The 288,358-nt window shown below is 37.0% G+C and overlaps 2 protein-coding genes across 5 annotated transcripts; both read right to left on the minus strand.

Moving 5' to 3' along the window:
- Nucleotides 1-618: 618 nt before the first annotated feature.
- On the minus strand, nucleotides 619-81,863 carry LOC150086842 (uncharacterized). The gene is made up of 33 exons (XM_090371616.1): nucleotides 81,740-81,863; nucleotides 77,873-77,922; nucleotides 71,851-71,949; nucleotides 70,661-70,687; nucleotides 68,299-68,328; nucleotides 66,307-66,330; nucleotides 63,184-63,217; nucleotides 59,976-60,031; nucleotides 59,009-59,122; nucleotides 57,749-57,814; nucleotides 56,751-56,774; nucleotides 51,810-51,843; nucleotides 51,641-51,693; nucleotides 51,146-51,247; nucleotides 49,106-49,132; nucleotides 46,852-46,878; nucleotides 46,385-46,411; nucleotides 46,249-46,279; nucleotides 45,897-45,937; nucleotides 43,863-43,967; nucleotides 39,511-39,576; nucleotides 25,957-25,977; nucleotides 25,742-25,778; nucleotides 25,335-25,387; nucleotides 21,121-21,228; nucleotides 17,587-17,613; nucleotides 15,414-15,443; nucleotides 14,287-14,313; nucleotides 11,010-11,037; nucleotides 7,268-7,314; nucleotides 6,587-6,700; nucleotides 3,217-3,279; nucleotides 619-749 (listed from the first exon to the last, which is right to left on the minus strand). Exons 1-33 carry the CDS (start codon nucleotides 81,807-81,809, stop codon nucleotides 714-716), a joined length of 1,698 nt encoding a protein of 565 aa, XP_090227742.1. The 5' UTR covers nucleotides 81,810-81,863; the 3' UTR covers nucleotides 619-713.
- A 16,291-nt stretch (nucleotides 81,864-98,154) lies between these two features.
- LOC150086843 (dual serine/threonine and tyrosine protein kinase-like) lies at nucleotides 98,155-228,486 on the minus strand. 4 transcript variants are annotated; one of them, XM_090371618.1, is made up of 17 exons: nucleotides 228,263-228,486; nucleotides 223,387-223,586; nucleotides 216,589-216,717; nucleotides 209,039-209,236; nucleotides 202,325-202,704; nucleotides 192,155-192,453; nucleotides 185,226-185,375; nucleotides 169,258-169,364; nucleotides 162,800-162,862; nucleotides 155,048-155,278; nucleotides 152,112-152,187; nucleotides 142,943-143,099; nucleotides 134,293-134,455; nucleotides 123,934-124,017; nucleotides 121,210-121,459; nucleotides 114,029-114,232; nucleotides 98,155-98,516 (listed from the first exon to the last, which is right to left on the minus strand). In XM_090371618.1, the coding sequence occupies exons 1-17, from the start codon at nucleotides 228,384-228,386 to the stop codon at nucleotides 98,440-98,442; spliced, it is 2,892 nt and encodes a 963-aa protein (XP_090227744.1). In that variant the 5' UTR covers nucleotides 228,387-228,486; the 3' UTR covers nucleotides 98,155-98,439. The 4 variants fall into 4 exon arrangements, with proteins under 4 accessions (XP_090227744.1, XP_090227745.1, XP_090227743.1 ...); XM_090371619.1 differs by having other exon boundaries at nucleotides 114,074-114,232; nucleotides 162,800-162,886; XM_090371617.1 differs by having other exon boundaries at nucleotides 162,800-162,886.
- Between the last annotated feature and the right edge of the window lie 59,872 nt (nucleotides 228,487-288,358).

Consider the following 288,358-nt stretch of genomic DNA (forward strand, 5'->3'; position numbering starts at 1 on the left):
TCAAGTTCTCGGGCATAGTTCCAGATCAGTGGCTGATAAAGAGGAATAAATTAAATATCAGTTAGCTAAAAACTGTTTCGTTAATTGCACTTGCATTTCAAAAGGCATTAGCGAACTTTTCACCACAGAGTAATTAAAGGAGAGATCGGATCTAATATTTTCAAGGTCATGATATCGACGACTTCTCCGGTGTGATCACGTGACACTAAAAATTAAAATAAATACAATTAAATTTTTCGTTTTTACTCCAGGACGACCAAACGGTCAGAGGAGTTCACACGATAGACAGAATACAAGAAAAGCGCCGTATTTAGCAGTCACGGGCTTGAACCCAACTGTTTGAAGTTTTTTTTTAAACTTTCACTGTTGTCCAACTTTCTGAGGAAAAAGTCTCGCTGATGCCTTTGAAACGTAAATGCGCTTAGCGTGACATCATCCGGTAGACTTACGTTCCCCCAAGAATTATGAAAGTCCAATTCGCGCTTGTTTATCAAAATAAACGTTCATTATTTTATTAAAATTTAGTTTGCTGAAATTGCGGTTTACAAGCCACTATATATTCGCTTTATAACAAAAAGTTGAAATTCTGTACACAATGATAAAATATTAAAGAGATACGGCATAATTTTCAAAGGCAAGAACTGTTGAGTTTGTGACTGGCATGCGAACTTTCCAATGAAAAGGTAATCTCTTCCGGGTTTCATCACGATGTCTTAACCAGACTGCACAATTCCTTTCTCGTAGCACGTCTGTAAATAACAAAATTCATTAAAAAAGTACCGCATTAATACCGCACGTTCAATTCAGAGTACTGTATTTTTTCTAACTAGAGAAATTAAACGCGTACTGAATAGACATTCAGCTTTTCTGAAATCGGCTTCTATTTTCGTTCGTTTCTTAACGGAAATTGTGAATTTAGGAAATAAGAAATCTTTACATCCGATTTTATGATCGTCTGTGGGACCGTTTTCTAGAAATACACGGGACGATTCTGAAAAAGAGAAACTGTCTAAGAGAATCTGACATGTTGTCTTGTGTCCTAACGTTGTAACCCAAATGCACATCAATAACCATCGATGAAAATCGGGTGAAATTTTTCCTCCCTAAAAAGTTCTAGTTCTATTCCGCGTAAAAATAATATCTCTTGCCTTCGTGCACAGCAAACAGTACGAAGTGGAGTGCCATTGTGTGTCGAAAGCTTACTCCTCTTATCTAAAACCTATTTTCCTAATAAATAGAAATTTCCTAAAAGGAAGGAATTTTAAATTTATTTGAAAGAATTATCATCAAACTTGACCACGTAAAACGTTTTCTTTAGATGGAAAGCCAAAAGACATTAACGAAGCTACTGATTTAAAACGATGTAAATTTAATCCGCTAATATCAATTAATATCTGTAGGACAACTTTCCGGGCAATTATTATTTCATAGCGGAATAAATAGTTGATAGTTTGAAAGAGGAGAACACGATACAATGCCGAATTATTCGGCAAGAGAAGTAAACCGGGAAAGATATCGTTTGCCATCTCAAAAAGTTTAATATAATCGGTTTTTTCCCTAAAATCTAGAACGGGACAAACCAGGTTAATGTATTTTTGTCTATAAATCGGCGCTCTCATATTTTCATTATAACACAAAAAATTAATTTGAAACAAATTCTGATTCGGAATTTGGTTATTAACAATTGGAACGTAAAGGAATCAATTTGTAGCTCCATCTGCTAAGAAGTTTAAAAGACATAAAGGGGAAATAGATTAGCATTATCGGTATATTAGATTAGAATCTCTCGTACAGTAGTTATATGTATACTATATTGCCAAAAGTATTCGGAAATTCCTGGGATTCGAGAAAAACGAACCATATCGCAATCCGTGTCAAGACAGGTATAAAAACGCCCGCATTCACGATAGAAGTAGGCAGATCGACGCAATACAACAGATCGATCGAGGGGTGTGTGTGCCTAGCCACTTCAATCGGTGAGTCGTCATAGGGCGCCATTTGTACTAATCGTCTGTTTGCACCATTGCAGCAAAACTGCAACACCCTACATCGATTTCGTGGTTGATGTACTAACAAAATGGAAACACCATGGTGCTACTACAGCGGGTAAAAATCCCGGTAAAACGGAAAACATTGAAGGAAAGATTCAATGTTTACGGTTTACCGGGTCTTCCCACAGAAGACTTTCAACCGCGAGTTCAGAGAAGCCGCAGGAACCATCGATGCAAGGAGGATATGCAGACAGCCGAGTTGTATCGGATTTTAGGAAAGAGCTGAGCCCACAAACGTTACGGAACACAATGCCCACTGCCGACCGCCTGGAGCACAACCCACTGTAATGAGTCTTCGCAATGCTGGGAAGCTGTGTTATGGAGTGACGAATCAAAATGCAGTTGTCCCATCTTATGGCTGTTGGGGCTGTTATTTATTTATTTATTTATTTTTTTTTTTAGGAGATTAGCAACTAAGGCAATATTGCTCCGGGGATATGCGGTGGTCATTCCCTGACCTCTCCGCATCCTCCGTATTTGGTGGTGACGGGCTCGAACCACGGTCTAATCAAGAAGCGTGTGCTGCTCCTGCCCACCTGCCTACGGAGGCGCCCCAAGAGTTGTTTCTCTTGGTTTTGGCTTGTATCACTGGTCGTTGTTCGTGGAACAATGCATGCCATGAGGTACACTGGCATTCAGGATAATTCTGTTCTTCCCACACTGGCAGTATGGGATGAGTTCCTGTTTCAGCGTAACAATGCACCGTGTCATACTGCGTAGCCTGTAGTGGCTCGGTTTAAAGACATGGGAGTGCGAAAGCTTCGCTGGCCTGCCCACAGGTCCACATTGAAAATCTGCTTAGGGTAGGCCTATCGTATGCCTGCAACAATAGTTGAATTGACCATCGCGTTGAAGGAGGAGGAATGGACAAAAATATTATTACAAATTAGTTCAGAGTCTACCGGACAAGGATTGTGTCATTAAGGCCCAAGCTGGGCTGAAAATTTAATGAAAAATTGTATAAATAAAAGGCTCTTTGAAACATGCGGGTGGCTGACTACGTTTGGCAATATAATGTACATATAGCTAAAGCAATACGTATAACTAATTTAAATGAAAGGAATGAAAATATATGATCATTTCTTTTGAGTTTTTTTTTTTTTTTTTCTGGTCTTTGTATTTAATTGGCAACACTTAAAGAAAATGGAATGAACATAATACTTACACTCAGCGCTGTTTTCAGTATGTTATTGTACTGTCCAATCTTCTTTGCAATGCACGACTGCCACTATAATACAAGAAGTGGGCATTAACTTCTTAAAAGTATTAAATACGTAGCTATCTGTTCACCAGAAATCAACACACAACTGTACTATTACCTTCCTCAACTATTATACAAAACAATAAAGAATCCTCGAAATTCTAATTATGACCCAACTTGTATTTTTAAACACGCAATGTGAATGAAAACATATTACGTTCAAATTTATCTGGCGAGTTCAGCGGTCAAAATCTGGTGAAATTTTTTCTGCAATGTTTGCATTTCTAGCTTTCTCTGTAGTTCCAATGATAGCGAAAAGATGGCAGCACTAACGAGAGAGGAAGAAAATATTCGTGTTATGCGAAACAGACCCGCGATAGAGTTTCTCACAGCAGAGTGAAAACACCTTTGATATTCGAAGTTTCAAGAAGGTTACTGGCGAAAAGCTCAATTGATGCTGAAATATAGGCAAATACGGGCTACCCTGCAAACGAGGGCTTGATCGCGTGATGCTTCTGGTAAGCAGATTTCATTCTAAAACGTGGAGTTCAATGCTTTTATTTAAAATGCACGATACAGCTTCCACGGCTATAAAAATTCGTTTCAAAAGTTCTAGTAACTGATCAATTACAAATTCGCGTTAACTCGAAATGCCTCGCTTAATTCGAAATATATTCCTAAAAATTCGCATATTTCGAAGAATCCCAGTAGTTAGTAAGAGAATGAGTTTTTGACTTTTATTGAATGCTAAGGGGTAAAACACTGCCAACTAGTTTCAAAGTGTTGGGGTAGTTGTGACAATTTACTCACTCGCTGTTCAAGTTTACAAGGGGAAAGGAGTCATCATCGGGGACTATGCTATCAAAAACAGAAATCGAATATACAATTACAACTAGCTGACTAAGCGTTTAGCCATGACTCAACAATGCAAATTGTGGGGAGGTGACTAAATAATGTAGCCTGGAGTAAAAATAAAATATTCCCCGTCCGATAAATCAATAAATGCCACAATTCCTGTAATTGAGCAGAAAGAAACATCGCGTGAAACGCTTACATCAGTAAATAATTCAAACTCGAGCGTTTCGTGGATTCATCTAAAAATGAGATGCCCCGAGTGCAAAACATGTCACGCTAGAAAATTTATTGGCAGGCTAATCATTGAAAATTGCATATGAACTGTGCAATTTAAATGTTGCGCAGAAGCCGTCTCTTTCCAACTGTGTACTATTTGTTTGACCTCAAACTATAGGTGTACTTTTAAAAATTATTTCGAAATGCATTTCATTGCGCCGTGTATTTTCAATTTCGTAGTCGTTTTTTAATTTCTTTATCGTTTTATCTTTGTTGTTTTTTATATCCTTTGTTTAGTTAAAAATCGGTCACATTCGAACCCGTATCTCGTAAATTTAAAGTCATGTGGCACAAACAAATTTGTATCAGTACATATGCGGGAGAATATACAAACGTTTTTCATTTCTCGCCACCAAGAAAATTCTGCACCGCTGCTCAAACAGCTAAACAAAATGCCAATACGCTTAAAAATACAAATAAAAAAAATATTTGTAATTTATGAATCAAAATAATCTCTGTCTCACCCGGTAAATAAAGTCGGCACACGCTGTAACAACAAGCGAATCGAGTAAACAGATGGAAACAATGTATTTCGGGTTTATCGCTTGCACATTTCAAGATGGCGATAATTACGAAAATCTCACAAAAACACCGATTGGATGATTATTTGAGGTGAAGAGCAAAGTGAACTTTGTGCCCAGGTGGCCGAATGCGGCTAGCAACATTGTAGGTAGATGATATTCGCTTTCAAAATACACACAAATCCTTTCTCTCACGAAGACTTGTCGGGGCACACTTATCGAAGATGACCGTTATCTGGCCCTAACTGCGGGCATCATGAGGCCATCAGAACATGAAATTTTGCTTTAGGGCTTACTGGATTTACAGAAATGATTGCATCTAAGCTATAAAAAGTTAAATGGAACGGGGAGAATCTTACGAAAGATGACTAGCTGCGCGTGTTTCTTTATCCCTATACTAATGGAATGGATTGGGTTTGGATTTTATTGGCGCAAAAGCGATTAAGACTATGGTGCGCCTATATCCCTATACACAAAATATCCAGTCAGGATTGGTGCCGATTATATGTCGACTGGATCCAGGAGCACTAAGCCATCATGTTCTTCTCCAATGAGTCTGTATGGTTTTCAAATGGATTGTCGATGCACTTTCATTTGGAGGTAACGGGAAGCCGGATTCCACCTCGCTAACAGGGTAGCAGTTTAACAGCACGGGATCGAATCAATGTCAAAGAACTCTCACGATTACAGTATCGAGGTGAGGTCCTTGATCTTTCTGTTCGCCCGTGATCAGAATAAATTGTCCCCAGACTTTCTGTTAATGAACAATAATGTACGTTTTCACAGAGTTCGCTGTTAAATCAGTGCCTTTTTTTTGGGGGGGGGGGGAGTACACAGTCAGATCCCAATCCTAATCAAATAGGGCATGCATTGGCAGGAGGGTTATTTAGTCACGGGATTCCTCCCAGAAACAAACACTCAGTGGTGTTTCTGGATTCCTCCCAGAAACACCACTGAGCTCGCGCTATTTCTTGTTCAAGAAAGGAAATTCATACTTCCAGCACTAATAAGCAAGGCCGGCTTAGGGCGTGATCGAGAGGTTCCCCCGAACAGGGCGCCAAAATTTAGGGAGAAAAATTCCCCGAAAATTCACCGATTTGCTGTAAATTTCAAATCGGAGAGGGCGCACCTCGCACTGGGCGCTGACAGACCTGGGGCCGCTTCTGCTAATAAGTCTAGGTCTTAGCACAAGGAGACGATGTCCCGTTGTATCGCTAACCATGGGGATCACAGGCCTTATTAGGGTATGGATTAGGGACGCACCATTTTTTGGATGCTGCGAACTTCTGCACAAATAGTTTCAAATCGAAGTTTAGCTAGCCTTTGTGCATTATAAAAACACATGTCTCACTAAATTTTTGTACGATATAATTTAAATATATATATATCTTGATTTGTTTGTTTTTTAGCTTTTGAACAGTACAGTAGTCTATTTGCTGTCCCTGTTCTAAAGCGTCGAATCGTGTAAAATAGTACACTACCAACCTTGTGCTTCGTTCATTTTAATATAAATTAGAAACAAAAATGAGGATAAAGAAATACAACCTGTGTAGTCATACTGCTTTATTCATACCGCGCCCAAAATTTATATTTCGGTCCTTTGTTATCCGTGCGCACCTCATTTTCACCTAATTTACAAATGGCCCAATTTCATTACTTTCTCAATTGTGTTCGGCTCTTACCAATTTTGCGTTTTTCACCGCCTCTTCTTGTGTGCCACATAACGACTGGAACATAATGGAAACTTCTTTTCCTGCAAACTGGGCATCTTCGCATCCTTTGAGGATATCTTTTATCTGCAGAAAACAGACAATGTTCAGAAAAGGCTGCGGTTATAAATATAATTTTATTTGCCATAATTTGAGTAAAATAGGAGTAATTTATTTGCTTTTATTGGTGGCTTCACTTTTTCCCATTCACTTCTACATGCCTACAAATTACGCAAATATATGCCAGCCAAATAATTATGTAGGTCTAGCTGCAAACATGTTTATAGAATTCTGGTTTTTATTTCTTTAACCTTACTTAGAAATACCGAGAAAAAAAATCAATCCACATTGAGATGAGACGGAGTGTAATTCAAGATCGGGGCATCCCCTTTGGCACAAAATTGAATTCTATCTTTCTTCCCTTACAAAGTCATTTAGTTGATGAAGCATCTTTAATAACAAGATTTAATTGGCGCGAATTAACAAGCTTTGAATCGGTTGTATAGACATGCGTTTCTCAGGCTTTTTGTTTTTTTTTTTATAACGCAGTCCACATAAACTGTACGCAGCACACCTGTGCAACTTAATTTTATATACATATGAAAATAATTAACAAAATATCAAGATATTTATCGAGGGACAAAATGCACTGACTATTTGAGGAGAATTTGTCTTCAGGCACTCATAATTTCCAACTGCACCTGCAATGAAATTCAAAAAAACGTATCACATACAAAAAAGAAAAACAAACATACACGAAACTTATTGGGAATTAACATTTCTATTGTTACTACATATTTATATATACGTTCTTAAATATTAAGAAAAATTTAATATTAAGCAGAAAAAGGCACTGAAGAGACATGAGTTAACTGGAGAAAAATTGTATTCATTTTCAAATAGGAATCGGTGCGTTGTGAAAGTATGGCAAAAACGTCGAGTGTCGTATCATAAACTTACGTTATGTTTTATTTATTGTAAATTATATAATATAAAATTAAGTTCGTAAACTGACATTTTTTTTCTTATTTAATTTGCACGATTCGAACCCTTTTTGCTCCTGAGTGCAGTTTTCTACCTAATATTTATACCGCGTTATGTCATTCACCCAATTCTTTAATATATTTCATTATGTCTTTAAACTTAGTCACTAGTTTCAAACCCGCAATAAAGCTAAGAATGCTTCTAAAATGTAGAGATATTTATGCCGGTCTGTTTTAAAAAAAATTACAGGAACAAAATACTCGTATATCTGATCTCCATAGCAAATACTGCTCACTTGGAGCGGTACTGCACCCAAACACATTGCCTGTACCACAATGGGAAAGTTCTGCAATCACTCTAATCTGGAAACGAGGATTTTTGATCAGCAAACTTTTTTTATTCAGTTCGTGTCATCTAGATACTTCCACTTGTGCCTGGCTCGCTTGCATCCTTCTTATTGCTGTCCGTTTTAAATATTCATGTATAACTGTATCTCTCTGACACGCCTTCAAGGGTAATGATTATTTGGTGATTCAACATCGACCTTTTGGCGCCCAGGTTGCAGCCTACTGTGCACTCACGCTGTTTCCAATTTATATTTTCACCTGTACCTTAAAAGTGCTCCGAGGAATATTAAATTGTAAAGATTAGTTATGGACACGCCCCTGTATTTCAGTTCATATTAAAACACACACAAGGTTAACTGTTTAAAGTTTTTTTTTATTGACAAAATCGAGTTGCTAATGAATAAAAAATATCTGCTAGTTATTTATGATTCATTACTTCCTTACTTGTGGCTGTTTGCAGTCACAAGACAGTTAAACAGTTGAACAGTCACAAGACAGTTAAACCAACTTCGACTACAATAAACTTTTTTTTCTTACACAATGGTATTTCAAAGTTCATATTTTGGTCCACTTTGAATTGCATTTTGATGTATGTGGATTTACAGTTTTCTATGAAAGTTGCTATCCTCCGGGGATGCACAATACATCACTGCCTGCTACTCGTTTGGAGAGGTCAGGATAGGGTTCCCGTCGACGACGAAGGAATATTAAATCCCTCTTCAAGTGAGGCCGTAATTAATAACCGATCTCAGGTGAAGAGGATAAGGGTGCCCCCGTGGGTTACTGAGGGGGGATTAGCCTGCAAAACTGGGCGGTGCAATGTTTTACTGAAATTTTTATGCTCTCGTTCTTGAAACTCTACTGCTGAGTGACCTGGGTTCAAGCCCGTGACTACTAAATATGGTGCTGTTTCTAGCATTCTCTGTATCTTATGAATTCCTCTGACCATATGGTCATCCCAGAGTATAAACAGAAAATTAATTTGTTTAAATGCCACCTTGTGCTTTTTGGGTTTTTCCTTTTTTTCCCTTTCTATAATGAATTACATTCACGGTTGCTTAAATATCCTAATGCTCTTAATTTATTCCAAGTTGTTAACTTTCCTACTGGACTTGACCAGACACTGTATCTGTTACTCACGAATATTACCAATTTCGGCAAGAAAAATGTATCATCTTGCTTTTAAAAAAATCTTTTTTTTTATAATAATAAAGAAATAAAATGCCTTCTGCTTAAAATGGCTTTTATTTTAAGCAGAAGTTCTTTAGGACAAAAAAAGGGGGCTTAACTGTCACCTCTATACTTACATACTTACACATATGCAACTTTTGTCTCTCTTAAAAAAAAAAAATAAAAATTTGGAAATTATTGGAGTCCCACCTCCCTTTCTGTAAAAAGATTTTGTCCTCTCAGTCTCCTCATCCCTTTGCATGGCCTGAATATGTAAGCAGGTTCATTGACCCCCCCCCCCGCTCTCTCAATTTTACCCTCGAATCCTTTCTTTGGGAATCTTATATATGAATTCTCCTTTAATGCTTCAGATCTTCTCTTAAAACATAAATTAAGAACTTTCTCTAATTCCACTGGGCTTGATAATATTCCCAACTTTGTTATAAGCATGTCAGCAGTTACATTTTAGAATTATCAGCCTCTCTATTTAGCAGGTACCTCACTGAATTTTTTTTCTTATTCTTATTCCTTAAAGTCCATAAATATACACCATTAAAAGGCTGACAGCCTACTGCCGTGGAAGAAAGGGGGTCTCAATCATCACAAATCTTCTAGAAACTACTTTTCTCGTGTCTGATGCCATAAATCGCAACGGTAAACTCGATCTGATTTAACACGAGTTATCCACTGCACTTGACAGTGTTCAAGTATCGGGGCTTCTGTACTTATTGGAAGAATTAGGCTGTACAAGGCAATTTGCTGTTTTGAGCAAAAATACCTCCATAGAAAGGTTTAATGATTCCTTTCTAATTAAAGAAGTATTTTTTAGGATGGTACTATTTCTGACCTTTTTTTCTCCACCTTAATCCCACCTCTGCTGCTTATACATGTGCCCCTCATTGCTTATGCTGAAGATATTAAAATCTCCACTTCATTTCAGGAGGCACAGCAAAACAATTCACTTATTAATGATGCTACTGCCGTGGTTGTTACTAATTATTTTAGCTTTTTTGATCTTAATGCTAATCCTGATAAGTGTACACAATACTTCTTTTAACTTTATCTTTCTTATTTGATCTTAGCCACTTATTTTTTATTCCAGTGTATTCATGTGTATTATGTCCATAAATTGCAAGTGTTCTCTGGTCGATTTGCCTGTTTTGCTGAATATGATACAAGAAAGCAAGTTTATTTAGCATCCACTAAAAAAAAAAAAAAAAAAAACCCCACTTCTCCCATCCATATCCTCCAAAAATATGTCCAGTTCTTCCTTGAGTAAACCAGGGTTTCCAGGAGAAAAACCTCGTTATCCTCGCCTGAGACTGAATAACTCTGCAACAGTGTGAAAAAAACCCATAAAAGTTCTTGAAAGATGTGGATATTGAGACAACTGATTCATATCTATGAAGCAGTATATCTCCACACCCCACAGTTTGAAAACCAGAGAGCTCTCTCTCTCTCTCAGTACTAGACAGAAGTAGTCATTAGTTCCTCTCTCTAATAGAATATTTTCTCCTTATCCATCAAAAACGTATTTAGCATCTCAATGTTAGCCACCCTCCTGCAGGCAACCAGTAGCACAAGAAACGGTGATGCCATCCTATCTTCTAACTAGTGTGTGTAAGTTGTTATTATATTTGCTTCTTGATGAAATAAGAGATTCATTTTGATATTATTTACATATCTTTGTGATCTGATGTAAACCCTTCTGGCCCATATTGGTTATGTCTCCAGTTAATTATGTATTCATCTGGCATAAAACAACAGTAAATAAATGGATATTTATTATTTATTCACTTCTATAATACATAATGGAGCAATATGGCTTAAGTCGCTGATGTGCCTAAAACCACAGAATGAGTATTTTATATAAAAAGGTATAATCTTCTACTTACTTGGATGACAGATTAGGCTTTTTAAGGTCTACAGAGAAAAAAAAAAAAAACATATTGCGTTAATGTTTTTGTACAGCCTTTTTACCACTTACATCAGGCCAGAAATTCTTAAATTTTATTGAAGTTCAAAAATTATATTTAACTTATATTCTATAAACTTATGTTAATATTTTTTTACTGAATATTAAAAAATTTATAGAGAAGCGAAAAATTTATGAATGTTCAGGGGTCACTTTATTCTCATTATTTAGTTGGGGACAGAAGGATAAAGTACTAAAACACAAAATTAAAATAATAATAAAACATAAAACACATGCAGTTTATATAGGATTCGCCACCCTATGTGGTACAGCGAATCATCATAGCAAGGGCTAATGTCTAGTAGAAATTTTATACTAAAAAGGAATTGATCCATCCCTCTCCCAATTCTGGAGATTTCCACAACCAAAACGAACTCATGCTGAGAGGAGCACTCAACTTCAGACGGTCGCCCTAAATAAAAGTAAGGGGAAGCACAATCAAACTAACAAACAGATGAAATACCTAGGCATTATCCTAGATTCCAACCTGTCTTTTAAATAACACCTCTTATATCTGAAGGAGAAGCTGAGAAAAAAACTTGCGCTAGTGGTCAAAGTAACACGCAGAGACTGGGGACTAAACAAAAGAACATTATCCCTCTACTATAAAGCGATTTTCGTCCCAGCAATGACTTATTCAGCTCCCAATATGGTATGCCAAAGCAAGAACCGTCGTAAATAAAAGAATCCTCGAGACGATACAGTGAAAAATACTCCCCACCATCACCAGAGCGTGTAACACGGTGAGTACCTGCGCGCTGCAGGTCCTGGCGGGAACTCTCCCTCTGGATCTGGAGGTGGCGAGATGTGGGTTGATGTACTACCTGGCAAAGGGAACACATCACATTTGACACTTTTATACTGGACCCTACAAACAACCGCCGAACGGAAAACAGAAAAATCATGGAACACCTGAAATAAACTTGGCAGAGAAGATGGCAAGAGACGACCAAGGGTGAAGTCACACGGAAATTTATACACTACGTAGACAAGACCTATCCAAAGGCCCCAAATGGTTCTACCCGGGATTGAACACTACCTTCCTCCTGACAGGCCATGGTTATTTTAAGGAAAAACTGAATGCACCCGGACTAACTGAGGACCAACTTGCACCTGTGGCAATAGGGAGACCTGGCAACATATCATGCACAAATGTGAATGCTATGAGGAACAAAGATCAGTACTCATCATCAGAATCAAGTTCGTATCAAAATACGAGCATCACCTGGATTCAGAAGACGAGTACACCGCGTTCTGCCGCTACGCCCAGGACATCTTTAAGAGACGAAGAACGGAAATCGCTATCCGCAACAACTAATACGGAAACATCCGAATAGAAGAACTCCATTTAAACTAACCAAGGAGAAAACACTCACGACTACAGCATCTAAAATGGACATACCGCATTACTACAACCGATCAGAGGAAATTACCAACAAAGATACCCATCCATTCATGACCTGGCGTAAAAGGCCAGGACTGATGCTCTCAACCAATACGACTACCTGAAATGACATCAGAGCAGTACAGTACTACAAACTGACTGGAGTCACTCTTTTTTATTTATATATTTTTTTTCACTCTATACACTATTGTAAAATCTTTTCTCTTCTATTTCGTGGGAGGTCTATGTCTTCCCCTTATCTTCTGTCCAACCTCCCCATCCCTTTCAATCCCCATACTTCAATTCTTATCCCCACTTCCTTTCCCTAAACACCTTGGGGCTATCAGGCAAACCTGATAGCCCCAGTAAGAGTCTCTGCTAGAAAGTGGACCCTGGCGCTCCTCCTAGTGGCCAAGGCTGGGAGTCAGGGGACCATGTGTCCTCTGCCCCCTGGCTGCAAAGTGGCCAGTGCCGACACTCGGCATAACAAGACACATAATTACACACCTACATACACTTGCCGGCCTTCACCTTTTCAGATGCTACAGTGGCATATAGGGGAAACCCTGGAGACAGCAATTGAAACAAACACACTTTGACTCCTCTCCCAGACCGAATAAGACGAACACGAGACTAGTGAGACCAGGGCCGCCGCAAGTGGGTAAGAGAGGTAAGCATCGCTTACGGGAGGCAGTTCAAGGGGGCGCCGAAATTTTTTTTCAATATTGTTTTCGGATTGCTTAACGCTTATCAGTATTCAACATTTAGGGCGGCAAATTTCATTTTACTTACTGGCGGCACATAGGAACGCAGCGCTACTGAATGAGACACTGAACCAAGACTGTGACCTACCTGAATTGACACTGAACTGGACATTCAAAAACCATGACCGAGACCGCAGTAACCCACCTGAAGCGACTCTGAACGGGACAACCAAAAACCGCGACTGCAGCTATGCTGCCGCGTCGCCTTTTGGCGATCTGGGTTGGACACCTAGTCTGGCCCACTTTCTCTCCCTAACCTGGCGAGGGGACGGTCCCTCCCCGTTTACTTCTCCTGGTGCGGCATGGGCATGTCGTATCTGGGTCGTCTTCCCTATTGACCCCATATATCTGTCTTTACCCCACTCTCTCTGTACATCACAGTGTACGCCACACACGAAAAAACTTGAATAAAACTTCCAAATTGCGCATTAATTCCGACATTTAACCTCATTAGCGAACCACCCCTTAAAAATCGCATTTTTTTTTTTTTTTTTTTTGTTAAGGCCCTAACCACTGAAATCTCAGGAAATTAGGTGGCAGGGCCTGCCAGAATAAATAACTATAATACTGGAGTACCTGGTCTGCCTCCACGATGCAGAGTGCGGGCAACGTTGGGCCCCCAACAGGTGTTTAGCAGCTAGCCGCCATAGCCTAGTGGTTAGGCGCGCGGGTGCATAAGTACACGTGCCTTGAGTGACCGCCGTTCAAGCCGGTGACTATTGAATACGGTGCTGTTTCTTGTATTCGGTCTATCTTGTGAACTCCTCTGACCGTTTGGTCGTCCTGGAGTATAAACAGAAAATTTATTTGCTAAATGGCCAGAGGAACAACGATATAGAACACAATACTTCCAAATCCCATACACTTAAATCTCTGGCCTTAATAGTGATCCGTTACCCACAAAGAAAACCATGTCGAGATGGGGGCGGAAATCCCTGGTGTCGTTTGACACGAATACACTTTATACGTCTCCATCAGGTAGGTGATCAGATTTTTAAGTTCTATAAATATAAAATTAATAAAATACGCGTGAGTGGTGGAATACTTACCGGCACTTTTAATATTTTCATACAATTCTATAAAAGAAATAAAATATATTTTTACACTGTACTATTATCACCACTTAATCAATCAATACCAAATTAAAGTTAAACGCTAAACAGTATTTAAACATTTTTTAATTATAAATTAAATTAAAAAATAAGCTCGTAAAATATAACCATATGTCACAGTTTACTAATAAACTTATTAAATCTAACTGAAAAAGTTGTGAACATCGCAAGAAAATTTACTTACACATATTTCACGGAGGAATCTGTTTTCTAATTGGTAATTTTGTAGTAAACATTGTGTTGAATTTTAAGTTGGCTTCCTTCAATCTGTTTCCTTATTTTATTTCTGTACTAAGGAAAGGTAATTTAATCCATTGCTGTTATTCACTTCGGTAATGCTAACAATTTGCGAAGGGATAACAGCAACGTATGGCACAGAGGAATACGAACTTTGTCTTTTCTCGTAGTAATTCCGAGTGAAAACTTCCCTACATTAATTCTCTGTTCTCATCCCACTTCCCTCAACCTGCCATATTTAAAAACCAGTAACTAAAATCGTTATAAGGGATTGCAGTTTTTCTCACTTGCAGTAAAACATCTTACAACTGCTTAAAAATTCATTTTTGCTACGAGAACTGCCATCATTGTTCTGCATTGTTATTATTATGCCAATGTAACCTACCGGTTCCTATATTAGTCTGTGTGGATAACTGTTACTGTTACATAACCTGGTACAATACGCAAACCGAGTAAGCAGATAATAGCAACCTGTTGCTGGAACCTTCTATTTCGCTCGCATAAGGTAACGAGTTTCAAGATGGCAATCTTTGTGAAAATTGCCAAAAAAGGCCGATTCTTTGAAATGGAGTGAAAAGAAAAATGGTGACAGAGTACAGACTTGCCGGAGTGACCAGCCGGTGTGACTTGTAAGTTATAAGCAGACTATGCAACCAGGCAGCGCATTAAGACAAATGTCTCACTAACGTTTGAAATGAATTAATTTGAAAGCGTCCCTCCATATCAATAAAAGATGTTTGGTTCATTTATGTTTTTATTTTGTTCCTTCACCGCTAAGCGTCAGTGAAGATAACTGTTACTAAAATTTCTAAACTATAACCACTTACCTCGTGTTCTGCGGTCAAGTTCAGTTCTTCCTGGAACATTAAAAGTAACGGTATGGAATATACATGGTGTAATATATGACAAAGAATAATACTGATTTTCAAAATAAAGTTAGTAATTATAACATCAAAATGTTTCCAAGTTAAAGCAAAGAAACAGAAAACAACTTAATTAGTATGAGATATATTTAATAAATTAACAATAATTAATAAATAGCTTTAACTATAAATAATAAGTGACCGGTGTGCGTATTTTGAGAGAAGCAATGCCCAAGTTTCCAGTAGACAAACTATTCACGCAAAAAATCTGGTAGAATCTGGGAGAGTCATGAGCAATATTACAACTTCAGAACTTTAAGAAATTGCACCCCGAAGTTATTCCGATTTAAAAAAAAAAAAAAAAAAAAGTTCTATCAACATGGGCCCTATTCTAAACAGTTTTGGGGCTGACTTTTGGAATTGAAAAAATGGCTTTGAAGTTTTCAATGATAAAAATAATAAAATAATTTTAAAATAAGCAAACATATACCTAATAGGGATAAATATTTTATTGAATATGCGGCTGCTTATTTTTTTACCATTCAAAACTCCCCAGACATTTTTTTTTTAAATTCAACCACAGTTCCACAACCGTTTTTAGAATCGGACCCATGTTGGTATAACATTTATTTTTTCTCGAAATGACTTCAGAAATCACATCCTGAAGTTATGCACCTTACTAATCCTGCATAACAAATTGAACTAATAAAAATTAACTAAATCGTAATCGATATTTTCTAAAGCACAAAAGGCTCTAGAACAGCGTTTCTCAAATCGTGGCTTGCGCAAAACTGGGTTAAGAGGAGGGGGGGAGCTAAGAAAGGTGATCTCTCTCTCTCTCTCTCAAAGCCAACGGTCAGCCATTTAGAGATGATTTAAGGGCATCTCAGCACTGGTGTCACTAAAAAAAGAAAAAAAAAAGTTTCTCACTTTCTCTGGGTAATTAAGGCTATTGCCGGCCCTGAATTTGCATATCTTGTGATTCTTTATAGGTACACCACGAATACTGTCCAAAATTTCTTATAAATATTCAAAAACTTAATTTAAAGCACAGAAATGATTCTAAGCTCGAACATTGGCAAAATTTTAAAAAGCTGAAACAGTTTTGGGTCACTAAAGTGCAAAAACCACTAGTCTGGAACATTAAGCATCCAATACAGGTAGTAAAGCATCCAATACGTAGTATTGTACTGGATGCACAAAAGAGACTGGACTTTACGTAGTAATACTGAAAGTATTACTACGTAAAGTCCTTTCCAGTCTCTTTTGTGCGATACAGAATAAGTTTTTTCTCTGAAAGCTTTTTCCTGGTAAATGAAAAGAATACATTTCGAAAACATCAGTGTTTAATGTGATAAGGCCATCAAGGTGCTTATACATGAATCGAAAAAAAAAAACAACAAACGTTTCGTAATTCCTGAAGGTGAATCTATGTAAAAACCTGAATATAGATGATTGATAAATAATGAGTACTCCTCCGCTTAGCTTTACATCTAGAGTATTCTAAATTCCAGGGGATCGAATTATACAAAAAAAAAATTAATAATAAATAATAATAATAAATAAATAAAAAAAAAAAAATCACAATTTACCGAGGAGTAAATTGAATCTCTTCTCTGCAAGATGTCATAAATAACATCATGCAAATATTATGAAGTGATATTGCGCATGAACGCGTTGTAATAAAATCCAGTATTCTGTATGGGTATTTTACAATGGAATATTATGGAAATTAAAACTGTCATTTTACAACATTATCACATGGTCTCTAATGTAGAAATGCAGGACATCCCTCGAATGAGCCGTTTGATCAATATCATAACAGTGATTTAAGGTATATATCCTGGAATTAGCAATAATCATAACATCATAAGAGTTTTTATTTATTAATCTCTCTCTCTCTTCAAGTTCAAGTTTTTTTTTTTTTTTTTTTTTTTTTTTTTACTTGAATCTCTTTCAAATTTGCAGGTGACAAACTGACCACCCCGCGGGAGGCCATACTATTTCACGGAGAAAAAAAAAAAAAAAAACCCTTCTCCAAAATTTTTCAAGATTAATTTCGGTATTTGATAGACGAAACAACAAAACAATACTAATCTTACTATAGAAACAAATAAGATTTTCAAAACATCCTTACCAATTCTTTCTTGAAAAGCTTTGAGAACTAGAAAAATACAGTAAAAATAACATGTATGGAAAGAATGAAAATAGTAACAGACAGTTAACAAAATCAAAAGTTTTTAAAATATGCAAATAAACATTAAAATTATAAAGAGCTTAATAGGGTTTTACTAAGTAACTGTTCTTCGGGGGGAAGAAATAAAAAAGTTAAGTAAAACGTTGTTTTACTGTTGCGAATATAAAGTCGCTCCACAAGCACCTTTACAATAGACGGTTTACGGTGGACAAGTCTTACAAGTATTATGTCACAAGTCCCCGTAAACCATTAATTCGTTTTTGAAACGTTCAGAACTTAATAAAATTTCGCAAAAACTGAAGCGAAAGCAATTCAACAGCATCTAGCCTAAAGGTGCGCAACGTACGGTCCATGACTCGTTCCAAAAAACGGCGATCTTCCAAAAAAAAAAAAAAAAAATTGGGGTGAAGCTTTTAATTTCTGCCCCGATGAAATTTTAACTTTCTGTGACTCACGTGGCGTCTGTCTGACTGATAGCTTCCCCATTCCTGCTATTTCTCCGAATTAAAGAATGGTCGATACCTTTTCAAGCTCTCGCGGTTGGCACAGTGGCTACGACGCTGTACTTCTAGACAGTGTGCAAAAGATCAATGTTCAAATACCATCGAAAGGGGGATTTTCTTTTTCGAACTTTCTTTAATATCAAGACCAAATAAGCTTCCTTAGATGATTCTACATGGTTATTTCTCCTGGTAATTCGACTTTTTCATCAAGGAAAAAAAGGCAAATACACCAAATAATAGATGCAATTGTTAGGCATTATATACTGACGCTCATGGCTTTTAGCTGCTGATTATAAACAAAATACATACAGTATTCCCATTTTGTAAAATAAAATTGGCTACGCAAAAGAAAAAAAAAAAAAAAAAAAACAATGGCTGAGAGAACAAACTTCCAAAATAACTTAACGAAAGTCACAGTATTATTCGACATTTCTCAAAACTGTCAAAGGCCAAAAATCACATTAATGTTATATTTTATCCGGTCGTATCAACCTATAAGTTCTTATTTACTCCAATAAATAAATCAGCCTTTGCGTTCGTTATAAAAAGGAGTGACTCTGAGATCGAAGAATGAGTGTTTGTTCGTCGTTATCTTATTCTTCGTCATTATTTAAAAAGCTTGACGCTGTATCCCTAATTTAAGTAACCAAGTCTAGTCAAGTTCGTTCTTAGATTTTGCCTAAAGATAAAGCATCTTTAAATAAATAAACTTTCGTTTATTCTCGATACGGTCGATGCCAGAAAAGTTGGCATATTCGGTATGACCGCACACATATGAATTGATTTAGGCCAGCCAGATTTTCACAGTTCCGAATGAGCCTCGCACTTTCCCTTGGCCACAAAATCCAGAACCTCTTTACTTGTGATGGCGCACGTAAACCCCTGGACCAACTTTATTAAAAGAAAGCGACAGGTCATTGCGGCACGTTTCGAAGCCTCCTTGTTAGATAACTGTATTAAATACTGCGAGACGTTTCGAAGAAGATTACCGACGCCTAGACGTGGTTGTCCTTCAGCATCGCGAGAAGTGATCCAAAGAATTGGTGAGGTGCACCAACAAGCCCGATCAAATTCGTTGAGATTATCTAGTGCTCGCCATACATCCTGTGTGACTGCTAGAGTACAGTTAGTAAAGCCTTTAGGAAGTAGGCCTCCCTATAAAAAGAAATACGCGTCGATTCAACTATGAGACAATCAAAGCCGTTGCGATTTTGTCCAGTGAATGATTCACAAGGTTGCGCAAGATCCGGAGTGATTATTTAAAATCCTACGGATGGATAAAGCACACTTTCACTTCAATCTGTGATGGGCATAAATTTTCAAATTTGGGTTAGAGAAAACCGTCGTATACACGTTCAGGAATCATTCCACCCATTAAATGATTACATTATTGTGTGGATTTACTGGCACGTGCAAAATTTGTCCCTTTTTCTTGGAATCTTTTCTTCAATCGAGGGAAATTTGGGATATGTACAATTAAGGGCACAGGTTATCTTAGCCTATTGGGGTATAAAATTATCCCCAAGAATAAGGAACGTGGTTTACATTGGAGCATAATTTTTATGCGGGAACGCTGAATATTGACAATAATATCAAACTGCACCTACAAGAAACCTTCACAGAGAAGCGAATTATGAGCATTTTCCTCATCCCTGGCCTACAAAGATCGCCCGATCTAATTTCAACAGATGTTTGGTTATGGAGATATCTCGAACACCCGTGTTTCAACAGATTTTTCTTCAAACGCTACCAGATTTGAAATTCATAATCCCCCCGAAAGACGCATTCCATCGGTAATTTATGGCAGTTGTAAAGAACACAATGCCCTGTTTTTATTGCTTTTTAGAAAATGATGGTGGCCATGATGAAATTTGATCTTCGACTGGTGAAATTTTACCTGCACGTTATTTTATTAAATGAATTAGAGATGTCGTCTCATTTGCTGTCACTTTGTAGAAACCCTCAATGACGATCACAAATCTTGATGTTGTTAAAAACCATAGAACAAACAAGTTGCATAATTTTTTATGCATAAAATATCAGATATGATGAATTGGAAACAAATCATATGACATTCCATCCTCAGAAGCCACATTAATTGTTATTTCGACGATTGGCCAGAATAATGCATCGAATGCAAGAAGCTTGTGGATTAATACCGTGCAACGTCCTCAAAGATATTATTTCCATCTTTGATGCGTTTGTGCCATTGGAACATCCTCCCTCTCGGGAAAGGATTTTTATCGTATGTTGCAACGATCATTTCTGTGGTCTCTCAAGTTGATTTCTCCAACAAAAATCAAAATTTTATAATCTTTATTCAAAAAGCAATATTGTGAAAAACGATTATACGAAATTTCTCCTCATGAATAACGGATAAACTTTTGCTCATATGATGAAAAAGTCCTGTTCGTGAACCAGAACGCTACCTACAGTAAAAATATTCTACATATTCTAAGTTAAAAAGAAAAAACAAAAAAAAATTTATTCGATGTTTAGGTATTTTTAAAAGATTCGGTCGGGCACTTTTTTCATTCTACCTTGTACAAACACTCATACTTTGGGGAAGTAGATAGTTGAGCATCCGAGTAAAATACCGCGGGGAAACTGGAAATAGTTATCACGATGATATAAAGGTTTCGTCGTTCGTCAGCTCTTCTTGTTGGAATAATGCAATGTGGCAAAGAAGCTTAGAAGTTGTATATGTAGGAACTAAATAAAATCAGTTTCTTTTGCTCATATGATGATTTGGAAAATAAAAAGATTAACTCGTGCGGGCATGTACTGTAAACAGTTGATCTTGGATATTCTTTCAAAAATTTAAAAAAACATTTTATAACACATTCACGCACATTGTGCATGTCACATTTAAAAACGTAACTACTAAATCCGAATATATGTCTTAAATATTTTTATTTCCTATAAAGACCATCTGAATATGTGCTTTCAAAAAACAGGGAATAACACCTACTTTTTCTTGAATGCCCACCGAATTACAGGAGTCAATGATGAAACTGTCGTCGTACTCGTATTGCTGGTCAGCGCTCTCCTTCATGCATTTTTTAATGAGATCATAAAACTGAAAAGAAAAAAAAAGTGGGATGTGCAATTCATAGGCTGGGTAATTTATTTTATAAATAATGAAATACGGAGTTATTATTTATGAACAATACACGCCAATTTTTAAATGCGGTTATTAACTTAATACCGCTTTCTAGCTAACTTACCCGAACACTGCACGGCTGGGGAATTTCGTAATGGGGGGGGGGGGGATTTTGCTGTGTCGAGCACGCCATTGCCACATTTTTTAGGCGAGTACATAAAAAAATAAATAAATAAACCAATGACATGCTTACAAAATATACAAAAAAGCTTAGTTCCTCTCTTAGTGATCAATGGCTCCAACTTAGTGAGATCCAAATATAGATTTGGTCACGGATGAAAACGAGTACAAAAGGAATTCCGAAATTGAAAAAAAAAAATCAGAGCATTATTATGACCCATCAATAAAACCCGGAGTGACGTAATTTTTTAGGACACCATAATACTAGTAACATTAATATTATTTCATGAAACAGTGCACAAATAGATCTGTAATTATATTTTTGTTTCAGTAAAATTATCCCTGTATTGAAAAAAAAAAAAAAAAAATCCTAACCCAGGTACAATTATCACATCATAAGAACCCTTAATTACGGAAACAAGAATAAAACATTAAAAAAAAAAACACATAAAATAAATTTGTAATTGTTGGTTCGGGTTTTTCATTCTATCCAATTTGTTTAGACTAGGAATTTGTTCTTTATTAATAAAGAACAGATTCCAAGCAAAAGAGGCGTAAAATTTCAATCCGTTTGTAATCACTTCTATCCAATTTAAATGTGACCAGCGCAGAAAATTTGTTTTCAAGCGTAGAAAATTTGCAAGATTTAAACGAATTTTAAACCAAATATTGTCACAGATTCAAAAATTCCGGAAAAGGACCTGGGGTTTTGCATCATGTCTCAACAGAACTTTAAGGTTTTTTTTTTTTGGTTTTTTTTAACGTTACCGAGTTTAATCGGTTTCGAGGGAGTTGCATCTCCTTCTCTCTCAGAAACTGGTTTTTCGTCAAGCAAACAGGCAGATTGGCCAAAGAATATTCAATACGCTGACACCTCTTGACTTATATACTTTAGCGCTTAACACACATCACTTCTTTCTGATTAGTGCACCATTCGATCACATTTTTTAATCGATTCTTCACTGGAAGAATACTTTTTCTTTATTATTATCAATGTCTGTTTCTTCGAATATTTTTCTTTATAACGCATTTATACACAGGCATTTTACTGAATGGGGAGAAAACAAAATATTTTATGCTGTATTTTACAAATAATATTTCTGTTGCCGTGATTACTTAGGCACGAAAACAGCAGAACAATGTCAATAAGTAGTGCATGAGCAAACGAACATACTGTACATTCGTATAGGTGCTTAATTACAACATCTTTATACCTCCCTCTCTTTGTAACAGATAAGTACTGTGTGCCCATAGTGCGATCTCTCTCTCTCTCTCTCACTCTCACACACACAGGGCATTCTGACCCTATTCGGAACCTTTTTTTTCTGCTCATGACGATTCCCCCACGTACACGATGGGTTCTACCTCTATTCTTTTAACTTCCAATTGCGAGGTAGAAAGTCTTTCTATCATTCACTTCCTTATCTCCCCTCCCACACTTTTTCCCCTCCAACACTCAACTATAACTCCCTCGCTTCCTACCCAGTTCAGGGTATCCCCCCCCCCACCTCCAGACGCTTTACCTACGCCCGGCCTAAATCCTCGAGGTGGTGATGGATGGGCAACGGAGGGTCCACTATGTGCTCCTCGGCTAAATGGCCGGGGAAGTACATACCAACGCTACACTACGAAGACTACACCAACACACGTTATCTCTGGCCTTTACAGACTTTGTATTGCGACACAGAGTATACCACGCGGAGTTGGGGGAGGCGGGTTGTTGGCGAATGACAAGAAACATTGTACATCCATGCCCCTCGTAACATATTCATTCTATAATTTGTAAATTTTTATTAAGTCTCTGCGTACAAACAGGACATCGGTAGTTTGTGGGTTCAGCTGTACTCTTCTTCTTTCGATGAGAAATCCAGATGCACAAAACTCTCTCGCTTACTGCACTGGGAACGTTGGCAGGGGTGGCAAGAATTAAATCCGGACAGTAAAAAAATTAAAATGCAGACGATAATTTGTTTAAATTATACAGTAATTTTGAATTTACCGATGAATTTGAATTTACTAATCCTACGTTAGTATTATGTATTTATATCTGCAGTTTGAGAAACTTTTAATGAAAGATTTCATTTTTACTGTCGATCCGATTTCTAACTCTGAAGCACTAAGTGCAAAGTTTATGATCAGAAGCAACATAACAACAACATTACATCATATTCAGAGATTTCGTGGTAGCACAGTTGGTGTAATTGCCGTCCTCCACACACCGGGTGGAAAAGACGAGAGTTCGAATCCCGTCAATGACGGGAGAAATTTTTATGGGTCTTTTTCACAACGTGTTTCACAATTTATTTTTCTTCCAGCAAATCGACCACAGAACACACGCATTTGCAGACATTTTGCGCATGGCCTAAGTTGCTGATGCGCCTAAAACACGAAACAACCAACCAGGGTGGGATTTAAACTTGTGGCCCTAAGCTATAACATATATTAGACCCTTTTCTCTTACATTCACCTGCGAAAATATTACAAAAGGAATTTAAGATTGTCCGAGGCTCCTTGTAATATGAGGCCCTAAGCTGTAGCTTATATGTAAATCCGGCTCTGCAACCAACCATTATAATCAGAGATAATTCAAAAATCGAAAAAGTAAGTCTAGGAGTCTCATGTCTTCGCGTCCTTTTTCACGTCTGGTAAAAGTGATGAGGTGAGGATAAAAAAAAAAAAAAAAAAAGAAAGAAAATTAATCGTACCTTTTGGAATGCATGCAAAGTACGCGGTGCGTATAATTAAAACCACAAAAAAAAAAAAAAAACCCACGACACACACCTCATAATTTAGTAAATAAGTACTGTTACTTAGAAAAACTAATAAAACATTTACTTTATAAGTTAATATCTTAACTTTTGATATTATTGTACTAAATTAACATCCAAAAACCGGAACCGCACCCGACCCGATGCAAGACTCTAATGATGCCATTGTAGGCTGAAAAATGGATGCCAGCCAGGTATTTTTTTCCAAATTAGGAAAAAAACTGAAAGACCATGGAGCTAGATCTGGTAATTATGGAAGATAGTCCAAGATTTCAAAGCCGCACTCATGTCATGCAGCCATGGCAATGACAGACTTGTGAGCAGGTGCGTTGTCCTGGTGGAACAAACTGTTTCCATTGTTTGGACTGCTCCTTTGTCTCTGGCCGGATGGACCCACATCTCAGTGGTCACAACCCTTGTAAGGAAATTTGCTAGATCTGTCTGAAAACAGTACAAATATTCGCCTCATTTGACAAGCCTAGTGTATTTTTGATGTGCTTTCAACAAGTTTGTTATGTGGTACCCACGTTCAGATGAATATCTAAGACGCTGGTAACGTACAGAACTGTCACTCGTCAGTTACTCGTCACCAGATCATGCACACTGTCATCAACTTCTGGAGTGATGGACGTTGCAGGTCTTCCACAGTGGGGGGTCATCTTCCAGGCTCTCCCTCCCTCGTTTAAATTGTGATGCGACTTCTTAACCATGAATATAGGAAGGGGCATTCTCCCACAATGTTGTAATGATATCCTCATGAATTTCCTTTAGAGTTATTTCCTTTTTTCCGAAATACTGGATGACCGCACGGTGACCGATTTTGTCCATCTCTCCCCATTCACACAACTTTGTTAACTTCAGGACCTGTTATTAAAAAAAAAAAAAAAGACGTTAATGAAACTGAATGAACCTTGGTGGGTTACTCTTTAAGCTGTACATTACCCTTTCATACTCTGGACACGAGATTTTCAAACGCCCCTCGTATTTCATTCAGAAAAATAACTTTGCATGAAAAAACGGGTCAAAACAGCAACCCAAAAACATTTTTTTAAACCCTGAGACATTGTGCAAAGTTGGAACAATCCTGAAAAATCATTGGTTGTATTTTTTTAAAAGAAAGATTACATAAATTACCTGTTTATTCTGAGAATTTTTTGCACATTCCAAGTATTTCCTGAATTTTCTCCCTAAAGAAAATAATTTTTTTTAACCATCTCGATTAATATTATACTTGCATAATATTCATATTTCATTAATAAAACAACCTGTTTGATTATAAATATTTCGGTTTAAGGCAAATAATTATGTATAAAAATTATAAATTATTAAAAAGGCAATCAAAAAGGACTATATGCACCGAACACAAGAGTGATTATGTAATATGTTGTTTAAGGCACAGCAGAACGATTTGAAGAAATTAAACGCCTTTTTTATTTGCCACTAAAAAGCAAGGAGTCAGAGCGAACGTTTTTAAAATTACAGAAGTGACATTGAAATTTAATTACTATCATTTGACCAGTAAGAACTAGAATAATAGTTACCATCTTTACACCAATTTTCGAAGAGTGATGAAGCATACTAAAAGGGGAAAAAAAAAATATGGATTATTGTTAATCTTACAACAGTCATTCTGCTACTATTGAAAACTAATAATTACCATGTTAACTAAAAATAATTTAGCAAGTGCAGCTTTTATTTGAAACATTTCGGATTAAAATTTCAAATGCTTACTATTTTAGCATTAGCTTTAACTTACTTTTCTTTCTGGATGACATCTCTGTTGGTATAAAAAATAAATAAAAACTTTAGTATTTTTCACAATATATGAATATATCATTTTCATTAAGTGATATATATAATTAGATTCTATAAAATTAACATTCTATAAAATTAGAATGTTAGTAATTAATTGATAAGATAACTATATGCACTTTTCACTTTTAATCACAAAAAGAAAACAACATTGAATTAATTTAAGAAAAATAAAAAAAACGCAATGCATCCAAAATGTAATGCACTGCATACATTGCCTAACTTAGCGTGTTTCGTCGGTTCTCGAAAAGCCTTTAAGATCAATCATTGCCTCTTCCTTGCACCCCCCCCCCCCGTTCCAGAGTAGTACGTATATGTCACGTAGTACTCTGGAACGAAAAGTGGGATCAAGGCCAAATTTTCAACCTATCGTCTGTTCATCACTTGGAACAGGAGCTCTGATCAATGTCAAAATTTCAATGCTTACTTAGAATATTTTAGGAATCTTCGTAACAAATTTCCATGTCGATGGGTTGACTTATTTTGCTATAAATCACGAATTATTACTATTTGTTAAAATAGTAATAATTCGTGATTATTAAAATGTAACGCACTGCGTACATTAACTAACTTGTTACACGACACAAAGAAGAAAACAATCTGAGCCTTGAGATACTATCGAATATTAATCAGACATCCACGAATAACAGTTTTCTAACACAACTGGCGGTCGAGACTTCTGAAATTACGACTTCAGAGTTTCTTCACTTATCAGAATAGCAGACAATCCCAAAGCTCTTGATCTTTTTAGGATCCGTAGTCTAAAGAAGGCCCCTTATAATGTCACTCGGTTGTCTGTCTGTCCGTCCGTCCGTCGCAGCATTGTATCTCCGGAACCACTCAACCTATTAACTTAATTTTGCATGGGTTTGTACACCATGTGGGTCAACATAACGCCATATTGATTGTTTTTGACAAAAATTTGTTTGAGAAATGGTGGGTAAAATGGGGGGGGGGGGGAAATGTTGTCGACAAACTATAGCATAATTTAAAAATATTTTTAAAATTAAAAATGGCGGCGCCAGACAGGATAATGTGAGAAATTTTCGTGTCCTCCCCTCTATTTCCGTCGCTAATGGAGCTAAAAATTTAAAAATCGCATTAGATAATAAACAGAAATCTGAGACCGACCCCCCAGCAACTACAGGAACAGCGAACCCTGGTGCAGCCTAGGTACTCCACCAGATCTAGGGCAGGACCAAACAGAAACTGGGTTCTAGAGCTGGCCCCGACTGTCTGGCAGCAATTAAAGAATCAAGAGAGAGAATCTACATTGAATGGGGATCCCACCGATTCCGGGAGCATGTGGCAGTCCCGAAATGCTTCCGGTGTTGTAAATACGGCCACACAACTCATACATGTACACAAACAGAATCAACCTGCGGTCACTGCTCTGGCAGGGGACATGAATATAAAACATGTCCAAACAAGGAGCAAGATCCAATCTGTACAAACTGCAAGGCAGGGAAAATGGACCATTCGCATTCTATCAGAGACCCGAACTGTCCAGTTTATCTTAAAGTAAAAGGGTTATACCAGTCACGAACCGACTATGGAGAGACGCCCTAAAGAGTACAATAGATCCAAAATTGCAATAATACAGCATAACGCGCAGAGAGCTAGAGCAGTGGCGCAGCAACTTAGGGTCATAGCGGACGAGGAAGCAGCTGACGTCTTACTATTACAGGAACCATATACCCACTCAAAACGAGTGTGCGGATATCCGGCTGCATACAAAATAGTCCATGACGAGAGTGACACCCCTTGGGCTGCAGTTGTGGTGCGCAATCCCAATTATACTGTGACTAAAGTAACACAGCTTTGTGCACCCTGGGAGGCGTGTGCCCACATCTTAACGCCATTGGGCCAAATCTATGCTGTGGCCCTTTACAGCAGGCCGGGCGAGGACATCGCACCCATCACCAGGTACTTGCAGGCCTTGACCGACATGTTCCCTGATCAAAGGATCATAATTGGGGCAGATGTAAACTGCCGCTCACCAGCCTGGCACAGTCTGACCCCAGACAGGAGAGGTACCAGAAATGGACAGATTTTAGAGGACTTTCTCTCGAACTCCCGGTTCACTATCCTGAACAGACCACACCAGATGCCTACATTTTGTAATACCCTGTGGGAGGCGACTATTGATGTCACATTGTCCACGAGAAACCTTGCAGGTTACGTTGATGATTGGATCGTCAGAGACTCGTGGACGACTTCCGACCACAGGGTGATTACCTGCCAAATCAGAAGATCATTAAACAGGCTACTGATACCTAAACAAACACTAAATCGCTTCGCCATCCGCTGGGCGAACTGGGAAAGGTTCAGAGAGGTTTTAATGCCCGCTGCAGCCCTACACCTGGAAACAACAAACCAGAATGGGGATCCAGACGAGAATCAAAAGAGGGTAACGGAAATAATACTTGCGGCGAGTGAAGCATCAATGAAGAGGAGAAATCCCAAACCGGGAGCAGTCCCGTGGTGGACTCACGAGATCCAGCAACTCAGAAGGGAGACCATGAGAAGAAGAAAACTCTTTCAACGGGCAAGACGCACATGGCCTGCTGCTGAGGTCCAGATACTAAAGGAGCACTATAGAGAAGCAAGAAACAGATATACGGATGCGATAAACAAGAGCAAACAAAGAGCCTGGGAAAACTTGGCAGGCATAACAGGAAATAATGAGCCATGGGGGGTAGTCTATAGGATAATCACAAACAAACTCCCCAGGGGGGAAGTTATTTCTACCACATTGACACCACAGGGGAGCCAAACCACCACATGGCAACAGTCAATCACAAATATTCTGGGCACTATTTTCCCGGAGACTGCCATGCCTACTTCACCTGAACAGCATAGAATATGTCAAGAAAATGACATATACACCACTGACTCCCGTGAACCACCGTTCACGCTAGATGACATCAAATCCGCGGCAAATCACGTAAGAAATAATAAGTGCCCTGGCCTCGATTATCTCGAACCGGAAATTGTCAAAAAAGTAACGGATCTGACCCCCGAACTCCTTCTAAATCTGTTTAACAACTGTTTGCATCAAGGCATCTTCCCAAGAAACTGGAAGACTGCGGGACTGAAGCTGATCCCAAAAACACCCACGAAGCCTCCACAACAGCCAACCACTTACAGACCGATAGCTTTGCTACCAGTGATCAGCAAACTATTTGAGAGAATGCTATATGCCCGAATTGACACACATTACAAGAGTGCTGAACTGCACATGTCTACCCAGTTCGGCTTTAAGCCTGAGTCTTCGACAGTAGAGGCACTTAGACATCTGCTGCACGGTGTGGCCAGTTGCAACAGTAAATACTACCTAATCATCTCCATAGATTTTGCCGGGGCTTTCGACACCATTTGGTGGCCAAGTGTCCTGGCAAGGCTAAGGCGGGCCAACCTTCCCTGCAATTTGTATCTCACTATCAAGTCTTACCTTACCGACAGGAGTATTAGTGTCGTGGCACCCTATGGTAGGGTAAACCGCCGTGTCTGCAGGGGTTGCCCCCAGGGTTCTGTCCTGGGGCCGCTGTTGTGGAACATTGTCTTGGATGAGTTCCTGGCCATGGACCTTGGTGACGTCCAAACCCAAGCTTTTGCCGACGACTTAATCTTGAAAATTGCTGCCGACAGTAGAACCCAGTTGGAGGTAAAAGCAAACCATGCCATCAGGATACTACAGGACTGGACCATCTTACACTGCCTAAAAATCTCACCAACTAAGACATCCTCAATCTTACTGAAAGGCTCCCTTGACCTGCACAGGCCACCTCAAATAAAGGTGAACAACACCACAGTGAAACTCCAAAGCCAGCTTAAGTACCTGGGGGTGATATTAGATTGTAATCTTTCCTTCAAGCAGCATCTCACACATTTAAGAACAAAGATAAGGAAGTACTCTGCACTGTTAGCACGTGTGGTTCGTCGGGACTGGGGACTTAAACGTCGCGTGCTCTCCTTATATTATAAAACGACATTCCTACCAGCTATAACATACGCCTCTGCGGTTTGGTATCACAAGGCATCAACCGCCGTAAATAGACGCATAATCGACTCAATCCATAGAACTATCCTGTTAACCATTACCAGAGCCTGTAGCACCACTAGCACTGTTGCCCTACAGGTCTTGGCCGGAGCCCTTCCCCTTGACCTGGACATCATACGTACTGGAATAGCCTATTATATAACCAAAGGAATGCCTTGCACCCACCAAGACTACACAGTGGATAACAATGCAACCCACAAGGCTGAAAAGAACAGGCTGCAGAAATACCTAAAAGAAACCTGGCAATACCGCTGGACAAACACAACAAAAGGGAACATCACCAAAAAGTTCATCCCGGACGTAGACAGAGTATACCCCATTCTTCCAACCTGGCTGCAACCCGGACTTTACACGACCTACCTCCTTACGGGTCATGGGGCTTTCAATGCAAAGCTTACAGCATTGGGAATAGTGGAGGATCCGCGTTGTACTTGCGGGGAACAAGAAAGCTGGGTGCACATTATGTTTGAGTGTGTCCAATACGAAGACCTTAGATGCAGACTAATAACTAGAGTTCACTATTTACCGAGGGATCTCGAGTCACATCTACTAGATACACAAGAAGAATATTTAGCCTTAACTGATTTTGCCCAGGGATTATTTAGCAGGCGCCAAACACTAGCCGCCATATACCGAAGACCTTAACGGAATGAGACAAAACAAAACTGCAAATAGCTGCGAGACGACACAGAGGAACCGACTATACAGACCTTGGACTGACTACAAAATGCACTAGGAAAAGACAAGTGACAATAGATTGTCGAACTACAAGAGTCATGATTACCGCCAATAGAAGCGAAAAAACACCTTTAAATAGTCGTGACATCAGAACAAAGGGACACTGCCCCAAGTCCTTGCAGCATAGACCCACTACATAATGACAAAAGGTAGTGTAAGGACTAGCAAACATCACGGAAGGGATAAAACCCCATAATGACAGCCAGTAGACTTGATTATGACCCCAAGATAATGACCAGAAAATAAGCCCCAGACCACATGCAGTCTGGAAGGATGACATCCAGATTTAATCCCCTATTAGTGTCCCACCTAGATGAGACTCAACGGCCAATTTTTTAGGGCCTGCAAACTGATGGAGACGACATACGTGGCACTCTCCCGCCGGAACAGCCTATTGGCGACCCAAATCCGCACTCTCTTGAGCGGATCTTTCTTTCCAAACTCCTGGGGAGGAGAGGCTTGCCTCTCCTTGCCTCCCCAATTTTTTCACTCTGGTGGGGCACGGGCATGCCTCACTACCTGCAGGGGCCATCTACTCTGTCGGCCCCTTATTTCCAATTTCTTCCCCCCAGTCTTCATCCTCCCCCCAAACTTTTGTCTTGCACAGCGTTTAGCCCTACATGTCAAAATCAAAAGAGAACATCAAAATTCTTGCCCGAACCTATTTGGTTTTTAAAACTCACTTTCACCGCACAGCCCCACGTCGCGCAATATTAATACTAACTTGTATCACTAATATCAACCTCGATTTTTTTTTTTTTTTTTTTGGTCCTAGCCACTAAAATCCCAGGAAAGTAAGTGGCAAGACCAGCCAGAGTACAAATATTGGTAACACCCGGCCGGCCTCCCTGTGGCAGGTATTGGTAACGTCGGGTCTCACTAGGGGCCCGGCGGCTAACAGGCCGGACGAACAATGGGCACAACAAACTACACAGTACATATCCCACACACTTTTAAATCTCTGGCTTGTCCGATACAGAGAACATACGCGGAGATGGGAGAAATCCCAGGTGCCGTCAGACCCCGAACATACCTAATACCTAATACCTAATAGCTACAGGCCGGCAACAAACTACACAGTACATATTCCACACACTTTTAAATCTCTGGCTTGTCCGATACAGAGAACATACGCGGAGATGGGAGAAATCCCAGGTGCCGTCAGACCCCGAACATACCTAATACCTATACGTTATTCGATGCTTATCAAGGGAAAACTATTCCGATTGAAATCTGTCATTTACTTTGTTAAAATTAAAAAACAAATTTTTTATTGCACTTCGATAGCGTGCTTCTTTGTACTAAGTAACTCTCCTTTTGGTGACAAAAAGGTTGCTAAATAGTTAGTTAATAATTCTATAAAGGTCATTTATAAATTTTGCGACGAGAAGTATTTTTTAACAATTTTCAAAGCTGGAGTTGTCCCGGCAAGGAGGTGCTCAGAGCCAGTGTTGAGGCAGCAGTAGTGGGGAGGCGCCTGCGCGGAGTTTTTCACGGCCCTCACCTGCCAGTCGCTTCTTCCCCAAGACTTTAATTGCTTCTCCAGGAAGAAGTCGGAGTCGCTTCTCCCACCCTTATCTTCACAACAACTGGAAAGATTCAAATAGACAACGTTTTCGTTAGTTCCTCAGTTTTAGGCCAAGCCGGGGTACCAGAAACATTTTTTCAGTTACCATAAAGCTTTCTATTTGAGATACTACATTAACGACCATTCGTGACTATGGGCCCTTCATCTTGAGTGCCCGGCACTCAGTAGCTGATCGATTTATTTTTCATCAGCAACCCTTCAACGTACACTATCAATGATAGTTGGTTTATGTCACTTCAAATCACAATTTTGAACTGGCCTCTTTTCCAATGGATACTCTCTCCCATGGCAAACCTCAGCCTCGTGTAATTTGGCTTTATAGGAATACCGTGTTCTGCGCGATTTCTGTTCTTTTCCTATTCTTTGAAATTATTCTTGTAGGCACAAAATCCTTTATTCCACACTTCGTCCTTTATCTAGAACGTATTTTTCCAATACATGTGATCAGGCAGTTTAAGATAAGAAAGTAACACATCGCAATTGGCTTGTACCCAAAGCTTATTTTCTGCCTACACTAAAGCTCAATTTTTTTAAATCAATCTAACAATTTGAGCACTATTTTGAACAAAATTAGAGTGGAATACTTGCCTCTTGCCCAAAAGGTAGTGCCGCATCCTGGTCTCTTGCAAAAGCTATTGGCCACAACTTCTGGCCATCCATACGACCACTTCTGTTGCAACCTAATGGGTCTATTGCATCCTCGGCTAAACAGCAGGCTAACTTACTAACGCCCTACTTTTCTTTTAACTCTTGTATTAACGATCTTGATAAACCAACTCTTGTCATACCTAATATGCTACACTCAATACTGCCTCTGGTCTACCGACAGAACGATGTTTGAACTCTGAACGTTCTTGATTTCAAGAAAGTTCCTGAGCTTGCTCAGGTGTTATACGGCCTTTTTACATTTTCTTATTCCGTTTTTTCTTTCTACATGAAAACTGCTCACCTAGCTAGGTCCCAAAAAAAGGTGACAAATCTCTCCCTTTTAATTAAAATCGACCTTAAACATACACCTCTACTCTTCCAAAGTAACTAAAAAGTCTACCGAAACTCAAAACTATCTCGAAACCTTCCATCGATCAATAATCACTAACATGGATTCTGATGTCGATCCACTAGTGATATAATGGCTTATGTTACTCACCTTTGGTTATGCGCCATAAAAACCGAGACTAAACCAAACTCATCGTTGGACAAATTCGACGAAACTCAAGCATATGCTCGTCATTTCCACAGCTTTTGATCGCTTTTGGCATAAAGGTCTTCAACATGCCCTAATCTTATGATCTGCAGATGACTGCTTCTTGTAATTGGGTATTCAGTTCTCTCTGAACGATTATTGCGGATTATGGTAGATTGCTCTCGGTTTTCCAACTTCTCTACTAATGCTGTCGTGCCAAAAGATTCAGTTTTGGTAGATTGCGGATTATGGTAGATTGCTCTCGGTTTTCCAACTTCTCTACTAATGCTGTCGTGCCAAAAGATTCAGTCTTCCACTCTTTTCCTCTTGTACAATGATTACCAACTTCCACTAACTAGAAATCCTATTTTCTCATGACGACACATTACAGTCAATTCCCCAGTTTGAGAAACTTTGCCCAATTTCTTCCAGGTAATTCACCAATGAGGCGAAGGAAACTTAGTTAACTTCAGTCTTTCTAAAACTCAGTCTTGTCTTATATCTCGCAGAAAAGAAGCTACTACTCCTATACTCGGATTTTTAGAATCACATATCACAAATATTGCTTCCTCTGCATCTTAAAAAACCCCGGGTTTTCCTGGGTTTATTTAATCCTACCAGGGAATATGCACACATCTGGGGTGGGGTCCTCCCAAATCTCTCAGGTTTCTAAACTGTATTCAAACGAAGGCAGTCAGATTAATTAATGACCGAACTCTCACAAAATCTCTCCACTCGCTCTCACAGAAATTCAGTTTATGCTACATGCCTTTTCTATAGATGCTTCTACGGACACTGTTCTTTTGAATTGGCATCTTTAATCCTTCCACTCTCTTTCAAACCAGTCCGAACACGTGCCTCAACCAGTCAGTATCCATTCATTGTTCAACTCCAAACTCATAGGAAAAAAAACTCCTCTATGCTTGTTCTCTGGAACATTCTCCCTTCACGTGTATTTCTTGCAAATAACAATTTATAAAAAATCAAATCTAATGTCAACAAATATATTTTGTCTTTTCAGCCTTCAAGTGCTATAGATTCCACAATATCTTTCATTTCGAGTTTTCATAAACGAAAAAAAAAAAAAAAAAAAAAAAAGAAAGAAACCTTTAACCTATCAACTTCCACAACGACAGATGGAAGTTTGTTCCAGCAATTAACCACCCGCTGGCTAAAGGAAAATTTCCGCACATCTATTCTACAACTGTGTTTCCTCAATTTGAATTTATATCCCCTTAGGTTCGTAATCTGAACAAGTGGAAGAATCCCTTCAGAATTCATCGTGCTCAACCCATTCAAGGACTTATACACTTCAATCAGATCACCGCGCAGGTGCCTAGTCTCCAGCCACTGCAATTTGCAGAACTTAAGCCTCTCTTGGTAAGAGGATCCCTTCATTCCCCTCACCAATCTTGTTGCAATTCTCTGTACGCGCTCAAGCAAATCTACATCCTTCCTAAAATGATGCCTCCAGACCTGTACGCAGTACTCAAGGTGTAGCCTGACCATTGCCTTATACAGAGGGACAATCACCTCCTTTTCCCTGCTAGCAAAATTCCTATATATCATTGACAAAACCCCATGACCTGCCTTGACAGCCTGTAATTCGACAATAAGTGAAATACTTATTGTCGAAAATTCTATAGGCAGTTCAAGCTTACTCGCTTTCTCTGCTCCTTTCTCTCACTCCATATACCCTTCACCCCCCCCAACCCATCCCGTATATTAGCATTAGCAGAGGCATATGATGCAAGAAAGCAAGCTTATTCAGCATCAGCCAAAAAAAAAAAAAAAAAAAAACCCACTCCCATTTCACCCCTCCGTTCGTTCGAAATACCTGTCCAGTTGAGCTTTAAATTTGTTTAGGCTATCAACTTCAACAACAAGTGATGGAAGTCGGTTCCACCAACCAACCACCCGCTGGCCAAAGGCAAATTTCCGCACATCTATCCGACATCCGTCCTTCCTCAATTTGAATTTATGCCCTCTGAGGTGATTATTCTGAGAAAGATGAAGAATCCCATTGGCATTGAGCATGCTCAAACCATTCAAAGCCTTATACACCTCTATCAGATCACCTCGCCGGTGCCTAGTCTCCAGACTCTGTAATTTGCAAAACTTAAGCCTTTCTTCGTAAGAGCAACCCTTTGTTCCATTTACTAATCTTGTTGCCCTTCTCTGTACCCGTTCCAGCAGCTCTACATCCTTCTTGAAATGAGGCCTCCAGACCTGTATACAGTACTCAAGATGTGGCCTTACCATTGCCTTATATAAGGGAATAATCACCTCCTTATCCCTGCTAGAAAAATTCCTGTATATCATTGACAAGACACCATGAGCTACTCTTGCAGCTCGTCTGCACTGCTCAGAGAACTTCATATCTGCCTGCACAATTACCCCCAGGTCCTTTTCATTCTCCACCACTGTCAGTGTAGTACCGCAGAGTTGATACGTTGCTCTGGGGTTACTGTTTCCCATATGCAGCACTTTACATTTGTCGATGTTAAACCTCATTTGCCACCTCTCAGCCCATCTGTTCAACCTTTCCAGATCCTGTTGCAGCAGCATAGCGTCAGTATTGTCCTTAACGACCCTGCCAACCTTTGTATCATCTGCAAACTTGGACATTAAACTTGATATCCCATCATCAATATCATTCATAAACACCGAAAACAACAACGGACCCAACACTGAACCTTGAGGAACTCCACTAATAACATTAGTCCACGTTGAGCAGTGTCCATTGATTACCACTCTCTGTCTTCTGACACTCAACCATCCCCTTATCCATAGCAGCAATTTGCCTCCAATGCCACACTGCTCCAATTTGTGCAGCAGTCTTCCATGTGCAACAGTATCAAAAGCCTTTCTAAGATCCAAATATATAATATCAAAGTTATTCCCTGCATCCAGTTCTTTTGTGACTACATCATAGTATCCAATCAAATTGGTCAGGCAAGACCTGCCCTTAACAAAACCATGCTGCGTCTGAGCTATAACTGAATTCTTGTCTAGATGATCCTGCAGTGCTTCTTTAACCAGTGCCTCCATTAATTTACCTGGAACAGAAGTTAAACTAACAGGTCTATAATTACTTGTGTCAGCCTTTGAACCTCCTTTGTGAATTGGGGTCACATTTGCACATCTCCAGTCCATAGGTACCTCCCCTGAGTCCAAGGAAGCTCTCATAATTATGGCTAAGGGTTTGCTTACTTCCTTTGCTGCCTCCTTTAATATAACTGGATAGATCCCATCCACCCCAGGTGCCTTTTTTATGTTTATCCTCAACAATCTCTCCTCCACTTTCCTCTCAGTTATTACAAAATCATCCAGCTCACTGCCAATGTTTACTTTACCTACATCATTCTCCTTCCTGAATAACTCCTCATGCGTGAATGTAGATGCAAAATACTCGTTTAGATTGTTAGCCACCTGAGCAGGATCCTCAACTGTTGAACCATCAATATCCAGTGGACCAATCTAATTCATCCCTTTCCTTTTCGAGTTCAAGTATGTAAAGAACTCTTTTCTGTTTTTCTTTGCATCCTTTGCCAAGGATTTTTCATAGTCTGCCTTTGCCTGCCTAATCTCCTTTGTGACTTGGTTACAGACCAACTTATATCTATCATAGGCTTCCATGTCACCCATTAATTTGTATGTATCCCATGCATTTTTCTTCTCTGCCACATGTCTCATTAGTTCATCTGACAACCATTTAGGCCTAAACCTTGAACAATATTTCTTAGTTGGTATGTAAAGCCTGGTAGCCTCCAAGATTAGTTCCTTGAATGCTTCCCATTTTGAGTTTGCTGTTGGTAACATCATCAGTTGGTCCCACTGTATAGAATTTAAATACTGTCTCAGACCATCATAGTCGCCTTTACGAAAACAAAAACCCTTCCCTTTACCTCTGATGGTAGTTACCTCCTTGAGTAAATCCCACTTCAACACACTGTGATCACTGCCACCTAGTGGTTCATTTATCTGCAGGTTCTTAATGCATGAAGAATCACTACTGATAATCAGATCAAGAGTATTGCTCACTCTTGTTGCCTCACGAACATGCTGATGTAGAAAACAATCATCCAATAAATCCACAAAAGCCTTGCTAGTGTGCGAGTGACCAACCCACAAATTCCAGTCAATATCTGGAAAATTAAAGTCCCCCATTATAAGACTCTCTGATTTACTGGCCCACTCTATTTCCCTGTACAATATCTTATTATACTCATCAGAGTCATTAGGCCTATAGCACACTCCTACTCTCAATTTTGATTTCCCTATGCTTATGTCACACCAAACTGACTCGACGCTGCCCTGTCCATCGATGTCGACTGGCTTCACTTCCTTGGACTTTATGTGTTTCTTAATTAATAGCATAACCCCTCCTCCCCTCCTGTCCTGTCTATCCTTTCTATACACATTGTATTCCCCAAATTCCAGTTCCGCATTACTTATATCTGTGTGACACCACGTCTCTGATATTCCAACAATATCTGCCTTTGATGTTTTGAGCAATACCTCAAATTCATCAAATTTATTTACCAAACTCCTAGCATTGGTGTACACGCAGGTATACATGCACCTGTTTCTATTCTTAGCTACTCTAACACAACCCTGTGTTTACTTGTACCGCAATGACTACCAGCAGTCTCTGAAATATCCTGCATCTTGTTTTTCAGACTTCTGCTCATTTCAATAGAAACAGTGCAAGAATCACTTCCACCTCTGCCACTGGCTACTGTTAATCTATTAGTCCTTGTATCCCCCCCAACTAGCAGTTTTCCGACCCACCTAACACTGCCTCGACAGCATCAGCAAAAATTCTTGCACCCTTTCTATTTAAGTGTATCCCATCCCTGTAGAAGCAATCTCTCCTGTTAACAAGTACAGTCCAGGCTGAAAAAAATTCTACCCCTTGAGCCTTGCACAATCCCTCCAGGGCCGAATTGATCGACAAGGCTCTCATCATATACTCCCTCCTATCGTGTCTGGGCAGAATTGCAGACACTTTCAAGTTCAACCCTAATTCACGGCTTTTTTTCAACAGTGACCTGTACTTGCTAAGTAATTCCGCCGGTCTCCTACTCTTAATATCATTAGTGCCAACGTGTACAACTATATCACCTTTTGTGCCCTTAAAAGACGATAACCGCTCTACAACGTCATCAACCTTTGCCCCTGGCAGACATACCCTGGTCCTATTCCACCTATCCTTTTTACAAAGTATGTTCCCCGTTTCCCTGACAATAGAGTCACCAACAACTACTAATTCCTGTGGGACCAGCGCATTCTGCCTAGTGGGCTGCTTCTGTGTTGCCTGATGACCAAGTGCAAGCTCTGGCGTTGATGTGGGCAGCTGAGAGCTTGATGGGCCCTCAATTTATTTCCTTCGAGGGAAACATATTTAAACATATTTTAAATATGTTTAAACGTCAGCACCAACTTCTGTTAATTTAAGTAGAAACAAACAAATATAAATCCTTTAGTAAATTCCTAAAATTACTATATTAAATTACAAGAATAACAGTACTAATATTCTGTAATTAATATCGTAATATATTCGAAAAGAGTATGAAAGGTAAAACAACTCAAGTTCAAAAATTATACTCTATCTCATCATCTTTGAAAAAAATCACCAAAATGGAACGCGAATTATCATGAGAAGTAAAAACTGATGGAAATATGGTGGATGTCCAGAATGTGGAAGCTTGTGTGACCTTGAACCGCATGTACAATTCTCGAAAACGGTGTAAGTCGGTTTTATGAAAAAATATTTACAGTTGTTGAGCTTTGACTTCTTAAAAAGGTGGAGAATATACTTTAATACTTTTTTATAATATTACATAAAAGTGACTTATTAAAAGCTCCAATAATAACAACGCAATAACGATTATCATAATTATTAATAATTTTAATGGCTTACCTTTGTAGCACGCTCAATTTCTTTCATGCGACCGGAACCTTCTTTTCCTGTCAGGCATAATTTCCACTAAAGAACAGTATTCAAATAATCACTCTTATCGACTACATTTCATACGTTTAATAGCCATGCTGCAAGCTAATTATATTACAGTAATTCGAAAACATATTAAGCGTTTATATTAAAAAATATCCTCGGGAAGAACGAGATGAGAATCGTAATACAGTATTAGAAAGAGAAAATTGCTATTACTATGCGCCACAAGCACGTATTAATACGCACAGACAATCGCGGTAATGTCTAAAGATATTACTGGCAAAAGCAGACGAATATAAAATAACTGCACGTTTCATGCTCGCGCCATCTAACTTTTCGTGTGTTTTGATCTATATTTTTTGCAATGGTGAAGTAAATAAATATAAATAAAATAACTGCTACCTGGTAGCCAAAACCTCAGTTCTCATTTACGTAAATAAATAATAATAATAAAATAAAATAAATTAAAAAACCCCCTTCCTGAATAGTTTTGGATTGTAAATTTTCAAAACGTTTGAGACATTACTCATAAAGAACGAGACGCAAGAAACACTGAGTTAATCTATTAATCTAAGTCTAGAATAAAGCATTTAATTTCAGTTACATAGTAATATGTTGCGTTCATTCTTTTCAAGATCCTTCCATGTGTAATAGCGAAACTATATTGGAACAACACATCTTTTAACAAACATCTATTCATAGCTGAATAAGAGCAGCATTATTAAAGATAAACTTTATTAGAGTGCATTCATGAATATACAGTGGCGGACAATAAAACTGCATCACTTGTGAATTTTGCAAATAATGTTTTCCGCTGCATTGTGGGTTGCAGAAATGTTCGAAATGCATTTGTTAGATGATATAGCTAATTGCCGTAAATATTTTCCCAAAGGGTAAAATGCGTAATTAATGGAAATATGAGAAATCATGCAAATGGCAATCACGACAACCAAACATACATTTTAATGCATTTACTTGTACAAATTGAAATGAAAAGTTACCGTAATAGTATTATGTACTGTAAATCAGCAAAATAAGCAAAATATCGTAAATCAGCAAAATCCTTAATATTTTTTGTTGTTTCTCCTCGAGCTGCAATTACCCCCAGGGGCTCACATCTCGTGAGTATGGGCTTGGCACACCCAGGGTTCTGAGCTGGATATCACCATTCTTCTCTTTCTTGGTGATTCCTTTATACTTCTTTCTCTCTCAGGGTAATAGGGAAATTTTTTTTTGGCCGTTGCAACATAAGCCTCAGGCTTCCTTGCATAATATGGTTAATAATAATAATAATTATTATTATTACAGCCTTGCAACGATCTGGCATAGAGTTAATCAATTTCTGAATATGCGGTTGCCCAATTTCGTGGTACCACATCCTTACAAGGCTCTCCTGCAGCTGAATCTTACTTGTTGGCTTCTTCTGAGCAATTTTAGACGACATTATGTACCAGCAATTTTCAATGGGGCTCAAATCTGTACTTTGCCGGGCAAGTCCAACATTGTAATGCCAGTGTTTCTGAGGTGTGATTGCACCTTAAGGGAGAAAAACCGAGAGAAAACATAGGTGTAAGTATGTTTTAAAAACTGTGTGAGACAAGAAGACAAACTCATCATTAAATCTAAATAGCATAAAACTTACCAATTTTGCTGTGTGGCAAAGTGCTGAGTCCTGTTGAAAAATGCAATTTTGGTCATTTGTATGGTGATCCATAATAACAGGTTTCAGGCACTCCTCCAAGATAGCAGTGTAGGTTTCTGCATTCGCCGTTCAGTTAACAAACTTAATTGGCCCCGTCCCTTTGCTTGTTATACATCCCCCAGACCATCTGACTGGCGGGAACTTTACAGTCGGTGTTATGCTGTCAGGATGGTATGCCTCCGATTTTCGTCTTTAACATATCACTTCCCATCCGAGCCATGCAGGTTGAATTTCGATTCGTCAGAAAAGATGACGGTATCCCATTGCTCTTTTGTCCATGAAACATGCGTTTTAGCCCAAAAAAAGTCGCTTCTTCCTCATTTGTTGGGCCAACAAAGACTTCTTCTTTGTCATCTCAAAGTCCACTTTTAGACCAGGAGCGCTAACATGCGATTACGAAAGCATAATAGTTTTAAATATTGATCTTGGGAAGGAGTAGTCACTCTCTTACAGCTTGATCCAGGTCTGCTCTTCACATCAACGGTTTCACGCTTTAATTGCAGCACCCGGGATACTGTTGACTGGTGGCAACCTATTTTATCAACGATAGCATGCGTAGAAAGCTCTTCCTGGGACAGAGCAACAGCCACACTTTTTTTTTCTTCATGTTAACACTGAACATATGGAGCCATGCTGACACCTCTGCAAAATAGGATACTAATGAGCGTGTATACCCTTCCAACGTCGTATTTATAGAAACTGCTGAGGCAATACCTTGCATTACTTTCTGATGCGATAGAAGCGTTATCTGACGCAATACCTTTGCTTTGCGACAAACAAAATGACTGTAATCAAACAATATCTTATACATTTCACTACAAGTGTTCCTTTTTTTTAAGGTGATGCAGTTTTTTTGTCCGCCACTGTATGTTCCAGTGACGTCCGTCAATCAGAAAATTCAAGGCCAAAGAATGTACCACTGAATGTCCCCATTCACAAAGAACAGCTGCACTAATACGGATTCTCAGTGCAGTACAGGAGGACGTAATGGAATACTCCATATGACGTTAACTACGTAAAAGTTATTGCATAGTGAATTACGAAAAGTTTTTTTTTTTTTTCTTTCAGAACTGTGTTCCATGAAAAATTCATTTTGTTTAAGCCTCTCTTAACAGTGATCGAAAGAAAAGTGTGCACTTAATTGCTCGCAATATGACAGGTGGGTGATTAAGCAACAAGAAACATCTTTAGGAAGGATGGGAACATTCCATCAAGTCATTCGGTTGGATCGGGTTGTTTCAGACTACCAAAAGGCAATTCAGCACTTGAGCCAACAGTGTACTGGGTTCGAAACTTGCTTGTGTTGTACTGATCAGTTTGTCTATTTTACAAGGGTAAAACACTTCTACTTCCCTATGAGACTAATTAGCTCATATGGAAGTAGCAGCCTTGGGCAAAAAAAACAGAAAAATACATTAGCATGCCGCCACTCACAAATAGTTTATATTATATTATAAAAAGTATTTTTATTTGAAGACAAATTTATTTTATGATTAAATCAGCCACATCTAGCATCGATAAGTGTAATTGTTTAAAACAGTACACAGCAGCTAAAGTTCTCATTAGGAACTTTAAAATATTGTTACTTTTTTATGATGTCGATAATGACTATTAGCTAAATTTTAGTCCGGTTTACCTTTGGCACGCATGTCGGAAAAAGGTTCGCTATCACTGATGTGGGAGGAGTGATACCAGAGTGCGTCGTCATTGGGACGCTGCACTCTAGTAAATAAAGTTTTCAGGATATCTGCCACATCCAAACACAACCATAAGATCAAATAACTATGTACCATGATTCGTCGCTCCACAACTTTTACTTTTTGACTATTAACTTTTCGACGTCCTATGAACAGATTTTATTGGGCAATACACCAAACAAGTTGAAGGCAGTTCACTGCGTGCTGTGATGTATGGTTTTTTGGGTTGCAACTCTTCTTTAAAATCCGATGCTATTCAGCTTCTTATGCGTCGCCCTTATACTAATATTAGTTCCGGTGGCTTCACTGAACTTCTGGTTGTTAGTATTCATGATACTTATTTTCATTTGGGTGATTAGTCACCATCGATCCTGGTCGTTACGTTTTGGCTGCAATGGCATAAACAGATTAATTGCTAGCATGGCCTCCCATGGTGACTTCGCCCCATCCGTTGGAAGTCACTAAGCTCAACGTCTTAACCCATCTACTGTATATCGTTTATCTGCTTACTTCTAGCCTAAATGCAGTCTCTTTAATGTTTATTCTTGACACATGGGTGGCAGATATGGCATTCTCAAATCTTAGAGAATCAATGCGTATGTATGAAGGGTCCAGGCAGCTAAAACCATGAAGCATCAATACGCTGTATCTGTAAATTGCATTTATTTCGTCAGTTTACCTGTTTTACTGGATGAAAAACCATAATTTTTAGGCGAATCCACTCAGTCCTCAGCCATGGTGTAAAAAGTCTATAAAAAATTCTTCCCCTCTCTAAGGGAACAGGCTTTTTCCAATGATGTAGAAGAACAGCGATTATACCTTCTGTGCTTACCGTGAGGGGGCGCCCCATATATTCTCCGTACATAAGTCGGCCATATCGGCAAAAAATAATAAATAAAAGAAAGAAAGTTTCTTCTTACCTGTTTTCTGGCCTTGAACAATGAAATGTTTCGGAAATTGCACATTTTCCACAGCTCGTTTTCACTTCCGAGGGGCTCCTGGCATAGTTTTAGGATTTCGTTTATCTGAAATAATAAGTCATCTGTTATTCGTTGTCAGAGTCCTGTTCAATTAGTTTTGATCTTAATTATTAAAATACATAAATAATAAAAATTTGTCAGTTCTGTCCAAGACCAATTCTTTGATCCTGCACAAAACAGACAAACCTCAAAAGATAGTAGAATTTGAAGCTATAAAATGCATTTTGCTCGTTATAAAAGTACCATTAGGTAACATTTCTTGACTTAAGTATCGCGAAAAGTTGTGTTAGAATTTTTTTTGAAGAATTGGGCATCTCGTTGCCTTTCTCTGTACCCGTTCCAACAGCTCTGCATCCTTGCTAAAATGAGTCCTCCAGACCTGTGTGCGGTACTCAACATGTGGTCTGACAACTGCTTTATACAATGGGCTAATCACCTCCTTATACCTGCCAACAAAATTCCTGCATATCACTGACAAAACCCCATGAGCTGTCCTAGCAGCCTGTTTGCATTGCTCACAGAACTTCATATAAGACTGTACAAGGGGCGACCTGCACATAATGCCGATGGGATTCTCCCTCTTGCTCAGATTATGCACATGAGGGTGGATAAATTCAAATTGAGGAAGGATGGTTGCAGAATAGATGTACGGAAGTTTGCCATTGGCCAATAGGTTAGGATTGCTGGAATAAGCTTCCACTTGTTGTTGTGGAAGTGGATAGTTTAAATAAATTTTAGAAAGAACTAGACAAGCTATTGGAGGGGATGGATAGGTGAATTGGGATTTTTTTTCTTTTCTTTTTTTGGCCGATGCTGTATAACTTGCTTTCTAGCATCATTTGCCATTACTAATACTAAGTTATAAAGTGCATTTCGCTCGTTTTAAAAAAGGTACCGTTTCATGACTTAAGTATCGCAAAAAATTGCGTTAGAATTTTTTTTGAAAAATCGAACATCATGAGATTTTAACTAACAGTCAGGGTAAAGAGGAGAGTTGTAAAGATTTTGGTTCCATTATGCTTGCAGAGGATAAATTTATGAGAGACGAAGCATATGATATTATGAAGATTATCGATTTATAAGCAGTATTATAAACATGAGGTATCGACAGATGCTAAGAAAAGCTGGTGTGATATCTTAAACAGTTTAAACTATTCTGATGAGCACATGAAAGTGTTAATTATTAATATCATAAAATCGGAAAAGATACTCATCGAATGAAAAAATAATCACCAATAAGTGAATTTCCATCAGTGCCGTCAGCTGTTGTTGTTGTTTGGTTTTTAGGAGCATTAGCAACTAAAGCCATATCGCTCCGGGGATATGCGGTGGTCATTCCCTGACCTTTCCGCATCCTCTGTATTTGGTGGTCACGGGCTCAAACCCAGGTCTAATCAAGAAACGTGTGCTACGCACTGCTGTTCCTGCCCACCTGGCTACGGAGGCACCTGCCATCAACTACTACTTAATGAAGGGTAACACTGTTTCGGTACATTTGAATTAATTGATGTAATTCAGGAAGGTTCCCAAACTTTCACCGTTTAGTTTAGGAAAAATTACCAACCATATTCAGGGCCGCCGCAAGTGGGTAGGGAAGGTAGGCGTCGCCTACAAGCGGCATTTCAGGAGGGCGCCCAAATTTTTTTGATATTGCATTCTGATTGGTAAACATATATCAGCATTCAACATTTAGGACAGCGAATTTTATTTCGCCTACTAGCGGTATATAGGGTCACAGCGCTACTAACCATATTACCGTCGCCGTATAACCCTCGGCCAAGGTGCGAAAAAAGTCCATAAAAGTTCATGGCGTCAGTGACAGGACTCGAACCCATACAGTGTGATTATAATCACTGTGCTATCTGTGAGGATTGGTTAGTTCAGAACTATGTTTGTTCATTTTAATTTCAAAATTTCACATTACTGTAAATTTATTTTTTGCTATTTGTCAGTTTAGTTTAAAAAACGGCCTACCTTAGTATTTGAGGAGATGCATCTGTAATGTCGCTGTATATCTGAAAATACAAATATGATACAGATAAACGGAATAAGAAAAATTAATAAGACTTTTTTCCGTAACTAATCTTTACGAGTATCACTAGAATTGGATACGGTAAGATTAATTCTACTGAGTGCTAAGTTATGAATACAATACTTAAGAGACGGTGGTTTCTTTAGTATTGTATTATAAATACAATACTTACGAAACTGCCATTTTCACAGATTAACTCATTGTATTATGTCATTAATAAAATATTACTAACGGTATAAATTAATAATAAAATAAATTACAATGATGCTTTTGAATCGTTGGCAGAAAACTCACCACTTTTGCAAATGTTGTCCCAGAAAGCGTCCTGTATAAAATAAAGCTGCAATAAGTGGCGATATATTTAAAAATTAATTACTGTTATTCTTACATATCCATTGGTAAGTGAATTGTATTCCCAATATGTACTTACTTTTCTGAGAACTTGACGCGAGCAATCCTGAAAAGAAACAAATTATCATGGTTAAAGCTGAGCAACTGTGAGACCTATAATCAACCATAAAATAAAATATAATCAGATACATACTAAAGATGTATAATTTGGTTAATTTGACATAGACGTAAATACGGTTAAATAAATAACAAAAATCTTAATTTAAAACAGGGGTTCCCAACTTATAGTATGCGTATATTTGTGATATGCAGGGGAAAATAAGGATCATTTACTCTATTACAAAATTGGATTGGTTGTGCATAAAAATTGCATTCTTCAATAATGGTTCAAGAAATATTTAAAATAATGGAACTCTTAAGCTAAAATAGGTTTCAAATGTTATGATTTAAAACATGATGCTTCAATATTTTTTTAAACTTATTTGAAAGGTAGTCTTAAAAAAGCGAGAGAAACGGTATAGACCTATTTAGTGTGGATTGGCTTACCTTTGGATCATTTATTTTGTCTTTATCCTGAAAATAAAAATGTAGAAATTAATTACTTTTTTCAAGGATTCAAAAATTGCTTGACAGTATTTCAACACTAAAAGTGGCGTGTGTTTTCTTGTATACGTTGATTTGAAAGTGGGTAACACTGCTGTCCTTAAAATTATGGAAATAATTAAAGTTACTTGTATTTTAAATCACTCACTACTTTACCTTGAATACCGCTGGAAGAGCATATATTTGTCACTGTATATATTCTTCATGAAAACAAAAAACTTTAAAATATTTATGAAATGTGGCAACCATAATTTTAAATACTGTACATGTATATTTTAGGCAAGTTAAAGACACCCCAGGGACTCATATCTGGTGAGGATGGGCTTGGCACACCCAGGGTCCTGAGCTGGATATCATCATTCCCTCTCTCTCTCTATCTGTAACTCGGGAATTTTCTTTGGCTGGTGTAGAATAAGTCTCAGGCTTCCTTGCACCATATGGCCAATAATAATAATAATAATAATAATAATAATAACGCGGGAACCCAGAAGCATCTCCAGCAAGTACTCCAGATCACCGAAGAATTCAGCAATGATATTAGGATGGAATTTGGTCTAGACAAATGCCAGACCCACGGATTGCACCAGGAAAAATTAGTCAACCGAAACTACCAACTGCAGACTGGTAAAGAGATCGAAGCCATAATCCCCAAATACTTGGGGATTATGCAGGCTCAGCAGTTACAGCACAAGGAAATTAAGGCATGCCTGACCGAAAAATACCATCAGAGGCTCAGAAACCTGCTGAAAGCAAAGCTGAATGGAGGGAACACAGTTAAAGCCATAAACACCTATGCAGTCCCAGTACTAACATACTCCTTCGGGGTCATAGATTGGACTAACACCGAGCTGGAGGATATCATGAGAAACACAAGGACAATGATGGCCAAGAGCCGCCAACACCACTCGAGATCTGCCGTGGAGAGACTGACAATTACCCGGGAAGAAGGAGGAAGGGGCCTGATAGACCTCATTGAGCAACAGAAGACAGCGATAGTTAACCTGAAGGATTACTTCCAGAAACACAGCAGCACTCCACCAGGCCATAAGGAAGATAGACAAGCGGTATACCCCACTCAACCAGGAGGTACAAACGAAGCTAGAGAGATGGGCAGAGAAGACACTCCATGGCAGACACTACAATGATCTCCATCAAGATCACATAGATAAAATTTCTTCCAATGCATGGCTCACGAGCGGGACGCTCGTCTCCGAGACTGAAGGATTCATGCTCGCCATCCAAGACCAGGTAATCAACACCAGAAACTATAGAAAATACATCGCCAATGCCACCTGGCCTCAGAAACGATCCAACACATGACCGCGGGATGCAAGGTGATCACCCAGACTGAGCACATTCATACACACGACCAGGTAGCCAGGATAATACATCAGAAGCTAGCAAGGAAATACCAGATGATCGAAGAAAGTGTACCGTACTACAAGTACGAACCCCAGGCAGTACTAGAGACCCCCAACCCACAAGCTGTACTGGAACAGCGCCATAATAACGGATAGGACAATCCCGCACAACAGACCGACATAACCCTTGTGGATAAGAAGGAAAAGACTACCTATCTGATTGACATAGCGGTACCCAACACGGTAAACTGCAGAAAACCTATGGAGAAAAAATCAGGAAGTAACGAACCTAAGACAGGAGGTCCCGATCATTGTGTCAACCACAGGTATGGTGCCAAAGACCCTACATAACAGCCTAGCAGCAATAGGTCTCCCAGCGAACACTTACAAGGAACTCCAGAAAATCGCAATCCTGTGTACTTGGTAGCAATACCCGTCACGAGGTGGAACCCACAATCAGGGAGAAATAATATAAGAGCAATAATAATAATAATAATAAATAAATAAATAAATAATCAACAGAAACAAAAATTTAACTATAGATACTAGTGTCGGCGAGAGAATAACGGAAAAATTTTCATTACAATAGTGACCAGCAAACCAATGCTGAACGAATTTGTATCAATTGAACCAAAATGTTAATTACTGATAACTGAATACTATTGATTTATAAAGAAATATAAAAACCGAAATTTGAATTAGATTTATATTAATTAGAATTAGATATAAAAACTGAAGTTTGAATATATATATAATTTACATTAATTACGAGTATTTGAATATTTTAGCGATATTAAATTCATTTACAATAAATGCAAAGATAAAAGTGAACTTACCTTTCTGGTCTTCATGCACTCTGTATACTGTAAATAAGAAAACAAATATGTGAAAAACTAGAAAATAAAGGCGAAATACGTCGCGCAGATATCTTACAAAATTCATTTAATATGTTGTTTTGAAAAGGTTTTGATCGGTGTACATGTGGTTCGAAAAATGGCAACTGAAGTTTAATGCTTCTAAATACTATCTAAGGTTATTATGCACTTGGGTTAAGAAATTCTAGAGTGACGTATAAATTAAAGAAAGAATAGCTAAAAGTGGTTCAATACGAAAAAGACTTTAATCTGACATGAAATTTTTCATGCAGTATAAATAGGTGGCGAGGAGCGAGCGCACTTGGTGTCCTTCAGTAAAATAAATGAGGAAGGTTCTTCCTCGTAATGGGTGAACCATTACGAGGAAGAACCAATGGGTGAACTTCATGAAATCCAATCTTCTATTATTCCCTGATAATCTTCTATTATTATATTATTTCCTGAAATCCAATCTTCTATTATTCCAATGATAAAGTTCATCAATGGTGAACTTTATCATTGGAATAAGTTGTCTTCCAATGTCGGAGAGGCAGCAAGTCTCGAAACGTTCCAAGTGAAATTGGACGGAACAGTATGAATATTCTGTGTTATTTTATTGCTATTATATATTTTTGTCTAATAGATTAGGACTAGGATTATTAGTATTTATAATCCGGAGATTGGAAGAGATTATGTTAATTTAAATATTATTTAATATTAGGAAAATACACTACAGATCCACTTCCTTGCCTCATTTGGCCTTATTGATGCATTCAAAATACGAATGCATTTAATATTTACCTCTTATCAAGAGGGATACACAAAAAGTCATATCAGTAATGAAGAAACAATATAATCGAATTTTTGTTATTTTTTCTCAGTATGTACTCCCTCCCTTGGGTTAAATACAAGCCAGTTGTAATTCTTGAGAAAAAAGTGAAAAAAAAAACTTAAAAAAAAAAAAAGTCTTTGTTCTGGTATTTTAAAATTTACAGCCAATTAAAGCCATTTACAGCTTCCTTGAGATCGCCATAACTTGAAAATCGATGCTCACTCTGATGTTTCTTCAGTTAGCTGAAGAGGAAATAATGGGCACTGTGGATCTAGTTGTAGGGCGGGATGGTTTAACTCCTAGTAATCCTCTTTCTCTCAGAGTAGAAATTGCTTTATGAGATTTATGTACAGGAACAGTGTCTGAAGAAGCAGGATACACAGGCATCACAGCATTCTCACAGCAACATAGGCATGCCCACTGATTGTTTTCTTTTGTGATATGTAGACTATCAAAAGAATTCCTTCTATGTCCCAAAAAAGGTGGTCATGATTTTACCGATGCCATGTTGATTTTCGAATTCTTTGGGGGGTGTCACTATATTAACTCCTGTTTTTTTTTTTTTTTTGGATCCCATTGATGACTCGACGTTTCATCACCACTTACAATTCTTGAAAGATATCCTCGTGAATCTGCATCATGCATGTGTAAATTTTTCTCACAAATTTGAGCCATGCACTGAGCTGTGAGAAAGAATCCAAGTCCAATAAAAACTGCCCTTTGATATGGACAAGTGTTCATGGAAATGGTCGCTACGGACCTCTCATAAACATTGCATTCCCTGGCAATCATAGACACTTTATTAAGTCTATCCAGCATAGCCAAGTCTTCAATCTGTTGGCATTGCTGGATTTATCACTTCCATTGGTCGTTTCCATCAGGTATCACCTCCCAACCCAATTTAAACTGCTCAGACCAAAATCAAAATTTTATCTGGTACTAAGAAGGAACAGCAGCATCATATTCAGTTTTCATGCGATTAGTAACAACTTTTGGTCTATTCAACAAAATTTTGATGATGGCCAGAATTCTAAATTTCGTGTTGGCTACTTTAAACCTCTTCTGTTCTTCCGTATTTCGCTATATTGAGCTGGATCTTCGCAAATAAGAGTGCGATAAAATATTTTGTATATATATTAAGCATATTTATAGTCAAGACAGATAACTTATTGAACTCAAAATTTTCCCACCTTTTTAGCAACGGTACTGTTGCGGCACAGGATCGGAATCAATCGTAGGTAATCATTGGAGTTGGTAGTTTCATTTAGACAATCTTTCATAGCAGATACTAACTATAACAAAAAGAAACTTCAGAGCTTTAAATACTAAATTAGCCTATAAATACTGTATCTAAAAAATTAAGCTATATATTTATATATTAACTCAGCAAATTAAACCGAGCATTCCAGCAGTTCCAAAGCAATTTTTTAATTAGCATTTATTGCTTGTTTATATAAAATTGTATTTAATTTGCACAAATAGCCCGTGCCACTGTTTCCCTCGGAAATTGAAAATATATTTAAATCGAATTTGCTGTAAACAAATGGTGCAGTGTGATAAATCATTATTAAACCGCTCATTAAATATTTCTCTCTATAATACTGAAACTTAAGAATATATGATTCATATATCCTTAAGGTTCAGTTCAGTTATTCATTGATTTTTTTTTTTGAAAATGCACTGACCTTTGGATCACCTTTCTCGTGACGACATCGAAGAAAATCGAGATATGTGTCATCTACAGGAAAACAAAAGTTAAACACTCAACATAATCATTAAAAGGAACTATGAACTCATATTTTATAAGAAGTGTATTTATTATCAGCTGTTGCCAAGCATATTTCAAATACTTACAGTTTCCACACAAGATGGTCCAGGTGTTCGGAGGCTGAAAATTAATAAGATGAAACAATTAACTAGAAAAACATAACTGCTCAGAAATCTGTTTATGCAGAGAAGTTTTTTGAGGACTATGCGCATAAACCACTTGCGACGCATCATTCGCCAGTATTTTTGCACAATCAGTTCCATTGATAGTACGACTGCAGGCAACTAGGATCAACGGAACTTGATTATTTCATTAATGAAGCATTGATTGTTCATCATTTCATTAATTGCAAATTAGAAATGAAAAGTTGACTTATTCCCATTTTCTCTAACTTAATCAGATGTGATTGAAAAGCAAGGGCAAGAGTGTCAAAAGTGTCCCTTTTAGCACAACGGAAAACTTTGCCTAGCTCACACAATTTATCGTGTGATGTAGATAATTAGCATTAATAGCGGCATATGATGCAAGCAATCAAGCTTGTACAGTCTATTTCACACATCCATTTGCTCTAAAAGTCTGTCCAGGTCTTCCTTGAATTTATTTAAGCTATCAACTTCCACAACTACAGATGGAAGTTTGTTCCAGCAATCAATTACCCGCTGCTAAAGGCAAATTTCCGCACATCTATTCTACAACTGTCTTTCTTCGATTTGAATTTGTACCCACTCAGGTTCGTAATCTGGGCAAGAGGAAGAATCCTATCAGCATTGAACATGCTCAACCCATTCCAGTAACAACCAACCAACCAATGGTAGTTGTTCCTGGATTTTACTAATAACGATTGATTCCTGGGCGTCTACTGTTTTAACTAAATGTCAACACTCTTGCCGAGAACTCGAGGGGAAAAAAAATTCATTGAGTTAAATTTATAATCCAAAAAGAACACAATTCACTTTTCAGCGAATACAAAGTTTTGCAATGAATTACAAGCGAAGAGGATTAGAAAATTTTCGAAACTCTTACCATAAAAGTGATACAGGTAAAAATAATGACAAGAAAAGCCGAACTCTGTATACAAATGAAATCCAGAGTATAGAACTCTGGATTTTCATTTGTATACAGCAATAAAATTTTCATTTGTATACCGACAGCAATAAAAGTAGCGATGGAAAGTTCGATTTGGCTCCAATTCGAGGATCGGTGGTTAGAATGGGAGCGCCAGCAACGTGATACGCTTTTCCACAAATCGATACTTTTGTTGATACATTTTAATATCCAACAAAAATAACAATAAAAGCCGCCAAACTCTAAATAAAAAGGGCCTAGTTTACCAAAGGACTTGGCGTCTGAAGTGTTCTACATACTGCCATTGCCGATGAGTTGCTAGTTTTTTTCTGTTACGCCCGATTAGTCTGGGAACACAGATTAGTTAATAAATTTTTTTATTTCTAATTTTCAGTTAAAAGAAGACAATGCGCTTGCTCAGAAGTAATGTTTGTGAAACTATCAAGTGTCGTTGATCGAAGTTTGCCGTGCCTACGTCGTGCTACTGATGGAGATGACCAAGCGAAAATGCTGGCGAGGGAGGCGCAATACGCCACTGTGTGAGTGCATCTGATAGACCTCAATAATCCTCCCTGTACAGAATGAACTAAAGATTATAATAACGTGCAGTTGTACACCAAGCTCAAAAGAAAAAATAAATAAATAATAAATCAGAAGATTGTGTTAAAACCGTAAGATAAGATTACATAAAAGCTATTTACAATAAAATTATATAATTAGAATAAAATATGATAAAATTAAAAATAAACATTTTACAGTCATTCCAACAATACAGTACGAATAAATAAATACCAGACATCAAGAAGGGTTATGTTCATGTTCCACGCCAAAGAAGAGGAAGAGGAGGAGGAGGAGGAGGAGAATGGATTCTATATTTCGTGTGGTAAATGAAGATGATGGGAGAATCTGCTGAAAACCTACAGCATCAAGGGCAGGTTAAAGAAAATACCACTACTGATATCACCTTGCCCAGTAAAAATTTTCATGTTTACCAGCCACGTTCAGTACCACTATTTATGTGACCCATTCTTGATAGTTGCATCATTCGGGGAGATTTGTTGGTTGAGAGACTTCCTATAATCCGCTGTCCCTCTACAGCCTTTAAATGTTTCCTAAAATGATCCTCTGTCCTACGGGCGTCTATTTTATCCTCGATTCCTAACTGTTCATTGGTAAGGAGTGAGTCCAGGATCCACTACGTACAACCTCTGCTCCATACACATCGGATGTCCGATGTGTATGGAGTAGTGATGCAAAAAGCGAGTCATTTGTCTGATTAGATCCTGTTGAGTTATTATAGAAAAGTCACTTTTCTGAATTAGAGTAATTTCGAAATAGTCGTCGTTTAGCGTAGTAGTAGTGGCTAGTGAGTGAGAAATATAACTGAATCACTGATTCGAATCATTGAATCAATGCTCAATGAAATTTCTGTGCAGTGACTAAAATGAACTTATTGGGGAAAAAAATGGAGCTCGTGGTGTATGTTAATTCAGATCAATAGGCAAATAATATATATACTACTGACCCATTCTGCACACCAATCGGATGAAAATTATTAAACTAATTTGTTGTTCATGAAATAATCGAATGACCTGGTGACTAAAGCAGCATTTTTAGGCGTTCTGTTCATTCTGCAAGAGAAGTGAAACATTCTAAATAACTAGTTTAGGGTAAATAACAACAGCATGGTGATAAGATAATTCGTTTCAGCCGATTGTCCATCACTAATACTAGCTTCTGTATACTGAATGGGTGCATATAGTGTTCTCTTGGAGCATTGCAGTCAAAACGGGCATAGTGTTTATTATGCTGTTGGGAATCCGGTTTATCTTGGGGAGGGGGGGAAATAAAATCGAAAAATAAAACATCCCAAAAAGTTTCCATAAATACACTACTTATAATATAACAATATTATAATTGGGAACAATGCATAATTTGGCATCATCATTATGCTGTTGGGAATCCGGTATCTTTTTTGTTCGAAAAACATGTTCACTTTTTCACTCTATGAATTTGACTACACTGATTTTACTAATTTTTTTTATTATTCACACAAAACAGGGAAGATCTCGATGTTTCTGTTATATTTTCGCATACGTTGTCAATTAATACTTAGTGTAATTAAAAACGAAACGTTATAATAATACAACACTTTAAATTTGCAAGATAGTTCAAATAAAATGCAAACCATAAATAGAGTACAATGAGAGTACAACTAAAGAACAAATAATAAAAGTACTATAATAGCTAAAAAATGAAATATTTTATTTTAGATCCAAATTAAGAAATATGATTTTAGACACTGTCACTTGTCAACTTACTTTGCTTCTTGATAATCACCATTGTCTCTTTCGAGAATCTCTCATTTGGAACTAAAATTGCAGCTGTACAAAATCTGATTAGTACTATTTCAAAAAGCCTGAGGATAAATTATTTTGTTTTCTTTCGCGAATTTAGTGGATTTTCGTGTCTTGACAAAATGGGGGCGAATATAAATACAAGTTCTACTTCAGCGATGCTGGGTGCCCTAGAATTTTCTGTTTGAAAAAGATGTGCCATAGAAGCAAATTCTTGCTAAATCGAATTGTATTTTTCTGTATATTTTGAAACTTTGGATGACGTACGTAATTGGATCTAGTCATTTTGTTGTGCCTGGAACACTAGTATACCGGCTGTAATGACAGTTAGGTAGCTACGGCTCTGCTCATCTTTTTCACAATGTGGCTAAGTAGTCGGTTTCAGAACGAAAAACTCGATTTTTTGGTCCAGAAAAACGACTTCATTGCACACGCAATTTACAGACATATTACACACGGCGCAATATGTCCTAAGTTGCTGATGCGCCTAAAACCCTACAATAACCAGTTCTGCCCAATGACTCGCATCAGATAATTGATGACTCCAGTATGTCATCAAACTAGATGATTCCAGTCATTCACTCACTAGTCATCATCAGTACAGGGTATAGTCTCAAATAGTAGGAGATACAGCTATTGCGATAGGCACATCAGTCCCATTCCCCACGGATCCTCTTCTCTGATAAATCTGTATTCCATACAGATTTATCAGAGTCATCATCAGTACAGGGTATAGTCTCAAATAGTAGGAGATACAGCTATTGCGATAGGCACATCAGTCCCATTCCCCACGGATCCTCTTCTCTGATAAATCTGTATTCCATACGTCAAAAGTTTTAGTACATATCGACTAAATTGTGAAAAAAAAACCCGAAAACTATTCATTAAATGTTCGCCATATCGAAAATAAAATCTAACAGCATGAGTATTTACAGCAAAAGTACAGAACGCTGCCCTGTTTTCAACTGTCTAGGTTTTCTTTTGCTGTCTTCGCAGTTTGGTCGATGTCTGTTAGAACTTGTGGTGTATCGCATTTCAAACTCCACCCCACTATTAAACACTACAGTCCACTTCAATATTTTTAACCAAGGAATTCTTAATTTTCATGAAAAGTGCTTTCTTCAGCAATAGCATCCGGTTGCTGAAGAAAGTTGCATTGAAGAATAACAATTGATCTCGTTTATGATAAATAATAATATTATTTCCTTCTGCAGAATCATCATTTTGGATATACGAGTAAATGACGGCAAAGCCACCAAGCAAAATTTTAGGTAACTTGCGAATGACTTACATGTTACAAAGGCTGGCTATTTTGTAGGCTCACTGGCAACTTTGGCCACAGATTTATTTGCATGTTCGGCGAGCTAAAAATCCACAAGGGAAGCTTCTATTTCTTCCGGCTGAAATAAAATATAGCTTGAACTGAATGTTTAAAAATTCCTCAAATCTCTAAAGGGATTTGAATCCATACCTCTCCAAAAGAGTAAACAAGTAGTGAAGCCACTTTCATAGAGGGATTACAGGGAGGGGTGATGCAAGAACTTATTATTGAAACGACAATCGTAAAGCTAAAAAATAAGCAATATTTTTATATTTGATACCTACCTTGTTTAGATGCACATGGCACTCCTAAAAAGGAAAAAGAATGTAATTTAAGAATTCAATTCGTGATAACTTTTGAGAAGTAGCTAATAAATAATATTCATTGAATGCAATGTCACACAAGTATCTCATAATTGTGTGATTATTTTTTTTTAAACAAAGTTACCAAGCAACATTAGTCTTTTGCCTAATCCGAGGAACAACAAGATTCTTAAAATCTGTAATTAACTAAGGCTTTAAACTTTATTTTAAACTAACAATAAATCCCGTTGACTTTAAAGAGAGACGTCAAAGATTATCACTAGAATGGTATTTTATTAAGAGAGAGAGAAAGAAAATGCGAAAGCACTTTAAAAGGTCACTATAAAAATCGAATATGAAACCACGGGATGGGATTGAGATACGCATCTTATGTGCTACAATGCCTCATATTAAAGCATATGGTAAAATGCTATTACTCATATAAAGTAAAATTTCCTCATTTTCCAGGTTTTTGTACTATTAAATTTTGTAATTTTTTAAAAATATAAATAGTTAATGTACCTGTTACTTGGAGTCAATTATTTTCCAAGACTATTACTATACAAGACCTTGTCACCAAATCGATACGAACATTCTTCAATATAAAATAGGCACAGAGTTCCCGGGGTTTCTCCATTTTCCTAAATCCCTCCTGAAACACGAAGTTTGCAAGACAGTCTGCTAACCCCTTATAGACATTTCAGTGCAAATTCAAAATCTAAAAGATTTCGTATTATGTTTGCCCTTTCAGTGATATGACTATGGAGGCTTTCCGGATCAAAGCTCAGTCTCTAAGCTGAATTTAACTGTGAAGAGCAGATTAATTCCTCAACACTCAACAAATGCAGGTATCCTCTTGATGCCAACAACAATGATTTCATTTATTATGGAACTATCGACAAAAGTTTATTCGTAATTTAATTCTGGACATCAGAGTATTTTAAAATAGTGAACTAATTCGACAGACGCAAATAGCTTACTTTTATTTTCTCAAACGCCCCAGGCCCGGCAGCTTCATTGTTTCCATGAACAACAGCATCCAGCCACTGAAAAGAAATTTAAAAAAAATTAAATTTTAAGTAGGTATAGCTTACTTAAGCATTAATCACATTAATTGAACGATTAGTGTTATTTTTTTTTAAATTCACTAACAACATTATTTGTTTACTTGTGGGATGGCTTCTAAACATCCACAACCTACCAGAGCTCACATCTGGTGAGTATGGGCTTGGCAAACCCAGGGTCCTGAGCTGGATATCATCATTCTTGCTTTCTTGGTGATTTTTTTCTATTTATATTTTTTTGGCTGGTGCAGCATAAGCCTCAGGGTTCCTTGCACCATATGACTAATAATAATAATACAATACAATTTATTTATTGTGTATACAATATATATACACAATTATAATAATAATAACTAAGATGTGTACTAATTGTACTGCTAATCCCAGCAAACAAACAATTCTCTACTTTGTTAAGGAAGATGTCTACCATTATTAATAGAGTAACTAACCGAGTTCATTTTCATGTTTGGAAGAATGAAAAATTCTAAATGAGAGCTGAAAACGAGTTGTCAGTTCATTTGGAAATGGGGGGGGGGAGTAAGTTTCGAAACATGAGAAACGTGAAACTGGTACTCAAAGCAATCCGTAGTCTAAAATAACTAGTTCATCTTTTGATAACTCACTACCAACCCTTACGAATTATGAACAGCTGTTAACCGAACCATCATCATTCATCTCAACTCCACCCCGACGGATTAAACTTTGGAAAGAAATGTATTTGAATATGCGCGCAGTTAATTATATCATAAAAGTACAGTATTTCATTCCAAACATGAGACAATTTTCACTCGATTTGAACTGAGCATGAGACAATAATAATAATAATAACACTGACGAGCCAGCACAATCAGAGATTAGGTAATCATAGCAACTTGGAGAGAATCATCGTACGTTTTTTAGATTATTAATTAATAAAGGAATTTATTCATGATTCAGTACTCACGTATGCCAAATGTTTGTCTCCCGAATCCGAACGAACATGTTGGCATTTTGTAAAATTTAAAAGAAATAGGCAAATCTAGACTGAATTTAAAAATGAAAGGATACTTTTTCAAGCGTGTCTGTTCTGGTTCTCTTTTAACGAACTGGAAATACCTTTCAATAAATGCACACACACAACATCGACTGATTTAAATATGTAGTCAAAAATACGTGTCGTGTTTTATTTCTACTTACGTGATCTCTGGTTACATTTTGACTGTCGATAGTAGAACAGATTTCCGCAAGAGCGAATCTACTGTTATTGCCAAGAAATATTTTCTTATGCAGTTCCTTATATAAGTTTGACGCCTAAAAGTACAACGAAAACAAATGGTAAGAATAGTATGAAGATTAAAATTTATATTTTCAAATATGTTTTATAACCGACTTTAAGGTGAATTCATTTAAAAGGTGGACAATTTTATTGCGCTCGGTACAATAAAATTATCCTCCTTTTTTGTGATAAAGCAAGAAACAGTTAAAAATTGTGATATCACAAGTTATTTTAACATAATAAGATTTTAGTTTCGTAAACATATACATTAACATTGAAATTTAATTTATCATGCTTTAGCATTAACTTTTTATCAGTAATCATCAATATGCTTTTCTTCGCAGGAAATCAACTGTTTCAAATGTGGCCTTGTTCTCCCATTTCCTACAAACTAATTTGAACATAGGAAATCAAATTGATTCGGAATTCCTTGATATTTTACCCGCATTTGACTCTGTTCACATCAATCTTCTACTCTTCAAGCTTTCATCTTATGTCTACAACCCTCTTTATTGGGTTTACTTAGTGCTCTCACAACGAGTTCCCAGGTATTGCACTACTTCGAATAAGTAACGCTTCATTAATAGAGAAGACTATTTTTACTTATTCTCGGTGGGCACCACCAACCAGACAGTACCGTTTGAAAAATGGTATGGGATAAAAACTGCTAAAAACTGATTTACTAATTAAAAGTTTGTAGTTTTATTATGAAATTAATTAATATTTATTAAAAAAATTTCGATGATAATTATTAACCATTTAACAAACAGGCTGGTGGCAAATATTTTTGGGCGAGTTCTTTAATTTAGAAAATTTTAGATGAATAATAATCAATATAATTGACAAAATTTACTGGCTTTAAATAACAATTTTGGGAAATATACTTACGTTTCGTTTTGAAGGGTGTACCTTGCCAAGTAGACAGTTGTAACGATTCACGTTCCCTAGAAGAACAACAAAGTCAACAATCATTTGCTTCGTTAACTGTGGACAGCCAACTGATTGCTAAATGTGATACAATATCCGGAAAATACAGAAATCACAAAACTCTGTCAGTATCTGCAATTTGATTATGAGGATAAAGGATTTATAGAAAGTTATGTAGCCTTTTCAGTTCCAGGGTCACTTAAATTATTTCATTTATTCAAAATCTAAGAATTAAGAACAATACTCATATTGGTCGTGTCTAGTGGAGTAGGTTGGCAACAGCCTGTGTATGGTCTGAGGATGGGTTCTGGCAAGGTTCCCCGAAACGTTACCTTAATGTATAGTGATTTAGTTAATAAACTATCTTAATATTCAAGTGATATAACAGTGATCATTAATCTAAACTAAGTTTAGTTATACGATATGTTGAAAGTAAAGAGAACTGTATTCCCAACAAACTTATGTGAATGAATCTTTTTTTTTTTAGAATTTACTGCAGCAAGTGATCATTCCGCAGAAGGACTTTCAAAATCTTGGAAGATAATTTAAATGATCGTGCTCTGGATCTATGTAAAATGCTTGGTGAAAGTTACGATGGAGCCAGTGTCATGAGCGGAGCATATGGTGGGGTTCAGGCTAAATTTAAATCAAAATATAAAAATTCTACGTATGTTCACCGTGCCGCACACAATCTGAATTTCGTACTCTACGACGCTATGCCCACATCACTTGAGTGAAAAAGTTCTTCGATTTAGTTGAACGATTCGCAGTATTTTTTTTTCTAACAGTGGTAAAAGACAGGAAACTCTGACTTTTTATAGCTTTCATAGCTCAAGACTTTTGCCACAGATTTAAACATGTTCTTACATTAGAACTTAATTTAAATAATACCAATCTCCTCTCGTAGTTTCTCGTAATTTTGCTGAATCGGAATTTATTTATGTTTTTCAATACAAAATTGAGGATCCATTCGCCGCTTATAATCGAAGGCAGGCTGCAACAAATTCCATGTCATTAAAATAGCACTGACTTCATCTATTAACGTGCATAATGGATTTGAGCGATAATCGCTATTCTTTAGTTGGATGTCAAGTTAATGTAGACAGTATAAACAAGTCAACTAATATCGGTCATAATAATGCTGTTTACTTTCTTAACCGTCCCGCGGTCGTGCTAAAACACTTGCACCAGACCAGTAGGTGGTACTTTGTGTGCCATTACTTTTTTTTCTGATAAAAGCAAGAAATAGTTAAAACTCGTGAAATCATGAATTACTTTATAATGGTTTTATAAAATTATTTTATAATATGGTTATATTATAATGGTTAATTTTATATTATGGTTATATTATAATAGTTATACATATGAATAATACGTAACTATATATTTTTTTAAACTGCAGCAATCCGTTGATTAAACCCATCCTCCTTCACTTCCTACATAACCAATAACGCAAATCAAATTCAATCCAACTTGAGTCGACACTGGGGCTCCTCTAACGGACATTTGTTGCATTGTGCACTAGTTAATATACACTGAAAGGACAGCATTCATGGGATACCTGCTTGCTGGGCAACGTGACGCTGTCACCTCTCTCGCTAGTGGACGTACCCACCGCTTGGCAGATGCATAGGTACACTGCATTCATGTAGACGGTAATTCGTTGTCAGTATGGATAAACGTCGTGATTTAATCGATTTTGAAAGAGGGTGGTAGTGGGTGCCCAACGCATGGGTCACTCTATCGGGCAGGTGGTACAGAAATTGCACTATCCCCGTTCGAAAGTATCAAGAGCGCATCGGAAATACGCCATTTCCGGAATAACATCTCATCGTGGACAGTGCTGTGGGCGGATAAAGGTGGTGGATGAACGTGGCCGTCGACGTCTGTCTCGCATTGTTTCAGCCAACCAGAGAGAGAGAGAGAGAGAGAGAGAGAGAGAGAGAGAGAGAGAGAGAGAGAGAGAGAGAGGCAGAAATCACCGCCGACTTCAACGAGGAATGCCAGAAACGTCCCCACCAAGACCATAACGAGATCATTAGCTGCAATTGGTTATGGGAGCCGCCAGCCCACCAGTGTCCCGTTGCTAACACCACGACACAGGACTCTACGCCTCAACTGGGTGAAAGAACGTCAGCACTGGACCTTGGATGATTGGAGACGGGTCTCCTGGTCCTGTGAATCCCGTTTCCAGTTGTTTCGAGCTGACGGGAGGGTGAGAATCTGGCGGAAATGGCACGAAGCTATGCACAGGTCATGTCAACAAGGAACTGTTCAGGCAGGTGGACGGTCGGTAATGGTCTGGGGCGTGTTCAACTAGCACACGTTGGGAATTCTGGTCTAGACGCATTTCTGAACGGTCCAGGTAACGTGTCCGTTCTGGCAGACAAACAATCTGCATCCCTTCGTGGTCATCGTGCACCCACAGGGCAATGGACTCTTCGAGTAGGATAATGCGCCTCTTCGCAAAGCCGTGGTGACTACAACATGGTTCGAAGATCATTCTGACGATTTTACCAGCATGGCATAGCCTCCCTGTTCGCCAGAGATGAACCCTGTGAAGCATCTTTGGGATGCAGTTGAAAAGTCCGTTTGAGCTTTGGATCCTCTACCAGGAATTCGACGTAATTATGGACAGCGGTGCAGCAAGCATGGATGGAAATGCCTGTGGAACGCTTTCGTGAACTAGCGGACTCGAGTCCGCTAGTTCATGTGACTGCCTCGTCATGTGACTGCCCTTATCTGGGCGAAAGGTGGGCCTACCCGTTACTAGTTAGGTAACCCACGATTTCTGTCCACTCAGTGTACAGAATCTTTAGGAAAATACTGAAGATATTTATGAATATATGTAACGTCACAACTATAGGATACAAATAATAGTAAGCTATTATTCGTATCACACAGATATAAATAATCGGCTAGCACAAGCATATTCTGAATTACTGTTCAGAATTATCTCCTGATATTAAACCTATCGAATGTTGCAAGAATCTGATTAGTAACCTGATAATTTTACCAAAAGAACCAATAAGTTTCTCAATTTATACGAGTAACTGCAATAAGAAACTCTGACTATATGATGATGACCAAAACACAATATCAGGCCCTCTTCTCGGCATTAATATACATATACACACTCCCAAAATGAGGATTTAACTAGAATACTTACCATTTCCTTCACAAATAAAATTCCAGGTATTCATCTGTGTAAGAAAAACGTTAAGAAAAATTTAATAGCTAGCAAAGATAGCAAGTAATTTGCAATAAATGCTTCGATGTAAAGATATACAGTATTTAGAAGAAGAAAAAAACTTTTTTAATTAAGTAACTCACCTCTGAAATTCACCAGTTTTCATGAGAATGAATTGAAAAAAAAAAAAAAATAATAATAAAAAAAAAATAGAAAGACAAGGGTTGGAGACAAGACTACTTTTCTGAAATGCTTTTAGCGAAACGTGTCAACTCAAAAACGCCATACAAATAGAGCATCGAACGAAAACTAAGGCAAAGAGAATTAAAACTCGAACACAGTGGAAAGAGAACTGTTTGTTTTTGTATGGAGCATTTTAAATTATCATTAGGAACAAATTCACGGGGGAAGATTATTAAACTTGTAGTGATGTTCATGAAGGAAGAAACTTATCTCTGATTTGTCGTAGGGAGTTTGTCCCAACTAACTAATATAGTTTAAGGAGCACACGTTTGAAGTATTGGAATAGCCACATCTAATTAATGTTGAACCTACATTAATTGGCTGGGCAGATCTCTTGAAAACCAATTAGGTAAACTATATTTCCTTGCTGGGATTTTTGAACAGGAAACCAGTTTTTGAATTAAAAGGGACGACTATTTCATGCCTGTGTTCCTAAAAATATTCCTCATTTCATCTGCAAGTGAGTTGTGAAATGGCAAGGATACTATTTTACTGTAGTTCAGAGGTGGGCTAACCATGAGGTGGAGACATGCAATTATTAACATGTGCTATGACTTCATTGATCAAAGAGGAGGAGGAGAAAGAGTAGGGGTCTAGGTAGAAAAAATGATCTTATATGGTGTAATGTATGTTCAAAATCTGCATTTGAAGAGCGATATCATTTAGCATTGAGTACCTGAGTGTTCAATACAGATTAACCAGAATGAGTCAGTTTCCTATAAATGTGTGTACTAGGGAATGGGATCTTGTTTTATCATGATCAAACAAAAGAAATTTATAATTATTATTTTCTGTTTTTCAAGAGCGCGTTTTAAACTAGGGGGAATAGAGTTGAATTTGACCAGAAGACTATTGATCGTGGTTCTGTTATTTACTATGAGAAAATCGTGACATATAATGGTGACAAGCTATTTTCAATAGTAGTTAAACAGATATCTGAGAGCAGCGCAGACACGTCTTATAATCCATAGGGAGTCTGAAAGTCTGCTTGATTTCAAGCAGATCTATCAGGACCCTGGGTTTGCCAAGCCCATACTTAGATATGATAGATATGATATGAGCCCCTTGGAAGAGTGAGCTTCCGTATCGCCAAAAGGCTTAAACATCTATTAACAGCTAATGATACCCCTACTAAGATTTACAACCTCCTTTGAGGATAGGATCATCAATACAAATGTTAATTGTATTTAGCTGTCACGGGCTTGAACCTCGGTCTAACAGGAGAGTTAAAATTATCGGACTAAATAGCAAACACGCATATATTTTACATTAACGTTAACTGTATATTCATTTTCTCATATACTACTTATTGACAATATCCTGTATTGTTTTCGCGACTAGAATATTCAAAGTAAGTAGAAGCGTTTTATAATTATTATAAAGATATGGCATGGAGTGTGTATTTTCTTCTCGTTCAGTGCAATTTCCTATGTGTAAATTCTTTATTAGGGAAGAATATTAGAATGCTATTTATCAAAGAAAGATATCCTGATGCATGGTATGCATACTATTTTTAGGCGCATTCGTATACACGGTGGGGGGGGGGCTCATAAAAGATTTGTATTCACCCAGTAGTTGTGATGGGAAGTTGAAACGAACACTGTATTACACTTTTTCAACATAGTCACCAGACAAAATGACAAATTTTTGCCACCTTTCAATACACTCAGAGGGCCAGTTTTGTAGAAGATTTTTGACTGTCTTCAAATCACGACTGGGCAGCAGAAATCACCTCATCATCAGCAGCAAAGTGTTTCCCACGAAGAAAGGACTTCAGGGCAGGAAATAGGAAGGATTACGAGGATTCAAGGACGAGGGAATAAGCAGGCTGCGGCAATATTTCAAATCCATATTCGTGGGCACACCTCATTGCAGCATGTGAGGAATGTGCAGGGGCCTTATCGTGGAGCAGGTGCACATCGTTTGACAGACTTCCCAGTTTTTTTTTTTAATTTTTTAGCAGCACGTAGCTTTATACGGAGGTTGAAATAATATTTCGCTGTCACAGTACATTCTGAAGGTAATCTGTTCGTATTACACGACGTTGATCCCAAAAAAAAAACGGACAGCATAACCTCGCCAACACTTGGTTGTATCTTTTTGGGGAGTGGTAATTCTGCATGCTTCCATTGTTTTGATCATAGGGATGGATCCAAGTTTCACTCATGGTGACTAGCCATGAAAAAAAAATTGCTCTTGCTTTTCCCGGCACATCGACATTTCATGTGCCCTTTCCTTCTTCTGATAAGGGGTTAGAAGTCTAGGAAACCATCTAGCAGACACTACTCATATGCAACTGTTAATGGAAGTTGTTCTCCACAGACCCTACAATAATTTGGAGCTCCGAGGCTAGTTCTTTGAATCTGGTACAGTGGTCTTCCAGGATTAATGCCTCAAATTTTGCGACACTCTTCTGTTACAGCAGGTGCTGGTCGTCCTGGGATTTCTTCATCATACTGAGGTTCTTCCACATTTGAATTGTTTATAACAATGTGCAACATTGTTGTAACCTGGGCAGTCTTCTCCATAAACAGTAGCCATCCCTTCGTGGATTGTTTTGAGTGTTTTCCCTTGCAGAAAGAGGAATCGAATCACTGATTTGTATTCCACTTTATCCTTTAGCCGCCACTGTGACACTTCATTTCATTCAGCACTGTAAAGAAAAAAAAAAAGAATTTTTGTTTGATACCTTGAAATCTCTACAGCCACCACACAAATGTTTCTATCACTACTACTTCTGGGCGAATACAAATCTTTTTTTTGAACCCCCCCTTCCCCTCGTATAAGAAGAGTTTACTTCAGAGTTCGAAGCAAACAAACGTGCTATCTCTGTTAATTTAATAAGACATAAGAACTCACCTTTAGTTTGGACACTTTACATTCCTGTAATTTAAAGAAAACAATTATTACACACATTTAAAAATTCTTTTTTTCGTAACAAAAAAAAAAAGATTATGTACATTAAAATAGGACATTTTTAATAAAATAAAAAAATAAATTAAAATTATGTAAATTAAAATAGGACGAATGTATTATAAAAGTCGAAATAAGTAAAACTGAATATTATTTAAAAAAAGGAAACGGGACGGATAATATTACATACAGTATAACTATACAGTACTTGTACAGAGATCCAGATGCAGACAACAGCCAATCATATCATTGCATATGAACAATCAACGCGACCATGGTGCTTAATTAAAAAAGAATTAAGACTTAAAAAAATAAATATCTTCACATAGGTGTTTGACCAAAATATTAAAAACCTCACCTAACTACCTTGTGGTACTTTCATGTTCCTAATTGCAACTTGTATTTGGTATGGTATGGATTCTGCTAGTGTTCAACTATAAAATTCTAATTAAATTCTTCTAGTTCTTTCAGTGATGAGAACGCACCTCGTCCCAAAGAGGAACTCTGTGGCTCGACAAAAGGACTTTAGAAGCTTCACAGGATTCAGCTTTGCAACGCAGAGAACGGAAGTTTCATTGCAATCTTTTCAGAATGGAGTAATACTGAACTGTAATCCTCAAATCACAATACGAGTTTCGGATATTGTATGAATGACACAATGAAAAACACAAAATAAACTGAGCATTGGGAAATAGTTGGTCCGGCTCTATAGTTTCTTCAGACGTGATATGTAGATGAACAGACAGAAAGGTTGTGGAACTTCCCAGCATCACCTAGATCCATGTTTTCAGTATGCGTCCACCCAAACAGTCAGCCTGCCCCAACTAAAGAAAGCTTCAACGCCCTCACATGAAAATCATTTCCCAGCATCACAAGTAAAATTATTAATCAAAAGCTACAGGCACTTGTCGAACATAGTACCCAGTTCAACCTAATGATGTTTTATTTATTGTATGAAGCGGTATCTGCCAAAACTTTGGAAACGCCGCTGGTCAATTTAGATAATTACAAACCACACCTCCCCCTTCTTGCCCAATTGCAGGGTTCGAGGACCTTAAAAAGACAAAAAAGTAAGTAATACGAGTAATCAGTAGAAAAGAAGGATACGCATACATACAGGAGACAATTTAAGGTCTGATCAATCTAACAAAATCAGCCCAAGTCATCTTTTCATGGATGCACAACTCATCCAAAATACAGGCGTTTCTAAGGCTTATGAGGCGATAGTATATTGTGTCTGTAAATTGTGTGTATCCTTTGATCAATTTGCCTGTTTGCTGGACAAAAAACCCGAGTATCCAGAAGAAAAACCATAAAACTCGCGTCTGAGGCCGATTAACTCAGCCACGTTGTAAGAAAAGTCCATAAAAGTTTCTCGCATTATTGACGGGATTCGAATCTGGGCATTTTTTATTCTATATGGGGAGTTTGACAATTAAATGCACTATGCTACGGTCTCTCTTAAACTGACACGGGAATTCGGTTTGACTTAAAACTCCTCTTTTGACAGCATGTCGACCAACTGCTCAAAAATGCAATATGCCTTTGATGGATGATGAAAGCCAATTACTTCGTGCTCGGTGCCATGCGCTACTATGGAAGCTATTTAAGCTCCAAAGCATGACTTCTTAAGGTTTTCGATTAACGAGAGTAAAGCCGCAGTATACCTAAAGGTCCTTGCAATACCAACTCTGAAAGGTCCTCGACATTTTCTTCAACAATTCATGTTGAAGAAAATGGACCATAATCTGCCACGCTGGTCCAGTGCGGGTTGGCAGATCGACCGTATTTAGCAGTCAGGGACTTGAACCACGGTCTACTCAAGGAGCGTGTGCTACTACACTCCCGCTCCTGACCACTCGGATACGGAGGTCTATTAACTGTGTATCAACAGCTAATAATTTGTTTATTTTCAAAATATATCTATATTTCACTTACCAGAGGTTGCGAAATGTTCTTTTCTCGTTTCTAGAAAATAAGAAAAAATGTCGTTTAACATACAGATTTCGTAAATCAAAATATTAGTTCAGAATTGAATAATTTTTGTAAGTAAAATTCGTCTTCCTTTTCTAGTTCCTTTTGATACAATTTTGGGATTTACAACAGTTTTTCACTGTTTCATTTAACTTATTTGGGAAACGTTCATAAATCATTGGATTTGCATCTCATAAGAATTTTAAATCGCTTCGTATATGTTACTGTTCTTCAGAAACGAATTTTAAAATCTTTTATTAGGTTATGACAAAAGGTTAGCAAGACATTCGTTTGAATGTGTCATAATAATGCACGTAGACTTTACACATTTCAAGGAATGATCCGCTTAATTTCATTTCACAACTTTCAGAAGTAATTTAAGTATTTCTACATATTATCATTCTCATATATGGCAGGCGTACTTCTACCATATTATTATAAAGTATTTTTTCAAAATTAATTAAATCTACGATATTGTACGCTTCCCCTGTTTGGTCGAGGGGAAAGTGCACAATAATTTTTGCTAATCTAATCGATTCCATCTCTTCCAGTCTAATTTAAAAATTTAATAATAAAAATTTGTGTGGCCTTCTTCAAATCTAATGTTGAACTTCTCAGATCAAGATCTTTCATGATCGACTGCTTTCAGTCTTCTAAGTTCAACCTGGCGACTGTTAAACTCAGAAGAATAATTAAGTACATTATTCTGCAAGTTATATAATTTCAATATCGGTTGTGTTGAAATCTGCGCAGTCATTAGATGAAGATTCAATGTCGATCCAATGGAATCTGCTCGTCATTAACCAGATTTCACAGGCTTGATAACCACTTCCTCTTCAATATGGTCAAACACTAAAACGTTAAGGGTGAAGCCCATCATTCTCATAAACAAAAAAAAAAAAAAAATAATAATAAAAACTTCTTCAATCTGCTGAGAAAAGTATTTAAAATTCACTATAAAATCTCTTCCTTTTTTAATTTAAACATCGAATTCTCCATCTGACATATTTCCTTTTTTTTTTGGATTTCGTAATGTTTCCTTATTCCCTGACATAATACGACTCTCTCTGGTGCATGAATGCTCTTGTACCTCTTTTGATACACGTACATTCAGGTACCCAAAAAATGTTTAAAAATTTAAGCATAGTTCATATAAATTAATTTCCGAACTTACTGTCCTGGCTACCCATCTTTGCTTAATTTGTATTTATGTTCCAAATGAAGTTATATTCAGATCTTATCGTTACATAGCTATCTTTTAACCATTACTTAATACCTTTTAACCATTCTTATTAGCCCTATTGCTGCTCCATGATGTACCCACTTTGACAGGTTTCATTGCCAAACTTGTGTACTCGTTTTATAACCACTTCTTGTACTGGATGTTGCTCAATAAATGGATATTGATTGGTCATTTATATTACGAAATTTAAAGGACATGCGTTAAGAGAAATACAGGGTGTCCCAAAAAGGTGTAACCAATTTTAAATGTTTGTAACAAATGTAATTTTAATGATAGAAACACAAAACCTGCGCTAAATGTGAGAAAAACAGTTGAAGTTTTTACTGACATTCAACATGTGCACCACTTTTCTCACGAACAAAAAGGTGTAACCAATTTTAAATGAGCAATACAAACAATATGAAACTAATAATCCTTTCAAGAAGCGACTGTGAAAGTGGATATTGATATTTATTACTTAAAGCGGCCCCAGCCAACCAATGGCAACCCCGCTGTGAGAGCGGATAATTACCAGGACATGCCTGAGCTTTATGTGTATCCTCAATTGGATGAACTGCCAAATGGGGTTATTTTCCAAGAAGATGGAGCGCCGCCACATTGATGACGTTTTTGCATGGTCACCACGTTCAGCAGATTTATCCCCTTGTGATTTCTACTTAGGGGATTCATCAAAGACACAATCTACAAGACCCCTGTTGCAGACATCGCAGACTTAAAGCGCAGGATTACAAATGCAATTACCATGATTAAGCGTGACATCCTTGAAAAAACATGGGATGAACTTTATTACCTATTAGATACTGTTCGTGTGACAAGTGGTGCACATGTTGAACGTCAGTAAAAACTTCAACTGTTTTTCTCACATTTAGCGCAGGTTTTGTGTTTCTATCATTAAAATTACATTTGTTAAAAACATTTAAAATTGGTTACACCTTTTTGGGACACCCTGTATTTCTCTTCAATTTTTCAATTTTATGAGCGAATAAAAATAATATAATATTGTTAAAATTTTAATATAATGTAGTATAAGAATTCACATTATATATAAGGGGAAAATTAATTATTATTTTAGATAAAGCTTACCTTTCGAATTTCTACACAGGTAGACACCTTAAAATAATAAAATAAACCATAATTAAAATTACTTTAAAATGCAAAAGTTTAAATAAAATAAACTAAATATAATAATAACTTTCATAAATTTCTAATCTTTGTCTATAAAAAATACTTTTTTTTTTTTTTACATACTGCTGACCAAAAAACATCAATTCGATCAAATCTACGAATTTAATAAGTATATGCCAATAATATAAATAGTTTCCATATTAGGAAAGCAAAGTGACCATAGTAGAAATCTTCACTTGACCCTCTAGAAATAGATCTGATTCCTACGAACTCTTTGGAAAATCGAGAAAACTGGGATCCACTTCATCTTTGATACTCCTAGCCTTCCAGAGCTGTGATGATGTGACTCTGCGAATCCATTGGTCTCTTGCTTTTCGAAAAAAAAAAAAAAAATCATCCCTGGGATGATTTTTTTCGAAAAGGAGAACCCACAGCATTTGCTGTGGATTTTCCTTCTAGTTACATATGTTGTTGACTGCATATTAGACACATTGGTGTTTTAGGGTCCGTTTCCATCTACTTCCATCCAAAGAGTGAATTCCTGTATTGTATTATTCTTACAATACAGTTCGATGCAATTCGTGAAATTCTACTTTTTTTTTTTTTTTTTCAATTCTATATCGCGTCCTGAAATGTTTAATGATACATTTAAACTTGTTTGTCAGGCAGTCTAACTGATGGACTATAGCAAGACAACTACTAACACCAACAAAACTCAGTATGCCATAGATATCCAGAGGATACCCTCTGGATATCTATGACATACTGAATCCAAATCACGTCTTCAATTTTCTCACATCCATACCATACACAAAGAAAAAAAAAATTTCGCCACAGTTTGGAAAGGCAGGAGTTTGAATCCCATCGAAGACACGATTCCTCCGAAGTAAACTCATGAAAGACTTCAATAGGATTCAAACTACTAAAAATATTTTTGAAAAATTTTAATCGTATTGAAGGCATAAGAAGTTGCTGAAGTGTTATAATAAGTTTAACAAAAAAATAATTATCAATTAATTAGTTACAATGAATTAATGGGCACCATCCAATGTTGTATTAAATGAATAAATTCTGTTTATACTCCGAGACGACCACACGGTCAGAGGAGTTCACAAGATAGTGAGAATACAAGAAACTTCTCTACTTACATTCTTCAGTGTGGCTGGATTCATGCATACATTCTTAAGTTGCCGGGAATCAGATGGGACTCCAGCGTTGTCGCAACACTCGTTGTATATCTGAAAATACTGTAAAATAAAAAATATTTACATCCACTTTTCTGGAACTAGATACCCAATAAATGTCTGAAGCAGTTTAAAGTTGACCACTGACTGATTCAATGCGTTTTTAATTGTGTTGAACTTGGCGCATCATGGCCTTAGTCGCCCATGCGTCATAAAAACCGAACCAAATGTAATAGTGTAATTCATGCAAGAAAACCACGTTAATAAAAGGTGACATCCATAACTTTCTAAATTGAGTGACTGGGGCCAAATGAACTATTTTGTGTTGGAGTATAAATAATGAACGTTTCATTATCCAAGTAACAGACCATTAATCTCGCCACTGTTACACTGTAATTAAATTACTCAATTTTAATCTAAACAATTCAATTGTTTTAATTAACTTTAAAAATACTCGAGAGCATTAGTTAATAACATTCTGCTATTTCATTCACAATTTCAGCAAACTATATTTCTATCACAGTTTTCGAGTTTGTTTGTTTGTTGCAAACGTTCAGTGTGGACTTGCTTAATCTGAACTGAGCCAACTTTGAATTTAGACATGAAGACTCTTGGAGAAACCATACAATCTTTTTCCAGAAAAAAAAAGTCTGATTGCAGAGGGCAGGAAAAAGAACCACAGTTGAAATCGAAAACCTAAATATGAAAGTCCTTAACTGACTTTGCTATTCTGAATATTTCAATGAAGGTCACGTTTTATCAGATGATTTCCTTAGGTTGCTAAGGGATTTACGATTAGCAGAAAATTTCAATTAAAATTCGATCTTCTTTTAAATTAAAAAAATAAAATAATAAAATCACTCAGTGAAAGATGCTAATTTTGGCACAAGTTTATGCATATTTTAATGTCATACTGTCAGAGCTTATATTCTTCAAATCAAATATAAATGTGATTATTATTAGAAAAAAAAAGCTGTTCGTGTGCAGTTATTGAAAATAAATTTAATAAGCACTAACTAATACAATTATAACCACACGTCCTGCTCCTATCCTGGAATATTCCAGGATAGGAGCATCAGCGTATATTATAGCCTGAATTATTATGCCTGTCAACGATCATAATATGATCTAGTGAACAATTTTTTTTCTATGGTTATAAATAGATCTTAATAATAGACCTTAATGGTTTTCAGTGATAAAAAGCAACATTCAAGGAGCAGATTATACAATTTATGTCAAAATAATAGTTATTATCTTCTTTAAAAGTTTCAAAGAAATGGTTGAAAAGTTTTAAAATTTTTGAAGTTTTCAAATATTTGTTAGGACCTACTTTGGCGTAATATTCGTTTCGACACGTAGTTTCTCTTGGAAAAATCTAAGTTTCATTTCGTGGTAAAATTTAACACTTGCAGTCAAACACTTGTCCTTTCTGGCTTATAGACACGTTTTCACCTGTTTTCTTTTTATTATTAAGACAATTCTGATTTGGCGCCTCCGTAGCCAGGTGGGAAGGAGCAGCAGTGCGTAGCACACGCTTCTCGATTAGACCCGGGTTCGAGCCCGTCACCACCAAATACGGAGGATGCGGAAAGGTCAAGGGAATGACCACCGCATATCCCGGAGCAATATGGCCTTAGTTGCTAATGCTCCTAAAAACCAAACAACAATTCTGATTTGCGGCAGAAGATCGTGTTAGACTAAAGGGGAATCCAAATTGTCCTAATGAATGCGTATAAATATAAACAAACGTACTTGCCAGTAGAGAGATGTTAACAGGCAGGAGATCACACTAGTCTTTTCTTCAATAGAACATCCGTAAACAATCTGGGAAGGGGAAAAAAACCACCTTCCTGAGCGCCACATAAGGGTCTCAGAAGTATAAAAGTGCATTATCGTATGGCGTGGATTCGAACTTAGGGCTTTCGTTATTCTGTGTATCCTCTTGGCCACGGTCGTCTCTGTTAATATTGCACCGATCCTAATTACTTACCAACGATGTACGTCACACTCCAAAAAAAAAAAAAAAAAAAAAATGTATTCGGACACACGTCGGTTTCATTGACGTCACTGCTTCTTACTTCAATAACGTGACTGCCCTCTTTGGCTACTACGGCAGGTTTTCCACCAACGAACGATAGTTTGCAGTGGATATAGACTTCCATTTCTCCTACAGAACAGTGACCAATGGAACTACCAATGTGGGATGTGTCGGTTGGCTCTTACCCGACGTTCCATTTCATCCCATAGGGTTCAAATCGGACTGTGAGCCAGCTATTCCAACTTTTGTACATATGTATCCATGAACTACTCTCGACCAACACCGGCGGTATGGAGCGAGGGTGCATAAGTACACGCGCTTTGAGTGACCGTGGTTCAAGCTGACATGACTACTAAATACGGTGCTCTTTCTTGTATTTTTTCTATCTTGAGAACTCCTCTTCTGAAAGTTTGATCGTCTCTGAGTAAAAAGAGAATTTATTTAATTTATCCTCTTGAAACAAACAGATATGTACCAAATAACTGACACATTGTACAGAGGATGGTATTGTATAAAATATTTATTTATTTATGTAAATAAATAAATAAATAAATGTTAAGGTAGGCGTTTATGTTGATGGTTCACTGCACAATCTCCAAGGATCCTATTCCACACCATGAGAAATAGGGTCACATTATAACTCTTCCTCCTCTGAACTTCATTTCCGGCACGATGCACTTCGAGAGCAGACGTTCTATAAGCAACTTTCCCACCCACGCCTGCCCCTCTGATCGAAATAAAGTATAAGGAGATTCGTCACACCATAAAACCGATTTCCACTGCTCCATGGACCAAGTACGGTGTTTGTTGAACCATGAAAGGCTGTAGATTGCGATTAGTAGTGATGTGTAGCTTATGCACCGCCTCTCTTCCGTGAAAACCGAAGTTAAAAGCACCGTACCTGGTATATTCGCACAGACCGTAATCCTTGTTGATACCATAAACTTCTGGTTAATGTAGTGATGGCTGACGAGATTGTTGTACTATAATTCCGAGTACCCTCTGGTTACATGGGGTGAGCTGTGGTCTTCCTGTGCCTTGTTGGACGGTGGCGGTGTAAAGTATTCAGAGGTTTCTCCCATCTCCGCGTTGTATGCATTATTTGTGAAACACAGTATTCTGTGGAGGCAACAAAGCTAATAGCACAGATTGGTCCCCTTCCCAGGGGAGAAGAATATCTGTTCAACATAGAAGAGGAAAATTATAAAGCCTTTACATCTTTTACACAGAATGTATTCGAAATGCGCAGAACAATCCAAAGAATGGCAATTCTGCCCTCCAGCATTTAAACAATAATCAATAGTTAAAATTGCCCAAGTTTCCCACCACGCCCATACGATGACTTAACTGTCAGGATAGCAGTTTTCTGCACCATGACATGACAAAACTCCCCAGGACTACCCTGCCATGTGTAGGAACCTGGGGCCCCACACCAAATACGTAACCATGTAGTGGAGGGAGATGTACATCCAGCCAGGGAAGCAGATTAGCTGAAAAATATCAGTAAGCTGGTAGCAAGGGGATGCAATGTAGAATGAATGAATGAGAACGAAAGACAGAATGAATAGGTTGGGCACTGAGTGAACTAGGAATTATGGTAAAAGGGAATAAATGGCAGTTTTGGTGAAAGAAAGAGTGACCTAGCATGAGGGAAAGAGAGAATGAATGGGAATGAGTGGAAGAACAAATGTGATTGACCGAGATTGGGAATAACTTACATTACTTTATATATACTAACAAACATTTACTAACCACACAAACACTGCATCTTCCCTGGCCTTCAAAAAACTTGCGGCTAGGCCTGCACCACAACTGAAGGATTACAGTAAGTTGAGGTGCCAAGAGAGTGCAGTGCAGAAAGCAAGAGTCGATTAAATGAAATGAAAGCTAGAAGAATGAATGAAAGTGTAAGCGTGTGAGAAAAAAGAACACAAACCATAAATGCTACAGTTAAGTACACATTAACCCTAGTTTAAATAGTATTTACATTACTATTTACTATTAAGATGAATGAGTGTGAGTGAAAAAAAAAATTATATATATAGAATGTCACCGACGAAGACATTCTGCGGCTTTGCTGCCGACACGCCATTTGGCGATCTGAACTGGGCACTCTAACCCGGTTCGATTTAAAACCTCATCCCCAGGCAGGGAGGGGAAGGAGACAGAGACCTGTCTCCTCCCTCCCCTGCCTCCACCATACTTCGCCTGGCGGGGCTCGTCTCCACTGACCTCTTTGGGGATGCCTACTCTATCGTCCCTATTCTTCTATCTGTTTCCCCTTCAGTCTCCCCCCTCACTAAACCGACTGAGTACACCCCTTAACAATGCCACCAAATTCTAATCAACGTCTAAATTCTACCGCTTTCATGTAAATCCCTTTCGACCAAATTCTAGTGTGCACCCCCTCCCCTTTTTTTTTTCTTTTATCTACTGAGTGCCTGACCTGCCTCCTTGTGGCAACGTGTGGGCGGCGGTGAGTTCCAATAGGGAACAACTAACACTATCTTTCATCTAGCGTATAGCCTCACGTCTAAATTTAATATCAAAATTTTGACCGACCTGTTAGGCTTATTATTTATTATTATTTATAATAATAAATAATAAGCCTTTTAATACATCTCTCTAGCTTTCATCCCCAACCAGCGATTTCTAAACAGCAATCCCATTAAGCATTTATGTCAAACGCTTGTTTTTTTTTTTTTTTTTTAGGTCCTAGCCAGTGAAATCCCAGGAAACTAGGTGGCAGGACCTGCCAGAGCAACTTGTTGTGATACTGGACACACCCGGCTAGCCTCCACGTGGCGAGGTATGGGCAATGTCGGGCCAGGGGCCTGGCGACCAATAAGCCGGACAAACAATGGGCACAACACATCGCACTGCACTAACATGGCCCACACACTTTCAAGTCTCTGGCTTGACAGTGTACTGTCCTCGATACAGCGAACATACGCGGAGATTGGAGAAATCCCAGGTGCCGTCTGACACGAACATACCTTATACTCTGTGGAGGCCAGAGATTTAAAAAGTATATGGGTATTGTTCTGTAGTGGACGGTGGCGGTATCGTCACGCTTCCATTTTTTTTTTTTTTTTGATAATATCACAGATAGTCAACTTTGGATGGCGTAGGTTGTCAGCAATTGCATGAATCGACAAGCCAGATATGTGGCATCGGACAATAACACCTCTCCAATCAGTCAGCTCGGCTGTATGTGCCACGTGGTAGCACAGTGGATGTAATAACCGTTCTCTCCACACTGGCTGGAAAAGGTCAGGGTTCGAATCCCTTCAATGGCGCGATGAACTTTTATGGGCTTTTTTTCACTATGTGGTTGAGTTAATCGGTCTCAGGCGTGAACAGCAAGGTTTCCCCTAAGGAAATTCGGATTTTTCATCCAGCAAAACATGCAAATCAACCAGAACACACTTTACGGGCAGATGAGCTGGTTCTCTGGTGGCTCTAATATGACAGGGTTTTTTTTTTTTTTGTACGTCTCATGAAGAGAACAACTAACTTACGTGTATATCGGCCTGAATTACTTGTTTACTGGGGAAGATCCAATAGACTACGGAAACTGGTGTAGTGATCATTGGAAAAACAAATCCACAAATTCAGTTTATAAAAAGTTGTGTATTAACTGAACATAAAATTTAAAAGGAAAGTCTTAGTTCCTTTATGGTCGAAATACGAGCTTACTAAACAACTCTCGTAGTGAGGCTTTATGTTCATAATTTATATTCAATGAAACTTTATAAATGTCGGTTCAAATGCAAAGATGTACTGTATACATTTGATGTTAGTACACTCATGATCTCATTTTCACCACAAAATAAGAATGATAATTCAGAGGTAACGTCCATTCAAGGTTCACAATCTTGGTTGGAAATTGTAACTTGGTTCAAATTTTAATTAACTACAAAATAAGAAGTACTACTAATGACTTACTTTTGTTCCGTGCTTTTCACTGCAATGCAAATACTGCGAAAAAATGGGACCTGAAAGCAAAGCATAAATAGTATTACTAGACGTGTAAATATCCAAATACTTATACAATCTTTTGTTACATATTGAATGATATTACATACTTGGTTTCAATATGAAATCTTAAAACTAAAATAAACGTTATTTTGCGAAAACAATACTCGCCTAGACTGTTATTTGTTATAATTTTTTTTTTTTTTTAGTAGCATTAGCAACTAAGGCCATATTGTGCCGGGGATATGCGGTGGTCATTCCCTGACCTTTCCGCATCCCGGAGGATGCGGAAAGGTCAGGTGGTCACGGGTTCGAACCCTGGTATAATCAAGAAGCGTGTGCTACGCACTGCTACTCCTGTCCACCTGGCTATGGAGGCACCCCTTACGTAGACAACATAGTGGTCATTCAACTATATACGTTCCACTATGTACAGAAATAAACTTAATAGCAGAGACGTTTTGTTAAATTATCTTCCATCATTTGTCAGTAATAGAGTGAAGCTTGCTAGTGACAAAAAAAAAAAAAAAAAAAAACAGATACAGTACTCTGCACGGAGGTAGACATATGGGAATGAATATTCAGTCGGATATGGGCTGGCCCATTAGTGCCAGAACGATTACAATGCTATTATTGTCTCGTGCAGATCTGAAATGGCCCAGGCGTGAAGCTTAATTTGCGACAAAGATGCCGAGATGAGCTCCTGAATGGTGCCCTAACATGACGATAAACCCCAAAATCACCCGGTGCGTTCGCCCTTAATTCTCATGGCCTCATGCTTACATCAAAACGAGAACCATAGCCTGTCTTTGCGCCTAGATGCAAACAGGAAAAGTCAGTCCCTCACTACACGAAAAGGAAAACAAAAATGCCACCAATCCTTCAGTTTATATTAATAAAACTGACTTATTATCATTGTTGTTATTATTATTTCTCCTTAATGAGGGGTCCCACTCCGTGATGAGTATTGGTACCAAGTGCACAGGGTGGTTGTTATGTCCGGTTTTGTTACTATTGGTCGTGGAACTCTTACTGTCCTGCAGGTATTCAGGATCGCGGCTTTCTGGAGTTCCATGTAAGTATTCTCTAGGAGGCCTATTGCTGCTAGGTTCTTATGGAGGCTCTTTGGCACCCTGCAGGTGGTTGACACGGTGATCGTAATGGTCATCACTTGTTCCATATGCCACATATCTTTGACTTCTTGTCTGAGTAGTTACTGATCTTTTCCTCGTATGTTTCTGGAGGTTGCCGATGTTGGGCACCGCTATGTCCATCAGGTAGGTAGCCATTTCCTTCTCGTCGATGAGGGTTGTCTGATCGTCTTGTCCGTTATTATGACACGGTCCCAGTATAATCTGTGAGTAGAGGTCTCTTAGTATGGCCTGAGGCTCGTACTTGTAATACGGCAAACTTTCTTTGATCAGCTGCTATTTTTGCGCTAGCTTCTGATGTATTATCCTAGCCATGCCGACCGGGCTAGCCGAGTGGGTAAAGTACCTGCCCGGCAACCCAAAGGTCGCGGGTTCGATTCCCGCCTCGGGCTTGGATCAAAGTACTGCAAAAAACCTTGGCAGGTGCAATATGGCCACAGAAGCCGATGCGCCAACAACTACCAAATCAATCAATCAATCAATCCTAGCCACCTGGTCGTGTCTGTGAGTGTACTTTGTCTGGGTAATCACCCTGCATTCTGCGTTGATGTTCTGGATTGTTTCTTCTTCCTCTTATTATTATTATCTAAGCAATTATTGGGAGAGAAAAGTTTAATGCAAAAACATTTTGTCAAATTATGTGCTCTAGACCAGTGGTCTCAAACTGGCGGCCCGCGGGCCGCATCCGGCCCCCCGAAGCAATTTTACACGGCTCGCAAATACATTTCAATTATGTATTTGTTGTAAATACGGTGCTTATATTCACTCTCATTTTGTTAAAAAAAAAATTCCGGCCGGTCAGCTGCTTTCAGATCGTGCATTCGGCCCGCATGCAATTTGAGTTTGAGACCACTGCTCTAGACTACTGTCATATTTGTCTAGGCATGAATGTGGCTCTAGAGGTCCATAAACACTCGAGTCTGTTAAACTTTCCTGCCGCTGTAGTTCACTACTTGAAACAAGTGAGGTGACTCTAATAAAAAAAAAAAAATCGAATTCTAACCCACATGAGAGAGAGAGAGAGAGCACGTATATACCATATTACTATGCCTCACTTGAAGACACCTACTAAAATACTATTACTAAACTATTTTGTAATGTGCTGTTTCTATACTACAAAAATTATCCTTCATTTGATACTGTGTACTTCGTATATGTAATGATCACTTTAACTAAGCGTGAAATTTTTGCCAACGTTATTAATTTGTTAGATTACTACAATATATAGTGGCAATGGAAACTGAATAAAGCATATTGAAAGTGTGAAAAGCTCTCAAGCACCCTCAGTGAAAGTTCAGATGACTCCCTACTGTTATCTCACACGCTCAGCAGGCTAATGAATGTGTTAGTAAAAAAAATCTTGGTTCTCTAGCACTCTGTTCTATTGTGAGAATATTTTAACTGGTGGTAAATACTATCAAACTGAGGCAGTTACTTCACTGGATCCCGTAAGCGTGCGAATCCGAGTTTGGTGGATGCTGTCCTGTTCCCGAAACCTGTTGAAGCCAGAATTTACTGTATTATTGCTTCAAATTTAGTTGAAGATATATTTTCTTATAAAATTTAAAGTCGGTATACCTTTCATGTATGCCAATCATAATGACTTGGTCAAAAATTACTATAAGTATCTATGAGTTACTGCCATGTCAAGTACGTGAGCAGTAGACTACTGCGTATCATGGTAAAGGTACCTAGTTCTGTACTCCTGCGAAATGGAAAGATCTAGAAAATTATTATTTTTTAAAATTGATCATTTTTTTAAGAGTCCTCACACCTTTTTAAAATTACTAACATTGACAATAAAAATTAACATTGCTTAGGCACACTGTAATGTTGAGTAATTAACAAAATTCAGTGGGGCAATTGCCTCCCTCCGACACTTACGGTCAGAGGGAGACAGCTAAAGCATGGTGAATGGGCACCGGAAACAGGGGCCGAATGGAGTTAGAATAACTGAATTTATAATTTATTTTAAAAATGACAGTTGTTATTATCTATATCAATTATTATAATTTATAAAAGTTTCTTTTTTATAAAAAATCAACGCACAGATAATAATTTAATTAATATAATAATGAATTCAAAAATATTAATTAATTAATATTATAATATAACTATAATTTAATTATTTTTATGAAAACAAAAGCATTTGCGATATTTGACGATAGGAGTCGAAATTCCAAGTTACGCTTTCGTATCGTTATATCATACCGCTAAATACAATTCATAAGGTGAGTCTGATCATTTCTAGCTATGCTGTAATCTGATTTAATTTTGTAGTCTAAGTTTGAGTACAACTCTAAACCATTACAATCATGCCCCAAGATAACTTCATCGTTTTGGTATCCTTCTAAATTAATAATTCGCTCTATGGTTAACAACCAGTTCTCCCAAATGGCCGCCTGGTATAGTCTGAAACATTTGACGTTTCAAGCGTTTTATTAACATTTATATCTACCAATCACTTCAGGCACTACAATCTCTGTTCATGTCAAGCCCTGTTGTACTTGGAATTTACTCTATCAGAAATAGGAAGAGTGTATTCCTATTTGTGAATGGAATGACAACAAAAATATGGTAGAAACTTTTCACTAATTAGGGCATATTTATTATGTGCATTTAATAAAAGTAAAAACAGCAAATCAAACAAGAGCTAAGCTAAAATGAAATCTTCCAAGGTACTTACTGCAGACAAATGACTGCGATTCACGAAATAAATGTAGTATGCAGATAAGGCACATGAACCAAGCCATCATGAAACACGCACTAATGACACCTTACCTTACGTAAATCACTCCTGGTCGCAATGGATATGGTTTATAACGTGTTAAAAGAACACTCATAGTTGCTCTCATAATTTATACGGAACAACTTCCACACTAACAGTGCATTGCATTCGTCTACGATTACTGTTTATTCAGCTGCATTTTCAAGGAACATCTTAGGATATGTAAACTCACGCCATTGAAACAGGATTTCTTTTATGCGGCCATACATAGAATACGTAAGAGTTTACCTCAATACTTCTTCATAGGATGACTTCTGCACTATACTCAGGCGCCTCCGTAGCCAGGTGGGAAGGAGCAGCAGTGCGTAGCACATGCTTCTTGATTAGACCGGGGTTCGAGCCCGTCACCACCAAATACGGAGTATGCGGAAAGGTCAAGGAATGACCACCGCATATCCCGGAGCAATATGGCCTTAGTTGCTAATGCTCCTAAAAACCAAATAACAAACAAATAACAAAGCACTATACTCTCCAAGTAAGACCGACTTAAAAATGTCGGCAAGAACGAAGACATCATATATATGAATTTTATTTTGAATATAAAATAAAAATTACTTTCGGTGCAGAGGACCTATCATAATAATTTTAACATGTAAATTTGATTTTAGAAATGTTTTTTTCGATCGTAAATACACGCATGGAGGAAGAACTAAAGCCTTTCTACTAAAAACTACCATTGTGGAACGTACAAGTCCCCCCCCCCGCTCAAAGGCAAATGGTTTGGGTGCACTAATGGAATACTTGTTCAGGTCAATTTGTACGTTGTGATAAAATATTTGTAGAAGAATAAGAGAAATTTACCTCAGTATGGTACGCAAAACACTTCCTAATGACACTCTCTAGCAAATTTGTCATTAGGAAGTGTTCTGTGTAAAATATTGAGGTAAATTTCTTATTCTACAAATATTGAAATACAACGTAGAACGTATTGAGCACCGCAGCTCTGTTTTATACTAATCATGTTGTGATAAAATAAATACCAGAAATTTAAGTTAGACATGATATAATATTAGCCAAAGTTACCTTATGTGAATTAGCAACCAAGCAGATAAAGGGACATTCACAAATTATGTAACTCAAGGGAAGTACGTACAAATATTACGCAAATATTCAAGTGGTATTTATTATTATTCACAATAATAAATACTGTGGTTTAATTGGAGTATTTGCACTAGTGGTGCTACCAGAAATTTGGAGTGAGCAACAGAAAATCTAGTTCTTTAAAAATTTATTTTTTCGAACAACTGGAATTTTTTTAGCGAAGTTTTCGCTTTTATTTTTTTTTTTTTCTCCGAATTTAATACATCTCTCAACAAAATTAACAGAACACGTCGAAAAAGTGGAGCTTGCAATGAAGCGGGACAAAATTTGATATGGTGGTGTCAGGGCCGGATTTCCCATTAGGCAGTGTGCCTAGGGCCTACGAAGGAAGGAGAAAAAAGTAAAAAAATAGGGAGGAAAAGGTTTTCAGATTTAATAATAATGCAACATTATGCTTGAAATTAAAAGGAAACAAAATCTACAATATGTCAATATCTAGATTACTTGTAACATTTCTTAAGATCATAAAAGTTTCTTGCTTCGGCTTCTAGTCGTAGCAGAATCTTTAATAACATTCTTGAAGTCCATATGATGAGTAGTATTGTTCTCGATACATGGAAGTGCCAATGGCATTAAGCGATCTTGGCTATAGTTGAGCGTACGCAGTTATTGTTCTTAACGCAGTTAAGTTTCGAGAATTATTATTATTATTATTAGCTATATGGTTGCAAGGAAGCCTGAGGCTTATGCCGCACCAGCCAAAAAAAAAAAAAAAAAAAAAAAATTCCCGAGTTACCCTGTGTGAGAGAGAGAGAGAGAGTGTGTCAAAGTAGAAGGGAATCACCAAGAAGCGCTCTTACTTACTGCTCATACTTGCAATACATCAAAAGATGTAATTCGCAGTTAGTGTGTTAATACAGTATAATTTATTATAAGAAATATTTTACTCCTCTTCCCACTTTTCAGAATAAAAGTGCCTACGGTCGACAAACATTAAAATCCGACCCTGGGCGGTGTCCGTAGAATAACGATGAAATGAGGAGACAGCGAGAAACTACTCGAAAATATGGTCACACGATATCAGTACGGCGTATGTGCCCCCCCGACTAAAGAGGCCTGACAGCGGTGAGCCATGTTCGGTATAAGTATGTCTATAAGATTCTGTGGCAACAAATCCCATTCTTCTACCAGCACAGACCATAGCCCACCAAGTGACCAAGGAGTTGGTTGTCGGCGTGCAATGCGACTCCCAAGGGCGTCCCACACGTTTGTTCGATTGGATTTAAGTTTACTGATCCTGCTGGCCACGGCAATTATTAGATACCTTCAGTTTCAAGATATTCCTCCACCACTTGAGCTCTATGTGCAGTGGTGTTGTCGTGCATGAAAAGAAAATCTGGGCCAACCACACATAGGGTTCGAAGATCTGTTCTTGGTACTTGTACACAGTTGCGGTACCCCAATCAATAACATGAAGAGGGGTGTTGCAGTTGACCATTATTCCGCCCCACACGAGAACACAGCCTCTACCGTAAGTGTTCCTTTCTCTGATGTTGGAGGGATGGTACCGCATTCCTCGTCTCCAGAAAAAATAACATTTAGAATCTGTTTGTCGGCTAAAACAGGACTCATCAGAGAACAGAACTGTACTCGATTTGTCAGGGCTCCAAGTCACATGTTCACGGTACCAGTTTCTGCAGTGGTTTGGGCTTAATGGGATACAACCAGTGGTGGGATTCAAATAATTTAACAACCGGTTCGCTGCCCTAATGACCGTTCTAAGTATAAAAAAACTATATACCGAAAGGTAGTTTATTATTTCATGCAGTTAATACTTAAATAAGAACAATAAAAGAGGTCCACAAAACTAGATTATGTTATAAGAAAGAATTTTAAAATATTAATGAAAAAATATTAAATAATACCTGACAAAAAACAATAAAACTGTTATTTAAGATATTTCCATATTGCTTCTTGATTGGCGTCCTCGCTTGCAATTTCCTTCGCTTTTATCCGAGCATCATCGGCTGAGTGATTTATCCTTAACCACTGTAGGAGTAGGATCCCATTCCTTTAGAGGTAAGCCGATTAGACTAATAGTCATTGTGTTTGATATATTAGAAACAGTTAGGCCACTTCTCTTCTCTGAACATATTATGTTCATCTTTGAAAAACCCCTTTCCGCTTCTGCTGAACTTACAGCAATTGTTCTGACAATATTTTTAGCTCTTTGAACACTTTCAGGAATTGCATAATTCTGGGAATTTTTTAAAACGTTTTCCACGAAATCTCGATAATCATTAATATCAATTTGGTAATTAAAAATGTCATTAAATACGAGCAATTGTTCTTCAGCTGCTTTCCATGGAACTAGTACTTCTTCAATATTCCAGTAATCTGGCTCCAAAAAATTGAGAAATTGTAATTTATTCATATCTTGAAATTGGCTACAACTTGCTTTTAAATGTTCACAATCCATTAGTCTTTTTTTTTTTTTCAAATTCGTTACGATGTTTTCTAAAAGTCTTTCCTGAGGAAGCCCGAGACAAATCGATGATTTTATACAAATTTTATATTTTTGAAGGTTTCTGAAGTAATTAATTCAACCTTTTTTTCGTATGGACCCTTTTCCCTTCCAAGCATTTGAAATGCTTTAATAGATCTTATCACGAGTTTTTCAGCCTTTATTATGTCTATATTTCTTGCTTGCAGTGCATTTGAAAGAAGAGAAATTTCGTTTAAAATATCAATCATCAATGCCAAATCAGTTATAAAATATATATTTTCAAGACGGGCAGCCATACCTAAGTACTTTTTATTTGAATAAAAATAGTGATGTAGCGCTGGATAAGAGCGCTACACCTAGGGTTGACCTTAAACTACAGACAGCCCATCTTGGTCCCAAAATTCTACCAATCTTTATAATTTCAATTCCAAGTTGTTCGGATATTTCGGAAAGTTCAATTTGGTTCTTATTGGATTGATGAAAAATAGTATATATCTTATCAATAAATATTTTAAAATGATTTACTTGCTTTGTTTCCTTTATCGAATCATCTAAAACAAGATGGAGACGATGATTTAAACAGTGCCATATTATTATGTTTGGAAACTTTTGCAATTCTAGTGCTCACTCCAGATTTTCTCCCAAGCATAACGCTGGCACCATCGGAGCAAAATCTTATTAATTTTTTTTTTCTAGGTAGTTCTTAGTAAACCCAACATTATTTAAACTTTCCATAACTGAAGAACATATTGTCTCTGCATCTTGTTTTTCCAATTCAACTAGTTCAACGAAAATTGTTGGTGATGTAACTGAATCTAAGGCCAATTGTAATACAACAAATTCTGATTTTGGTTTCTTATTGAAAAACATCTGTCAAACTCTGTTGCCTTTTCATCCTTTTAAGGGCTACTGCAAAAAAATTTAAAAATGTTTTATTTTAATATATTATAGAGCAGGAGCGGATATGTGCCAATATATTTGAATATTTTTACTGGTTCTGTCCACGTGTGGTCATATCATAAACTTTTATAAACAAAGCACTATGCTTATACCATTGATAAACATCAATCAGAACATACATTTTCTTCATTTTATCGATACTAAACGAAAATTTCTTGCTGAATTAATAAATGGCATAGAATACCAGGCGCCCACCTTAGAGAGAACCCTGATCACAAGTGCCATTTTAACAACCGGTTCGCCGAACTCAAAAACAAAAAATTAGGAATCGGTTCTGCCGAACCGGCTGAATCCCACCACTGGATACAACCCACTGGCTTCATTGTGTAGAGGCCACTTGAATTGAGCCTTCTTAACACGGGCGGTTGTAAATGTTTTCATTTGTGGCCGCAGCAACCTCAACCTCAAGAGAGATTAGTTAGTAACAGGACATCGTAGTGTTAGAGCCAGATAGCGGATGACGTAGCCATCGGGCGACCTTGGCCAGCTCTTCTTGTAATAGTTCCTATTTCTTAAAACTGCTTCCATAGTGCCGAAAGAACACTGCGTGACACATTAAGCCAGCGTGCCACCTGCGAATGCCCTGCTTCAAGTCGCCCAACGGCCTGCCATCTCAAAGAATAATCTAAACGACGATGATTTGCCATCCTGAACTGGAGATATGGCTGTCCCACTGAGCAAGCCAAAAAAAAAAAAAAAAAACGGGAAAGAAGTGATATGTTTTAATAGGCATGAATAATTTGCATAATGTGCGGCTCTGTAAGGTGGTAGATCGATTTCTGTTGGATACTCGGAATTTGCATGCCAGGATGCCTATTATATCACATATTTGAGACATTGTTTACAATAAAGTATTCTCATGAAAAACATTTTATTCTGTTAATTTTGTCGAGTAGTTTATTTCACTGTAATAAACAAAATTCGGATTTCATGAATCTACTTTAAAGCATAATTTTAAGCGATTCTACTTTAGCATGATTTTAATTTTAAACAGTCATCACTACTTGTTTCATAATACTTTATGAATGAAGTAAAAATGACTAAATTTCATCCGTCATTTCTGTGTAATACCAACCAAGCTGTATATGGTGCATAAAATTGAAAAAGACTGCAAATTTATTGCATAAATTTCTACAAGTATAAATTTATTCAATAGTGAATTTGTAGACACGTTTTATTTTGTTTTTAAGCAAAGTTTCATGCATTACAGTGTGTTTAGTGTTATACAGAAGTGTAATGGATAATCTACTCAACCTGCTTGGCTTTTCTTTTTTCCACTTACACATAATTTAGCTTACTTATTTTTTAATTTTAAAAAATCGAGATATGTAATTTGTGAGCATGTCTTAAGGCCATCAGGTGTCAATATACAATGGTCACTTTATTATTGAGTATGCAAGTAGGTCCCCTTTAGCCTCAGAACAGTCTGATCTCGTTGTAGCATAGACTCAATGAGCTGTCAAAAATGTACCACAAGGATGTTGGTCCATGTTGACTTAACTGCTATCCACAGTTGTTGGAAATGGATCTCTACTCAGAAGAGCTTGTTCTGCCTCGTCCCTCACGTACTCACTTGGATTGAAATCTGGTGGTTGGGAAGGCCATCGCAGTAGGCTAAATTCAGTCTCATGTTCCTGGAACCAGTTCTGGCCTGTCATCCTATTGGAAGAACCAAAGGGGTGTGCCTGGTTGGAAACAATTTAACTTAACGGTGGCAGTCACGTTATTTCACTCGTATTAAGGGTCCCAACATGCAACTTGTTTTTACTTCATGCAAAGTAGCATCTACTGCTCCTATACCCCTCATCATCAACACTCAGATTTCTATACAAGATCACATATTTCTATTGGGAACCAGGGGAGTGGTCCCCAGTGGAGAGAGGAACTGGGTCACACCCAGCCAGTTGCTAGAGGATGACAAATCCCTCCCTATCAATTATAGTTCCATTGCACTTACCTCTATTCTTTCCAAAGTAATGGAGAAACCCATCAACAGCTACTTTTTAAACTGTCTTAACTTTCCATCTGGTCAATTATTGCCAATATGGATTTCATCAGTACTGCTTCATTGGCTTATGTTGCTCATCTTTGGACAAATTCAATTGAAAAATTTGGTGAAACCCAAGTAGTTTTTCTTGACATTTCTAAGGCTTTTGGTTCTCTTGGCATAAAGATCTAAAGAGGCTTCCATCTTATGGCTTGCCAGCTGATTTTTGTAATTGTGCATCCAGTTTTGTCTCTAATCATTTTCTGCAGGTGATGGTGGATGGCAGTTTGTCTTCTCCAATAATGCTGGTGTTGTGCTAGGCTCATTCTTTCTCCCACTCCTTTCCCATTGTATAATTTTGCTGATGATAGCATACCACATTCTACCTTCCAGTTGGAAAAACCTTGACTTGCACAAACAGTGGTTCTTCAATGGGGTGGAGAAGACTTAGTTAATGTCAGTCCATCTAAAACTCAATCCTGCCTTATTAGTAGTAGTGGCAAAAGATCCAAGTTTATACAGCAACAGCAAAAAAAAAAAAGCCAACACATCCAATTTTACCTATTCATCCCCTCTAACAATTTATCTGTTTCTTCCTTGAATCTATTCAAACTACCTCCTTCTACAAAATCAGATGGCAGTTTATTCCAAAAATCAGCCATTTTGGCTGAAGCTCAATTTCTGCACATCTGACCTGCAACCATCCTTCCTCAATTTTAATTTATGCCTCTCACGTGTAGTCTGAGCAAGACGAAGGATTGCATCAGCATTAGCTTACTTACTCAATCCATTCAGGGCCTTAAACACCTCAATCAGATCTTCTGGTAGGTGCCTAGTCTGTAGGTGCTGCAATTTGCTGAAGCTTTTCCTGGTAAGAGCAGCCTTTTGCTCCCTTCACCATTTTGTTTCCCTTTTCTGCACTCATTTCAACAGATCCATGTCCTTCAGGACCTGTAATGAAGTACTTAAAATGTAGCCTGCCTATTCTCTTATACAGTGGCATAATCATCTCCTTATCCCTTCTGGCAAAATTCTGTATATCACTGACAAAACTCCATGAGCTGTCCTGGCAGCCTGTCTGCATTGCTCAAGCATCATATCGAATTGGGCAGTTAGATATGTTTCTCTGCCCCGCTCAGAGAAACGTCATATCTAACTGCACAGTTACCCCCAGGTCTTTTTCATTCTCCACTGTCTTGAATGTGGTACTACACAGCTGGTATGTTGATCTGAGATTAATGCTTCCCCTATGAAGTACCTTGCATTTGTCAATATTAGACTTCAGTTGCTATTCCTCAGGCTATCTGCCTAGATCTTTTTGCAGTATTATACCCTAACTGTTGTGATTGACTACCCTGCCTACCTTTGTGTCATCTGCAAACTTAGACGTTAAAATTCTGACATGCCTTCATCAATATCATTAATGAATAGAGAAAACAACAATGGGACCAGCACTGAACCCTGGAGGACTCTGCTAATAACATTAGTCCTAGAAGGGGAGTGCCCATTGATAACCACCTTCTCACAAAAATATTTCTTACAAAAAGAGTCCAGTGCTCCTATGTTCATCATCAGTGACACAATTTCTTGACAAGGTCATCTATCTATTGATAATACAAATCCTAAAGCCATCCTGCTATGGAATATTGTTTCTATATCTGGGGGTAATTCCCAAAACCTCTCAAGCTCTTTGATTCTGCTCAAGAGGGCACACAAGTTGATTAATGACAACTCTCTTAGTCTCACAGATGTTCAACCTCTGCCGCACTCCTTTTCTGTACTTCTACAGGCAATGTTTTGAATTGGCATCTGTAATTCAACTGCTTTCTTCCAAGCCATTTTGAACACGTGTGCCAACCAATTAACATCTGTTCACTGTCCAACTTTTTGTCTTCTTCATTTATCCCTTCCACTTCTGTTCTTTTGAACAACCTTACTTCACATGTATTTCTTTAAAATTACAACTACAGAAATTTGCCTGTTAACAAATTTCTTTAGTCTTCTGAATTGTTAACCCATGCACAGTACTAAGTACTATAGGTTCTAATACCATTGTTTTTTGGGAGTTTCATTAAAAAAAATTATAAGCAATACAGGTTATTGATGAGAGTATGATAGTGTGGAATGTTTTTAGGGCATGCGAAATAATTAGGTACCCTCATAGCAGTGAATCAATATGCATCAAGTGCATCCATTCATGCTCACATCCATCAATATGCATCAAGTGCATCCATTAATCCATCTGGTAATTGTTACTTACAACAATGTGTTGTCACAAGGTATTGTTTGAAATTGGTTCCAGGAGCATGAGGGTTACTGCTATTAATCATTGGCATGCTTATTCACTGAATATCTGTATCTGAATTGGATTAGATGACTGGCTAAGCACCATAGTAATTATGGCTATGAGGCAAGGTATTGGTGTATTGTACCTGTAATTACATGTATTTGATAAGTTTGTTGGATGAAAAAGTTGAATTTCTGGGAGAATAAAACCATGCAACCATTGCTTGAGACCAAGCAACTCAGTTAAATAAAAAAGAAAAAGCATAAAAATTCCTTGCTTGGCTGACCAGATTTGAATTTGGATCTTTTCACCTAGTTGAGGACTGCAATTATGATTGCTGTGCCACCTGCAAGGGCTCTCAATTGGATTAAGTATCTATGGGATAAGCCATTTGTGACATGGATTCTCAGCCACCCAACCTGAGGCAACTTAATGAGATGCAGGAAGTTATGGGGTCTACATGGACACAATTTCTTTGGAATGCTTTTGACACTTCGTGGAGGCCATGCCTTTTATTTGATGCTGTTCTAAGGGCTAAAGGAAGTGCTACTTGCTATTAAGTTCGTGTGTCTACTATACACCAAGTCATGGGGTACCGCAGAAAACTAACTATAAAATATGCAAATATTTTAGCCTATAAAGGTGATCAGAAGTTGGGCCAGGATTCATTTCAAACATGTATACTGAATGATGGGCACAGGGAAAGAGGTAACAGTTTCAGAGAGGAGTGATAGTTGGAGATCACACGGGGAAAATGTTTGTGCATACTCTACTGCTCAGGAATTAAACATTCTCAAGTCAACAAATAGCAACATACTACACAAGTCCAGAGGTGACACTGAGCCCAATTAAAAAAAAAAACAAGTACTGTACTCATAGGTGTAAAATACTGACAGGCAAGTGTGCTACTGCATTTTAAAGCACCTGGTTTACTTCCTCTTGCTATCAGATTACAGAGAATCTCAGTATGGAGCTGTGAGCAGCCACAAACACATTTCCACAAATAGAGCTACAACCCACAAGCATTTAGAAAAGCAAATGCCCACCATCCGTTGGCACACTGAACCTGGACTATTGAATGACAAGTCTCACTCTTCTGTGTTCAGTACAGTGGTTGCCTGGAGCACTCTTAACTACTTTGGTGCACTGTTCCAATTGTAAAGTTATACTGTGCTGTCACTTTATTAAGTACACCTACCTCGTAGCGTGTTGAGCCTCCTTTAGCCTTAAAAACATCCTCAATTCGTCTAGGCATGGATTGAACAAGATGCTGAAAATGTAGGAATGGAGTACCATGCAGACATGAGTGTGCCATGCAGTTCCTTGAGATTCGATGGAGGTGTAGGCCTGCAGCGAACAGCCCATTCCAGCTCATCCCAAAGATGTTCAATAGAATTGAGATCCAGGGACTGAGCAGCCCACTGCAGCAAAGAATAGCCATTGTCATGTTCCTGGAACCATTCCATAGTGATTTGGGCTTGGTGCACCGGTGCATTATCCTGCTGGAAGCAACCATCTGACTGAGGATAAACTCAGTCAACATGAACAGATGCACTTGGTCAGTAACGATGTGGCATTCATATGTGAATCTATGGGTATCAATGGACCCAACTTGTGTGCCAAGAAAACATTCCCCACATCATAACACTACCCCCACCACCTTGTAGTCGTCAGACATGATGCATCCATGGATTCATGTTGTTTTCGCCAAATTCTGAGCCTTCCATCAACAAGATGCACCAGGAACTTCGACTCGTTAGCCCAAGCAACTGTTTTCCAATCCTCGATAGTCCAGTGCTGGTGTTGCTGTGCCCACAGGAGGCCTGCTCTCTTGTTCTTCATTGATAACAAAGGTATGCGATGTGGCCGTCAGCTGTTGTAGCCCATTCGTGACAAAGTGCAACTAGTGGGGCGTTGCGATATTTTGTTCTGCACACCAAGGCTGTATTCTGACATGATGTGCGACACTGTGGCCTGTCTACTTGCACAATTCTAACCATCCTCTGACCTCTCTCATCAACAAGTGATTTTCTTCCACAGGAGTGCCGTTGAGAGGATGTTTTCTGTTCGTTGCACCATTCTCGATACACCCTTGAAACTGCGATGCGTGAAAAGTTAAGAACTGCAGTTTCAGAGATGCTTTGTCCAGCACATCTTGCACTTACTGCCATGCCACGTTCAAAGTCCGTTAGATCACTCCTTTTCCCCATTCTTGCTACGGCTTGTATGGTATGCTTAACTGATATTAGAAGGTTGTTCTGCTGCATTTATATCCATACAACCATCACCGACAAAGACATACTGCTGTTTTGCTGCCAGCACTCCATTTGGCAAACTGAACTGGGTACTCTAAACTGATTCCCTTTAAAACCCCATCCCCATGCAGTGGAGGGAGGAAACGGGTCTGTCCCCTCCCCTCTCTGCCTACCCCATACTTCACCTGGTGGGGCTCATCCCCACTGACCTCTTTGGAGAAGCCTACTCTATCATCCCAATCCTTCTCCCTGTTTCTCTCCCCCCCACTCTAACTAAACCAACTGAGTACACCCCCTAACAATGCCGCCAAATTCTAATCAGCATAAAAAAATTCAACCACTTTCTCGTAAACCTCTTTTGGCCTTTCCAAATTCTAGTGTTTACCCCCCTCCCTTTTTTAGGCCTTGCCACTGAAATCCTCAGAAAATAGATGGCAGGCCCTGCCAGAGTACTTAAACAATCTATTGGGTGCCTGACCTCCTAATGGCAAAACGTGAGCAACGGTGGGTCCCAACAGCTAAATGGTCAGAGAAACAACAGAACACACTACACAACAAACCACTCCCCACACTTTTTAAATCTCTGGCCTCCACGGTTAGTTAGTTATTTGGTTTTTAGGAGCATTAGCAACTAAGGCCATATTGCTCCGGGATATGCGGTGGTCGTTTCCTGACCTTTCTGCATCCTCCGTATTTGGTGGTGACGGGCTTGGACTCCGGTCTAATCAAGAAGCGTGTACTACGCACTGCTGCTCCTTCCCACCTGGCTACGGAGGCACCTGGCCTCCACGGAGTTGTCTGTTTGTTGTTATTTGGTTTTTAGGAGCATTAACAACTAAGGTCATATTGCTCCGGGGATATGCGGTGGTCATTCCTTGACCTTTCCGTATCCTCCGTATTTGGTGGTCACGGGCTCGAACCCCGGTCTGATCAAGAAGCGTGTGCTACGCACTGCTGCTCCTGCCCACCTGGCTATGGAGACGCCTCCATGGAGTTCTGTCACTTACAAAGAATACAACACGGAGATGGGGGAACCCCCCGGGTGCTATCAGACAACTAACATACTTTACAAAACACTTGGATTAAATCCACAACGGTGGTCATGTGACTTGCAACATTGTGGGACAAACCATTTGTGTGCACAGCAGGGTTGTACCTAATAAAGTGGCAGCACAGTGTAGGTCTTTTGTAGGGGTATTTCTTGTACAGATTAGATCAATTTTTGCAGTGCATGGAACCATGAATACTGCACGCTATATTGGCGTGATCTACATTTCAGAAATTTTATGGATGTGGCACTTTAGACCCACAGCAGTCCTCTACACCAGAGCAAGGACTGCAAATGCAATTTGATGAGAATCACCATCAGTTTCCAGCAGAGAGCACAGAAATTAACATACTTGGGATGAAGTAGAATGCAGAATTAGGGCAGGGTCAACATAGCTCTCTTTTTTAGTGGAACTGATGAATTCTTTAAAGGAGAAGACCACAATACTACCATATTTCTATTATAGATTAATAGAAAGTCTCCAATGATTTGCTTAGTAGTCATTACAGCCCAAGGAGCCACCATGCCATTATCTTTGAATATCTACATGTTACTCAAAACGTTTGGTAGGGTAATGTAGCTTGCAAGATTTTTTTTGCTCCTGAACCTTGTTCTCCTTTTGTACAGAGTAGTTAATTTCCTGGAGTTGGCAATGCTAGCAAGACAATTTTTTTGTGAATTTTTTTTTTAACTTATTTTGTACAATAAGGGCCTACTTACAAATTATGAAAAGTAAGGATGGGGGGGGATTGAAAAGCCTGTTATGTTAAGTTTTACATAACAGGCTTTTCATGAAAAAGTAATTATGTGGCTTGGTGTATTAGGGCTCTCATGAAAAAAAGGAAAGCTCCTCCTTGAAATCAATTGCACCATGCTCGTCATTCAAAAAATATAGACATAGGGCAGAGATGGATTTAAGCTAGAGGTTTCAAGCATAAAGTCAGCTGGTGGATCCTCCTATGGGCATTGCCCCAAGGAGGCCCAACTAGTACCTCTACACATCTGATCCCTAACAGAGGCAAAAAATATATAGGAGTCAACATGGCATGGCAGACTTGTTCTTGTTGCCATGGTGTATCAAGACTGCAACTGCATAAAATCATATTTTTGTCTTATTAACAGAAAATCCCGGTGCATCATGCACAGATGTACAAATAGAAAAGGAAATCACACTTTTAATTTTTGCGGGTGAAGTTTTACCCGTGTGGTTATATTAATTATGAACATTCACCTTGATTTCATATAATACTTTAGTCTAATATTCATAGCAACTAACAGGTATGTATCCCACGAATATTGAAGATTTGTTGTATGTTCTTTTTATCTTCATCTTTTAATATTGCTAGATATTATAATTTAGCAAATATAATTTAGTAGGTGCTTACTATTCATGTTTTTCCTAGAGAACAATAATGAAGACAGAACTGTTTAATATATTTATTGAACGTAACAGACAATGGTAAATACAAGCTCTGACAGCTATTAAAAATTTTGCTATAATACTTCATTTATATAAACATTTATGTATAAAATTTTATATACAATAGTAGCTTTCTTCCATTAAAATTTCAAAAGGGTTTTAATGAAATAAAGTGAAATGCAATAAAAAAAATTTCATGAAAAATTCCTACTTACTAATTCAGTTTTTATTTATATAGTAAAACCTCACTAATTCAGATCCTTTAATTTGTATTGCCTTTTTTGTGTGTGTGTTTGTGTTTTATTTATGCAGAACAAAAATTCTTCCTAAATGAGAATTTAAAGATACAATTCCAAAACTTTTTTCAGAATGGTTTAACAATCACTTTTTAAAAGTGATAAAACCATTCCAAAGGAAAAATTAATTGCAAATGAAACATTAAGAAATTTTTACCATTAGATAATGCGCCTGCGTATTCTTCCACTGACATTTTTTTAAAGTAATGGCAACATAGCGATTTTTCTTATCTCCCAATACCACAGCTCTCATACAATCTGTGGATCAGAAAGTCGTGCTCAGTCATAAATATCAATATCAAAGAAAGCAACTGAAGCTTATTCATTTATTATTATTTTTTTTTTTACTTTTTATTCTGACTAAATAGGACACCATAAGAGAAAAGACAGTAGCTAATTTTTTAAAAATGATAGCATAAACTGCTATTTATAACTGGGCTGCAAGTTAGAATGAAGTAAAGAAGAAGAGTATGAAAATGCTATCAATCCATCTACCAACTGTGATTGGTGGCCCAGTGCTTGGGGAGGAGGGGAGAAGAAATAGTCCTTATTATCACACAATATTTATGAATGCAGCAAGTTGTGACATAAGTGCGACAGTTTCTTGTGTTTGGTTTTCTTCAAAAACAAGAATAGAAATAGACTGAACATTGAACTAGATTTTTTTTAAATTTATTATTATTATTATTTTGATACAATTTTAAGAAAATGATTTCATTGTATAAATTAATATATGTTGCTGGATTGCTTATTTTTTATGAACTATAACTTGAAACATTTACATATCATACTATCCCCCCATTCGTGTGAATTACTGGGATTTTACTATATTGTCAAAATTATTATAAATGGCTTATTGTTATAAGATTAAATAAAGAGTGACAATGTTTTTTTTTTTTATATGCATTTATATTTTTATATTTTTGTGTCCCAAAATGCTACTGAAACGATAAACCAGTCCTCAACTATACAAAATTTGGGAAATACTGTATTAAATTATGACAATGTTCTTACTAATTGAGATGGAATCAAAGATGAAAACTGCCAAAATGCATTACACAATAGTGAAAGAAAAAAAAAAAAGGAATTTAGAGATACAAAAATGTGGCTAGAAGAAGATGAAGCTGGATATCATATGGTAATGAAAAAGAAATGCCATAGCATTCATGGAGAAAAGATCTGTAGGTAAAGAAGGAAGTGAAGAAGCAAAGGTTAAATTATAGTAAGTGAGAAGTTCCCTCAATGCTCTTATAAATTTTTCTAATTCTAATGAATAATTTGAAATTTTTTTATATTCTAATAAAAATACAGAAAGACAACAGCAACACTCAGAAAATTTAACTTCTTCAAAAACAACTGGGGACAGACTGTCTGCATATCATTAAATTTATAGAATGAGTAACATAATATAAAATGTGTAATGTAATAAATTATGATTATTACTATATTTAATACCACTCATATACCACGTGAAATTAAAGTAGAGCTTATTAAGCTATTCACCTAAACTACTATACATTAAGGTGACATTTCCGGCATCTTACCGATACCCATCATCAGACCATGCTGCTGAAGGACTCCTCTTGCCGATGCTCCCAGAAACCTGTATGCACATCAGGTGTGTTTTGACAAGCTTAATTAACATAACTACTCAGTGAAACATCAGCAAGAGTCTATCAGCAGCATGGTCTGATGATGGGTATCGGTAAGATGCTGAAACGTCACCTTAATGTATAGTAGTTTAGGTAAATAGCTTAATAAACTATATTATTAATTTCATGTGGTGCATCAGTGATATTAAAAAAGTAATAATCTTAATGGAAAACAACCACGTAATGTCCTTCCCCAACTATATTAAATAATAAATTATATTACTCATGTTCTATTTTATTTTATTTGAACTCTTTATATTTTGTTTTGCATATACAAATTTTCATAAAATCATTTTTTTAAGATACTTTAAGAAAGTGATTTCATTGTCCAAATTAACATATGTTGCTGGATTTCTTGTTTTCATGAACTATAACTTGAAAATATTTACATATCATTATATTTTATAATCCTGACTACCCCTACCCCCATTAATCTGAATTACCGAGATTTTACTGTACAATCAAACTTTACATATACTTTTTTCTTTTAAAAAGGAGGGGAAAACGTCTGAATTCTGTTTGTGGAAATTTGTAAAAATTGTCTTTTATTTTTTCTTAAATAAAAGAATAATCTACGCTAATGCACACTATTATGTAAACTGTTTATTCCAAATCACAGTTACAGTTAAAACTGCCTAAATAGAAAAATTATCACACAAACATGATGGTTCTGTTTAGAATATTATATATACACATGCATGTAAATAAAACACTTTTGGAAGAGAGGGCAATGAAAAATCCTTTATGTACACATTTTACAAAATGTTGCTTCTATCACCAGGTAGTTACGTTAATTAAGCTTGTCAATCAGCATGATATGCATTTTTGTAACAGTAAGTTACTGTAAATCATATCAAGAAAACAGATATCTAAAAGCAATTCAAGAATTAGTCCTAATTATTTAATCATAATATTGCAAATGTAAAAACAAATGAATGCTTCAAATATCAGAAGTCTTGATGACTGAGATGTCTAACATTCATTTTGGCACTGACAAGCAAAATTAATATTAAGAAATGCTTGTAAAGGTACTTCAAGACTCTTACTCAGATCACAGTCGTAAAGTTCACTACTAAGTACCTCTTTATTTGGCTGAAGGAAAGGGAAGACTTGAAAAATCACATGGGCAACAGTATATACAGACAGCTATCCAGGTGAGTATTCCACATCAACAAAGGAACTGGCAGAGAGAGTTTCCATCTCCGGGTGAAGCTCTTGAGAGCCTACATTCATAACACAGACACATAATGAATAGCAGCAAAGGATACAATATACAGTAAAACAAAAGGCTAAACAAGCTAAAGAAAAAAATAGGCTAAAGGAAAGGAAAGAATCAAATATAAACATGATTGAGAATATAAGGAGAAAGATCTGTTGAATGAAAGAAAAATATTTTGGAAATAGAATGTTTTCACATATTTGCATTCTTTGAAACATCAGCAGGCCTGAATAAATGTACTTCTTCAAGATATATGCCTCCATAATGCTTTTTAATTTTTTTCCTTTTACATTATAACATAATTCCAATTAACATTCATATATCCATCTGGTAAATTTGATAGGACCAATTGAAAATGTAGACATTTATGGAGAAAATAACATTTGCTGATTAACAAAGATTGCTATAAATGCTTCAGTGAGGTTTAGGCTATTTGTTTTCTGGACTTTTTTTTGTCATATTTTGGTCTGAAATTTGTGAATTTGATGTTAAAATTGAACTAAATAATCCTAATCATCAATCTTAATCACTTAGATGGTACAATTTTTAAATTTAAACTAACCTACTGCTTTTTTCCTCAATGGTTTAGTCTAAAAACATCATTGGTGTGTTCTTCTAAAAAGAATGTAAACCAATTTTTTAAATTTTATTTAGTGTGGGGGGGTACCACAATGGTTGTATGTGATGTTTCCTTTTCAGTAGGCATGATAAGCTATGTTGAACAGCTAGTTATATTCAGGACAGTTATGTGTTGCATCTCATTTTCCAAATAATGACAAAAATAACGTTCAAAACAATTATTTTATATATATAAAAAGGTGGGCAATAATAAATTTATCCTCAGAAAAATGAGATTGTATATTTCAGTGCTTAACCTCATGATTTTGGCCATTTGCTGTTAAAGATCAGTATTAATTAGTTAATGTTCAACAGCGTTGGTTCATGGCCACTGCTATAATTTCTGCAAAGTAAAGGTAACAATATCAGATAACACAAATAATTTACAGCATTCTACATTATTTATATAAAAAAAATGGAACATAATGATAATTTAAGCGTTATGATATAGCTTTGAAAACAAGTGTAAACCACAAATATGGATGCACGTTGAACCTGTAATGGGTGCAGAAAAATCCAGAACATGCACTGGCATATAACAGAAGTATGCTTCTGTGTAGCCCAGCCAACACTGTGTGAAATTTATATCACAGTGTTGGCTGGGCTACACAGCTGCAAGATCACAATGAAAGTCATTAGCTGTACACTTGTTTGGCAATTTATTCATGTGAAAATTTGAAATTTCACAAATTTGTAAAAGTGTATTTTCTAAAAATAGATGTTATTTTCTGATTATCTTCAGATTATTTTCTGAAAGACATTATCAGAGGATGCAAATATATATCACAATCTCTATATTCACTATTTTGCAGCACAAAGCGGAATGGAAAGTAAAATAAAAAATAAAAGTAAAATATATCACAATTATGCATGTTGTGAATCAGTTTATTCTAACTGAAGTGTGATGCATATAAAAGAATACACAAGTGTGTACAGAATTTGTAACATGTTCATGAAGATGTGGCCTTCCTGTCACATTCAACTGATGCTGTTTGGGAAACAGGGAAACTGAGAGTTAATGGTTAATGTAGGCTCTGGTGCAAAGTACACTATTCTCTGATGATTATTAAAAATGAATTTCATTATTTAAAAAATATACCTTAATATATTTTTTAAATAATGAAATTCATTTTTAATAATCAGCAAAAAATCAGAGAATAGTGTACTTTGCACCAGAGCCTACATTAACTCTCAGTTTATGTAGGCGCTGGTGCAAAGTAGACCCCTTGAAGAACTGCTTGATGTGCTACCATGACAGTTTCCTGTGGTGAATGATTGAGCACCTGGCTCATATGCAAGCTCTTAGTTGTCAAAATTTGCTTACTGCCCACAATCTGGACAGCAGGATCTCCAAACTTAACCACAAATAAGCAAATCAGTAATACAAAGCTGCAACCTGTGAGGTTCTATATGTTTGTAAAAAATCAAAGGTTAATTTTTAAATAATTTTATTTTTTCTTTCTCATTAGTCCCAAGAAAAAAACCAGGTTCTGCCATTGTTGAATTTAACTGGACTTCAAAATTTCTTACTCATCAGGTTTTTGAAGGTGACAGAAAATGTTAATTTGACAATTAAAATTTAAAGATATATTTATTAAGAAATATCAATTTGCAATGATTTTAAATACCTCTTTTCTTAAAGACTATAAGAGCAGATTTTCAGTTTCCAATCAATACTGCATAATGTGCTATATAGTAATTGTATCTGGAATGAAAAGGGGCAACTAGGTGACTTGCCATTGGCTAGTTCATAATTTTTAAGTTTTTAAAAGAAGTAATATGGTCTTTTTCTGACAGAGTTTTTAAATCCCATTCAAATAAAAATGATACTTTTTTTATATATCAATGTAGGTTATTTTGTTTTTACTAAACACAACAGCAGTTGATGCTGCCTGATCGTGACATCATTGAGCCTTGAGAAATTTAAAAGTGACAGGGTTCCCAGAATTTTCCACCGATACCTGCTGATTGTATATTCTAAAGGTCAGTTTTTGGAGCTTCCTAGCCAAAAAAAAAAACCCCTCTACTTAAAACTGGATGGGTAAATATTGCACAAAAAATATATAAAATGTTTTCTGGTCAATGTTTTCGTTTTCTCCCAATTAACATGTTTGCTAACATTTTTGAGAGAGTATGCCACATGCCAGCCATAATTTTTGGAATGTTCAGGAGCAACTCCTTTAATATCCACATAAAAATAATTAATGGCTGAAAAGTAGTAGTAGTAGTGGTATGTGATGCAAGAAAGCAAGTGTATGAGCTTATGCAGCATCAGCCAAAAGAAAAAAAAAAAAATCACACCATTCCCTCCAAATGCCTGTCCAGTTCCTCCTTAAATTTATTCAACCTATCAACTTCCACAACAACAGATGGAAGTTTGTTCCAGCAATTAACCACCCGCTGGCTAAAGGCAAATTTCCACACATCTATTCTACATCTGTCTTTTCTTAATTTGAATTTATGCCCCCTTAGATTCATAATCTGAACAAGTGGAAGGATCCCATCAGAATACAGTGTGCTCAACCCATTCAAGGCCTTATACATCCCAATCAGATCACTGTGCAGGTGCCTAGTCTCCAGCCACTACAATTTGCAGAACTTAAGCCTCTCTTGGTAAGAGGATCCCTTCATTCCCCTCACCCTTCTCTGTACACGCTCAAGTAAATCTACATCCTTCCTAAAATGAGGCTTCCAGACCTGTACACAGTACTCAAGGCGTGGCCTGACCATTGCCTTATACAGAGGGACAATCACCTCCTTCTCCCTGCTAGCAAAATTCCTATATATCATTGACAAAACCCCATGGCCTGTTCTGGCAGCCTGTCTGCATTGCTCAGAAAACTTCATATCTGACTGCACAATTACTCCCAGGTCTTTTTCATTTTCTACCACCTTAAGTGTAGTACCACACAGTTGGTACGTTTCTCTGGGGTTACTTTTACCCATATGCAGTACTTTGCATTTGTCAAGGTTAAACTTCAGTTGTCACTTCTTAGCCCATCTGCCCAAATTATCTAGATCCTGTTGCAGTAGCACACTGCCATTACTGTCATTAATAACCCTGCCAACCTTTGTATCATCTGCAAACTTCAACATTAAGCCTGATATACCTTAATCAATATCATTGATAAATATACAAAACAACAGTGGACCTAACACCGAACCCTGTGGGACTCCACTAATAACATTAGTCCACGAAGAGCAGCACACATTGATTACCACCCTCTGTCTTCTCCCACTTAACCATCCTTTTATCCATTGTAGCAACTTACCCTTAATACCATTAAGGCTTAGTTGTAAATACGAACAAACCTCAATTTCATCACAAGTTTCTTCCACATAAATAAATCAAGCAAAGAACAAATAAAGCTGTGCATCAGTCTTTACAGCAAATGGTTAACTATTAAAAAAAAAAAGTATTGCCACAACAGTGGAGTTCAAGCAGTGTGCTGATATTGAGTGGTTATTTATTTCATGCCTTTACTCTTACAGCACTCATTTATTGACCGTTTAACAATGCCTGCGTGAACAGCAGTTAACATGTTAAAGGGCATGTACAATAGTGCAAGTACTGACTTTTTCCGTATCTGCCTAAAGGAAAAAAAATTATAAAAAATAAATGTGTGTGTGTGTGTGTGTGTGTCAGACTACCTAAAACACTCAGAAATAAATTAACAGGTATGATTAGAAAACAAAAAAACACTTATTACAATCAACTTTTTATGGATAAGCAGATCACTCAAAAGGATAAATGGAACATTATAAATAACCTGTTAAGTACAAGGAAGAAATTATCAAGGGGAAATCAAATTAAAACACTATTAGAACAGATTTCTGGTACAAACAAACAATATGAGGCTGCAAATAGGTTTGCCAAAACTGTATTAGATCTCAATAGATATTATATTCATTATTGCCAAAATTCCTTTAATCAACAAGATAGTCTTCCTCAGATAGTGAACTCTTGTGTAGTTTTAACTCCACAATATACTGAGATTCTTAAGATTATAGAACAGTTAAAGAACAAGAAATCTTACAGATTGGACTGTATTACAGTAACCGAAGTAAAGAGAAATAAAGAACAGTTCTCTGTTCTCTTGGTGGAGTCTATAGCACGGATGTTAGAGTCGGGAAGCTATCCTACAAATTTACTTTCATTTAAGGTAATACCTATATACAGGGTGTATCGTAAATAGTGGTCCAGAGTAAAGGAGTCGGTACACTGTGTTCTTAGGTACCACGTACCGGAATTTCAGTTACTTTTAGTCAAGATTCTCAGAAAAAAATAAATTTCATTTTTTTTTTAAATTTCTGTGTCTTGCATCACTAATTTGCCTATAATTTCAACAAATATCAAAATTTTTTAATTCTGTTTTTTTATTATTACTCCTGAATAGGTGCACTATCGTAAACGAATACATTCGACTAATTTAAAGTCAAAGGTTTTTAAAGAAATTCATTTTTTTCCTATTTCGATACTCATCTCCAAAAAGTCATGTGACTTTAGGTGCATATTGTCTAAAAAAAAATGTACTACACTGTCAGTGCCCATTAATTTAAAAAAAATCATTATTAAATCAAGATTCTAAAATGGTACAACATTAATTGCTAACAGTTCAGAAAAAAAAAGTTATTGGCATTTAAAACAAAAAGCAGCTTAATTGCCTAAGATATTTTGGATTCAAAGCTTTTTTATTTTAAGTTCTTTGATTGGGTTTTTTGAAATAAAACATTCTTTTCAAATTAACTATTTATTTCAACTAAACGAAATGCTCAAAATGGCCACCATTAGCAGTGATGCATGCTCTGCATCGCCGAATAAAAGATCGTTTGAGTCTGCGAGCAAATCCGTTTGCATTAATTTCTTCAGCCGCTGTTTGAATCCTTTGACACAATTGTTCGACAGAAGTGATTTCCTCTTTGTAGACCTTTTCTTTCAGACACCCCCAGTAGAAAAAATCTAGGGGGTTGAGATCCGCTGAACGTGGTGGCCAATCCATCTTTGTGGAAAAGTTTGATTTAAATGTTCTCGTACAATAACAGCGAAGTGAGCGGGACAGCCATCATTCTGCAGCCACATTGTGTCTCGTATTTCTTGGTCAACATCTCTCAATAACTCAGGGAGGTCGTTTCGCAAAAAAATTAAATAGTTTTCCCCATTCAATGTATCGGGTAGCTCAAAAGGGCCAATTATTTGCCCTCCAATGATCCCTGTCCACAAGTTTATTTTTAATTGATACTGGGATCGATCTTACCTCATTAAATTGGGATTTTCCAGCTGCCAGCTGTGTAGGTTATGCATATTAAAATAACCATCTTTTTTATATGATGATTCGTCACTCCATAAAATCTATGGAAATTTATTTTTTTCCGAGAATCTTGACTAAAAGTAACTGAAATTCCTGTACGTGATACCTAAGAACACAGTGTACCGACTCCTTTACTCTGGACCACTATTTACGATACACCTTGTATAAAAAGAGATCACCAGATGACTTTTGCAATTATAGACCAATAACAATAGTCAGTTATAAATAAGATAATAGAAAATTATATTTTTTCCCCATATAAGCAAACAACTCTCTATTCTCATATCAGAAGGGCAAGAGCACACAGACATCATTAGAGAATTTAGTAGACTCTTTTAACTTACATTTAAACAACAATAACTTCATAATGATTTTATTTATAGATTTGACTAAAGCATATGACTTAATTGATATCTCAATCAACTCTTAGCATGTTATTTAACCAAAAGAAAAATAACAGTTGAAATAGAAAATACAAAGGGAAAATCATATAATGTAAAGAGAGGAGTACCTCAGGGCACTCATGCAGGGCCAATCATGTTCAACATCTATATAAATGACATATTCAAAGTAATAAAGAACTCCTTTATAAAAATTTATGCAGATGATATAATCTGCATAAATTTTTATAAATTTATGCAGATTATACAATTGGAAAGAATCTGACAAAAATGGCTAAAGATTTACAGCAGGATGTAATACATTTACAAACTTGGTTGCATGATAATAAATTAGCACTCAGCTTTGAAAAAACAATTTTTGGTAATTAGATCTCCTCATCAAACTTGGACATTCATCCCTCTATTAAATTACATAAACATGAATGCCCATATGATCAGAATTTCCAGAATTGCAAATGTAACTGTGGAAGAAGTTTCAAATAATTGTTACCTTGGGTTATGGACTGACTACAGTCTATGTTGGGCAATGCATACAACAAATTTGTACAAAAAAAATGAGATTTTATGTGTACTTTTTTTACTACATTAAGAATAAGTTAAATCTTAGAACAAAAGTTACCTTATATTATGCATTAGTGGACTCCCAAATCAATTATTTATTAAATGTATGGGCACGAACAAATATAACTGAAATAAGGGTAATAAACAACTTAATTAACAGAATTTTGAGACTTTTAATGGGGACAAACTTTTGGAATGACCTGAATAAGAGAAGGCAATTTTTGTTGAAATATAAAATACTTTATCCAGTTCAAAAACTGAAGTTAAATTTAATCTTGAAAAATCTTAACACTATTTTTGAAGAGTCGAATCTGCAAAGGAATGTCTCACATAATTTAAGGAACCCAAAAGCAATTGTTTTGCCTCACCCTAGAGTACTAAATAGATTTGGAGATAGGCATACAATGAATATAATAAACAACTTGTTGGCTAGTGTAGATTTCAGGCTCAGGAGAAGTTATTCTAGCTCCAAATTAAAATTCTTAATAAGAAAATTTTTGATACTCAGTGATACAGTAGATTAGAATTGCTATGCAGATAAATTACTATCTCTGTTTGCAGTGTGGAATGTACTATGTGTTGTTTGTTTGTTATCTGGTTTTTAGGAGCATTAGCAACTAAAGCCATATTGCTCCGTGAATATGCGGTCATCATTCCTGACCTTTCCGCATCCTCCGTATTTGGTGGTGATGGGCTCGAACCCCGGTCTAATCAAGAAGCGTGTGATATGCACTGCTGCTCCTTCCCACCTGGCTACGGAGGTGCCTACTATGTGTTGTGATTTCATTATCTTTTCTGTTAGGTAACAAATTTGTATGCAAAAACTGTTGTAAATGAAGAATTACAACTTGTCAAGAAATTTACTTTTCTTAACAAGTTCATTTATTATAAACAAATTCTCTTGATGAAAATAAATTGTATTGTATTATTAATAATAGTAATAATAATAAGCTTGCTTTCTTGCATCATTTGCCACTAATACTAATTTATTCATGAGGATTATAACCTACTTCTCTGGTGTAGTTGATTATTTAAGAGTTGATAATTGTGTACATGGTAAGCTTTTATTACTGTAAGTATTTCAGTCATTAACAAAAAAATAAAAGATCTGATCTAATCCCCATTAAGTACGCTGGTTGAAATGGTTGGAGGGACAATAATTTAAGTTATATAATCTGAAATCCATTTTAAATTGACGCCATGTATTGTAAAGCTACTATTGTAAATATGCAGCTGTGAGTTCCTGTCAATCTTGGAAACATTATATAAGGCAATCATAGAACAGATAAATAACAGATATACATTCAACAAAAAGTTTAATTAACAAGTTTTGAAGCCTTTGCATTAATTTTTAACAGTGATCTGAAGTCTTTTCTGCAGCATACATTAAGAAAATCAACCAGCTACTGGGAACAAGAGTGATGTAGTGCACATGCAGAAGAACCATAGAATTTATTCAAATTAAATGTGAAAAAGTGACTTTTTTTCAAAGAAACTTCTGACTGGGAAACATTTTTTGAGCTAAAATTCTATTTTGGAATGATGAAAATCGGTAAAGATTTTTATTCATCTTATATACAAATTGATGTGGGGCACCATGGTAATGAAACAAGTTGTACAGCAAACATACATCATCTGGACCATTTTGTTTTCCCCTTTCCTTTACTAACAAGAAAGTAAACCATATTCAAATTTTACTTAACAGTTAGAAAAGAAAAGAGAGAACTAAAAATGTTCCAGACGATATAGTTTTTGTGCAACTCATTTGATCATTATGGTGCCCCACATCAATTTGTATATAAGATGGATAAAAATCTATCATTTTTGGTCATTTCAAAATACAGTTTCAGCTCAAAAAAAAAAAAAAAAAAAAAAAAAAGTTTCCCAGTGTACACAAAAAAATACATATTTCCCTGACAAGAGATGATATCCTAACAGCTTCCATGTTTTGAAAATACTTAAAATTCCAAAGTATTTCTTATTTTTATCCTGACCAATGAGGTGATCCCTGTGCAACTTCCTAATGGCTTATAATGTAACTGTGATAAACAGTCTTTGGTGCAACAACCACTCAGACTATGGTGCACTAATTTTTTATAGTACTCTAGTCTAGTCATGCATTTTGTAATAACTGAAAGCAAAGTGGAGGATAAATTGTGGATGGGATCTATCCAGTTAAAGGCGGCGGCAAAGGAAGTAAGCAAACCCTTAGCCATAATTATGAGAGCATCCTTGGACTAGAGAGGTCCCCATAGATTGGAGATATGCAAATGTATCTCTAATTCATAAAGAGGGATAAAAGGGTGACAGGTAATTACATACCTGTTAGTTTAACTTCTGTTCCAGGGAAAATAATGGAATCACTGGTTAAAGAAGCATTGCAGGATCATCTAGACAACACTGCAGAAATAATTCAGACACAGCATGGGTTTGTTAAGGGGAAATCTTGTCTGATCAATCTGATCAGACACTATGATGTAATCAAAAAGGAACTGGATGCAAAATATAATTTTGATATCATATATTTGGATTTCAGGAAAGCTTTTGATACTGTTGCACATGGAAAGACTACTGTACAAATTGGAGCAGTATGGCATTAAGGGCAAGTGATGAAGGTATATCAGGCTTAATGTTGAAGTTTGCAGATGATACAAAGGTTGGCAGAGTTGTTAATGACAGTATGCTGCTGCAACAGGATCTGGAAAAGTTGGGCAGATGGGCTGAGAAGTGGCAACTGAACTTTAACATTGACAAATGCAGTGTACTGCATATGGGTAGCGGTAACCTCAGAGAAATGTACCACCTGTGTGGTGCTACACTCAGGATAGCAGAGAACAAAAAGACTTGTGGGTAATTTTGCAGTCAGATATGAAGTTTTCTGAGCAGTACAGCCAGGTGTCAGAGCAGGTCATGGGGCTTGTCAATGATATACAGGAATTTTGCAAGCAAGGATAAGGTGATTATCCCTTTATATAAGGTAATGGTCAGGCCACACCTTGAGTACAGGTCTGGAAGCCTCATTTTAGGAAAGATGTAGAATTGCTAGAACAAGTATAGAGAAGGGCAACAAGACTGGTGAGGTGGAACAAAAGAGTGCTCTTACCAAGAAAGCCTGCAAATTGCAATGTCCGGAGACTAGGCACCTGTGAGGTGATCTGATTGAGGTGTATAAGGCCTTGAATGGTTTGAGCAAGCTCAAGATGATGGGATTCTTCCTCTTTCTCAGATTACGAACCTGAGGGTGCATGAATTCAAATTGAAAGACAGTTCTAGGATAGATGTGCGGAAATTTGCCATTAGCTAGTGGGTAGTTGATTGCTGGAACAAACTTCCATCTGTCGTTGTGGAAGTTGATAGCTTAAATAAATTCAAGGAAGAACTGGAGAAACGTTTGGAGCATGGGTGAAATGGGAAGAGTTTTTTTATTTTTTTTGGCTGACTGTATAAGCTTGCTTTCTTGCATCATATGCCTCTGCTAATGCTAATTATGCCTTAAAAGGTTGTGAATGTGGGCTGATATGCATGTTATACAAGCTAAAAAATCCTGCAGTGAATCCTTGGGGGGGGGGGGGGAGTTTAAGAATTCCTCTAGTCTGTGATGTGATCTGAACTAAGTAAGTCAAGTGGCAAGACTATCGTACTGGCATGGAAGACCAGAGAAATGGGACATTTTTTATAATAAGAATGACATTTGGCAACATATATGATAATTAACACAAAAGTGGCAAATCTCATTCTGAAAAGTCTAGTCTATCTATTGCAGGATAGCAAATACTGATTATATCTTTCTGTAAAATAAGAGTGATATAGGCCCATTTATCTTATAATCTTAATAACTGACACCTTAACCTATCCTATATGATTGCAAATTAGTTATCAAGAATTTCAACATCCTTATTATTTTTTTAATATAAATGATTCCTTACAAGTTTATATATACTGGAAACTACTGTATTTTTCAGTTCTCAAGTGGAAACTATTTTGGAGGTGGCATAAGAAAAGAGAAAATTTATTTTATCTACATCCCCTACAAATGTACCCAGTTCCTCCAAAGCTATTTTGCTTCAAAGTGAAAAATACTCCTTCGCTCGCTCGTGCACACACTGAACGAGACACTATTATCTGAACACATGAAGAGTCATATTAGTAGGGAGAAATTATGTATTTAACTGAACAGGTGAAATAAACAGAGAAAAGGTTGTAGTTCTAGTTCTCTTTATATTCATAAATAATTTACTTTTTACATAAAATATGCAATAATTTATTCCAGTTTTATTAAAACAAAAAGGCATTAGTTGCTATTCATTTTATAGCTATACACAGTGTTTTTGTATATGTTTATATCCCTTTTTATGCAGAATTGGAATTAATGTTTTATTAAAAATGCTAAAGTTCGTGTAACGTGATATCAACGATCATTCATGCATAAATTTTATGTTCTTCTCACACTGTTCTTAATGTAAGTAGAGTGCCCTAACTCGACTGAAATAAATCAGATGCTGCTCCAGTTGATAAGAAGTCCTTTTTAATTTAAGCACAGTGTTCCAGCTGTTAAACTTCCAATAAAGTTTTCAAAACTGTTAGGATGGTCATTATTGATTAAAAGTTAAAGAACATTTATAATATTGTTTTCTAGTTAATATTTTTCAATTCAAGAAGTAAAAAAGATTGTACTCAAGTATAATTGAGTGCAATCTTTTTTGTAATCTAAACTAATATCATATTAAATGGTCATATTTTGATAGATATAGGTCATGTAAGCCGAAATTGCTACTTTATACTAATAGTATAAAGTAGCATTTTCTAAATACTAACTGCATATTTAGGATTACTTTATACTAAAAGTATTAAATATACAGTCTTTCCAAAAGTAAAGAAATTGTAATAAATCTAGAAGAATAAATATCTTGCCAATGCCTAGTTTGATTAAATATATAATATATATTCTAGACATTGCAAAACTAAATGATATGCCATTATATACTACATCAAGAGAATACAATTACTTTGAAAGCCCAAATTTTTTGATATATTGGGTTGGCATTAGTGATTCTTGTGTCGTTAAACATAAGAGGTTTTTTTTTTTTTTACTTCTTAGTGAAGCATTCTAATGAGAAAATTTTGTAATACTACTGAGCAGCATGTTTCTTGCATGAAAAAAGGTTTTATCAAACTGTAATTTTTTTTTTTTTAAAGTATGGCATGTGTTTAAACGAGATTCAGTTGCAGCAAGATCAACAAAGCAAAGTAAGTAAATAAGCTTGAACAGTCTAGTTCGGTGATAAACTATAAAAAGTGAGTTGTTGGCAGAAAGCCATGAGGGCACTTTAATATGCACAGGAAGTGATTATTTGTAGCCCAAGGAAATCTTGCAAAATAACTGTCATAACAGCTGGATTTAAACAGATATCCACATTTAGCTTGTTTGACAAGATTTAAAACTTTTCTTACAAAATCAGGTGCAACAATCCTTGACCAAAGGCTGACAAAGAAAAGTGATTCACCTTTTGTGTTTTGTGATCTGGAAAATAATGCAACAGTTATTCGGCAATGAAGTGCATTTCCACCTTAGTGGCTACATCAGTCAGTAAACATGATATTTCAGGTGCGGCAGTGAAAACCTCCATACAGTCATGAAGAAGCTGTTGTTTGTTTGGTTTTTAGGAGCATTAGCAACTAAGGCCATATTGCTGCAGGACATGCGGTGGTCAATCCCTGACCTTTCCGCATCCTCCGTATTTGGTGATGATGGGCTTGAACCCTGGTCTAATCAAGAAGCGTGTGCTACGCACTGCTGCTGCTTCCCACCTGGCTACGGAGGCGCCTAGTCGTGAAGAAACCTTTGCATCATGAAATATGCAGTTCTATCAGCTGGATATCATTTGACCAGTCTCCCTGGATAACACAGTCAATGTGAAATGATATTTCACATTGACTATTTTGTTCCATTTCTTCAAGGCATCGGAATGGACATGGAAGAAACATTTTCAAAACAAGATGGGATTATACCATATATGTGAATGCAGTTTTTGATTTCCAGGAGCATTTTATTGATTGGGTCACACTTGTACAAACCTTTTCTAAGGTTTGTACAAGAATCATATACCAGATAATTTTTCTTGGAAAATAAAACTCCCATATCCTCATTTAATGGCATCAAATTAACTGAAGCCAGTGCAACGTATACCAAAAAATAAAAGCATTCCAAACTGTTGTCTTTTCTTCATGTATTATGTATATTATTATACATAATATATTTCTTATTTAACAAGAATATAAACAGATTGATTATAAATTATTTTAAATGTTTATTGACCCCGATTCAAAAATTTATCCAAATATAATATGCATATGATAATTCTTATTTAAATATATTCCTTTAGTAGTGACAGTAGGGAACAAATCTTAGAAATGTTTGGTCAACTCCTCATTATATGTGGTACAAGTCTATAGCCCATGTTGGTAAGAAGATTTATAAAGGACTTCAAATAAGGGTGTTGTCGAGAAGGTTTTTTTTTTTTTTTTGACTTTGGCACAAAGTTTATGGTAGGATTCTCCATATTGGCAGCATCATATGTGCATAACAATAGCAATAAAAATCCATCAAAACTCAGTTCTCCTGAGATTCAGAAAAGTTGTGCTGCTGCAGTTCATATCACACAAATAAGGGCAATGGGATATTTTTCAAGAGAACAGATAGTATTATGTGGATTTTTTTTTGTTTTTTTAATTTATTAAACTTGGCAATCCCAGCCACTTCTCTGAATACTGTACAAATTCTTTATATAATACATATAATATAGCACAATAAGATAAAATGTGGAGCTAGCACAGAGAGGACACACTTGTAAGATGGACAGATGCCACACAGGGACTGATCAGATGATTTTTTTTTTTTTTTTTTTGGTTTTTTTTTTTAAGGAGCATTAGCAACTAAGGCCATATTGCTCCGGGATATGCGGTGGTCATTCCTCGACCTTTCCGCATACTCCGTATTTGGTGGTGACGGGCTCGAACCCCGGTCTAATCAAGAAGCATGTGCTACGCACTGCTGCTCCTTCCCACCTGGCTACGGAGGCGCCCCTGATCAGATGAACACCCACTAATGGAGAATTGCAGCCGATGGCCCTGCTGTTTATATTGTCCCTAGGTTTTCCCTCTGCTTAAGTGCAATAATTATATAGACTAATGATCCCATTCCTTGTAACAGTATTCTTCATTTATTAAGAAGGCACACGTTGAAGTTCTCAAATTGCACAAAGATGAAGCAGCCACTTGACAGAAACTCATTTTTGGAGTATTATCAATGTGCAGCAATGAATGCACCTACCTCCACCTCAATATGAGGGATAAAGGCAATTCTTACAGAAGGACTGCCATGTATAAAAGTGGGACACCCAATACACACTAATGTTTGCATGACTGCTCAGGCAGTTCAGGATCCACTTTATTACTTACTTTATTCACAGCACAGACAGATGACCATGAGTAACAATGTCCAGAATGACAGTTTCTTTCTTTCTTTCTTTGAAAACTCTTTATAAATATTGCATATTTACATGCTCTCATCAAAGAAACTGCTCAGAAAGCTAAAGAGGGTGGTCAAAAATAGAGATAATGAACATGTCCTGAGTTCAGCTTTCTAATACCATTCATAATTTCATTAACCAAATTGGTGCTGTTACTGGTTCAAGAGGGGCAGCAATTATATTTGTAGCCATGTGAATTGAGGCCTCACAATAAAACTTGGTTACTATGTTTTCTTGTATGAAGATTAATATGTTTATGTCAAAAAGGTTATATATTTTAATAAGTTACTCTTTACACTACATCTTATGGTTATGTAGACATTGTAGCAGTTCTTTTTCACTCTACAAATATAATTATTTTATATTAAAAAGTAACGTATTTCATGAAATATGGAAGCACTGGGTTTTTATTATCAATTTTTTTTCTCCAAACAGGAATGGTATTGCACTTGCCACGGCATATGGACTAGTAAAAATGACTTGCAGCATTTAATGAATTGATAATAATAAGTGTCAATGAATTGCATCTTTCCGCTTATGCAGCAATATCTAAAAATATGTACAAATATCTTTGTATATATTTTAAAATTCAGATTTATCTAGCTTCATAAATTTACCCGTATTATTTCAGGTATAATTTAAAATTAAAAGTGCACATCTTTTCTTTAAGTTTCAAGATCACATATTCCACATCACCTGAGATTTTCAAATTGTGCAATACTTGAAGGCACTAAACAATTAAATATACTAGTATCTTCTCAGGCTATCCCAAAAAAAAAAAAAAAAAACAAACAAACTGGCAATGCCATAAACAGTACTAAAGACAATCTTAATTAAAATTTTCACGTACCAAACTTTTTCCTTTTACTTTATAATACATAACTATCCTTAATATATTACATTAAGTTATCACAAAATAAAAAGATCATATTTACAATAAAAATGAGTATATTTATGTCACGATTAATGTTTTTGTAACATGAAAATTATTTATGTACCACCAGTAAAAAACACTAGTATGTTCTGTGGAAAAACTGGTTATTATTAATTAATTATGCCAGTGTTTTTACAGTGGCGGATGACGAGAAAAACGCTTACGTCTATATGAACATGAAACCTTTTTTTGATTATCTTGATACACACTTTGCTCTTGTGGATGTAAACGATAATATTCCATAATAACTTTCAGTCTTGGTTCCACATCTCCAAGTAGAGGACGATGACTAGGGTCTCCTGCCCAACATTCTTCCATAAGCTTCCAGCAGTTGATATCAAAATGTGCTAAACGTTCAGGCCTTGCACCTGTGAAATATAACATATAATAACTATTAAATAATTTTGTAAAGTGATCAATATTCCAAAACAAAATTACATAAATAAGACAAATTGATATTCAGCATTTCAAATGTTTATGGTAACCTATTAGCATCTGAGTTAGGAATCTGGAATAAAACTTTCTCCTGTATAAAAGTGGATTGGCTGATCATGCTGGGACTTCCACTGCATTTCAAGGTTGTTTGTTTGTTATTTGGTTTTTAGGAGCATTAGCAACTAAGGCCATATTGCTCCGGGATATGCGGTGGTCATTCCCTGACCTTTCCGCATCCTCCGTATTTGGTGGTGACGGGCTCGAACCCCGGTCTAATCAAGAAGCGTGTGCTACGCATTGCTGCTCCTTCCCACCTGGCTACGGAGGCGCCGCATTTCAAGGACAATTTGATGATTGTTGAGTGATTAAAAAACCCTCTCCACTTATAACTGAACAACTAAGCAGTGAAAAAATCACTTGAGATATGACAATAATCCTCATGTGTCTATTTATGTAACTTGGATGAAACAAGCAATTTATTTTCTATTCTGATTTACGGACTGGGAAAATTATTTTTGACATCATGCTTCCTATGGGAAATTAGTATTTATCACAGAACATGAAGAATTTCATTATAAAACAAGGGGAATTTCAATAAGAAATTGCTCATGTTTTATAATAAAAACTCTTAGGCCTATGTCATTCAATATTTCAGTATTGAATAATATAAGCTAAAGCTATTGAACTGCACCATAAACAAGAACCAGAATTATTACTTTTAAGCTGATGTCTATCTTTTGTTTAAATGACTTTTTTTTTTAAAATAAAATATAACCATAAGATATGAAATTTGTGGTGTAAAAATCCCTATATGATCACATGAATTTTGAAATTAGCTTAAAAATAATATATTGTGAATGTGATTTGTTTTTAGAGTGTTTGGAATAAGTACTGATCAGAAACAATAAAATAAAAGAGTAAAATAATTAACAATACTCAAAATTTCTTCCATAAACCAAAAAAGAAAAAGAGTAGCATATTGTAGACTTTTTTTTTTTTGGGTAGTTGTTGGCGCATCGGCTTCCGTGGCCATAATGCACCCCCAAGGTTTTTGCAGTACTTTGATCCAAGCCCGAGGCGGGATTCGAACCCGCGACCTTTGGGTTGCCAGGCAGGCACTTTACCCACCTGGCTAGCCCGGTCGGCATATATTGTAAACAACTCAAATACTTTATGTAACAGTTTTTAGTTAACCAAACGTTAAATGATTAGAATCAGAATTAAGTCTAAAGCAATCAATACACAATAATCATAATTTCAACCTTTTGGGATCACAGATCAAAAATAAGTTCATATGGAAGTGTATGAAAATGATGAACAATCATAATCAATAATAATATATCACATATAAAATTGATGTGACTGCAGCTTAGTGGTCAGTTTGAAAGCACAGCGTTACTGATGCAAGGTGTTTGAATTAACAATTATACCAAAAATATGGTAATGTTCTTATACTCTTTATCTTGTAAGTTTCTCGGCCCATATGTGAATAATCTGGAATATAAGAGAAAATACAAAAAATAATTAAATCGATTTTTTTCATTCTTTATAGTGGTTCTCTTGGTTTTTTTGAAGGGGTGGGAGCATGGAATTGTCAAAGGCAGTTTGTCAAATTGCCTTAGTGCTTGAATTGTGTGTAGCATGTAAGCAGATCAACTTGTATCCTGTAGCAGCATGTATATATGAGTTATGGCAATAAAAAAGAACACAAAATGAGGGAGCCCAAAAATGGCTTTATTTTTATTAAAAGTAATCCCACCTAATTTAATGCAATTATTATACTATTCTAAAAGTTTCAGAAAACAGCGAAGTCATCCAAAGATGATGTTCAGTTCAGCAGTTACATTTTTCTTTATGTCCTCAACATCTGAAATCTCTTTCCTTTGAGAGCAGTTTTCACCTTGAGAAAAAGAAAGAAGACTGCTGGTAGCTAGTTCAGGAGAGTAGCATGGATCTTTGATCTGTACAATGCCATGTTTTGCCAGAAATATCTTCATGACAAGCATGAAATGGGCAGAGACACTGTTGTGGAACAAGAACCAGCTACCTTTCTCTTGAAATTGTGGCTTCAGCGAGGCAGTGGACTTCAATAGTCTTTGAAGCACCTGTATATAGAATGCAACATTGACTCTCTCCCTCCTTCAGATACAATTTCTTTATGAATCACACCCTGTTTATCAAAAAACATGATCAACATAATCTTGATCCTGGACTTCTGTAAACAAAACCTTTTGAGTCTTGGTGATGCTTTGCCAGAGACAAGGCATCAAAGCATGCTCTGATGCTTTGTCTCTGGGTCATACTGCAAGTCCAGTGATAATAGTTCAGGAAATTAGGACTGTCTTTACAAGCCTGGATGAAGTCGTTGCACTCTTGTTTGCTTCCGCTCATCCCACGAGGCTGTGCAGCAAATTTCACACAGACTTTCCTTTTCCCTAAATTTTCATGCAGAATTTCATGAATCATCTTATTCATATTCAACTCATCCATCATCAGTCTCAGGGTCAAACAGCTATCTCTTGCCACAATTTACTGAACTTTTGTAACTGTCCTCATTTCTACAGGGCTGATTGGCACCCATTTCTTGAGTCATTGCGAACATCCTCACATCTGTCATTATACCATTCAGACACACTGGTATGACTTAATGTTTCATCATCATAAAACAGCTTTTAACATTTCATATGTTGTTTCTGTTGCAGATTTTCCCAGTTTAAAGCAAAATTTGATATTCAATCATTGCTGCATTGCAAAATCATGATACAGAAAGTTAATGCTACTAACAAAACTGATTATTACTTGCAACCTGTCAACCTACTGGACTATCTCTGTACCACCATCTGTTGGAGGAAGTTTGAACTACAACATACCACTTCTGTTTATTTTCGAGCTCATCGAACATGACCTCAACAGCACCAGTCTTGGAACTTTATTGCCACACCTCATATATGTGGATATCAGTGACCAGCTCTAGTACCATTATATAATGATTTTTTTTTATTTTTTTTTTTTTTTTTTAGCTGGACATCAAGTTACATCAAGATGCCTTTGTGCATGTGTGTTTGTAAGATACAGAGAAAGAGGAAATTAAGTTGAAATTTGGCATTTTGATGGACAAATCTGAGTGCTTCAAGGGAAGAGTAATTACATTCAAGTTAAACTGAGAGACTCATCAAAGCTAAAGCTTATCATCATACATCTAGCTATTAGTGGAATATCCATGGGCACAAGGCATTGTTCCCATAGGAAGGTATTCTAGGTCAGGGAAACTGGGAACATTTTATGTAACAGGACAGATGGAATATGACCAGGTATGTCTGTCAGACAGCAAACACAACCTGAGGCTTTACTTATTAGGTATGAGATGTTTAGAAAAAGTTATAAGTTAGGGCTGAAGTTGGGAGTAATTTTATCAAGGCAGGGAGTCGCAATGAAAGCCTTGTCAGTCAGTTTGGTCCTGGAGACTATGCAAGGCTAACGGGGCTGTTTTTTTTTTCTTTCTTAGAATGACCTGCTGTGCTTGTTAATAGGATAGTCTATTTTTATAAAGTTGTAATACATTTGAATAGAAAGCGGAAATGTTAAGTAGTTCAGAAAACTGCTAGTTTGGGGGTGTGGAAGCAAACAGTTTGTGATATCCATAAGCAGAGTAGGAATAGAGTTTTCTTTCTTTTATTGGGATATGTGATAACCTGAGAAGTAGGGAGAGGGTGTAGTGAAATTACAATGTCTACTGGGGATTGCAATTGCATCAGCATGGAACTAGTAATTATATGGTTGGTTAGTTACCAAGAACATCAGGCACACATTTTCTTGTTTATACACAATTTTAGGAGCATAGTAAATTGGATGAATTTGAAGTAATGGTTAAGTTATCAAATGCAGCATTATAGGATTATCAGAAACATACTATCACTCATATAGCAGCAGAATTTGAATATGGTGTGTACAAGGGAGGGGGATGGATGGAATAGTTATGCTTTTGGTTAAGAAGAACACAGAATTTAAGAGTTTGCACATTCGCACTGCTGAATGTGCAAAACCTTAGATTCTGTGTTCTTTTGTAACCAAATTTTAATTAAGTCTTAGTAATATTACCATGTCAGTAATATTATGTTTACGTTTTAAAATTTGTAAATGCAGAAATATCAGCTCCTAAATTTCAGCATTAGTTCTTGCAAAATGATACAAGCAAGAAATCATATACAGCATCAGCCTTAAAAAAAAAAAACGTTTGTTTATTCCCTCTAATAATTTGTCCAATTGCTCAAATTTATTCAAACTACCTGCTTCCACAACACCTGTTTTAAGTTTATTCCAATGATCAATTACTTTCAATAAAGACAGACTTTGCACTGCATAAATAAAACTATTTTGAAAGTTTTGTGTAAATGGAACAATTATGCGGGAATTTCAATCCATTCATATAATATTGTGTTCTGTAAAAAAAAAAAATTGGAATTACTTATGAAAATACACATTGCTTGCTGAGTCACTCTATTTGTGAACTAGTTATGGCTAGTGAGTGAGTTACTTGGGTCATCTACCTGAATGACTCACTCAAAATCATTCAGCACAGCTAAAGCCACTTAACTATAAATGGCCAAATCCTACTATGTTAGATTCAAGCTTTTGTTATGATTACCAAAACTGTTGTATAAAGGTAAAGGTTTCAAATGCTCATTTTGGTTGTTGTTGTTGTTGTGTTTTCTGGCGCAAAGGCTACTTAGGCCATATTGCGCCTGCTCATTTTGGAATATTTTGAGAGCACCTGTCAAATATTACTTAGTTTTGCCTTAACTATTAATAAATATCTTTTGTTTATATTTCTATTTGTGATGCTAGTCATCAATGTAACATACCATCGTGAAAAAGGGTTAGAAATGTGAAATTCCTAGGTGATGTACTTTCTTTGAACAACAGTGTAAATTGAGTAAATACAGTTCTCCCCGCTGACTATCCCCTCCCCAATCCACAACTCATTTTTATTTCTAGGTTTATGGTTTTATTGTGTGTTGTTCTATTCCATTATTCAATCTATTCTAATATTATTCATTGGCTTAGATGCTGAAATTGTCATAATAAACATATTGTATATTTTCAATGACTTTGTTTATTACATTTAAGCCCAAGCATTTGAAAAAAATAATGCTATTTATGTTTGTGACAGTAAAACAAGTGCAAGAAGACATTAAAGAGATATTCAGAATGCCAGCACCATCCTAAAGAATCTTCATTGTTGGGAAAAGAAGGCATTCCAGACAGGGAGAGTACTGGATGCCAGATGCAGCAGAAAGCTGAAAATTTGTCATCTGGAAATGCAAAATATTCAATCATCCATTCTCAGATATCCAAAAACATCATTATGAAAATAGTCTGCAGAGTTGGATGTTTCACAAACATCATTATATTGCACAATGTAATATGACCTTAAAATGGAACTGTATAAGCCAACTGTCATTTGTGAATTATCAGATGCACATCACAAAAGGAGACTGACAGAATGTAACAGACTGCTGCAACATTTTGATACCATTCTTAAAAGATTAAATGTCATGCTTAGTGATGAGTGTGCTGTTTACCTCAGAATGTGCAAGACCATCCACCAAATGTTACGGTTTGGGCAGCATAATCTGCCCACCAACTCGGTTCTTATTTTTTTTGATGGGCTGGTCAGCCAGCAGTCATATCTGAACATGCTAGAAAATTACTTCATATCAGAACTGAGAGAAATGCAATAGCACATGAAATTTATTTTCAGTAGGGCAGGGCATCTATACATCACGCATTTGCAGTTCGAAATTATCTCAACTAAGTCTTCCCTAACCATTGGATTGGCAGGTCTTTGCCAACACTTTTGTGGCCAGTACACAGTCCTCTCCTTTTGTCATAATGTTCTTTGGGAATAAGTCAAAGCTAAGATTTCAGAACCTCACATGGCATCTGTTGATGAACTAAACAATAAATTCTGGATGCAGTTGCAATGATAACACAAAGAACATTGGGTCAATTTTCACACTGTATGTAGAGAAGAATCATCTTATGTCATGACAACAGCAGCCATCATACTGATGCACTTGATAAATAAATACACGATATTGTTGTACTATTGTAATAAGTAGTGGTATTAATTATTTAGAGTAATATGTAACAGGAGCAGGTATATTTTGTGTAATGTCCTGGAACTTATAGGAACACCCTGTAGTTTATTTTAAAATTTTTGTTCCCCATGGCGAGTTCCCTCCCACTTACTTCAATCAATTAGAAGCAGATTGAAGTCACCCACAATATTATTGTTGTAGTAGAATTTTAGGAGCATCGGTAACTAAGGCCATTTGCTCCATATATATGCCTGTAAATTGCATGTTCCGAGGTTGATTTTCTGTTTGCTGGATGAAAACCCAGAGTTTCCAGGAAAAAAACAAATCTGAGTTAGTCAGCCTGAGACTGACTAACTAACTCAGCCACACTGTGAAAAAGACCCATAAAAATTCCTCATGTCATCAATGGGAGTCAAACTCACCCACAATAAGATTCATGTTTGCTTGTCCATTCTATCTGCATGTAGAGATTCTTCATACTCTACACAACTTTCTGGTCTGTAGATTACTACCACTTTCATTATACTTTTGCTTCCAACTACTTGACATCACACAGGTTCTATGCTGGCAAGCATAATGTTTCATTCAGCAAAAGTTCTTTTCACTATCATACTGCTTTTGATAAGAAGCACAATCCCACCAATGTAGAACAAAGCTTTGTTCTACACTGATATTTTGTTTAGTATGCATGTTTGAAGTTGTTTCAATTATATGTAATAAAATATTTTCCCCTCAAAATTTGCATTATATAACATGGGTGTATCTTGTCTGGAAAAAGTGGTATGTATAATTTTAGTTTCAAAACATACCTTTTCTCACTGAGTTCCAAAGCTGGTCTTTATTTTGGCACTGTTCAAATATATATGGAAGTCTTACGTGTCCTGCACAGATATACCAAAAAAGTATCCCAAAGGCATACACATCTACACTATTATCATAACGACCACTAAATAATTCTGGTGCCATATGAATTGGTGTTCCAACAATGCTCCCAGACATCATGGCTTCAGGCTTGCAGAATCCTAAGTCAGTTACTTTAGCTCTATTGGATTTGTCAAGCTAAAGTAAAATACATCGGTAAATACACCTTTTATTTAAACAGAGTATATAAATGATATATTTTAGATTCAAAATTTTCAGAAAAAAGGAAGACCATATATATAAAAAATAACTTTATTAAATATGGCTTCATTTATATTAATCAATAGTTCAAATATCATAATTGCCAATTACACATTCATGAACAAAAATTTTCAGGTATTCCATCATGCATACTAAGCTGTATACAAAGTAGAAGTTATGGGAGTTCTTCTGATGCAAAAACTGAAAGGCACTACTATCAAATATATGTTACTGAATATGGAAAGAAAACATCTTATTGTGTGCAGTAACAATAAATTTAAGTTTTTGAGTTCTAAAATAGGTTAAAACTTAGATATAAATTTCTTTATGATCTCATTTTGAGATCTTTGTCTCTATGGTAACAAAAAAAAAAAAAAAAAAAAAAAAAAAGATAAAAAAAAAAAGAAGTTAAATAATTGACTTATGAGGTGTTGCAATAAAGTGTCCAGACTGGTGTTGCTGTGGTCATGTTCAATGAGTTAAAAAATAAACGGAAATAGTATGTTGTAGTTCAAACTTCCTCCAACAGATGTTGGTACTAAGATTCCCAGTAGGCTGACAGGTTGCAAATAAAAACCACTTTTGTTAGTAGTTATAACATTCCATGTCACGATTTTGCAATGGACCAACAAATGAATATCAAATTTTGCTTTAAATTGGGAAAATCTGCAACAAAAACATATGAAACGTTAAAAACTGGTGATGAAACATTAAGTCATACTAGTGTATTTGAATGGTATACTCAGTTCAAAGATGCACATGAGGATGTTTGTAATGGCCCAAGAAGTGGATGCCCATGAACCTATCAAAATGAGGACAGAGTTGCAAAAGTTCGGGAAAATTGTGGCAAGAGATAGTCATTTGATCCTCAGAATGATGGCTGATGAGTTGGATATGAACAGTAGTAGTAGTGCCATGTGATGCAAGAAAGCAAGTGTATGAGCTTATGTAGCATCAGCAAAAAAAAAAAAAAAAAAAGAAAAAGAAAATCACACCATTCCCTCCAAATGCTTGTCCAGTTCCTCCTTAAATTTATTCAACCTATCAACTTCCACAACGACAGATGGAAGTTTGTTCCAGCAATTAACCACCCGCTGGCTAAAGGCAAATTTCCGCACATCTATTCTACATCTGTCTTTTCTTAATTTGAATTTATGCCCCCTTAGGTTTGTAATCTGAACAAGTGGAAGGATCCCATCAGAATTCAGCGTGTTCAATCCATTCAAGATTTGATGAATCTTTTCCCTATAGGGAAAAGATTCATCAAATTCAAATTCTGCATGAAAATTTAGGGAAAAGGAGTCTGTGAAATTTGTGCTGCACAGCCTCATGGATGAGCAGAAACAACAAAGAGTGTCATTGTGCAAAGACTTCATCCAAACTTGTCAAGGTAATCCTAATTTCCTCGACTGTGTTATCACCGGATATAGTGTTGGGTGTTTCAGTATGACCCAACAACAAAGCACCAGAGCATGCAGTGGACTTCAAAATCATCACCAAGGCTCATAAATTTTTGTTTACAGAAGTTCAGGATCAAAATGATGCTGATGGTGTTTTTTACAAAACAGTGTGATTCACAAGGAAATTGTACCTGAAGGGGCAGATTTGATGCTGCATTCTATGAACAGGTGCTTCAAAGATTAATGAAGTGCATTTCCCTGGTGAAGCTTCCATTTTGAGAGAAAGGCAGCTGGTTCTTTTGCATGACAATGCTTGTCCATTCTGCACTTATTGTGAAGACATTTCTGACAAAACATGGCATTGTACAGCTCAACCATCCACCCTACTCTCTGATCTAGAATCAACAGACTTCTTCCTCTTTTTTCCAAGGTGAAAAATGTCCTCAAAGGAAAGAGATTTCAGGATGTTGAGGACACAAAGAAATACATAACTGATGAAATGAACATCTTTTTGGGCACCTTCAATGACTCTTTTCAGAATCTTTTAGAATGGTGTAATAAGTGCATTCAATCAGGTGGTAATTACTTTGAATAAAAAGAAAACCATTTTTGAGCTCCACCTTGTGTTTTTTTTATTGCCACACCTCAATCTTCTTTTAGTGTATATTGGCATACTGCATTAGTAAACCAATATTACGTTCATTCTAAATGCAACTAGGAATACACTGTATAGTCCTTTTCAAATAAAAGGTTACCTTAAAAATAGCTATTGACAATTTTTTAATTGCAACAGAGACTTTCGAGATACTTTTAATAAAGCCATATCTTGACAAACTACTGCTTTGATTTAGAAAAGGAAAAGCTACTTTGGAATGTTTATTGCATTCAGTTAGCCATACATAAAAATTTCAAAGTTATATATTCTTTAAATAGTCATGTTGCATTTTTGTAGCATAGTCAATAACATCAAATGATAAGATTATTTGCAGTATAAATAATAAGTGAACTCACCAAGACATTCTTCAGCTTAATGTCACGATGGACAAGCCCTTGACTGTGAAGAAAACGAATACCTTGAATGACATCAAGAGCCACCTAATAAAAAAATAATTTAGAATAAATTCAAAGTTCTATTAGTTTCGAGACAATATATTATAAGAAAAAAAAAATGTACATGAAATCTCTTAGATTAATTAAAACCCTTATATATAGAGTATACAGTAAACTGCACATGAAAACCTAACAGCTAGATGCTTGAAGAAAAAAATAAAGACAGATGATACTGTGGAGCATTTTTGGATTCAAGGTGCCATTTTTAAGATATAGCATAAAAAAGTTTTATGTCACTCCTGTGCTTGGCTGAACCTCTTTGTAGGCCAGTACAACATTAAATCAGAACTAGAACATCAATACCTCCCATATAACATATGTGGTTGAAATTTGTGAATAACTGTTATGTTTCAAAATAAATGAAGGTATTTAATTTTACAGCCTAGTGAAGGTGTAAGAGTAGCAAAGGAACTGGATACTACCCAAACCATGGCTTTTATTACAAACAAAAAAAGGATTGCGCGGGCAGAGAAAGCACTGCTACATCCCTACAACAGGTGCTCAAAGTGAGCACTTTGCATAACACAGTTGGTGGTGCATCTACAAATACTGACTTCGACACATTGCAGCATATATCTATCACTGTTTAAGTTCACTGCATGTAATACAAATGAGAGAAAAACCCAGAGCCCACAGCAGCCAGAAATGGCATTTCCACATCCTATCTGTCTCTATGGGAATGTTGTATTCAGCAACTGGCAGACCTCTGAACCAAAGTGGGCAGCTACAACATAATATGGAAAGCAGAGACTTTGATGAGTCATTTTTTAATAGCAAATCTTCCAACAAGCAGTGGTAACATTTCATTCGGTAGTGATGTATAGGCATTACAGGTCAAGTGAAAACAAACATTTTAAGTTCCAGATTATCTTGAGCAGTAGCTCATACACCCAAATGTAATTTTTGTGTAAATAGTTATGTTCCTTGGGTCAATTTGCCTATTTACAATGAAACAAACTTCTGGGAAATAAACCCACGTAACCCTTGCCTGAGACCAATAAACTTAGACACACTGTGAAAAACACCTATAAGAATTTTTCACATCAGTGATGTGTTATAATCACTGTGCTACCTGTGAGAACCAGCTGAATCTATTAGTACACCAGCAAAGATCAAATCATGCATGTTTTTTCAAGAACAGGAAGTGACATTAAACCATTAAATTTCTGTGCACTTTAAGTTTGTTATTATCAGAAAATAAGATATAGACCAAGAAATGGTTAACAAATAAAAAAAAAAAAAAAAAAACACCCAATTAGTTTGTGTTGAAATTAATAATGTACAAAAAAAACAAAACAAAAAAACTTAAAACAACTTTTTGAATTAAGAACAAAAGGTACAATCCTCATTCCAGTGGGTGATAAATTTTAATAGACTGTTTATGCATCTTTTCAAATGGTTACTACTGACCTCTAATTACACCAAGTAAGAGCTTATCTATTTTTTTTTTATTTTTTATAACAATCCTTAACATGAAAGATTACTGCATCTATAGTTATGTGATGGGTTCAGGGCCAAAAAGGTTTTTTTTTTTTTTGTTTTTTTTTGGCCCTGAAACCGTTTTGGTTTTGGGCTTTATTGGCAGACCTCAAAATAAAATAATGGACAATAAAACAAAATAAAATATTTTGTTTGACTGTCCACAATAATAAAATTTGATTAAGAAATAAAAGTATTTCTAACCCACCTTCAAAAATTTGCCTTAAAACACTGAAAATAAAAAAATATATAAATTTAAAAAATAATTTATATACTAAATTATAAACTATCTTTCCACATAATAAATTTATAAACTACACTGTCCACAACTGCTTATCTCTGCTTCCTGAAATGCTGGAGGGGGGGGGGGTTGTTATTGTTGATATTGGGCTTAATGGCACAAGGGCTACTGAGAACAAATTGTGTCTGTTCATTGTTTATTTACAGGCAATATATAGCTATAGATGTTAAATTATACGCTCCTGTACAGGTCAATATATTTTAGGTACATCAAAAGTGCTATGTTTGCTTCATTTCCTATGAAGTGAGATAAATCATGAGAGATGTTCCCAATGTGGAGAGAGATTGAAATGTGTTAGAGCGGATGGTTGAATGTAAGGGAAATCAACCAGAAAATTACGGACCATAAGTTGCGTCAGACATGATGAACATCGAGGAGGATTTTCTCCCAATAGTAAGAAGAGATGTGTATGATGAGTGTGTCCAATTCTAAGTCTTGCCAATACCACTTCCTCTCATCTGTTTTGTTGGACTGGAGGAGGGCTAAGGCATGTAAAGGAACTGAGAAATGGATATGGTATTTATGGCAAACCTGTAGAAGTCTCTAACAACTTATCTTTCAGAATTTGTGCAATGGTTAAGCTTGTATCTTTTTTTGCTGTGTAACTCTTTTGCGGGGCACATAATGAGCAGAGCCATACAGATTTGTCTATAGACCAAGTTTGCATGATCTATAACTATAACAGATCTACTACTGCTGAATGGGAAGGAGTTGTGTGTGTGTGTGTGTGTGTGTGTGTGTGTGTGTGTGTGTGTGTGTGTGTGTGTGTGTGTGTGTGTGTGTGTGTGTGTGTGTGTGTGTGTGTGTGTGTGAGTGAGTGAGTGAGTGAGAGAGTGATATTAAATAGTTTATTTTCATCACAAACCTCTCTTGGAAAACTTTGTTGGAGTTTCCCAAAATTGAGTTTTCTAATGTGAATCAAACTTATGCATGCCTCATATTTTTATTTTAAGAATGTAATGTTGGTAATTGCTTCAATGTGTGTTTGTTTCTTGATTACGTTCTCGATAATTTAGTGTATTGCCCACCAATGGGAAGCTTTTCACCTTTCAGTTGCCTTGGTAAAATGTATTGACATATTTTTTTTGTCTAATCTAGCTAATTTCTCCCCTAGCTCTGGGTGACAGGGGAGGGTAATGGAGCAATAAAGGGGAGGGACTTATATTATTATATGGTTTCCTGCATATTATTAACAAAGGAGGAGGAGGATAGTCACCCTTTCTGAAGATGCATGTCACCTGGGATAATTTTTGTTACAAAACTGGAGGTTTAAAGTTTCTGAAGACTCTCTAGTAAGACTCTTCACAATCTGGAATTTGACAATGGAAAGGTGACAAACAGTAATTTGGTCCCTACAAAAAGCCTTGCTAGTGGGTTCCTGTAGACAGTGCTATGTATGTATGTACGTACGTATGTCACTAATATTTATCAGGACATCCAGGAAAGAAAGGGAATGACTGTTTTCAACATAAAGGGTGAAGGATATATGATAGTGGAAATCATCCAAAGTTCTGTTATGGTCTACATAATAAGAATATCATCCACGTATTGGACCCATGGCTAAGGCATGTAAAGGGAACTGAGAAATGGATATGGTTTTTATGTCAGACCTGTAGACTTCTGTCAGAAGAGGGTGCAGGGATCACTGTGATGTCTTCTCTTCTGTAAGAGCTGAGGATGTCTTAAAAAGAGATGACAGAATCTTTTGGTCAGACTTGTTTTGGCATTAGTAAGAAGGCAAAAGTAATACAGACTATGTCAAAGCTCACTAGTATGTCCCTTGTTTATAAAAAAAGTGTTGTAATCAGTGAAGGTAGGTCATTTATTTTTTGGTGAATATGGATTTATGTTAATGGTGTGGGTGAGTGAGTTGACAATTAACAGTGTTTTGACGTGGTGATGTTTTTCATTTATGATGGGAGCTGACTGGAAACCTCTCCATATGGGTCTTGATAGTGTGCCAAACATGAAGTATGGAGAGGGAGGGGGTCTGAGTTATGATTTAGTTTGTGATGTCTCTGTCTTTTTTTTTTTTTTTTTCTTTATTTGTTTAGGAGGTCTTTGAAAATCCTTTTCACTTTTTTTTTCTTTGGGCCTGCTAGTAGGGTCTTAATTTACGACTTGGAATATGTATCTATCTTGCAAGAGACTATGAATTCTTTTAATAATCGGAGATATTCAGAATGATAATGGCCTGCTCTTTCTTTGTCAGATTTACCAATATGAATGTTTGGATCTTGTCTGAAGGAGCTGAAGGCCTTTTTGCTGTTGTTAATATTTCGTATTAACAACAGCAAAAAAAGTCTTGCGTATCTGTTAATATTTTGCCATTTGTTGTAAGTCAATTTAAAATAACTTTTTTATAAAAAGAACAGTGCATAATACCAGGGAATCTCTGATTTTGTCTTTTACATTGTGAAGGGAGGTGTAAAGAGGGACTACATAACAGAGGAGAGCATTTTGGCACTGGGTTAAAAGACAGCCCTTCGCTGAATACAGATTTCGTATTCTGTTATTGGCAATTGGAGCTCAAGCTCAGACCCCACCCTCCCACTGGTGAGCAACACTCACTTATTAGATGTTGCAGCAAAGTGAGAAAAGCATGCCCCCCCCCCCCATGAATGGGAAACAGTTTCTCCCTTTATATATCCACAACCATCGCAATGTGAATTTCTAATGTGAATCAAACTTATGCATGCCTCATATTTTATTTTACATTTTGGCAAGGTCTGAAATATGCCCACAACAACCCTATCAGCAGGCCCTATAATGCAAAAAGAGAAAACAATGTTTAAAGACCTCCAAAGCAAATAAAAAATCAACAAAAAGATATATCATAAATCAAACCCCAATAAACAGAACCAACCTTCATATCTGGCCTATATCAGGGCTCAAATAATTGGTTCTGACTATTTCCATCATGAATAGACACATCATAAAATTGGTCGTTAACTTACACACACCATTAACATAAATACATATTGACTGAAAAAGTCAGAGAACTTATAGCACAAACTGCAACACTCTTCCATACGTTTGTTGTAAAGTTTTAAGCAAATCAGTAACTTAGGCCATATTGCAGCATATATATTACCTTAAATTGCTTTAGTTCATGGGCAATTTGCTGTTTTGCTGAACAAAAGACCCAGGCATTTGGGAGGAAAACCATGCTACCCTTGTCTGAGACCAACTATCTCAACCTTGTTTTGAAAAAGGCCCATAAAAATTCCTCACATCTTTAATGAGATTAAAACTTAGGTCTTTTCCAACCTGATGTGGGAGAGGAGGGTGATTCTATGAACTGTGCTACATGTGAGGACCATACAACAAGTGAACTCACTAGCATATCCTCTTACTGATGCCAAAACAAGTTCAGCCAAAATCCTCTATCCACATGGGCCACTTGCACATCTTTTTTTTAGAAGATATTCTCAATCTCAATTCATCATAAGGGGAGGAGTTAGAAAACAAAAGTCTTCTGGGCTGGGAACAAATTGCATAAAAAATTCTTTAATATCTCAACCAACTAAAACAGAGAAAAACATGCAAAAATAATTATATATTTTTACACAAAAACTGCTTGGATAAGAATAAGGTAAAAACAAGAAAAAAAAAAAAATGATAGCTTTTGGCATCTCAGAATGCCTTTGTCAACTATAAAACCTAGAGCAAAGGTACAACAAATAAATATATGAATGAAGCAGTACTAGTGCAGGATGAGATCATTAACTTAGCCAATTACATTGATACATAGCCAATGTCCAATTATGTCACCTGCTATTATTCTGGATAATAACTTGCTCAAAACACGGTTGATGCAAAGTCCTAAGTTGTGGTTAAAGCAAGTGGGGTTTCTAGTGTCTTAACTAAAACTTAGGCCTTTGATTCAACCCTATTTCAAGCAAGTCTACTCAGAAGGATAGTAGATAGTATAATAGAGCACTGCATAAGTAGTAGCTAGTTATGTGATCTTCCTGTTAGCAGTCTCTAACAGGAGACTGCTAACAGGAAGTTAGCAGTCTCCTGTTTAAATAGAAAGTTCTATTTAAGTCTCCTTAAATAGAACTTTCTATTTAAGTGTATCCCATTCTACAGGGATGGGATACACTTAAATAGAAAGGGTGCAAGAATATTTGCTGATGCTATCGAGGCAGTGTTAGGTGGGTCAGAAAACTTGCTAGCTTGGGGAGATACAAGGACTAATAGATTAACAGTAGCCACTAACAGAGGTGAAAGTAATTCTTGCTCTGCTTCTATTGGAATGAGCAGCAGCCTGGAAAACAAGATGCAGGGTATTTCAGAGACTGCGGGGAGTCATTGCGGTACAAGTAAACACACGGGTTGTGTTAGGATAGCTAAGAATAGGAACAGGTACATGTATACTTGAGTATACACCAATGCCAGGAGTTTGGTAAATAAATTTGATGAATTTGAGGTATTGCTCAAAACATCAAAGGTAGATATTGTTGGGATATCAGAGACGTGGTGTCACACAGATATAAGGAATGCAGAACTGGAATTTGGGGAGTACAATGTGCACTGGAAAGATAGACAGGATAGGAAGGGAGGAGGGGTTATGCTATTGGTTAAGAAACACATAAAATCCAAGGAAATGAAACCAGTCGACATCACCGGACAGTGCAGTGTCGAGTCAGTTTGGTGTGACATAAGCATTGGAAGATCAAAATTGAGAGTAGGAGTGTGTTATAGGCCTAATGACTCTGATGAGTATAATAAGAAACTGTACAGGGAAATAGAGTGGGCCAGTAAATCAGCGAGTCTTATAATGGGGGATTTTAATTTCTCAGATATTCACTGGAATTTGTGGGTTGGTCACACACACACACCAGCAAAGCTTTTGTGGATTTATTGGATGATTGTTTTCTACATCAGCTTGTTTGGGAGGCAACTAGAGGGAGTAATACTCTTGATCTGATTATCAGTAGTGATTCTTCATGCATTAAGAATCTGCAGATAAAGAAACCACTAGGTGGCAGTGATCACAGTGTGCTGAAGTGGGATTTACTCAAAGAGGTAACTACCATCAGGGGTAAAGGGAAGGGTTTTTGCTTTCGTAAAGGCGACTATGGTGGTCTGAGACAGTACTTAAATTCTATACAGAGGGGCCAACTGATGATGTTACCAACAGCAAATTCAAAATGGGAAGCATTCAAAGAATTTATCTTGGAAGCTATTAGGCTTTACATGCCAACTAAGAAACATTGTTCAAGGCCTAAATGGATGTCAGATGAACTAATGAGACACATGGCAGAGAAGAAAAATGCATGGGATACATATAAATTGATGGGTGACATGGAAGCCTATGATAGATATAAGCTGGTCTGTAACCACGTCACAATTAACAGTGTTTTGACGTGGTGATGTTTTTCATTTATGATGGGAGCTGACTGGAAACCTTTCCATATGGGTCTTGATAGTGTGCCAAACATGAAGTATGGAGAGGGGGTCTGAGTTATTATAATTTAGTTTGTGATGTCTCTGTCTTTTTTTTTATTTATTTATTTTTTTATTTGTTTAGGAGGTCTTTGAAAATCCTTTTCACTTTTTTTTTTCTTTGGGCCTGCTAGTAGGGTCTTGATTTACGACTTGGAATATGTATCCATCTTGCAAGAGACTATGAATTCTTTTAATAATCGGATTAGGCAGGCAAAGACAGATTATGAGAAATCTTTGGCAAAGGATGCAAAGAAAAACAGCAGAGTTATTTACCTATGTAAACTCTAAAAGGAAAGGGATGAATCAGATTGGTGCACTGATTATTGATGGTTCAACTGTTGATGATCCTGCTCAGATAGCTAACAAACTAAATGAGTATTTTGCATCTACATTCACACATGAGGAGTTATTCAGGGAGGGGAATGCCAGAGGCAAATTAAACTCTGGAATTGAGCAAGATTATTTTGTAATAACTGAGAGGAACATGGAGGAGAAATTGTTGAAGATAAACATAAAAAAGGCACCCGAAGTGGATGGGATCTATCTAGTTATATTAAAGGAGGCAGCAAAGGAAGTAAGCAAACCCTTAGCCATAATTATGAGAGCTTCTTTGGACTCAAGGGAGGTATCCATAGACTGGAGATGTGCAAATGTGACCCCAATTCACAAAGGGGGATCAAAGGGCGACAGAAGTAATTATAAACCTGTTAGTTCTGTTCCAGGAAAATTAATGGAGGCACTGGTTAAAGAAGCACTGCAGGATCATCTAGACAAGACTTCAGTTATAGCTCGGACAGCATGGTTTTGTTAAGGGAAAGTCTTGCCTGACCAATTTTATCGGATACTATGATGTGGTCACAAAGGAACTGGATGCAGGGAATAACTTTGATATCATATATTTGGATCTTAGAAAGGCTTTTGATACTGTTGTACATGGAAGACTGGAAGACTGCTGAATAAATTGGAGCAGTGTGGCATTGGAGGCAAATTGCTGCTATGGATAAAGGGATGGTTGAGTGGGAGAAGGCAGAGTGGTAATCAATGGACACTGCTCATTGTGGACTAATGTTATTAGTGGAGTCCCTCAGGGTTCAGTGTTGGGTCCATTGTTGTTTTCTGTATTTATAAATGATATTGATGATGGTATATCAAACTTAATGTCCAAGTTTGCAGACAATACGAAGGTTGGCAGGGTTGTTAAGGACACTAATAACAGTAAGCTGCTGCAACAGGATCTAGAAAAGTTGAGCAGATGGGCAAATGAAGTTTAACATTGACAAATGTAAAGTACTACATATGGGAAGCAGTAACCCGAGAGTAACGTATCAGCTCTGTGGTACTACACTGACAGTGGTAGAGAACGAAAAGGATCTGGGGGGGGGATAACTGTGCAGGCAGATATGAATTTTTCTGAGCAGTGCAGCTGGTCTGCAAGAGTAGCTCATGGTGTCTTGTCAATGATATACAGGAATTTTTCTAGAAGGGATAAGGAGGTGATTATCCCCTTGTATAAGGCAATGGTCAGGCCACACCTTGAGTACTGTATACAGATCTGGAGGCCTCATTTTAAGAAGGATGTAGAGCTGTTGGAACAAGTACAGAGAAGGGCAACAAAACTAGTGAATAGAACAAAGGGTTGCTCTTACAAAGAAAGGTTTAAGTTTTGCAAATTACAGTGATTGGAGACTAGGCACCTGCAAAGTGATCTGATTGAGGTGTATAAAGCCTTGAATGGTTTGAGCATGCTCAATGCTGTTGGGATTCTTCCTCTTGCTCAGAATAATCACCTGAGAGGGCATAAATTCAAATTGAGTAAGGACAGATGTAGGATAGATGTGTGGAAGTTTGCCTTTAGCCAGCAGGTAGTTGGTTGATGGAACAGACTTCCATCCCTTGTTGTGGAAGTTGATAGCCTAAATAAATTTAAGGCTGAGCTGGACAGGTATTTGGAACGAACGGAGAGGTGAAATGGGAGCGTTTTTTTTTTTTTTTTTTTTTTTTTGGCTGATGCTGCTGCATAAGCTTGCTTTCTTGCATCATATGCCTCTACTAATGCTAATGCTATTCTGTACTGGTACTGTTTCATTCATTGCAGCATTACTCTAGATTTTATGGCTGCTGAAGACATCCTGGGATATTGAAGTGTTAGTTATATCTGGAAAACCAAAAAGAAATTCAAGGCATCTCCTCCTCCCATCTAACCACTTGTAACTCACTCTTCACTCCTACTAAGAGCTAGGAGAGAACTTAGCCACAATTTCCAAAAGATGTTGACATTTTTGACGAGGCTAATCCTGACTGAAACAGATTCCAAGCTTTCATCATCACCTAAGGATACCACATACAGGTAACATGACTTTCCCACTCTGCACTGGTACCACTTCATGTAGTAGGACTACGTACCCTATTACATAGGAAGCAGGCCCTACTTCTGAACCTATAGAAGCTTGAAGGACTGCACAGGTGAACACCTAACACTAAGCTGGGTGAGACAAGATAATAAGTGGTTTTTCACTCCATTTACAATGGCTGTGCTGCTTACCACAACCAGTCACCATATTTTCTTTTTTTCTTGTTTACTATTAAAAAAAAATTTTAAAAATTGCTTTTGTCAAAAGGGAAAAGAGGTAAAAAGAAAAACCTTTGAAATGGCTGAACTCACAAATTTTTTTTTTACTGAACAATAAATATATTTGCTTCTATAATATAGGTCTAAGGAATGTATTCTTTATTGATAAAATTACTTTATAAACTTTTCATAAAACCATAAGAGAGACCATTTCTGGGAAAATTAGAAAATTTGGAAGATAAAAATTGGGCTTAATTTGTAACTATATACCAAAACAAAAAATGTAAATAATAGTCCAGGCTACTATTGAAACATTCATGGCAAACCTACTGAAAATATATACAATAATATAATTAATGATTTTTCAGTACGAATGAAGAATGAACATAGGCTACATTCATTCTTTCCACTGAAATAAGCAAAGTTATACATGAGAGAGAGAGAGAGATTTTACCTGTAATCTACTCATAAAGTCAAGTCCCATTTTGATGGCTGAGTGCAAGTCTCTTTGGAGACGATCCATGACTAGTAAGACTGCTGGAGAAGTTCCACCTCCATAAGAATGATCTATAACTGATCCTCTTATTTGGACTACACGATCATGCTCTGGTATACTTCTACAAATAAAAACAATACAATATAGGAAACAAGGCAATTCTACAAACAAAAGATTTCAAAATTCTTAAATTATGATTATAATTCTGAATAATCGCATGGATGTGTCAAAAGAATAATAGCGAATCAGCTTTCATATACAGTTCTACATTATAGTATGTATTCTTTGGAAAGAAACAGCAACAGATAGACTGAAGGAAACAGGGAGAGAGCATTAAAATAAAATGTAAATCAGCAATATAAGGAAACAAGTGGCTGATCAACTTTTATTTTTACTTTTTTTTTAAATGTATGGAAAAAAAATTAAATTTTTTTGAATTCTGCTTGTGGTATACCAGCATGTACAAGTTGATCAGAGAATTGTAATGCTGAATACAAATTAAATTACCTGACCGTTTGGTCATCCCAGAGTATAAACAAAATTTATTGATTTATTTAATATATAATAATATATATATATAGTTATAGGCCTCCATAACTGAGTGGTTAGGAGTTTGTATTGATTCAGTTTCATTGTTGTGGCAAGATTTATTTCATAATATACAGTAATAAATAAAATAATATGAAATAATGTGCAGATTATCATAGGAAATATGTTCAAAAACTGAGATATGTGCTTAAAAAGTTCTCATCACCCTCGGTTTTCAATTATTGTAGGTTAATGACTGAAAACCAAGACCTATAGTTGGTTTCATCATCTTTTCCATCTATTTAGATTTATTTTTAAATTTTTTTTCTAGAACATTTGGAAGATTTCTAGAGCATTCAGGAGATTTCTACAGCATTCGAGAATGTTCTAGATTATTTCTATATCTGTAAGAAAGGTCAGGATGTTTCCGGAAGGTTCTACAACTTTCAACAGAGTTCTCTAGAAACATTGTCGGCCTTCTAGAAACTTTTCTACCAGTATATATATACAGGGTGTCTCAAAAATACATGGCAAAACTTCAGGAACGAGTTCCTCATACGTAGACAATAAAAATATTTTATATCAACATAGTTCCGGAAATGCTTGGTTCCCGAGTTATTAACCGGAATGTCTTATCTCCCACAGGTGATTTCCTTCATCACAAGGTACTGACAGAATCTGGTGGTTTTACATTCCGACCATGTACTCAAATCAGGAGCAAGCAGATATGCACTTTATGTATGCAGGGTAATCTGCTGGTGACAAGGCCTGTACCCACTACAGATGGTAAGGATACAGTTGGTGTTCTTGCAACACTCTCCAAATAGTTGAAGGTTGAACAGCCAGTTGCATTGCTATTCTGCATGTGCTGATTCCAGGAGTGGCATGCACAACATCCAAAATTTCCTCCTCTACTTCAGGAGTCGTAAATCTCTGGTCGTCCTCTGTCGGCAGCACGTGTGTAAAGGTCCCACGTTCACAAAGGTGGTGATGGATACCTTCAAACGTTTTCCTGTCTGGACATCTTCATTCTGGGAACCTTTCGTGGTACAAACGACGAGCCTCCAGAGCATTGCCGTCCGCCAAACCATACATAAAGTGCATATCCACTTGCTCCTGATTTGAGTACATGGTCGGAATGGAAAACCACCAGATTCTGTCAGTACCTTGTGAAGAAGGAAATCACCGGTGGGAGATAAGACATTCCGGTTAATAACTCAGGAACCAAGCATTTCTGGAACTATGTTGATATAAAATATTTTTATTGTCTACATATGATGAACTCATTCCTAAAGTTATGCTGTGTATTTTTGAGACACCCTGTATATGTATATATATATATATATATATATATGTATGTGAGTGGGTTCCACACCAAGCAAGTATTTTCACACTTCAAAAAGTGTATGTGTTTCAGAGAGTGAATGACAAACAAATTGAACAAGTGTTGTGTGCATTAGCATAAATTGTGAACTGTGTTTAAATTAGAAATAAAAATCTACAATTTCTTAATTGTCTTCTTATGTGCAAGTACTTCAACTGTACATGAAATGCCACATTCTTGCTGAAACATTTGCAGAGAAGTGGTATTAAAATCGCAGTGGAAGCCACAGTCACAACCTGTGAGAAAAGTTTATGAACTCTATTTTAGATGTATCATAGATTATGTTTTTTGCTGTTCCGGTGATATGGCGAGAACCTTGAGACCACATAAACAATTGCTACTTTTTCATGACCAATATTTCTGGTTTTTCTGGGAAAACCAAGCATAAAGTAGAGTATCCCAACATACCTTCTGCTTTAAGGCCGGTTCCTCGCAATGATACAAAGCCACCAGAAACTTTTGGACTTGACTCTGATTCAGGATTGGAAAAGAAGTCTCCAGAAGGTGGAGAACCCAGAATGAATAGAGATAGACTTTTCAACTCTTGATACTGCAAAGCCACATATAGGCAGAATTGAATGATTTGGTCAGAGATATGGAGATTTCCAAAAACCAAGGCTCAATTACTAGGATTGTGGCTTCAGCAGTGGAATCTTCTTGAAAAGGGCATCAAGGTATCTTTCTATACATGACAGTGTAAAAAAAATATGGAGGTCTTAAAGTCTTGAAACTTTATTAGACAGTTGGACAGACAACTTGAGTAGTCGAGACCCGCAAATTAGTGGGTCTTAACTAATTCAAGGTATCTTTTTATAGGAAGAGACAATCTAACATAATGACCTATTACTCCAAGGATGGTGCTTTGGTTTATTGTAACTATGTCCAGAAATGAACGAAAGTTACATCGGGAGTACGTTCCTGAGCATTGGAAGCCTTTCATTAATTCATCCGAGGTCACTTTGAAAGCAGTTTTATTCCATAATGGAAATAAGTATCCATATATGAGGGGGTATCAAAAAGTTTGTACCCTTACCTAGAAATAATAGCCCTAGAAAGGAGAAACTTTAATCCTTTTCTATTAATAAAATAATAAGAGGAGTTTACCTCAATATAGTGCGTAGAACACTTCCATATGATACCCTCCAGAAATTAAAACGGAAAAATCGACAACTTACCGGTACATTAGAGTAAAATATAAATAATTAAATAATCAATTTAACACAATTCAAATCAATTTAAAACAATTAAAAATCAAAATCAAATTAATGCAATTAAAAATCAAATTAATGCAATTAAGGGAATCTAACGAAAATATTCAAAACGATTTCAAAGAGGAAGGAAAATCGTTTTTAATATTTTCGTTAGATTCTTTTAATTGCGTTAATTTGATTTTTGTTTTAAATTGATTTGAATTGTGTTAAATTGATTATTTAATTATTTATATTTTACTCTAATGTACCGGTAAGTTGTCGATTTTTCCATTTTAATTTCTGGAGGGTATCATACGGAAGTGTTCTACGCACTATATTGAGGTAAACTCCTCTTATTATTTTACTAATATTATTATCAACGTAGAACATATTGAGCAGTACAGCTCTGATTCATACTATCTAATCCTTTTCTATGTACTCTCCATGTATAGTAACACATTTCTCCCATCTATGGATCAGCTGTTTAATGCCTTGATCATAGAAGTCCGCACTTTTTGCCTGAAACCACAATTGCACTTCATTGATGACTTCCCGAGATGAATCAAAGCGGCATCCACGCAATGGTTTCTTAATTTCTTGAAACAAGAAGTCTGATGGTGCTGGGTCAGGAGAATGGGGTGGGTGCTACAGTAGTTCGAAGCTGCACCAGGAAACAAATTTTGTGGCAACGGCCGTGTGAGCCAGTGCATTGTCTGACAGAAGGTGGACACCTTTAGTTAACATTCCATGCCTTTTCACCTTCAAAGCATCAAGTAGCTTTTTCAAAGGATTTCTGTGTGGAACCACGAGGTAGGTAATCTGTCAGGATAACCCCTTTTCTGTTCCGAAACACAGACATCACCTTCTTCGCAGGTGGAGCACACCTCCCAAAAAAAGGGAGGTGGGGAGGAGGTGTGCATCCACTGCTTTGACACGTCTTTAGTCACCAGATCTTACTAGTACACCCAGCATTCGTCATATGTCACCAACTGATCAAAAAAGTTCTCAACATCTGCATTATACAAATCCAACAGTTGGCGAGAACATTACATTTGCCATTACTTCTGCAAAGGCATTAGCAATCTTGGAGCCCCTTGTGCAGATGTGTGACATGTGCACCTTAGACATGTGCAGATGGTCATGTAAAATGCAGACCCATAACTAATTCCCACTGCATTTGTGATGAAATGAATTGTCACACATCTGTCACTCAGCACCAGCTGCTTAACTTTTGCAACCGTCTCACTGTCTGTGAATGTTGATGGCCTTCCTTCTCTTGGCTCATCAAAGACACTTGTACAACCGCACTGGAACTCCCATTTCCACTTTTTCACAGTGTCATAGGATGAACAATTCTGCCCATATACACCTTTCATTTCTTCGTCAGTTTCCTGAGCTTTCTTGCCCTGCAAATGCCAGAACTTGATCATTGCTTTATACTTCACTTTGTCATCCATACCATTCTTTCTCAGATTCCGGGCTCCACCTCTGGTGTACGATCACCTACGGGAATGAAATTTCACATGTTAGTTAATGAATGTGTAGACAACTTATATTAAAAATAGCAGCTTCCTACTGATGTTTTATCTAGGTCAAGGTATGAATTTTTTGATACCCCCTCGTATATCATTGGCCCATGCAGTTCACTTGAAGGAAATGTATGAGAAACTACAGGTTCTTTTGCAAAAAATATGCTATCAAGAATACAAATAGAATATCTGTGCCGACTTAAAAGTGGTAGTTTTGCTGACTGGGTTGCAAAATAAATAAATAAATCTAAAAATATAAATGCAGCCATTATCAATCCACTGCAGGATGGAGGCTTCCTCAACAAATCATGTTGACGGAAATGAATCATAATCTGCCATGCTGGTCCAGTATAGGTTGGCAAATTGACCGTATTTAGCAGTCGGGGGATTGAACCCCAGTCTATTCACAGAGAGTGTACTACTGCACTCCCCCCTCCTGACCGCTCGGCTACGGAACTAAATACTGCTGCTTTTTATGCGAGTGGGACAGCCGAGTGAAGGACTGCCACTACAGGGTAGGAAAAAAAAAATAAAATAAAATAAAAAGGCAAGACCATTCAGAAAATACACCAGTCCAGAAAAATGTAGCACATCCTCCTTTTGTGGATTAGTCAAAAATCTATTTACCTCCATTGCACATCAAGCCAGATTTAATAAAAATATTTGTGAAAGTGATGAACAAAAAAAAATAAAGATTTTCCTATTTGAGGCTAAAGTTTCCTTGAATCAGTGAGGACAAGATAAAAGAGGGAATTTTTGTGGCTACTCAAATTAAACTGCTATTCCAAGATGAGGAATTCACTAAAAAATTGAATGCTACAGAAATAAGAGCCTGGAAGGCATTCGAAAATGGCTGCTGGAACTTTTTAGGCAATGAGAAATCACAAAATTACAGTGAAATTGTGGATGAACTAATTTTAGTGTACAGAGAGTTGGAATGCAACATATCATTATAGCTTCATTTCCTACATTTCCATTTAGACTTTTTTCCAGAAAACGTGGGAGCGGTCTCTGACGAACATGATGAAAGCTTTCACCAAGATATTTCTAAATAAAATGGAAAAAAAGATACCAAGGAAAATGGAGTCTAAATACGTTGGAAGACTACTGTTGGAATCTTGTACGGGAGACACCAATGGAGATGATTATTAAAGGCAAAAAACGACAAAAGTGTTTTCTTATCAGATAAACATTTTTGTAAATAGAATAAGGTTAATAGACCCATTGTTCAAAATTTAGTACTGTACGTAACATTTTCATAATACATATATGAAATTTTTTTACTAGAAACTTAGTTTTTGACTTTAATCCCTTTTCTCTTAAAATTGGTAGCTGTTACAGCAATATGGTTGCCATGTTTTAATACTGCAATGTCAAATCTACAAGAACCCCCCTGAATTTTAACAGAGAGCGAAAAAAAACTCATGGTAATAATAACTGGGGCACTATGAAATTAAGTTGGTTATTCATTTAGGTGAAGTTTATACATTATTGGATAATCCTGTGTCAATAATTACAGTGATCTGAGAGAATTTTTTTCTTTAAATACATTAAAATATTCTGTTCTATGTTTGGATCTTTTTTTCCAGGGGGGGGGGTACATACTGCAATGGCAAAATATTTTAAAGTGTTTAAATACAAAATTCTCTCAGATCACAGTAACATAGACAGGATTATCCTCAGTAATGTATAAACTTCACCTAAATGAACAACTAACTTTATTTTAATTGGTTATTATAATCAGATATCATGCCTATCAGTTCATTTTACAAATTTAGATGTTTAATAAGAGCTTTTAACTAAAAAAAAAAGGAGAGGAAGGTCAAGGGACATCTCTTAATTGTATTTTTAAACAATATATCTTATATATTATCTTAAATATAAGATAACAAAAGTTAAATGAATATTAAATCTCTAGTACTGGGCTAAATTTGTGGCCAGTGAAGCAATTAAGTAAAGGAATGGGGCTACATTTCAATACATGCTATTATCAAATTATTTGAAACAAAGTGATATTTCTCTTACTCTCTGCTTTGTTCTTCCAGTGACAGTGATAAGGCTCAGATACTCACCTCAGAAACAACATCATCATCCACAAGTTGACCTGAAATCACCTTCATGTTTTTAATCAAAATAGCATCACCAAAAGAGGTGTTATTCATTAATAAACTCTGAGACACTGCCATGACATGCTTTACAACTTACTGGTCTCTAATCAATTCTAATCAGAATTGAGGTGGATGACCTCAATTTGCAATCTCCCTTCAGATGCAATACGTTATTCACTGTTCCTTGTTCCCCATATTGTGTTGAACTTACTGTTCAACACAATATGGGGCATAAGCCATAGCTATAATACAGAGGTAATTAATGCCAATGACTCCCACCACTGATAAAAGAATGTGGAATAAACTCTGTCAGCAATGATGGCTTCAAACAATTTTAGAGCCACCATTCCTAATGTATTTAACATACGTACATAGAATTTCCTTTCTATATATTCAAACATTATATCTGCTAAGAATGATAGAATGTTGCCTCCTTACTAAACCAAATTTTCAGAACTGTGAGTGTTATCAACGTTAAGTGAATTATCTAAATGCAAAACTGATAATGTTACATTTTGTCATCTGATGTGATGTGACAACTATTTTACAAGAAATATCTTGCTCTCTGCAGGGCAGATATTTTCTCAAAACTTTTCACAGAGTTATTTGAGGGACTGAAATTTGTAGCTATCATGATCTTCAATTAAAGTCTTCAATTGTTACTGTACTGGCAACAGCCTGTCTTGTGGTTTTCCTTTGCATATGAAACCAGTGTATAATGACTGATAACAAGCATAAATTAAGTGCCTGTTTAGTGGACTTTTTTTTGCACTTCTTACAAAATTCTTATTGAACACTGACTACTAATTTCATTTGTGAACACCAAAAATGCTTTCTCAGGGTAGGGTACTACCTTGAAAGATAGGTACTCAGCATCCTCCCATAGAATAATGCAGTTGAACTTTGAAAAAAAAAATAATAAATAATAATAATAATAATAATAAAATCAATAAATAAATTACCCATCTAAATGCAACTTACTTTTCATAATATCTTTATTGGTTATGTCACAATACATTTTTGAAATTAGGAAAATAATTTAGAAGTATATACCATCCATTCCACCCCACACAATGAAATTTCATTGCATAATTTTTCTTTTGCTACAAAATCTGTTATAGTTATGTGTTGATACAATTCTTGTAATTTTTATTAATCTTTCAGCTTGCTTCTGTTTTAAAGGTACCCATCAGCTTAGCTACTTTTATAATTAATGCTAGCCCTTTATTGTTTAGAAATTAAAAAAAAAAAAAAAAAATTGAGTGTACAAAACCTAAAACTTAGCTTTTTGGTTGAATCACTCACTACCCACCATTACTATAACTACAATATACACCATTCATTAAATAACAATAAAAATTAACAATTAAAAATGAAAATATTATTAAGAAAAGTATTCTATAAGCCAAAGCCAGAGGATATTACATCACTTACACTAATTCAGCTAATATCTGGGGTGTTCAAGGACTGTGCACTGAATAAAATAGTGCAAGGAAAGTTGACAGACCTCCCCTGACAAATTACTGATAATTTAAGAAGTTCATTTCAGCTAACAACATGTCATACTTTACTACCATTAATTCAATGCCAACTAAAAATACTGACACAGAGATTCTCACATTGAGATGTTAGAGAAATGCTGTCAGATGAGAAACTGACTGATGTCTAGATGACTGGCTATATTGACAGCCAATTTTCTCCAAACCTGGTCTGATCAGGATGGAGACGAGTAAGAGGGAAGCCTACAATTAAATGATTTTCATCATACTCAGCAATAACTAGAAGGAATATTTCTGAATGTGACTGAAGTCTACCTGATGAATAAAGCTAGTTTAAAAACACCCATAAATGAAATAATGGGTTACAAACCTCGTATAATAAAACTCCATGGCCAAGTCATTCCAATGCCTATCATCAGGTGGGACCACTGACTTTACTGCACAATGTGAATGTCCAGCCCAGTTTGCACAATCAAAAACAACTCCATACTGCCCTCTTCCTATTTCTCGTCCAACTTGTGGCATACCTGAAAAGAGACAAATTTAATTAACTTAATTAAAAGACTTGATTTTTTAAGGAGTCCTTATGTGCTGTAATATAATAACTAGATCGTATGTATAGCTTAGCTTAACTTTCAGCACTCACCTCATAGTAATCCACTTAGCTGGTGGAGAGTTTTACCACATACATAGTGGTTATAGGATTCTAATAACTTACAGGGATAACTTACAGGGATTAAAACTAAGTTGTGGGCTATAAAAATTTTTAAGAAAGGAAAGTGCACCTTCCATTCCAAGGTTGCCTAATTAAATTAAATTAAATGAAGAAAAAAATAGAAGCTAATAGTCGCGCACGAGCGACTTTCAAGATTCCTCGTCTTCAGTTAGCTATAGTGGGGGGGGGGGGGGAGAGAAGAGAGTGCGCTTGTGTTATATACGGGTTGGGTTCCCGAAATGCATTTCAGTGCACGTGGAAACTTAATGCGTGCTAAATTTCAAATGGGGGAGAAACTTGTGGGAATCTTTTTGTTTAACACGTTGAGTGATGTATGGCGCTTAAATCATTCGATGAAGAGGGCTTCGTTTTCAAGGATTTTGTAACTAGAATTTAATTTAATTACTGTGATGGCTGAATCGATGAGTGGGTTGTGATTTTGAGACTGGACGTGTTGTGTTAGTTCTGTACTTGCTGAATTAGTTTTGAAGCTATTAAAGTGGTAGTATGCACGCGTGTTGGAAATTTTTGATGTCCCGAATTTTGCTGTTGTACTGCCTATGTAACATGCTTGGCAATCTGATTGGCATCTGATCAAATATATAAGATTACAACAATAAGACACAAGATTACAACAACATTATATATTTGATCAGATGCCAATCAGATTGCCAAGCATGTTACATAGGCAGTACAACAGCAAAATTCGGGACATCAAAAATTTCCAACACGCGTGCATACTACCACTTTAATAGCTTCAAAACTAATTCAGCAAGTACAGAACTAACACAACACGTCCAGTCTCAAAATCACAACCCACTCATCGATTCAGCCATCACAGTAATTAAATTAAATTCTAGTTACAAAATCCTTGAAAACGAAGCCCTCTTCATCGAATGATTTAAGCGCCATACATCACTCAACGTGTTAAACAAAAAGATTCCCACAAATTTCTCCCCCATTTGAAATTTAGCATGCATTAAGTTTCCACGTGCACTGAAATGCATTTCGGGAACCCAACCCATATATAACACAAGCGCACTCTCTTCTCTCCCCCCCCCACTATAGCTAACTGAAGACGAGGAATCTTGAAAGTCGCTCGTGCGCGACTATTAGCTTCTATTTTTTTCTTCATTTAATTTAATTTAATTAGGCAACCTTGGAATGGAAGGTGCACTTTCCTTTCTTAAAAATTTTTATAGCCCACAACTTAGTTTTAATCCCTGTAAGTTATCCCTGTAAGTTATTAGAATCCTATAACCACTATGTATGTGGTAAAACTCTCCACCAGCTAAGCGGATTACTATGAGGTGAGTGCTGAAAGTTAAGCTAAGCTATACATACGATCTACTTAATTAAAAGTAAAATAAAATGGAAATAACTAGTTTGAAAGCTTCTCCTAAAAAGACTACCTCTTCTGGCTGTACATTCAAAATATTCCTAATGTAAAAGTACTTGATATATAAGGATTAATAAGAAATTAATCCTGATTCCCCCCCACCCAAGGTTGTCATCAAACACATGTCACATAGAATGAGTTGTCGACAGCATGCAACAGGAATGCTGGTCCATTTACTCAAGTACTTTCAACAGTTGTTGCAAATTGGATGGTTGGAGGCCTGTACTCTGAAGAGCTTGTTCCAAATCATCCCAGAGATGCTTAATGAGATTGAGATCTAGTTACTAGAGAGGCCACTGTAGTAAGCTATATTTTTTTATGCTCCTGGATCTAATTCTGTACAATTCTGTCATGATACATTATCCTGTTTGAAAAATCCATTTGCAGACTGATACACTGCAGCCATGAAGAGGTGCCTGGCAGAAACAATTTTAAGATAGTGTGACATCCAAATATTTGTTGTTCTACTGGTATTAAGGAGGCTCAATGTGCATTATGAAAACACTTGTCAAACCAAGAAATAGGCTTTCTGTCACCCTGCACAAGTCTTTTCAGCCTCCACTGGCCCCTTATATCAGGATTTTTTTTTTTTTTTTTTCCTGATCAGAGGATTGCTGTTGGCTGGATGTTTGTGGTTATTGGACCAACCTCAACATACCTGAAACAGTAATGTGAAAACTCCAGCAGGGTTGCAGTATTCAAGGTACTCATATACTTGAATACTATACCACAGAATTTAAATTTTTGTCTTTGCCGAATCTCACATTGAACTGCGCACATAGGATCCCTATGTATCTACCACCTGCTTTATACTGTATGGTGAAAACCTATGATGCTGCTACTGACAGAGTATTCCAATGAGTAAGTGTGCCTAAAATAAAGTGGCCACTCAGTTTATATTTGTGAGAATTTAGACCAGTCTCGCATATGAGATTTATGGAGTTGTATAATGTTCCCATTTGCAAGGGTTCACTTCCCCATTGACTAAAATGGTTATCGAAGGTTGTTGAGTCATACATGATAACCCCAGTAGGTGTTTTCACTTATGACTGTGGAACATAGCTAAACATGGTGGGCCAGCTGTATGTGTTTCTTGAATCAAAGAGGAGCACTGAGTTAATTCCTACAGTTAAATACAAGCAGGTTTATTTCTGTAATGCATTAAACACTACTTATTAAAAAGATATGGGTTAGCAGGAGGCAACAGACAGTTCTGAATTCTGACTGCAGTTGAGTACTACTCAAATGAGTAGCATCTTTCTCTTAAGATGTAGAGGAGGTTCATGCACCTTAACATGAAAACTTTGAACTAGGGAAGTTTTAAAATGAACTCAGAGAAATTCTGAGGACATTTTATTGAATAGTATTAAGCCATCTCAACACGAGAGGTCTCTCTATGAGAGGCACATGCTAGTGCTATAATCCAGATGGGATCTGATTAGAGCCTAATAAAGAGGAAACAAAGTCATCACACCATGACATGGCAAAGGTAGTTCTTGGTAAATTCATTTTCACTAAGCAGTTGGTATTTATACATTTTATGGTTCAAGGAAGTTCAGGTTATTATCTAGACTCAGGTCCATAAATTTAATTCAACTTGAATGGCACCTTAGAATTAGCCAGTCCCGATTTAGTTCATGAAGCGTTTTATGCCTCCGGCAAAAATGTATTGCAAGGGTTTTTTGCTTAGTTATATTCATTGTGTGTTATCAATAAATAAAGACCTGAAGCTGTCTTTCAATGGAGTTCACTGAAAATACTGTTGCACCAAGCACTGATCTCTGTGAAATTCCTTCCTCCTGAAAAAAGCTGATGATGTGAGATGGCATGCTGGTGCACTACCTATTAGTTTACACTGTGGCTAGTTTGTGTTGTCTTTGGTACATTTTTTGTGGGGCTGGTACTTTTCCTTTTTCTGCATCTTTTCTTTTGTTCTTTTACTGAAATGCTAATGTGCTCCAAGGCTTCTCTAATTGGCTGGGTTTCATACATCATGTCTTGTCAATCTGCTAGTATTTTTAGTGCCTGGATGGGTTTAAAATATTATGAAAATCTAGACATGGAAAAGAGGTTCGCATAAAGGTAATCCTTATTGAATTTTTCATAAGATAGTAGGGGAGTTTTGTTCCTCACTGTAGAGTTGTTGTTGTTGTTGTTTTTGGTTTTTAGGAGCATTAGCAACTAAGGCCATATTGCTCCAGGATATGCGGTGGTCATTCCTTAACCTTTCCGCATCCTCCGTATTTGGTGGTGACGGGCTCGAACCCCGGTCTAATCAAGAAGCGTGTGCTACGCACTGCTGCTCCTTCCCACCTGGCTACGGAGGCGCCTTCCTCACTGTAGAGAGATAACTCTGAGTCTGTTTTATCAAAATGTACATACTTTGAAAAAATAAACTAATTTCTTTAGCAGATTTGTTATCTAAACAAACTTTTGATGTTATCAATGTTATCATTTGTTCAGAGACTTAGTTAACTGAATGTGATTTATCATCAGTTAGTCCAATATTTGACTGTCTTTGCAAATTCGCACAGCTTGTAATTAGGATTTAGGTTTTTTTTTTTTAAATCAAATTTATTTTTTTACCATTTATTAACATTTGCTGATTATTGTTTACTTGGCTTCGATTGATAAATCTGAAGAAGTTCTGACATTATCTGTATAAAGGTTCCCCCCCCAGCCCCTTGTTAGCATGAAAATGTTTATAAGGGCTTTTAGGTTGAATGATGAAAGTTGACTTGCTATTATATGTAATAAATCCTGAAAGTTATAGTAGAAGGTGATTTAATTTAAACAGTTGGTGTTCTGAACATGTGGTGTCATTTGTAAAAAAAATTAGCTGCATTGGGTTCGAGTGATTTGCCTCTCCCACTCGCCTAAATGCTAGACTTGATTGAGTGCTCTAAAATTGTGAGGTCTTGGATTTACATATTACTGAAGATTTTAGGTGTGATTCTGATCACTTACCTCTTTGTTTTAATGTTGGGTGAGACAGTGTTAATTTCTTCTTGTTTGGAGAGAGAAAGAGATTAAAAATGTATTTGTCCCGAAATATGTAAATGTAGGTCTTGCTGTATTTTTCTTGGAGCTATACCCCTGGTATAGTTGGGATAATAAAGGTCAGTGAAGCTGCTGATTGGTTAACACAATAGTTTTCTTTTATTGTATATTGGAATTTTCCAACTACTATGTTGGAATTTTTTTGGGAAATGTGATTTCCAATGATGTTTTCAGGTTCTGAAAGTTGGATTCAACACATTTTATGATATCAGTATGTCCCCTTCTCTAATCCAGAAGCTATTATTACAGCCAAAATTGGTTGACAGGTCTCCTAACCCATTATCAGTGGTTGTGTTCTTAAGAAGCATTGAAATGGCTTCTTCTTGATAATTAAGAAACTTCCAGGTAGTTTTGCAGTTACATATGACTGTTTCCATACTCAAATTTTCCACTTTTTAATTTTAGACACATCAGTCAACTTATACATCAAGTTAAATCAGAAGTTGTGCCAAGGGTTTGGAAACTAATCATTCCTATCCCAAAAGTTTTGAATGCAAAATGTTTATGGATTATCAACCCATTTCAGTGTTTTCTCCTTTTATGAAAGCACCTCAAAGGATTTTAATACAACCTCTATAAAATAAGATATTGGGAGTAACTGATTGGAAGAATTCACAGTTGACCTGCATGCAGTATGTTTTTTGATGTTGCAATCCACCTTTGATTCAGTTCAAATTCCTCCTTTACTAGAAGTACTTCAGTCTTGTTCTTAAGTTGGTTCACTTTTTTAGAATATTAAATGATTTTTTCTGTCTAAGCATATTCTGTTGTTTTCCAATACTGGTGCTGACAGGTGTATCCTACTGATGGAATACCAAAAGGTACTCCACAACAGTAGGAATTTCTTTTCTTTCTGCCTTTTTTATTCTGTTGGCTTATTTTTTTATGGAACAATGAAAACTTTATTTCCTATGATGATGACTCTGTCTTGACAATCCAAGTTCTGCAGATGTCTAACAGATAATGCCCAATGAAATTGCTTATTCAGAATAGTCTATATGTTTTGATATTCTTTCTAGAGTGTATTGGCCTTTTAGTTAATTTTAGGAAATCAAAGTATCTGATTTTTAGTTATCTTGTGCCCCAATTTCTTGATCGCAAATATTAAGTTGACTGCAAATTTATGCAGAGATTCTTGAAGATCTTGCAAGCTACTATTTAAAAGCATAATTTATCGACATACAAATATTATCCAATTTTTATTTCTTCCTCACTAAATTTTGCCAGTGAATTATCATTATTATTTTTTTAAGGGTCCACCACATCACGGAACATATAGGGCAAACATATAAGAGGTCCTAATGCAGTAACAGTAAGAACAGAAAAGCTTAAACACTCACTATAAGAGAAAATAAAAACAGATTATAGAGGGCAGTATGAGAAGCGTAAAGCAAATATCACTCACTACACCCATTAGAAATAAAACTGCAAAAATAATAAGCTATGCAAAGAAGGAAAGACAAAAAGAAAGGAAAAGATGACCACAACCGTGACTGCATAAGCAATATCCAACAACAACACATTGTGTAACATATAGAAGTAATATATACAGGGTGTCTCAAAAATATTGGTACAAATGTTTAGGGGAGGTAGGTAACATCTAAAGGAATGTGAATCGCATAGGAACCCATAACCAGAAACGTCACCGTAAGTCGGTACACGGAGCTGTTCATCAGTTCGCAAGAGGGAAAATTTCTGGTTTACTCATTCAAGCAGCAGTCACCGCACGAAGAGCATGCATCGATATACGAACTGTGAGCTGGCAGACATGCACCTAGTGTATGGATTAGCAGAGGGCCCACACGGTGTGCACCCCCATGCAGCACAGCATCGCTTCGTAATAAATGTGTGGGCAGGTATGGTCTGTGACTGCTTAGTCGGCCCATACCTGTTACCATCCCGCATGAACTCCGCTAAATATCGGATCTTTCTTTAACAAGTTCTACCAGGGTTACTTGATGATGATGTTCCAGCAAATGAGATGCAACATTTGGTTTCAACATGACAGGGTGCCAGCCCATTAAGGAAGGTGTGTTCGTGACCATTTGAACAGGCGTTTTGGGCGTCGACGGATTGGCCGTGGTGAACCCGTTTCCTGGCTCCCATGCTCACCTGATTTATCGAGCCTTGATTTCTTTCTGTGGGGCCCCTCAAATCTATCGTATATGAATCGCCTGAGGAGACGGAAATGGATCTCATGGCGAGACTCGTCTGCACGGCTGCTACTGTCAAAGACACTTCAGGTGTGTTTGACCGTGTCAGCCAATCCATGCTGCGTCGGTGTCACGCATGCATCGCGTCTCATGGTGGAACCTTCAAGCATCTGTTGTAACGTCATGAAATGCATCCATCTCATACTCCATTGTTAATATTATGTCATATAAATGTTTGCCACTAATTACTGTCTTGTGTCATTTCTGCTTCTTGTGCCTCTGCTGCTACTTTCCCGTGACGTTTCCAGTTATGGATTCCTATGCAATTCACTTTCCTTTAGATGTTACCTACCTCCCCTAAATGTTTGTACCAATATTTTCGAGACACCCTGTATATATATTAAAAAAGCTGAAAATGACTGAAGAAACAAATACATGTATAAATAAAGAAGAAAGAAGCGGAAATAGGAGATACATGGTAGGAATAGGTGTTGAAAAAAATTTTAGAAAATATTAAATATAGGGCAAATAAAAATTTCTTTCTTTCTCCTAACTTATTATTTTTACAGTTTTATATATATATAAAGGCTGCAATAATGAACAATGGAAGACTGCCACATAATCCAAATGAAGACAAGTCTGTAAAGGTACCAAAATGCAAGGTAATATGAAAAGCTTTCTTGATATTTATACAAACCATGACCATCTTCAAATGTTTGTTTCTCATAAAGGTATTTTGTACATTTGATTTAGCTTTAATCATGACATCTAAGGAGGGCCTATTTTTAAGGAAGCATATTGGAGATTGTTCATCTGGTTCTGAGTTTAACATATGTTAGATTATTATGAATTACTTTTAATGCTTTCATCAGACAATTTGTAATAAAAAATAATAGAAAATAAAAAGTTTGTGTAAAAATTGCAGATCTGCAGCAAGATCCTCAGAATTTAAAATGGTTTAAAGTTAAATTTTCTGAGATAGAACTGAAAACAACTTGGCTGAACCATGGAGGCTTACTGTCATTTCTTTTTATAATGTGGTGGACCATTAAAAAAATAATAATAATAATTCACTGACAAAATTTAGTGAGGAAGAAATAAAAACTGGATAATTTTTGTATGCCGATAAATTATGCTTTAAAATAGTAGCTTGCAAGATCTTCAAGAATCTCTGCATAAATTAGATAAAGGTTGTAAAAAATCTGGCAAGTAAATCAGTTACAAGATATGAAAAGTTGGGTGAGATAAGGAAAAGTGTAGGCTAAAAACCAAAAATTTTGAAATATGAGTACAATCATTAGGCCTAAGCTCCACGTAAAATACAAATTTGTGAACTAGCTGAAGCTTTGTTGGAGTTTCACCCAAATTGTACTGCAATTAAGTTTGGTGGCTGTGGTAGTCATGATGGCATGGGTCTATTTAATGCGGTTTGCAATTGGTCCACTACCTGTTGTGACATTCTGAGCAATTCTACTTTACCTGCATTGTGGCAATTCTTTGGAGAGGGACAATATTTTTATCAGCATGACAATGCTCCATGTTACAGATCATGATCTGTACAAGAGTGGTTTTAGGAGAATAATGTGGTGAACTTGTCACTTCCAGCCCAGATCTGAATTCAAAACCTGTATGTTTTGGAATAACAACTGAGAGCCAGAACAAGATGTCCTAGTGTGGAGCAAGATTCCAATCTCTATGCATCAAAAACTCATAGAAAGCATTTCCCAAGAAGGTTACCATTTTGTCACTGAAGCCCATGGAGATGGGAAAAAAAAAAATTTCAATGTTTTTTTTTTAAATTTAGTGTCCCAATAAATATCAGAGAAGAGTATTTACTGATGTTTTCTTTCAGGTGGCTCCAGTAACAAACTTTAGCAAGTTATATATAAGAAATTTCTATTACTGTTTTTCACTATATTAAGTTCTACTTATTTTGTAATGCTATTAGCCTAAACAGTACATTCTTAGATTACCTTTATGCAAGATTAAAAGCAAGCCTTATAACTTGTACAGATTACCCAACAAATGCATCTGTTAGTGCACAAAAAAAAAAAAAAAAAAACCCCAGTCAGAATACAGTTACATGCAAACCACAAATTTATATTTACACCAACAAAGTAATGTAAACTGTGTTTCCATCTAACTATCCAAATCATTTTAAGGCTAAGTAGTAAGTTTGTTTTCTTTAAGATTAATCACCGAAGACACTTACCATATAAGATGACATCCCTGAGAGATGTACTTTCCAATGCATATTTTGCCAACTTTGGAGCATGAAGTTTGCGTACCTATTATATAAAAAAATTATACATGTCCATATCTTAATATCAAAAACAACTTATGTAACTGACTAATCCAATAAAACATTTAAAAATAGTATAGTGCAATTTTCTCTAAAACTTCCCTTTTTCTGTATTTCGATACTGAATGGCTGAAGATAAATGGAGCAAGCAGGTCTTGCACAATTTTAAAATTCAAATGAAGTCTGTGTTCAAAGAAAATGAATCTCCCAGGAAAAGTGGAAGATAACAATAGAAACTGCAAATTTTTATAAATATATTAATACTTTTTAATAAATGGTACTAGTAATAGTATTTTTTTTTTATTAAATAGAAAACCCTAAACACAAATGGTTGTTGAACAAACAGTATTCTAGATCAGTGGATGAGTTGAGAAGTGGAACATAAGTAAATTTTTACCACTGAAGTTGAATGTTTGAGTGAAATTTTTTAGGATCTGATTGCTGAAATTAACTTACATAAGAAATCCTACTGGTTGACACTGGTGGTATCCATACTAAATGATCGTTAATTTATAGAATGGTTTCAAGGCGGTGTAATTCAGTCATCATTCTAGTAGAGTAAATGAATGGTCCATCTCTATTTTTAGGAGCAGAGTTATGTACAAAATTTTAGTGTAACAAAACAAACAAACAAACAAACAAACAAAAAAAAAAAAACAACTAATGGAATTAAAACAGCAAATTGAAAAAAATGCTTCAAAAGTAATCTTCCCCAGTATCAAAGTTGTCCATTCTTCTGAACTCATTTATGTAAATTCAAAAGCAACAAATAGAAAATATGCATAGTTATTATGCATCCATCTTGATATGTATTTGATATTTCATTCTTCCAACTGCATTAGTAATAGCTTGAACACTTATTATCTGAGCACCATTCTGATTTATAAATGATAACCGCTGTGTTGCTTATATCAGGAATAGAAAATTATTTTTATGTTTAATGCACTGTTTAATTTCTGTCACATGTAATAACTGCAATACACAAAGCCAAATATGACTGACCTGCCAAAAGAATGCCAAACAAATCCAATGGTAGTAAAGGCTATGGACTCTCTCTCTCTCTCTCTCTCTCTCTCTCTCTCTCTCTCTCTCTCACACACACACACACACATGTTATTTGAAGTTCTACAACTTCAAGAATTTGTACTTGAGCATTCTAAGATGGATTATAGATAATGAAATTCAATAAGGTGGATTGAGAAGATGGCTTTATGCCATATTCTTTAATCTTAAGTAGCTACAACAAGTGGTAATGTCATAAACCACAACGGTAGGATTAGAATACATCTGCTGTCATTGGAATATATTATACAACAGTACCATTGTTTGATGCCACGATTAATAGGTTACTACTTGAAAGCCAAGCAGTATGGAATGAGGGGGGGAGAGCAAGCGAGAATATTGGCAGGTAATGTTACTGCAATACATGAATGAGTTAATACAGTGACTTCTTACTTTATGTGTTTAAATTATGCAAATTTAAAATAATGTGCAGCAACCATATTTATGGAAAGTGCCACAAGACACCTACATGATAGCTAGCCATTTTCTCATTTTGTTTTGCTGAAGATTGTCGATTGGCTGTCTATTGGAAGTACATAATTTTTTTTCTTTTGTGCTTATTTTTATTTATTTTGTTTTTATTATTACTGTTATGGTTAGTAAGTGTCCTCGTGGTTCTAGTGGAAGTGATGAAGGAAACTGGTTTCGCTTGAAGTGAAACTGAAAGTGCTTATGCACTAAAAATGAGGTGAGAGCACAGCATACGTTAAACATGCTTTAAGTTTGAATAAGAGTACATTATGCACTATTTGAGATAGCGCTCATAAAATTAAAGAAAGTGTTAAGAGTGGTGTGCCCTTAACTGTACAAAAGACGTCATATGGTCGGTCAAGTTTGATGGAACGCATGGAAAAAAAAATGCTTGCTATATAGATGAGTGGCCAAAATAAAAAACATGTTAAAATTAGCCTAGCTCAAGAGAAAGCTTGTAGCCTTTATGATTATTTAAAAGAATGCAAGGATAGGAAAGTTAAGCCCTTTTTTGGCAAGTTCAAGATGGTTTGCAAATTTCTGTCAATAGTATGGTTTTCATAATGTGAAAATGTGTGGAGAAGCTGCATCAGCCAATAAAAATGCTGCAAATGCATTCCCTGCGAAACTGAAGGCGATCACTGAAGGGAGCGGGGGAGTACATACCTAAACAGATGTTCAACCTTGACGAAATAAGTTTAAATTGGGGAGGAAAAAAAAAAAAAAAAAAAATGCCTGATCGCACTTATATTTCCGTTGCTGAAAAGACTGTGCCTGGCTTTAAGGTGGCAAAAGATTGGCTACTAACACTTCTGTTTGGTGCTAATATGGAAGGTCATAAACTGAACCCTGTGTGCAATTACCACTATCAAAACCCTTGTGCCCTTAAAGATCAGGCATGCCTAAATACGAGAGTTACTCTCATAGGCCTATTATCACATTTTTTGGTGATTATTTAAATTACATGAGACATTCTGGAATGTAACCCTCACATAAACTAAGAAGAACCTGTATATGGAAAGTCAGACATGAGTGTTGAATAAGTCACTGAAGAAAAGATGTATATCTTGAAACTTTTAGTGGTGAGGTACATAATGTAGCAATTGTGAGTGTGCAAGACAGGGAAAATAATTATAATGCTAAAATCTTTGTGACATTAGATTAGGGATATAAGAACTTAGGTTTACCTGAAAAAGTTTTTTTTTTTTTTTTTTATTGTAATTTGGAATTCCAAATTTCAGAATGAAAATTATGATGAGTACTGAGATTATACTATCATTTTATGATCATAAATTTGATGCTAATGAACGTACCTTTAACCTTTGCTCTTCTGTCCTCTCAAGTCGTCCAGAGTGTATTGCTTCTAAATGACGTAAGGCAGTGGCAAAATGTTCATGGGAAGTCTTTAATCTTTCTCTAAACTGTGAACAAATGGAACGGGCCAAACGAGATTCGCTAAGAGAAGTAAGCATATCCCCTGCTACTCTAACCTTCCACTCTGAATTTATTACTGGTGGAGTCTTCCAAGGTAACGTTTGAACTAACTATAAAAAATACACTTCCATGTTATTTTTTTAAAGCAAAATTAAAAACTGCACAAGTATCAATAAAAATTAAATTTTTAAAGGTTATAAGAAACAGCAGAAGAAAGATTTAAGGATATATGCCAAATGACTGGTAATTTAATATCACAGATTCCAATTACTGTGATTCCAATTACTAGTATAAACATAAGTTTGAGAGTCAATGCTGCTAATGCTTTGTTTCTATTATCTAACAACAATATTGAATAATTATTTAACAAATACTTGTAAAAAAAATTAAAATTCTTGAATTTGTTTAACTCCTTTGTTATTTGCATCCGTAAATGCACACTCAGTGCATTTACGGATGCACCTTCTTTTATTTTGATTATAAAAAAAATGATTTTCAGCTTTTTTATTTACTGAATTGAAAATGGTGTTCTATTAATTATGATTTGTTAAACTCAATTACAAAATATCAAACAAAGATAAATGAGAGAAACCAATAATAATAATAAAGTTTTTATTGTATTTTTAAGAATTTAAGGTCACTCATCCCCTGCATTAAAACTCAGATGCAATGTGAATGTGTGTATTTTTGTCGTCTGTTGTTTTTAGCTGCTGAAAAAGCTCTGTAGCAATATTAGACAGCTTGTCATGTTGCACATATGCCATATGGGAATGGGAATTGCCCAAAGAAAGATAGATGCTTTTGCTACCCTGGCATCTGTTAAATGCCAAATAAAAAATTTATTTCTTGTAATTCGTAGTATTTCATAATACTATGAATAATACTTGTAATTCATAGTATGATATATAGTATTTCATGATATACTATATATCAAAATGGAAACATAAAATATTATATAGTGAGTTAGAGAATATAGATGGGTAAAGGTACATAGTAAGATTTGATTTCATTTAAAAATTTTAAAAAATACAAAAAATTTAAAAAGTGGCATCAATCGGGATCAGGCTTTTGATTTCGATTTTATTGGCGCATTAGCAGCTAGGGCTATAATGCGCCACGGGATCAGGCACCATTTAGCAGAGTAGGGTTTAAAAAAAAAAAAAATTTATTTTATATTCATGACAACTGCCTTCAGTACAATTTATAAGACCATACATACATACACTCATCTGTTTACTGCTACTTACTATGCCACTTCTTCAATGAAAAGATAATTATGTTACTGTGTTATACATAAAAAGAAAAAGCAAACAATAAATTTGTTTAAATTATTACAACTCAGCTTTTGTTATTTTAAAATTTGTGAGGTATGTGCCAACATGAAAGCAAATGAGAAAACTGTCACAGAAACTTAAAATTAGTTTCAATTTGTATAAACAACTCTCTTTTGCTACCTCCTAGATTGTTAATACTTTGTCAAAGAAAACATGGCAGACACTGTACAGATATAACTTGAGGGCATGATTGGAGTGCTTGTGCATATCCATTAACACTGAAGGGGAAACTGTAATCTACCAGCAATCTAAGACCACATGGATTTGGTTTGTTTGGTTTTTTAAGGAGCATTAGCAACTAAGGCCATATTGCTCGGGGTCATGCGGTGGTCATTCCCTGAACTTTCCGCATCCTCCGTATTTGGTGGTGACGGGCTCGAACCCCGGTTTAATCAAGGAGCGTGTGCTACGCACTGCTGCTCCTTCCCACCTGGCTATGGAGGCGCCAAGACCACATGGAGAAACTTTTATCTATAAGGGGTATATAATAAATTGTCAAAAGCAATAAAGTGTAAAACTTGATTTATCTATACAGTAATGCCAGGAGTACTGTAAATATATTAAATGAACTTAAGCTTTTGATCAATTCAGCTAATACTGATGTAGTTGGATTTGCTGTGATATGGTGTCACTCAAAGATAACAGGTGGAGAATACTGCATGTTCAGGAAAGGCAGAGAAGGGCAAAGGAGTGGAGAGTGATGCTTCTGATTAAAAACTGCCTGAAAGTAGCAATAATGTTCCCTGAGTAAGATCAAGGTAATGTTAAGTCAGTGTGGCATGAAATGGAAAATGTAAAGGAAAGATAATGAGTTAGGGTATATTACAGGCCAAATGACGATACCAGGAGTATGCCAAAAATCTCTTTAGGCAGATTGAAAGGGTTAGTGAGTATAATTGTCCCATTATGGGCAATTTTAACCTCCATGTCTGAGTATAAGGAATTCTAATATCTTAGATCTGATTCTCACTAAGGAGCCTAACTGTAGCAAAAATTTGACATTTTGGAGGAGGGGAGAGAATCAATAGTGGACAATGACTGCAGCATTGCTGCAGTCTTGTGGATGGCAAAATCAACTAAAGGTATCAATGTGAGACAATCTTAAAAAAAAAAAAAAAAAAACATATCAAAGTAGACAGTGGTCTTTTTAAGTGGTTGTATGCTATATGTTCTGAAAGTACCTTAACATTAAAACTAATGCTTACTGAATAAGCAAAGGTGTTTCACTCAGAAATGGGAATAAATGATGAATGTGTTCTCTGATGGATGATTAAGGAATTTTAAACTTTGCCAAAATGGCATAAGAAAATTTAACAAAACAAGCATAAAGGTCAGGAGGTTTAATTAACCACTATAACTTAACTCCAGACAAAATTTATAATGCTAATGAAACCTTAAGCAATGGTGATGCACAATCACCATTACTTAAGGTTTGTTACTAAGCTACAATCCAAAATTGTTAAATTGTTACTAGGCCACAAGAGCCCAAAACAATACTGCTTAAAATGAATGTCTTTATATTTGGAGAAAATTATATGAACCTAAGAATACCTATTTAATATAAATATCACACAACATAATTTTTATTATTAATGTGATAAAATATATACAGGGTGTTTCAGTTAAACGTTTCAGAACTTCTAAGAGGGGTAGGGTACATCCTGACAACTCGAAATCATATAGCAATGTGGGGTCGGAAATGCTTTCCTGAAGCGGTGTTGTACACAGAAGCACCATAAAGAAAAGAGACCGTAAATGAGAAATCGTTTTAATAATACATGAAAAGAAGCAAAAGGTACATGGATTAAAGTAAGTGTTCGAAGTTTCTTCCACGGGCTACAATGCACGCCTCACATCTCCGACGCATGGACATCCAAACATTCTGGAATATATCTTGAAACAGGCCTATGGGGCTGGGAATTTCCATACTATAATAATTAATGATAGACACCAGCCAGGAATTAAACTAAAAATTTACTATACAATGAAATAATATACAATGAAATATGATGCAAATAAAATAAAACACTGATTAAATTATAGTTAAAATATAGTTAAAAACAATAAAATTAATTAAAATAAACTAGGTTAAAAGCGATAAAACATACAATCTGGAGCTTTCGGAGAACTGCCGTCTCCTTCTTCAGCATACTACCAGTGCTACAACACATCCTTAAGTAGCCGGTCCATGGCACTCATGCACGTGATCATCAGACACATGATCTACATTCTCCATGCGCGTATCGGAAATGGAAGTGGCTCGGGAGCGTGTCAAACAGAAACGGTCATCCCTTCTGAGGACAACTGCCTCAAACAGGGGGTGTAAACGGATCCCCCTGTCCCTATTAATAGTATTGTGACTGGATGAACCGATTCGCAAGCTCTCGAGCCACTTGCGTTCCCAAAATCCATGGGCGCGGTCGGTAATGACTGCATCTTCAGGGGAGATCCGATGCTGCTTTTCCCAGAAATGCTATGCCACAGCAGACCTCGCATAGTTAGCAGTCTTGATAGCGGTCGTGTGTTCCCCCAGACGGTCCTTTAAACGTCGGCCCGTTTCCCCCACATAACACTCCTCACAATCCGGGCACTTAATCTCGTAGACCACATTGCTAGTATGGTCCTGGGCTACGGGATCTTTAACTTGGGATATCACTGTGTGCAACCTCCGACCCGGAAGTTGCACACAGCGAGTCTGGCACTCCCGCAATGCCCGTACAATACGTTCTGAAAGGCCCGGATAGTAAGGAATGTATGCAGTAGCCACAGGGGCAGGCCACTCCCTACGATTGGACTCAACCCTATGAATATATTTGTCCAAGACCCTCTGGGGGTATCCACATTTCCTGAGGTCTGCCGTGACTTTGCAAATTTCTATTTCCTTTTCTTCAGGGGTACTACAGTGGGTCCCCACCCTATTCAACAATGCCCTGGCTACACTGTTCTTATGATGACAAGCCTGTGCTGAGCTATAATGAACAAATTGGCCACGGCACATAGGCTTTCTATAGATCGTTGTTTTTAATCTAGATCCATCTCTGCTCACCAAGACATCCAGAAACGGGAGGGACCCAGCTTCTTCCACCTCCGAGGTAAATTGTATAAATGTGGAAAAGCTGTTGAGCATATTGAGCACCTCATCTTCCTTTCCCTTTTTTAAAATAGTGAAGGTATCGTCCACATATCTCCTCCACTCGCGCATGGGGAAATTCAACTGATGAAACACCCTAGTTTCCAGTTCCTCCATTGCCAAATTGGCCACAATGGCACTGATGGGGGAACCCATGGCCGTGCCATGGACCTGCTTATACATAACTTTTTGTGGGTAGTCCCACTTATGCTTTAGCTGGATTTTTAGCTGGAGTCATCTCTCCTATAGTGGGACGCTCCAGTTTAGTAATCAGAAACAGCAAGGAATTTGTGAACTTTATAAGAAGCCAATCTATAGGTGAAGACGAACTCATGATTTCGTTTGATGTGGTATCCTTGTTCACATGTATCCCCATTGAACATGGGGTGCATTGTGTAAGATCGGCCTTGGAACGAGATGATTGCTTTAGTGCTAGATCTTTACTAAGCATTGATGATATTTGTAAAGGTGTGGAATTTTGCCTCGCAAGCACTACCATGGTGTTTCAAAAAGTTATGTATAAGCAGGTCCATGGCACGGCCATGGGTTCCCCCATCAGTGCCATTGTGGCCAATTTGGCAATGGAGGAACTGGAAACTAGGGTGTTTCATCAGTTGAATTTCCCCATGCGCGAGTGGAGGAGATATGTGGACGATACCTTCACTATTTAAAAAAGGGAAAGGAAGATGAGGTGCTCAATATGCTCAACAGCTTTTCCACATTTATACAATTTACCTCGGAGGTGGAAGAAGCTGGGTCCCTCCCGTTTCTGGATGTCTTGGTGAGCAGAGATGGATCTAGATTAAAAACAACGATCTATAGAAAGCCTATGTGCCGTGGCCAATTTGTTCATTATAGCTCAGCACAGGCTTGTCATCATAAGAACAGTGTAGCCAGGGCATTGTTGAATAGGGTGGGGACCCACTGTAGTACCCCTGAAGAAAAGGAAATAGAAATTTGCAAAGTCACGGCAGACCTCAGGAAATGTGGATACCCCCAGAGGGTCTTGGACAAATATATTCATAGGGTTGAGTCCAATCGTAGGGAGTGGCCTGCCCCTGTGGCTACTGCATACATTCCTTACTATCCGGGCCTTTCAGAACGTATTGTACGGGCATTGCGGGAGTGCCAGACTCGCTGTGTGCAACTTCCGGGTCGGAGGTTGCACACAGTGATATCCCAAGTTAAAGATCCCGTAGCCCAGGACCATACTAGCAATGTGGTCTACGAGATTAAGTGCCCGGATTGTGAGGAGTGTTATGTGGGGGAAACGGGCCGACGTTTAAAGGACCGTCTGGGGGAACACACGACCGCTATCAAGACTGCTAACTATGCGAGGTCTGCTGTGGCAGAGCATTTCTGGGAAAAGCAGCATCGGATCTCCCCTGAAGATGCGGTCATTACCGACCGCGCCCATGGATTTTGGGAACGCAAGTGGCTCGAGAGCTTGCGAATCGGTTCATCCAGTCACAATACTATTAATAGGGACAGGGGGATCCGTTTACACCCCCTGTTTGAGGCAGTTGTCCTCAGAAGGGATGACCGTTTCTGTTTGACACGCTCCCGAGCCACTTCCATTTCCGATACGCGCATGGAGAATGTAGATCATGTGTCTGATGATCACGTGCATGAGTGCCATGGACCGGCTACTTAAGGATGTGTTGTAGCACTGGTAGTATGCTGAAGAAGGAGACGGCAGTTCTCCGAAAGCTCCAGATTGTATGTTTTATCGCTTTTAACCTAGTTTATTTTAATTAATTTTATTGTTTTTAACTATATTTTAACTATAATTTAATCAGTGTTTTATTTTATTTGCATCATATTTCATTGTATATTATTTCATTGTATAGTAAATTTTTAGTTTAATTCCTGGCTGGTGTCTATCATTAATTATTATAGTATTCTGGAATATTCCAGGCGAATTTCGAATTTCTTCGGCAGCTACTGCGATTCTTGCAACCAGCTCCTCAGCATTGTCAACAGGGGTGTCATAAACTAGCGATTTCATATGACCCCAGAAATAAAAATCAAGACATGATAGGTCGGGTGACCGAGCAGGCCAACGCACGGGACCACCACGTCTGATCCACTGTTGACCAAATGTGACATCCAGGTAGTTACGAACATCTCCGCTATAATGGGCAGGGGCTCCATCGTGTTGGAACCACATTGTCTGTTGCGTCGATGCAGAAATCTGTTCATCTCTCAAAAGTTGTGGCAATACTTGCTGCAGAAAGATCAAGTAGATAGGTCCGGTTAGACGACACGGTGACAGGTAAGGTCCGATGAGGTGATCTCCCATAATACCGGCCCATACATTGACCGAAAATCGAATCTGTGCTGCACAACGTCGTATTGCATGCGGGTTCTTGACCGCCCAGATATGGTCGTTATGCATATTGAAAATTCCTTCTCTTGTGAAGGATGCCTCATCGGAAAACAACACTTCAGCAGGAAAAAGAGGATTTGTAGCACATTTTCCAAGGTACCACTGTGCGAAAGCAATACGAGGTGCATAATCCTCCGGTTGCTGTGTCTGGACACGCTGCACGTGAAACGGATGCATGTCTTGTTCTCGGAGAATCCTCCAGACGCTGCAATGGGAAACCCCGACTGTGTTTGCTAGACTTCTTGTACTCGTTCTTGGATTCCCCTGTACATGCTGCAGCACATTCTGTTCGACGGCTGGACCGTGCTGTTCTTACCCTGTCCCTGTCAGCTCTTTCAAATGAACCTCTCTCAGCTAGCCTCTGGTGCAGTCTTGGAAAGAAATTATGACTGGGAATACGCCTCGTCGGATATCGTTCCGCGTACAAACGCTGTGCGGCTGGCCCACTACAATTTGCAGCCCCGTACGCCAAATGCATATCGGCTAACTCTGCGTTCGTGTAATCATCCATCCTACTAACTTGGCGTTCTTGTGCGAAATTAAGATTCCCTGCACTAAAGCTCGGAATTTTCGATTCTGCCCATTGGTATATGATTTCGAGTTGTCAGGATGTACCCTACCCCTCTTAGAAGTTCTGAAACATTTAACTGAAACACCCTGTACTTATTGGCTTACTCTAAAAATCAAAATTAATTAAAAAAATTAAATTAAAAATCAAAATTAATTTGTAAATTTGTATTTAGCACAAAAATTTGAATTGATCAGTTTACTGTATTACCTGTTTCATTTTTTCCATGAGGACTCTCACAAAGGTAGAACTTGTCTTGATATTCACTTCCACCTGCATTTTGAGCAAGAATGTAAGCTAAGCCAAAACAAAGGGATGTAATCACATACAAAAAAATGCTATTTTCTAAAAAGCTGTACTTTCAAAAAATTCTCAAGACTAAATGTTCAATGCTGTTAGGAATGATTACTAAGTCTCATTAGTGTCATGCCAGAATTTGTTCAATGCTGTTGGGAATGATTACTAACTCACATTAGTGTCATGCGAACGTTGTTCAGTGCCATTAGAAATGATTATGCCAAACCTCTGAGAACAGAAGTAAAATAATTAGTGTAATGCTAGAATGTTAACTGTTTCAAACAAAACTGCAGTTATCAGAAAAATACAGGCATATGTTTCTAATGCTACTTATAATGTATGTTTGTACACAGTTTAACATGCAAAGTACTAGAAGGTGAAATCAAAGTTTGGGAACTGAACTAATATTTTCGAAATTATGAAATTTACTGGATATTTGGATGGATTTCCTTTGAATAAGCCCTCCTTGGCACTATATTCACCAATTCCAATGTTCTGAAACTTCTAGAAGCATTCCTGATAGGCTTAGTTTAGACTTACTAGTAGTTCCATATTATGTTCAAAATAATTTCCTCAGTCATGCCAATGATCACTGCTTAGAGGAATATAATTCACTGCCCATGTGATAACTGGGAGTACATATAATTAAGTCTATTGCTGTGCTACTACTTCTGACAAATAATTGGTGGCAAAAGAAACCAACTGCTATGCAGACTGCAATTACCTCCAGGGGCCTATTCAGAGGTACTCCTGAAATGGAATGTGTAGGTTTACCAAATGGCATCTCCTCCATGCAGATGGAAGGGATGCCATAAATTTGCATGGATGTGTTTTTCCTGTGGTTTTAGATATGTTTCAAGAAAAAGACACTGTTTTATGAGGTGATGGACATTATTTATACTGTTGCCAAGGGGTTCACATCAATTCGTTGTACAACAGTTCGGTGAATGACAATTTGCTATATGCTAAAATTCAGTGCATGACAGTTTGGTGTATGAGACAATCTGGTGAAAGACAACTGGTGGCTATGACAATTTAGTTTATGGAAAAGCAAGACAGAAAATGCAAACTTTTAACATACTGTGCTGGGTGAATTTATGATAATGATAACATTCTTGATATTTTGAATTGTTGATGGAGCGTACTATCCACCTTTGTTTTTTAATGCACATTCTACTCTTTTTTTTTTTTTTTTTTTTTTAGGAGATCCTATTAAGAAAAGTGCCATGGACAGGTTAAAAATTGTGATCCAAGAGAACTTTGTTTTCACTTTACTTTCACTTCTATAAGTTGAATTTTTTAGAAAGTACAAAGGGTACTAGGAAAGTTTTGCAATAGAGCTTTGTTTATTTAATTTTTTCAAAGTAATTTCCTCTACATTCAATACACCTCTCCATCCTCCGAAACCAATCTTTAAACCAGTTCTGCCAATTTTCACTAGGGAGTAAAGCACACTCGTTGTCCCAAGCCCATAGAAGGTCCTCATCACTGGAAAACCGCCTCCCTTTTAGCTTCATTTTCACATGCGGGAACAGTGCAAAGTCGCAGGGAGCAAGGTCTGGACTGTAGGGAGGGTGCTCGAGAAGTTTCAGTCCTGTCGTGGTCAAATATTTGGTGCAGGCTTTGGCGCGGTGAGCTGGAGCATTTTCGTGATGGAGGTACCAGGTGTCCATTCTTGACTTTGGCTGCAGGTTCTTCATAGATCCAATGACTTTAGGCAGGCATTGTTCGGTATACCACTTAGCTGTGACTGTCTTCTGCGTGTCCAAAACGGCACGTTCCACAATTCCACTCGATTTGAAAAATACAGCTATCATTTTCTTCTTTACAGATCGGGATTTTCTGACAATTACGGGTGTGTCGTCATCATCAAAGACCCAAACTTTGTTTTGAGCCTTGGTCGGCAGATCGTAATAGTACAGCCAAGTCTCGTCACCTGTCACGATGTTGTTCACATACCAAGATTGTCCCTTATCAAACTTTTTTAACATCTCCCGGCACCAAGTCACACGTCGTGTCATCTGCTCTTCAGTCAGTTGATGCGGCACCCAGAGAGAACAAAGTTTCTTCACGTGCAAATGATCTTGCAGAATCGAACGAATTGCTGGTGCATTTAGGCCCAAAGTATCCTCTATCTGTTGGTAGGTCACTCGCCTGTTTTCGTCAAGCATTTTCCTCACAGCAGTAAAGTTTTCCTCCGTAACTGACGTTCGTGGCCTTCCCGGCCTCTCAGAATCCTCCAGAGTGAAATTTCCCCTTTGGAATTCTCTATACCACCTGAATATCGTTGTACGATGTGGACAATCATCATCTAGTGCAAGAGTCATTTCTTCTAAGCACTGGTCTATGGTTAAACCACGCACGAAATTATACCGCAAAACTGTCCTTATCTCATTTCGTGACCACGATGCCATCGGAAGAACTTTACACTCTCACTACTAATGAATAACTGAGCCCATCGACTTGGCGCGGCGGCTACTATGCACGTATGAACATGTCTCAACATGCAGCAACAAGCAGCTTCCTGTGATTCATTGTTGCGTCATATTGCAAAACTTTCCTAGTACCCTTTGTACACATGGGGAGGAGCTGTTCCAGAGACCAAAGGCAGAGATCATTAATGGATGGGCTGCTGGGAAATGTGCATCTTCTGATATTTGTTTTGCAACCCACACCATAGTTTTCATTGAAAGAAGTTAGTAGTAGGCTAGTAGCATGGATAGGTTAATGATAGGCAGGCAAGCTTCATTGGAGAATGTGTAGGGATCGGAATTGGAGTCTGAGTCCACCTACATGGAAAAGCGGTCTGGCCATGAGAGGCATTTTCACCAGAGTCTGTGGCAGTTCACAATGCTCCTGACTAAGGGATGGTACAATGGTCTGTTTCTCTAACCTGATTTCTGCACCTGTAATTTAATATCTTCCCAACCCTCAACCCATTCATGCTCCTAGGAAAACATGATTCAACTGAGTAGGTAATAAATAATTTTATCCGGATTAAAGGTGTTAAAATATGGACAGTCATGCTGAAACAGGCAAGTACCCACCTTCCAATCTGCCTACTGAAGGAGCGGCATGAATCCTCTTATACAAAATAAATAAAATAAAAATATATTATTTTTATTTTTTTAAATTTTTGTATTCCTCCTTTTCTCATTTCTTAAACCTTTTACTTTCTGATTGTTAATTTCTGATCTCTGTGTGATACATCAAATTGTCACACACACACACACACACACACCAAATTGTTGTAGTCACCAACTGTCTTTCACCAAACTGTCATACAACAAATTGACATGGACCCATTGCTAAGACTTCAGCAGTTCCATTGTATTAGGGTTGCAGTCTTAGTTTTTCTGATTTGAATATTTCGTTTCTGAGGAAAGTATGGCTTTCTCGTGTCCATTTTCGCTTCAACAGAGAGTTCTAAGACTGACCCTTCTGATATATTTTTGTCTTCTACATCCATTTGGTTGCAAGAATTAGTCACTTAAACTATTTTTTTCTTTCTCTTTGCTGTTCAGTTTAGCAGGAGTGATAGTTTTTATGTTGAGACTAAGATAGGCATGCTTTCTGCTTATTTGTGTAGCTGGGATGGGGCAAGAAATTTGAGAGGACTCGTTTCACAAAAGTGTTATGTACACTTGTGTTTTTTCTACATAACTGGCATTTGAGAATTATTTTAGCACACATCTTTGCATTTACATTGCTTGGTTCATGTGTTAGCTGGCAAGACTACTGTTCTGGTTTATGTTACATTATGTTTAGCTTTACATTTCTGTATGTTTTTTCTTTCTTCCAGATTTTACATTTGGGAGCATGCTGGATGTTTGCTTTTCAGTCTGGGCACCATGATTGTGCAGCCTTGTTTGCTATTCTCTTTAGAGAAACATGCAGCACAGATGGGTATTCTCCTGTAAGCTGTCTGAGAATGACCATACTTCTAGCATCTAAAACAGCACAGTGGATATGGGACATATGTTCTACCGTGGTGTACTAAGCATCCAGCTTTAAGAGACACTGAAGGTCAGAACATGTTAAAAGTCAAGATGATATTTCTAGTTTGGATAATGTTACTGTCCCGTCTGATAGAAATTATTTTAACTCCTACCGCTCCTTGTTCTTCTAACTCCATTTTCATTTCTTCTTTTGAACAATTTTAAACTGAGATCTCAGTCAGAAATTACTCCTGTGGATGAACTGAATGCTTATATGGGGGATTTACACTGTAACTGGAAGCCCTCCAAAGGTGGTGTTACTTTTAGAAGTTAGTGCTCTGTATTAGCAGTTTTGACTGAAATATTTCCCTTGAACAGATTTTAGTGTGTCAGGTGTTACAGTATCTTCTGTATTATAAATGGTGAAACACTCTCCTATAGTTCATTGGATGATTAGAAATATCGATGCTGGGTGTTTTGCTGTACTGTACTTTGTTTTGCTTCATTCTTACAGTTTATTTGAACCATTTCAGTGGGTCCAGAAGGGTCAAGATCTGATGTCATGGTTGCTCCTTTTTACCTTGGGAGTGAGTGCTTTTCCCTTTCCCAGGTTTCAAGCCCTGCCATGTGGAGGTGGGAGCAGTGCCACCTAGTGACCAATGACGTAGCAGTCATTGGACAGGAGGAGAGCGATTAGCATACACTGTATAAGTGGACCAGAGTTCAAGCTCATGACTGCTAAATACAATTAATGTTTGTATTGATGATTTATTGTAAAAGCCACTGACCTGTAATCGTGCCAGAGTATAAACAAGAACACCTGTGTAAGTCAGTGTGTCAGTAGTATTAGTTGTGTTAAGTGAAAAACAGAAAGGTGCCTTTCCTTTCTGAACCTCTGTTTACTTTTACTTTGAGGTACTCTTTACAAAACAGAGGATTCCGAGAGAAAACACTACCTTAGAGAGAACAGGCCTTTTGTCACAAAAGTTTTATATTTCACCTAATCACTAGAAATCGCTTGGAAAATGGGACCAAGGAGGGTTCAGGATTCTTGACTGTTATTATGGTATATATAGAGTATGGCTTCCTTTACTACTGTTTGATAATATGACCTGAGAAAGCTGGGTTCGTGAGAAAAAGCCATCAAATAATTACTTGAACCCTAGTTTGTTTAACCTACAAGTGGATACGATTGTGGGTTAAAAAGTCTGAAAATTAAAAATTCTAAAGTGATGTGTGGATTTTAATATTTGTCCAGTATTAATTTTCATTTGAAAGAAATATGCAATGATCTTGCATTTTCAAGCATGCTTTATGGTCACTGTAATTGTTAGGGTTTTCCCCCCACCGTTTAATGTGAGTAGTTATGCTTTGATGTCTCCTGGAAATTGCTTGTTATATGCATCCAAATCTTTGCTGTAGCTACCTAATGCTAATCGCACTCACATTATGATATGAATGGATGACCAACTGATAATCATTCGTTGTTTATAATTAATATAACTTAAATAAATTTATTATTCTGAACCTGTTTACTTTTACTTTGAGGTACTCTTTACAAAATAGAGGATTTTTAGAGAAAACACTACCTTAGAGAGAACAGGCCTTTTGTCACAAAAGTTTTATATCACATCTGATAAATAAATAAATTTATTATTCTGAACCTCTGTTTACTTTTACTTTGAGGAACTCTTTACAAAATAGAGGATTTTTAGAGAAAACACTACCTTAGAGAGAACAGGCCTTTTGTCACAAAAGTTTTATATCACATCTGATCACTAGAAATCACTTGGCAAATGATTTAAGGCTTAAATAAATTCAAGGAAGAACTGGACAAACTTTTAGAGGGAATGGTTGTGCGATTTTTTTTTTTCTGGCTGATGCTACATAAGCTCATACGCTTGCTTTCTTGCATCACATGCCTCTATTACTATTACTATTAATTGTGATATTTAATTCCAACAGAAATACACCAAATCATACTGTAATGGAAACTCTGCCTCTGATTCATGATATGTTCCAGAATTACATGATTTCACAGGTTGGCGACTTAAAACATCTCAATCCACTGAATCTGAGAGCTTCAGATTTTCTTAGAGGAGAGATTTTAAATGTCTCAAATGCACAGTTCTTTTAAGCCTCTTTTTAAGTTAGTGAAAAACTCAGAAATTTGTTAGTGAAATTTTTTAAGTTAGTGATAAACTCAGATAAACTCAATTTTTTTTTAAGTGACTATGTCACTTAAAAAAAATAAATCACGTGCATTTGAAAAGAATGACAAATACTGAATTTATATATCATTTATGAAATATAACAAAATTAATAGAAAATTTTACAGCAAATATTATTACAGCCACTTGGTAACTATAATGAAAACAAAAGCTTCTCACCATTTTTACACATTCCAATAATTATACTGCAAAATTATTTTACCTGATAAGCAGCATTTAATATTTGTCTTAAAGCATTACTGGCTTGATATGAATCGACACTTTCTGCATAAGGTGTTTCTAAGCTTCTGAGACATCTTTCTAAAGTACCTAATGAATGTACACACAAACAACACTTATTACAAAGGTATAGGTTGTATCAATTTATCTGCATACTAAAGAATAAGTTAAAAAAAACAGGAGGGGAGAAAAATCCACAAACATAATAATATCTCAAATATAAAAAAAAGAAAAATGACTCTGCACGTGTTGTTCATATTACACATATAAACAATTATGTCTTTAAAATAAATTTATTTAGCCTTATATTCTTTAAAATGGTTTTATATGGAAACAAATCCACTGCCATTTCACAACCCAGAAGCACTTCATGATCCAAGCAATTAGCATTAGTAGAGGCACATGGTGCAAGAAAGCAAGCTTATACAGCAAAAAAAACAAAAAAAAAAAAAACAAAAAAAAAACCCATTTCACTGATCCATTCATTCCAAATGTTTGTCTAGTTCTGCCTTGAATTTATTTAAGCTATCGATTTTCAGCTGTCTTTCCTCAGTTTGAATCTGTGGCCCCCCTCAGGTTCTTAATCTGAGCAAGTGGAAGTATCCCATCGGCACTGAGGCTGCTCAATCCATTTAAGGCCTTATACACCGCAATCAGATCGTCTTGCAGATGCCTAGTCTCCAGAAGCTGCAATTTGCAGAACTTAAGCCTTTTTCATAACAGCACCCCTCTGTTCCCCTCACCAGCCTTGTTGCCCTTCTCTGTACTTGTTCTAGCAACTCTACATCCTTCCTAAAATGAGGCCTCCAGACCTGTAAAGCAGTACTCAAAGTGTGGCCTGAACATTGCCTTATACAAGAGGATAATCACCTCCTTATCCCTGCTCGCAAAATTCCCGTATATCATTAACAAGACCCCATGACCTACTCTGGCACCTGTCTGCACTGCTCAGAAAACTTCATATCTGACTGCACAATTACCCAGGTCTCTTTCATTCTCCACTACCCTGAGTGTAACACCATATAATTGGAACATTTCTCTGGAGTTACTGCTACCCATATGCAGTACTTTGCATTTGTCAATGTTGAACTTCAGTTGCTACTTCTCAGCCCATCTACCCAACTTTTCCAGATCCTGTTGCAGCAGCATACTGTCATTACTGTTATTAACATCTGCAAACTCTGACATTAAGCTTGATATACCTTCCAATATACTTTGATATACTGCATCTTGGCAGGATTGCAGACACTTTCAAATTGAACCCTAACTTGCAACTTGTTTTCAGCATTGACTTACTTGCTTAGGCAATCTGCAGAGCTCCTACACCAGGGGTGGCCAACAAGTTGATTGTGGCTTTAATTTCAGTCGATCATGACGAATTTTAAATATATATAAAAAATAGATCAGTTAAAATCTAAATGTTGTTATTATTATGCACCCTACTGCATACACTTATTACAAATCCATTGAACCACATGACCACTCTTGTCGCCGTGCAGGCACTTGGCTTGTCTAGTGAAAATTCACGCAGTTACGTTGAGGAGAGCATAGCGTATGTGTCGAATTCTTATTTGGCTTACTTAATATTAATAACTGGACAGTGCTTAAACATTAATTTAATACCCTTTGATTTAAAATGAATACTAAGAAAAAGAGTAAAACATATCATTTTCATCAAGAGTGGGAACCAGAATACTTTTTTGTAATGATAAAAGAAAAATGTTACAGGTGACCCCCGCTTAATGCTGATCGTTCGTTCCGGAAAAACAGAGCGCTAAGTGAATCTGCGCTAAGCGAGCGCCGCTTTCCTATAAGGTAACATATGTATTTGTGAATTGCGGTCAGTGTCATAGGATATTTCCTAATCAATAATAAACGGTAGTGAAAAGATGCACAAATGTCGGTCAAAATATTTAATATTCATATATTTATACATATAAAATATTCTGCATTACCTATGTATATAATTATGTGGTAACTACTTGCGTATCAAAAGTAAACTTAAAATTCCAATTAAAATAATGGATTTAATTGATTTAATTTCATTGATGAATTTAATCATGAAAAATGTGTGGATTTTGAGTTGAACTTTGGCCCTCTTCCAAATAAACTAAAAGGGGTATTAATTTTAAATCCCCTGCAGCGTTACCACCCAACAATAAAGTCAACCGATCCTTCGCCGCTTTGAAACCTGGCATGTTTTTTTTCTTCTTTCAATATGAAACTTCTTTTAGGCATTCGTTTCCACAAAAGTCCTGCTTCATCTATGCTCAAAACTTGTTGAGAAGTATAACACATAATACCCCCCTTCAATAATTTTAACAAGTTCTTTTTTTGAAAGTTTCTGCTCCTTGATCAGCACTAGCGGCTTCTATTCTACCAGCCCTTACCAGTTTTAAATGGTTCCACATTTTTTTTTTTTAGACGAGTTTTCTTCAGATCATCATATTGGCTAATCTCTCTCTCTCTCTCTCTCTCTCTCTCTCTCTCTCTCTCTCTCTCTCTCTCTTTTAATATTTAGCTTAAGTGAATTCTGCATTGGAATATTATCTTCAATAAAATTAAAGTCTTTCCATTTCAATCCTAATAGCCGGCCTAAGTCCTAGTTGCTTGCAGTGGAACAGCTATCTTTCCCGCTGCTAAAATTAATTCTTTATTTTTTTATAATTGTTCTTACAGTTAAAGTTGCAAGTCCTAAATTATGGCACACATCCGCTTGTCATTGACCGGAATCGATTTGCTTCAAAACATCTAATTTAATTTTCAAATTCAGTCTTTTTCTTACATTTATAGTCTTTGTACTGCACCCAGACGTTGTTGCTTTTTCATTCCTATCGGTCATTATTAGCTCTTCGAAAATGTAACTGCGTTGGTTGCATTAATTATGATACAATGTTCTAGTAAACTGTCCGTTATGCACGATGTCTAATACTGTACTGAGTGATGACTAGACTTAGGATAAATGCATATATTGCAAATATTACAAGCAATATGCTTGATCATTTTTTAAAATGTTGATCTCAGAACTACGTAACAAGTTAAATTAGCGTGCAAGAAAATTTCACTGAGCGTGGGAAAATTTCTCAAGTCGGCGTGGGAAACGTTTTAATACTGTTTTGCTATTCATTTTCAAGCTATCGACTCCATCAAATGAAACGATTTTGTTAAATATGCCAAAAATGCAATCTGTAAAAGAGCATTATAGTGATCTGTGACAGTGTTATAGTCAGATATGGGTTATAATATAAGAAGAGCGTTATAGCGAATCAGCATAAAGCGAACCGCGTTATAACGGGGGCCTGCTGTATTTGATTTGCAATGCTTCCATGGCTATACCCAAAAAAGGAAATTTAGAAAGGCACTTCAAAGTGCTCCATGGTAAATACCAATCGGATTTTTCGTCTAATAGTGACCTTAGAAAAAATAAATTAAAAGAACTTAAATCAAGATTATTGACACAACAAAATTTCTTCATGACACCTAATTTACAATCTAAAGCAGTAACTGTAGCATAATTTAAAGTGAGTCATTTCTTGCAAAAAAAGTGCAAGCCATTTTCTGATGGTCAATTCATCAAAGATGCATATTTAGAAATAAGATTCTCTTTTTGAAAATTTTAAGAACAAAAATGGAATTAAAAGTGCCCTTCTAAATCTGCAATTATCTTGAAATACTGTGATGCGATGCATCGAAAAAATGAGTAAAAATGTGAGCGAACAATTGCGTGCTTATATTGCTAATTGTATGTCCTTTTCTTTACAACAGACGACAGTGATATAGCTCAATTGCTTATTGTTATTCGTATGGTTTTCGATGATTCTACCACTAGAGAAGAACTGCTGGGTATGGATTCGTTAAAAGAAAGAACTAGAGGTCTTGATATATTTAACGCATTCAAAAATTTTATTGAAAAAATTAAATTACCACTATTTAAGCTCATATCAATACCAACAGATGGAGCTAAAACAATAGCTCCATCTGTTGGTATTGATATCCGTTAAGATGCCTTGTCTGATGGAGCTAGACCATCAGACAAGGCATCCTAACGGATTCATCACATTGTGCCTAAAGGATGATGAATTCCCATGTTTTTTGAGTTACCACTGTATCATCCACCAAAAAGTGTTAGCCAGCAAAAGATTAAATACTAAAAGTATTATGGACATAGCTTTCAAAATCATGAATTCCACTAGAGGACAATCTCTTAAAAGGAGACTGTTCAAAATGCACCTCGATGAAAATGAACCAGATCTGATATTACACACAGATGTGAAGTGGCTGAGTCGGAGTAAGTTTCTACAGATTTCAAAATTTTCTGAATGAAATTAAAAAAATTTGTCGATCAAAGTGGAGATGATCATCAGCAGCTGCAAGATACGGTGTGGTTGTGTCATCTGGCTTTTTTGGCAATTTTACCAGTAAATTAAGTGATCTGAATTTGGAATTACAAGAAAAAAATAAAAATGTAGGTGACATGTTTAGTAGTATTTCTGCATATAAATATCAATTTTTGGCAATGGCTAAGGATCTCAAAGGGAAAAAATTTGAACATTTTGCAAATATGCAAGATCATTTGCAAAAGTATCCTGTTTTTGAATTTAATAGTGAGAAATATGTTTCTGAAATTGAGAAAGTTGTGGATGATTTTGAAACCAGATTCAGTGATTTTAAAAAAATTGAAGACATTGTTCAATATATTTCTGGTCAACTGAGATATGAAACAAATTGCAGAAAAAAAAAAAAAAAAAAAAAAAACGCTGAGATTTTTTACCTGGAGTAAATATTACTTGAAAATGAAATTATTATATTGCGAAACGATATCTTCCTAAAAGCCAGATCATCAGATAAATACTGTAAAAAAATGAAGTGAATTTTTAAATTCCTGTTTTGGTTCCACATTTCTATGTGAATTGGCCATTGCATATTTGAAACAAAAACAAAAACAAAAAAAAAAAAAAAAGAGACAAAGAATCACTCTACTCTTACAGACTTGCATACAGAAGATTCTTTATAGTTGGCCTTATCACAGTATATCCCTGATTTTGAAAGCTTAGCAGATGACATTAAGACACAAACTTCACATAAATGAAAAATTTACATACGTATGAATCTAAAATAAAAATTCTGAATTGTATTTAATTTTAAAATTTATACACAACATTTTTCAATGTGTTGATTAACCTTTTTAACCATGTACAATGAACTTCTTGAGATGGTAGATCGTGGCACAAATTTAAAAAATAAAGTCAATCACATCACAAATTAAATTGGCCCCCCCTGTCCTACACTAAATGTCATTAGTGCCAATGTGTACGACGATATCACCTTTTGTGCCCTTAAAAGATATCTGCTCTAAACATCAACTTTTGTCCTTGGCAGACATACACTGGTCCTATTCCACCTATCCTTTTCACACAATATATTTCCCGTTTCCCTGACAATTGAGTCACCAATAATAACTAGCTCCTGTGGGACCAGCGCATTCTGCCCTGAAGGTTGCTGAAGTGTTGTCTGGTGTATAAGAGTGTGCTCTGGCTTTGAGTTAGGCAGCTGAGAACTTGATGGAGCCCCATTTTAATTCCTTCGAAGGCATCCATCCAACTCTTCAAGCTCTCATAGATACCCATCAGAACGCTGAGTTGGTGCCTAATTCCTTCACATTCTCTGCACCTATCACACACAAAAACATTCTCCATGGCTAGTTCATGTCCTTTCAAGAGAGATCCACAAACATCTCACATTTTGCACATTTTTTTAGAATGTGATGCGTTGGAGAATCGTCCCCTACAGTTCTTCTGTGAACCACAGCACTTTTGCTAATTTGCGCAAGTTGCTTTGCTGCTCTAGTCTGGGGCATGATTTCTGTTTAAATACAATTTTATTAACAATAAAAATTAAAAGGATTTATAAATTTAATTGATTAATTGCCAATACTATACTAAGTTAACAGATTCCTACTACAGTGCTACATATTACGCTATCTAGTTTTATGTTATTCCTTACGCTATCAAGTTCGAGATTTACTGTTCATATATTTTACTATGCGACACAGAACGGAACGGAAATAAAAATAACAAGGTGCAGTTAAAATAGGTTTAATGTCAAAATACGTACAGTAAACAGTAATACAAAAGAGCTTTCAGGCAGTATGTTGCCCTTCATCAGTTTTTTAATGGTTAATCCAAAAGTCTAGAAATATAGAACCTATGTGCATGCGATGGCAGTCATGTATGGTGAACTGCATGTAGCAACAATTAGCAGTTAGAAGGCAAAGCTTGTGGCTGTGACGTATGGGAACGTTGCAAATGTTTTTCAGCCATAAGGATGGACATGACATCCTCTGTTTCTGTTAAAGGAAGTATTAAAGCACGAGATGTGCAGTGACTCCAACCAGGCGCAGCGCCGGTAATGGCGGGACTAATTGATAACCATGACATCGCGGCGTGGGTCAGTGTCATGTTGAGTCAACCAGAAGTGCTCAGCAATGGCCGAGTGTTCTACATTCACTAAACGAATGGCTCTTTCATATTCTGAAACACGAGTGCTGAGTCTTCTGCCAGTTTCTCCGATGTAGCAACTAGTGCAGTCACAGCAAGAAATGTGGTAGACTAGTCCACTCTGAAGCAAGGTGGGAACTGATGTTTTTACTTTGGAGATGAGGTGGTGGTTGTTGTTGTTATTTGGTTTTTAGGAGCATTAGCAACTAAGGCCATATTGCTCCAGGGATATGCGGTGGTCATTCCCTGACCTTTCCGCATCCTTCATATTTGGTGGTCACGGGACTCGAACCCTGGTCTAATCAAGAAGTGTGTGCTACGCACTGGTGCTCCTGCCCACCCAGCTATGGAGGCGCCTTGGAGATGAGAGATCGCAACTTCCTGCCTGGCAGTTGTAAGCACTTTATCCCATGAGATTTTAAGACCCTAGAAACCTGCTGTGATAGGTTCAGGTAGTATGGGATAGAGGCGGTCACGGCAGAGTCATTACCATGAACGGTCCTGTGGGTCGTTACATGGTCACGGGCCTGTAGATCGCAGCTATTTAGGGTACTGGTGGGATAGGCACCCATCGCAAGATCTGTCTCGACCCTAGCACTCTCAGTGTGCCTCTCATCTGCAGAACTAGAGTGGGTCCAAGTGCAGGTTAACAGGGCTTGAGCAGTGCAGAGAAGATGGCTGTGCATGCGTGCTGACCGGTAGTTCATAAATTGGCCAGCACACATCAGTTTGCAATACTGTTGTCCTCAAACGTGTGCCCTCATGTCGGACAAGTGAATCAAACTACAGGAGGGTATTGTCTGACTCTAGTTCAATAGTGAATTTTATGAAATGCGACAGAGTTAAGGTGGCCCAAGAGTCTGTTGCCCGAATCCTGGGGAATAACCACAAACACATCATCCACGTAGTGACACCAAAAGGTAACGGAATCTGGTGGACCCATAAATGTATGACCCTCCAATTCCTCCATTGCGATGTTTGCTGTGACTGAACTAACTGGGGAAATCTATGGCCGTAACCGTGTATCTGCTGGTAAATGGAGTCACCAAACATGATGGCCCCACCAGTCAAGCACAATCTAAGGGCAGTGGAAATGTCCTCTGAAGTTAGTGAGGTCCTGCTGTTCAGGGTTATCCAAAAGTTCCTTGGCACACGTGATGGCTAGTTTGACAGGAATGGAAGTAAAAAGAGACACCACATCAAAGGAGATCATGATTTGATCATCCAAGATGGATAGGGCATGGATCCAATCTATAAATTCACCACTGTTGGAGGTCTTGCCCACTAGGGGAGAGAGTAGGCCCGAGATGAACTTAGACAACTCAGACGAACTTAGACTCAATTATGTTTGAGATATACGTAATGATATTCCGTATCGATACTACATAATGGCAGCAAGTTTTGAAAAATACAAGTTTTACCTATACTAAGTAATAACCTACAAAATCTCTTTCTAAGTTCAAAATAAACTTAGTATCATAACTAGGAATATAAAGCTACTCCTAGAAAATAAATTAATGTGCCAATTTAGTTGGCAAAAATTTAAGAATAACTTCTCTATTAGCTGGAGCCATAAAAACTTCATCCACACTGAGCTAATCTCGTTCCCACTCCAATGCAAAGTAAAATATCAGTAAGCTCAAGTTGATTTGCATATAGTTGAAAGAGACATGAGAGGTATATAAACCAGAGAAAAATAACCCACCTCTGATAGTACATGGTCAGAAGAGGCTCAGAGAACAATAAAATGAAAACAGTACAAAGTGATCACAACATAAAATTCAGTCAAGCACTTCTATAAACAGAGATTAGTAGAGTTTTACACAAACAAATACACATGACATTAATATCAAAATGTCAATAAAAGATAAGAGCAAAGATTTAAAGGACAGAACTGGCTGCATACTTACATAAATCACATCGGAAGAGCATCTTTTTTAATAGCAATTTTTTTATTTATTAATTTTATTATTGGGTAACGGAAAATCTATCTAGGGATTTTATTTTAATTTTAAAAGGATTTTAAAGAAAGAGCATTAAGACTAACTTCAAAATTAATCGCACAGATACTTGATGATAAACTAACTTATTTAATCAGTACAATATTCCAGAACCCATACTAGTTCAGGAATGTTAAGATAAACAATTATACTGCACTTGCTCAAGGAAATGGCATAGGTTTTGGATTTTTGTGCTGATAGAATAAATTAGTTTATCATGGAGTACCTGTGTGAATAATTTTGAAGTTAATTTTTAATGGAAATAATTCATAACAAAGGCACTTGGAAGTGGCACTTTAAAGAAAGAATTAAGGACTCAGCACATTTTGATCTTTTATTTTTCTGTGGAATTCTAATTTCCAACACCTTTTTTCACACTTAAGGAATAATCAATGCTCCATTTTTGAATAATTAGGTTAGAAAAAGGAACATACCATACATTTTATGTTTCAGATCTTGTGAAATGGAATTCAGATTTATCATCAGCTCATTTAAGAATGAAAATTTCAGAAGAATAAAGGAACCCTAGATTAGTTCTTTTGCCACAGACAATCAAATGACCAAGCTGAATAACATTACTAGAAGATGGGTTTTATATATTTTGCTATTGTGGCAGAGTTTGAGATATGGTTTAAATTTTACTTTAGGTTTCAAGCATATTTTAGAGATTTAATTTTAGCTTTTTGACCATGTTGATCTGAAAATGGTAGTTTTGATTTAAAATAAATTTCAATATTTTTGTGGACAACCTTCTCAAAAACTACATTGCCAAGTGATGAAAAGGGGAAAGGATCCTTGCTCTTAGTGACAGATGAGCAAACTAATTTTGGAGAGTTTGGGACAAGATTAAAAAGACAGTGGCATTAACAGATTATTTTTAAACAGTGATTTATATTGATATTGTTTGAAATTGCTTGTTAGACAGAATGAGAGAAAGAACAAACTTTCAAGTCAGCAGTATAAGAAATTAAAAGCAGAGTTAAATAAAGAAATTTAATCTACTGCTAAAGCAGTAAAAATATCAGAGATGAAAACAGAACTGAAAAGGCACCATTTCAAGATTCACATAGATCAGGGTTTCTTAACCAGGGGTCCGTGGAAGGATTTCAGGGGGTCTGTGAGCTTGGATGGGAAAAAAATCAACTCATTAATTTCCTTCACTTATGAATGTATGTAATAAATTACAATTGTATTAGCTGTATCTGTAGTCACCAATAGAAATAACAGATATTTTCAAATCATATTATAGTTATTGCATATCTCGAAAAATCGCTTACGCTCATCGTTACTTTGAAATTAAGGCAGTTATTAGACCTGCCGCTAGATCGCACTTGATTGCAGTCCTGCTGTGGACAGACTATCGTGCGACGTAGTTGGCAAACTATCCGGTAAATCAGCGCCTAGTAGGCCACTTTTAACACGAATAGACATGCTGGCTACAAGTGTAAACCAGGTATGTTCAAACACATCCTACGGTTTAGATAACAGTTGAAGTGTGTAATTTAACCTTTTCGCTGCTATGTGCATGTATACCAGTCAAACGGTGGAGACCCTTGAAGTGCTACAGGTGTGTATGCATACCCGAATCATCGTATTTTTAAAAGATTTTGTCAAGAAATGGGAGCAGAATATGAAGTGCTTCTCTACCACACAGAAGTGCTCTGGCTTTCAAGAGGACAAGTCTTGAAGTGCTTGTTCGAACTAAGGGCAGAAGTTTCACTTTTTCTGGAAGAAAGAGAAAACCCACTCTTGGAACATTTTGAGGAAGGATTTTATCCATGGGTTGGCTTACCTGGCAGATATTTTTCACCATATGAATGAGATAAATCTTTCCATTCAAGGTCATGAAGTCACCATTATGGATACAACTGAAATATTACAAGCTTTCTTGGCTAAGTTACCAATATGGAAGAGAGTAGAGACCGACATTCTTGCAAACTTTCCACTGTTGCAGGAAGTGCTTTTTTTACCAAGCACTTACCAAGATGTAGTTGAAATGCAAACTTCTCTCTCGATTTTTTTGAAAAGAGATATCTGCGAACACTTGGAAACATTACAGAACTCTTTTAAAAGTTATTTCTATCTTGATGGCATGAAAATTGAACCATGGATCCGAAATCCTTTTCTTTCTGATATAAACTGTATTGAAGATGTTGACTTAACCAAAGATGAACTCATTGATCTTAGGTCAAAAAACTTACTACGATTGGAGTTCACCTCAAAAAGCCTTGGAGAATTCTGGTGTTCCCTGAGAGAAGCCTATCCTCGTCTTGTAAAGCGAGCTATGGAAGCTTTGATACCATTTGCAATAATATATCTGTGCGAATTGGGATTTTCAGCACTTGTAACGATGAAAACAAAAAATCGATATCGATTATAAGTCCAACATGACATGTGTGTTGCCTTGTCAAATACCACACCACAGTTTAATTTTCTTATTCAAGATAAACAACAACAGTCTTCACACTGATATGTCCTTAAAAAATAAAATTTAACTTCAACTTTCCTATATTTTAAATGTATTGTATTATTATTCAATGTGTTAAGAAAGAAACACATATATTACTGTATAATGTTTTTTTTTAATTTTGGTAACTATTTCATTAAATTGGTTTTTTTGTAATTTTATTTTATGCATTTAAAAACATTATTCTGAGAAGGGGTCCGTGGCATTCACCTGACTGGCAAAGGGATCTGTGGAACTAAGAAGGTTAAGAACCCCTGACATAGATGTTTTCTTACTGAAGCAGAGGATTACTTTTCAATTAAAAATAGAATTTGAGGAAATTTAAAAAATGCTCACAGACACAATGACAGTCATGAAGCAAATTAATTAAGATTTTAGTATTAACTCCTTGAATGCTAAAAAATGTAGTTATGCATTTGAATTTTCCATACTGGGTGAAAAATGGAGTTGCAGAATGTAAAAGAATTATGTTGCTAGTGGTTCCAGTAACACAATTTCATCAGAACCAAAGATCCTGCCATGCAAGGTAAAAGGGGAGGGGGGGGGGGATTCGATACAGTCCTGTTTTACTGTTTAAATAATGTAACAGTTAAAAGGTTAACTGCACTGAATGCAATAGGGACATACAAATATACTGAAATCAAACAGAGAATTTTAGATTATACTGTGGGTAGGCAAAATGCCCATGAGTATATGAGGGAAAATAGCTACAGTGAAGGAAAACTATGGAAGATGAGCCCTGAGAAGGATAAGTCATCATAGAAGAAAATGGCTTGGGGAAGAAAAGAAAAGGAAAAAAAAAAAAAAAAAAAAAGCCTCCAGTATCAGGAATAGACCTAATATAAAAGTTCTTATGATGACAGATAAGATTTTAAAAACAATTAGTAATAAAAAAATACATAAAACTAAAATTAAAACAGCAAATATATAGATAAATAATTTTTGGATTAGAGTGTTCCTTTATCAGCTAAAAAGAATGACATGGTATACACAGACACAAATGGCTCATGAATGGCAAAAGAAGGGGGTGGGGGAAGTGGGACAGAGGAAAGAAAGAATAAGAAAGGAAATAAGATAACCAGGAAAGAATCATTAGGTAAGACTCTGAAAAGCACAGTACCAAGCAATAATTGCATTATAAGAAGTTCAGTACTGTCCATAAAATGCAAAATTACTGTCTTTATAATAGGGTATGTGGGCCTCCCATTTCAGGACCTGCCACACAAATAAGAAGAGCTTCTAATCATGAGTGATGGTAATCATGGGACCAGTCTAAAAATTTTAATATCTTCATTCTGTAACAGAACATTATTAGTATGAGCAGTACTTCAATCTAAGTCATACTCTCAATATTGAGAGTTTTGACTGGTTAAATTGGTTTTGTCATCACTCATGGATGGAAGCACTTTGTATTTATATGGTAAGCTCAGTGTCAATTGAAATAGGAGAACCTGCATACACCCTATTATGGAATTATAATTTTATATTTTGATAAGTGATGGCAAATTCCTTATAATGTAGCCACTGCACTCCCCAAGGTCTAATGAATGATCCTCTTCTGTTTTCTTAAGTGTTCATTTTTTCTTATTTTTTCTCCTTCTATAGGCACATGATCCATACTATGTGTAGATGTGCACTGTGTAGATGTACCCACATATTTATCCTTCTGTTTAAGTTGTATGCCATACCATTCTTTCTAACTGATGGAGGTACATCCTGTTCAAAAAGCTACCTGTATATGTCTTACCACTTTAATACTATTGTTTTTTCTTAGTTGTATCTTTTAACTTGTTTTATTTGTTTTCTCTGTATATTGGCTATTTTAATTACTACCTGTTCATTAAAATTTTATTTATCTGCCATTTGGTTGGTTGTTGTAAGAACTTTTATATTAAGAGATTGTCTTGACAGATGTCATCAAGCCTAATCAGTATATGATTGCTGATGTGGTCAGAAAGCTAGCTATAGTCACGAATCTGCCTACATCATTCATGACATATTACAGTTCTGGATATGTCTGTATGAAGTGAAGTGAAGTGAAGTGGACTTCGTGCAACTGTATAGACACAAATACTATGGAAACCACCAAAAAACTGCACTGGAAAGTATCATTAATGCAGTCTGGACTTTTAACCCTCCAAATTTCAAGGTTTTTGGTAAAATGAATAATGATATGGAAAGATGTAGATTTGACACAGGAATATGGTGAAGGAAACTATCAAGAAATGGTGCCAATATCAATCAAAATACTTTTTATGCCCATAAGCCTTTTGGGATTACTTTTGTGATACTGTGCTTTCAAATAAAATAGAACAATACTGACACAGTTCTAGCCCCAAATCAGTTAGAAGCAAAAAAAAAAAAAGGATTTAAAAAGATTAAATCATATCAACACTAAGAAACTGAGGAGAGTGGAGTCTGTCCCATTCCAAATTCAAACTGCTCAACACATGAACAAAGAATTGAGGACTAAAGTTAAGAGTGAGAGTAAGGAAAATGATCGGTGTCAAAGCTTAAAGCGGGTCTATGATTGAGTCTCCAACATTTGCAAAGAAGATAGGGAGAATATGATTTTTTCATTTCTTGTTGGGAAATTAATAATTTGAATAAGGTCACGATTACATTATTGACTAAATAAAATTCAATTCTGAAGTTCATTACATAAAGGCAAAAGCAATTAACTAATAATTTCAGCCAGACATCTTTTGGTTGGGTAGGCAGGTGGGGTGGGGAGCAGAGAGTTGAATTAAAAGCAAAACACTCAAATTATCATAGCTTCATAATATATTGAAGAAAACATTTTCTTGATAACTAACCAGATTTCAGTAAAGTTATAATGCTGCCACTTCTGGATGCACCCCTACTGTTTAGAAAATAATTATAGTCCAACAGGACAGGCATAACTAGATCATAGTCAGACTCAAAAAGTCACAATTCAACAATTCATTGAGACATATCAAATGAAACACAGCAAACAAACCCAGATCAAGGGTGGAAAGCATAGTTTTTAAATTATATATGTTTTGTCTAAAAAGTTGATATATAAAAAGCAGTTTGTGTGGCACACACCACACAAACAACTTTTTTCAATCTTGATTTAGTTTGTGCAAACAAAGAGTTCTCAGACATGAACTCAAAAAGAATGCTGCCATTGTCTCTTATATCCTAGGACTAATACAGGAATTATAAACTCTAGCCACAAACTAGGAAGCATTGTGATGAAAGATATCATTTCCATATGGCTCAGGTACAGAAATTTAATCAGAGTATACAAAAATATCATATTGCTCAGTTCAATTGCCAGGTGGCTTTAAAGTCACCTGGTTATACATGTGAGGGAATGGGGGGGGGAGTTAACAGTTATCACTTAAGAACACTACTCTTGATGTACGATGGCAAAAGCCTTAACATTCTACTAAATTACCATACATTACTATACTGTTTTAACAGAAATGAATATGGCAATATCAGATTTATGAGATAATTATTAATCTGTAAATTCTGCAAGTGTACATTATAGCTGAGACAATCCACCCAAGTATAACTGTGTATACCTTGTATGCTGCAGAAAAAGTTTTACTTTTTCTGCAGCACACAGATTACACAATTATAGCAGGGAGAAACTATTTTGGCTAGTCAAGACCTTTGCCTTCCTCCATTCAAGCCTTTACAGGCTTCCCCTCTTCTACCAAGCATCACCTGGTTTATGCTTCATGGTTATATGAAGCATAAATGCAGTCTTTTTAACGTTTAGATAAATGTAAGTCAAATGAGAAAACAGGTTCCAGAAAGAAAAAATTGCGATTCAACACACTTTTACACTTCCACTTACTTGAATCACAAAATTGCAACTTTACTGTATTTTACTTATTAATGAATCTGAAATCCAATTTGAATATATAAAACAAAATTTATCAAACAAAACTCAGCTATGGCAACTATTAGAGTTGTAGCTGAGTTGTCCCTTATTTCTTATTTATGCAGTATACTGCAAATAAGATTCCCTGTAAATATGTTTCATTTAGAAGCGTGGTTATAAAAAAAAAAACTGACAATTTTGAAATTTCATTTTTCAAGTATAAGGAGCATTGTTGTTTAATATTTTTATTTTAAACTACAGCAGTATTAAAAAAAATAGTTAGTTAGGATACAAAGCACATTTCATTTTAGGTACATTAGCAGATAGTAATAATTCAAGATTTATAACAAAAAAAAGTCAATCCATTCATATAAAAATTTGTTACAAAAATTACTAAAATAATTTAAGCACCACTGAATTTTGAAATGGATCAGAGCTCCTGTTCCAATTTATAGTAATATTTCTGTAGGGGGAAACTGTGAAGGGAATGCTATAAAATTGAAACTGAACTTAGAACCATCCCAGGAGCTGACAGAATATATGTTGAAAATTTGGCAGCAATCTGCATTTTTCATATTGATTAATATGAAAACATACTTTCATTTATGCTGACTTTTGTAAGGAAATTTGGAATGGATCATCAAATCTTTCTATATGAACCAAATATAAATTTTCATGAAAATCTGTCCACTGCGATGCATATATGCTCATTTATGGTACTTGAGCATATATGCATAAGTGCCAATAATTTGCTCAACTGATGGCAAAATAGTAAAACTAAATGGAAAAAAAAGAAAAAGAAACATGCATGAAATGAAATTTGCTTATATAAAAACTCTTTCTTAATAGGTTATCTTTTGGTCATGTATTCATATAAAAAAAAAATGGAAAATTTTTATTTTTGGCTATAACATGCTTTTACTTGTAATGTGGGTTTAATGTCTCCTGACACATTATATTGAGATTGCACTCTGTTATATTCTCTAATATTTTTGTAGAGAAGCATATATATATATATATATATACAAGAAGTCTACGCACTTTAAAATAATCAAAACTACAAAATTCTATTTAAGCTGTATAAAACTAATTTAAAGTATTGTGTGCCACACAATTTCATATGCATACCAACAAAGCTTTCTCTTAAGTAGTCAACAGATCCAATTAACCTTCCAGCCACTGTGCTATTCAAGGTCCCTAATATTAAATCTTGAATTTCAGCTGTACAAATCTGCAATTCCCGAGCAGATGGTGGGTCATCTGAGGACAAATGAACACCTAAGGGATGAAATAAATTAGTAAATTACACTTCTTAATCTTAAGCAATTCTCTATCATATGCTATGCTAGTGAAATTTCATTATGAACTGTATAAAAAAAGCAATTCAGTAATTCACTATTATCAAGTTAGAGTTTACATCAACCTTATCTATTTTTTTTATCAATAGTTTATATTCTGTTTTTTCACCATGAGATATATTTTAATATTATATGCTAATTTAGACTGAAAAAGCTATTCAAATTGATGGTATTGTAAAATAACCACAGATGTATTTAATTGGCTGGCTGAGTAATGTAGTAATAGGTGAATTATACACCATGAGGGTATTCTAAAGCCTATATGAGCTGTCTAAAGTTTATATGAGCACTTAAACAGGTCTAGATACATACACATTATGAGATATTTCATGGAGTACAGATAATCCTGTCTGTACAAGATAACCTGTACTCTGTCAGAAGAAAAACCCTACAACATTTAGATAAATGTAAGTCAAATGAGAAAATAGGTTCCGGAAAGAAAAAAATTACGATTCAACACACTACAGGGTTGTCTGCTGTGATTAGAGTACATGATGCTGCTTTCACAAAGATAAATAGTCTCTGGCAATAAATAGTATTGGGCAGCCATTCTGGCTATAAAAAAAAAAAAAAAAAAAAAAGGCAAAAGAAACTGTTCAGAGTGGACCAAAGGTTAGTTATTAAAAAGATATCACTGGTCTCATACAAATATATTAATAACTGTTAATTTAACATTTTAGCCTTTTTGTATATTACAAATATGAAGATGTGCGAGTCTCCTAAAATACTTCAATATGTTGATAGCACATTTTTGAGAGAATCTAACAAAAGAAGTAACAAGAAGAATCTAATAAAAAATCTATTGAGCTTGAAAGTGGGTAAGGCCCCAGGGTACAGATGGTATTTACCCTGTCATACTAAAAGAAGCTGCAAAGGAATGTGCCAACCATTAGGTTCAATTATGAAGTTGTCTTTAGATTTTGGGGTAATTCCCTGGGATTGGTAAAGTGTCAATGTGTTGCCAATACACAAAACAGAGTTAATCAGATGAATAACTAGACTAGTTAATTTCATCTCAGCAGCAGGGAAGTCAGAGTCTATGGTCAGGCCAAGATGCATTACAGGATCATCTTGAGAAGTATAATATTCAAAATGGATCACAACATGTGAAACCTAACAAAGGGAAAACCTTGTTTGACCAACAGGATAAATTACTATGACATGATTACATTTGAGTTTCATGCAAGAAACAGTTTTGACATTATATACTTGGACTTCAGCAAAGCATCTAACATGATTCCACATGGGAGCTGGAATCTATTGGGGTAGTTAGCAAGATCCTGAGGTTGATTTATAGATAGATGGATGGACAGGAGGCAGAGGGTTCCTTACGGTTTGGTGCTAGAACCACACCTGTTTCTGATCTTTTTTGAATGATATATAAGAGAGAATAAAGGTTATAATGTTGAAACCTGTAGATGATAAAGACTGAAAAGGTAGTTAATAACAGAGATCATGTTAATGAATTTCAGAATGGCTTGGACAGGCTTCATGGGTGGCCAGAAAAATAGTTGTTTTAATACTGCCAAATGATGAGTGTTTTGATATAATCAGATGTTAAATTTAAATGCTTAATTCTTGCAAATTATGACATATACTAATAAAAAAAATTACAGTGCATAAAGAGATGGTTGAGTGGGAGAAGACAGGAAGACAGGAAGACTAGTTGTCTTCAATATTTATTAATGATATTGATGAAGGTATATCAGGCTTAAATGCGCAAGTCTGCAGATGATATGAAGGATGAAAGGGTGATTAATGACAGTAATCAAGGTAAACTACTGCAACAAGATGTAGAAAAATTAGGCCAATGGACTGATAAATGGCAGGTGAACATGACAAATGCAAGGTACTGCACAAGGGTAAGCAGTAATCCCAGATTAATGTTCCATGTGGCACTACACTCAGCGTAGTGGAAAATGAAAAAGAACTGAGGGTAATTGTGCAATCATATATGAAGTTTGAGCAGTGCAGACAGGCTCTAGGACAACTTATGGGGTTTTGTCAATGATATACAGAAACTTTGCTAGAACGGATAAGGAAGTGATTATCGCTTTGTACTAGGCCATGGTTAGGGCATATCTTGCATACAGGTTTGGCGGCCTTATTTTAGGAAGGATGTAGATATGTTGGAATGGGTGCAGAGAAGGACAACAACACTGGTATTTGGAACAAAATGGTGATCTTACCAACAAAGGTTTCAGTTCTTCAAATTACAGCATCTGGAGACTAGGCACATGAGAGGAGGTCTGATTGAGATGCTTAAAGACATGAATGGATTGAGTAAGCTCAATGTTGATGGCATTCTTCCTCTTGCTGAGGCTACACACATGATGGGACATAAATTTCAAACTGAGGAAGGATTGTTGCAGGATAGATGAGTGGAAGTTTGCCTTCAGCCAGCAGGTGGTTGATTGTTGGAACAAACTTGCATTTGTTGTTGTGGTAAAAGTGGTAGTTTGAATAAATTCAAGGAAGAACTATACAGATTCTTAGAGGGGACAGACAGGTAGGGTGTTTTTTCTTTGGCTGATGCTCTATAACAGTGTTTCCCAAACTTTTTTAGTCACGGAACACTTTTCATCTCACAATATATTGATGGAACACTTTTCATCTCACAATATGTTGAAGGAACACATATTTATGGAACACTTATGAAACAAGTTTAGCAGGAGCCAAAGAACTGGTTGTAATATTTTATTACATACGACACACTGTGCATCAGGAGCATCTTTACAACACATGTAAAGCCAAAATTCAAATAATTGTCATCACACTTTCATTTTGGTCTTTTATTAGTTGATTCCTGTTTTTTTCACTTTGGATTTTTGGGAAACAAAAGGCTGCAATTGTTCATCCTCACTTTGAAGTGTGACAATATTATTATGTTCCTTTTCATCGACCACAGTTGCAATACGAGAAGTACTTGCTTCTCGTTTTAAAGTTCCTTTTTTCAACCACACATCCATTGTCATTTATTTTAATAATAGTATTTCGAAATACTGATAATTATCTAAAAAAATTTAAACAAGGAAGCGAGATTTGTTATGATATCGGTTTACTTATCTCCCTCTCTCCTTCAACCCATGTATTCCCAGCTAAATCGCATACGAATGGCATATTAGATCACTACATTGCTACTTTTTAGTAGATATCATTACTTCAATGCATACTTCTCTATGTAAAGTCCACCAAAATAAAGTGTTCTGCAGTCTATTTGATTATTAGTCTATGCCAGCATATTAATAACCGAAAAAAAAAAAAAAAAAAAAGTTAAAAATTATAATGATACAAAGGTGGTGTCTGCACAAATATGCAAAAGTTTATTTATTTTATTTATATTTTTTTAATTATCAATTGCTATTTTTCGTGGAACACTTGTTCACATTTCAAGGAACACAGTTTGAGAATCGCTGCTCTATAAGCTTGCTTATAGAGCATCGGTTCTCTTATAGAGCATCAGCCAAATCAATGCATCATTTGGCAAGTAAATGGGTTCAAGGGTTTCGGCTATGAACACAGTTTTTAAACCTACAAAAAAGTTACATGCTGTTTTAAACAAACATTGTGGTCAGAATTCACAACAAACAATCTGGTTTACAATATTTCATGTATGGATTGTGATTCTTCATATCAGGGCTCAACATGTTGAAATTTAGAACAAAGGGTTCGAGCTTCACAACTGACCAGAATTTACTGATCTTTTTCCTGGCAACACAGCACAAGTTCTAGTGAGACATGCAGAAATGCTTTGCTTGGATATGCTAAGCAACAATATAAACCAAGCTTAAAAAAAAAAAAAAAATCTATATTATTGCATGCACCTAATACATTTGGACCACAAGATGAGGGGAATTTTAGGCATTTTCCATGAAAAAAAGTGCATCTTGTGGTCTAGAAAATACAGTAAGTAATTTGACTAGCACACTCCTCATCGCGGCAATCATATTGCATTCCATCCAATTTTGCTAATTACAAATTGTCTTCATGCACCTAGGGTCTGACGAGCACTTTCTGGTATCAATGGAGCTTCGGGATGGTGCACAATCTATACCAGAGTGCTTATCTAGTAGATTTAATACATGCGCACGTACGCGCTCACACATTTTGTTTTTACTTAAAAATACAGCAAAGACAGCAGTACATCCATAAAGGGCTGAAAATGAAGCTTCTTACTTTTGTAACTTGACATTGTTTGTATTTGAAAGAAATACTGCAGTAACAACTGTAGCCTTGCTCTTTACAAGCAAAAATGCAATCACTAAAAGTATGTCAGCTGTGATATAAAGTAAACAAATTAGCATAACAAAAGCCACATGGTGCCTTCGCAGCCAGGTGGGCAGGAGTGGCAGTGCGTAGCACACGCTTCTTGATTAAACCGGGGTTCGAGCCAGTGACCACCAAATACGGAGGATGTGGAAAGGTCAGGGAATGACCACCGCATATCCCCGAAGCAATATGGCTTTAGTTGCTAATGCTCCTAAAAAAAAAAAAAAAAAAAAAACCAAACAAAAGCCACAACTGTGACTTTAAGATCCACATTTATAAATATTTATTGATCACAACATCATTATAATAGGTTTGTTATCAAAAGTGTGGCTTATAAGACTATAGATGAAAATGGATTTCATTAACAAATTTATGTACTCTCACTTCTAACCTTAATAGGTTGGAATTAAGAGTATATAAATTTGTGAAGTAAATTGAGAAGCACTTTAGAAATACAGATAAACCAAATTTCGTCAATCAATAAAAATACCAAAAATTCCATTCAAACATGTCAGCAGAGACCAGTATTCAGCGAACAAGCCTAATGATACGAGTATAAAATACTTTCGAAAGATTATTCTTGAGAATTATCCACTGTTAAGCAAACCAGCATAAAGTTACTGCACAAAGAATAAAGTAATTTTATTTTTCATATGTAGCATCAGCGTTTACTTTTCTATATAAATTTTTAAAGCTATTTTTATCTTTTAATTTCAAAAATATTATAAAATTACCTATAAATTATTTATTTAATAAAATACTAGGGGGCTCTGCCCCTTCTCACTTCGTTTGCCAATCCCCACTGATGTATACTCAAGCGAGAAAACATTCGAGTCTACATCAGTCCGTTTCACTCTTTTAGCTGGTTCCATCAACGCTTCTCCGTTGTTATAAATGTAGATTTGGCTGAATTGTGGAACATCTCTAACGGACATTAAACTCATCGTTCCTTTCACCATGGCACTTCCTTGTATTCACATCGTATAAGGGCCGCCACCACTCTGAACGGTGCCTCCGTAGCCAGGAGTAGGACTGCATAGCACACGCTTCTTGATTAGATTCGGGTTTGAGCCCGTGACCACCAAATACGGAGGATGTGGAAAGGTCAAGGAATGGCCATTGCATATCCCCGGAGCAATATGGCCTTAGTTGCTAATGCTCCTAAAAACCAAATGACAACATAACAATAACCACTCTGAAAGTCATTGTTTTTGGCATTAAAAGACACGAAGACGTAAATATTGTTGTAGACTTGAACGTTTTCTCGGGAGCATCTCCCTTTTTCCGTGTTATCAAACAACAAAGTCTTTAAAGCATCTGGATATTATTATTATTATATTAGGGTTACCCATAATTGATTACATAAACCCAGATTTGTATCTGTAAATTGTGTGTGTTCTCTGGTCGATTTGCCTGTTTGGCTGGACAAAAAAAAAAAAAACTGCTATCTATGCCCGAGACCAATTAACTCAGCCATGGAGTAAAAAAAGCCCATTAAAGTTCCTTGCATTATCAACAGGTTTCGAACCTGGGCGTTTTCCACCCGGTGTGGGGAGGACGGTGACGATACCACTGTGCTGCCTGCACAGACTAAAGCATCTGGATAGGTATCTGCCTTCAGCAAACATACCTTCCCTCTGTTCAACACGAATGTGCAGCTCTTCTGAGTTCGCTGTGAAAAGATAATCCACTGCAATGTTGACTATCTACCATATCACCTAAATCGCAATATGATACCTCAGTGGTTTGTTCATTGTCGGGATCTTGAAGATCTTATGTTAAGTCTGAGCCATTTAACGGTTCACAGAGTTTCGGCCTGTTTTTGGTCCATATTAGCTATCCGCTTCCTGTAGCATTGATTTTCCACTTGCTCCGTCATCATGGAACTTATTCTATGATTAGTTCGTAACTTTTCAGTGTGTTTCTCTCTATATTTCCGTGAAGACTCATGACGCCGTCATGAATCTTCACGGAATCGGTGATTGCCAATCTAGGTCCTGGCATTGTGTTAATTACTACATTAGTATGTATAATTAGCAAATCAAATATCATGGATTCAGACACACCTGGACAAACACACTGATCAACATCTAATCAAGTAATGATCTATGTAATGCATGAGCAATATTGTTGCATCCAAAAGAGCAGGACTAAACTATTTACAACCTATACAAATATTTAAAATATTTACAAATATACAAACTATATCGGGTCCCTTCATCAGCTAACATTACAATGGAACATCAAATGATGCTGGACGTGGTCATGTATTAGACAGGGAACCACGTACACGAGGTTGGTGAACATTATGGAGGCAGTTATGGCTTGAATAAGTGATGTAATTGCCTCGCCCTCTTCTTCCATTGGCTCAAATAAATATCACTAGGAGGAAAACTTTTTTAATGTATAGAAAGAAAAACATTAACATACCATGGAATTCATATTGTGCAGCTTTTTCAAGTAGCTCATCGTTCAGTGCAGATATTGTTTCCACAATCAACTGGCGAATTTCTTCTTGTTTACAATTTGCAATAGACATCAAAGACTCGTATAATTCTGATTCACGATGTCTGGCATATTCAATACGTTTTGGTGTAATCATCATATCCCAGGTCATGTCAAAAGCACTCAAAATGAACATGCGTAAGCACTTATTATGTGCATTATTGAGAACTGTCGCAGCATTTACCAAAAGAGATTGTAGAATCTGCCTTGTAAAAAGGAGAATGCTAGAATAAAATTTTAAAAATCATGAGCAGTAATTTTTGTAAAGATTTTCACAGGATACTTTATTTGCAATATAAATAATTATGCTACATATTTCTACATTTTTATATGCAAGATAGGACTGAAAGTTCCAAGAATGAATTTATTAAAAATATCTGAACCTCGAATAAGAACTTTATTTTATTTCATAACCTAGAATGTTAAGATTATTTATTTACAGTAAGCGGCATTTTGATTGCACTGTATGGAAAAGTTTATTTTTCTGTTGTTGTACATTATTTTTTTTTTCTGCTCTGTGGTTATTTCATATTTGTTGTTTTTTTTTTAATGTCACTTTTGAAAAGGATCTATTAAAGTTTGCTTTTTTATTGAAGAAGTTAGCTTCAGAGACTGAAGAGGTCATCATAGAAGCATACAGTGAAAAAACTTTATCAAGAGGATATCTGAATGCACTTCAAGGATGGATGAGATTTCACTGAGGATGATGCAAGGTGTGGGAGACCTTGCACTCTAACAAATAACAACTTGTCTTCTGGGTTAGAAGACATCATTTGGATTTGTCATCAAATAAGAACTGAAGACATAATGCTTCAAAGTGGAATATAATACTTTAGTTTCTAAATCATCAAGTCTGATCTCAAACATGAAAAGATAATGCAACTTCCCATGGTTTTTTTAACAATAGATCAGATGGAAACAAGAGATGAACTGATTTATTGTGAATCTGAAAAAAAAAAAAAAAAAAAATGTATTCTAAAGTTATGCTAAAATATTTTGATTATAAATGCATAATTAATTATGAATTTATACCAGGTTGTACTGTTAATATGACTAAACACTTAGAAATCATGCAAACTGGTATTAAAATCATTAAACAGTTGATTAATGATTAATTAGTAAATCCCAAATAAACTGATCACTGCTACCTAGCACATTTATTGGAAAATGAACGTTTAATTAAGGGACGATTTCAGGGAGGAATATAGAATAAAGAATTCATCCCTTTAAGAATAATTTCACTCATGATCTGAGCAAACATTTAAATCAGAATATTTAAAACAGTAATCCAACCACAGAAATGAAGAATAAATTTTTATTTTTATTTTTTTTTGTAGTTGTTGGCACATCGGCTTCTGTGGCCATAATGCACCTCCCAAGGTTTTTGCAGTACTTTGATCCAAGCCCGAGGCGGGATTCGAACCCGCGACCTTTGGGTTGCCAGGCAGGCACTTGACCCACCTGGCTAGCCCGGTCGGCAATAAAAATCTTGTATGCTAAACAACATAAGGCTGAGAATGGTCATGAGAGAGAGAGAGAGAAGCACCACTGGTGAAGAGACCATCACCAAATTGTGAGCTGAAGTCCCTATAGGACCAATAACATTGATTAAGTACTTTGAAGGATGAGTAAAAGATTGAGCGTTCGGCACATGATTAGCATTTACGCATATTCTGTTAGCTGTATTTGTGTGTTTTGTTCAGCTCTGCCAGAGATTTCCCTCTATTTCACAAGGTTTCCACGGTGAAGACAGAAGTGTGTGTCGTGGGTACGTGTAGTTTTGTATGATTTGTGGCCACTTAGCTACCAGGAAACTTCAGCTCTTGAGATCTGTAGTACTTGTCCGTGGCACACGAGTTGGGACAGGAGTAAACCGGGCAATAATGGGGCTGACCCCAACTGCCTAAGCGAGGCTGGGGTGAGCCCAGAATAAGTATGAAAATGAAGAGTCATTGAATAAGACGAAAGTTGGAAGGATGAAGATAGACATTCAATCTTCACTTTTTCCTTGCAGGTGGATGGGTTCCTCATAGGGAGAAATCCATCCATCTGCAGGGGGAAAGTGAAGGGTGCCCTTAATGGGAAGTGAAGAAAACCTTGCATTGGATGAAGTGTCCTTTGCAGCTTCTTGAAGATCCTAACCCAAAAGGGAATTGCAGAATAATCCTACCCAAAAAAGATTTGAGATTGTTGTTGTTGTTATTTGGATTTTAGGAGCATTAGCAACTAAGGCCATATTGCTCCGGGGATATGAGGTGGTCATTCCCTGACCTTTCCGCATCCTCCATATTTGGTGGTCACGGGCTCAAACCCCAGTCTAATCAAGAAGCATGTGCTACGCACTGCTGCTCCTGCCCACCTGGCTATGGAGGCGTCATTTGAGATTGAGTCCAACCCTGGAGAGGTTACAGAATCCCACACTGCTAGGCTGGGATGTCAGTGTCAGCAATGGCTAGAGCTAATCTAGGATTGTATCCCACGTTGGGCATGAGAGGTCCCACACTAGTCATAATGAACCATATCAGCAGAGGCATGTGCCTGGACAGAAGGAAAATCTCACAGTTGGGGACACTGAAGCCTCAATTTCAACAAAGTAGATCCCACACCATATGCAATGAACCTGGTGTCAGTAGAGGCTGCAGCCTTGAGTGTGTTGGATTACACATTGGGGCAGAGTGGGCTAAACGTCAACACGCAGTGATTCTCATGCCAGGGAGAAGTGTCTGGCATTGGGGAGCAATGCCAAGTATAGGCTAATCTCACACTGGAAGAGACTACAATAATAGTAGTCATGTAGACACCACACTGGGATGGCAAAATGTCAGTGCCTAGAGATTACTGGAAGGTGTGTGGATAACTGGCAGGTTAATTCACCAGTGTTCTTGCAAATTTTGCTGGAGATTTCTTCTAAGCATTTAAAAAACAGTCTGTGCAAAGTTTGTGAAAGACTTCTAATTCTTCTCTACAGGATGAAGAGCTTCTCCTTGCCATGGGGAAAGAAAGCAGTGTAGTTTCCAGTGTGTTCCTTAGGACGTTATAGTCTAGGCACACAAATATGTTCCCAGCTCTTGTCAATACTACAGGAGCAGAAAGGGTTCTCAGAGCCCAAGACTATGGTATGTCCAGGAGTTTGTCATGCCCACCCAACAAAGGTATTTCTTTGTGACTAGGCCTTTTTCAATCCTGCCATCTGGATTGCCAAAGTGGGTTAAACTTGAGTAATACCCAGAGCTAAGGAGGTAATTATCTCTTTGTATAAGACAATGGTCAAGCCACAACTTGAGTACTGCATACATATCTGGAGGCCTCATTTTAGGAAGTATGTAGAGTTGCTAGAACGACTACGAGAAGGACAACAAGACTGGTGTGAGGAACATAGGGGTGTGCTCACAAAGAAAGCCTTAAGTTCTGCAAGTTGCAGCATCTGGAGACTTTAGCCAGCGGGTAGTTGATTGCTGGAACAGACTTCCATCTGTTGTTGTGGAAGTTGATAGCTTAAATAAATTTAAGGCTGAACGAGATAACCATTTCGAGTGACCGGATGGGCGAAATGGGAAGGGGGTTTTTTTTTTTTTTTTTTGCTGATGCTGTATAAGCTTGCTTTCTTGCATCATATGCCTCAACTAATGCTAATTTCTGTATGGATGCTCTTCCACAGCCAATATAAAAGACCCCAATACATAACCTCCATTGTAATTAGGATTGACTGGTATTCTGTTAGGTAAATGAACAAGATGTATGAGGTCATCAGTATCTTAACTGGCTGGTTCCATGTAGCTAGAAAACTGAAGCCAGCTGGAACTGTGAATATTAAAATCACCAAGGAAAATTCCTTCACTGTTAGGAAAATTAAACTAAAGGAAGTAGAGTTTCAAAGAAAGGAAGTCAGAGTTCTGTGCAATTAGCAGAGTTGGGAGAATGAGAGAGGCAACAGATGAATTTGACAGAATTGGGGCAGAGAAATATTAAGCCAGAAGAGATTCCCAATTGATAAGGAATATTAGACCAAACATACATGCAAGTACTACCTTTTAAGTGAATCATAAAGCAAATAATTAGGACAACTGAGATGAGTAGTTGAGGTAACTGATAACTAAGAAGACTGCCAGAAAAAGAAAGTGAGGCTTGGCAGATTGTAGACTGAAATGAGAATCAGTGAGATTGGAACAGAGACCACATATATTTGTGAAATGAATGAAGAAGTTTTTGGGAGGTTTAGATCTTTTTGCAGATACGTTTGTTCTATTAGGTTGATCATTCATAATGCATTCAGTAGATAAAATAAAAGTGGAAAGGTGAACACATATGAATTAATGAAATTTTTGGATATGGCACATATATGCACATAGCACATATAGTATCCTGCAGTACTTAGCTCCTTGATATAACCTGGCCTTGACAATACCCCTCTGCATACACACTATTTGGACTCCCTCCAGTCACTAGTTGATCCAAATGCCTTCTAGAAAGTTACTAACACATTTGGTCAGTGGCCAGCATGTGAATACCATTTTAGAGCCATACCCTTGAATGTAACAAATATTGGATCTTGCCATGATGCCTGTCATAACCTAAAAAAACATCCACTCATGCTACATAAAGGAAGAGATGGGACTGCCATAGCTTTGCTCTGGACCCTAAGTGCTGGTTTTGCCATTTCAAGCCTCCAATAAAGCAAAGTAGTGGTATTGCACTGGATAATGAGTCATGTACCACTTAATATTGCTTAGTGGCACAGAGGGGTGGCATTCCGTTGTGATGTGAATACCACAATCAACTCTGCTTAACTGGCTCACACTTGGGCAGTCGCCTTCAGTACACTAGATACAGTATTTCACATCTTGTACATAGAGGGATATTACTAATTATTCGGTGCCACCGAAAATCCTGTCAGTCGAAATCGACATACCGATTGTATTTAAAAAAAAAAAACAAAGTTAGTCTATATCTCAGAAATTGTTTTTACAATAAAAAATGTTTTTCATGTAAACAAAATGGCCACTAAAAACATAATTTTATTATATATATATATATATATATATACAGGAAACCCTTGATTAATGCGGTTTTGAACAATGCGGTTTTAATTAGTGCGCAAAATTTTTTTGATACTATCCCCTTAATATATGCGTTATCAAATTTGATTAGTGCGCTGTTTTTTTCTTGCGGTGCTTGGCAACTCACAACGGCGCCTAAAGCGGCAAATACGTGATACGCACTCACCAGGGTCTTCTAACTTAAATGAATGGGAATCGACTCCAAAATGCTCAACAGCAGCACCCCATACCACTCTGAAATTGAAATTTGCTCTGGTAACTCATATTCTTTTATTCTTTTATTATTAATATTAAACTTCTTTAATATTATGATATTAAAGAAGCAGTTGAGAACATACACAAATCGTGGGAAGAAATGACGAACAACTGCATGAGAGCTGTCTGGCAGAATCTTTTGCCTGAATGCGCAAATGATTTTTGCGGTTTCATTAATCCTGTCAACAAAGTTATTGATGAAATTACTACAATTGGAAAAGACCTCGGCTTTGAGGAAGTAGATTCAGAAAACGTTAGAGAATTATTGGAATCGCATTCAAAAGACTTAAGTAACGACGATCTTCTTGAAATCGAGCATCAACATGCATACGAGGAAGAAGACGAAAATGAAGCAGAAGAAAAGCAATTTGCTCCCAAAGAAATTTCATTCAAAAAACTTGAACTATTTAATACATTTTAAAAAGCAAAAGAACTCATACTAGAGATTGATCCAGATGCAGAGAGAAGCATGAACGTTCGTTGAGGGTTAGATAAGCAAATTGATTGTTATCGCAAAATCATGGAGGAAAGGAAGAAAGCTACCACTGTTCAATTGAAGTTAGATAAGTTTTTTTTTGCAAAAAATAAAATTTAAATCATACTATCTTTTTTAAATTTATTCCTTAATAATTTAAGAACTATGCAGTGCATTATAGGTACGTATTGAGTAAGAAAAAATATATTTTTACAATTTCATAATTTTCAAGGATTCATTATAATTATTCCCATTGTTTCTTAAGTTTGATTAGTGCGGTTTAAATATGTGCAGTATATTTCAAGGATTCATTAGCCGCACTAATCAAGGGTTTCCTGTATATATATATATATACAGCAAACCCCCGCTATTCGCGGTATCTGTATTCGCGGTTTCGCGTATTCGCGATCACCGATTTAATATAAAATGAAACCTGAAAAAATGTGAATTTTAAAGCGCTGTGAATATTTTCCGCCATAAAAAACATGGGCGTGGCTAAAATTATCTTTCCCGGTCAAAACAGCGCTCAGTAGGTGGGGGGGAGGGGTGAAAAAATCGCGAGCGTGGATGTTTCTCGGTAATCCTTGTTCAGTATGTGTTAGTCATGGAAGGTTTCGTCGTTTGCTTTTAATTTATATGCTTATAAACTGAATAAATTTATCAATTTATAAATTGATATGCTTACAAAAATGATAAATCTACCGTTTTGCAGTGTAAAACAGACTTTTTCGAGTGCGTTAACGGAAGAAAGTGACTTTATTGTGGACAAGTTCTTTCTTACCCCTACAAAAATATGGCTACGAATAAAAAGAGAAATGTGAAAATATCAAAGAAGGTGATTACATTAGCGAATAAAATTGAGTTATTAGACAAAATTTCTAATGGTGAAAGTGTCTCCTCAGTGGCAAAACATTATAAAATCAATGAGTCAACGGTACGATCAATCAAGAAATCGGAAGAAAAAATCCGCCGTAGTGTCCGTGAAAACGCGCTAATTGCTTCAAAAATTTGCTCTGTAACTCGTGATGTTAAATTAGAAAAAATGGAAAAGGCTTTAAATCTGTGGATAGAAGACCGAACTCGAAATAAAATTCCGTTAAGTTCACTCATCATTCGCGAAAAGGCAAAACTCCTCTATCAACACTTTAGCGAAACTGCTGATAGCACTGGCGGGATGTTTTTTTTTGCTAGCAAAGGCGCTGGTTTGAAATTTCTAATAAATATTACATTTAATATTAAATTGTTTCTTATTTTCATTTCGATGCTATATGCTTGCATTTCACTATGTACTGTCTATGTACATGTCATATTATGAAGGTACATATAATACATACATAGACAAAATTTTAGACTAGTTTTTCTTATATATTTCATACTTTGGAACGGAACCCCTTTATTACTATGGGAGCCATAACTCAGTATTCGCGTTTTCGGTATTGCGAATTTCTCAGGAACGTAACCCCCGCGAATAGCGGGGGTTTACTGTATATATAAAGTATATCAGTTCACAAAAACCACATTACTGACAATAATCTTTAATGATATCGAAATCACAGATTAAAATTTGCAAAAAAATCATACAAATTATAATCAAATGTTTAAGTATTATAATAATCTTATTATACTTCAATAATCTTAATAATAATGCTTAAATAATCTTAAGTATCATAATAAGAAAATCAGATATTTTTTCTTGTTACCCTTTTCAAAATATCCTGCCAGTGCCCATGGTCATGCCTAATGTACTTGTCAAAGAATTCGTGAAAGTACAGCTAATAACAAATATCGTTAAAATTTTTATTTTTTATATTCTTTCTATACAAAATTAATCTAATATGGTAAATTTTTACTTATTAAAAAAACATAAATATATAGAATTATATTAATATATTTTTACAATATAGTAGATACTATCAGGATTTTGAGCCGGACCCCTAATTATTAATATTTAGATTGATGGAACTGATGGATGCAAGCAAAGAAGTTGGAATTGAATATTATCAATTCAACAGCATTTTAGACTCCCAGGTATCAATCCCTAGCCTGTCATACATGGAAGAATGTCTCTAACAGGCCAGGGATATTTTTGCACATTGTCAGCTACCCAAACAAGGACCACTGTACGTCAGTTCTCTCATCTTTCATAATAGCATCTGGTAGGTTCTCACTATAAAATTCACAAACTGATATTGAAAAATATCTATTTCTTTGTCATCACTGATGTCATCAGAGACATTTCATGAACAACACAGACAAATGGTTAACGAACTAATCAGCAGCACAATGTTTGCGATAAACTTTCCCATATGTGTTCACAAGTGCAGTTACAGTGTTATTCATATGCATTTTCTTAAAAATAAAATAATAATAATAAAAAAAAAAAACATGAAATACAACTTGATTGGCCAAAGAGCAATGACTTTGCTGGTACCATCTTATTGACTGTAGTAAAAAGTCCAATCATTTCAGTGAGTTTACTGCCCAACTCCATAGGAAGAGTTTCTTCATGGAATTTTGAAAACTTGTAAATATGAAACTTTGTGCATAAGTGCTTTGAGATATTAATTTTTCCTGATTATTTTGGCTTGGTTGTCTAAATACTTTTTAAAAAACTTTTTGAAAAAATTAAAAAAAAAATAAATAAATAAGTTAATAAAAACTTGTTATTACTTCATTTTTTATGCAGTATAATCTTCCACACCACATCCATTTATGTTTCATCAACTTCTGGATCAGGATTCCAGATAGTCTTGTTTTATAAGCAGAATTTGTACAACAATGGCTGCAATCTCCTCTTCCTCCAATTTTAAAAGATTTTCATTCCTCCATTATAAATCATGTTTACAATTACTTTGAAACACAGATAACAGCTGAAAGCATTTACTGGAATATTTCAAGAAAAATTCATACTAAACAGATGCATTATTTGAGTTATACTTGAAATGACCTGAAATGGAAAAAAGATATATTTTCTTCAATGAAGGTAGTAATCAGCATTAGTCAAGTTCTGCTAATGTCACTTCAAGGTGATTATGTGCTGATCAGATCCAATGAAGGTTTAGAATTTCAAGTATTTAATATACTTTTAGCATAAACTTTATGGGTTTAGAAACAAATTTTGGAAATTGTAGACTTGCTTGATGTCAAAGCTAGCAGACTTTCTATACTGAATTCCTAAGATCCCAGTGTTTATTTATGGCCATCACGAGTTTGTTTGCATTCAAACATAGAATGCATAGTCAGCTACCAACCTAGAAATCTCAAATTTTGATTTTTCTGAAATGTAATGTTAAATCTTATTCATTTTTAACTTAAATAAAATCACCTTCAAGAAACAATTTGTCATCCAATAGAACAAGTTTTACATCAAACTGAAATGAATCAGTTAAAAAAAAAGTCTTTTTTTTTTTTTTTATATTGTGCTGTATTTTTCAAATGATAATCCTCTATCAAATTGCATTTCAGTATTTTAACAACGTGAATTTCGGTATTCCTCCAGTATGGTTTTCAGCTTTGATCGGTACTGATTATAATATTTTTTAAATGGAGACCAATGTAGCCCAAAAAAAAAAAATTCTTTAGAGTTGTGTATGTAATACATACACAAAATAAATGCACCACAAGGCCACTTTCGTGCTAATTTTCTGTAAAGCTCTGATTTTTCTCACACCATGTTGCTATGCATTGGAAGTGAGATATTTGGAAAACAATTTTTTTTTTTAGGATAACATGACTGCTGTTACTAAAGGTTTTTGCTCTCATAGTCCAATATAGTACTGGAATAAAATTATAATGTTCGCTACTTTAAACAATTGTGCATTTTTTCTTTTCTCAAAATACTGAAACCTAACCAACATAAAATCTGTGGATGTGACTTTTTTTGTGATGTCGAAAATAGGGTTAAGAAGCTTCATTTTAAAATAAAATTTTAATACAGACATCCTGTCTGTCATCATTACAATGCTTGTAAGAACATCTCATTGGGAAATAATTAAAAGAAACTGCATTCTGTAGACTCTCTGAATCACTATTTTAATCATAATAAACTGGCCATTTTAATACAAAATGATTATTAAGATACAGTTTCAATTCATATCATGTCAGTTTTGAAATATTTTTAATGTGGGTATTCTGCTGTCAGAAGCCCAAGAAATTAAATTTATGGATTCACAATGTGAATTATATAGAAGTCAATAAAAGTATTTAAATTCACATAAAACTTAACATAAAATATTATCAGAGTAGCCCTGGCTTCTATTATTTTATGTATAATTTTTATCTTCTGTTGCACATTAAAGAAAACCTTACCTTCTCGGAAATTCATCAAGATTGTCTATTAGCTCACTCTCAACCTCTACAACTCCACTAGGCCTTTGTCGTAGTTTCTTTTTAATATCTGGTGATAATGTACTAAGAAAACCCATACCACAGAGTTGCTGGTATAAAGTTGGTTGAGTAGAATTTGTGTGCACATCATACGAATCTCTTCTTCTTCTAAAAGAATAATGGTGAATAGGTGATGTATCTTGGTAAGAATGCGGACGATTCCAAGAAAGCACGCTAGGACGCATAAATGAAATACTATGCTGTTCTGATTCCGTAAGATCTGATATATGGGGTCGTACACAAACAAAAAAAAAAGGCAGCTTTGGAGTTCTTTTTTTTATTTCTATCAGTTCTCCAACTTCCTAAAAAATAAAATAAATTTTTTTTTTTTAAATTAATTACTGGTCCATTTAAAATACTTTGTTTTAATGCCATATAAATATTATGGAGTAAATGTGATTTACTCAAAAGTACTTCATTTTATACAAGAGAGCTAATGACATGAAACTTCACTATATAGTGTCTGTAAATTACATGTATTCTATGTTCGTTTAGTTCTCACCCCAGAGGGAAAACTGGTTTTTTATCCTGAAAAAAATCTGATACAGAAAAATACATGTGTGATGGCAATAAAAGCCACCATCATCCAAAAAAAGAAAAATCAAGTCACTCCTGACCTCAGTTTCCTTTGAGATGGAGATAACTGTAGTTGCTTGTGTGGCAGCAATGAGGACTAGAGTGGTATAGGCATATCTAGGCATATCTAGAGTGGTATAGGCATAACAATACTAAGCTCATTACAAATTTTGAATATTTTGAGAACAGATATGGCTTTCCATTTTAAAGATGAAGGTGGGGGAATTGAAGACAAAAATTAAGAAAATATTAAGACACACAGTCTGAAGGATAACAGTATATACAAACATATTAGCAGAACAAATTATTGAAGAAACAAGTTTCTTCAATGACAAATCATAGCCTGGCTATGATTTATAAGTGATTGAAAGGAAAGTGTCACACGAGTACAAAATGTTTCATTTTTCTATTTAATTTTGTTTCGCAATTAAATTAGATGTAAAGAACAGGCAAGTGTATAAACTTTATAGATTCAACATTTTAAAGGAATTAAAGTCCTGTAATAGATTTATAGAAGTATATGTTTTTCAATATCATTTAAAGTTAAGCAAATGCAAAAAACTAGCATGGTCATAACCAATAAACACAAATAAATTAAATAAAATAAATTAAATTGCATAACCTGCAAAACAGCATTATTTCTTTTTGAAAATTTTCTTTTAGCATTAAACATAATCTTAACCCATTATGTGGGCAGGTCAAATTTCCTAATATTAGCAGACACATGGGCACTTGGCAGGCCCAAAAACCGGAAGTTTATAGCATAGTAAAAGTGTATATATGATATAGACGTTTTGCATTAATCTTTCTCCAGACAATTATTGACTCCATACTCATCTAATTTGTAAAAGAATAAGAGAACTTTACCTCAATATGATATGTAGAACACTTCTATATGATACTCTCCAGTTTATATTGAGGTAAACTTCTCTTGTTCTTTTACAAATATTGATATCAACGAACATATTGAGCATTATAGCTCTGGTTCATAGTCATTTAATATATCATATTCATACGGATAATGTCTATTAAAAAAAAATAATTATATATATATATATTAAATCTAATTTAAAGTCAAAGACAGTTGATGGAAAAATAAAAAATGAATAAGCAAGGTATGACAAGAAAAAAAAAAAAAAAAAAATATATATATATATATATTCCTGAGAAATGCCACGAATACCGAAAATGCGAATACTGAGTTATGGCTCCCATAGTAATAAAGGGGTTCCATTCCAAAGTATGAAATATATAAGAAAAATTTGTCTAAAATTTTGTCTATGTATGCATTATATGTACCTTGATAATATGACTATGTACATAGACAGTACATAATGAAATGCGAGCATAAGGCATCGAAATGAAAATAAGAAACAATTTAATATTAAATGTAATATTTATTAGAAATTTCAAACAAATCTTTCAATCCAGCGCTTTTGCTTTAGCTTAAAAACTTATTCCGCCAGTTCTATCACCAGTTTCACTAAAGTGTTGATAAAGGTGTTTTTGCCTTTTCACGAATGATGAAAAGGGGAATTTTATTTTGAGTTCGGTCTTCTATCCACAGATTTAAAGCTTTTTCCATTTTTTCTAATTTAACATCACGAGTTACAGAGCAAATTTTTGAAGCAATTAGCGCGTTTTCACCGACACTACGGCGGATTTTTTCTTCCGATTTTCTGAATGATCATACCGTTGACTCGTTGATTTTATATTGTTTTGCCACTGAGAAGACACTTTCACCATTAGAAATTGTCTAATAACTCAATTTTATTTGCCAATGTCATCCCCTTCTTTGATATTTTCACATTTCCCTTGTTATTCGTAGCCATATTTTTGTATGGGTTAGAAAGAACTTGTCCAAATAAAGTCACTTTCTTCCATTAACACACTCGAAAAAGTCTGTTTTACACTGCAAAATGGTAGATTTATCACTTTTGTAAGCATATCAATTAATAAATTGATAAATTTATTCAATTTATAAGCATATAAATTAAAAGCAAACGAAGAAACCTTCCATGGCAAGCACATAACACATACTGAACAAGGATTAGCGAGAAACATCCACGCTCGCGATTTTGTCACCCCTCTCCCACCACCCACTGAGTGCTGTTTTGACTGGGAAAGATAATTTAGCCACGCCCATGCTTTTTTATGGCGGAAAATGTTCACGGCACTTTAAAATTCACATTTTTTTATATATATATTAGCATAATGAAGTAGTTAAAAATAAAAAATGGTACGAAAATTAAGAAAATAAATATAAAGCTATCATTAGAGGCAGCAAAAATGCACATTCCTCCACATTATGCCCAATGTATAACTGATATTAAATCAAATTGATTTTCTGCTACAATTTTCAGTCTTACCTTTTCTTCTCCCTCCCTTTTTATTAATTATTATGTTTAATTTATTATTTTTCGTTCAACAGTTTTGCCATGCTACTGGCATTACTTTTGATTTAATATTTAATATCAGTTATTTGTATGTGTGTGTGTGTGTGTGTGTGTGTGTTAATTTTTGCAAACCCCAGGGGTTCGCACTAAAAATTCTGTAATGGCACCCACTCAGATTTATATAGGTATATTTTTGTAGACTACAAAATAGTATAATATTAATTTATGTGATTCAGTTCAAAATTTATATTTAGTTGTGGTTTGGCTCACGTGCCTTTACATAGTGAGCATGTGCGACATAATGTTAGTAGGGGGACTGGGTGCAAATGTATATGTATCGCACTGTTCGGCTGTGGCAAAAGGATTATAAAAAATTATAACTAATAATAAACAAAGATAAAATAAAGTAAAATACTACCAACGAAAGAAACCACATCTCCCACAATTCCTTATGATTAGTTTACTATCTTATAGTATATTGTGTTAAATCAATATAAAGTTTAAAATTCTGTTTAATCTGGACAAACAGAAAAACAAATAGTTTGATGTAAAACTTTTAATAAGGTAAACTAAAGCAAAAACAAACAAATTAAAACAAATGAATACAGAAGCGTTCAGGTTGAGGAGCTCTTCATCAGCTTAAATACGTTACTATGAAAACAAAGAATGCCTGGTCATGGTCATGTGAAGTGTGGCACGAGTGCAAGCAACAATTACTAGTTGGAGCTATACATTTGTAGACTGTTTGTTGTTTGTTATTTGGTTTTTGGGAACATTAGCAACTAAGGCCGTGTTGCTCCGGGGATATGGTGGTCATTCTCTGACCTTTCCGCATCCTCCATATTTGGTGGTCATGGGCTCAAACCCTGGTCCAATCAAGAAGCATGTGCTACGCACTGCTGCTCCTTCCCACCTGGCTACGGAGGCACCCAGCTATAAGTGCAATGCAGTGCAAATTACCTTCATGATTTCCATAAGCATGCAATTTTAAATCCATAATTAGACAATACCAACTAGTAAATTAGACATTACTCAATAACCCTATATTGATATTATTAAAAAAAATGTAGGTAATAAAATTAAAACATCTTTTCTCAAATGCTTATAATAATACTCTGCAGTTTTAAAAAAATTCACTGATGTTTCCTTAGAAAAGGGTGTCTCAATCATTTTCTAATGCTCATTTCGAAAATGACTTCCATTTGTTTCCATCACGTTAGGTTTCTTCAAAAATCATGAAAGAAAATTTGATTTTTCACAAATTTTTATTAATTTTGCCAGAATCTGTGCATTGAAATTATAACAAAATACTACTTTTACCAGACTTTTATATTTAAATACATGTTGAAATCACTATTAAAAACAGGTAGTATGGTAAAAAGTCCACTAAAACATCTCACCTCTCATTTTAAAAACTGATATACGTTGGGTCAAATTTTCATTTCTTTAATTTTTTTGCAGATCCTTCTACTTTACAGACCCTCTTCGGCCTCCAGGTCGGCACGTTGATATTCCACCTCCCCTGGTACTTCATTTCCATGTCATCCTGGTGAAACCTCTCACCCTGTTCTTCACTAACACATCCTAGCTTTTCTGGGAAGTAGTCGATGTGGGAGTGTAAAAAATGTACCTTGATACTCAACATTATAGGCCAGCTTCTTGAAGTTTGCCAACATACTTTCAACTATATACTTGTAGTCTGGATCCTTGCTGTTCGCTAAGAAGTTCTTAGCAACAGACCTCAAGCTAATCCATGAATTTTTCCTCTTTTATTCATAGTTCCCTCAAAATCTTGGTCTCTCATCAGTTTGTGAATTTGAGGTCCAACAAAAATACTTTGTTTTTAGTTTCTCTTGGACGATCAGTGTGAATTTAGTACAAAGGTAGCTGAAGCAGGGACCTTCTTGAGGTAAAGCTTTCACAACCTGCTTCATCAAACCCAGTTTTATGTGCAAGAGTAGAGCTAAGTTTTGGGATCTACCAGTTGTTTATGAACTATGTTCTTTGGTAGAGGCAACAAACTGTCCCTCTTTGGCCAAACCTTGATATCCCAGTGCACATCCCTTTCCCCAATCGTCCCATTCACATAAAAAATGAGGCATTTTTGTGTAGCCAGATTACTGACCAAGTAACATACCTATCACTTTAAAGTCAGCACCGTCCAACAAACCATGTTCTTCATACTTAATATTTCTCAACATCAAGCTCACATATGTTTTTTTCCAAATGCACAGAGTGAGCTACTGGAATTGACCCATATTTATTTCCATTGTGGAACAAACACACTTTTATCAACTCCTCCTTGACGAGTTGATAAAACGTCTCCACTGTGTAGGATTGTAAATAATTCCTAAATAGTTCATTAAGTCATTTATATTACTGCAAAAACCATAAAAAGTAGGGGACTAGCTCTTGTTCTCTGTGTCTGTACCATGAGAAAAACTTCTAATGAGCAAGAAGATTTGACTTAAGTCTAAAACCAAAGGAGTTCTGGAGATTCTTTGGCCAATTTAAATCTCTTATCAGATCATTGAATTCATGCTGTGAAAACAGCTCAGGGCTGACTCAATGTCTCCTGGCATGTAGACTTCAGTTTCACCTTTAGACGCTTCACTTTCAGCACTCTCTGCTGCTGCTGCTACACCCTCCAATATAAGTGGAGAGCATGGAATTGGCAGGTTCTTTCCATGTGGGAGCTGGAATATTAGGACACATAATGCCCTTCTTACTCTTTGCATTGTATCCTTCTACATTAACTAATCAATGAAAAAAGCCATCACAGTGGTTTGCAGACTCCTGGAAAATCATGGGAATTGCAAATAGCATAGCCTTCTTTTCACCATTTTCTCACAGTCTCAATGTGTCAACACAGGTTCAGCAAACTTTATATGGATCTCCCAAATAAGCACAATACATATTTTTTTATAAATTCTGCAATATCTTGTCCTTGCTTGAGGACTACATAACTTCCACAAATATAATAAAATAAGTTCAGATCATTCAAATAATTGTGTGAAGATATTTTACTCACTTTTCAGTACAAATCTGACACAATAATCTCAAAAATAAACTGAGCTCCCAATGATAAACACTGCTGCTGGAGCTCTCAAGTCAAGAAAATGACTGCAGGAAGTGTTGTCATTTACTCCTAACTTAATACATTCAATAATACAACTCATGACATCAATTTATGTCATTTGTGAAAAAATGGAATGCGATAGAAAAAAAAAAATTACATTTCAGCATAAAAAACTGAATTAAAAATGGCTATTAGTTTACAAACATTATATGGGAAAGAACTGTCATACTGAAATTGATCTAAAACCTTCCCAAACCATACAGAGAGTGGTGTAATCAATGCATCTGCTTTAACATTTAAGCCATACAGTAACTACTTTGTACAATCTCTCTATTTTCTTTTTGGAAAAAATCACTGTTGCTATTCTGGTATCTACCATGCCTTGCCTCTAATTTTAGTTACAAGGCACTGGTGATAAAACTATTTTAGGCAAATTTTTGTACATGATTATAAATTTGCAGGTCAAAGTATGACTACTACAGTATTTTACCATTCTCTTTCATCTCAAAAACAGAACAATTTATTTTTATTTATTATTATTTTTTTTTTAAAATACACAAAAGAATTATAATTCTCCATCCTTACCTTACGACTAAGTGTGTCATCTTCTACAGCATATATTAAAATGGGATTGCAACCTTCTGTACATGCGTCAAATACCTGACCAAAGCTAGCTGCACAGTTCGTAGGTGATACCATAATTTGAACATCATCACGTAAAAGAAGATGACGCAATTTTATTTCAAGCACAGCACTTTCAAATGCAGGATCTTGCATATCTCCCTGAAAAAATTATCATTTAATTGTTTCTGTTTTTATTTTCTCTTTACAACTTATTACCAATAATGATCTCTAACAATTTAAGAATTAAAACTAACAAAGAAAACTCTAAAATCTGGTATCCCCAAGATTGAAAGAGGCTGGATTTTAAAATTTTCTAGTTTTTAGAGAAGTATACTTAGTGGTTTAGCAGTTTTAGAGAAGACATTTCAATCAACATAAAGCCCTAACAGTTTACAGATATGAACTTATTCACATTTGTAAACATTTGCAATGACTGAAAGGTAGTAACATTGAATTGTTATTTACATTTACAAACATTTGGTTTTTTCTTTACTTTATTCATGCAACTGATGATAGACTGTACAACTAGTTATAATGTTGACAAAACCCATAGATTTAATCAAGCATATATTTTTACAGCTATATATCCCCACCCTGAGCAGTTCCTCTCTCTCTCTCTCTCTCTCTCAACTGTTTTAAAGTGATATTAAACTGTCACTGGTTCGCAAAAGTGCTCTAATTTGCAAGAGGAGCAGTTCACACTAAGTTACTAAATAAGAGAGCACTAAGAGAAAAAATTTCAAAGTTATAATATAACGAAAGCTATAAGGCCTCAGAGAAATAAGATATTTTCAGGACTACTTTTGTCTTTACATCTGTATGTTCAGTCAGCAAGATTTGAACTGCAAAAATAATGCAATTGTCTAATTCTCACTGAGAAAAAAACTTGCCTTTGCAATGAGTTATTTTAGTACTGCACTACTTTCAATCAGATGACTTCACAAAAAGATTAACTGTTCCATTTTCCAAGAGAAATGAGAATACTATGACAGCCTGTATTGGGACTAACGGGTCTCTCATTGGATACCTAGATTTCCAATTACAACACTCAGACAAAACAGATAACTTTAGCTATATTACAACTTTGAAGCTTTGATTTTGTATATTGCATGGAAACTCACATTGAATAAGGTCTTTATAAATGTTCTGGCAGATGTTTGGAAGATAAAATAGTCCTGTATGAATGGATTCTGACAAATGAAATTGTTGACGTAAGTTCCAGAAATATTTCTTAATATTTTTAGGTTGTGCCAAAGTTTACAAGGTTTACTCTAATTTGATTTTCTTATAATTATAGACAGGACATTTATAAATTTCCTGAAAATCTATATGCATCTTCAAAACTTAGGAGTTGAAAGAGATGGCATAACACACACACAGTGGTGGACAAAAAAACTGCATCATTTGTGAATTTTGCAAATAATGTGTTTTGCAGTGCTGCATTGTGGGTTGCAGAAATGTTCGAAATGCATTTGTTAGATGGAATATATATCTCTCTGAATGAAATCTAATAAAAAGACTCCACCTGATATACCTAATTGCCATAAATATCTTCCCAAAGGTAAAATGCATAATTAATGGAAATATGAGATGTTGTTTGTTGTTTGGTTTTTAGGAGCATTAGCAACTAAGGCCATATTGCTCCGGGATATGCGGTGGTCATTCCCTGACCTTTCCGCATCCTCCATATTTGGTGGTGACGGGCTCGAACCCCGGTTTAATCAAGAAGCGTGTGCTATGCACTGCTGCTCCTTCCCACCTGGCTACGGAGGCGCCCCTGGAAATATGAGAAATCATGCAAATGCAATCATGACAACCAAACATACGTTTTATTGCATTTACTTGTACAAACTGAAATCACAAGTTAACGTAATAGTATTATGTTGTAAATTAGCAAAATAAGTTCTCAATATTTTGTTGTTCCTCCTCGAGCTGAAATTACAGCCTTGCGATGATCTGGCATAGAGTTAACTTCTGGATATACGGCTGTCCAATTTCGTGATACCATACCCTTACAATGCTCTCCTGCAGCTGAATCTTATTTCTGAGCAATTTTAGATGACATTATGTACCAGCAATTTTCAATTGGGTTCAAATGTGGACTGTTGCCTGGCCAGTCGAACACTGTAATGTTGGACTGGCCAGCACTTCTGAGGTATGACTACACCTTAAGGTAGAAAAATGAGAGAAAACATTAGTGCATGTTTTAAGCCTTGTGAGATAAGACAAACTCATCATTAAATCTAAATAGCATAAAACTTACCAATTTTGCTGTGTGACAAGATGCTGAGTCCTGTTGAAAAATGCAGTTTTGGATGTCTGTGTAGTGATCCCTAATAACAAGTTTCAGGCACTTCTCCAAAACAGCAGTGTAGGTTTCTGCATTCACTGTTCCATTAATAAACTTAATTTGCCCTACTCCTTTGCTTGTTATGCATCCCCAGACCATCTAACCGGCAGGAAACTTTACAGTCGGTGTTATGCAGTCAGGAAAGTATGCCTCTGATTTTCGTCTTTTGATATATCGCTTCTCATCCAAGCCATGCAGGTTGCATTTCGATTCGTCAGAAAAGATGACGATGTCCCATTGCTCTTTTGTCCATGAAACATGTATAAGGAAGAAGCAACTTACTCAAGCAAGTTGCTTCTTCCTTATTTGTTGGGTCAACGTTTTTTTCTTGGTGTCAACTGAACATATGGAGCCATGCTTACACCTCCGCAAAACAGGATACTATATCCTTCGTATACAAAGCACGTATACCCTTCCAATGCCATATTTATAGAAATGGCTGATGCAATACCTTGCAATTACTGTCTGATACAATAGAAGTGTTATCTGACAATACCTTTACTTTGCAACAAACAATGACTGTAATCAAACAATATCTTATACATTTCACTACAAATGCTACTTTTTTTAAGGTGATGCAGTTTTTTTGTATGCCACTGTATTTGTATTATTTTATAACATATGTCAGCATGTGTGCATGCACACAATATCCTCATCTTGTATTTGCCTATTTCTTGTCCTGAAAAAAACACAAACATGCAGAAAGAGATGAAAGGAGTTCTACTAGCAATTCTCGGTGTTTCTGCTTGTGTTAAATTTTTGAGCAGCTGTTATCTTTTAAGAGCAGGAGATCTGAGGATTTAATTAAGAAGTACAGAGCAATGTTGCTTTGCCAAATTCATTTTCATCTTAGTGGAAGGTAGCCTTAACGTTATTCACGATATGATATTTGGATGTCTGTGAGCAGCTGTTTTCCTCAATTTATGAAATTAACCAGTAATTCACCAAAGGAAATCCCTTTTCCATTTGTCACTGGGTATAACTGAAAGCTTTACAGCTTAATAATGTAATGATAAGCAAACAAATTCTGTAATGCTCAAAATAGAAAAGTTTTGAACTAGCAAAATTCAATTATTTTCAAAAAGCATTTGTCAGAAGTAGCCACTAAAACAATATTTCTGGAAAGATTGAATATATATAATAGATGGGAATAAAAAGAGAAATTGTAGTATGAGTTTTATGTTTGTATTTTTCAATATGATTAATATGTTTCATACCTATTAAGAAATACTGTTCAAGGTTTAGCCTAAATGGTTGTCAAATGAACTAATGAGACTCGTGGCAGTGAAGAAAAATGCATGGGATGCATATAAATTATCAGGTGACACAGAAGCCTATGGCAGATATAAGCTAGTCTTTAATCAAGTCACAAAGAAGATTAGAAAAGCAAAGGCAATCTTTGGCAAAGGATGCTAAGAAAAACAGCAAGGATTTCTTTACTTATATAAACTCTAGAAGGAAAGGGATGAATCAGATTGGTCCACTGGATATTGATGGATCCACTGTTGATGATCCTGCTCAAGTGGCTAACAAACTAAATGAGTATTTTGCATCTACATTCACACATGAGGAGTTATTCAGGGAGGGGAATGCCAGAGGTGAATTAAACTCTGGCAGTGAGCTAGATGATTTTGTAATAACTGAGAGGAAAGTGGAGGAGAAATTGTTAAAGATAAACATAAAAAAGGCACCTGGGGCGGATGGGATCTATCCAGTTATATTAAAGGAGGCGGCAAAGCAACTAAGCAACCCCTTAGCCATAATTATGAGAGCATCCTTGAACTCAGGGGAGGTCCCCATGGACTGAAGATGTGCAAATGTATCCCAAATTCACAAAGGGGGATCGAAGAGTGACACGGATAATTACAGACCAGTTAGTTTAACTTTTGTTAAGGGGAAAATAATGGAGTCACTGGTTAAAGATGCATTGCAGGATCATCTAGACAAGACTGCAGCAATAATTCAGACACAGCATGGGTTTGTTAAGGGAAAGTCTTGTCTGATAAATTTGATTGGATACTATGATGTGGTTACAAAAGGAACTGGATGCAAAAAATAATTTTGATATCATACACTTGGATTGCAGAAAAGCTTTTGACACTGTTGCACATGGAATACTACTTAGATAGTATGAACGAGAACATGGAATACTACGTTCATACTTAGATAGTATGAACGAGAGTTGTGACGCTCAATACATTCTACATTGATATCAATATTTGTAAAATATTAATATCAACATAGAATATTGACATCAATATTGATATAAAATATTGATTTGTAAATTATTTTACAAATGGAATACTACTGTACAAATTGGAGCAGAATGGTATTAAGGGTAAGTTGCTACAATAGATAAAAGGGTGGTTGAGTGGGAGAAGACAAAGGGTGGTAATCAATAGGTGCTGATCTTTGTGGACTAATGCTATTAATGGAGTTCCACAGGGTTCAGTGTTGGTCCCACTGTTGTTTTGTATATTTATAAATGATATTGATGAAGGTATATCAGGCTTAGTGTCAAAGTTTGCATATGATACAAAGGTTGGCAGGGTTGTTAATGACAGTAATGGCAGTGTGCTACTGCAACAGGATCTAGAAAATTTGGGTAGATGGGCTGAGAAGTAGAAACTGAAGTTTAACATTGACAAATATAAAGTACTGCATATGGGTAGATGTAACCCCAGAGGAACGTACCAACTGTGTGGTACTACACTTAGGGTGGTAGAAAATGAAAAAGACCTAGGAGTAATTGTGCAGTCAGATATGAAGTTTTCTGAGCAATGAAGACAGGCTGCAAGAGCAGGTCATGGGGTTTTATCAATGATATACAGGAATTTTGCTAGCAGTGAAAAGGTGGTGATTATCCCTTTGTATAAGGCAATGGTCAGGCCATGCCTTGAGTACTGCATACAGGTCTGGAGGCCTCATTTTAGGAAGGATGTAGATTTGCTTGAGTATGTACAGAGAAGGGCAACAAGATTAGTGAGGGGAATGAAGGGATCTCTTACCAAGAGGGGCTTAAGTTCTGCAAATTGCAATGGCTGGAGACTAGGCACCTGCAAGATGATCTGATTGAGGTGTATAAGGCTTTGAATGGGTTGAGCAGGCTCAATTTTGATGGGATTCTTGCTCAGATTAAGAAGCTGAGGGGGCATAAATTCAAATTGAGGAAAGACAGTTGTAGAACAGATGTGCGGAAATTTGCCTTTATCCAGCAGGCGGTTAATTGCTGGAACAAACTTCCATCTGTCGTTGTGGAAGTTAATAGCTTAAATAAATTCAAGGAGGAACTGGACAAACATTTAGAGGGAATGGTTGTGTGAATTTTTTTGGCTGATGCTACATAAGCTCATACACTTGCTTTCTCACATCACATGCCTCTATTACTATTACTATGTTACTTTCAGTTTATCAGTTTTATTTTAGGGAATTTTCAATATCATTAACTCAATGTGACAAAGAGCAGTAACAACTGTATTCATTGTTGAAATGATTAACTGTAAACTTCTCTGACCTAGTGGTATCATGCCAGAGTATAAAGAGAATTTTTTTTTTTTTTTTTTGTCCAATGTAGCTGAATGGTCAAGTACAAGGTGTAGCATATGCATTTGAGTGAACTGTGGTTCAATCCCACATGACTGATAAATAGTTAATTGTGTTCATTGTCAAAGTGATTAATTATAAATTCCTCTGACCTAGTGGTCATGCTGGAGTATTAACAGTTCAGAATTTATCATCATATACCTAGACAATGTACAGATTTATATGTTCATAACCTTTCTAGTGTTATGTAGACCTTTATCTATATAACTTAAACTTAAGTGTTACATATTATTCTGTAATTCAAATCAAAAGGGACTATGAAGCCCAATACGTCCTATTATTATAATAGTCTTAAATTATAGGTGAAAACCTCATACCTTTTTAGTAGGACTGTTACTCTCTCAACACTCAATCGCAAATGATTATAATATGAACTTACCCCAAGTGCATAGTCATAAATAAATCAAGTTAAAATAGCTATTAATTAAAATAATCATGCCTTCAACTCTCATATCACGTCAAGGGAATTGGAAAGAATTACAGAAACTGTGGCCACCAACCTCCAAAACACCAACCAACATCACAATCCATCATGAGAATTGAAAAACAATTGTCGCAAAATTCTAAAAACAATGAAACAAATAAATTAATTCATACATAAATTAAACTTTAAAACCACTTTTTAACTTCTTTTAAGAGACCACCTTATTCGTTTGTTACCATGTTCACAAGAAGTACAAAAGTGATTTGCGAATGATATCCCCCCCTGCTTTATATAAAATTAAAGACACCTGACATGAGATTATTTATATAAATTTATATGAATTACTATTCATTCATGCGCAAATAGTAATTTAATCAAATCACAAGAAATTTAATCAAATAAAATATTTCATTTCTGGGTAAATTTGACATGTTGACATAATATGGGACCTTATCAATGATCAAACAATTTGTTTAAACATGTCAAATTTACCCAGAAATGAAATATTTTATTTGATTAAATTTCTTGTACAAACCTTGAGGTTGTCACAGACATTCTTTCAGATATGCTAGACAAGCTTTACTTGCTATCTGGGACTCTAAAACGCTGATGGAACTGATATTCAGGTGACACTCAAGTTAAGTGGACCCAATTTCGGCGAAGTCCGGACGGTCTGTGACAGCCAAATCCTCTGCTTGCACCTTCACGATGGTGGGACTGTTAGTAATCCTGGGTATAACCTCCATGCACAAGTACATGGTGGGTTTGTTTTTCAATTCTCATGATGGCTTGTGATGTTGGTTGGTGGCCGCCGTTTCCATAATTCTTTCCGATTCCCTTGACGTGATATGAGAGAGTTGAAGGCATGATTATTTTAATTAATAGCTATTTTAACTTGATTTATTTATGACTATGCATGTGGGGTAAGTTTATATTATAATCATTCGTTGTTGAGTGTTGCGAGATTAACAGTCCTACTAAAAAGGTAGGAGGTTTTCACTTATAATTTAAGAATGTTATTCTCTGTACAGGTGGTAAAAGAAATATTTACACTGAATAAACTGTTGTTAAATACTGTAGGCAAAATATCAAATAAAAATAAATGTGCATGCAGATATACACTTTTTGTTATACCTTTAACTCCAAGTCAGCTACTGGAACAGTATGCCATGGATGATCATGTGCAACAAGGTGCTCCAGGAGCTCATAACTATTAGGTAATGCCAAAGTTACCTGGGTCTGAGCTCCAAATGTAATCTTTACCTGAAAAAAAAAAAAAAAAACAAACAAACAGTATATAAGTTGTCTCTTCTGTGCAATGTCACATAATGCCTTAATTGCTAACGTGCCAAAAAGCCTAAAATGAACCAAACATAAAGATAAATAAAATACACTATAAAAATACAGATAAAATAACAAAAACCTTTAAATAGCAAATAATGAAATTTAACAATAGCAGAATTACTAACAGAGTTAAGTACTGAGTAACAGAGTACGAATTTTACATAATGAACTAAATAAGCTAAAATGTTTTAAATGTTTATAAATCTAAATTTTAAATCACTGAAATATGTATTCTGCTAAGTTATCAAAGTAATAATTTATTTAAATAAGCATAAAAGTTCGATCCTGCATCAAGTTAAAAAGTATAGCATTTGTTTATTCTTTAATGCTTTTGTACATGACAGGGGTGGTGGTGGAAGCCGTATAATAGCATACCTACTTCACAATCATTTTTTCATACAGGTATAATAGTCCTAACCCATGGAAATAACATGCATCTTTGAGCAAAACTGACATCTATTTTGGTAACAACTAATATTTTTATTGGCAGCTACATAAAGGTACAGCAGATCTCAGTGTATTCAATTATCAAATAATGTGCATCAGAAGTTAAAAACTTATATACTGTACTCAACTGTTTACCAAAAATCTCATTATGTGATGATGATGTGAGGTGAAATTTATGCAGCAGGTCTTTTTTATGGGGGGAAAAGAATTACACAAGGGATATAAGTTAACCTACTGAAATGATATTTAGTAGAAAGGTCCCAAAGAATATTTTAAATAAATTCTGGAATTAAGAGAAGACTTGGAGTTGCGGTTGCAAATGAACAGTGATGTTTCTGCAGGAGTGGGAACTCAAGGGAGCCAGTGGAATTGGAATTGCAACTAAAACTTTCCCAGGAACCAAAAACATGCACCTCAATACCTAAATTAAGGATAAGTTAACAGAAAGGTAGTGAACAAATAAGGAGCAAATACAAATAATAATAATAAATATAAACAGTTGTGGGGGGGGCAGACTAATTTAAGAATAAGAATATTATGAAGGGATAGATTTCTAAAATAAGATGAAATATCATTAATATGGAAGGGAATGTGGTACATTTTCTGCTTCCTATGTTAGACATACTTCACTTTGTTTAGCAACATTGATGGGGCACTGGTCTAAATTTATCAAAATTGGCTTTACATTTGCTATATTGGCCTCAACTAATTTATTCAAATTTTTTTTTAGGAACCTATAACTTCTACAATAATCTAATTCTTAGATTAGTTTCCTCCCACCCCTCGATTGTTGCTATTTGTATGGCCTACTTCTCTTTGCATTTGCTATTTACTTGGCTTTGCCTTTCTAGTGATTTACTTATTCTTAATTAAATTTTTTTATTATACTTTTTTATTTTACTTTATTACACTTTATTTTAGTTATTTTTCATTATTATACTTATTTTCATTATTATACTTCATCTTTAATGCACAGAATATTTGTAGCAGATTTGACTTTTGACTTCTCAAGTAATGCCTAAATATTCAAAAACTTTCAGTTTTATAAGTACAGATTTATGGGGAGTGGGATGTGTCAATACATTACTTTAATCAGTAGTCACACAAAGAACACAATAAAAATGTATCCTTCCTGTTAACTGCAATACTTTAAAATAACAAAAAACATGGGTAAGGACAATTAACTAAAATGCAGATCAAAGGTCTATAAAAGAATGTTAGCTCCTGATAGCACTCTCCACCTTATTTGAAGTTTTCAGTACAGAGTATTTTTAAAGAAGCTATTTTAACAATGTCTGCATTTAATGCAAGGCTTCCCTTTTGGATAAACAGGCTTAGGGAGCTTGTATTTCTATTCTTGTTGTTGACTGTATAGATGAAAGAATGCATTAAGATAATACACTAAGCATTTCTAAAAGGAGAAATTAAACCACTGTATTTTAACAAATTTCATATTTACAAAATTCAAGGCAAATAAAAACTCTCTCTTTCTCAAATAAGGCAGAGAAAACAGATCTCATTTCTATAAACAATATTTAAACTACAAGTGGCCACAAATAACCACATGTTTTACTAATTTGCAATTAACACAAATATACACAAAAACACCAGTAACCCTGGTAAAATAAGCACATTTCAAAAAAAATAAATAATAAATAAATAAAATATTTTATCATTTCAGATAACCTCCATAAGTAAACTAGACCCTTGAGTTGCATTAACTGCCTTTCCTCTTTTCTTTTATTGGTGGTCCATTCTTTACATACTGAAAACTTCCTAGTTATAATTCTTCCCTACCTTAGAAATCTACAGGCTTCACAGTCTTTCTTGACTGACTATAAATTTCCTTCCATATCAGCTGAAGCAATCATCCGACTGCTTTCCATTTAAATGAATATTTTATGTTCTCAACAAGTTTCATATATTCAAACAAAATTACTAATTTGCAGGCAACAAAGCCATAAAAAATTAGGAAAAATTGCATTAAACACATTAAAAAGGTAATTATAAAATTTCTCATAACATTTATCATTTCCATAAAAAAAAAAAAAACCTCAGTAAAAAACATAACTGAAGTAACTTTAGAAAAAAACATTTTTTTTCAGCAGCAAAATTGGTAAACAATTGTGTACATTTGTTTTCAACATGTATTGTTAAGCATGTGTTAATGAGACAAGAGAGTAGAGCTCTATTAATGAATTATCTAACCAATTTATACATCTTAAGTTTAAACACAAAACATCAGAAGAAAGAATAATTAATTTAAAAAAAAAAAAAAAAACTACCTCAAGAGTTTTCTTTTCTCCTCTTCTTAAGTTAAAAGAAGTTCTTTTTAGGAAAGAACTTCTTTTAACATCCAAAACTAATACATATTTATATGAGAAGGAACTGTGATATTGATACTGATCTAAAACCTTCCCAAAGATGCAAACTATACTTCCATTTATGTAGAGAAATCAAAATTCCACAAACAAACAAAAAAAAAAAAAAAGCCAAATTTCTACTGGTTCAAACTCAGACCTTTTCCCTTGGTAGGCAGTCATTATTTAGGTACTCTAAGCCCTAACTAACTAACTTCACGTTTTGAATTCATAAGGCTCAAAACCAAGGTGCCCAGAAGCTGACAGCCACAATCAGGACAAAATGAATTTTAAAACTTAAAATCTTGGGAAATTAAGAAAGGAAAAAAAAAAAAAAAAAAACTAGGAAAAGAACAAAAATTTAATATGTGAAAGTCCATCAATACAAATTGGCCTATAATAAATACAACTTAAATGTATTATCAATTTAATAACATACTGGCATTGTCTAACATATCACTGTTACTACTTAAACTGCACTGGTAATGTATTTATGTTCATACATGACTTTGATAATGCACAACTCTCAGTTCCTTTTATAGATAAGTGAGTGACATAAAAAAAAGAAAGAGTTTTATTATTACTGCTTGCATACTATAACACTAAGGAACAACACTAGGGTTTGTTTCATATTTTTTTTGTACTTTGATGAGATGTTTTGCTCAATTTCCAGGCTATATGCAGCTTGTCATCCACTAATGCATGCATACATACACAAAAGCCTGCATTACTTCTTTCTAGGTTCTTGTCAGGAAAAATTGCACTAAATACTTTAAAAATGTATTATGAAGGCAGAAGTGACCTCTCCACTGCTGTTTATTAGTTGCACAAACAAGTAATCTATGTTGGTGAAACTGTTGTTTGTGTAATAACTCAGGATTCATATGCAAGATACCACTCTGAAAGTTACTAATGGTATATCATGGAAGAGCAACTGATAAGTGGAGGTAAGAAATAAATATAAATAAATAAGAAATAAATATAAATAAAAAATAAATATATAGATTTTTCTGAATTAAAATTTTCAAGCTATAGTCAGAATTTTGTGTTGCTTGAACTTTGAATCTTGCTATGACAATCCTTGTATTTGTTGTTAAGGAGCATTAGCAACTAAGGCCATATTGCTTCGGGGATATGCGGTGGTCATTCCCTGACCTTTCCGCATCCTCCGTATTTGGTGGTCATGGGCTCAAACCTTGGTCTAATCAAGAAGCGTGTGATTATGACAATCCATTATGAGTGTTTTTTGAATTTTACCAACTTTCATTATTAGACATCAGATTATATGTATATAATTAGATGTTTAATATAATGAATATAATATGCAAATGCTTATTATATCCATTTTATTCATTAGTGCATATAACATGAATATTACTAGCAGCATTGCATATCTTGTTAATTTGCAGTTTTTAGGCCTTAATCTTGAATGTTCAGTTATGCCATAAAAAATGTATGGCAAATATTTTTGGCAAATGTAGAACAAATATTTGTTCAAAATGCCAAAAATGAAATCTGCTGCTAAAGTTATGGAATCACAGACTGCCATTTACAGGAAAGAGTTCACTACAGATATTGTCTTTTTTGTTGTTTGTGAAAAGAATGTAACATGCAGAAAAAATTACAGATTGATCAATATGTAAAAACAAGATTGTACATTAGGGCAAAAAAGAAACAAAAAAAACACAGGAAAACTGCTAAATCAGTCATTTTTAACCAAGCCATATACATCAAAAGAACCGAAAAGTAATTTTTCAAAGATCATTGTCTTGCCTTCCAATAAGTTAAGTAATCCAGTTTTAAACTGATTTTTGAAAAAAAATATTGCATAAATTAAAACATTCGAGACAGGTCTACCTTAAATAAGAACTATCTTAATGATATTTTTGATGATATTATTTACAAAATTTCATCAAGATATCGGAGAAAGTTGCATCTGGATCTGTTTGTGAAACAGGAGATGCTTGTGGCCATTATAGTACACATTTGGAATACGGGAAATCAGATGGAGCACCTTCTTGTCCACATTGGCTTGCTTGTAAGGTTCTCAAAAATGTGAATCAGTTCACAATTGCAAGATCTGCAAATGATTCTTTGCAGTTATTATGGCCAAACAAAGAATTCATCCATGGCGAAAAATTGCATTTCTGTTAGTGAATGCTACTCTGTATATGATAAAGCAACTCCTGCATTACATGTTTTTCTATACAAACATGATCCACACTACTTGCTTAACATGGTTGTCATAACTTTGTAGAAACAGTTCTGGAGCATTTTGGTAAAGTTAATAAAGTTAATTTTATGTAAAAATGATCTTCATAAAAGTTCCAATGCGCATGGTGCCTCTGTAGCCAGGTGGGGAGGCGCAGCAGAGTGTAGCACATGCTTCTTGATTAGACCAGGGTTCGAGCCTGTGACCACCGAATACGGAGGATGCGGAAAGGTCAGGGAATGACCACTGCATATCCCTGGAGCAATATGGACTTAGCTGATAATGCTCCTAAAAACCAAATAACAAACAAACCAATGTGCATAGCTATTTAAAAAGATGTACAACCTGGACTATCTTTCGCCAGAGCCAGTTTTGATAAAGTAGAGAATGTGGTGCATGCAGCATAATTTTATACCGAAAACTGATTCTATAAAAAAAAAAAAAAAGTTGTCAGTGCTTTTGATACTGTGGATGCTAATAGCTATTAATGCTGTTAAGGCAACTCTTTTTGATTATTTGGATATATAAATTCTATAAATGAACTTAAAAGATACGGGCATTCTTTGAGCAATGCAACTGATGAGGTAGAGAAAATGCAAAACAGTTCTGGAGCATTTTGACAAAGTTAATAAAGGTAATTCTTGTGTAAAAACAATCTGCATAAAAGCCCCAAAATGCACAGCCCTTTGCAAGGGTATACAAACTAGCCATCCTCTGACAGCAGAACTATTTTGACAAGGTGGAAGAGATGATTATGTGAGCATTGTTTCATATTAAAAACTTTGATTCTATATTAAAAAAAAAAAAAGTTGTCAATACTTTGGATGTTGCATATTGGTATTGCTATTTCAAAGGTAATTCTTTCCAATTCTTTGGTTAGAAAACATACACTGTTAATCATGACTCATTTTTCTTGATTACCTCATTCTATACCTGAACTTAAAACAAGGAAACTTTCTTTGAGCAGTAACTGAAGAGGTGGAGAAAATTCAATTAGAAATATGAACCATCCTTCAAAAGTTTTGCCCAGTTACTTCTGTAGATGTGGAAAAATCATCCCATGCTTTTAAAATGATTTTGGATGATCGATTTACAATGGACCACATTGTAGATTTGCAATGCTTTCAAATGGACAGCATGTTCCTACTATTAAGCATATAATATTTCCATGGCATTCATTTTGCTTGTTGCTATCCTACCTCTAATTTTTGCAAATTTAAAGTAGTACATGACATTTCTTATAAAGCTGTTTTTCCACTTTTTGATATATATGGTGCTTACCTACTTTCCTCAGGGAGTGGCTGAATAACAAATGAGATGGCAATACTTTAAGAACAGTTGTCACAGGCAGCAACACTCTTTTAATAAGCACAAAAATAAAAACTTCTCTGTTGAGAGCAGTTATCAGCAATGTATTTAAAAAAAGATTTTAAAAGATGTTGAAAGCATTTCAATTAGACTTCATCCTCCCAACTGACAAAATGATTAAGTAAAATCAAACATATCTGAAAGTAATAAAATATTACAATAAAGTGCAAATAAAAAAAAAAAAAGGTGCAAAACATTTACCATTCGCCATTGAAGTAACCTTGCTTCCTGTTCACAATTTTGATGTTCAGTTGGCAAAAGACATTGACTTAACAACTCATTCACAACGTGAGCTTTGGCAAAAAAGTTCTGCCCAAGAACCACAATAGCAATAGGGTTATAAATAACTTCATGAACTGCTGATTCATCTGTATTGTTCAACTGAATATTTGATATCTGCTCTGTAAATAAAACAAAATAACTGAATGTAGCATTATCAACATTAATATAAAATCCAAAAATTTATTTATTAGCAGCATACAAACTCAACTGTTTATTTGGCATAGTACTGTTTTTGTTAAAAAGTTGTGAATAGTTTTAAAATTATCAATTCTGGGAAAGTTCAGTTAAGATCAAAGTATTAACTTACAGGTACTATTTGCATATTTCAGATGATGTGACTTTCTGGTGGGAATCTCTGCTTATCAACAGGTGGCATGTTTACACATAGGCACACTAGGTATCTACCTAAATGCCCTGAAGAAGTTAAAAATACACCCAAGTGCACAAAATTTTCTAGCAGTAGGGTGCCCCAAAATCCCACAGCAATTAGGGCTCCAACTGATCTATATGTGCCACTGCCCGTTAACGTATTTGCAATTCATTTATGAGGAAATTGCTTTCAAACTTGTTTCTAACTATTGTAAAACTACATGATCTTCAATGAATGGCCAAATATCCATAATATTTTTTGCTAGGTTAAAGTATTTATGAACACTTATCCAATACATATTTACAGGAATACCTCGCATAGCGCGGTTAAACCGTGCCAAAAATATACCGCGCTATGCGAAACTGTGCTGATCGAAGTATTATTTTAATGTAATGCATTCCGACAATTTGATTATATGGGTTGAGTTGCAAAAATATACAGGTGTTTGTTTACTATAAATTGATGCACACGAAGTACTTGCAAAAAAAGAAACTAAAATGATAAAAATGAAAAATATTAGTAAGTACAGAACAAATGATTTTTATTGCAGTATGTACATACCAAAAGAATATAAGTGAAGTATGTACTGTATTTTTATTTTGAAAAATAACTGATAAGCTTAGTTTGCAGTTTTTTTTCTTCTTTTTATCTGCATACATCTCTTTATAACATCGAATATCATTTTACAACGCCTGCCTTACTTTCATACCTCGTTCGATGTTTGAATCTACAAGAACACTCAATGCCATTACATTTTTTCTTTCCACTCATATTTGCATATATAGGTTTAACGTTTTTAAAAAATAATCTTTAATAAAAATACACAGCGAAAAATATTTGTACAGCTTACGCACAGTGAACGACCTCACCGCTCGGAATCTAGAGTGTTTACTAATGTACGAATGCTAGCAGAGTGCAAAACCGTGTTATACGGGACTAAGAAAAAGTACAAAAAGGAAGGGGTTACGTTTCAAAAGCTAGCAAAAATACACCATTCTAGATTTCGTATATCTTCTGCTCTCTTTAAAAAAATCAGTAATCTGAGTTTGTTTGCTTTTGCTTGATAAATCTTTGTGAATTTCATCGTATGGAACTAAGCATTTTTGAAGCTCCTTTTTGAACTCTGGGCTCCTTTCATTTAAGAATTTGCATTCAAAAAAATAAGATTCTAATTTCTCGGCTAACTTTATGCCTTCCCGTATGCTTTTCAGCGTAAAATTTGGAAGTTGAGAATTTTCATCTGCGCTATCAATCTTCTGAATTGGTTTGGTTTTACTTCCAATGCCATTTAAACCAAATCAGCTTTACCAGCCCTTTTTCTATCAGTAATTCTTAAACGTCTTCAGTAATCATATCTTTTTTAATTTTAATTTAATTTTTTTAGGAGCACTGATGACTAAGGCCATTTTGCTCTGCGTATATTCTATAAATTGCGTGTCCTGAGGTCAATTTTCTGTGTTTTGCTAGACTTAAAATCCATGCTACCCTTGCCTGAGCCCGACTAACTTAGCCACATTGTGAAAAAAACCCATAAAAATTCCTCCCGAGTTCGTATCCCCTCATTGACAGGATACGAACTCAGGCCTTTTCCACCCAGTGTGGGGAGGAGGGCAATTCTATCAACTGGGTTTCAGTAGTCATATCATCAAAGCCTTCTCCTCCTACCAACTTAGCAAGTTCTACTATCGCACCGATTCTGTTTTCTGCCACTTTAGCTATATTTCCTGAATGAACTGACTCTTGGCCATACATTTTTCAACACGCACTTAATGTTGACGGTTTTACTTCTTTCAACAATGATAAAGCTATGATTCTGATACATTCCATAATTGAGAAATGTTTCCATGCCTCCATTACTTCAATAGATTTGGAATCAATTTTTTCCAAAATCCATTGTAACGATTTTCTGATGTAATGAGTTTTAATGGTGGATATAATGCCTTGATCTAATGGCTGAATGAAAGAAACTGTATTAACCTAGTACACCTGTGGTGGTAGGAACATAACTTCAACATTTGGATGAGCTAAATCTTTTGGATGGCCTGGTGTGCTATCCAATAGTGAAATCTAGATTTTTCCACAAGTTCAATAGCACAGAACATAACATGAGGATTTCCCAACAAAATAAAATACAAGGATTTCTCAATTTTTTTTTTTGACTAGCAAGTCAACAGTGGGGATTCAAAAGGAGTGGAAATGTTGAAAAATTACATCCAACATAATAGCAGGGTTTTCCCCACACAAAAATGCCCTGTCTATGCGAGGTTCATCGAAATTCTCTAACCGTGTTATATAAGTACCATGTTGTGTGAGGATTTCCACAATTTATCAATCATGTTAGAGCAAAACCATGTTGTAGAAGTACTATATTATATGGGGGTTCCTGTGTTTATTAATTATATAGATGAAGACATTAAGTTTAATGTCAAAGCTTGCAGATGATGCAAAGGTAGTTAATAATAAAAATTAGGGTGTGATGCTGCAGCAAAACTTAGAAAAATCAGCCAGATGGACTGAGAAATGATATATGAAGTTTAATATTGAAAAGTACAACATACTGTATACATGTAGTAATAATCCTAGAATAATGTACCAACTGTATGTACCTTATTGAGAGTAGGGGAAAATTAAAAATATGATCTGCACCACTGATAGAATTCTTAAGAATTCCAATAATGAAACTGCTAATGTTTCTCTTTACTATACCTGCATATAATTGGGAACAAGTCAACACTGGCACCAAATAGCAGGGAAAAGATATTAAGAATATTGTTTCTTATGAATTCTTGCAATCATTCACTGAATTCTTTATTCAAAGACTATAATTCATCAGCATATGATATGTACAATATATCATCAAATGTTTTAAATTTTACCAATATAGGAAAGTGAAAGCTGTTGCTGTTTCTTAGCTGAATTTAAAACAACCAAAGTTTGTTTTGGAGGACTTTGTTTATTTTGAATTATTTTAATATGATTGTGGAACTGATGTACCAACTGCCACTTATCTTATAATTTTAATTCATTAAGATGGGTACTGAGTTCCAGAAAATCATTAATATATCCAGTTCTTTTCATTCAGCTTTGATATTAAATTGCTTTTCATTTATAAAATGTGAAAAATTTTACTTCAAACCAAAATATTTTTATGTTTTCTCTACTCAGTCAATATAACTAATTACAGGAACTCTAAACAATAGGAACTTCAAGGAACTCTAAAAATCCTTAAAATATTACAGAAAATAATATTAAGTCAGTGATATGCACATTTTTATATGCAGCATGAACAACAAAAGTTTACATGGGCATGGTGTTTCTTTTAAGTTGAAACAATTTAGGAATCTCTGTTCACAGATCTGTGGGCAAACTTTTAAGATCTAGTAAGCTGGATGTCCTCTTCCGGAGCCGAGTGGTCAGGAGCGGGAGTGCAGTAGCACACGCTCTTTGAGTAGACCGGGGTTCAAGCCCCTGACTGCTAAATACGGTTGATCTGCCAACCCGCAATGGACCAGCGTGGCAGATTATGGTCCATTTCCCTTAGCATGAATTGTTGAGGAGGCTTCCATTCTGCAGTGAGTTGATAATGGCTGCAGTTTACAAGCTGGATGTCAAAGAACAAGAGTTTCGATTTGCTCCAATTCAATTTTAAATGTGGTGAAATAATGAAAACTATTAAGAGAAGATGAAATCTCTGTAGTTCCCGTGGAACATGATTCAGAGTTTTTTTTGTACTGTGTGGAGGCTCTTCTAAGAATGTTTAAAAACTAGGAATGAAGTTCTCTGCCAATACAGGAAATGCACTGGGGTTGACCTGCCAAGGCCACATCTCTGAACATAGAAGGAATCCAAAAACTTACAAGGATCCTCATACTGAAAGGCCACCGAGATCCAAGGTTTTGTGAATGATTCTGATCATTCACAAAATTGCTCCAATCATTCACATATATATAAATATCATGGGTTAAGTTAACTTTATCAAATAATTTCTCTGAATCTAAATGAACACCCCAGGGGCTCACATCTTGTGAGTATGGGCTTGGCACACGGAGGGTCCCGAGCTGGATATCATCATTCTTCTCTTTCTTGGCGATTCCTTTCTATTTCTGACTCTTGCTCTCTCTCTCTCTCTGGGTAACTCGAGAATTTTTTTTTTTTTTTTTTGGATGGTGCAGCATAAGCCTCAGGCTTCCTTGCATCATATGGCTAATAATAATAATAATAACATACACAAGATATAGATACAGAATACAATGGTAACACCTTCCTTAACGCTTCCCTATTATAATTACTACAGTTTATGACGAATCACTTGAAATAGTTTATAATTATATTTTATTATTATTTTAGAATATAAAAGATCAGCTACCTTATAACTTTTGATAGCTTTTGCTGGAAAACATAAACCACGAAAACGTATTTACCAACCTTCGCTAAAATATCCGCTTCTAATGATATCACCAATTGACTGTTTTGTATCCTTTAGTATACGACGAAGGTGTTTGCAATATTTGCGAAACTTTGAGAACTCATATGGCAAGTTTCCTGCCATTTTAAGTTACAAAATACGTAAAACAGCCTTCACTACCTCAACTTCATTTTGTCAACACACTTCACCAAAAGTGATACAAAGTTCGACACACGACTAAACCACCACATATTACGTTTGAGAAAAACATGACACACACGCTACCAGTACTCTCGTTATAAATTTCAGTCAGCTGATTTGAACTCCGTTGCCCCATCTAGTGGTCGTAACACAAACCACACTATATTTTACCATACAGTAAATTACTCTAAGCATTTCACAGTACATTATTATTTTATTTAGTTATATATATTCTTTGCAACTGATGGTAATTATTTATAATTAATTCATACCTGTGCCTCATTGAAGAATTCATTTTCAATACGTAGTAAGTATAAATTATTGACAAAGATATATTTTATTCTGATCAATCATACTGCATGATGGAAGAGATGGGGGAGGGTTTACTGGAGCTTTGCTGTGGACACTAAACATGGGTTCCACCACTTCAAGCCTCCAATAAGCAAAGTAGTGGTATTGCACCGGTGGATGAGAGGCATCTACCACCTAGTAAGTGATAGGCCAGAGACCGAGAGAAATAAGAACAGGAACGATGAATGATTTGGTAGAAAAGAAACGAAAGGCAAATGAGTTCTGGCTGTCGTGGTCAATGTGGCAGAGAACTTATGATGAACGATGAGCAAAAAATCAGAATATCCCCAACTACCCAACAAAATTAATTAATAAACCTTTGCATAGCAGGCTATGTTCCTGGATTTTCAGCAGAATCCTGTCATCAAGCCAATGAACGGGGAAGGGAAGGGGGTAATATAAGCAAACAAAATTGGCAACAGATAAACAGTAAATGAATAAACAAAGTGGTAAACAGTAAATGAACAAACAAAAATTTGTCAGCTTTTAAGAGGCATTAGTCTGTTGTAACTGGTTGTTTTCCCCGCTCCCAAACACAACCATTCCTGATGACAAATTTCCACAGAAACGTAGCCTCTGATATATACTGGTGTGCAAAACTTAAGGACCAACACTATTTCTAAAGGTCACCACAAAATCAAATGAAACAGCCTGAGGCAATCTGCATAACTGTGACCGTTCAGTAGAAAGCTAGTGTACATGCAAAAAATATTGAATCATGATATGAGGGCTCACATAAACAGATAAAAGCAGCAGTTATGTGCAAATTACCGAATGGTGAGCACGAATGTTACAGAAATTCGACTGGTTTCACACAGTGCTACAGACAACGAAATGGCCAGTAGACAACATTTGGATGATTTACCCGGGGTCGAATAATCGGGAAGCTCAAAGTGCGAGGAGTGTGGCTTCAGAGTTCGGTATCGCCCATAGCATCGTCTCACGTGCGTGGTCGGCCTTCAGAACGACAGGTACAGCTGTTCGAAGTGGTTGTCGTCCACGAAAAACAAGCCCAATGATGGCCGCTATACAGGGTGTTTCAAAAATGATGGTCAATAATTTAAAAGTGAAAAGTACAAGGTCAAGGTCAAGGTGTGTTTGTTTCATTTGCGGTCTCCAGGGTTTCCCCTATATGCCGCTGCAGCATCTGAAAAGGTGAAGGCCGGCAAGTGTGTGTATGTAGGTGTGTAAGTATGTGTCTTGTTGTGTTGAGTGCCGGCACTGGCGACTTGGGAGCAGGGGACACCTGGTCCCCTGTCCTCTGACTCCCAACCTTGGCCACGAGGAGGCGCGCCAGGTTCACTTTCTAGTTGAGACTCTTACTGGGACTATCAGGCAAGCCTGGGAGCCCCAAGGGAAAGGAAGTGGGGATAAGAATTGAGGTATGGGGAGGTTGCATAGAAGATAAGGGGGAGATAGACCTCACATGAAATAGAAGAGAGAAGTTTACAATAGTGGATAGAGTTAAAAAAAAAAACATATATACTGTATACAGGGTGTTTCAGTTAAACGTTTCAGAACATCTAAGAGGGGTAGGGTACATCCTGACAACTCGAAATCATATAGCAATGTGGGGTCGGAAATGTTTTCCTGAAGCGGTGTTGTACACAGAAGCACCATAAAAAGAAAAAAGACCGTAAGTGAGAAATCGTTTTAATAATACATGAACAGAAGCAAAAGGTACATGGATTAAAGTAAGTGTTCGAAGTTTCTTCAACCTCGCATTGCTTTCGCACAGTGGTACCTTGGAAAATGTGCTACAAATCCCCTTTTTCCTGCTGAAGTGTTGTTTTCCGATGAGGCATCCTTCACAAGGGAAGGAATTTTCAACACGCATAACGACCATATCTGGGCGGTCGAGAACCCGCATGCAATACGACGTCGTGCAGCACAGATTCGATTTTCGGTCAATGTATGGGCCGGTATTATGGGAGATCACCTCATCGGACCTTACCTGTTACCGTGTCGTCTAACCGGACCTATCTACTTGATCTTTCTGCAGCAAGTATTGCCACAACTTTTGAGAGATGAACAGATTTCTGCATCGACGCAACAGACAATGTGGTTCCAACACGATGGAGCCCCTGCCCATTATAGCGGAGATGTTCGTAACTACCTGGATGTCACATTTGGTCAACAGTGGATCGGACGTGGTGGTCCCGTGCGTTGGCCTGCTCGGTCACCCGACCTATCATGTCTTAATTTTTATTTCTGGGGTCATATGAAATCGCTAGTTTATGACACCCCTGTTGACAATGCTGAGGAGCTGGTTGCAAGAATCGCAGTAGCTGCCGAAGAAATTCGAAATTCGCCTGGAGTATTCCGGAATGTTCGGATGTCCATGCGTCGGAGATGTGAGGCGTGCATTGTAGCCCGTGGAAGAAACTTCGAACACTTACTTTAATCCATGTACCTTTTGCTTCTTTTCATGTATTATTAAAACGATTTCTCACTTACGGTCTCTTTTCTTTTTATGGTGCTTCTGTGTACAACACCGCTTCAGGAAAGCATTTCCGACCCCACATTGCTATATGATTTCGAGTTGTCAGGATGTACCCTACCCCTCTTAGAAGTTCTGAAACGTTTAACTGAAACACCCTGTATATATATAAATAAATAAAATAAATAATAATAAAAAAAAAAAAACTATATACAATGTTTACTATTAGCTAAGTGAGTACGATCACCACTCCTGGGGAACTTAATCAGACAACCAAAAATATGAATAACACTTCATTACATTAATTAACACCATTTGAAAAGTATTAGGCCACAGCAACCAGACACACTTGTTCAGTCGTTTTACAGGACTCAACCACTTTACCTCAACTTTTTTTTTTTTTTTTTTTTTTTTGTTCTGGCTGGTGCTATGATTATCTGATCCGACACTACCAGATTTCACCGTTAAACTCAGAAGGCAAATAGCGAGGCGCTATCCATGAACAAACATAAGTAGCACCCTGTCAGCGTTTTACAATTCAATATCATATATTTACAACATGCACAGCCAGCTTTTCCACTGTACACAAAATCGCTATTAATATCGTGATAGTCTTTACAAGTCACATTTTGACAGAAACCACACTGCTCAAGATCACTAACACAACCAACAGACAACCTCTGTTAATTCTACTAAATCCAATTTTATATTTATGGCAAATAATTTACAAAACACAACATCATTACCATCGTGGAATCAACATAGTTACTTAAGAAAAGAGAACTAAGGACTTATTTACAGAAAACATATTTTAAGGGAAAAAAAAAAATAAATAAATAAATAAATAATAATAATAATAAAAAGTTCTTGTCCTTAAACACAGACTCTGGATTACTTGGCATCACTCTTTACAGATCGACTCCAATTAGTCTCTTCCTACGTGCAAACAATTTATTTGCAAAATTACAAAAAGCTAGGAAATTTTCTTTATCATTGACAAAACATGGTAGGTCATCTTCATTGTACACTTCTGTAAGAAGCTGTAGATTATTTCTTAAGTCTGTATAGTGATAGCAGTTAAATATTAAATGCTCCATGGTCTCAGGAGCACCACACTTACATAATGGAGAGGCAGCCAACCCCAGAGAGAGAGAACAATTTGGAGTTCAAGCTGCCATGCCCTGTTAGAAGAAAAGATACATTCAGACGTGGGCAGAACCAGGCCAACCGTTGCTTGGTAAATTCCACAATGTTGGGAAGGTATCGAAAAGTAACTCTACCAACTTCTGCATTGGACCAAGTTAATTGCCAACTATTAACAAACACTCTTCTAATTCTACAATTATCATCCTTAGTTGGTATGTCTAAATTAATTGAATAGTTGCTCACCCTTGCAGGCAGAGCTTTCCGACGATAATATTGTAAGTAGTGATAAATAACTTCATATTGAATGGGAAGTTTTCCACTCAGTACTTGGAGTGCCATCGTTGACACTGTTCTGCAATTTCTTGTGATTGCAAGAAGAAAGAAACGTTGTGCTTGAGTCAAATACTTCAAGACTAAACAGTTATTAACACGATAACCCCATGCACCTGCAGCATAACAAATTATTGGTATAAAAATACACTCGTAGTATAACTTTAAAGTTGCGGGTTTAATTCCCCAGACATTTTTAGTTATTCTAATGATTTTACCAGTTAAGACTTTTATTTTGTTCAGCATATTTTTTGCGTGGGCTACGAAACTAAATCTATCGTCCATCGTTATTCCAAGATATTTATACGTTCTTACAATTTTAATGGATTGATTATTAATTTTTATACTGGGGGGTCTATTCAGGTTCAAATAACCTTTCAAAAGCATTTGTTTAGTTTTGTCAATAGAAATCTGTAGTTTGTGGATACTACACCAACCATCAAGGTCTCCCAAGATTTCGTTCGCACGTTCTTCAAGTTCCCTACGAGACTCTCCAAAAACCAATATGGTCAAGTCATCTGCATATGCCGCCTTCAAAATTTTGTCGCGCTGTACCCCAAGCCACCCATCAAGAACCACATTCCAGCAGACCGGTCCTAGGACTGATCCCTGAGGGCAACCCCGAGTAACAGCACGAGTAAGCGAACAGACACCAGAATACACCACTACGTTACGACCATGGAAATAATCAGAAACTAGTCGATAAAGGGGAGCAGACACTTCGGCCTCCCGGAACCTCGCCAGGACACTTTGCCACCATAAGGTGTCAAAGGCCCCTTTGAAGTCCACAAAAAGGCCGAGGACATACTTGGAATCCGCATTCGAGACCGAATCCATTACAAACTTTATAGCATCCACAGTTGAACAGCCTTTTGTAAAGCCAAATTGAGTGTTTACTTGTAGATTTTTAGCCTTATAATATTTCATAAATCTAGTTACAATAACCTTTTCTAAAACCTTGCCTAGCACGGGTAGTAATGCAATAGGACGATAGGTGGATGGAACATTGAGGGGTTTGTTAGGATTTTTAACCAGAATTTTAAGATTGGCTTGCTTCCAGGGAGTTGGAAAACGCCCGTCAGCCAAACACGAATTAAGAAGATTAGCAATTAGTTGTGGTTTGATTGTCCAGATTCTTTTTAATATTGCAACTTCAAGTAAATCTAAGCCTGGACATTTGTTATCCTTCAAAGAGTCAATAGCTGTGCCAATTTCAAGATTAGTAAACGGGTCCTCATCAGTTAATCCAAAATACATCAAGTGCTCCATCCTTAAATTTGTTTGTTCCGTACTCTCTGGTACACAAATGTCTTGGCAAATAATGCCACCTAGTATTGCATTCATCGACTCTGTCCAAGAAAGAGTCTCTTGCCCATCAGCCACGATAGACGAAACGATCTCACCAGGGTGCAATTTCTCCGCCACAATTTTGTACGCAAGTCCCCACGGTTCATCCTTTGGTGTCGATTTAACCAGTTGTTCCCAAGCATTCTTCTTTTCTCTATAAATTTGATTAAAGTAGGTCCGCATGGCCAGCTTGTAAGGTCGCCCAGACGGTCCACCTCAACCCTTGCCCTATTATTTCTCTTGGCACGCTGATAGTTACGCCGAGCACTTTTCAGTTCATTTCTCAGATTTGTGAGAAAGGCACATGATTCTGTTTTCTCTTTTTTTTTGCGAGAGAGGCATCACAAACCAACCTTATTAGGTCGTTTACGGCTTCCACCTGCTCCATTGCCGGCAGTTGCCCAATTCTCTCAATGTTATCAGCCGTGGCTTCAGCACACAGCCTGTTCTCAAAAGTTTCCCAATTTGCACCCTGAGTCCTGTACCTTGGAAAATCGTATGAGTTCCTTCTTGCCATACAGCCTGAGTCCATAACAACTTCAAACGTTATGGGGTTATGGTCACTTGCTGACCATGCAGTTCTAACTTGCCAGTTTCTTATGTTTTGTCCAAATGTAGAGTTGGACACCGTAATATCTATGAAGGATTAACCAGATGCTGAGACAAAAGTAGGGGGGGGGGTGCCCTACAGTGTTCCAAAGATGTAAGTTCTTAGTTAGGATTAACTCCTCTAATAACTCGCCTTTGTGATCTGTGAAGTGACTGTTCCATAATGTAGCATTAGCATTAGCATTAGTAGAGGCATTTGATGCAAGAAAGCAAGCTTATGCAGCATCAGCCAAAAAAAAAAACCCACTTCCACTTCACCCCTCTGTTCGTTCAAAATACCTGTCCAGCTGAGCCTTAAACTTATTTAGGCTATCAACCTCCACCACAAGGGATGGAAGTCTGTTCCACCAACCAACCACCCGCTGGCTAAAGGCAAATTTCCGCACGTCTATCCTACATCTGTCTTTCCTCAATTTGAATTTATGCCCTCTCAGGTGATTTTTCTGAGCTAGAGGAAGAATCCCATCAGCATTGAGCATGCTTAAACCATTCGAGGCTTTATACACCTCTATCAGATCACCTCGCTGGTGCCTAGTCTCCAGACACTGTAATTTGCAAAACTTAAGCCTTTCTTCGTAAGAGCACCCCTTTGTTCCATTCACTAATCTTGTTGCCCTTCTCTGTACTCGTTCCAGCAGCTCTACATCCTTCTTGAAATGAGGCCTCCAGACCTGTATACAGTACTCTAGGTGTGGCCTGACCATTGCCTTATACAATGGAATAATCACCTCCTTATCCCTGCTGGAAAAATTCCTGTATATCATTGACAATACTCCATGAGCTACTCTTGCAGCCCGTCTGCACTGCTCAGAGAACTTCATATCTGCCTGCACAACCACCCCCAAGTCCCTTTCATTCTCTACCACTGTCAGTGTAGTACCACAGAGTTGATACGTTGCTCTGGGGTTGCTGTTTCCCATGTGTAGTACTTTACATTTGTCAATGTTAAACTTCATTTGCCACCTCTCAGCCCATCTGCTCAACCTTTCCAGATCCTGTTGCAGCAGCATAGTGTCAGTACTGTCCTTGACAACCCTGCCAACCTTTGTATCGTCTGCAAACTTGGACATTAAGCTTGATATACCATCATCAATATCATTTATAAATACAGAAAACAATAATGGACCCAACACTGAGCCCTGAGGGACTCCACTAATAACATTAGTCCACGATGAGCAGTGTCCATTGATTACCACTCTCTGTCTTCTCCCCCTCAACCACCCCTTTATCCATAGCAGCAATTTGCCTCCAATGTCACACTGCTCCAATTTGTGTAGCAGTCTTCCATGTGCAACAGTATCAAAAGCCTTTCTAAGATCCAAGTATATAATATCAAAGTTATTCCCTGCATCCAGTTCTTTTGTGACTGCATCATAGTATCCAATCAAGTTGGTCAGGCAAGACTTCCCCTTAACAAAACCATGCTGTGTCTGAGCTATAACTGAAGTCTTGTCTAAATGATCCTGCAGTGCTTCTTTAACCAGTGCCTCCATTAATTTTCCTGGAACAGAAGTTAAGCTCACAGGTCTATAATTACTTGTGTCAGCCTTTGATCCTCCTTTGTGAATTGGGGTCACATTTGCACATTTCCAGTCTATGGGTACCTCCCCTGAGTCCAAGGAAGCTCTGATAATTATGGCTAAGGGTTTGCTTACTTCCTTTGCTGCCTCCTTTAATATAACTGGATAGATCCCATCCACCCCGGGTGCCTTTCTTGTGTTTATCTTCAACAGTTTCTCCTCCACTTTACTCCCAGTTATTTCAAGATTCTGTAGCTTACTGCTAGAGTTGAATACACCTCTGGCATTCCCCTTGCTGAATAACTCCTCATGTGTGAATGTCGATGCAAAATATTCATTTAGTTTGTTAGCTACCTGAGCAGGATCATCAACAGTTGACCCATCAATATCAAGTGGACCAATCTGATTCATCCCCTTCCTTCAAGAGTTTACATAAGTAAAGAACTCTTTGCTGTTTTTCTTTGCATCCCTTGCCAAGGATTTCTCGTAATCTGCCTTCGCCTGCCTAACCTCCTTTGTAACTTGGTTGCATATCAACTTGTATCTGTCATAGGCTTCTGTGTCATGTGTTAATTTGTAAGTATCCCATGCATTTTTCTTCTCTGCCATATGCCTCATTAGTTCATCTGACATCCATTTTGGCCTAAACCTTGAACAATATTTCTTAGTTGGTATGTAAAGCCTAGTAGCTTCCAAGATAAGTTCTTTGAATGCTTCCCATTTTGAATTTGCTGTTGGTAACATCATCAGTTGGTCCCACTGTATAGAATTTAAATACTGTCTCAGTCCATCGTAGTCGCCTTTACGGAAGCAATAACCCTTCCCTTTACCCCTAATGGTAGTTACCTCTTTGAGTAAATCCCACTTCAGCACACTGTGATCACTGCCACCTAGTGGTTCATTTATCTGCAGATTCTTAATGCATGAAGAATCACTGCTGATAATCAAATCAAGAGTATTACTCCCTCTAGTTGCCTCCCGAACATGCTGATGTAGAAAACAATCATCCAATAAATCCACAAAAGCCCTGCTAGTGCGTGAGTAACCAGCCCCCAAATTCCAGTCAATATCTGGGAAATTAAAATCTCCCATTATAAGACTCTCTGATTTACTGGCCCACTCTATTTCCCTGTACAGTTCCTTATTATACTCATCAGAGTCATTAGGCCTATAACACACTCCTACTCTCAATTTTGATCTCCCAATGCTTATGTCACACCAAACTGACTCAACACTGCACTGTCCAGCGATGTCGACTGGCTTCACTTCCTTGGTTTTTATGTGTTTCTTAACTAATAGCATAACCCCTCCTCCCTTCCTATCCTGTCTATCCTTTCTGTAGACGTTGTACTCCCCAAATTGCAGTTCTGCATCCCTTATATCTGTGTGACACCACGTCTCTGATATCCCAACAATATCTGCCTTTGATGTTTTGAGCAATACCTCAAATTCATCAAATTTATTTACTAAACTCCTAGCATTGGTGTACACACAAGTATACCTGCACCTGTTTCTATTCTTAGCTACCCTAACACAACCCATGTGTTTACTTGTACCGCAATGACTCCCAGCAGTCTCTGAAATATCCTGAATCTTGTTTTTCAGGCTTTGCTCATTCCAATAGAAGCAGTGCAAGAATCTCTTTCACCTCTGCCAGTGGCTACTGTCAATCTATTGGTCTTTGTCTCCCCCCAAGCTAGCAGTTTTCCGACCCACCTAACACTGCCTCGATAGCATCAGCAAATATTCTTGCACCCTTTCTATTTAAGTGTATCCCATCCCTGTAGAAGCAATCTCTCCTGTTAACAAGTACAGTCCAGGCTGAAAAAAATTCTACCCCTTGAGCCTTGCACAATCTTTCCAGGGCCGAATTGATCGACAAGGCTCTCATCATATACTCCCTCCTATCGTGATGCAGCATTTGCATCCACACACATAATAACTCTTCTACCCGTCAATCTGTGGAGAATATCCTCTACATAATTTAGGTAAGGCTCGATCTGTTGATGTTGTTGAGAGCATTGAAAATACAATGAAACAAAATACACCTGCCCAAACGTATCCTCCAGACAGGCACAGGCAGAATGTGTGGAGCACAAGCTTGTTATCTTTGTGACAATAATGCCTGGATCAACTACAACCACGGCTGCCCAAACCGTGGCCACAGCGTTCCTGCCACTTCCAGTAGTTTCAGTATTAGATTGTACAATTTTTGATGATAATGTTAATCCCTTTACAACTCCTTTATATGAATACACTTCCTGAAGGGCTAAGATTTGGATATCGTGGTCAGAGATTATTCTAGTTAAGTCATTAGAGACCGCGATCGACCTTTGACAGTTCAATTGCAAAACTTTAATTGGTTCGCTAGTATTATGATTTATATTACGATTGAATGTAGTTAGTACGCGACTTGGTCACCTCTTGCGCGCGTATATACTCAGGACAGCCGTTGTCACGGTAGGAATGATCAGCTTTCTTCTTGCGCATTTTACAGTTGGGACAAGTTGCAGGAGAAGCCTTGTCAGGACAAGACTCAATCTGGTGCCCCTGATTGCCACAGTGCCCACAAGTATATTCAGTTTGATGGCAATTACGTGCAGAGTGCCCGTAGCCGAGGCATTTAAAGCATCGTGATGCTATAATAAAATCCTTTACTCCATGTGATGCCCATCCAATGTATACACGATTACCAGTATTCAATAGAATTTTCCTAATGTTGGCAGAGGTTTCAATGACCCAATGAAAGTTATTCTTAATTTTAGACTTAATTTTAAATCTAACCTTGACACATTTTTTGAATTCGTCACCAGTTATACTGTAATCGGCAAGGTTCTTATCGTATAAATCCTCAAGAAGATCATTATCAGTGATCTCTTTATTAACGTCATATATTATAAGAGTGGGATTCAATTTCTTAGGAAGGTCCACATTTAAATTGTGATCCTTAAACTTACTACACTTCTTTAGTTTCTCAAGATCATTTGTTAGAGGCAGCCTCAATTACAATACCTCTATCTCTAACCTTTCTTATTGATTTTATCTTAATTCTCTTCAATTCTGATTTAAACTCCTTTGTCACCATTTGTTTTATCTCGTCACTTGTTTTGAGTTCACTTTTGTCATCAGCACGCACTAATACCGCGTGTCTGGTTTGTGTTCCAGAGGGGATCGCACTCACATTAACCTGTTTGCCTACACCATAAGCAGCTACACCAGCATAGCTAGCTGCTGAAATGTGAGAAGGCAATGTTTTACATGCAATTTCAGTTTTTAGCTTTCCATTCTCAATGGTTAGTTCAAGTAACATGTGTTCCATGGAATTCCATACTTTGCCAACCTCGGCAATCATGGAAGGGGTAACCTTAGTCCCATTCTTAAGAAAGTCAAATAAACTATTCTTCAGAGCAAAAACGTAATCAAGAACAGCAGAGTCATCTAAATGGACTGTCTCATTATTTTGACCATTATCGGTTACTTTTGTCCTTTCTTGGACCAGTGCAAGTGGGGGAAAATGTTGCCCTAAAATATCAACAATATTGATAGAAGGGTCCTGGAGATCGGCCAGTCCAGCCTCCGCCAGTTCCGGGGCAACAGTCAAGTCCCCTGGCATGGAAGATGAGCAATTTTCGTCAGACATAATTACTAAAGTTATTGAGATATACAGTAATTATACATAAGTTAGACAACTCTTAATACATCTTCAATAGACAATAATACAGCTCATTCCAATTATATATCATTTGAGACATTTATGCTATAATTATTGTATTTATGATGCCATTAGTTAGATCACAACAATATTGTATCCAATTGTTATTTGAGATTAGAGTTAGTAATAAAGTGGCTTACTGCATCAAGGCCGGTGTCACCAATCAGAGACAGTCGCGGTGGTCACGTGATCAACGATGGCAAACAGAGGCTTTATTTACTACCACGGGGGAGAAGCAATGGCTGCCTCCATAGGTACATAATTATAGGACACTAAATTTACAGCTACGCAGAGACTAGTTTGTAGTGAGCCAATCATCTAAATAATAACATGAATCACTATTACTATTGAGGAACAGTTCACTGCACCACCCAGGTTTTAAAATAAGCAATATCAAGATGATCCACAACAACCAAACCTATATGGAATTTCAGCGCTGTGTCCTGTTGAAAGCAACGACGCACAGCCCGAAGTTAAAATTACTCATATTTTCGAAATGCCTTAGAAGTTGGGCACAAATAAACCATCAACAGACTCACCAACACCTAGAGAACTCGATGGGCACAATTTTAACCCGAAGAGAAGACTTTCAACCACTTTGAAGACACAAAATATCAGAGCACCAAATTCATGCAACTGACCCGGAGGGACGCCACCCACGCGTCCAGTGCAAAGTACAAACTAAAATAAGCAAAAAAGTCCCAGTGAACATCGGGCAGCAAATGAACCGGTTTCGAGATAATGCACATTTTCTGTTAAGATCCGCCACTGGCCTATGGGAGCACACTGGGAGGATAGTCTGTATTGCTGAGACCTTGTACACGTTGGATATGGTAGAGGTACAGTAATTGGCGATGTAAAATTCGCCACACACTTCTATGACTCAGTACACGCTCTTGCAGAGCAACCTTCCTTGTAGAAATTCCTGAATTTTGTTCTTTCTTTCTAACAGTCTGCGCGGGTAGCACAGCGGTATCGTCACCGTCCTCCCCACACCAGGTGGAAAAGGCCCGGATTCGAATCCCGTCGATGACGCGAGGAACTTTAATGGGCTTTTTTCACTCTGGGGGAAGTTAGTCGGTCTCAGGCGTAGATAGCAAGGTTTTCCGCCCAGCAAATCAACCATAGAACACATGCAATTAACAGACATACGATACACAGCACGGCAGATGAATTTCATTATTCGGGTGGCCTAAAAATAATAGTTAAAAAAATATATTCTTTCTAACACCCTTTCCTCAACATCAGGTGTCATGCTTCTGGGCCTACCTGCTGTACTCCATGTGCAAAGCGCCCATGTTCTCTAAGGCGTTCATGTATTCTGATGAATGGGCACCTGTTGGGCTGCCTTCGGCAGGGAAATGCTTCTTGGTACAAACATGCAGCCTCGAGTGCACTGCTTTTGGCTTTACCATGCACGAAGTGCATGTCTGCATATTCTTCGTTGCTGTAACCTCTTTCCATGTTGACTGTCCTGTGACAAGTACTAGTATGCCTGCTATGTCTCAGAGCATTGAGAAAGGGGAAAGGGAGAGAATGAGCATAACCTAACCTAAACAAGCAAGTCAGTGCTGGTTCCCAACTCTGTGCAGTTCACCGTGTCAGTGGTGGATCTCGACTATAAATGTGCAATATCTCGAAAACGATTCACTTAAGGACCCATGTTTACTAAGCTTTTTTTTTTTTTTGCATATTGTAGTCTGTACAGTTCACCTTTAAATTACTGATTAACAGTGAAACACCCTGTATACTCCTACCGGTCAAGAGGGACCGACACCAGACAGCGGGATTCATTGCAAACCAGCTGCACAGGACGCAGGATATCGCGATTTACTGTGGCCAGGCGACTCCACAAAGGTGGACTGTTTGCCCGACGGCCAGTACGCTTTATCCCTTTAACACCTGCCCGTCGGAGACACCGTTTACAATGGTGGTGGTGCATCGAACACAAGGACTGGACAGCAGCGCAATGGGGTAAGGTACTCTTTGCTGATGAGAGTAGATTCAGTCTCAGCAGCTATTCTGGACGTCAGCTAATCTGGCGAGGGGTTGGCACACAGTATTACTCTGCAAACATCACTGAAATGGATCGATATGGCGGTCGAGGTGTTCTCGTCTGGGGAGGCGTTATCTTGGATGGACGTACACAACTCCAGGTACTGGAAGGCGGTACTGTAACCGGTGCATGCTACTGTACTGAGGTAATGCTTCCCCACGGGCGTCTGTTACGAGGTGCATTGGCTGCGAGTTCGTGTTTAAGGATGATAACGCTACACCCCATCGCACTGCAGCTGTTGATATGCTTTTGGAAAGTGAGGAAATTGTTCGTGTGGATTGGCCTGCCCGTTCTACCGATCTAAATCCCATCGAACACATATGGGACGCCTAGTGGCACGTCCACACCCACCAGAAAATGTTCACCAGCTGAAGATGGCACTGACAGAGGAATGGACGATGTTACCGCACGAACTTATCAACAATAATGTTCTAAGTATGGACAGGCAGTGCAAAGCCTGCATCGACATTAGGGGTGATCATATCTCCTATTGAGGGCCACCTCTTCCCTTTGTTCCATCTTTGGCAGTGATGCATCTGTATCATGGCAGCCAGTGCTACGTTGCCATTTTTGAATAAAGTCCTTGTTGTGTCGGTGTTGTTTTCTTCAATATTTCTGTACCTCACGATGTTCTTTTGGTATGCTTTTCCCATATCCTAGCCACTCCTATGAGAAGCTACAGGTGAAAACCTGACTGGTCCTTAAGTTATGCACACGAGTGTAGTTGTACGAGGGGTTTCCGAAAAGTAAAGTAACACTTTTTTTTCCCTTAATAATGGTGAAAGGAAATGAGATGAAACGCGGTGGATATATAGACAGACCCGTTAATAACGTTCAAAAAGACCGCCAGAGCAGTATTGCGGTACTGTCGCCTTACAGCAGATTCTAGTTGCAAAATGGCGGCTACCGTGCGAGTATGGTCCAAAACAGGTGTTCCGCTTTTTGAAGCACAAGGGTCTTCACCAAGTGACATTCGCCGTGAACTGGTTGCTGTGTATGGCAAAACGGTGATAACAAAGAAGCAGGTGTGTTTTTGGCGAAATGAATTTAAAGCGGGCCGTGTTGACATTGAAGATCGACATCATGGCCACAGTGTTCTGGGATCGCCAAGGTTGGTGGATTTCTTGCCGAAGGGAGGAACGATTAATGCACAGCTTTACTGTGCAACGTTGGAAAAACTGAAAGCCAACATTCGACGCAACGACCAGGACTCCTAACAAGCGGCTTGATTTTGTTGCATGACAACGCAACTCCACACACACTGCCCACGTCGCTCGTGAGTGGTTGCACCGTAATCGTTGGGAAACGCTATCACATTCCTCCTACAGCCCAGACTTCCATTTGTTCGGCCCTCTGAAAAAGCACCTTTGAGGAAAGCATTTCACCACGGATGAGGAAGTTCATCAGGGGGTGCAATGTTGGTTGCGTGTGGGCACGGACTTCTTCGGTACTGGTATTGATAAACTGATCCATCGTTGGGACAAGTGCAGCAATAAAACTGGAGACTTTGTGGAGAAGTAGTGCATGTTCACTTATTTCTTGATGTGTAATTTCAACTTCGTATTATTAAACATCATCGAGAGAAAAAATGTGTTACCTTTCTTTTCGGAAACCCCTCGTATGTGTGGGGAATATATTTTCTTTATAAGCTCTTTTATTTCACCTTTTATACATATATACGTATTTTATTTCTTTCCTATCCTCTTATGTGTATTACCTATTCTTATTTATCTCAATATACTCTATACCCTTATCTGACTGCTTATTTATTCTATTATCTGACTGCAATGTGTGATCAGGAGATCCAAGAATTGAGGGGCATTTTTCTTACAAATTTGTATACTGGGCAAGACGTATATATCTCAGGAGCAATTGAGGCTATCACACAGATTAGAAAATAAAACATTTATTATACAAATCAGAGTTTACATATATTTATTTAAATGGGTAATGGGAAATAATATCCTTGCAAAGAACTCAGCACTCAGTAAACGACAGTTGTTCTCTTTGCGTTTCTTATTCCTACAGATCCCTTTCCTCATTTAATGCAAGAAGGCCTTTCTATCTAGACGCTCCTGAAGTCTAGGGTAATTTTGGGAACGATTTCCGGACAATGATTAGTGGAATTATTGTAGTCATAATGGAGATCAGCAGCTACCATCTATCTAGTCTACTTCCCGTCCGCGAGAAGGGAGGCCTCAACAACCAGTCCTGTTGGTCCACAGAAAAAGACAGATATCTCGTACTCAGGAGGAGTGGAAAAAAAAAAAAAAAAAAAAAGCAAGTGGTCAAAAACCTCAAGTTTATGTGACCCAAACAAAGCAAAAAAAAAAAAGAAAGAAGAAGTTAGATCACCACTCCGAATCGTCCAACTCCGCTCCACCACCGGTTTCTTCCAAAAATTTGCTATTTCATCTTTAGATTTTAACTCCGCCATGCTCATTATAATTTATTTCAATTAAAACTACTACCTCTGAATCGTTCCTGTTCTTATTTGTCAAAAAAAAAAAAAAAAAAGGAAATAAAAAGTCATTTTAGGATTACCCGAGAACAACGTACTCCACCCACCTGTATTGTAGTCCATCTATTGCGTGTATTCCCCTGACGGTCTGACTGTTTCGCTATATGAAAAAAAATCGAGTTTCCCGAAAAAAATTTTGATATCTTCGTCTGATTATTTAGACACCACGAAGTGGAAAAAAAAAGTTCCTTGCACTATCGATGGGATTCGAATCCCAGCCTGTTCAACAAGGTGTGCGGTGGACAGTGATTATAACCGCTGTGCCACCAGCGAAGACTTAAGACATTGATGATTGTCCATTAACAGAGATTCGTAACTAATTACTTCTGAAAAAAGTATCAAGGTTTTCATCTCGATAACTTGCGGCCAGGGAAGATCCTGTTGCGCGTTATGGAGATCTGTACATCAACTGATAGTGATCCCAGCTCAAATCATTATACTACCTATAGATCCCTTTTTTTACGATATTAGCGAGATGGAGTCTGGTCTTTTGTGTTCAGTCCACTAACCGATTCGAACTGGATCTTTCGAAGAGACTAGGAATGATTAAGCAAACTAAAGAATCTGTCTAAGGTATTTAAATCGAAAATCTAATAACAACGGATCTAAATGTAGTCTAGACTTAGATCATTTTTTTAGATTTAAATCCTTTTCTCAGTTCTTATAGATTTGTGCAAGATGTATATTTAGTTTTACATTCTCCTTTTATTCTTATAAGCTCAAAATTTCCACAACGTACAAGTGGGTTGCGTACGCCTTAAGAACATTGAATATATACGTGTGAAACCGAACGCAAGTTATTGTAATTCTTAGTACTGTATTTATTTTTTCACTCTTTCTAATGTATTTGTTATTTGTATTTTCGCAACTTCTTAATTTCTTAACTGCATTTCATTTTTTGAATTTTACTGGTTTTAATTATTTTGTACTTCTGTTATTTGATTGGTTTTATTACTTTTCGCGCATGCATGCGGTATTAATGGCCTTGTTTTGCATGTAACTAAATAAATTTCAATAGTAATACAGTAAGCATGAGTAGTATTTATCTGATCTGGTATTATTTAGTGTTTTTTAGCTTTCCTTTTAGGCTTTGGAATAATTTTCCAACTAAGAATTTCGCTGATATTTAAGATTTTTATTTATTTATTTATTTTATTATTTTTTTTTTTTTGGCTGGTGCAACATAAGTCTCTGGTTCCTTGCACCATATAGCTAATAATAATAATAAAATCTAGTTTTCCAGTGCAAATATTATCGAATGCATTTATGCAATATTGTAAAAGTATCCGGATGCCCGTGGGATATGGGAAAAGTGAACCATATCTGTCATACGAGTATCAACATTTGTGGCACACCAAGAAATTTTATTTAGGAAAGTGGGGGAGCTCCTATATTCTACATTGGTACAGGGTCGGGAGAAAACAATTACTTATTTTAAAAGTGGCGCCATTTTATAGCAGTTGCAACGGGGCTCTTTGGTTTGTGCCCCGGACAGTACAGTAACTAAAGCATTGAAAAAAATGGGACCTGCTCGAATATATACATCGGAAGAAATGATAAATAAATAAACAAATTTTTTTCTGTTTATACTCCGGGACGACCAAACTGTCAGAGGAGTTCACCAGATAGACAGAATACAAGAAACAGCACCGTATTCAGCAGTCACGGGCTTGAACCCCGGTCACTGAAGGCACGTGTACTTATGCACCCGCGTGCTAGTATTCGGAGCGTTCCAAATCGAAAGACCATAACACATTGAATTTCCAAATTTAGAACAACGGCGTCTGTACCAGATGTTAAAACTCCAAGTTGGATGCATACAATGCGTACACCAGAAAACAATGAAAGAATCAAAGGAACCTCCATTAGCCGCCAACCAAGAGAATTCAACATACCGGAATGAAGTGAACGTCATATATTGAATACAGATTTAAAGTTCCATCAGTATAAAATACAACCGATTTAACAATTACTTGTTAATGACTGGATACACGTTTGAATTTCTGCAATCAATTCCACAGAAGTTGAACGATGATCCAGACTTAAACAAGCATTTAATCATGAATGAAGGGGCCCATTTGCATTTGGATGGTATATAAATAAATAAAATTTTATATATTTGGCAGAAATCCACATCATCTTCATGACTAACTACTTCCAGTCTATGTAAACCGTCCACAGCCAAAAAATTACCGTTTGGTGTGGGGTGTCTGCTTTCGGTAATATCGGCTCATACTTTTATAAATATGCCAATTGTTCAGCTGTCACAGTAACTTCAGCCATAAATATGTAAACATGATGCAAGAATTTGTAAGAGAGGATCTTCACCAAAAAGGAGTCAACTCACGAATTGTGAGATTTTAACAGGCCCGTGCTAGACACATACCACAAGGCATTCCAAAACTTTAAAGGAAATGTTTCCAAACCACATATATCTCGTTTTGATTACATAAACTGGGCACTACCATCACCAAACTTATGCGTTTGCGATTTCTGTTTATGGGATTTCTCAATATCCAAAGTCTACGTAAACTGTCCAAAGACACTTGAGCAATTGAAATAAAATAGCCATGATGAAATTGAAAGAATGCTACCAAAAACATTATACAGAGCAATGGATAATGTGAATAGGAGTAGAGGATTATATTCTCAATGTTGTTTTTTTCCATTTAACGACATCATTTTCAAACATAGAGAAGCGTAGCATAAATGCTTTAATGTATCTTATTAAACTGTAATAACAAAAAATGTCTTTTCCGATTTCCACAGTAGTCATTTTATTTTTAAAAACACTACAATGAAGAATTTGTTGTTGCTTTTTTCAACAATTTCTACTGACCAGTTCGTTGCAGAGACAATGAGGTTGGTAGGTTTACTATCGGCAAGTGAAAAGTTGCTGTGTATTCAGTGTTAGAAAAATTACCTCACCTTAAAATAGTTAATAGAACTACGTATTGGCAATCAGTACATGGTAATATGCATTTGATCAAACTGACTATACGTTGTAAGTGAAAATAAGGAGGATACGGACTCATAGAGAGATAGCGTCTAAGATAAAAAAAAAAAAATATATATATATATATATATATATATATATATATATATATATATAGAGAGAGAGAGAGAGAGAGAGAGAGAGAGAGCTGATTAATCTAGTTGCCCTCTTTGGATAATAGAGTCAAAGAATTTGGAGGAGGAGGTTAGAAGGATCCTATCCACGCGTGAGAACCATACTTCCATGGCAGTGTAGATTTAAGATTTGTACAAAGCAATATTTGTCCAAAAGAAAATAATAATGTGAGCAAAAGAAGAAGACTAGGTATATGGAAGCAGAGGACTGTGTGAGATAAATATTTAAAAGGATTGAAGCAAACTAACATAAGTAAACGAATAAAGCAAATACTTTACTCTGTTCATGTACACTGATTGTGTACTTAGATAAAATCTTCTACTTAGTACGTAGAGGATTTCAGGATGTTAGCTAGGTACAGATTTCTAAGAGATCGTATATCATCCTTCTTCCTCCTTCCTCCCCTATTCTGTACTGAAGAGAGGGCTCTACAGAAAATCCAAAAAAAGCAGATAAATCATTTATTTAGGACTTTATTACGTATAAGCTTTCGTGGTACAGTCTAGTATTGCACTACCGTAACCTTACGATTAGTTCCTGTATTATCAATAAATAAACTTCATTAAATCGGCGTGGTGTAAAGTATTTTCTTTATTCAAAATAAACCGTAAAAAAGAGTATTTTTTTTTCTTTAGGTCATAGTAGTGGATCTAACCCTTAAGGCGCCTCCGTAGCCAGGTGGGCAGGAGCAGCAGTGCGTAGCATGAAAAATTATTGTAAAATTTCTTTAAAAAAAAAGTTCTTGATTAGACCGGGGTTCGAGCCCGTGATCACCAAATACAGAGGATGCGGAAAGGTCGGAATGACCACCCCATATCCCCGGAGCAATATGGCCTTACTTGCTAATGATCCTAAAAACCAAAATAACAACAACAACAACTGACCCTTAAACCTCCCCCACCTCAGAGAAACATCCTGAGTGCGCCCCTAAGTAAAACTATGGATAAGATTTATAATTAATGGAAAAGTCATTGATATTCAAGCGGAAAACAGACGAAAGACCGATCTTGAGACAGCAACGGAGGATCATCTACCAACGTACATAAAGAGCAGCCAAAGAAGAAAATTAGCACCACAAAGTGGAAGGCCTTTATACTAAACATGAGAAATGCTCCTCAAATGTCTACAGAAACAGCTCGTTTCATCATTTATTATCCTGAGACATCACCTAGAACTGACACCAGCGGAAGGTCTTCAGATAAGTCTTAGTGTGAGTGTTAGTACAAAAGCATAACATTTCGTGTGTGTGTGTGTGTATATATATATAAATTACTATGAAATTTTTGAAATCTTTTTTGTGATACTTCATTTCCAGTTATCACGGTATGGGTGTGCTTTGTAAACGTCGAATGGGTTCCGACTGCCAGAAGCAATGCATTCTTTCCCTTCTAAACATATTTCTGTTTTATTACAGAATATTTTATAACTAAAGCCTCAGGTTACGTAGAGAGTTAACTGACGTACAAGTTAGTGCAATTGCATCATTTCTGTACGTAGCCAACTACTTAAGTACTTATAAATTGGGCATCATTAAGTATATCTCATATTGTGAACACCTTCACGACGAGTTGCCATGATATTGCACTACTTCGAATAAGTAACGATTCCCCATAGGAGAAGACTATTGTTATTTATTCTAGGTGCCGTATGGGTGACAGTATCACCCATACGGCACCGTTCGGAGCTTATTGGCTCATCATCAGTGGGTGGGCAGGTACCCTGTCGTTACAATGATGACAACCTAACTCTCTACGTAACATGAAGCTTCAGCTCTAAACTATTCTGTAATCTAAATTACTCCACACCATCAGGCATCTCTCATATTGTGGAGTTATACTTCGCAACACCAGGGTACCTGCCCACCCACCGAAGAGGAGCCATCTAGCTTGAAACGGTGCTGGAATTTCGTAGCCTTCTGAAGTCTGAGGAAAAGTTTACTTGGTAGAGTAAGTTATAATTTTAAGTTCTTTGCTGTACGTTTAAGTTTTGCTGACTCAGGTATAGTTGCCTGAATGGGATTAAGTGCCTTAGGGCACATTTTTGTCTGTTTTTTTTTTATTTTTATTTTTTTTTTTTTCGAAAATGAGTATGTTCATTCGTGAAAGAACTTTGGAGTTCAGTTTAGATGCTGAGTATGAACCAAGACAGGTTATTGAAGGATTGGGCAAATGTGTGAATCTATCAAGATTGCAGGGGTTTACTCTCCTGCCGATGAGAAAATATCAAATAGTGTGTAAAGACTGCTTAACCAGAGATATTTTGTTGAGAGGCTTTCCCTTTGAAAACCAGATAGTACATCCCTATCTGATAGGAAGTATTAGAAAGCACATTACTTAGAGCGTTACCCGATTGAAATGCCGAATACACATTTTAAAAACTCACTGGAAGAATGCGGCAAAGTAACGAAAATCGATATGCATGCGTGGGAGGGTTTCCCGGAGCTTTATACAAGTAAAGTTACGGTTCATATGGAGATGAGAAAGCCAGTCCCCGAAATTATTTATATCATGGGGAAACAGATTACTTTTTAATTAGAGAGGGGTAGTGAAAAAGTGCTTAAAATGTGGTAGCCTGGACCATTTAGGAATACACTGCACGAAAGGGCGGTGTTTCAATTGCAAAGAGGTTGGACATATTAGCAACGAATGCCCGAGAGCATGCAGCAAATGCGGAGAAACTAGCCATAAAATGGGCAGCTGTTCAATTCGCTCTTATGCGGACGCCGCAAGAGGAGGGGAGGAAAGGGAAAATGAGGAGAGCACGATAGAGCCAAATAGTATGATTATTCTAAAAACACAGGGGATGAACAAAAAGGTAATTCCAGAAGGAAAAGGGAATTCAATAATTTAAATAGGGGGGGGGGGCAAAAGGGCTTCCAAATTCTGAACAGGAAACTGCCAATCTAATGGAAACAGAAGAGATAGCGAGAGGTCAGAAAATGAGGGAAAACAAAGACGAAGAAAGCCCAGGGGGAGAGGGAAAAAGAAAGAGGCAAATTGTGGAAGAGGGAAAGGATATCATGCAAGTTCTGAATGAGTTAAGTTCGGATGACTCTGAAATAGAAGGGGAATTAGGTGAGGGTAGTGATAAATTACAGGGGGGTTGAGCATTTAAAGAAATGTGTACCAGTAAGACTGGAAACATTAATTGTTAAATTAATAGAATGGGAGCAGCGGCTAGGGAAGCCCAGAATAGTGTTAGAGCACACCCAGGAAGGTAAAGTAGGCAACATTCAATTTATGTGTAGGGGCATATTTTTTGGAAATTTGGTGGGGCAGATGTTACTGGGAATAGTGCAGCAGTTAAGTAATTCCCAAATTTCATGGCTATTGGGGCATGAACAAGAGTTAGGCAAGACCTTGTATGCCCTAAGCATATCTCTAACACAATAGTTAAAATTTCTAAGGTAAAGCGAATTGCATTAACATGGTAATTATTGGCACTTGGAATATACGGGGCTTTGCTCAAGGGCAGGCTCAGCATCATGAATGAAGGAGCATGTTATTACTAGGCGTAAAAATTTTATTTATTCAAGAAAGTCACTTTTTTAATAGCGTCCAAGTACGCAATTTCCAGAACAGATTCAAATGTTTAAGTTTCTGGAGTTTTGGTTCAAGGAATGCCACGGGGGTTGGCAGTATAGTCTTACTGCCAATTATAGGAAAATTCTGCAATCTTCAAAGAGATATAGAAGGTAGAATAATCTGCATTGACTGGAGATTAGGTTTGCACACAATAAGACTGGTTAATGTGTATGCACCAAACACCGCTCCAGATGGATGCGAATATTTAGTAGCTTACATCTTTTTATGTTGGGGGCCCGATTGATTATTTTAGGAGGAAACTGGAATTGTGTTTTAGACCCAGTCAAAGACAAGACAAGTATGGGGGATCCTACAGGAGGCACAGGGGGCTCTTTAGAGCTCAACAGTTTGTACTTAAAGCATGACCTGATAGATGTATGGAGAATGAAATACCCTAAAGTCATGGAGAAACCTGGTCTGGGGGAACGGTAGGGAACTGCATTGACCGGTTTTATGTCCAACGTAAGGTGGCAGAGAAGGTGACACGGGTAAGACATATTAATATTTCCGGACCCCGTTCTATAACGGATCATAAATTAGTCATGATGGATTTTCCGTTAGGTTTAACAGTAGAACAGGGAAAGGACACATGGAGGTTAAAACCGGTACTTTTGCAAGGTGATCCGCATGACATTAAAAGATTAACGCATGATTTGAGAAATTCTAATTACTGGACAGAAGAAAGCTGGGCGAATTACAAGAATGCAATCAAAACAGGTTTGCAAAAATTAACGAGGGAAAAGAGCATGGAAAGCAGGAGGGAATTAAGGAATCTCTATGAAGTTCGGAGACTCTTAAAGTGTTGTCAGGATGGAGTGGGAAAAGAGAAATATAAAAAGAAATTCTGTCGCTATTGGAGAGGCAGGCAGAAAACGAAGCTATCCAGATGCGTATATGTTATAGAAAAGCAGAAAAGTCATCAGGTTTCTTCTTCAAGCAGTTCAACAGATCACACAGAGACAGCAGTCTTATCCATTAGATACAAGAAGGCCCACGCCAACATCAGACTACTTTAGTTGTTAAGTGTTTCGCACATGTTTACAAGCAAATGTATACAGCATTTAGAGGACCAGCTTTACCATCGAGCTGGGAAATACCATGGTTTCTGGCAGCTCATAGACAAGAACAGGATCAACCTATCTCGTTGTATGAACTATCATCAGCCTTGAGAGAAATGAAAGGAGGTAAAGCGCCAGGTCCAGATGGACTAACAGTAGAGTTTTATAAAAAGTACTGGAAGGAAATTGGACCAGTCTTGGCTGTCATTCTCTCCGAGTTTTTCTCGGAAGGGGTAGTCCCAAACCGTATTACCTTAAAAAACAAGGTAAAACGAGGAAAGAAGTGGGCGAATGAAGACCAGTGTCATTACTCAACATAGATTATAAGTTGTATGCCAAAGTGCTAAACGCCCGACTTAAAAGGCATTTAGAGCACGTTATAGGTCCTAATCAAACGTATGCAATTTCAGCAAGATCCATGATGGCAAATCTATCATTTCTGAAAGATTTGGTATTGTAAGCAGAAACAATACAGCATAGTGGTGGCTATTCTTGATTTAGCAAAAGTTTTCCCATGAATACCTAAGAAGTTTGCTACATACAGTCCGAATGGGTTCTCTATTAAGAACAGCTTTATAAGTCTGTACAAAGGGACACAAACTACTCTTTTGATTAATGGCTACAGCTCAGAGAAAATAAAACTGGAACGGGGGATTAGACAGGGGTGCCCACTGAGCCCTGCCCTGTTCTCATTGGCATTAGAACCCATATTAAGGCAATTAGTTATTTCTAAAAACATCAGCGGGGTTCATCTTCCTGGCCCACATTCTGATTGTAAATATTTAGCACATGCGGATGACGTGATCTTAACTTTAGCGGACAGCAGTTCTCTACAAAGAGCGCTGGATACTTTCAGCTATTTCAGTTTATCTAGTGGTCTAGGTCTAAATAAAAGCAAGACCAAATGTCAACAGTGGGGAATCGAGGTTCCAGTACAATTGCCAGTAGGCCTCAAGGTCTCGGCAGCCCTTGTAACTATCCTTTGTGAAATGTTCAGAAGTATCGTCCCGGCATCTGCTGGGTTCTTGGGAGGATGCTTTGTCAAAGGGGAATCTGGGGATGTTATCTTTCTCCGGAAGGGTTTGTATTATGTGGACGATTCTGTTACCGATTTTGATGAATATTGTATGAATTACATCATTCAATTATTGCACGCAAAGAAAGGTAACTCGAAGATTATTTATATTTTTCTGGAACAGTAGACAGCAAGAAGTGATGCCAGCAGAGGCTATACTGCAGGAAGTGTGAGGGGGACTACGCAGTACCACAGTTGAAGTGGTTAAGGTAGGCATATGTGTTAAAGCACATTCGAACGGCTCTATGGGAACCCATGCAGCGGCTGCCTTAGTAAAGTATAATATGGGGAGATTTGCTGAATTCTTAGGAATGGAACACACTGGTCCAATATTAGAAATAATAACACCCTTTTATAAATTGGTAATCAAACATTTACAAGAATTATCTGCAGGGGGCCTGTTGGGAAACAATAATAAATAAATTTTCTGTTTATACTCCGGGACGACCAAACGGTCAGAGGAGTTCACAAGATAGACAGAATACAAGAAACAGCACCGTATTCAGTAGTCACGGGCTTGAACCCCGGCCACTCAAGGCACGTGTACTTATGCACCCGCGCGCCTGACCACTAGGCTACGGCGGCCTACTCAAGCTTAAAGTTTCAGAGATATATTGGAAGTTATTCGATATGAATGTACCGCCAGTGCCGATGCTGCGAAGCTGGCTGAGACTGGATACAATAGATAGAATTGAGTAACCTACATCATCATATAGGTTATGAGTCACGAAAAGACCTGGCATGAAGAATAATACACGGGCACTTGCCAGTGGAGATGAATAAAGCCAAATTTCGAGGGCATGTGAATGTTGAATGTTTATACTGTGGAACATGCATTCTTCTCCTGTCCGGTTATTCAGCGTATCTGACTCAGAGTGCACAAAACAATGGGAATACCGCGCTTGACCAGAGAACAAGTACTATTTTTACAGTTTCCGGCCCCGATTTCCAGAGCGATGCGCATCCTGATATACCTCTTAAACGAAGGGAAATATCACGCTTGGAAAATTAGGAAACGAAAAGAAGGAGCTCTGCTATGGTGGTGTCAAAATGCGCCCTTCGAATGATGCGTGCTGCAATCAGAAGATTTTTGGTACTAGAGTTACTACAACTTGGAAAGCAAAGATTCCTACAATTATGGTGTTTCCCCACACCTTTATGTCGGCTAATAGATGATAACATATATGTACAGCTTAGATGGTAATGATCAGTCTAGGTTAGGGGGAGTGGCCTTAACAACTTGATTAGTTTAGTCATTAGAGGGGAAAGGGACCAAGTCAGCTGCAGGCATTTGGTCTCTCTCTCGCATGTACGGAAGCTGAGCTTTGGAAGCTGCATGTAATAAAAGGAGCGTGAAAGAGGGGGACGACCCTAGAACCCATGTAGGGCAAGCCAACCCCAGGCAGCTGCCAACCTGGTGGTCACATGGACTGGGCCTTCCTCGGAGTGTGTCAGTGGGAGAGTGAGCCCAATTTGGTTGGAAGGTACGTATACAGATATGAGTGGATAAGGGCGAATCCCCGTTTCTGTTTCTTACAGGGGGCAGAGAGTATGGAGAGTTTTTTTTTTTTTTTCAGAACCATATAGAGCACTATGTGGTTCCAAAGCAGGACCCATATAGAGTCCTTGATGGGTTTATTTTTACAGAAATATCTGAGAACTAGAAAGCATGTCTGGTGCCCACTGATGAAGGCCAAATAGCCAGAAACGGCACCGGTGGGAAGAATTTAATTATCTTTGTGGGATTGGGTAATAACAGTCCTCCGTAGTGGGGACGCATTGCCCAGTCGGGGTATGGAGCTTTGAGTTTGTGTGTGAGAGTTAAGACTAACTATCCCTTTCATTCTACGGCATCTTTTCCTGTTCCTCTCTTACTGTCACTTTCCTACCTCTTTCTTTCTTTCTTTGCTCAGTCTCATAGGGATATTGAGGATAGCTGAGATCATTATCAATACTATTTTCAAAACGGTGCCGTATGGGTGATGGTATCCGCCGAGAATAAGTAACAATAATCTTCTCCTATGGTGAAGCTTTACTTATTCGAAGTAGTGCAATATCATGGCAACTCGTCGTGAAGGTGTTCACGACGAGTATATTGGCATCATTAAGTATATGAGATATACTTAATGATGCCAATTTCTGTTAAGTACGTAGTTGACTACGTACAGAAATGATCCAATTGTGCTAACCTGTCCATCATTTCTGTTTTATTTAATTTTTCATATTTTGCCCCTCGTTATAAAATTGTTTTATTTTCAGTTACATTTCACACATTATGAATAGATATTCTGGCAGTATAATACTTGCACGTGTACTAATAAATTATTTTTATTAATTTTATCAAATGGGAGAGTACAAGTACCCTACATTACTGGTGCTGATTTCGTGTTACCATTCTTAATACAGTATTAACAAGAACGATTGCTTTTCTGATTTCAGGCAATGAAATATTTCGTTCTATTTCAAATATTGCTATCGTTTTTATAACAGCTATGATTACGTCAGCCTGTTGACCTGACCTTGTTCTAGTCGGCAGAAAGAAAGAAATCATGAGGTTGTGATGGCAAATAGCCAGAGCCGTTGGCTAACTTTTTAAGAACGTATGACATGCACACGGCGAGACAAAGAAGGTCGTTCGGATGTTATCATTTTTTCAGTTGAACTTTGATAGTTCATTACTGCTTGCAGTTTTGCTTATATAGATTTATGTTACTTATTTTCCTTACTTATATATAAAGCAATTAGAAGACTAGTTCAAGTGTTTTGGTACGATATAAATCATTCATCACATAAAAATATTAGGGAAAAAAATATTAGGGATCCAGAAGGTTCATCCGAAGATAATTTCTTGCTGAAAATTATTTCTAGCATAATCGTTAGAAATAGTAATTAAAAATGTAAGGAGTTAATAGATGTACGTGGTAGGGGAACCTGGGACACAGAAGAACTACTGTAATTAACGTTTTTGTTGGATTAATTTTTCCAGTGAAATATGCTTTATGATAAAGCTCCTGATATTCCTATTAGTTCAAACAGAATGCACAATAAATGAATTAAAAAGAAACCTTTCAGGTGTTTCATTGTACCCTACTCATGAGGTACAACGAAACAAATGACGGGACACATAGAAACATAATAACGCCATTAATGCAGTTCTCAATTTTAGAATGTAAAATGATGCCTTACAGGCTTACAGCATGAATAAAACAAGTAGAAGCGTGACTAGGAAATTTGATGCTCGTGGCTAAATATTAGAAATTCGCTCTTATTTTCGTTAATTAAATAATAATTATATTGTATTATTCATTAATTTTTGAATTAATTATAACACTAATTAATTTTAATTAATTAATGTGTGCTACTGCAACAGGATTTATCTATAAAAGTTGGGCAGTGGGCTGAGAAGTGGCAACTGATGAAGTTTAACATTGACAAATGCAAAGTACTGCATATGGATAGAAGTAACCCCAAAGTAAGGTACCAACTGTGTAGTACTACACTAAAGGTGGTAGAAAATGAAAAAGACCTGGGAGTAATTGTGCAGTGAGATATGAAGTTTTCTGAGCAGTGCCAGACAGGCTGCCAGAGCAGGTCATGGGGTATTGTCAATGATATACGGGAATTTTGTGAGCAGGGAAAAGGAGGTGATTACCCCTTTGTATAATAGTTGTTGTTGTTGTTGTTGTTGTTGGGGTTTTTTGGCGCAAGAGCTACTTTGGCCATATTGCGCCTTTGTATAATAGTGGCAATGGTCAGGCCACGCCTTGAGTACTGCGTACAGGTCTAGAGACCTCATTTTAGGAAGGATGTAGAGTTGCTTGAACGAGTACAGAGAAGGGCAACAAGATTGGTGAGGGGGAACGAAGGGATGGTCTTACCAAGAAAGGCTGAAGTTCTGCAAATTGCATCGTCTGGAGACCAGGAACCTGCGAGGTGATCTGATTGAGATATATAAGGCCTTGAATGGGTTGAGCAGGCTCAATTCTGATGATATTCTTCCTCTTGCTAAGATTACGAACCTGAGGGGGGATTAAATTCAAATTGAGGAAAGACAGTTATAGAATAGATGTGCAGAAATTTGCCTTTAGCCAGCGGGTTGTTGATTGATGGATCAAACTTCCATTTGTCGTTGTGGAATTTGATAGCTTAAATAAATTCAAGGAGGAACCGGGCAAACGTTTAGAGGGAATGGATGTGTGAAATGGTTTTTCCCCCCTTTTTGGCTGATGCTACATAAGCTTGCTTTCTTGCATCACATGCCTCTACTAATGCTAATTAATTATAAAAATTATTATCCATAAAATACTACTTTTTTTCTTTTATAAAAGTAAGAGTATCTTATAATAATAGATTTAGATCCATTGTTATTTTTTAATAAATTATCTTATTGTATTTTAACCCTTTTATCTTATTTTATCTCTTATGTATATATGATTTATTTATTTTAATAAATTTATTTTAACCAGTTAGTCGGTCATCGCAAGAAACTTGGATAATGATGCCATTAATATGTTTTTTTCCCCTTTCTTTTCTTCCCCTTCTTAGAAAGCTGACTTCGTGACCATTATCTTTAGTTCTTATCACTTCTTTATTGCAGGTGACTTTTTCCTTTTTTTTCCCCCGAAAATATTAATATGAACAAGAATAAAGTCCCTTTTCAGAAGTTCTCTTTCTAAATTTTCAGTATCCTCAAAACTTGTTTCCAGCGTTTCACTAATGGAGTCTTCATGGATGACACAGATTTCAAAAAAGAACTCATCACACGAAGCAAGCTGGGGCACATTGAAGCACTAAGAATTGTAAGCATTGAGTATAATAAAACCTCTAATTGTGTCCTAATACAAAATGTTTCACTGTGCCCCCGTTGCTCTCTTTAAAAAATTTTGGGTGTCATCTGCAGAATATAAGGAGACAAATATGATATACCTGGATTGAAGGCATTTTGGATAAAGTTTCAAATTATCGCTTTTGCAAAGGTATGACTATTAAACACAGTAAACAATATTAAAGTATCCCCCAACAAAAATTTATATTACCCACCAGAAAACAGCGAGTCACATGTATACCATAAAAAAAAAAAAAACTGACATCTTGTAACGTAGTAACTATTAGCCACTGGAAAAACCAGCTCTCTACCATCGATTCCAAATAAATTAAAGAATTTCATTGTGACCCATGTCCCACTATATATCACGTAGGAATTTAGGTAATTGTTTGTCTACATTTGCAGAATTTGGTATTAGGATTAATAGAAAAAAATCAAACGACTGAAAAAATTATGAAATGATTCAGCTGCTGGTGTCTAGTGGGTAGTCAATCAGGTCAAAAATAGTACAGTATTCGAAACATTATCAATTCAATGTTTTACACACTAATTGCTTTCTGATATAGGGCGATTATGTTACTGTTTCCTTTTTTATTAGAAAAAAAAGCAAAGTATAGGGTGGTCCGAAAGTCTTGTCACCCCCCACCCACAATTTCACTGAAGCAGCATATTTAGATCTTCTCTTACATATTATCTTTCATTTCACAATGACTGATACAAGTTCTTATAGTGTGCTGAACGGTTCGTCGTAAATGTTGGGCTGAAGAACGACCAGAGAGAGGAAAAACTATGAAGGATGTACAAAGGGATTTTACTGCAAGGTTTAACAAAGAAACTCCTCCTACAATGACAATACTGCGGAGGGAACATCAGCTATTCACGCCAGGATTAATTTTGAATAAAAAAAAAGAGGGGGCGCGCCTGGACGAACATCGACCCGCTAGGAACAATGTGCAGCAGGGAGGCATCAGTGCTCCGATCACCCAAAACGTCACTGCGGAAACGATCGTCCGAATTTGGAATCCCCCAAAACCACGATACTAACACCAATCTCAAATTGAAATCCTTTAAGCCTTCATTCGTTACCGAGCTAAGTAATAAATATATGACAAAAAAAAAAAAAACAAAACAAAACAAAACAAACAGATAACGGAAGGTGTGAGAGTTGCCTTAAACAAGGCTAAGCTCCGCAAAATATCCCACAGGACCTGGCGCAGGATTATATTGCGTCACGAAAATGATGGTGGTCATACTGACCGTCTCAGTCTTTAAACAGATCTCCTGTGACTTATATAAAGTAAAAAATAAATTGCAGTCTGCTTTCTTCCTCCGTTTTCAATTACCTTATATCCATTCCATGACATTATATCTATATGATGAGGGGAAACAAGGCTTTTGAATCACCCTTACTATACTCGTACTAGAATTGAGAATAATGAATTTTCTTGACTTTTGCATCAAATTTTGTTATGCAATATCGAGTCAAATATTCTGAAAATTAATATGTTGTTCATAAAGGTAATTGCGCGTTGTGCTATAATTCCAAAGATATGGGCAAAGAATTTTCTGTCTTCTCGGTTATTTATAATATGCAAGTCATATTTCTTTTAAATCACAAAAATCAAATAAGGACAATTTGGAATAGCAAATAATAAATTTGGCATTCCCTGTATTAAATATAGACGCAGAGGTCGAAATGGGAAATTTGACGAAACGGAACGCTCGTTAAAAAAAAACATTTTATCTTTAATAATCAAAATGGCCGCCGCAGCCGAGTTGTCAGGCATCAGGGGAGGTGCTTTAACTGACCATGGTTCAAGCCTATGACTATTAAATACGGTGGTTTCTTGTATTCTCGCTATCTTGTGAATTCCTCTGAGGAGGGGTATAAACAAAAAAATTACTTTTTTAAAGCATGATCCAGGAGTATAAGCAAAAAATTTACTTCTTTAAGTGTGTACATAACATGACAATAAATATGTGCAAAATGCGTGCGACAAACCACACTGCCCTTTAGGTGCGCTCCGGTCAATTCCGAGCCCTATATAGACGAAGTAAATTTGTCTCCAACAAAGCATGCTGAGATGGATGTCAGGCAGAACTGCTTGTAGCGTTACAGCCATAAATAGAAGTGATCGTTTCTTCCTACTGCAACATGGAACATCAACAATAACCAAGGGTGATCTACTTCTCTGACCTTCACTGACCCAATTTACTAATTCTGTAATTCGCATAAAAAAATTAACTAATTCAGAGAGGTAGTGCATTATAATTAATTCAATAAAGCGCCACCTCTTAATTATGAAGCGCTATCCTATGCATTTCTTAAATTGTAATTACTTTCATTTAAGTACGTGAACACTATAACTACTATGTACCATATGTAATCATTTTACTGAGGCTGTTCACCTTCAGGCTGCACCAAGCAGAGTGACGCAAGTAATCGTATAATAATAACCAGTACACGGCCTAAATCGACTACCACAAGGCTTTCGACTCCGTGCTCCACAGCTGGCTGATAGAGACTCTAAAAATCTACAAAGTCAATCCGCCACTGACACTTCCTAGAAGTAACTATGGCAAAATGGAGGACCACCATCAAGGTCGAGAACATCACGACCAGACCGATACCCATCAGAAGAGGAATCTTCCAGGAATATGCCCTGAGCCCACTATGGTTCTGTCGAGCACTCAACCCACTGTCCATCATGCTCAATAACAGCAAGTACGGATATACCCCTAACAGAATGGGAGAAGAACCTGTACGCCAAACTCAAATGCTGCTGACATCAAACGCTATATACAACTGAGAATGAAATCCAACATCTACTTCGGATCACTGAAAAGTTCAGCACTGACATCAAGATGCAATCTGGCCTAGACAAATGCAAGACCCATGGAATGTATGAAGGACAACTAGTCGGACAAAACTACCAGCTGAAGACCGGTGAAGAGATTGAAGCCATGACAGAAGGAGAGACACAAATATCAGGGGATAATGCAGGCCGAAAAACACAAGGAGATCAAGACCTGACTAAGAAACACCATCAGAGACTAAGCTTGCTAAAATCAAAGCTGAATGGTGGGAACATGGTCACAGTCATAAACAGTCCCGGTACTAACGTACTCCTTCGGAATTGTAGATCGGGCCAACACCGAGCTGGAGGAGATTATGAGATCGACCAAGATAATGATGACCAAGAGCTGCCAACACAACCTAAAGTCGGCCATCCAGAGACTGGCCACAGCCCGTAAGAAGGAGAGGGATTGACTGACCGCACTGAACAAGAGAAGAAGGCGATTAAAACTTGAAGGATAACTTCCAGAACAACACAGCATCAATCTATCAAGCCATAAGAAAGATAGACAAACGGCACACAACTCTCAACCTTAACAAGGAGACCATACTTACACAGATAGAAGCTAAAGACAGAAAGATGGGCGAAGAAGACCCTCCATGGCAGTCACTACAAAGACCTCCATCAAGATTACATAGATAAGATGGCTTGGCGTACGAAAGGAAAGCTCTTCCCCGAAACCGAAGGATTCATGCTCGCCATCCAAGATCAGGTAATCAACACCAGGAACTAGAGGGTGTGGATTGAAATTTTGTTGTCGCAGACCCCAGGGTTCCTCCCCCCATTAGCTGCTTTTGTACATATTGTGAAGAGGCTTTCGCCATATTCGGTCCTGTGTATGTGGTGTATTGTATGTAAGTTTTGTGTAGTACTAGGAACTACAGGAAATACACCATTAAGTACCCCGGATGACACATGCTGTCGATATCACCTGGCCACATAAACAGTCCAGCATATCACCGCAGGATGTAGGGTGATCACGCAGACGGAGCACACTCACAGACCAGACACGACCAGGTTGCCAGGATAATACATCAGAAGATAGAGCAAAAAATAACAGCTAATCATATCAATCTACTGTATTACAAGTACATGCCTCGGGTAATACTAGAGACCTCTACTCGGAGACTGTACTTGTAATACAGTAGATTTATATGATTAGCTGTTATTTTGTTATGTCTGGTCTATTTTGCAGAATCGAACAAGACGATCCCACAAAAGAGACCAGACATAACCCTCATCTTCAAGAAGGAAATGGCTACCTACCTAATACATACCAGTGCCCAGTACCAGCAACCTCCAGAAAACATACGAGGAAAGGATCAGGAAGTACTCAGACATAAGACAGGAAGTCAAAGATATGTGACATATGTAACAAGTAATGACCATCCCGATGACCATGTCAACCATCGGCATGGTCCCAAAGAGAATTCAGAAGAACGTAACAACAATAGGCCTCCCAGATAACATCATCATGGAACTTAAAAAATCCGTGATCCTGAACATCTGTAGGATAGTAAGAGAGTTTCTCGACCTATAGTAATAATAACAGTAACCGGACAACCAACCATCCCATGCACTTTGTACTAGTACCCGTTACGGGGCGAAAAAAAAAAAAAAAAAAAAAGGAGAAATTTTTTTAATAATAACAACCAATAAGAACAAAGACACAAGAAATCCAGCGAAGACAGGCCAATCATCTGTCTCCCAACGATGTACCAGTTTCTGACCAACTTCATAACTAAGAAGATATCAGACCATTTGTGGTGCCACAACATCATGGCCGAACAGCAAAAGGGATGCAAAGGATGCAAAGAACAATTAACAACTGATGTCACTGATGTCAAAGAAAGCGTACCGTATTACAAGTACGAACTGCAGGCTGTACTAGACACCCCAACCCAGAAGGTGTACCAGGGCCGTACCATAATAATGGACAATACATTCCCCTACAACAGACAGGACATAACCCTTGTGGACAAGAAGTACAAGACTACCTATCTGATTAACACAGCGGTACCTATCACTGGCAATCTCCAGAAACCGAAGAGGAAAAGGTCAAGAAGTACATAGACAGTGCTAAAACAGGAGAACAAAAAGATGTGGCATATGCAAAACGTAACGATCATCCCTATCATCGTGTCAACCACCAGTACGTTGCCAACGACCCTACATAAGATCCTAGCAGCAATAGGTCTCAGAGAGAACATCTAAAAGGAACTCCAGAAAGTTGCAATCCTGAACATCTGTAGGATAATGTTACTGTTGGTTGAGTGTTCCTCAACCAACAGTAACACCAGACATTACAACCACCCTGTGTACTTGGTACCAGTACCCGTCACGGAGTGGAACCCCCCCAATCAGCGAGAAATAATAATAATAAAAAACATCGCGAAAGTTACCCCATCGGACTTACCTTCCCCAAGTTCGGAGTGACGGCTGAGGCAGATAGTTGCGCCATCAGGTGTTACTCGCGAGAACTAAATAAAATATACCACTGTACATAAGCTAAACAAGTCCACCTCCATAGATGGGTCGCAGAGAAATATCGTTCATACTGCATCGAGTGTGGCGCAGGAAAAAGTCACTCGCGTTGAGGCCTTGGCAGAGGGGTCGGTTCGAAAAGTTGGAGAGAGTCTCTGGAGCAAGACAGTGAAGCAGGTGGCGCTGCCCCGTAAGGCTACCACAAGAGAAGGGCAGGACCATTCAGCCCCATCAACTGGAAACCTTTCCTGCGCAACTGCGCTAGTGACCACCCAGGAAGGAAGGAAGGAAGAAAGCGCCAACGCATGAAGTGGAGCATTGAAATGAATACATATGTCATGCTAGCATACTATGAAATAACCAGGCTAGAGACCTATATGACAATGTACAGATCGTGACTATATACCAAGTGGTTGGAACGATACCCAGATATTCAGGTCACCGAACAGCGATTAGCAGACCAAAGAATGACCATCGTCACGAAGAACATAATAGCCCCTGCCATCTTGGAAAAAATCAAGCAGGATGTCAGCGACCAACTACAAAGCACAAATAAAATAGTCAATATGGAACCAGAGGAGGAACAGCAAGAAGAAATAGAACCCAGAGTAGAGGAACAGCAAGAAGAAATAGAACCCAGAGTAGCTGAAGTGGAAAGAGACGAAGTCATGATATCCAGAATAGAAGACGAGTGGAAGAAAGCCCTAACAGAATTCAAAGGAATGGACCCCACAAGAACTCACGTGATACCTAAGCAGAGGTCAAATAAAATCCTGTGGAGAGTAACAAACCACCTCAATCGGCAAATAATGCCACATTACCTTGACAACAATGGTTTGCAACGCTGGAGGCTAACCACACAGCCGTATACTGTGCCGCCATAGCAGCCACTAGGATTAATGGAAAATAAACGAGAGTCCAGCAGCAGAAAAATCGAAAACAGAAAGAACTGCCAGCTTGGGAAAGAAGACTTCAGCAGAAGATAATAAATAAATAAATTTTCTGTTTATACTCGAGGACGACCAAACGGTCAGAGGAGTTTACAAGATACACAGAATACAAGAAACAGCACCGTATTCAGAAGAATTAAGAGTCAAGATACGTCAGTTAACCCAGTACAAACAGGGTAATAGAAGTAAGAAACTGATTGGAAAGGTGAAGAGCATCCTTAAGAGAGACAGCATCCACAGCAAAAAATGAGACCAGAAATCAGAGAATAGGAGAATACTTGGACACACTGAAGCAGAACCTCCTTGCACTCAGCAAGAGACTACACCGATACAAAGAGAGAGCTTCCAGAGGAAAATAAACAACCGAATCTTCGATGAGGATCTAAGAGCCTTCTACAGGAAATTGGGTGAAGATGAGAAAGCAGGAAACGGACAACCCGAGAAGAAGACGATCGAAGAGTTCTGGGGAAATATCTGGAGCAGTGAAGTAAGACATAACATCAGAGCACCCTGGATAGAAGTAGAATGGAAGAAAACGAAGGACATAAAAGAGAAGAGAGAGTGGGAGATTTGAGAAGAAGAAGTAAAACAGTCGATCAGGAACACCAACAACAGGGGAACCCCGGGAATTGATAACATCCACAACTACACTGTACAAGAAGCTCATATGCACACACAAGCACCTAGCAGAGCAGTTCACTCGAATGATAAGGCACTCGGAGACAATCCCGAAGTTTCTCACTGAAGGAATATACCACTGTACATAAGCTAAACAAGTCCACCTCCATAGATGGATGATGTCGCAGAGAAATATCGTTCATATCTGACGCCTAAAGATGAAGATACAAGAAACGAGGCGAAATACAGGCCAATCACATGCCTCCCAACGATGTACAAGATCCTGACCAGCTGCACAACCAAGAAGATATCAGACCACTTAGAGTCAGAACATAATGGCCACACAGCAGAAAGGATGCAAATGAGGGGCAAAGGATGCAAGGGGCAGTTAACCATAGATGCCGCAGTTATGGAGCAAGCCTTCAAGAAGCACAGCAACCTATACAAGGCCTACATCGATTATCGCAAGGCCTTCGACTCCGTACCTCATAGCTGGCTAATAGAGACCCTGAAGATCTACAAGGTCAATCCGATAGTGACAAACTTCCTAGGAGCAAAATGGCGAAATGGAGTACCACCATTAAGTTCGAGAACATCACAACCAGGCCATCCCCATTACAAGAGGAATTTTTCAGGGAGATGCTCTTAGCCCACTATGGTTCTGTCTAGCACTCAACCCGCTATCCACCATGCTCATTGGTAGCAAGTATGGATATAACCCCAAAGAAGGAAAAAAGAACCTGTACACCCTCACCCACCTGATGTACATGGATGACATCAAGCTCTACGCGGCAACCAAGAAGCAACTCCAGCAACTACACCGGATCACCGAAGAATTCAGCAAGGACATCAGGATGGAATTTGGTCTAGACAATTCAAGATCCACACACTGCACCAGGGAAAATTAGTCGGCCGAAACTACCAGTTGCTAACTGGTAAAGAGATCGAAGCTATGACAGAAAGAGAGACCTACAAATACCTAGGGATGATGCAGGCTGAGCAGTTAGAACACAAGGAAATCCAGAAGTGCCTGGCCGAAAAATATCAGAGACTCAGAAGCCAGCTTAAATCAAAACTGAACTGAGGGAACACAGTTAAAGCCATAAACACATATGCAGCTCCAGTACTAACATACACATTCGGGGTCATAGATTGGACTAATACCGAGTTAGAAGATATCATGCGAAAGACAAGGACAATGATGACCAAGATCCGCCAACACCACCCAAAGTCAGCAGTGGAGAGACTAACAATACCTCGGAAGGAGGGAGGAAGGGGCCTGATAGATCTGATAGAGTAACAGAAAACAGTGATAATTAACCTGAAGGATTACTTCGAGAACAACACAGCACCACTCCACCAGGCCACAAGGAAGATAGATAAGTGGTATACCCCACTCAAACTAAGTGAGGAACCCCCTCCCGCCCAGACGGCACAAAAAAAAAAAAAACGAAGCTAGAAAGATGTGCAAAGAAGACACTCCATGGCAAACACTACAATGACCTCCATCAAGATCACATCGATAACATTGCTTCCAATGCATGACTCACAAGCGGGACACTCTTCCCCTAGACCGAAGGATTCGTGCTGGCCATCCAAGACCAGGTAATAAACACCAGAAAGTATAGAAAATACATCGCAAAGGAGCCCGGAATGTCAGAAGACACATGTCGACGATGCCACCTATCCTCAGAAACGATACAACACATCACCGCGGGGTGCAATGTGATCACCCAGACTGAGTACACTCATAGACACGACCAAGTAGCCAGGATAATACATCAGAAGCTAGCGAAGAAATACAAGTTGACCAAAGAAAGTGTACCATACTACAAGTACGAACCCCAGGCAGTACTAGAGACCCGAACCCACAAGCTGTACTGGGACCGCGCCATAATAACTGATAAGACCATCCCGCACAACAGACCGGACATAACCCTTGTGGACAAGATGGAAAAAGCTACCTACCTGAATGACATAGCGGTGCCCAACAGTATCAATGTCCAGAAAACCCATGCGAAAAAAATTAGGAACTACACGAACCTGAGACATGAGGTCAAGGAGATGTGGCATATGCAACAAGTAACGACCATCATGTCAACCACCGGTATGGTGCCAAAGGCTCCACATAACAGCCTAGCAGCAATAGGTCTCCCAGAGAACACCTACAAGGAATTCTAGAAAGTCGCAATCCTGGACATCTGTAAGATAGTCAGAAAGTTCCTCGACCAACAGTAACACCAGACATAACAACCACGTGTACTTAGCAGAAATACCCATCACAGGGTAGCGCTCACGAATCAGGGAGAAATAATATAAGAGCAACAACAATAATAATTATGAGCACGATTAGCACAGTGGCTACGACTCCGAACCATCAATACAGGTTTAAAAAAAAAAAATTTTTTTTATGGCGCATTAGCAGCAGTGGCTATTATGCGCCCATCAATACAGTATCACAGACCTGGGTTCAAATCTCACTTGTTTGTTTGTTTGTTTTGGTTTTTAGGACCATTAGCAACTAAGGCCTCCGGGAATATGCGGTAGCCATTCCCTTACCTTCGCGCATCCTCCGTATTTGGTGGTGACAGGCTCGAACCCCGGTCTAATCAAGAAGCTGGTGCTACGCACTACTGCTCCTTCCCACCTAGCTACGGAGGCGCCTCAAATCTCACTGCGAGGAAAAATAGCGAAAGACACTTCATTGGATCTACCTCCCAACCTCCATAGCTGGATGAAGATGATTAGTAGAAATATGAACATACTGCATCGAGTGTGGCGCAGGACGAAGTATCTCGCGTTCAGGCCTTAGGCATAAGGATCGGCTCGAAAAGTCAGACACAGTCTCTTGAGGACAACTGTGGAGCGAGCGGCGCTGGCTCCCGTATGGCTACCTCAACTGAAAGGCAAGACCATCCAGAAAAACTAACTGGAAGTGGTTCCTGTGCAACTGAGCTAGTGATTACCTAGGAAGGAAGAAGAAGCCAACGCATGTAATAGAGCATCGAAATGAATACATTCATCATGCGAGCATACTACGAAGTAACGAAGCTAGAGATAGACATGACAATGTATAGGACGAAACTACACACGAAGTGGTTGGAATGGCTCCCAACTGTTCAGGTCACCGAACAGCGAATAGCAGACCAGAGATGGACCAAGAAGAAGAAGAAGAAGAACCTGATAGCTTCTGTAATCTTGTAAAAAATCAAGCAGAATGAGGGCGACCAACTACAAACAACAACGAATGCGGACACAACAGAATCAGAACTGGAGGAGGAACAGCAAGTACAAAAACTATGAACTGGAGCAGCTGAAGTGGAAACCGACGAAATGGCAATATCCAGAATAGAAGACGAATGGAAGAAAGCCCTAGAAGAATTCAACGGAATGGCCCGCGCAAGAACCCACATCATATAGAAGTAGAGATCCAACAGAATCCTGTGGAAAGTCATAAAAATACCAAATTATGATATTAGAGTCTCCTGTAAATGATTATATCTACCCATATATTTATTTTGTCTGTAAATTGCGTGTGTTCTCTGGTCGATTTGCCTGTTTGCTGGACGAAAAAAATCCGTTTCTGAGGGGAAAACCTTGCTATTATTATTATTATTAGCCATATGATGCAAGGAAGCCTGAGGCTTATGCTGCACCAGCCAAAAAAAAAAAAAAAAAAAAAATTAGATTTACCCTGGGATCCAGAGAGAGAGAGAAGTAGGAGATCACCAATAAAGAGAAGAATGATGATATCCAGCTCAGGACCCTGAGTGTGCCAAGCCCATACTCACCAAATGTGAGTCCCTATCTACTCATGAGAATGTGGAAAGTCACATAGTGTACATAGTGTTTGAGGGTGAGGCGCCACCGGTGGTTTCCCACACCTTTAGTACTCTTGTGAGGATAACAGTACTCTGTAAATTCCAGAAGTATGTGGAGAGTGGGCTTATGTAGATTTATGTCGGTTTCTGTTGTTCTTCTGGCTTCTTGGCCGCGGGACCCCACGTTGCATGTACACAATATTAGGAGGTGAGCCAGGCTGTACAGTACAAACTGCTTCTCTGGCTGGTCGCTGCCAGGGTCACCTGAGCTTCCTGGACAAAGTTAAAAGGGGGAGGGAAGGGGAAAGAGAGAAAAAAGGAGAAGGAGAGAAAAAAGTTTGTTGCCGTGAGGCCAAGGCAATCTTAGCAGTAGGAAAAAGTCCTGTATAAGCTCGTCAAGGTTGTGTTGTTTGTCCAATCAGTTGTACACAAATGTCTAATTTAGGTATTTTTTTTTTTTTTTTTACAATTGATTGTCGTTGATATTATTTTCTCTGTTGGCCACTTGCTGGGTTTTCCGTCATATGAAGAGGTCTTGCGCGAAGCATGTGAAGGTGTGGTAATCCTGTTCAGAGCCTAACAGATGGCTCTCTCGGTTTCTTGGTAGGTATGTTATCCTAGTAATGAAGATGCATCGTAGGTCATCGTATAATGGACAGTCATACATCAGGTGCTGCCAGCTCTCCAACCCCCCACAGGAACAGATCGGTTCTCGGCAGTTCCCAGCAAGGGGAGTTTGGCTTTAATAGATCCGTGCCCGATCAAGAGAAAAGTTGGGTACAGCCAGGGGGAGAACTCGAGTACACTCTGCCAATGTCAGGGAAATTTTCGCGTGATTTCTCCTTTAAATGAGTTTGTTCATCTTTCTTGCCATACCTGCTGCAGATGGGTAACAAGGCGTTTCTTTTTTGCTCTGCGACTGTTCGCCAGATCCACTGTGAAGCCTAGGAAGGTATAGGGGATCCCTTTGGACAGTTGGTACAGAAGTCCACAGCGGACGATCTCCAAATCAAGTTGAAGGGCACCAGCCAAAGTCAGTAGTCCATGGGTACTAACTGTGCAGCAGGCATGGTGATGGTTAAGAGGATTAAACGCTGAATGGTTTCGAGTGTCTTACTGTTTGTTGAAGTTGTGGCCTTCGTGAACCAGATGCCAGAGGCATAGGTAATAGCTGGAATAAATATGGCCTTGTAAAACAATGACAGAGTGTGCCGTTTCAGTCCCCAATCACGTCGTGAGGTAATCAGGGCAGCATAATTTCTGATCTTTGTCCTCAGATATTTAAGAAGTGGTTGGAATGATTGTTGGATCAAGGATGATTCCAAGATATTTTAGCTGTGCTTGTTAGTTTAACTGTTTTACCTTCAATTTTTATTTGTGGTGGCCGTCGGTTATTTAGAGGTAGGATAGAGCTTGTTTTCATTGGGGAGATCCTGAGATAGTGCAATCCTGCCCAGTCTTGAAGAAGTCGGAGAGAGTGGTTTGCTATGTTCTAAAGCTGTGCTCTAGTGTTGGCAGCGACAGTGAGTATGAGGTCATCTGAAAAAGCTTGCGAACCAACCTCACCCAGACCAAATGGGGAGAAAATCATCCATGACAATATTCCACAAGAGCGGTCCCAGGAGAACTCTGGGGACAACCGCTGTAAACCTGCCTCGTGAGTTTCTGGAATGGTGTGTTGATAGATACAGATCTGTCGGAGAGATATGTTTTAATGAAGCTATAGAGGTTTGTTGGTAAATTTGCTTTCCGGAGACGGCCAAGGACGCTCGGCCACCAGAGAGAATCGAACGTCCCAGCGAAGTCAACGGATATAACAAGAAAGTATTTCTTATCTGTTGCTGCAGCAGCCATAAGGTTTCGGAGAGCATCAACTGTGGAGCACTCCGACTTGAAACCATCACAGACCACCTCAATATGTGAATAATACCAGATTATCTCGACACCATCCGCACAGTCATTTACTGCACCGCTGTAGCAGCTACCAGGAATAACGGAATGCAAACCAGGAGCCAACGTAACACAAAAAACAAAGACAAGGAACCACCAGACTGGGAAAGAAGGCTACAGCAAAAGATAGAAGAGATAAGAGTGAAGATAGGCCATTTGATCCAATACCAAGGGGGTAACAAGAAGCTTATCAGAAAAGGGAAGGTCATCCTCGAGAAACACAATATCTACAGAAAACACGAGACCTATGATTAAAGGATTGAAGAATATACTGACACCCTCAAGCAGAAACTCCTGGTACTCAGCAAGACACCTAGCCTTTACAAGGAGAGTGTGTCAAGAGGAACTCTTGGCACTCTCCAAGAGTTCCTTGGACAACAGGACATTTGAAGAAAACCAGAGAGCCTTCTACAGGAAAATTGGAAAAGAAGAGAAGGAAGGCAATTCCTCAACCAGAAGGTACTCGAGGAGTTGCGGTGGGGGGGGGGGGACATATGGAGAAGTGAAGCAAGTCATAACGGCCGTGCACCCTGGATAGATCTAGAAAGGAAAAAAGCCAAGAACGTACAAGATGACACAGTGGGAGGTTCTGGTGAAGATATACATCTTCCTCCAGAATTTAGAAATTGACCACTGACGAGGCAGTTATGGAGCAAATCTATAAGATGCACAACAAACTGTCCACGGCGTACATCGACCTACCGCAAGGCCGTCGACTCCCTGCCCCATACTTGGTGATTGAAACACTAAAGATCTATAAAGTCGACTTGACACTGACATACTTCTTAAAAGCAACGATGGCGAAATGGAGGACCGCTATCAAGGTCGAGAGCATCACGACAAGACCAATCCCTATCAAAAGAGGTATCTTCCAGGGATATATATATATATATACATACACACACACACAGATCCATTTCGAGCCCTTTTGATCTCTATTTCCTCATTAGTACCCATCAATGAGTTTCTAATATTCTGTTCAAGTACTGGTTAAGATGTTGGTTTTACAAGAACTAGAAGAAGTTAAAAAGTTTAGATGTTGGTTTCACAAGACCTGGAAGAAGATAAAATGACTGTCAGTCGTTTTGCTTTGTAGTGAACGTCTTGTAGTGAACTAGAAGAAGTTAACAACAAGTTAAGATGTTGGTTTCACAAGAACTGGAAGATAAAATTATTGCCAGTCGTTTTGCCTTGTAGTGAACGTCTTTCTTTGTAACAGTACGAGGTAAAATTACAAAGAACTAGTTTACAAGTTGAAAATTACAGAAAAATGGAATGCAAAGTGTCATTACTTACACTGTCACTTGGTACTTTTCAGACCAAATCTGGGCGATGTCAGTGTATGGGGGATGATTCCTCCAAGACACCGTAAATGGATTTGTTTGCGTTTTATTTTCTTGTAGCAAACATTAATACTCGATTCTGCACAGAAGTTAAACATTTTTAATAAATCTTATATATTATTATTGCAACGTTTCTTTATTTTCTGGACAAACCATTAATACTATGCAGAAACTAAAATAAAGAAACACCAAGAAATACAGATAAACAGCAACTTTTGAAAATTTGTTACATAGCGCAGTCTATCACACACCACTACAGCATGATCACTACCTTCACATAAAATTTCAAACATAGAAGAAAAAAACATTATTTGCATCTCCTTCCCTGAGTTTTGTAAATGTTTTATAAATACTGAGTTTTATAAATATTTTTATAAATAGCTCCCCCTCCCCTCATCATTCAGTTAAGCTTTCGTATTTCAACTGGCGGTTATTTCATGAGAAACAATGCACAGTGTATCTGAAGTGGACTTTGTGCTACCAACTGACTCACTAAAAAACTACTAGAAATGAACGTTGAACCAATTTATCAGTTGACATTAACTGCGACACACTGTTTGTGTAAAAGTAACCTTTTGCAATCCCTTCACTTCGATAGCGTAATAAAGAAATAAATATTGATATTCGGAACTGGCCAATAAATAAAAATTGTATTCTTCGTTATCTCGTCCGCTTAGCATTTCTTTCAAATTCTATTATACAATATACTTGTACATTATATAATAATGTATAAATGAAGATTGATGCAATAAAGCATCATATGTTTAAGAGTAAGTATTCTATATAATATTGGTGTCAATACACCATAGAAAACTCTTAAACGAAAAAACTACGTTTGTAGTTTGAAGGAGCATCATTTTATCTGTATCTCATATTGTGCTCCTCCTTCACAACGAGTTGCCATGTATTACACTACCTCAAATAAGTAACGCTTCACTAAAAGAGAAGACTATTGTTACTTATTCTCGGTGGGCACCACCACCCAGACGGCACCGTTTCAAGGCTTGTTGGCCCTTCGTCGGAGGGACAACAAGGACGCGGAGGCCACTCCACAGGGCCTCCACGTCCACTTCATCGATTAAGAAGTTCACCCAGGAACGCCCTCACTTTTTTAGGGAAGTGTGATTGAGGGTGAAGGGGGGGGGGGTATTATTGATAAATTAGATTTTGAATGGTTCCTCCAGTTGTGGCATTAAATAACCCTGTAGAATGTCGAGATACACAATTTCTGTTATTGTCGGTTCTGCAAAGAACGGAGAGCAGAGTTTTCCTCCAGATATTGCTCCAAACACATTAATCTTTGGACTCCCTTTTCATATTGCATTAATTCATGGGGCTTTCACTCCCATACACCTGCAAATTGTGACGATTCACTCATCCCGATAGATGAAATGTCGCCTCATCACTAACACTAATTTGTTCATAATTGTGTTTATCATCGGCTACGATTTTGAGGAACTCTGAACGAAAGTCATACTGTTTCATTTTGCATGGGCAGGGCCTGATTTAATGGGGAACAGTGGTGTTGCTCCAAGGCCTCAGGATCGCTGGTGCTCCCAGACCAACTCGGTTACTGTTGATCTAGAGACCAATCAACTTTATTTTTAAGACCTATAAACATATGTGAGCCAGAGCCACAAACCACCTAAATCCAACACTGCCAGTACGTTTCGGTTGCTGCACAATTTGTAACCGGTATGCATGGATATGACGGCGCTTTGCAATAACTTGTTAAAAGAGTCGTTCAAATTGGTTTGGTTATGTTAAGTTGCCTATTAGCACAGCGCACAAATTTCTGCGGTCTTCGCAAAACTGGCATTCTGCGCAGTTTTGCTGAACACCGATCGGTCTAATGTTTGCAATATATTCTTCACTCACAGCTGTACCAGTACTTCCCCCCCCCCTTTACTACCTTCGCTCACAAAACGCTTCTACCAAGAATTGACAGTTTACTTGGTACGCCTCTCCCGTAGTTGACATAAAACTGTCCTTGCATTGGCAACAAGGGATTTCGTACCACATAAAACGCCTTCTCAAGCTCGAAAAGCCATCTGGTGATATCGCGAAAATGCTATTTGGAGCTACAATTCAAGCACCAAATTGAAACTTTTTTGAGTTGATCATTCCAACTGGTATATATTTAAAATGTACCTGAAACGTGGTCTGACAAAAACAAGGCTGAAACATTTACATCACACAAAGACATTTATTTCTCACTACTATCTTGCTAATTCTTGAATATTCGTCCCTATATGGGTCTAGAGCAGCAAAACTTTTGCTTAAAAGTTGAAAATATTAAAAAACAGTGCATAAAATTAATACTAAAATTAGACGGTGCTAAATGTTTCCACACGAAATACACTGAAAGCACAGAATTTATGGGATACCTGGTTCCTGAGCAATGCGACGCTGTTAACCCCCCCCCGCCCTCTCGCTAGTGCAAGAACCCACCGATTGGCAGATATATGACTACACTGACATGATATATAGTACACTGCATTCACGTAAACGGTAATTTGATGTCAGTATGGATAAACGTCGCTAGTTAACTGATTTTGAAAGAGGGATGATAGTGGGTGCCCGACGCATGGGTCAATCTGTCGCGGAGGTGATACAGAAAATCCGCTATCCATCCCCGTTCAAGAGTGTATCAGGAATACGCCATTTCCGGAATAACATCTTCTCATCGTGGATAGCGCTGTGGGCGGAAAAAGGTGGTGGAAGAAAGTGTCTCGCATTGTTTCAGCCAACCGGAGAACGACAGTGGCACAAATCACCGCCGACTTAAACTAGGTTGGTGCCAAAAACGTCTCCACCAAGACCATTAGGCGATCATTAGCCGCAATAGGTTATGGAAGCCGCCGACTCCCCAGAGTCCCATTGCTAACACCACAACACAGGACTCTACGTCTCAACTGAGCGAAAGAACATCGGCACTGGACCATGGATGATTAGAGACGGGTCTCTTGGTCCACTTACAGTGGTGGACAAAAAAACTGCACCACTTTAAAAAAGTAACATTTGCAGTGAAACGTATAAGATATTGCTCTATTACAGTCATTTTATTTGTCGCAAAACAAAGGTATTGCAAGGTATTGCATCAGCCGTTCTATAAATACGGCGTTGGAAGGATATACACGCTCATTAGTATCCTGTTTTGCGAAGGGGTAAGCATGGCTCCATTTGCTCAGTAGACACCAAGAAAAAAAGCGTAGCTGTTGCTCTGTTCCAGGAAGGGCTTTCTACGCGTGCTATCGCTGATAAAATAGGTTGCCACCAGTCAACACTGTCCCGGGTGCTGAAATTAAAGCGTGAAACCGGTGATGTGAAGATAAAACCTGGTTCAGGCCGTAAGAGACTGACTACGCCTTCCCAAGATTGATATTTGAAACGGCTATGCCTTCCTAATCGCTCCGGATCTAAAACTGGACTTTGAGATGGTCTCAGGGGTTGAAACAAGTGCACGAACTATCCAAAGACGGCTTTCGGAATGTGGTCTGCATGCCTATCGTCCCAAGAGGAAGCCTTTGTTGACCCAACAAATGAGGAAGAAGTAACTTGCTTGAGCTAAAATGCATGTTTCATGGACAAAAGAGTAATGGGACACCGTCATCTCTTCTGACGAATCGAAATTCAACCTACATGGCTTGGACGGGAAGCGATATGTCAGAAGACGAAAATCGGAGCCATACCATCCTGACTGCATAACACCGACTGTAAAGTTCCACGCCGGTTAGATGGTCTGGGGATGCATAACAAGCAAAGGGGTGGGAAGAATTAAGTTTATTAACGGAAAGGTGAATGCAGAAACCTACACTGCTGTCTTGGAGGAGTGCCTGAAACTCGTTATTAGGGATCACCACACAGACATCCAAAACTGCATTTTTCAACAGGACTCAGCACCTTGCCACACAGCAAAATTGGTACGTTTTATGCTATTTAGATTTAATGATGAGTTTGTCTTCCTATCTCACAAGGCTTAAAATATACTTACACCAATGTTTTCTCTCATTTTTCTCCTTTAAGGTGCAGTCATACCTCAGAAGTGCTGGCATTACAGTGTTGGAATGACCCGGCAACAGTCCACATTTGAACTCGATTGAAAATTGCTCGTACATAATGTCGTCTAAAATTGCTCAGAAGTAAGATTCAGCTGCAGGAGAGCATTACAAGGGTGTGGTAACACGAAATTCGCAACCGTATATCCAGAAGTTGATTAACTCTATGCCAGATCGTTGCAAGGCTGTAATTGTAGATCGAGGAGGAACAAAATATTGAGAACTTATTTTGCTGATTTACAGTACATAATACTATTACGTTAACCTATCATTTCAGTTTGTACACGTAAATGAAATAAAATGTATGTTTGGTTGTCATGATTGCCATTTGCATGATTTCTCATATTTTCATGAATTACGCATTTTACCTTTGGGAAGATATTTGTGGCAATTTGGTATATCAGCTGGAGTCTTTTTTATTGGATTTCATTCACAGACATATATATCCCATCTGACAAATGCATTTCGAACATTTCTGCAACCCACAATGCAGCACAAAGCACATTACAGTATTTGCAAAATTCACAAGTGATGTAGTTTTTTTGTCCGCCACTATATTTCGAGCGGACGGGAGGATGCGTATCTGGTGGAAACCGTACGAAGCTATGCACCCGTCATGTCAACGAGGAACCGTTCAGGCAGGTAGACGGTCGGTAATGGTCTGGGGCGTGTTCAACTAGCATACGTTGGGACTTCTGGTACGTCTATACGCATCACTGAACGGTCCTGATTATGTGTCCATCCTTGCAGACCATCTGCATCCCTTCATGGTCATCGTGCACCCACAGGGCAATGGACTCTTCTAGCAGGACAATGCACCTCCCCACAGAGCCATGGTGACTAGAACATGGTTCGAAGAGCATTCCGCAGATTTTATAACCATAGAATGGCCTCCCCGTTCATCGGACATGAACCCTGTGGAGCATCTTTGGGATGCTGTATGATCCGTTCGAGCTTTGGATCCTCTACCCAGGAATGCGACGGAATTATGGACAGCGGTGCAGCAAGCATGGATGGAAATACCTGTGGAACGCTTTAGTGAACTAGTGGACTCACTGCCTCGCCGTGTGACTGCCCTTATCTGGGAGAAAAGTGGGTCTACCCGTTACTAGGTAGGTAACCTATGATTTCTGTCTATTCAGTGTATATACATATTTCTACGTACTACAAAGATTTTCTTTATCTTATTTATTAAACAGGCGAACTCTGCTCAAATTTAAATGTCTTTATAACCCTTCTACATCATAAAATCTTAGATACAGGCGCATAGAAATGATAACTTATTCTGTTCCTTTCACTTCACTTCCGTCTCTCTCTCTCTCTCTCTCTCTCTCTCTCTCTCTTTCCAGGAAATCAAATACAGGACTGGCTACGGCAAAAACTGGGCCTTAATTTTTCTGAACAATTTGCATGATTTCTGTCTATTCAGTGTATATACATATTTCTACGTACTACAAAGATTTTCTTTATCTTATTTATTAAACAGGCGAACTCTGCTCAAATTTAAACGTCTTTATAACCCTTCTACATCATAAAATCTTAGATACAGGCGCATAGAAATGATAACTTATTCTGTTCCTTTCACTTCACTTCCGTCTCTCTCTCTCTCTCTCTCTCTCTCTCTCTCTCTCTCTCTCTCTCTCTCTCTCTCTCTCTTTCCAGGAAATCAAATACAGGACTGGCTACGGCAAAAACTGGGCCTTAATTTTTCTGAACAATTTGCATGATTTCTGTCTATTCAGTGTATATACATATTTCTACGTACTACAAAGATTTTCTTTATCTTATTTATTAAACAGGCGAACTCTGCTCAAATTTAAATGTCTTTATAACCCTTCTACATCATAAAATCTTAGATACAGGCGCATAGAAATGATAACTTATTCTGTTCCTTTCACTTCACTTCGGTCTCTCTCTCTCTCTCTCTCTCTCTCTCTCTCTCTCTCTCTCTCTCTCTCTCAGGAAATCAAATACAGGACTGGCTACGGCAAAAACTGGGCCTTAATTTTTCTGAACAATTTGCAACAAGAACCCTTCATAAATTACCAGCGACGGCCACAAGCATGCTCAACCGGTTCTGTCGAACAAGGCCTGCGCTCAAATGGTCTAAAATAATAATATCATACCCGTCTTTTCCGCATTTCTATCAACGAGCCTACCGCCCTCTTAATATCTAGTTACCCACCTTATTGTCACTCCAAGGGTTGCAAAATTTGAATACTGTAAAATTTTAAAAATTCACTATTACAAAAATACCCAGTATTTATTTTTGCAGAGGACCCCGCAAGTAATTATTGAACTGAGTTCAACAAATTTTGGAGCCGGCCCTGTAAATAACCCAAATTTCATTCACACTGCAAAACTTCTACTTAGCAGTTTGGATTTAGTAATTCTTGTAGTAATCGCCTTTTGTTCCTATATTTATATACACAGATGTATGTATATATATATATACATATCTTGTATTATACGTATAGATGTATATCATTCTTAAATGCACTGTTATTTAATTTATTTTGTAATATTATACATATACATTTTCAATATAGATAACTCTGTAATGTCTATTAGTGAATAAAAACTAAAACTGTAAATATCATTTACGAACACCTTGCAATACACATAAGCATTTCGAATATAGTTAAATCGATGCAATTCGTACTGAAATTTATTATACAGTGAAACAAGAAACTAAATAAAAGTTAGCAACTTTACTAATATAAATAAAGTTAATCGTGTTTGAACCTTCACCAATTTAATGTCCGATGAATGAATTGTAATACTCCTTACGAAAACTAAATTTTTCATTTATAAGAGCTGTACAGAAAACATGGTTGGCTTAGTGACATGACTACTATGCGTTGGTAGATGTAATCTTTATCATCTTTCTGTATGCGTGTGTGCGTGTGTGTTCACGGACCGTTTTATGCAGATTGTGAAGGCTGATAATCCTTGAATAACTTATTGAGAAAACTTTCCTCACTGCTTGAGACCAGCAAACTACAGCTCCGATTAAAGAGGTCTTTAAGGATCCCTTCAATTTCCGTCAGGATTTGAACCTACACTTCTCTAAACGAATAACAGGATACGATAGGGGCTAGAAGAGCAAGCCATGAACCCGGAGCAGGTAGCTTCCCTGGATATTCTTTTCCCATCAAATTCCTCTTAATCCTTGAGATCTAAGCACCGTATACGATGTAATGTCGGGAGCAGTTGACGCGACTGTCTTTTTTTTTTCTGGACGCTTCTAGGTGACGAGCCCACTATACTGCCACGGAGGTCTCACAACATGCAAATAAATAAGCAAGCCTTCAAAACATTAAGTTTAAAATCAAAATAGGAGATATACAAATGCCACACCAGATAAACCAAATTAAGTCCACCCATCATCGGCAGTCCATCAAGTATATATGATCACTAAATCAGAATATAGTCCATGCTGAAACTCTTGGCAGCCCACAGCTCACAACAGAGGAGATGCAACTCGGCGAATAGCAGACATAGGGAGTTGAGGAAAGTAGAGAAGAGCAGACTCTCATCAGTGTGTGTGTGTATACCTTTTCTATGGTAGCTCCCAGAAATAATCTATCTCCACCTAATATAACTGTGCTGAAATACAGAACTCTGTAAAACGGGCCTGATGCGTGAAGTAATGCGTGTCAGTGTAATGTTAGCGAATGTTCTGTAGTGTATGTTGTTTGTGTCAGGCTCTTTGCCATCAGGGAACAGCCATCACCTGGACAACTGCTGCTCGGTATCCGTCCACCGGCACGAGGAATCGGGCCTGGTTCCCAGTCTTTAACAGCATTCACTGGAGGTAGTGCTAAACCAGTGGATGCTAATCCCCTTTATGCACAGGTTGCCCAAACCTGTACATAATAAAAAAAAATAAAAAATAAAACTTTGCTTCAACCTGTCCTTGCCATTTTAGGCACTTTTATCATTAATCAGAACAGTACCTACATCCTACGTCTCCTCTTCTAATAAATATTAATCTGTTCACTCAACATAAAATATCTGATGAGAGAGAGACACGTCACACATAAAAAGACCCAGTGGAAATAGATTTTCCTCACATATCACAGGCAGTCAGCAGGGTAAGAACTGCATCGGGATGCCTGTAAAAAGCAGTTGCTACGGTACTTATTATAAGGGCAGCGATGACGTACCTACATCGACTGCTTCTCTTCTCTCTCTCTTTCTTAATTTCTATTTTACTGTAAGATGGAAATTCTGGAAATGGCAAGTCGTTTTTACCATATTAAACTATTTATGGTACAGAATTTGAGTCTGGGCTACTTGCTATCTCGCCAGTGATTTCTAACTTGCCACATTACGCTAACAATTTAATTATCTTTTTTGCTCACCTAATTAAATTACATTCGTATAGTAGCACAACCCTGGGGCACTCATCATTAAATGGTATGTATCACAGCTGTGATGATGCATAGACTTCAGACCTAACCAGAGTCGCTTAATCAACTGTGTTATTTTACTTAGCATTTTTCATTATTCTGTTCTTCGTCAAAAGAGGACCCTCTTCATCTATTAGTACAACGGGCAAAGCAGATGTATTTTTTATTTTTCCAAAATTACAATGGTTGGCTCATAGTAGAGAGCCAGTTAAAGACATTTCTCATAAAACCCAGCGAGAAAAGTTTACTGTTGTTGCTGATCAAAGTTCATCAATAATCATTAGATATATCTGAAATATATTTGCCCTCATTTCTTTAAAGTGATACTTTTTTTATATTCATAAAGTCGAAAAGGGCAATGCTTAACTTCAGACGCCACTTGAAGACCAAAAGAAGTTCAAAGTTTGCTCACTTTGGGTCAAAAATTTTTTCTTACAGACATCTACCTCTCATCTAAACTGCTAATATATTTCAAAGGATTGCTTACATTATACCGTAAGTCGCATGAGAATTTATGCAAGTCATAAAGGTCGTACAACAAATTTTTTTCCAAGGAATGCAAGCTTTTGTTGTTGGTAGTTGTAATCGAATTATAATTCGCAGAAAGATTACTTTTATAGCTTGAGAAGTGTCCTCATTCTGTGGTAACATTCGTAGGCAAAGTCCGTCAACTGAAAAAATTAAAAAATAATAAAAATAAAAATAAAAATCGATTTAATTTACGAAACATAACAGCTAGATTTCATGCGAAATATTAAAATTTTGAATGGGAACAATTAACAATGACTGAAGCAGTTCAATAATCAACTATCGGAAAAGAGAATTAATTTCCACCTAGCAAGATTTTTTTTTTTTTGTAAACAATATACAGTAGAGCCCGGATAAGAAATTCCCGCATAAGAAGTTTTCCCCTGTACTAGGTTTGGTTTCTGAAGTCCCAATTTCACCTCTATATATTGTAATGTATTATTTTCCCGCGTAAGAAGTTTCCCGAATAATAAGTTCGTGATAAAGGATACACAGTGTATTATTATAAACTGAGTGATCACTGAATTATGACCACCTACCTAATACTTCGTAGGTCCACCTTTTGCCCTCAGTACAGCAGCTATCCGACGTGGCACTGATTCAACAAGATGTCGGAAGCGTTCGGGAGGTATGGCCAACCAAGCTGTGTATAATGTGGTCAGCAATGCAGGTATGGAGGTGATTGGTGTATCCGAACAGTCTTTCCACAGTGTCCCGCAAGTGCACTATGGGATTGATATCGGGGAAGTTTGGAGGCCAATCGATATGCTGGAAGTCAGAACTGTGTTCCTCAAACCATTTCTGCACAACAAGTGCCCGATGGCTCGGCACATTGTCATTTTGGAAGACACCATCGCCATTCGGGAAAAAGTGTAACATAGCACAGTCAGCAAGCAGTTGACGATAGCGAAAACCACTGATACGTTGTTCTACATGCACCAGGGGTCCAAGTTCCTAATAGTGAAACATGCCCCACACTATACAACCGCCTCTACCGGCCTGCACTTTTGATACCATGCATGATGGATCAAGAGCCTCATGTTGTTGACGCCAAATCCGTACACGACATCCATGGTGTGGAGTAAATAACGTGATTCATCCGACCAACACACCTTCTTTCAGTCTTCTAACGGCCAACTTGCATGCTCTTTGCACCAGGCGAGTCTTTTACGCCGATGAACTTTGATTAGGAGAAGATGCCGCAGGGGTCGTCTGCTGGTATAGCCCATATGTGCGAGCTTGCAACGCATGGTCATGCCAGATATTGTTCCGGGTTGGCCCATGTTGTATTGGGTAGTCAACTCTTCAACAGTGCTGCGCCTGTTCGCGTCGTTGGACCCGACGCTCACTTCTAACATCAATATTTCGCTGACCTTTGCAGTTTTGCCGTCGGGTCGTTGTTTGACCATTTTGACGCCAGTCTTGGTACACTTTAACTACGGCAGCTCTCGAACACCCCACCAGTTCAGCCGTTTGGGAAATCGAAGCACCAGCTCGTCGAGCACCCACAATTTGTCCTTTATCAGAGTCCGATAAATCCTTCCTTTTACCCATCATGCTCGGAAATTTTCTACCTACTGAACCACTGACACCTTATCTATGCTACGTAGGTCGACTAACTCCGCACTCTCGTACCTCACGTGGTCAACGGGTTGCATTCAGTTTTCATAGGGGTGGTCATAATTCAGTGATCAGTCAGTGTAATGACGTTTTTCCACTTAATACGTTTTTTAAATACAGAATTATTTAGTTTTATTATTAAAAAATATTAAACAATATAAAAATTTGGTAATCAAACAAGTTAGTGCCAGGCATCATTTTTGTTTGCAGTAAACCACGAAGTAGGTGAAATGGCATCGTTTTTGATATACATGTATCTCATATTGTGAATGCCTTCACGAGTTGCCCTGATATTGCACTACCTCCAAAAAGCAGCGCTTCGCCAATGGAGAAGACAAATTTTACTTATTCTCGCGGATACCACCACCACCCAGGGGTTGTGGGGTGATGGTATCCGCCGAGAATCCATTGGCGAAGTGTTGCCTATTCGAGGTAGTTCAATATCAGGGCAACTCGTTGTGAAGGCACTCACAACAAGAGATATAACAGAAACGATGCCATTTCACCTACTTCGGTGGTTTACTATGAACTAAAATGATGCTGGGCGCTAACTTGTTCGATTAGTGAATTTTCCGTAGTGTGAGGCTTTCAGCGCTAAAACATTTTGATATAATGGAAGTGACATATTGCAGTTGTTTTCATTGATTCCATAATTGGATAAGTAGACAGCATTAAGTTCTGATGGTTCTGAACAGTTCTAAATTACTTAGTAGATTATTGCTCTGTCTTACTGTAATTGCGACCTTTTTAGGCATGTTGGAACTCCAAAGGAGCTCATTCTTCCAACTTGGTAATGAGTTTAATGAACAGAATGTTAAGCAATTAGAAATCCCCAGTTTAAAAATGTTTCCCATAGGCAGAGTAAAATATTTATGAATTCTGAAATAGTACTTAAAAATTATCTTTAACTTATGTATATGTATCTTTTCATTTTTATTTGTGTAGTTAATATTTCATACCCTTAGGTCATTTTCCCTTCTAAGACGTTTTCCCGCGTCAGGAGTTCTAAACCTCCAGTCCCCTGAAAAAATTCTTATCCGGGTTCTACTGTATTGTAAACAATGGTTGGCGATTAATCTTGGTGAGTATCTGCCACAGTTCTGAAGGCTGTTAGATTGAAGGATCCTTTCACGAGAAGCACTAGCAAGTAAGACGAATACTGCTTAGGTGCAGGACGTCCATTATAGTAAATATCATATTTGAGTACTATCTTATAGAGGACCATGAGATCCAAGTATTTTATCTGTGCATAAAGGAACGTCAGACTTAAGAATTTGCGGATCTCAAAATAGATATTGTTAAGGAATATAATCCAATTTCTCAAGAACGTGTTTGATTATCGTTTTCTGAGACTTCTCTGTGTAGCCGAGCACTGAGTACTGGAAAAATTAAAAAACTCTGTAATGGGCAATATCTGTTCAATGCCGCTGCAACCTAGCACAACTAAACATTTGAACTGGGGCATCGAAAAGAATATATCAAAGCTCAACAGGCTCTTCTTTCAACTTTAAGTATATACAATAGGTGGAATGCCATTTAGGCTAGGTGATGAGTGGATTTTAAGATGAAGGCGTACACTCTAGATTTCCCTTCTGAAGGTGTAAAAGCTGTTCAAATTCAAATTGTTCCATCCCAATCTTCCCGAAGGGGCTTCTTGGGAAATATTTAAGGTAATGATGCAAGTGGGAAAGTTGAAATTATTTATAAATCGGCAGTGCTACGAATGGATCAGTGTTATGAGTGAGGATCCCCATCAAGGTTTTGTTAGGACCGTATTTCTTAATTTTCATTATGATATTTATGATGGTATCATAAGTTTTAAGTAAAATTTTGCTGACGATATTCAGCTCGTCAGGGGGTTGTAAAAAAAAAAAACATGGAATGTTGCTGAAACAAGACAGACAAATTACACAACTGGAATAAAAAATCGTTATAAAGTTTCAATGCGGATAAATGCAAGGTTCTACATCTGCCTCGTAGTGATCCTGAGTTTAATAATAAATCGCGAGAGTGCAGCACATTGAATACAACTGAAGATGAAAAGGGCCTTGGGTTGCAATAAAGTATGATGTGAAGTCCTCCTAATAGTAAGGTAAGGTTACAAGTACAGAACATGGGTTACTATCAATGATACCCACAAATTCTGCCAGTAGAGATAAAGAGGCAATTATCCCACTATGCATAACAGTAGTCACGCCATATATTGAATGCTGTAAACAGGTCTAGAAATCTCATTTCGAGAGAGGCGTTGATTTGCTTTAAAGGGTAAGAAGGTGAGCATAAATTGTTTTACTCGAGTCCCACAGACTGCAACGTTTGGAAACTAAGGATCTCCTGAGGAATTGATGAGGTGTTCAGTAATGGAAACATATTTTCTCTTTCTAGGATGACGAAAATAAGGGGACACAGATTCAAACTAAGGAAAGATAACTGCAAACTGAATGTAACCTTTAATCTGCTTTCATTTAAATTTCATTCTGCCTCTAGCAGGACACTTAGCCTGCTAGAGGCAGAGCGCTTATTAAGATTTAAAGAAGGGTTAGAGAAATAATTAGAAATAAATAAAATATTGTCCGATATTGTATCTTATTTCTCTCTCTCTCTCTCTCTCTCTCTCTCTCTCTCTCTCTCTTCATATATAAAATCCATCAAACGGTACTGTCAGCAGTTAAGCGTAGTCATTGTTTAGTTACTCCAGTGGACAAGGCCTGAATTCGAATCCCGTCAATTTTTATGGGCTGTTTCCACAATATGGCTGAGTTTGTCAGCCTCAGGCAAAGTTGCATGTTCGATCCCCCAGCCCCCGGAAACTCGGATTTTAAATTTGCTGAAATTCATTCGGAAGCGGAGAGTTAGCCTCCATCGGAAAAGCAATTTGTCAACATAGCCGGGAACTTTAAGTTACATATTTGAGAATACTTCGTACAAGTACTTGCTCACAAATGCTCTTTAATTTAGCACAATGGTCCTTAACCAAGTATGCAGGGCACTGATAATTTTTATCTCCGTCGCCCTTAGACGTGAGGAGAGCCATTTACCATTCTCCTACGAGCTTAGTACAATACCACAATTTATACCCTTTATACATAAGAGTATAAAGTAACCTTGATGTGAAAGGTCTTCTGTTAGTTTAAACTGAACGGAACCTCGCGTTTACAGTGCGATCCCATTGCACCCTTAATTTTGAACCAATGATCAGCTATTCTCGAAGCTCGAATGATTCTTCTCAGCTGATTCTTTTAATTCATTCCCATGACTGAAGCATGAACTGTGTTTGAGGCGAAACAAGTTGCAACTAGCCAATTCCCGTTCCGCATAACCCTTTGGCTACAGCTTCTAACAAAACGAAAGTGTGAATGTTATATAAGCCGATTTCCTTGTTGAAGCCACTATCCCCTCCATATTCACATTAGACGCTTTTATTCTTATTAGAATTCATTTCAAACACTAAAGCCATTAACTTATTTAGGTCATGCATTTAAATACTGAAAATATATGACGTAAATACATATGCAGCAGTACTGAAAGAGAACATAAAAAAAAGAAGTAAGAGAAAAAAGAAAATGTCGCGGTGTCCATGGCATACATTAAGTAAAGAAACTATTTCGTCCGATGTAGATAACGATAGATAAGTACATTTGAAGTTGTAATAGATGTTGTAACGTTGATGAACATTACTGAACGAAGAAAACAGTTTACGGTATATCAATATAATTCGAATATCGTTTGCTAAACTGACTCAACACAGTCGCTATCCAGTTTAAGCAGAATTTCCCCCCTAGAAAAGTTTTAGTATTACGTTTTGGTTACCTTTAGTTCTCCAAGTACGGTCTGAACTCATACTAATGAAAACAAAGATTTATACATATGAACCAATTTTAATTAATTAAAAAAAGGAGAAGGGAGTAAAGCAAGCAAGGGAACTTGAAATTCAAATTTCATACACAATTTTGGGTAGCTCAACCTCAGAAATTTACTAATCATAACGCAAGTCTAAGTTCGATATCAATTTAATTGCTGATATCGAACCCATCAACTCTTTCCCAACACAGATAACGAATGAGTCAGCATTATTTTTTTTTCCTACAAGAAACAGCTTACATTTCCTGTTTATGATCCATTTCATAATTTAGCAAATTATAAAACTTCTTTATAATTTTCTGAGATCTACAACTATGCCACTTTACTAAAAAGATGGTTATGTAAATCCATCTAAAATACTAAAACACCAATGTAGACCTGAGTCGAAAGTTTTATTATTTTTTTCTAGTTCAGGCAGCTAGACAGTTCGATCTAATTATTTCAGATATCGTAGATAATATAAAGGCGCCATACAGGATCGAGTTCCTGATAAGAGGTAATATAAACCCTCACTCAGTTGAGAATTGCTCATTTTTTGCGTAATGGTTCACCTTGAAAATATATCATTAAACCTGCCCACATACGAAGAATATTTGCTCTCATAAATAATTAGCAGACTACGGAAGCGAATTACGAGAAGAACATATCTGTCGTCTACTGATTATTTATGTGGTATCAATAGTTCATTTATGAAGTTGGTTTAGAAAATAAATTTTAATGAGAAACGTTTCTGATTTTCGGATAATCATTATAACTTACTAATAAATGACGGCAAATAAAATTTCCTTTTACAAAATGACATCATTATTTATTATATTTTGCATTTTTAGCATCTAGCGTTTCAGTTACTTTATATTTTGCATTTCCTTTACATGATTGTCAAGCATTGAAATTTATGTGGACTATTTTTAACCGGCTTTGTTTTACTGGCTGCCTACTCTTAGAACTTTTATGAATTTTCATTTAAAATCAAGCAGACCATGGTTAGATTATAAAAAAAAAAAACATGCTTCTTATATAGACATGATATATTCAGATTTAGGAGTACCTGTATCGGCGTATTTATCGCTCAGTTTGGCAAAGAAATAAATAATATTTTATATCAATAAAAGTTCTGTTTACCTCGTCATTCTTCCTTCATTGTATGAAAATATATCATATTTTCTAAAAAAGAAGTGGTTATAAAGTTCTGAAACAATAAAAATGTTCAAAAAACAAAACAAAAAAAGTCTTGGTTAGTCCAACACGGAATTTCATTTTAAAAACAGTTAAACAGCCACGCCATATTGTTTTTACTTTATAATTACAAAAAAACGCCGAGCGACGCTGCTGTACTTATGAGTGCTAAACAAAAATAAAAAATAATAATAATAAATAATAATAAATAAATATATAATAATAAAATAAAAAAATAAATAAAACACTTTAAAAATACAGTACTTCCGTTGTAACTCAAAACTTTTTGTGTTGTCCGTGGTTGTTTAGGTTGTTTAGCAACAAATATGGAAAGACCTAGAGGAATAATGTACAAACACTTGTAAAATTTCAGATAGATTTATGATTTATAAATAAATAAATATATATATATGATAAACAGTTAATGGATGAGATTCATGCCTGAGTCGATATAGGATGCTTTTGCGATACCTCGGCTATTTGGAAAACCTTTAGGGCACAAGGAGGATCGGGTAGTCCTTAAGCTATA

This window comes from Mastigoproctus giganteus, chromosome 4, assembly GCF_048544385.1.
Source record: "Mastigoproctus giganteus isolate SK-2022 chromosome 4, ASM4854438v1, whole genome shotgun sequence".
Taxonomy (NCBI): Eukaryota; Metazoa; Arthropoda; class Arachnida; order Uropygi; family Thelyphonidae; genus Mastigoproctus; species Mastigoproctus giganteus.

What these genes read in the sequence shown, in the direction of transcription:
- LOC150086842 (XM_090371616.1), bottom strand. Translation starts at nt 81,809, where the DNA reads ATGATGGCTTGGTTCATGTGCCTTATCTGCATACTACATTTATTTCGT. An exon ending in GCATCTCCTCAAATACTAAG is followed by an intron (nt 43,968 to 45,896) that starts GTAGGCCGTTTT and finishes TTATTATTTCAG; the next exon opens with ATAAACGAAATCCTAAAACT. An exon ending in AAGCCTAATCTGTCATCCAA is followed by an intron (nt 7,315 to 11,009) that starts GTAAGTAGAAGA and finishes ATTTCATTGCAG; the next exon opens with GTGCAGTTGGAAATTATGAG.
- LOC150086843 (XM_090371617.1), bottom strand. Translation starts at nt 228,386, where the DNA reads ATGGCAGGAAACTTGCCATATGAGTTCTCAAAGTTTCGCAAATATTGC. An exon ending in GGTTACTTCAATGGCGAATG is followed by an intron (nt 216,718 to 223,386) that starts GTAAATGTTTTG and finishes TTTTTTTTTCAG; the next exon opens with GTAAAGATTACATTTGGAGC. An exon ending in ATGACACACTTAGTCGTAAG is followed by an intron (nt 202,705 to 209,038) that starts GTAAGGATGGAG and finishes TTTATTTTTTAG; the next exon opens with GAAGTTGGAGAACTGATAGA.